General features: G+C 48.7%; 6 protein-coding genes across 10 annotated transcripts; 3 read left to right on the plus strand and 3 right to left on the minus strand.

Moving 5' to 3' along the window:
• Nucleotides 1-15,721: 15,721 nt before the first annotated feature.
• On the plus strand, nucleotides 15,722-24,086 carry Pig-z (phosphatidylinositol glycan anchor biosynthesis class Z). The gene is made up of 2 exons (XM_077669812.1): nucleotides 15,722-16,221; nucleotides 16,788-24,086. The coding sequence occupies exons 1-2, from the start codon at nucleotides 16,080-16,082 to the stop codon at nucleotides 18,383-18,385; spliced, it is 1,740 nt and encodes a 579-aa protein (XP_077525938.1). The 5' UTR covers nucleotides 15,722-16,079; the 3' UTR covers nucleotides 18,386-24,086.
• Nucleotides 23,806-92,571, minus strand: LOC144137810 (putative helicase with zinc finger domain). Of its 3 annotated transcripts, XM_077669811.1 has the most exons (21): nucleotides 92,439-92,571; nucleotides 92,272-92,380; nucleotides 88,111-88,209; nucleotides 83,930-84,116; nucleotides 82,463-82,598; nucleotides 81,835-82,017; nucleotides 76,694-76,861; nucleotides 75,654-75,865; nucleotides 74,409-74,576; nucleotides 69,842-70,097; nucleotides 66,814-66,924; nucleotides 59,662-59,777; nucleotides 59,142-59,354; nucleotides 54,718-54,853; nucleotides 50,551-50,683; nucleotides 50,364-50,482; nucleotides 43,870-44,199; nucleotides 38,959-39,066; nucleotides 38,285-38,360; nucleotides 35,563-35,770; nucleotides 23,806-28,829 (listed from the first exon to the last, which is right to left on the minus strand). In XM_077669811.1, the coding sequence occupies exons 3-21, from the start codon at nucleotides 88,118-88,120 to the stop codon at nucleotides 27,383-27,385; spliced, it is 4,317 nt and encodes a 1,438-aa protein (XP_077525937.1). In that variant the 5' UTR covers nucleotides 88,121-88,209; nucleotides 92,272-92,380; nucleotides 92,439-92,571; the 3' UTR covers nucleotides 23,806-27,382. The 3 variants fall into 3 exon arrangements, with proteins under 3 accessions (XP_077525937.1, XP_077525935.1, XP_077525936.1); XM_077669809.1 differs by lacking the exons at nucleotides 88,111-88,209; nucleotides 92,272-92,380; nucleotides 92,439-92,571 and adding an exon at nucleotides 86,097-86,314; XM_077669810.1 differs by lacking the exons at nucleotides 88,111-88,209; nucleotides 92,272-92,380; nucleotides 92,439-92,571 and adding an exon at nucleotides 86,112-86,313.
• A 294-nt stretch (nucleotides 92,572-92,865) lies between these two features.
• Nucleotides 92,866-126,993, plus strand: LOC144137812 (kinetochore protein NDC80 homolog). Of its 2 annotated transcripts, none has more exons than XM_077669814.1 (15): nucleotides 92,866-92,943; nucleotides 94,375-94,566; nucleotides 95,194-95,320; nucleotides 98,973-99,059; nucleotides 100,549-100,737; nucleotides 104,010-104,051; nucleotides 105,250-105,373; nucleotides 106,052-106,146; nucleotides 109,252-109,396; nucleotides 110,461-110,666; nucleotides 113,235-113,474; nucleotides 115,654-115,746; nucleotides 120,934-121,064; nucleotides 122,513-122,615; nucleotides 124,004-126,992. In XM_077669814.1, exons 2-15 carry the CDS (start codon nucleotides 94,385-94,387, stop codon nucleotides 124,121-124,123), a joined length of 1,884 nt encoding a protein of 627 aa, XP_077525940.1. In that variant the 5' UTR covers nucleotides 92,866-92,943; nucleotides 94,375-94,384; the 3' UTR covers nucleotides 124,124-126,992. The 2 variants fall into 2 exon arrangements, with proteins under 2 accessions (XP_077525940.1, XP_077525939.1); XM_077669813.1 differs by lacking the exon at nucleotides 92,866-92,943 and adding an exon at nucleotides 93,098-93,727 and having other exon boundaries at nucleotides 124,004-126,993.
• A 3,933-nt stretch (nucleotides 126,994-130,926) lies between these two features.
• Snama (something that sticks like glue) lies at nucleotides 130,927-202,541 on the minus strand. Of its 2 annotated transcripts, none has more exons than XM_077669816.1 (17): nucleotides 202,250-202,541; nucleotides 195,369-195,623; nucleotides 195,042-195,129; nucleotides 193,789-193,831; nucleotides 171,030-171,068; nucleotides 167,802-167,890; nucleotides 167,371-167,473; nucleotides 166,995-167,113; nucleotides 159,764-159,933; nucleotides 158,136-158,565; nucleotides 157,558-157,807; nucleotides 153,068-153,128; nucleotides 144,594-144,669; nucleotides 143,370-143,563; nucleotides 139,350-139,461; nucleotides 138,703-139,155; nucleotides 130,927-134,996 (listed from the first exon to the last, which is right to left on the minus strand). In XM_077669816.1, exons 2-17 carry the CDS (start codon nucleotides 195,532-195,534, stop codon nucleotides 131,795-131,797), a joined length of 5,595 nt encoding a protein of 1,864 aa, XP_077525942.1. In that variant the 5' UTR covers nucleotides 195,535-195,623; nucleotides 202,250-202,541; the 3' UTR covers nucleotides 130,927-131,794. The 2 variants fall into 2 exon arrangements, with proteins under 2 accessions (XP_077525942.1, XP_077525941.1); XM_077669815.1 differs by having other exon boundaries at nucleotides 193,789-193,834.
• A 212-nt stretch (nucleotides 202,542-202,753) lies between these two features.
• On the plus strand, nucleotides 202,754-226,989 carry Eif3l (eukaryotic translation initiation factor 3 subunit l). The gene is made up of 19 exons (XM_077669817.1): nucleotides 202,754-202,934; nucleotides 203,395-203,440; nucleotides 206,685-206,796; nucleotides 208,088-208,164; nucleotides 209,740-209,795; nucleotides 210,046-210,115; nucleotides 212,337-212,410; nucleotides 213,603-213,683; nucleotides 213,959-214,049; nucleotides 214,899-215,053; nucleotides 217,899-218,069; nucleotides 219,395-219,528; nucleotides 220,792-220,924; nucleotides 221,364-221,437; nucleotides 222,134-222,197; nucleotides 223,343-223,384; nucleotides 223,791-223,883; nucleotides 224,153-224,233; nucleotides 226,879-226,989. The coding sequence occupies exons 1-19, from the start codon at nucleotides 202,902-202,904 to the stop codon at nucleotides 226,909-226,911; spliced, it is 1,620 nt and encodes a 539-aa protein (XP_077525943.1). The 5' UTR covers nucleotides 202,754-202,901; the 3' UTR covers nucleotides 226,912-226,989.
• A 4,039-nt stretch (nucleotides 226,990-231,028) lies between these two features.
• On the minus strand, nucleotides 231,029-242,723 carry LOC144137816 (developmentally-regulated GTP-binding protein 2). Its single transcript, XM_077669819.1, has 11 exons — nucleotides 242,440-242,723; nucleotides 241,624-241,712; nucleotides 239,755-239,826; nucleotides 238,494-238,583; nucleotides 238,184-238,244; nucleotides 236,900-236,990; nucleotides 236,045-236,383; nucleotides 234,008-234,096; nucleotides 233,855-233,913; nucleotides 233,424-233,477; nucleotides 231,029-231,764 (listed from the first exon to the last, which is right to left on the minus strand). The coding sequence occupies exons 1-11, from the start codon at nucleotides 242,501-242,503 to the stop codon at nucleotides 231,678-231,680; spliced, it is 1,095 nt and encodes a 364-aa protein (XP_077525945.1). The 5' UTR covers nucleotides 242,504-242,723; the 3' UTR covers nucleotides 231,029-231,677.
• Between the last annotated feature and the right edge of the window lie 15,665 nt (nucleotides 242,724-258,388).

The raw sequence follows: 258,388 nt of genomic DNA on the forward strand, positions 1-258,388 counted from the left end.
CGGGTCATCCGTGGGAGCCGGAGCTTGCTCCGGCACGTCGTTGTCTCCTCCGCCTGCTGCCGCTATGGCCTCGCAAGCGTTCGTTGACGTGGTGGCCTCTTCCTCCGTCTTTTCCTCATCCCCCGTGCCCTTGGCTGCTTCCTCAGCCTCCTCAGCATCCATGAGGTGTTCGGACTCATCGTCGTGACCAGGTGGCCCAACCGCGCTCGCGTACGACCTCGTGCACTGGGTCTCAGCATGGCCAAAGCGTCGACACAGGGAACACCGAGGCACCTTGCACTCCCGTCTCACGTGCCCTTCACCGTTGCAGCGAAGGCACTTCATGGGCCGGCCGGGCACCACGACGAGAGCCAGTTCTCCGGCAACACGAATTTGGTGAGGTAGGTCAGCGATCTTGACTCCTGACTTGAGCTTGAGAAGCACAGTCCTCGTAGTAGAAGTCTTTTCGTTCACGCCGGCGACCCGCCAGCGTTCCCTCGTAACCTCGCTGACTCTGCCGTAGGGCACGAACGCTGAACGGATGTCCTCGTCTGCCACCCCGTGCAAAAGCCAGTGGAGCTTCAGCTTCACCTCCTGATTCTGTGGGTCGATGACGAGGCAGCGACGCCCCTTCACCTGAAGCTCCGTCGTGGTCAGCATTTTCTTTGTCGCTTCTGCACTCCTAAAAGTCACAGCCCAAACATGATTGATTTGATAGGCACCCAAAGAAATGACCTCGGGCAGTGCACCAAGTTGGGCCAGAGCGTCCCTGAAGTCTTCGACTCGGTACGGTCGTCCCTTTACGTCGGCGTGAAGAAACACGGTGTTGAGCACAATGCGTCCGGTAGGCAGCGTCGGCAAGATAATCTGAAAATCCTGGTTTTCTTTTCCTTCGGTCCTGTTTCCGCGGTCGGCGTCGACCGCTGTTGCCGCTCGAAACGAGCTCATGATTTCACGACCGTTCGCCTCGGTGACCGGAAGTGGAATGACTCGATTCAGCCACCCGGCCAAAGCAAAACAATGCCTGCCCATTAGTCTTATATAGTCACAGCTAAATCTACCCGTCTATGTCCGGTGTAAGGTTCATACTTGTCAACATTGTTGAAGAAGAACAAGACATTACGCAAATATGAGACAGCAAATCAATACAGTAGTGATATTTGCAGTGTTCCTTTATAAAAAAATCAAACATGCTTGCTTTTGCGCAATTAAATACTTCATCAACTGCAGAAAAAGAATTCACTTCGCCGTCGCCTATTGTCGCCCGCGCCACTATAGCTTCTTGCGCCATTTTAAGAAATCAACCGGCAACAGTTACGCAAGGTTCCACTAGATAGGTTCCACGTTCTGCTTGCAACGCACGTGGAGTAGGGAAACGCGGTTCTATAAACGTTGAAGTAGGGCGCCTCGATTAACGCGCGTCTCCGCCGTACAGCAGCGTTCGCATCGAGACACCCGGTTTGGAGCAGTGGAACGCGGGAAATTTAAAATGATTTAAGCAAACCTTTGGCGTCTTTACCTTGGGAGGAGCGCGACGCAAGAGGAACAACATGAGAGGTGAGCGGCAAAGCGAAGGGAGGCATTTACTTCGCAATAGCCGATAAAGACTATCGTCTTTTGACGACATTTGCAACGAAAGGAGCAGATACGCGGCCAATTTTTTTACGATACAGACATGAGTGAGGCAAGCTCCGAATATGCGGGAAAAGCGTTTGCGGTGACGCCGAGGGCGTTCATCCACTGCGTAGGCCTCGGCTAGTGATTGCTACGATTAAAAACGGTCCTGGCAGGCTTATCTTTACAGCCGACAGCATGGCAGAAGCGCGGTACGACGATTACTGAGATATCGAGAATGCCCATCCAACGATGCCGTCGAATGTCAAGCATGTTGTTTTACAGAACCGAAACCGAAACTTGTTTGAATGCTAACCTTGGACATCGTCCAATCAAGGTGCATCCCCTCCTGTCGTCACAGCCTTTAGTTGGTGCGGCCGCCACAGACCACTCATGGTAGTTTTTCTTCTTTCGCGCTTTATAAATTAATTACAGACTTATCAACCGGATAAACGACGAAAAGTGTGTTAATTTGAGCCAGTCTACGCAGTACAAGCAGAACCAGGAGCTTGACAAATTCACTTCAGTGTCCCTTTAAGCTTGCGGATAAACGGCGAATACTTGAGCCATTTAAGGTTTGCAGATGACATAGTCTTGCTCAGTGAACCTGCAGAGCAACTCCAAAACATGATTGAGGAACTAAAATCACAGAGCTTTGCTGTTGGGCTAAAGATAAACATGAATAAAACTATGATGATGAAAATAAACATGCTGAACGTGCCTTTTTTAGACTAGGAGACGAAACACTGGAACAAGTGCAAGAATATAACTACCTTGGCCAGATGGTCAGTGCGGACCCCAACCACGAGAAAGAAACCAGGCGCAAAATAGGACTGGGATGGGGTGCATTCGGCAAGCACTCGCAAATAATGAAAAGTAAGATGCCCCTATCCCTAAAAAGAAAGGTATTCAACCAATGCGTCCTGCCGGTGATGACATACGGAGCGGAAACTTGGCGACTTACTAAACAATTAGAAAGCAAGCCTAGGTCCGCTCAACCTGCCACGGAGAGAATAATGTTAGGAGTAACGCTTAGGGACAGAAAACAAGCTACCTGGATTAGGGAGCAAACTCGGATAGAGGATATCATGGTCCAGGTTAAGAAAACGAAATGGACTTGGGCTGGCCATGTAGTACGACGAACGCACAACAGGTGGTCCACAAGGACAACAGCATGGACACCGCGAGACGGGACTAGAAGAAGAGGAAGGCCATTAACTCGATGGAGAGATGAAATAAGAAAATTCGGATGCCAGGAATGGACACGGGAGCACAGGACAGAAATGGGTGGAGGCCTTCGTCATGCAGTGGACCCAAATAGGCTGATGATGATGATTATGATATCAAATGACATCTTTTTTGTTTGTATAGTTTTTCGTTTGTTTTTCTTCCATCATTCAGCGTAGCAAGACGGCGCTCGGCTGACCTCGCTGGTCTTCATTAAAGTTACTCTCTCTCTCTCTCTTGGTAGGAGTTGATGCACAAAAGACAAGCGTAGACAGGAAGGATAAGCATGTCCATTACCCTTGCCATCTGTCGTTGTCTTTCGCGCAACAAGCTCTGCTGAGATAAAAGTTCAGATTTGATTAGTGGACTTCTTCAGCCAACAGAGGGGCAAGCAAGAAACAGTCATCAAAAATTTGCAGTAGTACCGGCACACAAGTTTCTTTCTCTCTCTCTCTCTCTCTCTTTTATCTCTCTCTACTGTGTGTGCAAACGTCTTGTGGGCTGTCATACTGCATGTTTCAGCTGATGGCTTTAAATTATGGAAACTAGAAGAGGTGTTGTGCCAAACTTAAAAGAAAAACGCTTAAATGTTTTTGTCGTCACATGTCTTGCTGGGGCACACTTGCGTCTAAAATCGGAGGGTTTCCGAGTTGGCTTGAGTCATTTTTAGTCATTGCAAGTGCTGTCTTGTCCGTTATTTGTGCTCGATCGGTGCTGACTGTTGTACTGTCACAGGGCAAGGAGCCATGATCCTCTCCCCCAGCTGGACGGCAACAGCAACAGCCAACGCCTAGCTGTTCACCTGTGACGTCTGCAACGTCTCGTTCATCCGCAGCGTCGCGTGGGAAAGTGAGTAGCAAGATCTTGATGTCGGCCAATTGAAACAGGCTTAAAGGCACGAACAGAAACGGGGACATGACAGGAAACAAACATGACAGGCAAGAAAAGTGAAGTGCTTACTTTGCGAAATTGCGCAGTGTGTGCATTGCCTGCCTGCATGTTCTGTGCCACTTTGTGAAACAGCTCCAAACTAACCGTTCTATTTTATTTTGGGGGCTTTTACGGCGGGCTAGATTTTGAGGGATACCGATATATTGTTTTAAAAATACTGAAACCAAATTTGTCCTTGTTTTTTTTTTTTGTTCTTGAAATATGAGTATTTGCTAGACCATAAACTGTAACGCGCAAATTACAACTGGCTAAAGTGATGCCAATAATAAATTACAGCAACATTCATGTCACCAGTTTCGGTTTCGGCCGCCGCGAACTTTGGAGCAGGCGCGGCTCAATATCTCATGCGCAACCTTCCCCTGCCCAAGAAAGACACCAGCCGTGATCTAGGATTCAAAAGCACCCAAAGGCAACTTGGAGGTTCGCTTCCCCAGCTCAATGAATGAAACAGCACGGAGTGGGAGGAGCATCGGAAGCAAAGGCTAAAGGGGACCCATGGAAAACACCTTACGGAAACTTTTTAGCTTTTCTCTCGACTCATATGCATACCGCCCCTCCAAATTTACTTACTGGAACATTCGATATGTCGCACATCCCTCTATCCATTTTTCGGCCTCAGAACTCAAGTGATAACGTCAGTTTAAAATTTCATTACCTTCAGGGCGACTTCTTTAGCTAACTATGTCAGTTCTTAAAAATCGTTAGTGTCAGTACTCTTTCTAAAATGTGAAAGTTGTCTCTTTGAAGGTCTCGATTTTATGTCCTTTTGGAACTTCACGGGCCTTTTCACAGAATGCTATTTGGGCCAGCAATGCGCGAGCTGATTTGAACAAAAAAAAAATCATTTGTTTTTTAGTTATAAGATTTTCGCAGCAGTTCACAGTAGCTGTGCACAATGTTGAGAGATTTTTTTCTTCTTTTTTGTAAAAGCACACGCAAAAGCGAGAGGCATCAAGCTTTGGGAAAGCAGAAGATAAAAAAAAAAGAATGTGATCAAACCACGATTCCTTGCTTTTATTTTTTCTACCACATAAGCAAATATCATATTGTCATCATAAAATGTTGTCATCACATGGGAGGTCACACAACCAATGGCACTTGCGCCGCTATGTTAGATGAGTGGAATGACTGGAACGTGACATTGCTGTCACACGTCTTATACAAATGCTCAGCGCTGGTCCTACTAAAAACGTGCACAAACTGTAATGTGACTTGCCAACCACTCTCGTAGCAACTCTCATAGCATCATTACACAATCAGAGGAATGGGAATACCAGATTGGCGGCAAGATTGATTATGAAAACATTCCCTTGTCACATTCATCCTGATGTCACATATTTCCTCGTCGCGTTTGGCTCATGCAGAACGTCTCGTCGCATTGTGGGAATGCCCTTCAATATTTTTGCACTCTTTTTATGGATGGATTAAGAGAGACAAATTTTATCAGCCATTATGAGATTACTACTTTTTTGTAATACAAACAAATGTAAAACAGAAAGCTTAAATCTTCACAGTTCTATTTTTCCTAATGATTGCGTTGCCATGTTGCCGGACGTTCTTCTACTACTACACCATTTCATTGAGCATTAATGTGAGCTCATTTCAAGTCGTAATTTTGGGGGATTTAAATTGGTTAAGGCTTGAATGGTGAGAAAGCACACAAAAAAGGAGGGACAGACACAAAGAACGCAACTAAGTGCTTGTTTGTGTTCTTTCTGTCTGTCCCTCTTGCCTTGTGCACTTTTTAACTAGCGCAACTTTCGCTGTTGCGCAGGGCTTAAAATTGCCTAGTTCAAACTTCTAGCAAGACGTCTGTGGCCAGTTGTGGACACGTTTGCCGCTGTGTGGCAAAAAAGTTTTACAAATTATTTTACGTGTTCAGTAACTAGCCGCTTCTTGGGCTTCAAATCAAGCAAACTGCATTAGGTGAAGTCACACCCAGCCAAACTGAAACATGATTAGGCAAGGAGATAACTGTTTAGCTTGCTATTGTGAAGAGAAACTATGCGTGCTAGTAAGGGAGGAAGAATGGGTGGTTTGCCAGCATTGATTTGTTGCACAAGGAACTCGTTTGCAACAGTAAAGTGACTCATTGTACAGATGTTTGCAGCATTTTTTCAGCTACGTACACTTCAATTTCGGTGACACTCATCTCTGCCACACTTATCTTTCGGGGTTCCCACTGATGAGCAAGCTGGTGCGGATTAAACATTTGTGAAAAGTTAAAATGAAAGCAAATTACAATGGAGCTGAAAACTGAAAAAAAAAAGTTTCCACCCATGCAGTGCTTTAGCACTGTATTTAACGGAAATGTGAAAGTTTTAAATGCAACAATTATTCTTGGTGAATTGCTAGTCATCGTCATCATCAACCTTTTAATGTCGTGTGCTACAGGTGTTCTGCCAGAAGCCTTTGATTACCCCTACTCTGCTCCATCGAATCTATGATTGCTAGCCTCCCCCAGCCTCCTTTCCCCCTCTGCTCGCCCCCCTCTCAATTTCTATCCCTCTCCCTGCCGCCCTCTCAATCTACTATCCTCTCTTGTTCCATCAGATCCTCCACTTGCTCTACTACTCATCCCATATCTGCTTTGCTTTCCCCTTCTACCTACTCCTCTGTTTCCCATCCCCCTTGCACCTCTCTTCTATTCCCTCTTATTACCCTCCTCCTCTATGCCTCCTTTTATTCCCCTCCCCCTCAAGCTCTTCTGTATACTCCTCCTTCCACTCCCCTCGCCATCCGCGCTTTTCCTCGTGTCTTCCCTCATGAGTCATGTTGCTTCCTTCTTATTCCTCTCCCTGGGCCCAATCCTGTCTGCTGCACTTTTTCACCATCTGCTTCCCTTAGCCCTCCCCTACCTCGCTAAACCTATCCCTCTTTCCCCCCACCACTCCCGACCAACAGCTCCCATCATTTCCCCCTATTATTTTGTCTTTCATCTCCTCCCTTCCTGTCTTCCTCATTCCCCTTTCTTTGTCCCACCCAGCTCTCTCATCCGGGTCGTTTGGGTGACATGACCAAACGGGGACATTCTCGAGCAGCCAAGTCTTCTTTTCCTATATATAAATAGGTGCACGCTCAATACAAGACGGAGCTGGCCAGTGTTCTGTACAAGACTGCAGCACTCCTTTCGGTCGCCAAAGCAAGACGTTGCACCATAACTTTGTGTGTCTCATACTTTTTGTCGCTATACTTGAAATAAAGTGTTTCCTCGACACGTAAGAGAAAAGAGTAGCTGGTCCCAGCTAATTTATGGCCAAATTCCCAGCTGGGCGCTGCTGATCCCAGCTGGTCCCAACTGGGACCAGCAGCGCCTAGCGGGGAATTTGGCAATAAACCAGCAGGGACCAGCTACATTATAGCTAAGCGACGTTACCACCTTACGTGACATGTATTTTATAGAGCGTATTCACATGACGTCACCGCAGCGCAAAAAGTATGCTGGCAACCAGGGTTATGCAAGTGGCGGCCATAACGGTGGCGGCGATCAAACTTGCTTGGGCGAACTGGGAGGCGGTGTCGTTCCGTTAGTGTTGTTATCGTGCACGGAGTTGACAGTGACCAGACCAGTGGTGGTTGTTTGGTTGTGTTTGAACACTTATGCTTCAATTTGGGTGCAGGCGCTTAAAAGTGCAATGAAGAAAAAGCAGCGGTGATGGTGGCGTCGATCCGTCGCTGCTCGAGAACCTCGAAAACCGACGCTGTGCATCTGCCTACAGTAGAAGGCTCGGACATTGAATATTACCTTGTTCAAACGATTAGTTCCGTGAAGCATCAACCCTTTAAAGCCGTTAAGTCACTAGGTGACCACAACCGTTTGACTAGTGGCTGATCGTTCAGCGGCCACAGCTGAAGCAAGTTGGCGGCGGCGTCGTCGTGCGCGGAAAGGTAAGCACTTTTCGCTACGTTTTAAAAAGACTTTGCCCGTGTCACTTTGGATTAGCGGCAGTGACTGTGCTTATTATTTCGTACGACAGAAACACCGGTGCTGGAAGCTAGCGATCGCACTTGCAGCAACTCTTGCGAGACTGCGGAAGGACGGGGCGAGGCAAAAACGGGAAAAACAGCGGCGCGCTAGTCCTGTCTCGTTTGTTTCGATACATTTTGGCTCTGTTTCATACGTTATGTTATGTACTGATAAGCTCACACTCGGGCGCTCTCCAGCTAGCGGCTAAAAATGCTCGAATGAGCGCTATCGCGAAGCCGGTGTTCGGCGCATTTCGTGCTCGGCAGATCTCGGCAGCGTTCGAGCGCAGCAATGTAACGGGAACGCTCGCAACTCACTCCCCGACAGGGTAATGCTTTTCGTGGACAATTGCAACCACGTTGCGAAAAAACTGCATGGAGAGGGCAGCCAGGTAAATCAGTTTCAGCCCTCCCGGCCTAGTTTTTGTTGAGAACCTCGCAAGCATTATTTTGCTCATACTTAACTTTTCCTCATTCGCTCACGGATGCTTATGCCCCTCAGTTTCAGTTCAGCAGCCCATTTCATAACGACTGAGTGCAGTAACCTTTACACAAGCTTTGTTATTGATGGCTACAGGTACTGTTGACATTTGTTTTCACTGTGCCCAATACATACTACATCACGTACCCTTTAACCACGCTGTTTACATTCGCAGGTGAACAACTCCTAGGCCCTGTCAACAGAGCCACTGGAGCCATGGCTGCTGCTGAATGGATGTAGACGCTCAATGTGTCCGACTCACCTCAATGCTTATTCTTTGGCGACGTCTGTGTGTAATGGTGTATCAATTAGTAGCTGCGTAGTTGAAGCACTATGTTGTGAGCACTTGCTTATGATCTTTTCTTGTAAGAAGGCAGTCGCAGCGTTTCTCCTGGAGTTGCCGCTGGTGAGCTTAAAATGAAAGTTGTACCCCAAATGTCTCGTCGTTGTTTGCTCCCTATCATCGCTTAATGTTTGCAAATGTGGGTATGCAAGTGTTCATCTCATTTTTAATCTCAATTGCCATCTTGTTTTGCACACTGAAGCAGCCCGTTCAGTGTGTCTTTTTACTTGTGTAAAATTTGATTGTTTGAATATTTATGAGAACCACTTAGCCACAGAATGGTCTATGAGAAAGGGGATACGTTTATTACATACGTGAATTTCTACGTACACAAGAGCAAATGTATGCACACGTCTCAGAGAGACGAGATTGTCAGTCTCTGATTCCTAAAGAAGTCGAGCTCATGTTACATTTTAACCACCCACAACTGCCAATAATATGCTATCACCTCGTGGCAAGGCAAGCTGTCGAGTATGCTGTACTCTGTCACCTTCCTGTTGCTTGTCTTGCCTCTCCAGCCTTCACAAATAAAAGTCATAACTCGCTGTCGGGCAATCCCAAATAGAAACGTGGAAGTATTGTGATTCTTGTAGCTAGACCACGTCTTGCACTAAAGGTGGCCTGTCAATAAACACTTCGAAACCCATGCTACCACTGCCACCAAAGTTCCAAATGCCTGTATGAAGCACGTGGGCATGGTGTGCCGTAGGTATCCTTGTTCTGGTCCCTTTGCAATGTAAGCAGGTGCACATACACATTGAGCCCCCAGCGTTCCACAATCCTCGTCCGAGTCGCTTGACTGACCTGCAGAAAAGGGGAGGGGCTGTGTAAATAGTGGCATAGTTGCACGTCTTGTCTTGTCCTCAAATGCAACTACAAGCTAAACCATTTTGTTTTGAACGTCCTGTTATGTGTGTACATCTTTCACAATCATTGTAGTTCTGACCCTACAAACAGAAGGGCATCCAGTAAGAAAAACAGAAACAAGAAAACTTCACTGCAATAAATTACTACCTCTAGCTGTGTCACCGATGTCAACGCATCCATTCACACTGCCATTATTTGGACGATTTGTGCTGGAAGGTTGCAGTACTGAGCTAAGGCCTGCAACTTCATGGTGCTTCTTTTTTTCGACTCTCATGGACCGTCATTTATGCCTGCAACAATTGTACGGGAATTCCTTACCCTGCATCTTATGCAGTGGCAATGAAAATATTCATGGCACAACGGCACACATTTCCATGCACATGAACATAGCAGGGCAGCATTCAGAACAATGCCTCACAGTGTAATTAGGGCACAACATCGCCTTTCTGCTGTCAGTACTGCTGTTGCAAATAAACTGGTGGATGTAATAAAACACAAGGAAGAAGATCCACCCTACTATGTGTACTGCACTTGTCTCATAACCACTAGGCAGACAATCAGGACACCATGTGTCCAACTTGTGCTGCAAAGAGTGAGCAAATACCTCAATCGAAGTAGCTTTGACGTACTGAAGTTAAGTCTTAGAGCCGCGTTGAGTTAGTGTCATCTATCAAGCAGTTTCCCCGCAAAATGCAAGCAGACGCAGAATTGTTGGCCGCGATAAGGGAAACAATCAGGACATCGAGGGGTTTTATTTAATCAGCGCCGAGCTGTACGCGTACTGTGCATGTGGTAACATAACAGCGTACGTTTCAAGCATTTTCATAGAACATTCTAGCTGCTATCGCTTCGCACTTTCCGCGTGAAAAACCCGGGTGATAAGGCAGGTGATTACGGTCAGGGGGACACGTACTGTCAGATGAATTTGCGGTTGATTACACGACTGCGAGCACCTAAGCTCGACGATTGTAGCTGCGCATTGTTTGTGCGCGTCGTGGACAGTAACGATTATGCGGAGGCACTTTCTGCCCTTCTGACACGCAACTCAAACCTATTAGCGCGTACTCGCAACATTAGAACCAGAAGGCATCGTTCATTACATTTTTCTGTTGTTTCCAGGCCCAGCGAGATCGCGCTTGAGAAGCAAAGTGAGAAGCTCGATACAGTGCCAGCGCGCTCGCTCGGCACGCTCGAAAACAGCGCATGCACATGCGGAGCTGTAAATATGCTTACCAGAGACGAAAAGATCGTAGTAAACTTTGGTGTGTAGCTTGTCTGTTGATGCCACCGCCATTGATAGGACGAAAGTGCACCCCGAGCGCGACGCTTTGCCGACATCTCTTTCGTCTTGTGCACAGCGTCAGACGCCAAAAGGAAGCTCACCAGCTGACCCGTTTCCACATCCACCTCGATCGCATCGACGTGTTGCAGCAGTGTACGTAGCAGTGAAGTGCTGCTAACCAACAAGCACACCAGAAAACTACCGCCAACGTTATGGCGGATCGCCGAGTCGCCCTTCCCATAAGGCCTTGCGGCATCGCGGCTGAACCGCTTGTGAATACTCCCTATAGGAGGAGCAAAGCTCACCTGAAAGGTTCCATGCATGAAGATACAACCTTTTACTCAGTTCAAAAGAACTCGCATTTGGTAACTCAGCTCCGTTCCAGCCACGAAAGGCGCATTCGAACCCTAAAAGCGGAAGAAATATTGAAAAACACCAATTTTACGCTAGAGTGACCGGCAGAAGTGACTCAGTCAGCCACCAATGAAAACTTCAGTACGTGTTTCAACTGCACGTTAGCATTAAAATGATAATATCCAATGACACCACAATGTTCCTTGGTAATATCTTAGGTTCGCGCCCTCCAAGAACACAAACAATATTTATTCTATAGGACGCAATAGAAAAAATTCTGGAAAATGGCTGCTGGGGAATCACTTGGTTAAAAAACTCACTGAAAGAGCGAGGAATGGGGGCAGTTCGCGCGCTCTCTCTCTCTCTCTCAACGCTGGGAAGGAAAATATACTAAGGATAGGGTGCACATCTCACTTCTTATCAGGAAATCTTTCGTCCAAAAGGGGGGTCGTTTCAAGTAATTTCTTAGCGAAACTTTTTCACTGGAAGAGCGCTCCAGGGAGGGAGACAGTTTGTCCTCTCTCAATGCTCGGAAGGAAAAAAAATACCGAGGATGGTTAAGCGTAGCTCATTTAGTGGTTCTAGATTGCACATCCCAAGCTTATCGGGAAAATTTTTCGTCCGAAAGGAGGGTCGTTTCAAGAATTTGACGGGCCAGCGGCAGCTATGCCTGGCCGAATGCCCAGAGTTCCTGGGAGCACTGACCGCTTGCACCACGAGGCTCGCGCAGTGAGCCTGAGTGGCGCTTCGTCGTCTTCGTCTTCGTTGATGCTGCTACAGGAGGCCCCTAAAAGAAACAGCAGTGGTGAGAGACACATCACCTGAGTGTTCCAACTTGAGGTAGTTAACAAACATTCAGCTTGGACATTGCTGACGACCTATAGGCGGTATTCGTTGAAAACTTTAGCGGTCAATTTCTTCGCTTGGCAACGCTGGAAACGGCAACAGACATGGCCGATGCGCCACGGACACGGCGCAACGGCACGGCTTGGGCCACTGCGGCCGCACGCCGAAGAAAAAAAAAAAACACTGGCGTGCGTCATCTGCTCCGTTCCAATCCGGTAAATGGTGGCGTCAGCAGAGATGTTATTAATCGCACTCACATTGAACTCGAGGCAATAATTTGCGTTCGGTAGAGTTTGTAACCTGAAACACCGTCATGTGTTTAACAGTCGGGCTTAGCATGGACAAGTACCGCCATCCCGCGGAGCCCGACGTAACGAGTGACGGCGCACTCGCACGGTTGCATGGAGGAAAATAGGGGTGCTTCATCTGCGGGCCGTGCGCACAACGTCGCCTAGCAACAGACGCTTGGCCACAGATATGGCGGCGCACTCGCACGGTTGCCTGCATGCATTCCACGCCATTGAATACCGGCTATACTAGTGGCAAAGGTGGCATCTTTTGTACAGATGGTGAAATGCACCTATTCAATGCAGATTTAAGGCAGCGAAATAGTGCCTTACAATTATTACCTATGTATCTTCAGTGGTGCTCAGGCTTAGTTATGAATTGCTTTGAACGAGGCTCGGGACTGCAAATCACAAACCCGCAGTAGTACCTTTTAGTTGTGAGCGTTCTAGTGTGCTAAAAATAGCTGTTTTTTTTCTTTCATCTGCAGAGGTCGCATTAGGGAGCTCAGAACTGGTGGACAGTGGATGGACGCAAGCTCAAAGGGTCATATTCCAGAGAAGGCTGCTGCCGACACATTTGTCAATCAACGTGTTTTCAGAAGTGAAAGATATATATATATATATAGCAGAGAAGGAATTCTTGGCTACTGTTTAAATATTCAAAAACTTGGGTGCGACCACTTGGAAAACACTAACAAATACTTTATTTCGACCAGTGGTCTGGTCTGCTTCAGGGAAAATTACAAGTAATTTTCCCTGAAGCAGACCAGACCACTGGTCGAAACTGTCGAAATAAAGTATTTGTTAGTGTTTTCCAAGTGGTCGCACCCAAGTTTCTGAATATATATATATATATATATATATATATAAGCAGTAAAAGAAAACTTCTCGAGGAGCCAGAAAAAATACTTGAGAAAATGGTAGACGCACGATTAAAAACAAAAACAGTGGTTTACTGACGTTTCGACTGCGGGACCAGTCTTCATTTTCTCAAGTATATATATATATATATATATGTTAGCCGAGCTACAGGATGGCTATGTCACGTCTGACAGTGTCTATAAAAATCTCGATCAGTTGTTCCGTTGACACCTTGGAGGTCTTGCCAAGATGTCGTATAGAAGTGTGGTAGCTGTTCTAATGTGCAGATCAAGATGTCTTGAACGGCTACACAAGATAATTTTTAGCCTTCCAAGTTACTGAGCTTAATTAACCCACGAAAATCATTGCTTGCAGGACACGTAACCAAGCCCAAATTTCCTTTACATGACAACGGAAGTGTCACAGAAACACGACCGTTTGGCTGAAAAACAGACATTGCAACGCACCAGAAAGAGAAAAAATGTATACGCATTTTTTCTCTTTCTGGTGCGTTGCAATGTCTGTTTTTCAGCCAAACGGTCGTGTTTCTGTGACACTTCCGTTGTCATGTAAAGGAAATTTGGGCTTGGTTACGTGTCCTGCAAGCAATGATTTTCGTGGGTTAATTAAGCTCAGTAACTTGGAAGGCTAAAAATTATCTTGTGTAGCCGTTCAAGACATCTTGATCTGCACATTAGAACAGCTACCACACTTCTATACGACATCTTGGCAAGACCTCCAAGGTGTCAACGGAACAACTGATCGAGATTTTTATAGACACTGTCAGACGTGACATAGCCATCCTGTAGCTCGGCTAACGCGACACTATGCCTGAAACGTCTTGCAAGATATTCTTGACGACATCTCAGAGACTGCTACAAATTCCAACAAAACGTTTACAGCATTAATGCTAGACACCTCATAGCTATCTAGATTGAAAGCAACAAAACGTTTATTCTCCGTTTTGAAGATGTTCTCAAAAATCTTGCATAGCTCTCTACGAGACGACTTCTAAGGATGCCAGATTTTAGAGAAATAACGTTTTCAAGTAGCTGTGGAGACAAAAGGACAACCTTTCACAGCAGTTTACGCCAGCGTAATTGTTGTCATCTAGCTATCATCTTAGCAAGATGTCATCAGGACGACTGTTATAGCTCTCTTCGTGTTTTACGCTTAGGGAATATATAGAAATGCGGTTATCAGAATAAGATTGCCCATATATAACTGGTTACACCGGAAACAATTTTGACATTGCATGCATTGCATGGGAGCATAATCGCATTTCACTGCATTTCGTGCGGCCTCACAAATTTGAGTGAGCTACAGGTTCTAGACACCTTAAATACAGCAATAAGCACACTAAACAACTTTTTCAAGGCTAAAAATTTTATTCAAATAAATTATATGACACATCAAAATAGCGTAAAAGGTGACTGAAAGATGTGGAAATAAATAAAACTTGAAGCACTAAAATTGAAACCGTATACAAATGCATGAATTATAAAAATTTTAAACAACCCGTCCGATTTGGTTGCCATAGAGATTAAAACATGGTTATAAAACATGACTATAGTGAATGCCAATATTGTGAACTGCAACAACTTAAAAATGATCACAAAAATAAGTTTGAGATCACAGAAAATGTATCAAAAAGTGTGCATTACAGCTGTCTGAGTCTTGATTAGTGCTGCAGATCCAGGCCGGCTGATCCGATGGGTTAACCTTCCTGAGGTGAGATGAACACACACCCAAATGAAATACCAGACTCACACATTTTTGAGTAAGGAGACTTTTTTAGACCACTTAGGCAGGGCAAGGTAAATGCTTAGGGTAGCTACTAGTTTTAGGGCTACCAGTGAACTCTTGCTGAGAAACTTCTTTATAAACCATTCTTTCCTTTAGACGCCTAAAATGCCATGGGTAGGGGCAGTCAACCGATCAATGATAGGACGTTTTCAGTGGTTTCACAGTGCCAATTATATGCGCAATATGACAATGTCAGGGTAATTATGAAAATTAGTTGCAGGAAATGGTAAACTGTTGCTTGACAACTATTTTAGGCAACATATATAATGCAGAGCTCATTTTGAGCGATTTCCACAATATCAAAGCAAAAGAGGGGCAACAGAAACACAAGGGGTGTGGAATATTTGTTGCATTCCCTTCCAGCCTACCACCCACAATGCAACATTTTTTTCTTGTGCTGGATAACTAGCCATTTGGCGAAATTGTGCATCTTGCAATGACAAAATTTAATGCAGTTTCAACCCAACTCCGAACTATACTTAGGATTGTTTTTGGGGGGAAGAAGGGGGGGGGGAAAGCACCAGAACAAATACCCCATTTATTTTAGTGGTTGCAGAAAAATCCCTGACGCAGACACTCGCATTTCTACCAATTCCAACTTATTGTCGACTTTGTGTGAATAGTCTCAAGCCTTTGCAGGCAAACTTTGCAGAGCAGAACATAACTACATGTGTCGGTACCGACACATGTTACACGGTTTTGAAGAACTTTTCAAAACAGACACACAGTTCTTCCAGTATGTCATGTACAGACCGTGGCCTCCGCGATCGGCTGCCGGCGGCGCGCCGCCGGCAGCCGATCGCGGAGGCCACGTACAGACCAATGTTATTACATCCAGTAACGTTAGGTTGAACCGTGTGTTGAACCTGTGCGAACGTTCAAGCGTGAGACTATGATCTGTCACGTTTGTCATAGAAATGAGCGTAAACCGGTTGCTTAAACAATAGACAAAAACCACATACCACACTTCGACGCAGTGCACAAATGGGCGGAGAGTTTCGGGACATATTCTGAAAACCCTGAAATCGAAACTGCAGGATCCGCAGAGACAAAGTTGTCCCGATGCTGCTCGCACGGTGAGACTCGACGCGAAGCGCGCGCGCGCGCCGCGCGCGGACGCTTCGCGCAAAAAAATACGCGGCCGAAAGTGAACTCGGACAACGGGACAACCACCGAAGCTGACCAAAGCGGGCGAATTCGCCTGAAGCGTTGGACATGACAGCGTCGCGTAACACTTATTTTTGGGGCTGGTGTCTGTGGATCGCCCTTGCAGCCGTCCGAATCGCGCTTGTTACCGTGCCGCAAACCGGCTACATACATCCCGACGAGTTCTTCCAGAGCACGGAGGTTGCTGCAGGTAAGTGTCGCGTGACGCCTCTTCGTGTGCAACACAATGATCAGCTCGAAGCGACTAGCCGTCGGAGTTTACTGCGGTTACTGTCACAACACAATTAATTGTGCGGCAATAGCGCGGCGGCTACCTTGCCGACCGCGGAGCTAGCCACTTCAAGTGACCTTTTGTTCAACTAAGCAGCATTTCAAAAAGACAAAATGATAGCCCAAAAGGAACGGCAAACTTGTTTTCAAAACGGAATTTCTCTGCATTCGGCGTTGCACGTCGACGTTCTTTCAGTCAAATGCCCGCCTACGACGACTTCCCAAGTTTCACCTTTGGCTGCACCTGTTGTTAATTAGGTAGACTCGTTACACTAATTACCCTAAACCACTCTACTAATTACGTACTCACGCAAATCGTGCAGCTCTTGTGTCAGCCTGTTGAGCACTAGACTTCTTCAGCACTAGTCTTTTTTTGGAAGCATTACTTTGAAGTGCCAGTCTCTAAGCTTTATTATACTGTTGTGCACAATGCAGTGCTGATGTCTTTATAAGCAGTTGGGCTTGATTGATTGTTTCTGCTTGCAGGTGACATTTTTGGGCTGAAGGTGCGTCGAACGTGGGAGTTCACCAGTGTCCACCCCATTCGCAGTGCAGCCATAATCTACCTGACCAGTGGGATCCCCCTGTTGATCCTAAAGTGCATAGCGCACTGCGTAGCGGGTCCCGGAACAACCCCTTCGCCCTACTGGCTTTTGGTAGCTCCACGGCTATTCGCCTGTCTCGCGTCGTTCATCTGCGACTACACCGTCTACCACCTGTCGGCCTCACCTGCGAAGCAGCACCGTCGTCTCAGGGCCCTTCAGCTGTTCGCCAGCTCCTACGTGGCCCTTGTGTTCTACACGAGGACGTTCAGCAACTCTGTCGAGTCCCTGCTGCTGGCACTGCTCTTGCTGTGTGTCAAGAACGTCCTCCAGGACGACAAGCTCAAGCTGAACGATGGCCAGCTCAAAATTTCCCGGAGGTACACTGCAGTTGGGGCGCTCATCACTTTGGGGATGTTCAACCGACCGACATTTGTGTGTTTCGCCTTGCCTGCCATTGCTTTCTGGCTGTTCAGCCGCATAGAGCGCAGTGTCAAGACCCGGAAGCATCGCACGTATGCCCAGATGGCGCAGCAACTGGCAAAGCGTGCCTCACGACTTGCCTCGCGTTGCCTTTGCTTCTGCGCGTTTCTTGTAGCGGCTGACACGTACTACTTCTGTCCCGAGGCGCTGTCTGGCAAGGCTCTGCAAGACCCGAGCTCCCTGCAGCATCTGGTCGTGACACCGCTTAACTTCATTCGCTACAACCTCAATTCGACCAACCTCAAGTCGCATGGAGAACATCCTCACTTCCTTCACCTCATTGTAAACGTGCCACTGCTTTTCAACATCCTTGGAATAGCGGCCCTCTGGGTGTCTGTCAAGATCCTGTATCGCCGACTGCCCTTCATCTCAAAGCTCGATGAGAACCACGAAACCTTCACTGTTTGCAAATTGTTTGACTTGGTCACCTCGTGCACAGTACTCCTGCCACTCTTTGCCCTATCACTTGTAAAGCATCAGGAGCCGCGGTTCCTGACACCCCTTCTGGTACCCATGGTCCTTGTTGCCCACCGGTCCTTTTCAAAGAAGCTGCTCGTCGTCTGGGCCCTTGCAAACATAGTGTGCTTAGCATTTTTTGGCTTTTTCCACCAGGGCGGGCTAGTACCATGTATGTTGCACATGCAGCAACGCATTGCTGCTCACAAGGAAGAAGGCGCCAATGCAACGGTTATATTTGCACAAACGTACATGCCACCGCAGCACCTACTAACGGTGCGGCAAGATGACGCCACCGTCAAATTTTACGACATGCTGAGTGGCGCCGCAGTACAGCACTCTGGCATCGCTTACCTCGGTTCGAGAAGTAATGCGTACTGGAAGTATTTGTTTGCTCCACCATCGTTCAAGGACGCTAGGCCGGAATGGTTCCAGGACAGGCTAGTGGAGCAGTTCAGCTGCGACTTCCACTTCAGTGGTGAGCACCTCCCACAGTTCAGCTATGCAGACCTTGCAAATGGGGCAGTGTCGCTGACCGATCTCCGCAAGGCATTTTCGCTCACGGTGTACTGGGTGAATTTTCCTGGGAAACCTGGTGTATGACAGATACGGGGTGACATCTACATCTCGCTTGAGTGGACCCCCATCAGAGGAGCCATTGGGCCTGGCATAGCTTAGCTTCGGTAAAGTTAATTCTGGTGCGACACAACCTTGACTCGTTCGACAAGTCTGCCCAGTGCCTGTGTACGTCGCCCATGTCGGAACAATATTTCAGTGAACGTGGCAAAAATGCTATTCTTACTGCCAACTGCCTAAATAGCTGTGAAAGGCTGTTATTGGCTTTAAAGGCCAACTGCACTCAAATTTCACCTCGGCCTAATTTACTGTGAACATACAGTACGCACCACCAAACCGACTGGGACATAACTGGTAGCCCCGTGAAATGCGTTTTTAACGTTCAAAGTGGCTCCGTCACAGGCGATGCTGCACCTGCCGGCGAAACGTGCAAACAGTCATAAAGCGGAAATGATAATGCAGCCGGCCAGGTGCATTTTCCTTTGGCCAGCCACGAGAACTGGTCAAGCTCCGATGGGCACTTTTCTCCTAGGGCTGCTGCGAGGGGGAAACGCGCACGTGTACCCTCTGGCAGGCCGGCCGCTTGTGGCCGCTCGGTCGCCAGCTGGGCCAGCACCAGAGTCACTTGTAATCGCCTCGCTCTTCTCAGTTTGTTTCAAAATCGCCATTTTTTTATTCCCATTTGCACTGTAGATGCGCATATTTGAGCTGTCATATTTTGTATTCAGTAAAACCCCTGAACCCCTACATATAGCCTAGCTCATAGATTATGAGAAAGCATTTGACTCAGTGGGAACCTCAGCAGTCACTCAGGCATTACGGGGCCAGGGTGTAGATGAGCACTATGTAAGAATACTAGAGGATATTTACAGTGGGTCCACAGCTACCATCATCCTCCATAAGGAGAGCAGTAAAATACCTATAAGGAAGGGCGTCAGACAAGGAGACACAATCTCTCCAATGTTATTCACAGCATGTTTACAAGAAGTATTCAGAGCATTGAATTGGGAACAGGTGGGAGTAAGGGTTAACGGAGAATACCTCAGTAACCTCAGATTTGCTGATGACGTTGCCTTGCTAAGTTACTCTGGGGACGAATTGCAAAGCATGCTTTCCGCACTGGACGAACAGAGTAGAACCGTGGGACTGAAAATTAATATGCAGAAAACTAAAGTAATGATCAATAACCTCGGGACAGCACAGCGGTTTGAGATAGGTAGCGAGGCCGTGGAAGTGGTAAGGGAATATGTCTACTTAGGCCAAGTTGTGAAACCAGATCCCAACCATTAGGCAGAGATAATTCGAAGGATAAGAATGGGGTGGAGTGCATTCAGCAGGCATTCTCAGATAATGAATGGCAGCCTACCATTTTCCCTGAAGAAGAAAGTGTATGACAGCGGCATCTTACCGGTACTCACCTACAGGGCAGAAACTTGGAGGCCGGTCTAAGAGGGTCCAAGTTAAATTGAGGACGACTCAGTGAGCAATGGAGTGGAAGATGATAGGTTTAACATTAATGGACAAGAAGAGAGCAGAGTGGGTCAGGGAACAAACGCGTTTTGAGGTCATAGTAGAAATTAAGAAGAAATGGACGTGGGCTGGGCATGTAATGCGAAGGCAAGATAACTAGAGTTCCTGTATATCGCGTAGCGCAAGAGTTGCGCGTCTGATTGCCACATGCCGCGGGTTCCAGTTCGACAGGAAAGCCGCTTCCAGTGCTGCGCACCCCGTATTCAGTCAGTTCCGCTTAACTGAGCATCGGCAGTTGTTGAAGAGACGGCAGCGGCAGCCGCTCAGCTGATAAGCAGCCGACTATCGTGCCGACTATCGTGCGCCAGGTTTCGTACACACTGCTCCTGGCAACTCCTCCTCGCCGCTGCCGCTGGCGCGGCGGCGGCATGCGAGACGGGTGGCTTTCCCGCATGATTTGGAACTCAAGATGGTGGATGGACGCGCATCTCGGCTCCCCTAGGGGAGCTATATACAGTATAAACGATGGTCCTTAAGGGCAACAGAGTGGATCCCTAGAGAAGGCAAGCGTGGCAGGGGGCGGCAGAAAGTTTGATGGGCAGATGAGATCAAGAAGTTTGTGGGGATAAATTGGTCGCAGTTAGCACAGGACCGGGATAATTGGAGACTAGTGGGAGAGGCCTTTGCCCTGCAGTGGGCGTAGATAGGCTGGTGATGATGATAATGATGATTTTGTATTATGGAGTCTTTTTAGGCAGACTATACGAAAACAAGGTTTTCAAGAGGGCAAAGAGTGCAGTTGGCCTTTAAAGGGGACACGAAGACAAAATGCAAGTTTAGTTTATTCTAAAGATTGCCTCGTTAGAATAACACTGACCATGTTTAACGCGAACAAGGTACATAATTGGAAAAGAAGGGAAGGGCCACTAGCTCATTTCCCACACTATAACCTATAACATATTACGGGCTGCTCTGCGATTGGCTGAGGCTGGCCAAAAGCAAACGCAAGTTGGGCAGGGCTTACAAGCTTGCAAAACGAGCTATTTTCGCCTAAATGTAATGCATATAAACAGTGGAAGTTACGAATGCACAGACAAACACAGAAGCACCAGTGTGTATTGAGTGCACTGTGCCGATTATAGGTGCACAGCTGTTTGGCATGTCGAGCTTACACTGGCCAACTGGCATAGCGACATTGTCTTCTGTGTCTGTTTGTTGAGCACACCCAATGTTTCACAAAGCGAATACTGTCAACCATAACAAAAATTATCCAGGTACAAATGCAGTCGAAAACAAAGCGGGTGTGGACAGCAATCCCGAGCAGAATCGTGGCGCCATCTAGGAAGACCAACGGTGAATGAGGTAGCAAAACACATTTGGCCATTCGCTGCAGCCCTAGTAACTATCATTTCAAGTACCTGCCCTGGATACGTCATTGCTGACATTGTGAAACACACGGTTTATTGGGGTAATTAAAATTCTGCCTTAAATTGTTAAATTTCCCAGTGAATAAAGCATTGTTTGCTGCCACACAAGTGCTGGGGCACCAGAAAATGCCAAATGTCTTGAATGAAACAAACGTGTTTTGTAGGCATTCTTCTTTAAACACTAAGCTTCAGTCCAAGCAAAGTGAATATTGCAGATTCCACTTAAATATTGTTGATATCCATCAGCAAAACAAAAAAAAGTAATTTATCTGAGCAAAAACCACGTATCTTTCAAATGATAAGTAAGGATAGTGCTTGTTCTGCACCAGAAAAAACGGCAGGTTCCCATCGAGCTTCAACAACAGAGTTGGGTAACGTCAAGCATGCATTGTGCTGCATGTAAATGGCAGGCCAGTCAGGATGGCACATGCTGTGAAGTTGTAACCTCTGCAAAGATATGCAAGTACTGTGCTCCTAAAGCAGAAAACTTTAAAAAGAGAGTACACAGAATTGTAGGGAGACTCTCTTGGTAGTCAATTCTGATTAAGTTATGGATTGTGTGATTGGTCCTCTCCTCCGGCAGATATGTTGGAATGTACACGACGCTGGGCTCTTAACCGACATTTCCCATTTCAGTAGGAACCATGTAGCTTCTTGCAGTGACATTTTAATCGTTGTCAGCATGTTCGCTTCCTACATTTTAGGCATATGCACACAGCCACAATTTACAGCTCTGCAGGGTGGAATGCCAGCCAAATTTATTTTTGAAGAGGGGGCGGGCAGGGAAAGGACGTTCGAGTCAGCTCAAGTGAAGTTTGACTTTGTGGAGGTGCACGCAGGAGATCCGTGCTTAGGTGAAAAGCAAAAAAAAATATTCCGTTGTATCCTTATGAGTTTGGTTTGACAATGTGGGAAGCAGTGCACAGGTTTTCGGCAACCAAGGAATTGCGTGCTCTGGTTTTTTCCATGGCAAGAGAAGTGCCATCACATTTCAGTCACTTTGAGATGCAGTCGTATTTCATCCTGCTCCTAAATTGATGGGCATAGCGAGTGGGAGCTACGTCCTGCCTATCATAGAAGCGAGTATTCTTTAACCCCATGCCTTGCAGGGTTTGGACATTTAGTGCCAGCTGGAGTGGCCTACTTCATCTTCGGACTCTGAGGAGCGTCATCTGGCTCTTCAAAGATGCCTGCAACGTTCCTTTTACGGACAGTCTGTCTTGGGCTATGTAAATGCGAAAGTTTTAGATGCGAAGGCATCTCATTCACCCGCCTTGTCCCTGCATCCAACGTCGGCGGCGTCGTCCGCCCCTCCCCCATTCTCCTCGCTGCGCTCTCCGCCGCTCACCCCCTCTCCTCTCCGATAGCGAACACTCTCTCGCGAGAGGCATTGGATTGGATTCGATTGGCTTGACTTGGATTAAAGTGGATTGTGTTGCGTCATAGCCGCGGCAGGTGCACTGGCGCTGGCGCGTCCCCTCACCGTTATGCGCGCTATAAAACACGGTGCCTGCGCCGCTCCGTTCCATCGTTCCAGTACCGTTCCTCCGCTGTCCAACACTGCAACGTGAACCCCCTATGCGTCGCATCTACATGGGTTCCTGCGATGGGATGTGGGAGTTTTTTTCATTTCTCTGCTAGTCAACTGCCTGGCCAAAAAACAGGTGGGAGAATGGGGACACCTACGCACCCGTCATGGTGCAGTGAATGTGAAAGCATTGGAGTGGAATGGTGGAACGGATGGGCCTGCATTGCGAGGGCCGCCTTGTTGCACAGCTCCTGTTGATGTAGATAGGCGACTCGAAGACTATCACAGCACAGGTCGAATTTGTAAGAAAATCGCGTTGAAGGCGGCGCATTCATTCCATGCAAGGTAATGACACGGTGCCTACAGCGGTGTCTTGTCGTGCGCGCATTCCTCTCGTCATCATTTCTTGGGCCTTTCCTGATTCCCTCTTTTAGTGTATGGATGTGTGTCCTTGCTTGGTGCACAAGGACTGGCAAGTTCAGCAGCAAAGAAATCTGTGCACAAGGGAACGAACAGTGGAGAAGAGGCTGGGTGGTGTGGGCACAGTGCAGGAGCAAAGCAGAGGTCCAGTCCACCGCCCCTGCAATCAGCGGTGGCATGAACGAAGCAAGAAGAGGCTCCGGGCCAACAGACGAAGAGAAGAGAGAAGTTGAAGCGAACAAGCAACATCCATTTTGGTCCGACTCTGACTTCAAACGAACCAAATGAGGCGTGCCAGACCACCTACAACAAGTCTTCAGGAGAATGTCACATTGTTTTTCTCAGTTGACTCAACTGAAATAGCCCAGTCACAATGAAGCCAGCTTTTAGGTTCTTTTCTACACAGAAAAACAGGCACAGAAGGTAGTAGCCATGGTTTTTGCTTTTAAGGTTAAAGCAAGTGTGCTGGTCATCCACTGGCTGTTAAAAATAATACCAAATTCCTGAAAGGGCAAGAATTCTTTTGTTGTACACAGCCTGCTGATCTCTGTGTGCGTGACTGAACTCAAATATTTGTGCCATTTACTACTAATACGAACCAGTCTACTTAATACCAAACTTTTATTCCCACTCTCTCACTCCTCTTTGCAGCATCATTTATAACCAATCGTGCGTGCATGCCAACTTAACACACATTTCATAACTGCTGTATAAGCACAGCAAAGTGTTATATGCCACTATCTTTTATGTCCGCATGACGGCTGTGCTGCCACAATTTCCAGAAGTGTAGTGCATATGAATATCATGTACAGTACTGCATTCACAAGCAAGTCATCATGAAAATAAATCACACCCGCCTTCATTAATAAAACTTCACTCCTCACTTTGCAGTCAAGCTCACTTGCGAAAAAAAAAAAAAAAAAAAAAATCGGACTAAAATGATATTTTTGGACTCCTTTAGTCCGGCGACATTAGAAGGGGACAACCTTTATATAACAAGTACAGCAACCTTTGACGTATGAGACCGATAACATGCGCAGCTGGCCGCCAAACTACAGTAATACCTCGTTAACTTGGACTCGCAACTCTCATATCTCGAAAAATTGGCCAAGTCGAAATTTTCCGTGGCACATAACTATTTTCTATACATCCCATGTATTTGCTTCCCTTTACTTCGAACTATTTTTGGTCCAAACTGCGGATATCTCGAAATCTTGACTGAGAGTGGAACGAAAATTTTGCCGCTGCAGACCGTTTCACAAGATTCGCACGATACTGCCGTGCCAAAGTCACAAAATTTTTTTCCCGTTTACCCGCACTTACTCCAAAGCCAATGTTTTTCCCCCGAACGTGAAGTCTGAGCCTAGAGGCATATCGACTTTGTCAAGCAACACTGTGGCACGTTGTGTGACGGAACAGACTTGCGCAAAGGTGCAGTGTACTAGGAGATAGAAGTGTGTCGTGTAGGGAAATGCCCAATGGAGACCGCAGGTCTCTTTAGAGAGGCAGTGCCACAAAACACAGCCGGTGAACGCCTCTTGTATGTTTTTTTTTTCTCTTTCAAACCTTTATGAAAAGCAAGATTGGAAGCTGCTGTTGAAGAGCTGGTTAGTAGTGGCGAATTTTTTGCAAAGAACTCGATATTCCATGGCAATTTGCACAACTTTGCTTATCTCGAAAATCCGCTCACCTCGAAATATTTCCTGGTTTTTACTACTTCGAGTTAACGAGGTATTACTGTAGTTCTTTATGGTGACAAACAATTATAACTAAAAAAGACATGGAAGACAAAAAAATAATAAATTGTGAAACATCAGCGACAACAAAGCCAATGAAGGCCAGAATCGCCAAATACCCAGACCTTAAAGGCACGAATTTAGAAAATGTAGTACAATTCCAGAAGCCCAACCGTTAGTGGAGTACAGTCGACAACAGATAGAGGTTATGGAAGTTTGAGTTAATACTCTGCCAAGTGCCGTCAACTGAGCACTTAAAACAATTTTGTACTTTTCAGGATGATGCACCTCCTGCGCACATGGAGAGATGCCATGATGTGATGATGACAGTGCAGCAGCAGTGGTGCACAAATCACAAATGGCTCGTTCGCGAGCACTGCAGCCTGCATCGTACACACAGCGTACATAGGTAGTTTTCAATCATCACCACCAACCTCTGATCCACTACAATTTCCGTGCCTTCAAGTAAGACAAAATTTAACACACAGTTGCAAACATAATTTCGACCACTCAACAAACAACAAAGCATGGCATTAAGGTCTCGTCTGCTTCCATGTTGTTAAAATTAAGATTTTGCACCTCGGACAGCATTCTTTTACAGTGCGATGCAAACACCACCACGACAACTGAGCGGAAGTGCAGCATAAAACGCTCGAGACAATTGCGATCCCACTAAACTGGCCAAAAGTATTGTAATCTGAATCACACTATGCCTGCTTAAAGGGTCCATGAAGAGAATTGTTGAACTTTAAAGAGTTCGGCTTCAGTACCTCTCTCAGCTCCATTCCGGCCCCGGAAGACGGTTTTTAACCGATGAAAACGCAAGAAATACTTTTCAAATTTCGCGCCACAGTGACGTGTTATCAGCGCGAGTGACGTCATATGGGCCAGCACTGAAAATTTTCAGTGGGTTAGGTGCACGTTAGCATTCAAGTGATTCGATCAAACGGAACTAACGGCCCCACTACAATCGTCCAGTCATGTGTCCTCGCGATTGATTAGTTTGGCCGCCGTCAAGCGGGCAAACTGTGACGCCATAGAAAAGTTGCTGGAAACTGGCTAGCGAGTCGCCACAGCTCCACACGTTTTCTTTAATATCTCCGTTATTTTTTTGAAGTTTGTGATGAAATCAGTATCATTTTTACCAGGAAAAAGCAGCCTTTCTAATAAACCAAACTTGTATAATGTCTTCATGGCTCCTTTAAGTAACCAGATGGCACATGAGGCAAATGGGGGAGGATCTAAAACGGAGGCATGCCACCACAACGCATACTCGTGGAATGTTCTCGTTACGACAGCCGTTCAATGTGGTCGGTGATGGCCGCTGGCCTACAATCACACCACCTGCACCACGCTCAGAACCATTGCACAAGCCACAAAGACAAGATGACTAAGGGTTGCCAACACTGGGAGATTCTTGGCAACATTGAAAAAAGGGGGCATCACAGTTATTACAACAACTTCCCAGAATTCGTAAAAGTAACAAAGATGCTCTGGAATGCAGTGTTTGGGTAGAAATGGTAAAAGGCTTTGAGAACGCATCTTTGGTCCGATTTGAGTAGACATTTCACTCCTGTTTGCTCACTAATAGGTAAAACATAAAAACAAGGGGCATTTGAAATAAAGGGGAAAAAAAAAGGCAAGTTAAAATCTGAGTAAGTGGCAAGTACTTTTACTTTGTTTGCACTGATGTAGTTTTCTTTTCTGCACTCTGACAGGGGACAAAACTTGGGAGACAAAGCTTTCCCCCTCCATGCGGGATATGTTTGATTGTTTCATGGGCACCAAGCATCACCAACAAAACTGGGGACATGACTGATAGACATCAACATAGGCCCGGAAAATGACCGGAATTGACAGCAACACAGTGTCCTTGTTCTTGTTATGTCAATTAAGACGTGGCAAGTTCTACAAACTTAAAAGAGAAGGAGCATTTGGGGCTGTACATTCTGCTCGTGTCCTTTGGTTGCAATGACGTAAAACCGAACAAATAAGCAAACACAACAGGCATCTTGCCTAAATTCCAAGATAAGATTGGAGACCGAAGAGGAATCTAAATAAAAAGAAGATATCGGTGGAATGCACTGAATACAACCTCATTCAAAAAGTTTTGCAAGTAACTAAAAGAAGAACAAAAGGAGGGTGCTGAGGAATTTGTTTAACAATGCTAAAAATAACTGATCAGGCTCGAAAAGCCTGCTCAAAAAGCCGACACGCACACTGCTGCACTACGGATACCTCAGATGCAAGAAAAAAGGGAAAGGGGTGAGGGCATAGCACACAACATTACTAGGACACAGCAAAGGTGCCCCAGTAATCTACTTCACTCATTCAAAAGAACAAGAAGGGACTTCTGCTCCCCCCCCATGAACTTGTCTCCGTGCCCGGCCAGCAGACACGCTCAAAAACGCACGCACGCACCAGCCTTCCTGCCAACAGGCCATCACTTCACCGGGCCATTACGCAACGCCTCCGAGTAGGACTGCACAGGCCTGCTCGGAGGCTGCCTCGTTGCCGAGGGCCTTGAGACGTTGGCCGCCTGCGCAAAGCCCTGCCTGAGGGCGTGAGCCAGCCTGGCGTCCCCAGAAGTGTCGTCTCTGGTCAGGGCGTTGTACAACTCCAGTCCGCCGGCAGTGCCGTTGATGGATGGGATGTTGCGCACCTGACGCTGGCCACTGTTGGGCGCGCTGCTCCCTTGTATCACGTCCGTGGATACCGACTTCACATAGGCCGTCACCTTTGTTCCTGGATTGGACTGGCTTGTCGGCCCATGCTTCGTCGAGTTCCAAACCGTTTCCTGGACACGAACAGGAGGAGCTGCTGGCGGCTTCACCTGGGCCCGAATGCCTGGCTCGCTCGTCTGCGATCGGGGTGCCGATGCCTGGCGAGCCTGTGCCATCATCTTGCCCGCGAACGATCCTCTGTTGACAAGACCATTCAGCCGTGTCTGCTCCTTTGGTTGACTAGAAGGGGCAGCCTGGCTGCCGGGTGGGTTGGGCGGCCGGCTCGGAAGTGGTGGCTGGGGGGCTGCACCGGTGGACGCGCTCCCACCCATCGTCCGCGCTGCTCTGCCACCCACGGACCCTGCCCGTCCGTTAGCGTCGTCCTGAAGCATCATGTTCCCGAAGCTGGCAGACATGCTGGCAGGGGCTCTGCTGAAGTGCCTCACGGACAAGGTCGGGTCAGAGTTGAAACCCAGAGGCTTGCTGGCTTGCGCTGGTGCTTGGGCAGAGCTGGGTTGAGGCGGAGCCTGAGCCCTCGGCTGGCCCGGAGCCTTTGGGTGTCTGTTAGGCTGCCTGGACTGCTGCTGCAAGTACTGCGGCTGCTGGTTTTGCTGCGACTGCATTTGGAAGCGCTGCTGCTGCTGCTGCTGCTGTATCTGTGTGTAGTGGAGCAGCTGCTGCTGCTGCTGCTGCATGTACTGTGGGTTCATGAAGCCGGCTTGCTGCTGACCTGGGTACGTGTTGTACACCAGGGCTCCGAGGCCAGGATGGAACCCTGGAGGGAAGGAGCCTGGCGGGAAGGGACCCGACATCCTCGGCTGCATCATCCCGTAGAGACGGCGGTCCACAGCCGGAATGTAAAAGCCCGGCAGCGGAGGGGGAATGTGCCGCGAGAAGAACGGCATTGGGCCGGGCTGGTTGGGGGCGGCCGAAACTGAGAATGCCGGCGGCCCGTACCCAAATGCTGCTGGCGGCCGCACGGTGTCGGCCACCGTCGACTGCTGTTCGAGAAAGGGGTGCTTGGGCCAGAAGCACTCGGCGTGGGGGTTCAGGCCGTACTCCTTCTGCAGCTCGAAGCCGTCCAGCTGGTACTTGATCTCTTCCCAGCGCATGTTGTACAGGCTGCCGTTGCGGGCACACGTCAGCACGAACTTCTCCCACAGGGTCCTGCAGCCAGAACAAGGCGCCCGCTCGCTACACAAGCACTGTGGTGGCTTGCACGCACTCTCAACAGTTGCTTCACACAAAATCACCCTGCGCAACACTGGCTTGAAAGTGGCAGTGACCTTTTTCACGATGTCCTACAGAATTTGAGGTTGAGTACCAGAGCTCTCAGCTAATCAACAAGGAAGTGTGGTAGCGATTGGCGGCAGACATTAGACAGTTACAGGTTGGGGGTGAAGAGTGAAGCCTAGAAGTTCTACAATACCACACAAGCCAATTTATTGTTTGGCTGGTTAACATCATGTAAAAAGGCCGACAAAAATAGTTTGTGGAAAGGCTAGTGAAAAACGTCATTTTACACATTTCCTGTCTCACCCGTCATTGCCACTACCACCTGCTCAAGTCACTCGTCAGAGCTGTCGGAGCTTCCCTCAAAGGGCGACATCCTTCATACAACTCTGCACCCTGTACTTAGAACCTCTTTATCCTTTTTACAGCCCCTGGCTTCTAATGTGACAAGTAGCGCTCTGCGATGTCCATGAAATTATTTCTTCTGACAGTGGCATGAATACTTCAACATCTGCTTCTGCCAGTTTTGAACATTTTTCTCGGTCACGGTAAACTGGCACTATGCTGCCCTTCGTTTCTGTGAACTCTTATCCGTTAGAGTTCAAATCGGAATATAGGTCTAGATTTGTTACCAAAAAATGTGCCAAAAAGTTTGAACTATATATTACTCAAACTATATATATGCAGTAAAAGCTCGTTAATTCAGATTTCTAAGGACCGGAAAAAATGTCCGAATTAACCGAATGTCTGTATTATCGAATGGTCGAAATAAACACAATAAATGCAAGTTTTTTTTTTACATACCTTTATTTTACGAAGTAATCGCGTATGCTTGTCTGCTTTCGAGCAGAAATTCGCGCGGACACAATTTTTCTGAGCCCTTCAAGGTGCTCAGCAGCTCGCATGCTATCTTCAGTGTCAAAACAAAATTCTTCGAGGACGACGCGGGCCTCCGCGGCTTCCTTCACAGTATGAGAGTGCTTGTGTGGCTCATGGTGCGGCTGCTCCTCTTCGAGCTCTTCGGTATCAGATTCGTCGCCATGCATCACTTCCTTGACGATTTGTTCATCAGTCAGAGAGCCGGCAGTGGCAACGCCAGCATCAATGCCGACATAATCGTCGAGCGTCACTTCATCAGGCATCACACTTCCGAAATCCTGCCCGTCATCGGCACCGTCGTCCGGCGACACTACGGACACTGCATCATTGCTGGAGTCGGGTACAACAAAGCCACTGTGCCTAAAACAGTTGGCACAGTTGGCCTAAAACTTTTGTTCCGAATTGTTCTTTATTCGTTTTTGAGCCTCGCCAGCGACCTGAAAGTCGCCGAATTATCCGAGTTGCGGTCAAATCTGTCCGAAATACGAGCGCCCTGTCTCATAGAGTGATGCGTATATTTACAGGGACCAGATGACGTGTCCGAATTAACCAATTTTCCAAATTAACGAGAGTCGAATTAACGCGCTTTTACTGTATATACAGTCGAACCCCGCTACAACGAACGCCGCTTCAACGAAATTTCCGCTTCAACGAAATATTTCCAATTCCCCGTCAGCTATCCATAGAAGTCAATGCAACAAAGTCCTCGCCACAACGAACCAGTTTTCAGGCTTGCTTTCGCTTCAACGAAATTTTCGATGATTTGGGCTGGGTTTGAACAATTATTTTACAATAAAATAAGCATAGCGCCAGCTATCTGTAACTTTTTATACATTCAGGACGCTTAGTTTCACCGAAAATGCGCGTTGCGACCACACCGCCACCGAAAACAAAACAAAAAATAACTCATAGGCGCACGCCATTGCTTGATGGTGATAACGATGTGGCTGGCCGTCTTTACACGAGGCGCAGGCCCGCTTCGCCAAGGCGGAGCCCCAGAGCTACAGCCACTACAGCCAATCCATATCCAGTTGAAATTGCATGAATGTGCTCCGCTGCTGGCGCGGTGCCGTCATGTATGCGTTGTGAGCAGCTGTCCTTGCCGTTTTCCTTCTACCATTCTTCATAGCCAAGAGCGAAAATCATGTTTGCGCATTTGGTCTTGAAGCCTAGTCATCCTATCTTAGTTGCGAGCACGCGGTCATGTTAAATGCTTAAATGCAAGCGCGCGTGTCTTGCCTGCCAAGGTCAGTAGCTGCCGTGCCCTGTCAGAGGATAAGATAACGGCACTGCTCCTGCCACAAGGGAGAGGGGGGCTTCCCACGGCCTAGCAGCTATCTGCAAGTAATCAGCTCGGTGGACACGCCTTGTTGTACAGCGATACGTTTTGCGCCTGCATATCTTCACCCCCCTCCGTAACGAGTTCTTTGGGTGGTGAAAAAACAGATAACCATTGGTATGTTTGTTATCCGAATAAACACGAGTTATTGCGCGTCACTCCTTTTTCTAAACATTGTATTATGCTGCCAATGTTGCGGAAACGCACGGGGCTATTTTTCTGGCCTTTCCGTGGTGTGTTGGGGCAGATTTCGCCTCAACGAATTTTCGCTTCAACGAAATTTTCGCACGTCCCGTCAATTTCGTTGTAGCGGGATTCGACTGTATATACATATATATATATGCTTTATAAGCCAGTTTACTTGCAATTTGTTTTTATTCTGACGAAGGCTTGCCCCAAGCCGAAACGTTAATACATTTTCGTTCGTTACCCTTTAGTCTTCTCTTTCACTGTACATTTTTACCGGCCCCATCGTACTTCATTCATACGCTATATATATATATATATATATATTGATCATTGGCATAATGTTAGTTGTCATGTAGCAACCAGACAGCCCATCGGGCCCGTACAAACCACACGGGCACCATTGCCACCAACATCAATCGGACACGCTGCCATCTATTTTTTGCCTGCTCCTCTTGCTGTCAGTGAGCGTGTGTGTGCTACTTTCTTCTTGCTCAAGATAAGTTCAGGCATTTGGTGCCAGTTTAAAGGGACACTGAAGTGAATTTGTCAAGCTCCCGTTTTTGCTTGCACTGCGTAGACTGGCTCAAATTAGCACACTTTTCATCGTTTATCCGGTTGACAAATCGGTAATTATTTTACAAAGCGCGAAAGAAGAAAAACTATCATGCGCGGTTTGCGGCGGCCGCACCAACTAAAGCTGTGACGTTAGGAGGAGCGGGCACCGTGATTGGACGATGCCCAAGGTGAGCAACCAAACAAGTTTCGGTTTCGGTTCTGTAAAACACAACCGGTGGCGTTGTTGGATGGGCATTCTCAATAACTCAGTAATCATCGTACCGCGCTTCTGCCATGTTGTCAGCTGTAAAAATGCATAAAGATAAGCCTCCCAGGACGGCTTGGAATCGTAGCATTCACTAGCCGAGACCTACGCAGTACATGAACGCCCTCCGCGTACCCACAGACGCCCAAATGTCATGCGCTTTTCCCCCATATTTCGAGCTTGCCTCCCTCATGCCTGTATCGTAAAAAGCGTGTTCGCACCAGACCAAGGGTCTGTTCATTCTGGCCTGTGCCCACTGCCTGCAAGCAGTCGGTGCTTATGGCAACAGCACCCCAACGAGAACTCGCTAGCGCGCCAGTGCCAGCCTGCGCGCGTTCTGTGAACTAGTTCGTGGAGCCATGAACGTTGCGGCCCAAAAAAAGGTGAACTCAATGTAGAAAACATCGGCGGAAAACGAAAAAGTTAACTTACAAAAAAAATAAAGCACGTACCCGCGGGAATTCGAACTCGTGACTTGCAATATAGTTGCGGTGACAAGCCTAGCACCCAAGGCCACTCGGCCACGGGCCGGGCTCCGCTGGCCTTGGTAATATAGGGTATATATGGTATAACCAGTTTACACTTTTATTTAGTTTTGGCATTTCAAGCAGCTTAGGTGACTATTTGTTGTATTGCGCTCGTGCAGTAAGCGTCGCCCGAGTTTCCACAATAGCTCACGTCTAGCAATTGCATTTCGTAGACGGAAAAGCGTTCGCAGATGCGTAGTCGTGCTTCCCACACCCTAGTTTTACGCTGTACGGTAAAAATATCAGTTGATTTTATTTCCTTGGTACCTATATTGACTTCGCTGACTCTTCTCCCGCCTTCAAGAGGCCTTATATTTTCCTACTGGCGTACCAGTCAGCGAAGCGTCGCATGTGCGCTTGTGCAGCGCTTGTGTGAAGCGACCTTGACTTGGAGCTAGATACAGTGTACAAACTAACGAAGTAAAGAAAGGCAGATTCTTCCATTCCCAAACGTGTCCTGGCTTCGTTTCAACTGAGCGAACGAATTGCGACGACCCGTCGGCGGCCGGCGGACGAAACGCTGGGCCGACTGACTCTGTCTGCAGCCCGGGCAGCCGTGCAGTAGCGCAGCCAATTGCGAGCTCGGCTCCTCTCGACGTCACACGAAAATGCCGCAGAAAATGGGCGAGCGTAAAGAGAGGAGGACAGCATTTTCGAATTAATTTTTCTACTAAATAAAATCGCGTAAACGCGCCCAGGGTGGTCGAAACATGGCCTGGGGACTCCGGACTACAATTTGCGCAAGTAATCTCGCAATGTTTACATATCACTTCAGTGTCCCTTTAAAAGAAGGAGTGTGCAAACATTGGAATACGAATGGAATAGTACCTTTGTGAATAATGCGATTCGCAAATCGAATATCCACTATTCGATTTTTGAATAGCCAAGTGGATTTTCAAGATGTGCAAGGTGCTATTGGCTCACGCAAGCACACTAGTGGTACACCGTCTGCTCAGCAAGTTGTTTCATCCAAATTGCACTTTTGACGAGCATGCCTTGTAGAGGCTGTAAATCTTATCCCGCTGCATGGAGCAGTTTGCGATTGTGTAACACGAGCTTTTGTTCGTGCCGCCGCTGTCGACTCTGACCGCCATTTTGAATACTGCAACCGAATGCTTAGCAGCTTCTGGTAAAGCAATCACCGCCCCGTTTTGTTGTTTTTGACAGCACCTCCATTTTCTGGCTTTTTTAATGCACTTCGTGCATGTTTATTGAATTTTTTTTTTGTTTTCTTAGACCACAGGAGACAGCACAGGCTCGTGCGGGGCAACTGCAGTGCGAGCTTTCCTTTTGCAATGCATCGTTTACACTCCTGGTGTGCTTCATTCTGGTCCGCGATTGTGTTTGCGTCGTGTTTTCGCGTCATCTCCTTCATGCGAAGAGCTCGCTTCAGAGATATGCGGTGCTGTCTACTCGTTGCCTATGATTGCAGTACAGCAACTTCAGTACAAGTCGTCCCCCCACATGCGTATCGTGCCAACCCCAGATTCCTGCAGTACTGCCTCATTGTGGTTCGGCGACTGGACTGCTGCAAGTCACAGTTGAAAAGTGCAGTTCTTCAAGTGGAAAAAGAACGTCATGGCTCCAGGACATGCGAAGTAGCTCCTGTTTTTGCACAAAAAGCTATGAAAAACCGAGGCCCGCAAAAAAAATTTCCATTCGATATTCCATTCGAAAGTCACTATTTGGTATCCGCACAGCCCCATTTAAAAGAAATGCCATATGGTATACCCAAGCCACAGGGCAAGAATAAGATAGGAGGTGAAACGAGACTTCCTAGTGCGGCCAGATAATGCCACAAGCGCTCGTCATAGGTTAAGCTAGCAGCATCTGGCGCGGTGAAGAAACTGTGCGGCCACTGTGATCGGGATTTCACTGCGCAGCCATGGAATGAATCGCGGCCGCTATCATTCCATCCATCAGGTGTCGCTGCAGGTGCCTGCAGGGCCGTTGCAGCCATGAAGCTTTCCAGTTTGCCTTGGTTTTCATTGTAACATCATCTGGTCGCTCGCCTGCGCATGCTGCAATGGGCCGATTCACCTCCTATACATGCTTGCTCCGTGGCCCAAGCCAACGGCAGCATGCCCGACTGGCACCAGTTCAGTGTCACTGAAAAGAGCGCACACTTTTGACGCAAGCTGAATGCGCAGCTCTCAGGATGCAACGCTTGGAAGACCTCGTTTTGTGGGCACCACACGGTGCAGCTGGAACTGAAGGACCAGGTGGTGACTTTTGTCTATGAGCATCGTATCGTGCAACGTCTCCACGAATGGATGGCCAGCGAGCACCCCAAGTCGCCTGCTGGCCACCTGCACAGACTGGCTTTCGCAATGGTCTGCACAGGGTGACCCATGCTTGGCGCGCGTTTTCTAATGACATGGTCTAGTGAGTGTTGAAGAAGTGCCATAAGCAATTCCCCAGACTGCACCGGAAAAGCGATGCAGGTGGAAAAAAAAACTGTTTTGAGAAAACGGCTTCCGAAGTTGCCACATACATTTCACTCGTCAAAAGTCGCTACGGTTTAGCCTTTCGTGTTCTTTTGAACATGGGGCTTCTGGAAGGCCTTTCTTAGAATGTGAAGAGTACATAGCCCAGTGTGCAGACCAAATGGGGGGGAGATGGTCATCACTGCAAAGTAGGTTAGCTGGTTGCTTGTGTTGCACTGGACAACTTCCCTCTGCAGCGTTGTCACCATGGCAACGAGTGAGGAACTCTTTTCTTTCTACTTAAATTCGAAAAACTGACTTTTGGCTTCTTTTCTGTTTTGTGACCTCGCCTGGAGCAGCAACTTAATGCTTGTACGTACAGGGGCTCATTGCCAACAGTACGCCTTGCCTGCCTCGTGGCGACCTTCGAGCAGTCGCAAGCAGTGTCCCTTGGCGGAAGAAGCCCGTGATGCGAGAAGACGCCTACCTGCAGGCGCCCACGGAGCAGAGGGAGACGGGGTCCCCGACGACCACGACAAGGGACTGTGCGCGCGTGAGGGCCGTGTTGAGCAGCTTGGCGTCCGACAGGAAGCCAAAGTTGAGCAGGCCTGCCTTGAAGCGCACTGCCCGCTCCAGGGGCACGCACGTCGCTCGCGTCCGAACCGTGCTCAGCACCACCGCTCGGAACTCCCGCCCTGCACGACAGGCGCACGGGGGGGGGGGGGACCCCTCTAACCACCTACCCAACGCACACGCACACGCACACACACACACAGAGAGAGAGAGAGAGAGTACGCACGTTTATTATGAAAAGCAATGGGAAGGAGTCCACAGTGCACGACCCCTCGAGCTCTCCCAGCCTCAACACCAGCAGACGCTGATCATCCAAGTCTGACCTGGTCAGAGCTCTCTCTCAAAGCTCGTAAGGATGCAAGGGCTCGTCCAGTGGAAGGAGCAGCCATCGCTCTCGCCACAGTTCCCCAGCACGGAAGCCTCGGAACAAGCAGGGCCGCTCACAGGCACAGCTGACAGTGCCTCAATCTACCCCTGCTTTGCTTTTGGGCTGCCCTGTTCAGCACGAAGGACACTCACATACCACAATGACCCACAGAAGAAGTTGGCCTCGGATTAATCTTTTTGATGGACGCAGTATTAAAACTGCCCAAGTCAAGAAGTTGCGTTCAGCAATAAAGCCTCTCTTGGGGCCATCGCAGAACAGAAACTTTAATTTTACCCAGCCCCGCTTTCCCCCAGGAACGGGCAGTTCACACAGACACATTTGACACCCAAACGACAACTGACCGAACACTGCGGCCCTTCGGAATTCCACTCCATACTAGGCTACACCAGCCCACACATGCACAACAAGGTTCATGACCAATGCAGGCACCAAATGTCAAGTAAGAGCCTAACACACCCAACTGTTGTTAGGGGGGGGGGGGGGGGGACTGGTCTTAAAACAACTTCTTTTAATTTTCAAGTAAGCACTGTGAAATGTGCCAGTCTTGCTGCTTTTTTCCCACTGATTTCAAATATGCCAGTATTTATTGAGTAAGTCAATTAGTTCCCAAGATACAATTAGCCATTTTTGGTCAAACAATACACAAAACAGTGTTGGTCATAGAACTGTAATCTTTACATTTTTAAATACTACGACGAACCCGGGTGAATGCAGTAAGACAAGAGGTTTTTTGATGCATCCCTTGGAACTAATTTTGCACCTCATTAAACTTTGGTGTCTGAAATGGGCATTCGAAATGGCTCCCTGCCACTGGTGCCACCTAGGTTTACCGAGCTGTAAAATTAGTTCTGAGTGGTGCATCAAAAAACTGCTTGTCTTATTGCATTCACCGGGGTTCGTAGTATTGGAAAATGTAAAGATTACAGTTCTATGACCAACACTTTTGTGTATTGTTTGACCAAAAATGGCTAATTATCTCTAATTATCTTGGGAACAAATAGACTTACTCAAAAAATAATGGCATATTTGGAATAAGGGGGAAAAGCAGCAAGACTGACAAGTTTCACAGCATTAATTGAAAAATTAAAGGAAGTCGTTTTTGAGAGCCATGCCCCCCCCCCCCCTTCCCCCCTTCCCCCCTTCTTAATTCTTAATTTATCTGGACAGCTCAATGCACCAGCCAAACCTAGTGGCCCCATTGGACTGCTACAAGGGTGCTTATTCCAACAGCTCCCCCCAATTGGAGCAAATTTCAGCTGTCCAGCCAGCGTTGAAACTTGAATGAATCTCTCCAATGGTAGCCCTCCCGCCCTGTCTCTCGAGTCACAATGGTCACCACGGGATACTTTAAAACAGCGCATCCCGTACTTACAAACCATATATTTCAACAGGCAGTAGTACGCCTTGTATTATCACCCACAAACACGGCACAAGTACTTAACACTGCATGTGTGCAGCAGAACAGCAGAAACAGGCAAGGCAAGCAATTAAACTAGCAAAACTGGAAAAACTAGGGGCCGCGCTTAATGACAGGTGAAAAAAAAAAGTTCCAAGCCATTGATAGCAAGGCAGAACAACAACTGTAGAATGCAGAGGCTAGGGCCTTACATCTATGTTTTTTCTACACACTCACTAGCACTCTCCCACACACTGATGAACACGTCACCAAAAAAAAAAAAAAAACCCAAGTTTCCCCACCATTTCTGCAACACTGACTACCAATCTTCACGGTGGCTGTTCTAGGCTGGGGTGACCTGGGGGGGAATCAAAGCCAACTGGTTTTGGCATGGAGTAGTAGAATTTGTCGGGCATGCTAAGAAACCCTCCAAATGGTGAAATTCAAGATTTCGTGATGATGACTCCAATATTGATCGTATTACAAATGTTCACATGGTGACCACTTCTGGAAAGCTTAGCAGGGCAATGAAACATGGTAGGGAGTTGTGCGTGCTTTGCAATGTTAGTCAAAAGCACCCAAGCACAACAATCTAACAAACTTTTCAAACTGCATTTTTTTCCATACACAGAACAATATGACAGCTTGTACACAGAGTTGACTCTACCATGAATATCATGCAAAATATAACATGGCCCCAAAATGAAAATTTGAGAATCTCATATCCTCCAGAACGCTTCAAGGAATGAAATGAAACAACAGGTTCAAGACTCCCCCTATGGTTGCCAACAACTAAAACATCCTCTTTTGTAGATCCCCAATGCATAAAACACAACAGCCACAGCTACCCACCTTGGACATTGGCAACAGTTTCCACTCGAACACGGGACAATTTCCGGTTGCGAAGCTCCGCCCGAATGCATTGTACCTGTCAGAAAAAAATTTTTTAGAGTGAAGAACTCGCGTTCCCTGAGCTTGTATTTGATCTACTTCAGATACCAGGGTGCACCAAGGTAGCAGCATCAACCGCAATGAAATAGGTTACTGGGCTTTGATGGTTGAAGTTATGTTTGAACCGTAAATGAGCGAAGGATAAAAGGAGGGAGAACACTACAAAGGCCCGAGAGGACAAGCGCCGGCTCTCAGCTGGGGGCTCACTCAAACTCGCCAAAGAGTGCACACACAAGAGAGAAAGTGGGGAAAGTCAAGATGAAGGTAGGCCTCTAACGAGTGTCAAAAAAGCACACAGCTCACTTTGCCTTTGCAATGCCGTCATGCGCTACACCGTGGCACATGGACAAATACTTTTTCACCACGAAAACCCCTTTGCAGGTAGACGGTGACCTTCCCACTTTCATCCTCCCCCTCTACTGGCCACCTCGTTTCTGCTTTCTACAAAGCCCTCCGAAAGTAGCTCTCCTCGCACACCTAAACGATGCAAGCACTGCCAGGCTACTTCACCCTGTCGTCACTGCCCCAGAATGAGGAGCAGGACACACGAAGCTGCCCAACCCTGGCACACCCACCTGGTCATAGTAGGGCGTCACAACGGCAATGGTGGACGGGTCGGGTGGGCCCCACGTCATGGACCACTGCTCCACCAGGTGTTTCACCACATCGCACACCTCTGCCACCTGATGAAGGGGCGGCCACAAAAAGAGCGGTGGTGAGGGAAGACTGCTCGAAGCATCACCGGAAGGCTCGTGCAGGGGTGAGCATGCATGCTCGTACACAACACGGGTCACAGGGCAGGAGAAACATTTAAAGTGAACAGCAAAGCTGTGCTCGAAAGCACACAAATACGCAGGAATGGTTTCCGAGTGCACAAAATGACGTGTGCATGATTGCTAGGCCATTGCAGCACGTGCTCATTTCTGCAGCAACGCCATTACAGCGCAATGTCCACTAGAGCGCGTTCATAGTTTTGAACAAGTCTCGCCCATCGTGGTTCAACTTAGACACTTTGAACAAGCGCAACTGATCTGCAGACTCAATATGCATACATTTGTGTAGGAGTCTGCAGAAGAACGGAAAGTTGGGCTAGTTGGTATGTGTTCATCTTGGTGGAAAACAAAAGCGCTCAAAAAACAGGGACGAAGGAAGACGTAGACAGCACGGCGTCGTGCTGTCTACGTCTTCCTTCGTCCTTGTTTTTTGAGCGCTTTTGTTTTCCACCAAGATGTAGGAGTCTGCTCCCCTTTTGCACCACCAAGAGGAAAAATAAGTACAGCAGACTCGCGATAATTTAAACTCAAAGGGACCCAAAGAATTTGTTTGTTTGAATTATCCGAAGTTTGGAGAAGATATTTTCTGGCAAGGACAAGCAAGAGGTATGAATTAACCAAATTTACTGAATGAAGTACTTTGAATTAAGTGGCTTTAAAATTCATTGAAAACATAATGGCCCAAACAAAATTTTGAAATTTGTTTGATTTAAACAAAAGTATGAATTACGTATCTGAGTTTGAATTATCGCGAATCTACCGCATTTCAATGTGCTGCAATGTGAAGTAAGAGGCCCGAGGCAGCAGCGTGTAGGCCTGAGTGCGTGGTGCATACAAGGTGGCCCGAGGTCTTTATGTTGACGGTGCCATGATACAACTGAAGGAAAGCCTTTCCAGAGGAAGCACGATGACAGTTTGCAGGTGCGGGGATGCCTGAGGCACGGTTGGGCAGATCAGTTAAGGGGGCACACGGGTCTTTGGGACCGAAAAAGTGCCAAAAAATGCACTTTTCATAAGCATCATTTTTGAAATGTTCAGGTCTTTTTCTCCCGGTTTGCGAAGTTTTTCCTCCGAAAAGTCGGTACTTGAGCAGTAACAGCAACTTATAAAAGCCCTACAAGGCCGATTCTTCGAGATTCCAACGCCAAAATAACTATTTTTCTATAATTCTTCACTGCTGCGCAACGGGCGGTATCGCAGCGATCTCGGTCTCGTTTGAAAGAGCGAACTTCGGTCTTCAATTTCCCGCCACTGCGGTTCCTGCCCGCTCAGTCGTAGAGTGGGAAACACGTGCCAAAAAAAGCAAAAATGCGCGTTCCTATTCGCCGGCGAGCGCACGTGACTAGACAGCGCGATGCGATTGGCCGAAGGCGGCGTTTGTCGTCTGCTCCATGCCGTTGTCGGCACAATCAGGTGCCATATTGCTCGGGCTCTGACTACGACATTTGCGATGTGGAAGGCCGGAAGAAAATTCCGCACGAAGAACCCGTATGGCAAAAAGAGAAAGAAATCCAACCTCGAGAATCTCAGAGGCCGCTCCACACCAGCCCTCGCTGGTAGCGACCGACCGAAGGAGATAGCGACCGACCTTCCGTGGTTGGCGACGACGCGCTTGTCAACGTAGGCCTAGCGCCTCCGCCGACCGCTCATAACGCCTCTGGCAGCGGCCGCATCCGTCTCGATACAGCAATGTTGCACCCGTTACAAGTGGCAAAGGTGCGTCAAAACGCGGAAAACAAGCTGCACGAGCTGTACAACGGAAGTGCAGCCTGTTGGGCGACCCTGACAACGCCGCAGCCACGCCGCTGGACGAAACAAGGTTCGTGATCGTCAGTTTGACCCAGCTGAACGAACTGATGCGCGCAGTGAAATGCAAGTTGTGCTCCGGTGATGTGGAAATCGGCAAGGAGGACAGGGAGTACGGCCTCGCCGTAAAGCTAGTGCTCAAGTGCGCGAACTGCGGCGACGTGTCGATGGCGTGGAGCTCGCCGCGCGTTGACGGCGAGAGCAAGGCGAAGCCGTTTGCCATCAATGTTTTGGGCGCGCGCGCCATGCAGTCGACTGGAAAGCAGCAAACGGCGTTCAACGACGTGTTTTCGTCGATGAACATTTCTTCGCGCGGCCTGCACAACAAAACGTGGCAGAGCTACGTGAAGACTAAACTGATGCCCGCAGCTGTTCGCGCATCGCAGAAGGTGACTGCAGATTGCGCACGATCAGTTCGGCAACTGTACGCTGAGCTCGACCTTGCAAACCCGGGCAACATCGCCGTGTCGTACGACGGCTCCTGGATGACGAGGGGACACTCGCCGCACATCGGAGTCGGCACGGCCATCGAGTTATTCACGGGGCTCGTGCTCGATTATGTCGTGCTCTCCAATTTTTGCGCCGGCTGCGAGCGGGCGCCCAAAGAGAGTGACCCTGCCTACGAAGAGTGGAAGGCGAAGCACCTCTGCCAGAGAAGCACCACCAAAAAAGCTGGGGAAATGGAAGTGGAGGCTGCCCTCATTCTCTTTCAGAGGTCGTGGGAGCGTCATAAGCTCAGGTACACCACAGTGGTTTCGGATGGTGACTGCCGCACCTACCTCGCTTTGAGGGATGCAGACGTTCATGGCTTCATTAAGATCCTCAAAGAGGAGTGCGTGAACCACGTGCAGAAGAGAATGGGCACTCAACTGCGCAACCTCCCAAAGCAGAGGCCAGCTGGCTCAGAGAGCCTCAGTGGTAGGGGGCGGCTGACTGGCGACCTGATCAACAAACTGACCTCCTACTATGGCTGGGCTATCAAGTCCCACAAACAGGACGTGCCAGCCATGCACAAGGCTGTGATGACCACGTACTATCACGTGACATCCAATGATGCAGTGTCGAACCATAGCCTCTGCCCAACTGGTCCTGACTCGTGGTGCCGCCATAACGCTGCCAAGGCCAAAGAGGAGCCAGCCCCCAAGCACCGCTACAACCTGCCCCCCACGTCTGCGAGGCCTTGCTTCCTGTGTATGAACGGCTGGCGGACCACAAGCTGCTTGAGCGGTGCCAGCGCGGCACGACGCAAAACAGCAATGAGAGTCTTCACTCAGTGATATGGTCGCTGGCTCCCAAGGAGCGCCACGCATCGCTTCACAGTGTGGAAGCTGCGGTCGCAGAGGCTGTGATGCGATTCAATGCCGGAAGCCAGTTGGCATCATCAAAGATCCTGCAGGAGCTCAACATGACCGTTGGCGCACTAAGCAGCACACGCATGGCCGAAAAGGACCGCCGGCGAACCAAGGACTCTTCCCGCAGGTGGACATCCGCAGAAAATGTGCAGCGGACTCTCAAGAAGAGGCACCTGGGTGGTGCCAGCAGTCAAGATGACTATGCTGAGGGGGCCTACTAGTTGTTTCGTGCAAAAAAAGTACTCCACCTTCTACTGTTTGCATTAAACATAGCACCGCTGCGTTTTTTGCCATTTTCTCAAAATGCATATTTTTGACGTATAGGAATTTCTCGAGAGGCATACCTCAGCACGTAGTGCAGCTAGAATGATAATTTTTCTTTCAGCAGGAAGCTGAATGTTTAAACCGTGTGGTATGGGAAGCAGATTTTGCATTTTGTGTTTCAGTAATTGTTTAATTAGCATTATTTTTAATTGGTTAGCAGCAGTACTTCGAATCTAAAAGTAAGAATTGATGGAAACTTGTATGTGATTGTAAAACAAAAAAACTGCTTCCCATACAACCTTCTACACAACTTCTAGTATCTATTCATGCCTTGCTTGTAATTTTTTATTGATTAGTTTTTTTTCCATTGTTCTCTAGAACAATCAAGAAAGATTTCTAATTATCTCGAAAACTAAATGTGTTACATCAAAATTAATTGGATATTTGAAATCAGCTAAAAAATCTGAACAAGCCCACAAAGTTTCATGAAGATTGGTTGGAAAACAAAAAAAAAAGTTTCAAAGACCAGTGTGCCCCCTTAAGCTGTCAAACTGAAGGTATATTCAGTAGAAGAATGGAAGGGAGATGTGCTGCACGAGTCCTCATCAGTTGGCAAGATATGCTCGATGGAGTGCCAAATGATGCTGCCACACTCAAGAATCTGCCGCAGAAGAGATTTGTAAGCTGTTAGTTTTACATGTCGATAATTATTTGTTAAGAACAACCCAGGTCCTACAACAGAGCCTTGTGCGATTCCCGAGAAATTTTGAGATAGAATTAGTCTTGCTTATTGTAAAAAACTGGCAATGCTGGCATCCACGATAACACCTGGTCATTAACCCTATGAGTTTGAACGACTTCAAATAACTTACCAGGGGCACCTGATCAAATTTGATCAATTTTGATTTTGGGGGTGAAATGCGCCGAACCTACACTTGGGCTATGAGGTGCACCGTAGCGAAGGGAGAAAGGGAGGGGAGGGGGCTCCAGATTAATTTCTACCACCTGGCGATCTGTAACGTGTGCTGACATCTTGACATTTGGGCGTTCTCACATTTGGCACCCATCAGAAGTGTGGCCACCATGTTTGGGAATCAAACCCGCGACGACCCCAGGCTCAGCAGCAGCAGCACAATGCTATCGCCACAGCGCCACCGCAGCGGGTGCCTGACGGACTTTTACCAAGCCGCTGCACTTGCATCTCTACCCAAAATGCGCTGCTAGGGAAAGGACGCCGTGCACCTCGCAAGCGTGCCCAGTGCTGACCACTCCATCGCAGGCCACCCCTCACCTCCTTGGTGTTGAGGTACGATGTGCTTCCGTCCCGGGGCAGGTCGGAGCCGCGCACGGCAAAGAAGCTGAGCGGGTGCAGCACGTGGTGGGGTCCCGGGCAGCCCAGGGCTCGCAGCCGGCCCTGGTAGAAGCTCTCCGAGGCGAAGCGCACCAGGGCCTCGTGCGAGCGGTAGTTGCCGCCCAGCACCACCTGGCACGGGTGGGGCTCCCCCCCCTCCGGGCCGCCCTTCTTGCGGGCAGGACAGGGGAACGCGTCGTGCAGCCGCTCCAGCAGAGACACGTGCAGGCGGCGCTCGCGCGTGAACACCGAGAACACCTCGGGGTTCAGCTGCACAGGCACAGGCGGGAACGTCCCCTCTGGCATCAGCACCCCCCGACCTTTAGGACAACACCAGAAAGCTTCCTTTTCAACATCAGCCACGAATTTCCTCCTCTTTGGGACATTTACTGTTTTCAATACGCAGTTTCATAAATCAGAGCTCATTAACACGTTAGTGCTTCCAAACTTCAAAATATTCTTAAAATACTCAAGTTGAATAATGCTATCCAATTCAAAGCCAAGCTGAACACGGCATCACAGTTAAACCTCGTTATAACGAGACGGGCTATAACGAAATAATGGATATAACGAGCAAATCGTAATTCCCCTTGAAAGTCCCCATAGAAACCAATGTATTTAAAACCTCGTTTTAACGAGGTAAAATTTCCCCGTTACGGGATATAACGAACAAATTTCGTTGAGAAATCAAATTTTGAGTTAATTTTACAACAGTGCGCAACGCGAATTTGAGACAGTGCGTGACGCGGCAACTGTATTAGCAGTTCAAAACTCCCGCCACGCGCGCGAAGCTGGCTGGCGCGCCATGCGGACGCTGCGCCCGCGAAGCCCCCACCTCCCTGTTCTGTGCCCCCACCCTCCTCTCGCTGCGCACGGCATGCAGACAATGGGGCCCTTCGATTTACAGTGTCGGGCTCACCGCGGGCTCCCCGAGAAGCAGTCCGACGTTCCATTTTCCCACGTATCCCTAGGGCTTCGGGGAATCCGCGGACTATCCGCGGTGAGCCCGAGAACCCCAATGCACACGGCGCGCGCGGTTGCGCAACACCACCTAGACTCCTTCCTCTCCCCCCCACCCCCCTCCTCCCCCCCTGTTCGTATCGCCGACGTCGCTGCGTAGTTGTGTGTGCGTGGGTTTTGGCAGTCTTCAGCCTTATCTTTTATCGTACTGCCGGCGTGATTCCAACAACGCGAGTGCGACAGGCGGGGAGCGAAAGCGAAAGACTATCACGCTTGAACAGAAGACGGCAAAAGCCGTGGCAAGAGACTTTGACGTGTGGACGAGTACGCTGTCTACCATCGTGAGCAACCGAGAGTCCATCGTCAGCGCTGTTGCACATGGCTTGAAAAGAAGCGCTAAGGACGGCGTCGGAGGCACTAGATGCGGTGGACGCGCTGCGTCGCTACTTCGGCGCGCACGAGGGCGGCGAAGATGGCGTGAACGTAGCGGCCGCAGCTGAGGGAGCCATCGCTCGCATTAGGAATTACGGACTTCTTCGTAGCCAAGTCTGTTTGAAATACGAGTTTTGAACTGCAATAAAGTAGGTTCGTGACTTTTCCTTTTTACCTCCGGAATGTGTTTATTTTACTGACTATCGCCGTGCAGCAAGATGCTATTTCGCCCGCTTTTTGTTTTAGGTAACTACAATGCACAATATTTGCAGTAAATGTCGGCTACGGCTATAACGAAATATTGGCTATAACGAGCAAATCGCGGCGCCCCTTCAATTTCGTTATAACGAGGTTTAACTGTATATGTTTTGATATTCGCAAGTTTCTTATGTTCACATGCCCCCTATTACAACAAAACCCTGTTAATTCGACCCCCATTAGTTCAGAATTTAAATTCAGATGCGGTGTCGTCTGGTCCGGTCCAAATTGTGCAATGTTCTATGGCTGAAAACGCACTAATTTGGACAGATGCCACCGCAATTTGGTTAATTTGGACTCCCCACCAAGTTCAGGCGGGGAAGCGGCAGCACATTCCCCCACAACTGCTGCGCTTCAGCTAATTTGGATTGGCAGCACAAATCAAAGGCAAGGTTACCTACAGCGACATTGTGGCCGAGGTATTGAATGAAGCCAAAAATGAGTTGGCTGACGAAGACCCTACTAACTAATTACGGAGAACCCCTGTGCCACACATGAAGGAGGCCATACATGCATAGAGCGTTCTAGAGAAAATTTGCAGGGTATCGTCACATTGAACTTTCCCCAAAAAGCTAAAAAAATGGGGACTTCCACGCACATCACCTCTGCAAAGCAAACACAGCAAAGCAAAAGTTTGGTAAAGTTGAAAGCATGTTTCAGTTGATATGACCATGCAATAATTTGGACCCTCGGTTAGTTTGGACATTCTTTCCAGTCTTGTGAAATTCGAATTAACGGGGTTGTTTACTGTATTACTAAAGTGACAAGCATTGCCCATCATTTGAAAACAAGAAGTGGGTCTATGAAGCAGCGCATAGGCTTTTTTTTTTAACCCGGTCCCCTCGCATGCAATCACATCGATTGTTGGTCTGCTGTTGGCCAAAAGCCAAGAGATGAAGTCACCATACAAATTCCTGCCGTCTTCCGGAAACCTGCGAAAGAATCGGCAAAATTTTTCCCACTGCATTGGATGTGAAGCTGAATTGAGTATCATTTTCAACAGCGCGGAAGGGCAAGATGAGACGGAGAACATAAAAGACCAGCAATGGTCCTGTGTGTTCTTCATCTTCTCTTTTCGTGCTATTGAAAATGACGCTGAACCAACTGGCCCAGATTCCTCTCCTGCTGAAGCTGCACTGAATATCCCCTTGTTTGCCTTAAGGGGGGACACTGGTCTTAAAGGGGCACTGACACAAAAATTTTGCATCTTGTTTTTTTTGTTGCGATAAGTAGCTAGTGACCTACTTATAACCTGTAGAAACCTCATTTGCTTCAGCGTGCGACGGTTGTTTAATTAGAGGCATTTTCAATGCGGCCAGTCGCAGTTTCGGTTTCAGCGAGTGCCGCGAAATGATGGATTTTGTGGATTTTGTGTGAACAAAGCTGACCACGTGACCGTCGGAGGGATATCACAGTTACAGAGCAGAGCCGCCGTAGCACTGTCGAATCCGCATCGACCGCAGTTTCTGCGAATGCCCCCCCCGTAGTGATCTCGTGAGGCGCCTAATTAACTCTTTCGCTACCGCGCCTATCAAAATCGATCAATTTGATCGATACTTTTGGGAGCGCCTTTTCATAGCGTTCCAGGCGTTTCTCGAACAAGTAAAGCTGTTCGGAGTAAGATCAGAAAATGGCCTTTCAAAATCAGTTTTGTTTTCATTTTTGCAACGGAAACGTGATTTTTGACACGCTTTTGAATCACCTGGTTGTGGAAAAGGGGCGTGGTCATCGCTCCTCAAGGCTACCAACGAAGAATGCGTGCAACTCGTAATTACTCTGCACCAGCGCTTGTTTTTTGCTATCAGGGCGTGAATGGGGAACTAGCAAACGATTTTCAATCGTCAGGTTCACGCTCTGACAGTAATAATCCCAGAAATCGGCTGAAAATGTCAAGCAGTGCCTGGTTGCAAAGCTACTTAATGATTTTAGGCAGTTTTATTGCCTTTCCGCAAGTTGTCCTAAGTACTCTGGTAGTTCTACTTACCCCAGGACCATTCCCAAACAGTTTACAACAGTTTCGGTTTCGTTTCTGCATCGCGAAATTCATATTTAGCGCAACTACGCAGTTACCCAACTTCAAGGCTAACTGCCATGGCGCCTGAAGCGTCCGCGACTGATCCTCGAACAAAGCACGCCGCTCCTTATTTCCCCCCACCCTAACCCGATTTCTGCGATAAGAACTTCAGATGCAAGTCAAAAGGTCACACCCAGTCACCAGATATCTGTTCCGCCGAGGACAGCGCTTCAAACAGGCCTTACACTGCCAGCTGTTCGCCTTCCAGTTTCGTTTTCATGCGAGGGTATATCCGGGTGTCTAATGTTGCTGCTCAGTTGAACCTGGTTGAACTGTCTATTCGGACGGAGTCTCTGATAAGTTTTTGTACTGTTTCATTTGAAAAATGTTAGGTGGCGCTGCAATAGAGGAGGCTCGTTGTGCTGATCTTTTTTAGCGCGCGACTGCTACTCGGCCAAAGATCGCAGGGGACGATTCTAGCTCATCGTACCTCATTTTTGCGAGCAAGGCTACAATTGCGAGTAAGAAGATGATAATAAAGCTCAGCTTTATGTTTTGAGAGATAACTGACCGTGAACGACAACAAACATCAGCCACGGCGTTCCGTTTTCAACTTCATGCATGTTTTTTTCTGCATCGCGTGCTTGTCCCAAATATTGTGCTCGCTGTAAATGCAAAGTCAGCCATTGACAAGATGTTTTTACGTTATGTGGGGGCAAAATGGTGCCTCTGATAACGTCAAACCGCCAAATTTATTCCAAGGAACCACCCAAAATTGCACAGTTTGAATTAGAGGTTGGGCTTCACCGCATGACACGAGCACCGTGCGTGCTAACATTTTTTTTTTATATCTGAAAAACTGTTCCGAGCAAGTCGACATTTTTTTTAGGGTGTGTTTTTGAAATGTTTCCCTGCAAAATGTATATTCTAATTTTTTTCTACTACCGGTGGTTTGATATACACAACTCCTTTTTTATAATTTTTTTCGACAACTTGACAAAACTTTTGATTTTGATATTTTTTTTCACAACTATTATATACGAAAACCTTTAAAAAACTGGTGTTATTGGAAAGGCCGTTAAATAATCTGCATTTTGTGCTCCTGCAATTAGTGCCTAAATAATTTTTTAGCAGAAAAAAAAATGTTTTCTTGGACCCCCCAAAATTGGTCAATTTTCTGCGGTAGCGAAAGAGTTAAAAAGCGACCGTGGATGTGACGCAGGCGCTGCGAGTGCAAATGCTACCGCGGCTAACGAACGACGCGCGACGCTCGAGACGGTGGGTGGCAAGACGCGCGCTGGGAGCAGCCGGCCGGTCTGCCTACAGGTCCGCCTACAGATGTGTTCGGCTTAGCACTGCGGCGGATATTCGAGTGCCGCTCTCGTAAGCGGTGCAGATGACAATTTTTAATGCAACCCGCCATGGCATCATTAACTCCTTTGTCATGTAAGCCACCATGGTCGGGACTTGGGGACAATTTCGTGCAGTGGTAACAAGCTATCACTCGAGCTACCTGCGCCGGCGTGGGCCACTTCGCGGCCGTGGCCGCCGCCTGCACAGCGACCGTGCGGCTTGCTCAGTGGGCTTTTCGTGCCTCCGGCGCGTTTCCGCATCCAATGGTAATAAACAGTAATAGAAACAGAGTGCCTGGAATCGCTGTAGAACTTTGGTCGTGGCCAGCTGCCCGATGAGCTGACGAAATCACGGCGCCTCCGCCGCCAACGATCGGGTCGTTCGTTCTCGAGAGCAGAAGCTCCGCCCTCCGGCCCTCCGATTGGAGCGGCGAGCCGGCAGTGCGGAAGCGGCAAACACAAACTCGTGACGTGTTTGGATGTTGTTTATTTACACTTGCGCGTGGTCCTCTGCTGGCCGCTCGGTTGCGTTTCGCACACTTCAAAATTGATTTTAAATATGTTCTAGGCTGTATTCACCGCTGATATTTTGCAGATGATGTATATGTGTTCCCACCAATCTATCTGCGAAGTTATCTCGCCTTCAAAATTTTGTGTCAGTGCCCCTTTAAAGGAGCCATGAAGAGAAAATGCAAGTTGGTTTTATTCGAAAGATTTCGTGTTTTATAGTGCCCCCAGCGCTTGTCCGGATACAAACGGTGCTTTATTCACTGAGAAATTAAACAATTTAGGTTAAAATTTTGATTTTCCCGCTCAATCGTGCGTTTTCGTGGTCCCAAACGACATCACAGGAACCGACCGCTCTGCAGCCTAGAGTACCTTCATTCACGCATCCGCCGTACAGGGCAGAGACACGTATACGCTGGCGCCGCCATTTTCGGTTGCTCGCTCGCCGCTGAAGCATCGCTTGGAACTAATTTTAAAGCTCATTAAACTTTGGTAGCACCAGTGGCAAGGAGCCATTTTGAGTGCCCATTTCAAACACCAAAGTTTAACGAGCTGTAAAATTAGTTCCAAGCGATGCATCAAAAAACTGCTTCGATTATTGCACTCACCAGGGTTCATAGTATTGGAAAATATAAAGATTACAGTTTTATGACCAACACTGTTTTGTCTATTGCTTGACTAAAAATGGCTAATTAGTGCTAATTATCTTGGGAACTAATTGACCTACTGAGAAAATAATGGCATATCTGAAATCAGTGGGAGAAAAGCAGCAAGACTGACAAGTTTCACAAAGGTTGCTTGAAAATTAAAAGAAATTGTTTTAAGACCAGTGTCCCCACTTAATACTGCACCCAAGCGCGTGCCTGATCTGAACATGCCCACCCAGAGTGGGCTGGGGGACACCAGCGCACCTGCATGTAGTCGCCAGCGAGCACGATGCGGGTGGTCTCGTCAGCCAAGGCGAGGGGCAGAATGCACTGGGTCTCCATGGCCTGGGCCGCCTCATCGATGAAGATGTGTGTGAAGAAGCCTGCAGCACCAGAGGGGGTGAACAAGAAGCGTGGACGTCACGAGCGGACAGACGCGGCCTCGTCTCACCTCGCTTGATGCCCGTGTCCAGGAGCATCTTGGAGGAGGACAGGGTGGTGACCACCACGCGGTGGGCCTCAATGTCCTCCACCCGGGGCTGCCGGAACCAGGGCCCCTGCTTGGACAGCTGCTCTCGGGGAACCTGCACCAGGGAGGAGGCCTGAGCCGCTGCGACCACCGGGGAAAGTCCGCAAACCACTGTGACACGCATGCCGATTCAGCCCTGCCCTCGGGGAGGCTACGAGGTCTTTACTCAGCCACACGCTGTTCACGAAAAGCACTGTGACTTTGTGTCCTCACCTCTTCAGAAAACACGGGCAAATAAAGGCTTAGGGCTCTGAGACCGCCGATACTGATCAAATAACTTTAGAGTATATTTAGATGTCAGTTAGAACACCCACACTGTATTTGGGGGGCAGACAAGATAAGAATAAAGTTTCTGGGTACAAACACGGGCACTGCATCCTAAACTTTGGCACGGTCCAAAACGGATTAGGTTTTTGCAGATACTCGTAGCACAGTGACGCCTGTCACGCACACAAGGCATGGCACCCCAACCCATCTGCACCCATAAAAATTAAATACAGTTAAACCTCGATGTAACGAAGTCGGTAAAATTCGTAATTTACTTCGTTACATTGAAATTTCGCTACATTGAAATTCGCGGTTATAATGATGTGTTCATCCCGTGAAGCGTTTCCTGAAAAAGAAAACGTGGCGCGCATACACGGCCGGCGCACTGTTTCTGTTTCTATCGGTGCTTAATCGTCTACGCGGGCATCAGCGTGATCCGCATGGAGCGTTTTCTTCCCGCAAAAACGCGCCCCGCAAGCCACAGGCGCGCTGACGCAGCCGCGGAGACCACCCGCGCGATGCGGGTAGCTCCAGCGACCGATTCTAACCGCCCGCTGAAACGCAACTCGAGGGGCAAACGAGAGGGGTATGCGAGAAAAAAAAAAGCGGATAACGTGGGCGAAATTTTCACTGTAAAACGTCATACACGCCGCTTACGAGAGCGCCCATCAAATATCCTTCGCGGCGGCCTTATCGTCTAGCCAGCCAGCATCCCCGAGCGCTTCGAAGCTCCCGCCGTAGGGTGCGCGCTCAGGCTCCTCCCACCGCTGCCCGCAGCGCGAGTCACTTCCCGCCGCCGGCACGCATTGCGGACGCCGGTGTGAAAAAAAAAAACGCGCGTGCAAGGCTCATAAAGATTCACAAATGCTTGCTGGGACTGCGAAACCCAACAAGCATGAGCGAACTCGAACGAAGTGCAAAGCGGCGGCTTGCGGCGGCGGCGGCAACGCCAGCGGCGAGTAGGCTTACCACCGCGGAGGATATTTGATGGGCGCTTTCGTAAGCGGCGCGTGTCACGTTTTACAATGAAAATTTCGCCCACGTTATCCGCTTTTTTTCTCGCACGCCCCTCTCATATGCCCCTCGAGTTGCGTTTCAGCGAGAGGTTAGAAGCGGTCGCTGGAGCTACCCGCATCGCGCGGGTGGTCTCCGCGGCTGCGTCAGCGCGCCTGTGGCTTGCGGGGCGCGTTTTGCGTTTTTGCAGGGAGAAAACGCTGCGTGCGGTTCACGCTGATGCCGATTAAGCAGTAGACGATTAAGCTCCGACAGAAACAGTGCGCCAGCCGTGTATGCACGCCACGCAGTTTGTAGGCAAGGGACTTAATCAAAGACTCCGTGGCTGGCTGCATCCGCGGCATTGGGCGACCCGCGTCGCCGTTCGCGTTTTATTGGGACCCCATTTCGGCGCTTGCGTCTCCCAAAATCTACTTCTACAACTTAAATATCGTGCCTCGTTCTCCATGAAACTTCGTTACATTGAAATTCCGGCAAACGGGGCTTCGTTACACAGAGGGTGAAAATACATGGTGTGCATACACTTGAAGTTACAAAAAATTCCGTGGTTCGTTACATCGAGGGTTTCGTTACATTGAAGTTCGTTACATCGAGGTTTAACTGTAACAGAAAATAACTTAAGACTGCCCATTTTTGGTAATCTTGGGATGAAGACTGCAACTATGGAAAGAAGATTTTGCAAGTGTCTGCACTTCCATCTTGGGAAGCTCCTTCAAATTCTTTGCCACTATTCAGAACAATTCCATCTGAATTCCATTAAACTGAAACAAGTGCGCTGTACACCACCTTTACACAACTGCCCAATGAAAGTCAGCTTGAACATATCTAGTACTGAGCATGCGGTGGGACGCAACTGAGAACACAGCCTTGAAATGAGCCTTTGAATGCAACGGGCCAGTGAGTTCCATTTAGTGAGATTCCCCTGAGCCACACCTACTTTTCATAGCGCAGTCCCACAGTGCAGACATAACTATAACTTGTTCGAGTTAGCTCAAAACAAACCTGCACGCTTCATAATGCGCGTTATGAAAGCCTTATGCGTTATGAAACCCCTTCAAAACCCTTGCCATGCTCTGAAACAGCTACCACTCTTACTCTCACTTACAATCACACCTTCTTGCTGACTCACATTTCAGCCAGTGCTGACCACGTGAACAACTTTCAGACGATAAAAAAAGCCAAAACTTGCCTTCTGCTCTACTGATAACAGGGTGGAATTCCATGTGATGAAATACCGCAACCCTCACAGAGTCTTCATCCTTTCATCAAACATTGGAGGTGTTCATAGGAACGTAAATTCACTTGTGAAGTTACACCACAATGTTTCCAATGTTTATGTATTATTCTCATTTTTTCCTTGCGTTCGTGCGCCGCCTTCACGCTGGTCCTCGGGCCATACTGCATTTTGACAAACATATCACGCTCTTGTGCACAGTGCCCACATTCATGCCTTGCTTCCACTTCGTGGTGCAAAGTTAGCCTGCGTCTTTTCGTCCAAGCTTTCGGCAACACTGAGTGTACCCTGAACGCATAGGGCCCTGGATTCAAAGGCGTAGCCAGGAGGGGTGTCTCGGTGTCAGGACACCCCCCGAAATTTTCCGAGCACTGCCATTTCCCCTGTCCCCTTAGCATTTCAGACTGTTTCATCCACACTGTTCACTCCTCCTCGCCATATTAATACGTAAACATAAATTAACGAGATTACCGTATAATGTGGAATATAGGTTGAGATTTTTTACAGAAAAATTTGCCGAAAAGTCACCCCTCGACCTATATTGCAGTCACTGGCAGTTGTCATCTGGCGACCGGGCAGCCCATCGAGCTCATCCAAACCCCAAAGGCACCATCGCCACCACCATCAATCGGACGCGACGCCATCTTTGTTTTGTCGCTTCTCTCGCTGTCGGCGAATGTGAGCGTGCTATTTTCTTCTTGCTCAAAATGATTTTAGGCACTTGGTGCCAGTTTACAGCAGCATTTAAAAGAAAAGTAGGGGTTTTCCAAGGCCAATGAAGTGTCCGCTTTGCGCCAGTTCGGTATCACCAAAAGAAGTGTTGCTAGCGGCGTTAGCTGAAGGGGCAGCTCTCGGTATGCAACGCTCGGAAGGCCTCGCTTCATGGGCGCTGCTCTGTGCACCTGTGCTGCTGTACAAAGGGGCAAATTTTGTCCGCTAGAGTCGTGCGATGTCTCTACGAATGGATACCCCAAGATGTTTGCTGACCGCCTGCACAGACTGGCTGTCGCTCCGGTCTGCACACGAGGTCCCATGCTTTGCGCTCGCTTCACGATGACATCGTCTTGCGAGTATTTAAAAAGTGCTGCATAAGCAATTCCCTGGACTTCACCGAGGACGACCTGCTGTGTGGGCGACAGCGAGCCAGAAGCAGTCGTCCGACGATACTTCAGACAGTTTTAAATGAGTAATCTGAGACGAAACAAGTTATAGCCTCAATAAAACAATGGTTGGTACCTCATTTTTTTTTTGCATTTTTTGGCTACAAGGTAAGGGGGTCGACCTATATTCCGCATTATACGGTACATAATAAAATGAAAATAAAATGATGTTTGCACACAGGCTACTTTTCCTTTTAGGTTTCTTTTCCTGGTGGCGTACCACAGCCCCCCAAAAAATATTTCTCCTAGGGTACGTAAATGAGAAGTAAAAATAAACAAATGCCGATTCAAAGGACCCCGACTATGCAAAGCAAGGAGGAGCTGTTGAATCTTCTTTTCCGGTCCTGCTAGTACGACACCTCCCTCGGCAAGCCCTGTATAGAGCTCCCCTTTCAAAGTGGTGGCAAGGCAGACCTCGAGGCAGTACTGGAGCAGGCGGTGGTCCACCCGGTTGGGCATGCGGTACTCGTACAAGATGCGCAGGGGGCGCAGCTCTGGCCGCTCCGACACCTTCCGGTCTAGGTGGTCCAGCACGTACAGGTCCGCAGCACTGCGACAGCACGGACCACAGGAGAGTCAGTCCCGTAAACCATCGGGAACGGGCATTTTTACTAACTGTGTGCACTCAAACCCTGCGATAACGGAGTCCCGGCGGCAATTGAAGCCCATGTATTTCACGTCTCTCCGCAACAAATTTTTTTGGACAGTGATCCCATGTTAGCAAAATTCAGTGCACACCCGGTCAGCATGCTATCTGCCCCTTTCAGGGTCACAGTGTCCAAGAAATGCTCAAATGCACTTTTTGTGGACTCAGGTTGCTTAAACTTCTGCCACAGTGCACTTGCAAGGCGTCAAACATATTTCTTTACAAAAAAGACCATGCAGCAGGAGGCCGCAAAGGTGGCCTCACAGCGACACCGCTCGGGGGTGACGCCATTTATCCTCCATGCCTCTGAGTTGTGTTGATGACCCACGGCACAAATTGGGCTAGGCTAGCCAGCTACCGCTGAACAGCATGCCTGCATTCGCTGTATGTGTGGCCACTGGCACGCTATGTCTCAATAAAATGCCTTCACCAGCCCAGAAGTGGAAGTTGGTCTTGCTACAAGATAAGGCAGCCATCATTGCCTAAAGTCAGTGAGTGGCCCAAGTGGAGAAAAGGAGGATAGTGCAGACGAGTTTGGAACTGCCTGCAGTTCGCTCTAGCATTTTGAAAAGCAAGGCTATGGAGGCTAGCCACCATAGTGAGGTCACCACTTCTTAAACAGACACTAAAGGTTGGCCTAGCAACAATAGCTTTTATGTGTCCAAGGCATGGCCGACCCTCAAGAACATTTATTTGGCCAAAGAAGCTGGCTTTCACTTTTATTATCTGTCACTGACGGGACAAGAAAAACATACCGTATTTATTCGATTATAACGTGGTCGTGATTATGAGGCGAGAGGGTAGTTTGGAGAGTTTAAAAAATCACCATATATATATATACTGAGCTTCGAATATAAGGGAGGGGGGGGGATGATTTTGAGGCTACGGATTTTGGAAAAAAACCTCGCCTTATATTTGAATACATACAGTATTATACTTTAACTATCTCTAATAGGGCTCGTCAGGTCACTTTTATGATTAAATCTAACGTCACAGGCATTAATCATAACTACTGGCGTACAATTGTAACCGGTTGCGCAGTCAGGCGATGCTCTAATGCACAGCAGCTGTGCCGTGTGCGTTGCAGCTTTTAACGTGTCGGCAGTTTCTTTCCCAAGGCTAGTGAGCGTACTGCCAAACATAGCAATAACTAAGCGTGTAAACATCGCAAACCAGATGAAAAGTTCACTTTGCGAACCGCAATCACAAGCGTGCACACCGCATTTCACCCTCCGAGGTAAAGTCACACGCACCATGAAGCGTTCGATGGCTTCCACCTTTTGAGCCATGCAACTTACCGTAATCTGGCTCGTGGTCTCGGGCATTCCCATCGCGATAATGTCCATGCTGAATACCAGAGCAGATAAAATGACTGAACAGAAACTTGGCCGAGCGAAGCAGCGAAAATGAACTCGGAAACGCGCGCACTACGCAGTTCAGGCGGCCGCCATCTTGCATTGCCGCAGTGACATCCAGTCAGAAAGGGCATTCCAGCGCGCTCTGATCAGAAAGCCAATCGCGCTTCAGAATTTATTTCTAGCTTCGTTTAAGCGTAGTCCCTTTTCTGGTCTTCGTGCAATTGTGAATGAACGAAAATAAAAGAGACAGCCTGAACCGGAAATAAGATCGCTCAACCAATCTAACAGTACCAAAATGGCCGCGCCCGGTGGCACTGTTGCAGAGATACAGCGCTCCAAAAATTGCAGTTCTTTCACCCTCTTCCGCCGATATTTTGCCACCGCGGCTACCAGAAGTATTTTTTATGCCACTTTGCGACTGTTTCTGGCGGAGAAACTTTGCAAACGCACAGATAGAAAACATAGAAGCTGAATATGTGGCTTAAAAAAAAACAACAATGTTTTGGTCATTTTTCCGAAGTTGAAAGCTGCGTCCCCCCTTAAGTTCAGTGGAGAATTTTGTGGGCCACCTAGTCGCGTTACCACGCGGACTGCAATTATTCTCAACTGAAATTCGCCAATCCCGGTTTAGAGTCGCGTCAGTAAATGCCTGTGCTTCTGTGAGACAGACAACCACTCAGCACCGTCAGTATCGCGACGTGAAAGACAAGCTTGATATATAGAAACGCCTGGGAAATTTTCACTGACCATTTTCGTGTCGAGTAGGTAGCACAGCACTGCCTTAGCCAATTAAATGTTGCATATGTAGTCTTGGTTTCGCTTCACTCCGGGCCCTCACGCATACAGCGGCGGAAGCGTCCCGCTACACAGAAGAAAACAACGCCTTGCTTTGGAGGTAGCATTTCTGATACAGGCGAAATACGGAAACGTCACTGATGTCTCTGGACACATTAAGGAACCACAGTTGGACGAATTTTACCATATTCTCTACACAGCGGGCATTATTCTGCACAACCACACTGAAGTCGCCATCACTACACACGAAACCTGTCAAGCTTGGCTTATTGCCTGCGGCTCGCATGTATCCATGGTGCTTTTTTGAAGCAATGTGGACCTTGGTGCCATTTGCCACCATGCGAAAGGTTCACATCACAGGCACACGTGGTGCAAAATCCAAACCTCTCTCACTTCTTCGGAGGCGTTCCGGTGTCCGCCCCCTGGGCGAGACAATTTACGCCTGTTGGTGGATTTTCCTTCTCCTAAGTACAATAGATACATACCGTATTTACTCGCATAATCCTCGCACTTTTTTTTCTGAAAAGTCAATGCAAAGTTAGGGGTGCGAGAATTATGCGGGAAAAAAATCCGGTGCACAGTGTTGCCAATTTGCCTTATGCCAATCCCGCTAAATGTAGCGGTCGTTTTTTGTATAGGTAAGCTCAGTGTTGCCAACAACAGCTATTTCTTTTTATTTTATTATTTACAACGTAAACAGTCTCCCGTCGATCAGCGATCATGAAATTGCCGCCTTTGCTTTCTGGCGCGCGCCCTATCTCGTCGTCGTATGTGCTTGCCCTACTCCAGTAACGCACGTTGAAGTCGGTGACGCCGATGTGCCTGCCTGCGGCACGGTTGCCGTGTTCGATCGCGTACTGTTTCGCTTTCAATTTGAAAGCGGCAGTGTAGCTGGCGTTCCTCCCCATGGCGAAGCGGCACCAAGCACAAAACAATTAGATCAAAAAGTTCTCAAAACGGCAGCGAGCCATCCACCACTGACGCGAGTGACTCACTGACTGCTGCCGCTCAACGGCGGGACCACGACGGCGACACGACGACACGACAGTGGGCTGTGCGAACACCGTCCATAAGTTGCGCGCACGCGAAACATGCGCGAAAGTTATAGTTGCGCGCACGCGAAACATGCGCGAAACCGGCTCAAGGACAGTGTGAGTAGCGTGTTAGGGCGCCTGTTAGAGAGTAGCCATGCAGGTTGTTAGGGCGCCTGGATGGCCTTGGATACACAGCGCTCTCCGCCGAACGGAGAGGCGTCGGGGGAGGGCGCGCGTTGGAGAGCGCGTGCACCATGCGGGTTTCGCGAGCAGGCAACTTTCGCCGCTGCAAAGTTGGGGGTGCGAGGATTATGCGAGGAACCAAAAAATTCAAGTTTTGGTGGCTCACATTAGGGGTGCGAGGATTACGCGAGTGCGAGGATTACGCGAGTAAATACGGTACATACTTCGACGACACGAAGCATGGAAATTCTGATGTGTACAATTTCTAAAACACTTGGTATTACTGTCGCGGTTTCAAGCCCACCATTGCACTGCGAAGCAACAACTGCAATTGTTCCACAGGTCTTTCTGCATTGGACATGGCAGTCATACAAAGAGTGACGCGAACACTGAAATCCTCACCGGCCTGCAAACAATGTGATGCCATAAGCAGGCTTGCTGAGGTGGTAGAGAGTTCTGGATATAGATGTGTAGCCCACCCCGAGAAGATGACAGAAGAATAAGATTACATCTTGCACTGTCATGGCGGTGCAAGGTACCACAATGTCGTTTTAATGGATGTCCCTTTCTTTTTTTTGAAAATCAATATATTTTCTGTAAAATTTCAGGCAAGATGCGTAAAATCGTAAGGCAGGTCGTAATTCGTACATTTTACCGATAATTCAGAAGAGTTGGCAGGTATGCAGCTAGATGTATGTTTCTACCCAGTACGTGACGGTGCGTGCACTGAAGTGCGCCTCGTCTGGACACTGGTGCCCGATCTCCCTCTGGCACGCACTGGTGTCGAACTGTACGGCTCAAAAGGCCACTGCGGGTGCCGACCTGTTGGACTGGGTGCAGATGAGCACGCGCGAGCCGGGCTCCTGCCTGATGACCTCGAGCAGCGCCTGTGCCAGGGTGAAGGTCTTGCCCGTGCCGAAGGGCCCCACCACCAGCACGGGGGGCACGTGGGGGACCGTGCGGGGCGCCACGATGGCCGACACCGCCCGCCGCTGCTGCTCGTTCAGCCGAGGGTCCCAGCTCAGCCCCCACTCCCTGCAGCGGGGCGAGACGACGAGCCGAGGTCGCCGGTCACTGATGGCCCCCTCAACTCAAACACAGCCTCTGCCCGTGCAGCCTGGATCCCCATGTGAAAACAGAGGCGACTGGGCTCTCCCCTCCTCAAGTGGTGTGGGGACTCAACTACACGGGTTACAAATGTACCGGCACATTTGGCAAAGAGAAGATGACAGCCAGTCTTTACTGGCAGCGGACCGTCAAAGGGTGAAGAACAGAGAAGCGCACTCGACAAGGAAGCCGTGAGGAGACTGTTCTGCACCCCCGAGGTGCTGGAGGCACTCACGGCGGGCACTGCGGGGGCCGGACGCTGAAGTCTGGGAACACCAGGCTGGCCATGGGCAGCTTCTCGACGGCATAGTGCATCTCGCACAGGGGCAGCCGGTCCAGCAGGAACTGGACCTGCACGGGGACACAGCCTGCTGGCACCGCCCTCTTTTTTTTTTTTGTCACTTCAGCACTGCAGAATGAGCAGCACCATGCAACTGTGTAGCCAGAAAACTGCGTAGCCGGATAAGGTCAAATTTCATGATGATTCCAGAGCACTTTCACGAGCGCGCTGTTCACCAAGAAGCATGGTGGCTTTCTCATTGCGTGGTGCACTCAGTGAAATGATGACTTCCGTGAGGAAGAGAATTGCGTGCCTTTATCGGTTAGTGATGACCAGGATTCAACAGAAGCGAGAGGCAGAACAGTGCGAATCAGTACTCTTTGAGCTGCACATTATGTCGGAAGACAATGAAATGGTGGCAAAAGCATTTTTACTGGCTTTTAGAGGTTTCCATTGTCAAAAGGTTTATTTTGAGGCACACGCAGCTGCAGAATTATGGCGAGAAAGACTAGAGAAACCTGCAGTATCATCACAACCTTGGCCAACAGCTGGTGGGCAACCCCAGGGCACAAGCGAAAAAGCGGAACCCATCCGCATGTGTAGAGTGCGAGGAAAGGCTACATGGGCCCGAGCCATTTCATTTACAAGCTCCCAGGCTAAAGCGGCAAGGACTGTGCTGTTTGTAGCTATAGAAAAGCAAAAGGAGGCAGGAGAGAAACTGTGTTTTTATGCAAACCCTGCAGTAACAACCCTGGCCTGCACGCAGGAGAACGTTCCGACCGGTTTCACACACTGCTCAAATATAGGTAAAGCAGTTGCAAGCACAATGCAAAAGAAAAAATAAATATCCTGTGAGCTTTTCTTGCACAGTTATTGTTCTGCTTCGCAGCACCAGATACTGGCAAAAAAAAAAAAATTAAAGCCGTTCCACTTAATGTGAAAGCTGTTGGAAATGAAGAGCAGTGATTTGCCATAATGGGCTGTACCGCCATTGTATGCTCACTGCTACCACCACATGCAATTCAAATTTCCCGCATTCGCAGTGCTCATGCGCCCCTAGCCTGAAACTGCGCCAACGGGAGTTCCGCTCTTTTTGTGCTTGCTTTAATTTCGTATGCTGCAGCTGTTTTGCGTCATTTCGCATGCGCCATTTTTTCTTGTGCACCTGGAGCCTTTCTGCAGCATTTCGGACACGCCATTTTGTTGCGCATGGAGGCTTTCTGCGTCATTTCGAATGCGCCATTGTATTCTTGTGCGGCCGCTTTTTCGCTCACTACCGTAAAAACCAATCCAACCAGCGTTCCTAACTAAATTAATGTGGCCACTGCCGGTTCATTACGTATATTTTGCCTCAAATGTACCTATAGTTTTCTTTGCGCTAAACAATGGGAAGATGTAGGACAAGCGGCAGTGGTTGTGGTCTCTCTACCCCACAGTATGCATAACCCTAGCATTGCACAAGGCAGGCATTCATGCACACTGCGAGGAACCACCGCGGGTTCGAGCTATTTGAGCACGCTCGCGATACTGAAACGCCGTCGCGCCAAAGGGCGACAAAGGAATATGCCCAGGGTACGGAGGGAAGACGTTTATTTTATACTAACATTCTAGTCACATATTTTACAGTCCCAATTACACAATTTACAGTACAGGTACGTACTTCCCGTTAGGTGAAAGGGGCGATGGGGCGCCACGCGCAAGTGCGCACGTTTCGTCGGCGCAGAGCCAGTGGGCTCTTCTGTCAGGGCAAATTCCGGGGTGCTCGCACGTTGTGCGCGCGCGCATCGCCGTGCTGGCCGGATCGGCTCGCAGCAGCGAGGGAGACGGGGCCCATTCGCTCACAGGCGCGTACCGCACGGCGTGTTCGTCGAGTGGTAGGTACGGCCTTACTGTACGCAAGCGTAGGGACAACAGGAGCAGCCTTAAGCACGGGCCGCAGCCGGAAGGGCTGGTGGGCTTTCGCCGGCGCCACAGAGTGGCAGCCGGCTGGTAAAGAAAGCGTCACATACCTTCGGCCAACGCCTTCGGCGTCCTGGAAGCGTCTCCCCGAACGGACCCCCGCCTGCCCCCGCGCAGGACGCGCGTTCGCGTCCAAGCGAGAGTCGGGTTCGGGCCTCGTTCAAACGGACCAATGAGGTGAGGTTAGCTCCGCTACCAGGGCGGAGCGCCCGCTGCGTGACAGTGTTTTATCGCCGCAACGGTCTCTGCAGGCTTCACCTCACGCAAGAGTTTGAGAGACGGCTCGGCTCTACGGAGTGGCGCCAAGACGAGCCGGAATTTTGGAGGAGAGAGGGGAAGAGCGCCGCGTAATGACACAAACCCAGTGATCGCGCAATGGCTATGGCGTCAGGATCCCCACACTCCCCTCTCCTTAAATGCCCTCGCCGGTCTGAGAAGAGTTGACCGGCCATCGCCCAGGCATGCAAAAGACGGCGAAGAGTAGAAAAGTATGCATGCACAGGGCAGTCTCAGTCCCCAGCCCATACAAAATATTTACAAACTAACTACCAACACTACCCCATCCAGCACGAATGATACATACAGCAAAACTACACGCGACGCTGAGATACATAATACATGGTAACCGGTTCCACATGCATACACAAAATGAAGCTATTGATATATACAATGATTACAGGAATCGCGACACTATAGTAAGAACAATAATGGTAATAATATATAAATGCAGTGCGATACTATGCTACATAGGGTTACAAAAAGAGCACACACTACGACTAAAAAGAATCAGGGCTAAAGAAAAGACACAGGCATGCTAGAAACTACGCTGAGCTACGAAAATATTTTTACAAATTCAGGAGACGCGGTTCCGCGGGGCTTGTGCAAAGTTCTGCGGTTGGGAGCACGAAAGTTTTTCGGGGAAACGTCCGTAGTGGTCAATCAAGAAAGGAAGATGGTGGGCACCAGTGCCGGAACGACCTCACCGTAGCGTCGAGACAGCAGCTCCGTGAAGGGGGGGGGGTACCAGCCAGGAGGAAATGCGGCTTGAGCAGCCAGCCGGCAGGTATGATGACCGCGATGGCGCCGCTCAGGTGTAGACCTCGCGTGGCACCCGATGGGTGCCCCGCCAAAGAGCGATGACCCGTCGCTGGTGGTGGCTGCCGCCCAGCGCGAGCGAGGCAGCTGCCGGACGACAGCCGTGGTGCCGATGACGCATGGTGCGGTTCCGATATGGCACCACATTGTCCACATCTGGAGAGGGCACCTCTTCCGCAGCTCGCAACTGGCCGCCCGTCCCGCTCTCGTCGGTGCCGGGCAGCCCGACTGCATTCGCCAGCCTTACATGCCGTTGAACCCCCATAGTCAGCGTAACTGTTCCGGGCTCGGTCAAGTTCCAGAAACGGGCAGCTGCGGACCCTCCACCACACCGACGAGACACCACGTGATGGCGGCCCGCACCGGACGAAGCCGAAACCACTCGCGGAATGCACCGTTGGGTTGACTGAAGCCGGCAGAGGCACACACCAAACGCACTCACGAACGCGTCCACAACACGCGCGTCACAGTGTTCGTGCCACCGGGGCCAAGTCCCTTCGCAACAACGCGGTGCGCCCCACTCGTAGCGTACGCCCGGCCCGCGTTTTCCAGGAAACACAACCTCCCGTTGGCATTGAGTATATGGTCCCCCAAAGTCTGGCCTGCTCTCCCAACTTCACACAGTTCACGCAACGGCCTCCAGTACGCGCTGCTCGCCCGAACACGGGGGCCGCGGACGGCCGAAATCCGACACCTTCAAAACAAGACTATAACTCTCGACCCTGGCTGCGCGCGAAAGCCAAAGACAGTCCTCGAAGGGCACTCCCGCGACCGACCCAGCCGCCGCTTTTCGGCATTCGCTCTTTCGTCAAGACTGCGCCTGAGTAAAAAAAAAACAGAAGAGAAGAAAACTAGCCCTGCTCACTGCTAAAAGGGGCAAAAAAGAAAAGAAACGTACAAAGCACTTCGTCCCGCATGCGCAGACCAAGGGGTTCCTGTACCAAATAAATAACGTCAAAGCACTGGAAAAAGAAAACACTACATCGTGCACCGACAACACACACACATAACAAAGAAAACAACCCTAACGCCTTCAACGAGGCTAACACACGAACCGTACCGAACCCAGAAACTAAGCAAACAAAATAGGTTCATGCTACATCACGCGGTACAACGCTCATAATACTAAGCGGAACACTTCCTCACCCTGTGCAATTAAACTAGTGGTCTAAACAATAACAAAACAAATTAGGACAAGATACATTATGTGCAGTCATCAACGCCCAAATGGGGACACACTAATACAGACAGTGCCACGTAACATGCACACTCTTACAAACCGAGTAAAAAGAGAAAACATGCGCTTACAGCTTTGCTGGAGGGGAGAGACAACTGACCACACAGATTGGGCTGGGGCGGCCGGGGCGGCCGCGCTGACTGAGACTGAGAGAAGCGAAGTCAGCACGGGGGCAAAAGCGCCTGCCGTTAGTGTGCTATGATCACTGAGGTGACCTCTTCGTGACGTTATATTGATGAGCCGGCCGAGAGAAGCCTGGATTAACGTGGGTGCCGTGTCATTACCGCGCAGAGCCACTGTGCTCAAGCGCCAAATAGTCAGCCCGTGACACCATATAAGTAAAGCTCTGCTTGCTTCTCGGCAAAGGTCCCTTCAAGTCGCAAGCAACTACCTGCCATGGACGCACACTGTCAAATGGCTTCACAATTCCAGGCGGCTTCCCACCGTGCGCCCTCGCCGTTTGACAGACATGGCAGGACCGGCAACAGCGAAAATGTCTTGCCTCGTCCCGGGCCAGGTCACGGAGCGACTCAGTTTACCAAAACTTTGGAGCCGCCTAAATGCCCGGCGAATGGTTCGTCATGAGCTTAGCGCAGCAGTGCGCAACTCAGACTTAGGGGGTTACCACACTGAATGGTTCAATTGTCTCATCATCGGTGGCTACGTAGTTAAGCACGAGTCCTTCACCGTCCAGCAGAAATGAGTCCCCCGGGGCGTCGGCGACACACGCTGACTTCAGCCCCCCTCCCGCGCCTGCTACAAGACAAGTAGCATCTCGGCGCACGCCCGCAGCAGGACAAGCTACGTCTCGGCGTCTAAAAAAAATCAAACTAAAAAAATTGTCTCCCAGAGACCGTCGCACATCCGGCGACAAAACGGGTCATTCTGCTGGCCGGCTACTAGCTCTTTTCGGCTCAATACAACCGCCTTGCAACGGGCATCGCTTCCCCCTCCTGATTTACAGCCGAGGCCCGTCCGCTTTCCCGCGGCATAGAGTTCGCGAAAAGCGCCTGTCCCTCTCTGCGGGGTGTCCGCGCGTCCTTTCTCAACTCTGGGTCCTCTTCCTCCCCTCAACGGCTGTCAATTTCGCCTCCTTTACGGGCACACGCTTTTGCGCCGCCGGCTAAAGTCACACTTGGACAATGAATCTCGATATATTACGAAGCACGGGATAGCGCGTCAACTACCACGTTCGTGCTCTACTCTCAGGGGACGGCAACAAGCATATATCTCGCGTGCACTACTCCGAGTGGCGGCTGTGGCCTTTCTCCCGGAATACGTGTACCGCCGCTCCAGTGGGGCGCGGTTGCACCGTCGCACTGACCCGTGGGGCTGCGTTAACGAGGGGTGCACGCACACACGCGTACGGAGGGGCAGTCGCCTCGTCCCCGTAGCAGCTACCGCTAGCGGATAAGTATTAAGACTGATTCCGGTTGCGTACTCAGCTTAATTAGCGGCCAAAGGCTAATGAGCCAATGGCCCCACGTTGGGTGCCAGTTTGTGGTCTCTCTACCCCACAGTATGCATAACCCTAGCATTGCACAAGGCAGGCATTCATGCACACTGCGAGGAACCACCGCGGGTTCGAGCTATTTGAGCACGCTCGCGATACTGAAACGCCGTCGCGCCAAAGGGCGACAAAGGAATATGCCCAGGGTACGGAGGGAAGACGTTTATTTTATACTAACATTCTAGTCACATATTTTACAGTCCCAATTACACAATTTACAGTACAGGTACGTACTTCCCGTTAGGTGAAAGGGGCGATGGGGCGCCACGCGCAAGTGCGCACGTTTCGTCGGCGCAGAGCCAGTGGGCTCTTCTGTCAGGGCAAATTCCGGGGTGCTCGCACGTTGTGCGCGCGCGCATCGCCGTGCTGGCCGGATCGGCTCGCAGCAGCGAGGGAGACGGGGCCCATTCGCTCACAGGCGCGTACCGCACGGCGTGTTCGTCGAGTGGTAGGTACGGCCTTACTGTACGCAAGCGTAGGGACAACAGGAGCAGCCTTAAGCACGGGCCGCAGCCGGAAGGGCTGGTGGGCTTTCGCCGGCGCCACAGAGTGGCAGCCGGCTGGTAAAGAAAGCGTCACATACCTTCGGCCAACGCCTTCGGCGTCCTGGAAGCGTCTCCCCGAACGGACCCCCGCCTGCCCCCGCGCAGGACGCGCGTTCGCGTCCAAGCGAGAGTCGGGTTCGGGCCTCGTTCAAACGGACCAATGAGGTGAGGTTAGCTCCGCTACCAGGGCGGAGCGCCCGCTGCGTGACAGTGTTTTATCGCCGCAACGGTCTCTGCAGGCTTCACCTCACGCAAGAGTTTGAGAGACGGCTCGGCTCTACGGAGTGGCGCCAAGACGAGCCGGAATTTTGGAGGAGAGAGGGGAAGAGCGCCGCGTAATGACACAAACCCAGTGATCGCGCAATGGCTATGGCGTCAGGATCCCCACATGGTTCACAAGTTTCGAACGCTTATGACTACATAAACCACTTGGCTTTGAAAGCCCCTTACGCCGCGAACGACAGCGTTACCACGGGACGACCTGTTGCTCTACTTGGGTCCAGCGAGCGAGCTACGACGACAAGGCGAGCGCCTAAAGTGCTCTGCACTTAATAGTGCCAGAACAGGACTGCCGGAAAGTGGGTGAAGGTTCAGAATTGCAAAGGGTCAACCTCCATTTGCCATTTATTGCACCCTTCTGTTGATCTGGACAAGCCATCCTGTACACTAATGACGCGATCAATGTTAGTTGTCTGCTCACAAAGAATGCCATCGTCCTCCTTGTCTGCAAGAATGCAAGTAGAGAGGGTTGGTGCCATCACCTCGGCCTCAAAGCTGGTGCGTGGCTCGAGGCCAAACTCTTGGACGCACTCCTGGGTCAGCCGGATGTAGATGCGGTCCTTCTTGGTCAGCTGGATGGGCAGCTCGTACACCTGCAGGCGTCAAGTTCCCCGCCCCTCGACCTCTCAAGAAAGAGAAAACTCAGTGGCAGATGGCAAGGCACACGTGCTACACAAGTGACATCTTCAATTGCACACATACCTCCTCATGGATGGCTTCAACCTGCTCACTGCAGTGTGCACACTACCAAGTAAAGAACTCTGCGGGACATGGCTTCAAGGATCAAAGTTGGGTTCATTTGTGCAAGGAGTGGCAGATCTTGTGCTATGCCCTTGAGCAGGATTGCTTTATGAGCGACGCGCTACTCAAACACAAGCCAAATGCTGTCCCGCTGGGCAACAGAAATACGACCTGCAAGTCAGAGCCGTGTTGTGTAGCAATTACATCTCCAACAGCATGGCTACAGGCTACAGACAGTATGCACTGAAATGCCACAGTGACAATAGAGAGGTTCTTGAAGAGGAAAAAACAATATTACAGTTGAACCCCTTTATAAGAGACACGTACCGGGGAGCAGTTTCTGTCTCTTATATGAGATGTCTCTTATAAGCAGGGAATCATGTTTTCACTTACTAATCAGATCCTAGTTCAATGTTGGCATCGTATGACTAAAATAGGCTCAAAAGAACACTACAGCATGTTTCAAAAGATTCATTCTAATTTATGTTTGGCCCCAAAAATTTATGAAACAGTTCTGAATCTTTGTTTGCTTCATGACTGTATTTACACTGTTTTTTACAACCAATTCTACAAGCTTTTTTTCCTTTCCTTGTTTGTGGAAGATGAATCGTAGATGTTGAGTTTATAAGCCTGATGAATAGTCAGAGAGCACAGCTTCTTCCGCTGTGTGCTCAGGCTATTCATTACGCTTGCAGGACCCAACATCTGCGATCGCGCTCCATCCAATGGATGGCAGTGAGATTCAATCACTTCTGCAAGTTGCATTTCTATTGGCAGGGCTTCTCATCGTCATTTCATAGCTGACTGAACCACTGTGTGTTTGCTGAAGTTATAATAAATAGCTACTGCAGGCGTCTGTCGTTCACCTGTGTTTCCACAATGGAAGCAACTGCAATTAGTGACTGGTGGCACTGCATCTGAAATTAAAATGTCTGTTACAAGCGAGATTATTGATTAAAGTTCAAGGATGACTTGTCCCTTATAACCAACTATCTTCTACATCCGATGTCTGTTATAAAAGAGGTCGATTTAATGGGAAAGATAGGGCAGCCAACCGTGTGGGTGAATAGTGTCTCTTATACCCATTTGTCTCTACATCCATGTCTCTTATAACGAGGTTCAACTGTAGCTGAAATGGCTCGATGACAGCCGGGATATTTACGGCGCTGCCAATTTGCAGTAAGGTCTCCACATACAGATGTGATTGGGTCGAGTCATTTTGGAGCAGCTTTTGGAGCAGCCAAAAGTAGGTTTTGGAGCAGACAGAACAAGCATTAAGATTTGAGAAATATTGCTAGAAGGGGAGCAAAACAACCGAAAAGAGCCCCAAAAGCAGCATCCTGGGCACACAGAAATGTTTAAACAAGTAAAATGCCTTCGGTGCAGACGAGTTCCTGCCACACAGATGTCTTTTAGCAGTCACTATGAAATGCCTCAAGACAACCACCGAAAGAGTTCGTGCGAGTATGTACATGCATTCACTGCTGGGTGGGCGCATGAAGCGCCCACCCAGCTTGTGAAAGAGGGTCACCTATGATGATGATTGAGTAGGTGGACCAACGGCTAACTTACTTGAAACGAAGACAAAGAAATCAGTGAAAACATCGACCACATTCTTCACGAAGAGTAGCTTTGCAAAGAAAGTTTTATTATAAAATGCTTTTCTGAAGTGCTCCTCCTGAACAACATGTTGAGTCAGGCAAGATCACTTTCTTTGAAGCTCAAAACTGTTCAATGAACCGGCTTACAGGCAGTTAAGCCGTCTTGAACTTTCGCCCCTTTTCCCTTTCTCGCTAGCTACCCTTGCAACGCCCTCTCCATGTCGACCCCTCGGAGTTAGTCACGTGAACTCCAGCCAAGCTTTCATCATCATCATCACCAGCCTATCTACGCCCACTGCAGGGCAAAGGCCTCTCTCATTAATCTCAAAATATCCCGGTCCTGTGCAAGCTCGCCCAGCTTTATTGCAAAGCAGATAGTAAAGCGTGAACCGCATGGCGCGTTTTTACACGCGATTCGTGCACGCCGGCTATGCGAGCGCGATATTTTATTGCCCGCATTGACGATATCGCGCCCGCGGCACCTTATACCTCGGTCAGAATCTGACGCGACAGTGGGAGGAGCTTGCCAACTTGCCCCAATGGGGAGGCACGCGCCTCATGACGGAAGTTTCAAAGCGCTTGAGACAGCCGGCCGGCTCTGTCGGAGATGTTTAGGCTAAGCACCCTGGCAGGTATTTCATGGGCGCTTTCACTAGCGGCGCAGATGATGTTTTATAACACCGTTTTCGCCCACATGATTAGCTCATTTACCGCACAAGTAATTTCATGTGTGCTTTGAGCGGCATTTTAAAGAGCAGTTAAAATCGGTAGCTCAAACGCCCCGCACCACTTCGCGACCGAAGCCGCCACCATGTTGCCGCGGCCGGCCGCGCGCAGCCTGCGGGTGTTACGTGGCAGCATCAGTGCGCCTGTGCGCCGTGTTTTCGCGAGCAGAAAACACTCCAAGATTCCCTCCTCTTCAACGCTCGTGGCGTAAAGAGCACGCCACATCGAGGAAGCCCGGCAAAACGAAGCTTTGGCGCAAGATTGGCGCAGATTGCTTGAAATCAGAGTCCTTGTAGCAGGATGTAGCAGGAGTTACCTCTCGGCGCAGTTAGGCGCAATTGGCGCAGCTATCACATCACTGCACATAGCAGCTAAGGCAACCATGCGTATGCGAGGGCCATGGCCGCCCCCACGGAAGTGAGAATGAGCCGTGGCCACGCACCCTCCGCTTCTTGCCGCCTTCCGCAGCGTCGTCGGCCTGCTTCCCTGTTCCCGCCGTGGCCGTGGGGGAGAGCCAGACGTGGGTGCAGCCCTGCAGGAGCAGCCTGCCCGCATCCGTGTCTTCGGTGATGCTGACCTGGGCGTCCAGGCGCAGGCAGGCAAACAGCTCCCCGCTCGGGGCGTACAGGGCCTCTGTGGCGTGCGCCGACGATGTCGACAGGCTGTCCGACAGCTCCAGGGGAACCTGCAGGTTGAACCTGGGGAGGAACCCTGCTCTCTGAACGTCTAACACGAGGAGGCCGGGAATAAAGTTTGGGCACAGTCCAAGCGCAAGTGCAAGGTTAACGGCAGCCACGATTTCCACCTCTTGAACGTGCCACTTTTGTATAGTCTGGCAATATGAGTTACCAAACACGACGCCTGAAATGTGCACCCGCACGCTGCAAGCGATCGTCTAAAAATGGTGTTTTTGAAAGCAGAACTAAGGAGAGGGCAGCCGTTGCCGTCGCGCAGAAGTACCGTATTTACCCGATTCTAACGCGCCCCCGATTCTAACGCGCACCCGATTTTCCTGGCAAAAAAACTAAAAAACTTGCACCTCCGATTGTAACGTGCACGGGCCTTTGTGACCCAGACAAACGAATGCAAGAGAAACGGGCGATTTATTTCCCGAAGTAATCTCACTCATCTCACTCCTCGTCGCTCCCCGCTGACCACAACATCTCGGCCTTCGTGCCTTCAAGCGCGTTCGCGATGCCACGCTTCTGAACGAGCGTTCAAACATGGTCTATGGGATCGTGGCCCACGCCTCGCACGCCCATCCCGAGAGCTTCTCCAGAGATGCACGCTTCAGCCGACCGCTCGTTTTGAACGCGTGGGAGCCGCTGCTGCCATTGCTGTTATCAACCGCGCAAGTGAAACGATTTGACGATTTGTGTGAACTCCGATAGAAAAGCCTAGGCGCTTAGGCTTGCTGCTTCCGAAAAATTGTTGCTAAAAGCTTTGGCGCCATCTTGGGATGGCGATGGCGATGGGTAGGACGAAATTTTCGCTGTTTCGGCAGTTTTGGTTTTGTATCCGATTCTAACGCGCATGCAATTTTTCAGCCTATTTTTTCAAAAAAAAAGTGCGCGTTAGAATCGGGTAAATACGGTAACACCTGTGTGCTGGTAAAGCAAGCAACCTTGGCCGGCTACGCCAGCAGGTGCAGCGCCGTCTGCTACAGCCGCCGTTTCAAACCCTTACGATTGATTAAGCTCAGCTTTTAACGGCACTACCAATCTCCTGTTGCCCCAGTGGCCCGCACAGCTTGCACACAACACGTTTGGCCAAGGTGAAATCTCACCCCAGTGTCCCTTGAAATGCCCCACACTTGCTGCCAGAAACAAGCTGCACAGCCAGTGGAGTTGACCGTCAAGCAAGATAAGCCAGTACGTTTCCACCACAAAGCCTTTCACAGCAGTGTGAAAAGCACAAAGGTACACCCATGCCATCTTGCTTTTCTTAACTCTGATGTTGTGAAGCACACAGAGTGAGGAGGAAACCAGGAGAGTATTAGGAAACAAAGGATTAAGCAACTTCCCCCCCACCACCACCACCACTAAAAAAATAATAATAAAAAAAATAATAATGAAAAACACAAACAAACACGCAGGCAGGGTTTTCCCCACAGAGGGCAGTGGTGGAAATGCCACCCCCACCCACTGGGGATGGCATGCACCTGAGGAACCAAAATGGCCACTGTGCCAGAGAGCGACCCTCCTGCCATCTGGCTACATGAACAGGAGTCTGAACAAGTGGCTTTAAAGACTCGCACTACCAACTGCATGCAAATCTTGGAGTCAACGCTCGCGCTTATTGCTTTCTTATTCTGTTTAACTCTTTCGGGACCGCTCCATAGGCCATCGATCACATATGATCGATGGTTTCGCGAGCCTGCAGAATACAAATTTTCGCTCGATGGAACACCTAGCGACATCTAGGAGATAGTTTGAAAACTGGAGTTTTCTGTTCTGTGAAGTTTCTTTTTTTATCGCCAGGCGGCAACGCATCAGATATTTTATTCTGACGGGCAGTGGTTTCGAATGTAAACAAACATGGCGTCATACTCGCGCGAGCGCGATAAGAAATCCGCCTCGTCTCGTCTCGCATATTTCCACCTTCTACTGTTGATTTTAACGATGAGAGTGGCAGTGAAGAGTCGGAAAGCGGCTTTAGAGATGGGATTTCAGCTCGAGTGAGGTTTCGGGTGTCGATCAGCCTGGAACATCAAATTGCGCTCAAAGGTGGGTGTTGGTTTCAGTTTCAATTGGCTCTGGAGTAGGTTTGTGCGCTCGAAATATGTTCTGGCTGGTTTATATTTGTTCGCTAGGGTGTTAACTACCTATGGTGGTGATCTCCTGCCACCAGCGCAGAAACAGGTCAAGTTTTCGCCGAGACGAGAGCCAGGTGTGTACCTGGGCGACGACGTAGCCAAGGCCTTAGTGCCAAAGAGATCACACACAAAACAAAAAACCAGTTACACCTAGCCGCATCAAACTTTCGCGATAAAGAAACAAAGCATTGTGTTGGATTTTGTGTATCCTGAAATGATTTTATTCTTTTTTAATGTTTTTATATTTGCGCTTTTTTCTATCTTTTTCTTTAGTTTTTTTACGAAGTTCTTACTTTCAGATTTTTTCATGGTTCTGTCGTCAGTGGTGAAGTAAAACTTGGTATTCTATGTCAAAGAACATATAATTAGCTGCATTTTGGTGTATGCTAAGGCAGGATGGTGCCTTTGCTTTATGTAATAAAAAATTTGTACCGAGACCTCCCTTTTTCATCACTTTTTCCGGCGGTCCCGAAAGAGTTAAGAGGCTGAACTTTTCACCACGTGGTGGCATTACTATACCCAGTACTTTACCATTGTTTCATTTCTGTGATGAAAATGTGAAATTCTCAACCTTTGTGCCCCCCCTCTCTCAAAATGTCCACCAGACAGGGTAAACCCTGATCGTTTTTTCCTGCAATGAAGAGTGCTGCAATACATGCTCCAGTATTTCATTCACACACACGCAAGTACAGCCGAACCCCGCTACAACGACCTCTGGTTCAATGAAACATTTCCAATTTCCCGTCAGCTAACCACATAAGTCAATGCAGCAAAGTCTTCGCCACAAGGAACTATTTGTCTGGCTTGCTTTCGCTTCCAACAAAATTTTTGCCTGCTGGGCTGAGTTTGAACATTTATGTTACGATAATATTAGCATAACGTCAGCTATCTGTACTTTTTTATACATTAAGGGTGCTTAGTTTCACCAAAAACGTGTGCCATGTGCCTACACCACCGTCCAAAACAAAAACAAATGCGTAGATGGACGTAATGCAAGCATGCTTTGGCAGAAGTTTAGGCACTTCGAGTCCAAAAAAAAAAAAAATGCTTTTGAGCAGTTTTTGGACACTGTTAGCCCCAAATGGGTAGGTAAAACGCCGACCAGACTTGCAGCAAATTTCGTTAATGTGGGATTGCTTTCCAAAAGTATTTCGTTGCCGTGAAATATGAAATAAATAGGCGTGTACGGACGTTCGCCAGGGATCTGAAAATATTTCATTGCTGCGGGAATTTAGTACTTGTGAGATTTTGTTATCGTGGGGTTTGACTGTAGCGCTATACTGAGAACAACAGCTTAGCCAGCCAGTTGTAAACCAAACAAGAGCCTGACCGCAGAGGAAAAACAAAACCTAGAGCCACATTTTCAAATGATGCCACAAATTTTCAACCCTTTTTTTATTTACTTTGTGGGAATTATGGAGGTCTGCCATCTTTTCTATCTCTCTCGGCCCGCTGCAGAGGCGAGAGGGGGAAGGTCCCTCTCTCTCTCTCCCTGCGGCCGTGCGTCTCCCCACCACGGGAGGATGATGGCGGGGGCGCTGCCGACTCTCATGGGACCGGTTTTGCCCGGGAGCTCCAGGAGGGCTGGTCTGGGGTGGTTAACGGAGGAAGGCTCTCTTTGGATACCAGCCATCAATGGGAGCAGCCATAGGTACATGTTGCTCCTTCTTGGCCTTCCTTTTTTCGTCCTCGTGCCTATTTTTCCCGTCCTGACTAAGGTGGTCTTGGCGGTGGTAGAGCGACGCGCCCGACGTTCCTTATTGTGGTGGCAATAAATGTCGGTGTTGGCGATTTCTGTGTCTCGTGTGTTCCTTGCTATTCACTGCCGCTACGCCAGTTGGCGGTCCGTGGCGGTGTTCAGTGGAGCTAGCCTTACGGCCGAGTCTCAAGTGCGAGCTGGGTCGCCGTAAGAACCCTGGTCCCCACAACTTCAAAAACGTTGAGTGCTCCTCAGCAAGCAAGGAGAAACGTAGAGAGTTTACAGTATTTGAGCCTGCGTAAATCATAGCTTGTACAATCCAGTTTGAGAGCGTGCCTCCCGTTTCCAATGTCATGAGCTCACACATTGAGCGTCATTTTTGCAATGAAACTGAGTTTGAGAATAAAGATATTTGGAGGGGACCGGAAAACCGCTTGGTGCAGTCAATGAAGACTGCGTGACAACCCCGTCTGATGTGATGTCGCCAGAACTCACTGGGCAACGATGTCGGCGCGTGCCATCTCCTCGACGTAGAGCAGCTGGTGCATGCGTGCCCGGTAGTTGTCCCGGTTCAGCTCCTCCCCCATGACGGCCTGGGTGAGCTGGAAGCCCTCGGGGTCCGGTGGGGGGTACATGCTGAACAGGCTCCGCACCCGGGAAGAACTGCGTCACGGGGGCCAAGGTCAACGACACTGGGAGAACTGCACAATTCGATTCGTCGCAAAGTAGCATCTATGCATGCGTTCACATAATGGAAATTAAATAAGGCCAATTAGATTAAATAAAACTAACGACTATTAGGTACAGTAGAACACGTTGATAAGTTTAAAAAAAAAATGCGAGGGAGAAACGTACTAACCGGGAAAATGTATGTTCCGCCACAGTAAAAAAACAACAATCAAGAGACGAACATGAGCATTAAAGGCCTTTTTTACTTGTACATGTCTGTCAACGTCTGCTGGTGCATGCTGTGGCCGTTTGAGAGCAAGAGCTCCCTTTCTAAACATTCCAGACTTTTGTCCGCACTGGGATGGTCCTTTGCACGAAAATAACTCCACATCGCTTCCAAGCCGACTCGGCTTGAGCACATGTCGCTGCTGGAGACGCCACCTTTTCCTCCCCGCCATCGCCGCCATCTTTCTCGGAGGCTTCATCCAGCACCAGCGCTGCTTCACGGCGTGATTCTGCCACGATTTCTTCCAAGGTCAGCGTTTCGCACATTGGGGCGCTGTTATACAGGCGACGTTGGCTGCAGGCAGCCGCGTTACCAAGCCCAGCACTGCAGGAAAGCTGCCACGGTGAACCGGGCGGCCTGACCGCCGATCGGCACCTGCTTTATGTGCTGTGCACGCTGAGGCTCGGTCCACACACACGTAAGCATGTTCTTTGTTCACCGTAAAACGTATCATCCGGTCGTACTTGGATAAAATTTCTTAAATTTTTAGCGTTCGCAATTGAAAGCGTAGTAACCGGGAAACCGTATGATTCGGGAACGCAACAATGAGGTTCCACTGTATAGCCAAGCACACTTATGAGATAGGTAAGCCCTAAAATTGAGGACGCCGAGACAGCATTGACTACACTGTGTTGCCACTGGCGTGGTTCATGAAGCAGTTTGTGGTGCGACCAACTCTTCTCAGCCCCACAAATAAACCAAGCCTTCATGCTTACGAGAGAACACTGCACAAACGGGAGGCGCAAAAAGAAAAAAGAAGAAGAGTGTCGTGACAAGTCCCTGACCTGCGGCCCTCGGCGAAAGGCACGAGGTCCACCGTGGCAGGGCTCCAGCGCTCGTGCCCCATGAGGATGACCCGGCGGTTGCGCTCAATGTCGCTCAGCATGTCCGGGGGCACCGTGTCCACGCTGAAGTTGCGCATCAGCACGGGCTCCCCGCCAAAGTCGAAGGCCAGCGTCTGGACAAACGTGGCGTACATGGACGCCTGGAAGGCCACCTGGGAGGAGAGGTAAACGGGGCACGTGGGGTCAGCAGAGGAGGTGGCTTCTGCACCACGCCCCCACTCCCACCACGAGCGACACAGCTCTCAACCACGAGCACCTGGGTACGCACAACCATTACATGAATCAAGCCACTTGCCATTTTCTCTGCATTGATATTGACCTTGGGTTCAGCCTCCCACATGGTGCTTTCACTCGAGTGTGCAAACACTGTGCTGCTAACCTTTCAGATGAAAGAGCGGCACACTGCAAACGCTGTTATGAAAGCCATGCCATAAGCACGTCTGAATCGGAAAGGATGTCTCCTGAAGTCTGAGACTTGCCACCGATGACTGACAAAGTCACTGCCAGAATGGAAAGCTGCATGAGCCACTGGTTACGACTACTTGGTAAAGAAGCCCGAAAGAAAAATTGGACATAGGCACAAGTGAGGGAGGACTCACAGGGCAATCAACACTACGTATAAACTAAGGTCTCTACTGGGGGAGGGAAAAAAAAAGAAGCTCTATACACGATTACATTACAAACAATATATGCGCATACAAGAATTGAAAGAGTAGCACTAACTTTGACAAAATATGTGTAATCACTCGACACTCTCCTTAAATGCGCTTTGCGGAAAGTCATTCGAGCCAGGTATAGCAGAAAATAAAGAGAAAGGAATTCACGGGGGAAAGGTTTTCCCAAGCACCGAGAACTTCAGGAATCTCACCAAATCCCTGTGCATTACGGGGCCACCACTACGTAGTGGTGCTATTTATTCCCTCGGTGAAGTTCCAGAGAGCAGGAAGCAGAGAGCGGGCCGACTCCAGCCCCGTTCTCACCTGCACGAGGTAGACGAGCACCTTCTTGTCCTCGGAGCGCTTGAGCGTGTTGATCCACTCCTGGCATCCCTCGGGCAGCACGTAGTTGAAGACGGAGATGCGCACCCGCCGCAGCTGGAAGTGGCTCCGGAAGGTGTCCCGCAGCAGCACCAGCCGCTGCAGGGGCGTCTGCGCACGGCCACAGGGCTCACGCGAAGAGCCCCAGCACTGGGCCGTCGCCCACGCAACTGCCGCTACGCTCGGGCACAACAACGCGCGAGTTGCCCATCACCACAGCCGGCTGTTCCTCGGCACTGCTCAGGGTGTGCTACTGCGAGTATCTCGAATGTGACAAGAGTCGTTTCCATTGTTCTTCGGGCTTAATCTGTGCATACATTCCTGCAGTGACGACAAAAGAACTAGGTGTGAAAAAGGAGACGGTGGTCGCACTAAGCCCGATCCCGTTTCAAAACGCATGTGCACCCATTGACATCCTGGTCTGTCACTTTGGTGGAGTGATACACAGGGTGTCTAGCAAATTGCCTAATTCAATTTCCCTGACTTTTCCATGTTTTCCATGACAATTTTAAATGAAATTCCCTGACCTATACAACAGGCGCCATTCTGTGGAAATGGTCCATGCAGCATATAAAAAGCGTAGAACACATTCTATCATTGTGAAAAACACATTTGTTGCAAGTGCCCGAACTCTCAAAATGCACTTTGATTAACTCCAGTTTGTTTGTTCAGTTACGGCTTCAGAGAGTTTATTTCATCTTGCGGGGTAGAAGCTTCAAGTAGCGCTTCAGCGAGCACCTTTTGCTTTTTTTTATTGTCCTGGATCGACACGCAACGTGAACCACATGGTACGTTTTTGCACGCGATTCGGGCGCGTCGGTGTTGCGCGTGCGATTTTTTGATGCCCGCGTCGACGATTCGTGCACGCAGCAGCGAATTCTGCCTCGCTGAGAAAATGACGCGCGTCGCGCGCGGCAGTGGGAGGAGCCTGACGACTTGCGCCAATGGGGAGCCGCACGCCTCATGGTGGCAGTTTCGAAGCTCTTGAGACAGCCGGCTGGCTCCGCCAGAGATGTTTAGGCTTACCACCCCGGCAGGTATTGCATGGGCACTTTCACTAGCGGCGCGTATGATGTTTTATAGTACCGTTTATCGCCCACATTATAAGCTCCTTTACCTCACAAGCAAATTCGTGCGTGTCTTGTGCGGCATTTCAGAGAGCGCTTAGAAGCGGTCGCTCGAACTCCCGTCACCACTTCGCGGTCGAAGTCGCCACCATGGTGCCGCCGCCGGCAGCCCCGCGCGCAGCGTGCGGGTGGTTCTGCGACACCGTCAGCGCGCCTGTGACTTGCGCGGCGCGTTTTCGCGAGCAGAAAACGCCCCATGCAGTTCACGCTAAACCATGTCATGTTCCTTTTTGATTATGTAACTCTGGCTCCTGATGTCACAAGAAAGAAGTTCTTGCAAGATTAGCTCCCAAAAAGCGCTGCCTTTTAAAATTCGCTGAAAAAAAAAGCGCCTAGTGCGTGCGATTTGGGCACCACTATATCAACTATATCGTCCCTCTGCGCAAGTGCACCACAGAACAAGTGCACCCAGCAACCTAAGCCAGCTGCGAGCTGCGTGAACTGCACGGCGAGTTCCTGCACGCGATTCGTGCACGGTATTTTCACGGCCGCGTCGACGATTTCGTGCCTGCGGTGGCTCCTTTCCTGCACAAGCAAGTGCGTTTGTGCCTTAAGTAGCATTTTAAAAAGCGGTTAAAAGCGGTCGTTGGAGCTACTGCACTACTCCGCGGCCGGCGCTGCCGCCATGTTGCCGGCGCCTGCCGCTCGGCACGCACCGTGCGGGTGGTTTCCGCGGCGGCGTCAGCGCGTCTCAGGCATGCGCGGCGCATTTTTGCTTGCAAAAAAACCAGAAAACATTTCACGCTGTTCACACCTTCGTCGCGCGCGAACGTGTTGCGTTCGGTAACTTCTCGGGGTCCTCCAACACTGGTTTACCCTATTCTAAAACTGTGTGGACAGGCACCGAAGTGGTTTTCCCTGACTGGTACTACTTGATTGAAAGATTCCCTGACAATTTCCTGACTTTTCCCGGTGGGTCAAAATTCCCTGACTTTTCCCGGTTTTCCCGGTTTTCCCGGTCGCTAGACACCCTGATACACTACCGCATTTACTCGCGTAATCCTCGCACTTTTTCTCCGGAAAAATCAGTGAGAAGTTAGGGGGTGCGACAATTATGCGGGGGAAAAAATTTCGAGGGGTTTAAAACAAGCTTAAATGACATTTGAATGGGATGGTACATAATAAAGACATTTCCAAGCAAGACTTACCATTGTAATAAAAGTACAGGGTCGACACAGGCCCGAAGCACAAAACTTTATTCATTGCAGCCCGTTGCAGCCAGCCATCGCCCACCTTCACCACCCCGCGTTTGGCAGCTGGGTACCCAAATAGGAACCGTCCCGGCCCGAGTCAGTGCGGCTAAAATCGCTGACCGTTGCCTCGTCATCCCCTCTGGATTCCACGTCGCCTTCAGAGGCCTCGACTACATCCCACACTGAGTGGCCTTCAGTCGCATCCAGGGCATTCGATGTGCCAGTGTTCTTGAAGCTCTTGACGACGATGTCTGTGGCAATCATTCCGCGTGGTTCCGATAGCCAACTGCACAGCATCTCCATCGACGGTCTCCTTATCTTGCCGGCCGGCAACAGAGCGGGCTTACAATCCACACCGTGTACAGCCTTCGAACATTATTTTTGAACGGCTTGTTCAAAACACGTTCAAAGGCTGGAGCATAAAAGTTTAAGTCACCTGGAATGACAGCCAGCTCAGTGCACAGCTCTTGTAACTTTGCGCTTCTTGTTGGTCGCCTTCAGTTCCTCATTCGGCTGTCTCCAGTAGCGCACGCTGAACTTGTAGACACCTAGGGGCCTGCTTGCGGCGCAGTTGCCGCACTCTATAGTATTCGATAGCTTTCAGCTTGAAAGTGGCTGAATAACGGGTGTAATGCCCCATGGCGAAGCGGCTCTGAAACCAGCACAGAACGAAGCGACAAAAGACTTTTCGAAATGGCGGAAAGTGAGCTCTCGACTGCTGCCCCTCCAATGAAAGGACAACCGGACGCTGCGCAAACGCTGCCTAGTAGAGCGCACTCGAAACTGGTTCAATAACGGTGTAAGTGGCGTTTGGGAGATGGCGCTAGGCTGCCATGCACCTGGTGTGCCTGGATACACCCTGCGTTCCGCCAGATGGGGTGGTGCGAGGGCGTGCATCATGTGGGTTTTGCGAGCAGACGACTTTTGCCGTTGCAATTTTGGGGGTGCGAGGGTTATGTGAGGAAACAAAAAATCCAAGTTTTGGCAGCTCACATTACGGGTGGGAGCATTACGCGAGTGCCAGGACTACGCGAGTAAATATGGTATATGAGCTACAGTCAAAGCCCACGATAATGAAATCTTACAAGTACGAAATTCCTGCGGAAACGAAATATTTTCAGATCCAAAGCGAACGTCCATAGAAGCCAATGTACTTCATATCTCGATTGCGAGTTAAAGGGGGGATGCGGGTCTGTTATGATAAAAAATCACGAAAAAATGCATTTTGCGAAAAACACATTTTTGAAGTCTTTATACCTTCAAGCACGTACTCTAAAAGTTTCATTGCTGAATTTGATGGGGAAGAATGTCAAAACCGACTTTGAAAAGACAGCGGGAGCCTTAAAATGCCCAAAACGCGGCTAAAAATGCTTGATCTTCATGACTACGTGCGCGCGCTACACTCGAAGCAGACAGCCGGTGGCGGCCATCTTGGGCTCGCTTTGTAGCTGCTTTCTCTGTGTGTATTTCGCACTATCTCAAAATAGCGACACCTGAGGGGAACGAACGGCACCGTCGATTTTCCGAAGGTCGTTTTCGAGCCGCTGATTGGCAGGAGCACGCGCACTCAAGTCGAGCCGCTTTTTTTCTTTCCGTTTTGCTTTTGCAGGCTCGCGTTCTCCGCCACAGTATTTTCAATTCTGGTGCATTTCCCCTGCCATTAGTGACTGTGATTCTGCCCCAACGTCTTTTTGTCTCGTGCCACAATGCTTGGAGACCCTTTACCTCAACGAAATACGCACTGCAAGCGTATGAAAAAAACAATGGAAGGCTCCGTAGACGGCGGTGCTGAGATCGCCTGTAACGTATGAACCTGGTCCGAGAAGCGTTGCGTGGAAACGTCTCGATTTAGTTAGCTGTAGTGCTTTCGTCTTATTTGTGAAAAAAAAAAAAAAAAGTCTGTTTGTGCTTTTCTTTAATTTGCATAGACGTTGAAAGAAGTGCAAAGTAGGAAGCGCCGTTTGCGAAGTTCAGCAAAAAGTGTAGTTTTTAAGCACTGTTTACAAAGGTTTTTCATTACTTGCTTAGAGCTTTCCAGGTTTTGTTTTCAGTTTTGCAACGGAAACGTGATTTTTGACACGCTTTTGAATTACCTGGGTGTGAAAAAGGGGCGTGGTCATCGCGCGTCACTGCTACCAACAAAGAATGCGTGCCACTCGTAATTACTTGTTTGTTTTTTGCTATCAGGGCATGAATGGTGAACCAGCAAATGATCTTCAATCATCAGGTTCGCACTCTGACAGTAATAATCCCTAACCCCAAAAATCGGCTGAAAATGGCAAGCAGTGCCTGTTTGCAAAGCTGCTTTATGATTCTAGGCGGTTTTATTGCCTTTGCGCTTGTTGTCCTCATAGCACTCTACGGTGAATATGAACCCTAGCTAGCCAGCTCTGCCCTTGCCTGGGCTATCAATGCAAATGACCAGTCAAACTCAGATATGCTGAATTCGAAGAATATCAAAAAGACAGTTATATCGGTGATCTGATACAGAGAAGTCAGTCTCGAGATGTCACTTGCAGCTGTACTTTCAGCAGAAATGGCTTTCCCCATGATGCTGTAGCAGTTCTAAAGCGGGCAACCAAAGTTGACGCACTGTATGGGTGAAACACCGACAAGGATGACGGTAACAATGAAGCCACCGATCCTGGGCAGGCTAGCGGCCAATCAGCCAAGTATTGTGGCTTGTCATTGCCCCCCCCCTTTTCTAAAACCCTTCCTGCCTTCCAAGAAATCCCCGGGACCGGCTTATAAAACAGGCGCTCACGATGGTGTGCAGCTCGAAGTCCCAGAGCAGTTGGGTCTCCTTGGAGCTGACGGTGCGCTTGAGCGGCTGCTGGCAGCTCAGCCGCAGGCCCGGCAGCGACTCGGTCATGATGCGCTGCATGGCGGCCGGGTCCTTGGCCTCCGAGTAGCGCCACAGCAGCTGGGACGCATACTCCTGGTAGCCCTGGGCAGGACGACCACCAACACTCACGCCAGAGGAAAAGCTCCAGCCTGGGGGGGACGTGGGACGTTACAGCAAGCAGAGCCACTGAGCATGCACCAGTTGCGGGACTCCCCACAGGCTCCACACATCAAAAACTGGCCCCCTGCGCTGGGGCAAGTTGGCCAACCTGTCATCCGCGGACCGAAGGTTCAAGGAGCACTCAAGAACTCGCAGCTGCTGCAGTCAGTCACAAAAGGAAAAACTGTGGGAACGATATCAAACATGACTTAGTTTAGTGTTTCCTAAGCAAGCTTGGCTCTATGAAGTTGTGTTGTTAGGCAAATGTTTAGAAAAGCTCAGCTTTTATCCCCCTCAGCTGCAGAGGAGCCTGCCAAAGTGAAGTGTCGCACAACCGGTGTGCATTGAAGAACTCTCGCCAAAGGAGGAGGAAGAAGGCGGGTGCCACCTCGAGGTGCTTCTCCTGGGCCCTGGTGACGCGGTCCCTGCGGTAGTCGAGGCGCTCCCTCCACTCCTCCAGTTCATCATCCCCATGAGCTTCGCAACACTGGTCTCCCAGCCGGCACTGGCCGTACGTCCGGTGGCTGGGGGAGGCGAAACAAGAAGAGCGGCTCTGAAGTTCGTTCCTCGCACCACAAGCAGAGAGCGCCTGGCATGCGAACGCCCAAGAATCAACCCGCCACACTTACCTCGCGGTTACATTGTGGATGACCGACTGTGTGTGTATACTGTATATTGTGCATCAGCATTTCTCGCCACATGTTGTGTACTCAGCATGAATAAAGTGTTCAAGTGAAACTTGAGCTGGCGCCTTTACTGCCCAAGCAAGGTACACTGGCCTGGCTGCGTTTGCTGCGCGCCAGTTGGGCCCAATGGAGGCGGCGGTGGCCAGGGGGCAGAATCAAACGCCCCTAGAGGGCGAGAACATCACCTCTATTTGGCGGCCCTTGCAAACAGAATCCCCTTCGTCAGTACGGGAGTGCCCCCAAGACCCCTTCCCTCTAATCACCAGCAGGAAGCAGTGGAGGAAGGCGCTCCAACCGAACTACACAAGAAGCCCTGGTCAAAAGAGCCCCCAAAGTCACCACCAGCCTTAGGCTGGTGCCCTCCGTGCTTCTCTGACCACCTGCTGGAATAACGTTTCCCCCTTCTCCCCCATACGCTGCGCCTCCTCACGTGGTTGTCATGACAATTGTAACACACTTTCAAGGCCAACAAGGCAGCGGCATTGCTATGGCAATTACCCCACACTAATGTTTCCCTACGCTCACCAGGGGAGGATGTGGCACTAGCGGCGGAATTAGCCCAGACACTTGGCTGAAGGCCGAGAGACCGCCTCCTGTTGGGGTTGTGACCTCAAACGGGGAATGGACACGTGGACACACCCCTCTTCCCACTGACACGGCATGAACAAATTTTCAGCACACACAATACTGTAAAAATCATAGAAGCAATAAGCAGGCTGCTGGTAGCACCTTCGTTAGCTAAGAAAATAAACATACTATGTTGCACTTATCGTACCTTGATTAATTTTTAATAAAGACAAGAGTAGCAGGGCTTTTCCCGTATATGTACGAATTGAAACGAAGGCAATATCCAATGACAGGAGACAAGTGTACATCGTGACACCCATCCTGAGAAAATATACTGTCGGGTTATTCCATGCTACTGCGGAGTCACCTCCAATGCTGTTTCATGTGCAAGAGGAAACAGCCCTTACTCTTGCCTTAGTGATCAAGATGGCCCCCACCACCTGAGAAAAGCAGCTGGTAGATACGATAACAGCGTTACAACATAGTGTACATGTGTGCAGATAAATTTCTGGGAAGGAATACACTACTGCATTCTACGACAAAATCTTTCTATGGGACATTGCCACCCACGACTCCCATTTCCTGGCCAGCCCAGCGCTCACCCCTGACAGATGCAGAGCTCGTCCTTGGGGACGCCACGAGGCGGCGGCCGGTGCTTCCAGGCGCGGCCGCCATCCGACACGAGCACCGAGCGGTGCTCGGGGGAGTTGCAGTGGTTGCGGAAGTCCTTGTCACTGTCGAAGCTCTCCCCACAGAACTCGCAGTAGTAGTCCGACAGCGTGTTGTCGGCTGGGAAGCGAGAAATCGAGAGGTCTGAGAGGGCACGTCAAGTGTGAACCTCCGTGAAGATGCAACACCTGTGACAGGCATCGCACCAACTTCCCTTTGCAGAGCACCACACCAGTGAAAAGCTGAACATGAACACGAAAAGCTTACTGCGACAGGAACGAGTCGGCGTTTATTCACAGCTTACCCTCAGTAAGTTATATCCAATACGTAACCGCAACGGGAAAAAAGGGGGTTTACTGCTCAATCAGCAGCTCTACACAGCACAGTCACCAGTCCCGCAACGCATCAGGTTGCTTGCCGACTTGAGATTCCCAGCTCGCACAAGCAGACCACATGGGGGCATGGAAGGACACGACCAGCAAACGTGTTCTCTCCCCTCGTTAACTGATGTGGGTGCCCTCTCTGCCCTCGCTGGTTGACGTCAGCTGCAGCCTTGCACGAGTGTGCACAGCTGACATCTTGGCATGAAACAGACAAAACAAGGCCAAAGGATGACCATGATGATTGTTTCAACGGCACAAGGAAAGGCCAAAGGATTAAGCCACCGCTACGGCGTGAAGTTTTATGCCAATAAATACAAACCTGGCACCAGTGTCCAGGAGAGCTACACTACAGTGAACAGGCTGTCATGTATTGCAGAGAAGCACTCCACCATTACGTGACATGACTCGCCAACAAGCTTTAAGATTGCCTGTGAAGACCGCAATTATTGTTTGTACAACGCTGCTTAAAATTATTTTAATGTTGTTAGAGTTTAGCTAACAAGAAACTTCGCAGCCAGAAATTGCACCCTGAACAAACAAACAACAACAAAAAAAATGATGTTGCCATGCTGCTGCCTCTGTCATGGGCCACCCAACAAGGGGGCAAGTTGCAAGCCAGGCCAAGAACAAGAGGAGGTGGCACCCATCACGGCAAGCGACAGATTTCCCTCTAGTAAATATTAGCACACAACTCCGTGGGCTATGAACCGCCACTGACTTATGACAATGTCTCGCCAGCCTCCCACGAAAAGACTGTTACATCCCACTTCTCACTCATCTCTACTAGCTCGAGCATCACTTTCTGTGCATTTTTTTGTGAGATTATACACTTCACAGGCAGCCTTTCCCTCCCCCGACACGATTCGCCTCAGCACTTTCAGCGGCAAAGTTTGCTCACAGAGGTCACACTTGTTCGGGCACATCTTTTGTTCACAACCTTTTGAAAACATCGGCCCTTGCTTGCAAGAGTCTCAGAAAGACCAGTTCGGAACAAAATGGAAGCCCCTACAGATTTTTCCCGGGCTATTTCAACTTGCTTTCAGTCATCCTTGGATGCACCTAACCCAGGGTTCTCCCCGCCGCCCGACCTGTTCGAAATGCGCGCCTGATAGGCTACAAACGGCCGTTGTGCGAAAGCAATGCCAGCAGCAGCCTGGGCCAAACCTCCTGCCATCTGGTTACGTGAAAAGGAGCCTGAACAAGTGGCCCTGAAGTCTCAGATTGCTAGCTGCGTGCAAAACTCGAAGGCCAAGCTGGTGCTTATCACTTTCACATTTTAAGAGCATCCACTTTTCACCCCGCAGCAGCGCAACAATGCCCAGTATTTGATGCGAGTTGTTCAATATTTGTGATGAAAATTTGAAATTCCCAAACTTGGCCCCCTCCCCACCTCTCGAAAATTCCTGAGGAGAAGTTTCTGGCCCTCAGTTGGCTGCAACCAAAGAAGGCCCCTCTAAGCAAACAACTTGTGAAGCTTACAAGGAATCCATCAAGTCCACCAACAATAAGCGCAGATCTACAATTTCTAACTTGCACAAGGTGTGGGGGCACCCTCAGGTGCCGTTGGTTGGAGTACCTATGCAAATAAATGCGAATTAAGTTGGACAGCGCCTGAAGTAAACCTTAACTTGCCTGATTTTCAATTCAACTGCTAAATACAATGCAAGAAGGAAAAGTGAGATAAGGAAAGCAGCTTTCTCCAATATCTCTGCCATACCATCTTGGCCTTCACCTTTCAGGTTGCACTTTGAGTCAGACATCCGGGGTCCCTCTCAGTAGCTGTGTGCAGTGAATCCTCTCCCTACATTAGCACAGCTGTGCTTTTTTAAAGTTGGGAGTGTTCAAGGCTACCGTCGGCATGCCTTATCAGCCCCTTGACACAATGCAAGCGGACGTGAACCCTTCCTGCCCGCTGCCGCATATCTGGTTCGTGCGCACCTAAATAAAAAGGCAAACACCATGGCAACGACGTATCGAGGCCTGCTCGGGAAATGACGGACCTGCCCAAAGATAAGCCAGTACCTGCACACTGAATTATCTTTGGTCTTGCTTACAAAACGCCGATAAAAGGTTGAGGAATGCAGGATTAAAACAGCGAAGTGAAGTCAAATCACGTCGTTCGAAGTGCCTAGAAATCCATCTGCTCCCAGCAGCTCGGAAAAATTGTCCCGCTTGAATATAGGCTGCAACAAGCATGAGATTTACAGCTGAATTCCCATTGTATACTTGCACCCTCAAGAAAATGCATTGTAGGAAACCTTTTCAACTTTCATACGAACAACTTATTCTCCTCATTCCTCAATTTTTCCCTTATCCCTTACAACACACCCCCCAAATGTGAGACCTGTGCCATCTGCCAAAAGGCAAAACTTTGCCTTGCATATATAGTGTTTAAAACATTCTCTTTCTCTCTCTCAGCCCTAGGAAACCTACAATTGTAGGGCTGACATTTTTCTAAATAAAAAAAATACTGACTGGAGTGGCCTTGGCATATTTTTTGAACCTATCACAGGTGGGTTTTTTCAATGAAGGTTTGTTAAGCTAAAGATTCGATGCGTAAATTCAACCCTTTATTAGCCTGCAAGGAACCTCAATGACCAACTGACAGCGATCCCCACATGCCAACTTCCACATTTTTTTGCCAGTTCAGCCCCATGCAGTGGTTTCCATTGCAAAGGAGTCATCACTTCATGAAGACCTTTCATCACAAGCCAACAAACACGCCTCCACTATGCGTCTGTGAAACAAATTCATGCTTGTAACTTTTGTGAAGGGCCACACCGAGCTGGACCCCTTGTTATGGAAGCATAATGACGGAACGGTGCGAACTTGACAGGACAAAGACGGAAAAACTACAGCACTATACCGCTGTATGTAAACAGTGCTCTTGTTGTTGTGCTCTTTTCTTTCTCCCATCAAGAGCCGTCTTTATGACACACCATGTTAGAAGCACAGATGAACAATTCCAATCTAAACGTCATTAAGCCACAAGACAAATAAACGAGGCAGTGCCTAGACTGTTGTCCAACGGTGCCTTAGCCCAGCGCTGAAGGCATGAGTAGAGTGCTGTCCACAACATTAAAATTTTTAAGGCTAGGCTGGTCGGGTTGACAGCGTCTCCTCTAGTGGTGTAGATGTGCCAACTTGACTTGTTCAAAACCGGCATATGGCAGCTTTTTTTTTCTTTTTTGAAGTTTCAGTTTCAATCATAACCCTGATGGTTTCGGTTAGTTTTCAGTGTTTTAAAAGACTACTTTCTATTCGTTAGGTTAGGGAGAGCAAAGTAGCGCCAGGCAGGCATTTTGAGAAACTCCTATGGATGTCACTACAATGGAGTGCTTGTTGTACTGTTGGATGCCACACCAGACACAGCGAATAGACAAATGCTGCAAAAAAAGGGTACTGGTCTTTCTCTCTTTATCTCCCTTCCTTCTGTCACATTTTTTTAACCACAGAGTGCAGCAAGAAATTGGTAATGACGTGGCACATGCGAATTTTCAACCTACTCGGGGGAAAAAGAACAAAATAAAAGAACCTTGAGTTATGGACACAACACCAGTTTTGGCAGGCATTACTGAGCATACAAGCAGCCCACTCGTAATTCGCCCTCGGTTATTTCATAAAAATAAGAACACCTTCCACCCTCATGTCAGCAAGAAAGTGTTTTTAGAATCCGTTTGTAAGCACTGTCTTCAAAAAAGAAAAAGGATCGCGACCCTTCAAACACTCACCCCAAGACATCCTGGCGCCCCTTCCTCGTCCTCTCCCCCTAAAAATGCTGATCAGACATTGCAGGGTCTATTCAGGGCAGCATGGTCGCTCAAAGGCCACTGTGAAGCAAACGATAACAGCAGCAGGCAAGATTAGACTTTGATACTGCACGTGTGAAGGAGGGTGAATGGTATCTGGACAATGCCCTGGACAGTGGTAAGGAGCTACAGAGTACACAGCACTGTCAAGCACTGCAAATTCGACAACACCAACCAAAGAGTGGTATGTGGAGCTCCTTTCCATAAGCCCCGATAGGATGAGAAAGGTTGTGGAGCTTCACTTTGTTGCCGGGCGTAGCTACTATCAGCACGGAATAAACCAACACAAAAGGTTACACCAAGTTACGGATTTGGTGGGTTTGAGGTACCGTAATTACCCGATTCTAACAAGCACTTTTTTTCCGGAAAAATAGGCCGAAAAATCGCATGCGCATTAGAATCGGATACGAAACCGAAACTGTCGAAACAACGGAAATTTCGTCCCGCCCATCGCCATCTCTAGATGGCGGCAAAGCTTTTAGCAACGATTTTTCGGACGCAGGAAGCATAGGCGCCTAGGCTCTTTTATCGGCGTTCACACAAACCGTCAAATCGTTCCACTTGCGCGCTCGATAACAGTAGTGGCAGCAACGACTCTCACGCGTTCAAAACGAGCGGTCGGCTGAAGCGTGCGCCTCTGGAGAAGCTCGCAGGATGGGCGTGCGAGGCGTGGGCCACGATCCCATCGACCATGGTTGAACGTCCGTTATGAAGTGTGGCATCGCGAACGCGCTTGACGCCACCAAGAACGAGATGTTGTGGTCAGCGGAGAGCGACGAGGAGTGAGATGAGTAACATTACTTCGAGAAATAAATCGCCCGTTTCTCTCGCATTCGTTTTTCTTGCTCACAAAGTTCCAAGCGCGTTACAATCGGAAGTGCAAGTTTTTTCATTTTTTGCTGGGAAAATCGGGTGCACGTTAGAATCGGGTAATTACGGTAAGTACAGTCAAACCCCTACTGAACAAAGTCATTGGCATTCAGAAATTTGTTCATTAAATCGGGAACCCTGCAACATTGTGAAAGCATTACGCCTACAGGAAAATGTGAGATCATTAAAATTCTTTTTCTGAATTTGAGAAATTTGTAAGTCCGGTTTTGCAAGATAAAGGTTCAACAGGCACATTAAAAATTTGCATTTGGTACTGCATGCACCACTGACATCGGGCAATAAATTTAGAGAAAGTCGTTTGGTAGAAATACCCCATTTTACTGAGAAAATCTAAAACCTTGTGGTGAAAATTTACTATTACCTTTTGCATACCTCCTCCCTTCCTTGCCCCATAGAACCACTGCAATGCTCTAACCCCAAAGCAACCGGCTCATTTCTTTTATAGCCAAAAGTGATCTGCACTGATGGTTGCAGGTGTTCCCCTGTTTGCCTCCAACATGCCAACCTGGGCCTGCATGTGTCACCAGGGTACGTCATTCAAGAACTGTAGTGCTCGGAAACTTTTCCGAACCCTTAATTGGTAGTCTTTTTGAATGCTGCCAAGATTCTGTTACAGCCGTTTCAGCGTGCCTCACCACGTGTGCTGCTTCTTTCCGAGCCTGATGATTCAAGCATGCCGGATAAGTGCCTGCGTGTTTTTTACAATCGGCTACCATGGGAGAAATGTCGTTTTTTTGTTACTCTTTGAGATGTGTTGCATGCATGCAGCAGTGAGACGCTGTGCCTGCCTCGCCTGGGATTTTTGACTGACCGATTATGAGGTTTAACGTGCCGATGCTACACAGGCGATGAGGTGTGCCATAGTGGAGGGCTCCGGATTAATTTTGAACACCTGGAGATGTTTAACGCGAGTCAAAATCTTAAACACACAGGCGTTTCCTTTCAACGTCTCTCCTGTGGTATGTAAACTTAGGTTCATGGCCGTACGTTTGATTGGGGTGCTCTTTTCGCAGCTGTGTGTGCTGTCAGCGTCTGCCTACAGTCATACAAAAATGGCTTGCAAAAAAAGCTTCGCCAAAAACCCAACAGATGTGTATGTACTAGAGTTTCCACCTTCCCCCCCCCCCCCTGCCCTTCCCCAAGAAAACGGCCCTTCAAGTGGAGTGGGGGGGGGGAGGCATCATATATAAAATGTTTAATTTGTGTTGAAAAAAGACACCATGTTTTTGAGATGCAGTGCCATTTATTGTAGCCTTTTCTTAGAGAAGAATCAACATAACCTTTGTACTGAAAGTGATTGAGAGCTTGGTTATTGCTCTGTATGTGCTTCACTGAAAAGCAAGCACAACTGCTGACCACGGCGGCAGCATTACGTTGTTTTCTTCCACCCTTAGGTACCCCTCTATCTCAGGAAGTGCTCTCGCCCGCATGTTTTCTCTGCACGCATCTTTGCGCAGCTTCTCGACAAATATTTATTGTCTTAGTTTGTTGAATTGACGTTTTTAAACGCCAAAAGGAACATAATCACGGCACGAGGGCCAAAAAACCAGCCCATGACGGCTGGTTTTAAGTATGGACCGGCAACCGGCCCGCTGTTTAAAGGGACCCTGCAACTCTTTGAGCAGTCCAAGTAAACCTGCGTGACGTTTAGATTACACTGCCAGGTATACCTGAGCCAAATATTACACATGCACGTGAAGCAGTGAGCGCGCAAATCGCTGTGAAAGACGCAGAAAAACCAACCGCACTCTCTTCAGTTCTCCTCATTATGCACCCCTGGCATGACCTAAGCGACGTCACTGAGGCCATGGCTGTCCAATCGGCTGTCACTCGTCAACTTCGCGGCTAATTTCACCCATTTCCGCTGTCGTCAGCGCTGTGTACGAGCCTCTTCTATGCCTGAACCTGTAGGCACAGTTTTGCCGTTTCTTTTGTGTTTTGAGTGCGCGCGGAGTTTGAGTGATGAGCTCAATACTTACCTTTCAACAGGAACACTCGACAACAAACGTTTATTGCTTCAAAAACGCCCTACCCGCCCGAGCGCGCCTGCTTTTTTGTGGCACCGGACCGGAAATAGGCCCCTCCACGTTGCGGAGAAAACTTCCCGGCCTGTGATATATCGAAGGCCGCCGAAGAGAACGCCGCGAGCCGGCCCCCTCTCCGGGAGAGAGCGCGCAGCTTTCGTCGCGTTGGCCGCGGTCGAGTTGAGAGGGAACGATTATGCGCGATTTCTCATCGCGCGTAGTTTCGGTGATAGCGAACGGATTTTCATAATTCTTGCGGGAGGATATTGCTGGGACAATAGACTTTACCCCAAAATACATTCCTAGTACTCGATGATAAGTGTTGCAGGGTCCCTTTAAAAAAACCGGTCGGGCCGGCAACCCTAGATGTACTGCTCAGTACATTTATCGCAGACAACAATTGAACATGTAGCTTGGAATTAATGCGACGTTAGCCTCTGTTCCGATGCAGCATCGGCGGCGGCGACTAAGGTGGTTGGCGACCGATCGTTGTAATCGCCTCGGGGCGCTTTTCACGATGCCGGCCAGGAAAGCGGCCGATATCGCTCGCTTTTGTCGCTCGTAAGGTATGCAGGAACGGGCTTTTCCGCGGCAGGCTCGACACCGCTAAGGCGTGCAAGACTTCGTCCATTGTAAATACACCAGTAGGGCGCGTGTGACGGCCTTCGCGGTAGAGGGCTACGTGGCAAGGGCGGAATCAAATGCAAAAGCTGGGCGCGCAGAAGTGTTTATCGCACGGATTGTCAGCCCCCGCCGCCCCGGAAGTGTCAACCGCACGCCGCCACTTCACTTTGCGAATACAGGCACCACATCAACGTGCAGAGGGTCTGACGAATAAAAACGTGGACCTCTGTGCGACTGGAATGCTTGCATAGAGCGGTAAAAGCGGAATCCGGAACTATGCACCCCCCCCCCCCTTCCACCAAAAAAAAAAAAAAAAAAACAAGCTGACAAGCGGCAACTGACCCGCACGTGGTCCCGGCTCACTTGAAACACACTGTCACCGATTCGGTATGCGCGCATTCATCGCAATCATCAAGAAAACTGCAGACGCAGTGAAAAAAAAAAGACAGCAAATGTGACAATGCACCACGCGTGCGCGCCGTTTTCCAGGTTAGCATGGTTGACTTCAGGCGGAGTAGAAACGATGCAGGTATTCCAAGCTCACCCTAGTGAACAGCCGAAGCTGACGACGCGGGGACTTCAATTCACATCCGGGCTGTCCGTAGCACGGCAGGAAATGTTTATCGCCCGCTGCTCGAAGTGGCCGACACTGACTGCAATGTACGGGATCAAGTGTCAGTGGCGACTCACTGACAACGGGCGGCGGTTTACCCTGTTGCAACAATTTGTACACGCAGTAAGAATCAACAGGTCAAGCTTGCACCACATGAAACCGCCAAAAAAACAAACGGTGCGCAATACAAAGACCGCAACAACCGCCACCATTCGCCAATGAAACTGCATAGAGTCATAGAGCGCGAGGCTCGAGCTCTTGTTTTTGTTCCTTCCCAGCATGCTTTCCGACTGTATTGCGAACTGGCTGCTGTCGGCTAGAATAAAAAATCAAAAGTTGGCTAAGAGAGAAACAAAACTACAATTTGTCACAAGCACAACTTATAAAGAGTTAAAGGCCAACAGCACTCAAATTTCATCTCGACCAAATTTATTTTTAGGCAGCGCCTAGAACACGCGACATACCCTCTATTTTTTTATATTTAGGGTTAGCTGGTTACGCGGCGGAGGGCGCCAGCATGCTGGCCATGTGACCAGCGTACTCGTAAAATAAAACGCGCGAAGCGTGCACGCGTAATTTTCGAATTGTCGCAGCAGCAGTAAGGTCGGCAAGTCTTTGTATTCTATTATTTGGTGTTGTCTACTATCTGCGTCGGGTGTAGGCCCGTTCGTCACATGGCGTTTCGTCATAGGCCGGTTCGTAATAGGTTGTTTGGTCACATAGGATCATTCGTCATAGGCCGGTTCGTAATAGGCCGTTTGGTCACATAGGATCATTCGTCATAGGCCAGTTTGTCACTTAGAAAAGTTCGTCACAGGAACGCAAAAGCAAAATTTCTGGCATTTTTTAGAGTAACTGGTGATGAGGCATGACAATAACTACTTTACACACCTTTTCGCCGTACCGGTCCTTTTAGCGGCCGCCACGGCGATCCTAAACTGGCAGTAAGGCACGCCCCAAAAAATGTTTGGCTTTCAGGGAACCTGTGCACGAATTATCCTGGTCCTGCAGTCCATACCGCTCCCACCCGTCCCCCTTGCCTTTCACATGAATGTCACGGTAGCAGGCGCACGCTCGCGTGACTAATTTGCAGTGGCCGTAGCACTCCTTTTTCTTCACTGTTTTTTTTTTCATTTTCGTTGCTCCCTCACTGGTAGCCAAGTGCTCACAGCGTGGTCATTTTTGCCCCTTTCCTTGGCAAGCCTTTTTGTGTGCACATAAGAACTCAGTCGAACTGTCCGAAAGGAGGATATAAAAACGTGCATATCCGCTCCCCAAGCAGCTAGCTGAGGGGCGCTCTTTTGTTAATATATTATTTTGCCCGAGAGCTACAACCCGGAATGGCGGACCGGCGCCCCGCGCATGCGCAGATGGCTACGGGGGGAAGGTACATCAAATAATTAGTTGCACCACTTGTGTTGAACCACTAATAAGTGACACGAAATGGCTCATGTGAAATTTCCAAGAACGAGGAGGTCGGTGCTACCACTTTCCCTATTACGGGATCACTTAGAACCAGACAGACGCCTGTCCCGCCTTCCAAGAACTTTGTTGGGCTTCGTCCCTGTCTCACTTTTCTGTCTTCGGTTGTTCAACTCGTATCTATAATCTTATCCGAACACGTCACCCTACTTTCCCACTCTGGCTTGCATTCTTTGTTGAGCTTTGATAGATGTACCGCCCAAAGTAAAAAAAAAATCTAACTAAACCTGTGCCTCGCTTCTCTCTTTCGAGTCGAAAACAAAAACACGTGGACATTCATTTTGTGCACCTGTGGCGAACTTTCCTAAGTGACAAATTGGCCTATGACGAATGATCCTATGTGACCAAACGGCCTATTACGAACCGGCCTATGACGAATGATCCTATGTAACCAAACGGCCTATTACGAAACGCCATGTGACGAACGGGCCGTATCCCATCTGCGTCGTATCTGGCCCCTCATTTATTGCTTTTGTGGTCGGTTCTAGTGTCCGTGTAGTCAGTCCGTGACCATACCCTGCCATTTTGGGCGGAAAAAAACGTTCCTTCCAGATCCCGCAGCATGGACCATAGGCAGTCTAAGCCCTCGACTTCGCAGAAGAGCCTCGCGACACCTGGCTCGCAGATTCCTCGCCGCAGCTCTTCGGCGGACGCCAGGCCCTCCATGGGGCCTCTGACGGCTCGCAGCAGTCGAACGTCCGTGCGTTCTGCGTGGACCCCGGCTGCTGGCGCAGGTTCGAGACGGTACGTAAATCTCGCGTCGCACACCACCGTTTGGCTCTTCAATGCCCGCTCACAGCCTTGTGTTAACTCTTTCTAAGCTTGTGAGGAATTCTTGTCTGTCACTTGAGTTTCCTGAAAAGAAAGTTGTTTTGGGTAGTAACCGGGTCTCGTGAATGAGACAGGAGCGCTGCTAAAGTTTAACCAATCTGGCAGCGCTTAGGCATTGTTTGTACGCTGTGTCTAAAGGTATGTCGGACGTACGCCGACTCCAGCGGCTAAAGATACGTCGGACGTACGCCGATCCCAGAATCTAAAGGTACGTCGGACGTACGCCAATCCCAGAAACTAGTGATACTTCGCACATACCCGATACCAAAAAAATGTACGGCGGACGTAGCCGAGGCCAGTACAGGCAGCTGGCTGAATGGAATTGCTGAAACTTTATATTGGTATCTAGCAGCAGGTGCTGGGAATAACAATGACTGTAAAATTCCCAGTGAATATTCCCGATTTTGACATGCTTTGCTATGAATCACGCAAACATGGTGGCACCTATTTTCCCCCAAGTTGTGGTGGTTGATGTTAAGTTGTAATTTCAACGTTCAAACTATCCCATTCTGGTGATTTGGCATTCTTCTTTCGAATCAGGTCATCAAGTCTGAGCTTCATGGACGTTCGCCTCAGCCAAAGTGCTCAGCGGCCTGCAAGTATAAAAGACGCAAGGCCGTTCACAGACAAGGCATACCTGGCGGAGAGCGTGGAGCAGCTCTACTCGGTGAGTCGCGAATTGCTAGTTACTACAGTGTGCCGGGAAGAAAGTTGCGGAAAAGGAACTTTAGTCCTAGTAACCATGAATGTTAAAAGGTTAATATAGCAGCAGTCCAGCTAAGACAAAGAAAAAAAAGTTCGCGCTATTAGACCTGCCTTGGAGGTTTCCAGCTGCTTGAACAAGCTGGTGAGGTTGTTTGCTAGTAGTGTTCCTGCACCGACCCCTCGCTTGCAAGTTGAACTACACTGATGAAGGCAAGCTTTGTGTATTCTTGAGGTGGTCTAATTATCTACTCCATTGCAACAGGTGGCGGTTATTTTATTATTTATTCGCAAGTGGTTTTGTGTTGCAGAGAACACTACAATCCAGACTGTGAGAAAAATGTCATGGACCATCTGCAATTGCCTTAATAAAATCATTTATCATGGTAAAAGGTGCGAAATTTAGTCTTGTGGGTCTAACTGGCTGGCCATTGCTGTTCTTTTTCTTATGCAAGTGTGCTTGGCTTCTATCCCACTGCTACTGTGGCGCATTACAATTGAACATGCATATATGTACTTTGAAGAAAATCTGAAGTCGCCCCAATGTGTTCATTGAGGTTAATGCAAAGCATTTCTTTGGGACTATTCGCCGCGAGCTCGACATGTAGGTGGCGACAGCGTCGCGCTGCTAGTGTGGATGCTCCGCTGAGCGGCCGTAAGAATGCACACTGTGGGCGTGCTTCGTGCCTTTTTCCCGCCGTATCTGCGCACGAAAGGTGCAAACAAGAGTGTTATGCTGTAGTTCGGTTCCTCAACGTTCAATGTATAGCATGGAAGCGGCAGTCAGTTTTCATTACTACGCCAAAAAAAGCGACGACTCGTCAAGAATCTCAGAATGGCTGTAATTCTGACAATGAACTTGTACGCTGTAGCTCGTAGCAAGCTCGATCTTTCCAGACTATGGCTTTGAGCCTTCAATAAAAGCATAAATAGAAACAAATCAGGAAGCCTCGATCTCTGAAATTCAGTTTACAACGGCAATCTCAATCGCTTTCACTGGTAGCATGCATGACGCATTCTTGCATTTGTGGGATGCCCTGAAGTGGTAACACTGCTTAACTGCCCCGAAATTCCTTCTAAGAGCTTACGATATTTTTTTTGTGTTCAAAAGGCAATATAAAATTACTGAATTTTGATCAGCGGAAAGATATAAATGTACCCGCTCTAACGGGTCTTTTAAATGAAATTTTAGCGACTCTGAAGGAAGGTTTGATGAATAACGGTTTCGGATCACTTATTTACAGCTTTCGTCGCAAGTGAACTTGCGACTTTAGTTGCCAATGCACGCAGTACAATCAACGTCTCATGTTTAGCTAGGTTTCCGCAAAGTGCCAAGCAGGTTTACAGTGTGCAAACCAAACTTCTGGGACCTCACAGTGAGCAGAATTTTTCTGTTACGGCTGCTCTGAGGACCATTTGCGTTCCTTTTAAAATCTAACAGGTGCCTGCAACAGCGAGATGTGTTTGCATTCTTGCATAAGGTCGCTTACGAACCCTAAAGATGGCAATAAATGAAGTTGCGTTGTTGCAGATGTAGTAAAACATTTCCTTTTTACTTCCCATTGCGAATCAGCGCAACGGGTTCCCGGTAACTATTTTGTTTTGTAAACTGAATATCGCATTTGTCTTGGCATTTAATTCTTGAGGATTGGTTAAAAAATTAAATTCTGTGCATTTAGTTTTTTTTTCAGAAAGGGGGGGGGGGGGGGTGTCCTTCCAACGTTGCAAGAGCAGCGAGAAGAGAACGCATGTAACGCGAAAAGCCAAACTATGATTATCAGTATTACTTACAATCGAAACTACACTAGGCGTCGTGTTCTGTAGCGGTGAAAAAGCAGTACGTATTTTCAAAACTGATTAGCCCCCCCTGGTCCGGGATTGTCCAGGAATTGTGGCTCGCCTTTTTCAAAATTGTATTGAAAGCAAGCATTGTGGATAAAATAATAAAAAAAACAGCGAGTCATGGCACACACCCCTCACACATGTGGGCAACAATGTGCATTATATTACGCGTTTCCTCCTCTTTCTTTAAACTTAGGTCCACCTTAAGAGGTTAAGACGTGACCATATTAGGCATTTGGTTATGCTGAGTGAGACACGTTTCTGGACAAGGTGATTCATGTCGGATTTGAAAATGATATATATGAAAACGTCACACGAAATGCCACATGACAGAACTCACAACTGCTTAATTTTACCGAAAAATCCCCCCGTAAATACTCTTGCGCATCCATAGAAACGTATTTTAAATAATACGTAAAATTAGCAACTCGATACAGTTGAAAAATGTTTATTCTTCCTCCTCAGTATAAACGACTGTCCAAAAATGGTTTTTATTTTAGAAAAGGTACGGGAAGGACACGATCACACAGGCGCTTGCGGGTGTAAAATACGTGTCCGGTAATGTATGGGCGATAGCGCACGGGTCGTGTGCAGTGTAAATGCTTTTGTTTGTTTCTTCTTTCTATAAGGACACGGCGCAATTTTACAAGGGTGTGGAATTTGCACGCGTATGCACAGGTCTTGTCGCTTCTTACCCGTTTCGCGTACTAAACTTTCATCCTTTAAATAATCACCACGCAGGCTTCAAAAACCACCCTTCGACGTTCCCGAAACGGCAGACGACTGCACTCAACAATAAGAAAAGTGCAATGTCTGGAAACAATGTTTAAAACACGTTTCACACTCAAGCGGTGAGCAGGGCGAAGATGTTTCGTGGAATTAAACCAGCGCATTAATCCACAACGGCCGCTGATTATTGCGTTTCTAGAGGAAATGCGCAAGCAGAGGTAACTATGTCCTTGCTTACTGCCAAACGAGCACACATATTGGTTGTTTTGTCGTGTGCAGCACGCGTCTTGCGCCGCACGCAACATGAAAAAGCAGACGACGCGAGAGCGCCATCCACACTAAGAGCGGTTCGTCCCGCCGCCGCCAGGGGCCGACTCTGTTCGCGCTCGGGGCGAATAGCAGCAAGAGTCAGCCATCCTTTTCATTGTACGAAATACTGTAAATACTTTGTGGTGCTGTATGCTTTAGCGGTCCGAATCATCTTATGGTGGCTAGCTAATTCCTTCTGGGTTCGTGTTTTCTATACTTTGCAGCAGTTTCTTGGGACATGCTGTTATTCGTGCATTCTTTAGATAGGCTCAAGATGATAGGATTTAAAGCAGCGCCAAAACTGAGGGTGAAAATGGAATGGGCACTGGCTCCGAAAAAAGTAATTTGAAGAGAACTGTTGTATGCACACATGTGCACATTATTGTATGCAAATCTAAGAATGAAAGGGATAGGTCATACCCAGCAGCTTGCATTGTGCCATATCATTCGCTGTCGTGCCGTTTGCCGTTGTGTTCGTTGGGCTGCCGATGCTCTTCTTACTCTTTTAACTGTTCAACTAGCACCCTGCATCGGCCACTAGTCCTATCTACGACTTGCATCAACTGCATTCATGGGACGTAGCAAAGTTTCACAAACTTCATGCACTTCTACAACCTGAAATTGGTCTCTTATAGTGCTTGCGCTGTGTTTTGCTCCATCGTAATAAACCCTATTTCATACCCTCGCATCGGCTGTGGACTGTGGAGTCCTAATCCCGTGGACGCGTATTGTTTCAGTTCCTGAAGGACCACGCCTATCCGCACCACACGACACCCCAGCTCCTCGGCCGCATGTCAGCACGAGAGTTCGAGAATGTGTTCACGGTGGGTGCACTGTTCTTTCATGCTTCCCCCTTCGAGAAAATGATGGGCTGGGGACCTGTGCGTCTAGTGTAGGGTAGTGAGTCTTTCTCTGTGCCGTACCAGTGCACCTGACGCTTTTCGGCGTTTTTAACGGTGAAGCTGTTCAGCAAATCGTAATTTTTCATGTCAGCAGTTAAAAATGCCAAGAAATTGCCCAGCGCACATGTGAGTGCGTGAACGCAAGTGTGGGTCTTGCATGACTACCCTGCAGTGAACAAAACCAAGCAAATGCTGAGCACTCGTTTGTTGGTGCCTTGCAGCGACCACCCAGCTTTCTCAGTGAGACCGATGGTTTCGTGTCACAAAACTAATGCATTTCCCCATACACCAGTTGGTTGAGTGAAAAGCTTCGATAAAATCTTGTTACGAATCAGCCCGCTGCTGTGCTTCGTTCAATACTCCTCGGCTGTGCGGCGAAGCCTCCACTACGTGTGCCTTTCGAGCAGGCCTCCCTGTCGGTGACTCACACTTGCAGCCGACAATTCAAACAAGCTGCGACGTGTCTGGATCGGTGGCGCCTCGTTATCAGCGTTATCAAACTTCGGTGGCGTGCCGACGCAACACGCCGAGACTTGTCCGAAGGACACAGAAGCGCCGCGTCCGCTGCGGAGACCTCCTCTCTCCCCTCTCTCGGACTCGGCGTGCGCCGCTACTGCCGACTGCTCACGAACTCTTGAAAAAGTGTTGTGCGTGTCTGTGCTGTTCGTGTTGGGTGCATAATCTAGAGGGAACGCTTGTTTTGACCATTGGCGCTTTGGGTATAAAATAAATGAGACCCCCCCCCCCCCCCCCAAGCGCTGTAGTTCATTCCTGTTCGAGCAGTGAGTCAATGCTCGAGTCCTATACTGTGACCTCACCCGTCGGGGCATTGTACTTTGGCTTCGGCTCATCTCTCTCTACGAAGTAAACAAGTTACGTTTTGCCTGCGGCTTCTGGGCTTCTTTGAGGCAGCAACATTGGTTGACCACTCACTTCACCACGCTACCAAACGTATGTCGGAGCTCAGCTCGGGTCGGCCTTCCCGTACGCAACAATCTCAAGACACACAGCGTGTGTGTGAAAGGGGGCTTCCATTGCGACACTGCGATTACTTGAAATTCGGGAGGGATAAGAACGGTTCATGGTAAGTCGGTACACTCATCGATCGTGAAAGAGTGCAATAGTATGCCTCGACCTCGTAAACCACTTATTGGTATTTATTTAGATGGTTTGTAGATGCGTAACCTTAGTGCGCAAGAAATCGTCGCATCGGTTCGTCTTTGTGATTTGGGTCTTTGAAAGTTTGACAATTGATTGGATGCACGTTCAGCGAAGGTGGGACGCACTTTTAACGAAGGTTCTGATGTGAGAAAGCTTTCGCTCTTCTCTCGAGTCTCTTTTGGAAGGGGTGGGAGGGTGTCTGTTTAAGGCAGCCCAACCGAGAGAGTGCCCCCCCCGTGTGGCTGTGCAGTTCCTGGTGCGGTTCCTGGAGCCCTCGTTCCAGCTGGGGGCCAAGGGTGTGCGCACGGAGGATGCGGTGTTTGAGCGGCTGCGCCTCCTCCGCTACCCGTACCCGCTCCAGAAGAGCACGCTGGCCGGCATTGGCTCCCAGCCCCACAAGGCCCTGGCCATCATCACCTGGCTGGCCGACGCTGTCAAGGTGCGCTCCCCATCTCTCTCTCAACGGCAGAAGTGGAGGGAGGGGCCGCTTTGCGGGCACTGGTGTCGGTCCCGAAACGTGCGAGTTGCTATTGGTTTTAGCAACAAGCTGGTGCATTGTGCCACCTTGGGCTGTGGATTGATTTGTGATGCATCAAAATGTAGTTTAAGAGTCGTAATAAAGGAACGAACGGAAGGTTAGACAGCTGGTATGTCATAGTTCACTGTCATTGCATTGTGCACTACAGTTTCTTCAGTGGCGAAGGCTTTGCACTGCTAAGCATGAACCCGTCTGTTCAATGCCTTCCCACGGGGGCTGTCCATCTGGTGAAGGCAAGGAATGAAAGTGCCTGTGTGCACAGATATTTCTGAGCATCTTGAAAGTGCCGGGGTAGCCTCTAGTAATTTGTAGCCATCCCCACTACAGCAGTTTGCATAGCCGAGTTGTAGTCTTGGTTCATCAAACCATTATTTCAACTTTGGGTGATATAGAATTTCAACTTTGAAGGATTTAGAATTTCTTATACAGCGGAATATGAACTGTGGTTTAGTACTGAATGCAAAGACGTGCAATTATAGGTTTATAAGGATAGACCAGTGAGACAGTTATTGTAGCACTGCTGATGAGTTAATGAATTGACCAATTTGGTGCAGCTATTCGCAGTGATAGATTGTATAGTATCGTGAATTGATTCTTTACATGCTGTGTGGCAAATGTTATTTGAAACTCGACGTGATTACTCAGTGATCAGTGATTGCCCAATGCGACAAAAGATGAAACCAACCTTCATCAGATGCTTGGCAGAGTTTGTGGGGCTCTACATTTCACACACTAGTGATTTCCCACCCTGCAGCCATCGCGCTCAGCAAACATGCCTTGCGAGCAGCGCCGGCTGTGGACGGGTCCGTTGTTTGCGGAGACAAAGGCAGGAGGCGGCGAGGGCAAAACATCAATGACAGCATTTATTGCAAAGTGCAAATCAAATATACTGCATACAGACTAATCGTAGGCCATAACAGTAACACTGGGAGCGAGGCATTAAAGAACGCTAGCGATCGAGATGGTTCGACTCACCCATGGCATACCGGAGTAGCGAAGCGCTGCGCAGTGCGAGCGCGGTTGCAATCTCCCAGCTCGCCCGGACGCGTCCTTTGTGGCGCGTTCCCCAGGTCAGGACCAGCGCGCCGAAACGTCCGCGCGCTACCGGATCCCCAAGACAAGAGAGCGTCCTTGCGTCATCTGACAACCCACCACACCTCGCCTTTTGGTGGCGCTAGTGTCGAGGAAGAACTGGTTCTCGGGTAAGGCAGAGGGGAAAAGGGTCAACGCCTTCACCAGGGTGACAACAAACCGTCCGGTCGCTGGCGCCCTCCCGTACGGTTCCCATCGCGTGAGCGAGGCGCGTGTGCACGCCGGCCGCGATGGGAAGCTAGCCAGAAAGGGGTTCGCGTGAAAGTCGCGATCCCCACAAGTTCAGTCCAAAATTCCGCGAAATGCTTGCAAAAAAATAAAAGCCAAGCTGTCCTAGAGGTAGCCTGGATGCACCAACTCTCCACCAGCTGAAAAAACCACTGCAGTGGTGTTTCTCGTAGTTCAGGTGCAGGTTAGGTGTGTAAAGCTCAGGGGTGAGACAGCTGCGCATATTGCGCAGTTTTGATACAAATTGGTTTTCCTGCGCCAGGCTGCTCCAAAAGCTTGAAAATTGCAAAAATTGCGCCAAACTGCTCCAAAACAGTCCGAGAGCCAAGGATTTTAACGCTCCCGTCACTTTCAGTGGGGAAAATGCTTAGTGATGGCGTAATTTTCCAGCACCCCCAATGTCATGCTGTTTGTAAAGGTTTAATTTATTGATCATTCAATAAAATACCGGCTTAAAATTGTCCCCGAGACAGTTTTTTTCAAAAATGACAATGTCGGGTTGCACATGTTATAATAGTCTCTGAGTTTTTAATGTTTTCCCATCAAAAACCATTTCAAATTCCTGCAGAAAAAATACTTCTGTGTACGGAGGCGACAAACTGCTTGTGCAAGTTGATGTAAAAACAGCAATTTTCGGAGCGCCGTATCTCCGGAACGACATAACTGGACGTCACAATCTTGGTGTGGTGAGATTGGAAAACGTGGCCGCCGGGCGAAGAAGTTGCTCGGGGTTCAGGCAGAGTGCTCTTCGCCGATTTCTGCCATGGTTTTGGTTATGGGGGTGGCTGGGTTTGCATTTAGTCGTTTGAGTTGTTGCGGGAAGTTGCGCGACTCGAAAGACGGGAGTTCATCAAAAACAACGTGATGCCCACGAATTCGCCATGTTTTGGCCTGGAGTGCGAGGAGCAGCTTGTGCTTGAAATGAAATTTCGGAGTCATTGCAGTGTTATGAAACGCTGAGTTATTGCTGCCTGTGACAGCGAGCTCGCGAGCCGTGGGAATGGGGCGATCGACACTGCCGAAGTGGCGGCGCAGGCTACATCGCCGGAAAATGTTCAAGCAGTGTCCAATAGCGGGACGGGCTATTATTGCACGCCGGGCGAACTAATGGTTCACCTATCGGAAGTGAAATTTAGTGCGAAGAGAAAGGTGGCTAGACATACCACCGTTACTCAAATTACGGTCGTAGTGAACGTGCACTTTGGGGATTGAAATGAGGGCTGGTGGAGTGCGACGATTGTAAGGGACCCTCGCTTTGCGCAACTTTTGCCGGGGCTCTCTACTTTTGTGCGTAAGGCCGATTATGGGATTACAAAAATATTAATTTCGGCATCCACATGATAATAAAAATGCCTTACGATTGCGCAGTTTTTCAATTCAATATCTTCGACGGCACTCCATGCTATCTATGCACACATCCTAAGAAGTGAAAAAAATGACTTGTAAAAAGGTAGTGCAGTTCGTACCTTGTGATGCTCCGGTAGAAAAAAACTTTATTAAAAGGCTGTTTCAGTGTTATGCACGTTCGAACCCTATTAAAAAGTGCAGTTTTCTCCTCCAAGTTGCCAAAAATGTGATTTTTTAGGCTCCGGAGGTGACAATAAATGTCGTTCTTCTGCTCCAAATCAAGGTTCTTCTGCTCCAAAATCGAAACTTCGCTGCTCCAAAAACTGCTCCCAAAACAGATTTAGCTGTCTCACCCCTGGAAGCTTCAACTTGAATTTAGAACAGCTGATAAGACGATTCCACTTAGAGAACTGCCAAGATGTTAAGCAGGTAAAAAGGGCTTCTCCCTCCTTTTTCCTTTTCTTTTCTTTTTGTCTCTTGATTACTACCCAATTTCTTCTTTCCAGTACTTCACTACCATCAGCCCACTGGAGAACTTCTTCAACACAGTAAGTTGCCAACCCTCGTCCACGTTCCAAATTGCTTGTGTAGCCAGGACATGCAGAGTGCTGTTACTAGCTCTTGAGAGGCCTAGACAAGCCTACCTGAATTCACTAACTTGTGCCGACTTGACACGCCTGAACAACTGGAAGAGGTCCTCGTAGTAATTGCAAGAGCACAACAGGCAGTGCTCCATGCCTGCAGAAATGTTTTAACACCGGCTCAATTCGGTGCTTGCAAACAAAGGGAATTGAGATAACGGTCTCTATTGTACTGTCCAGGAGTGGCTGCCTTGCGTGCATTGTCCTTCTGCTCAAGCTGGCGGTCGTCAAACTGTTTCAATGGAAATAAAGTTTCGCATTGGCGATCAAGTGTAGCAGGACCTAGTGATGATGAAAAGGACCAGTTGAGCTTGCCTAAACTCGGTGCCTTGTCAACAAATGGCGGGTGTGGTTAGTTGGCATTCTTTGGCAAACTTAGAGCTGTCATGGTGTTGCGGGAGTCCCTCAAGAGAAATCGAGGTGCGACTGCTGCTTGTGGCATTTGCATGCGATTAGCACTGATTTTCCTTGTGTGCTATTGCGCCTTGTCTATACTTCACTTGAAACTGTAGGTTTCCAGTGCAAGCCCACAAAACTATTTCAGTGTTTGGTTGCTTTGGTTGGCATCTGAAAATCACTCTAAAAAAAGACTTGTACCATCACAAGTTCACCACAGAGAAGGAGGCAGGTGCCTCGTCACCTATTCTTTTTTTTTTTTTTTTTTTTTGTCCTCCCATTGCATAGCATTGTCGCTTACATGTTCTTTAGAACTGACGCGGGTGTTATTCCAATGAGGTAATCTTTTCATCAGAGCGAAGTCGTATCTTTTCTTCATGGTCCCTATAAAAATACAAGCTTTAAATGTACAGGTCAGGGTGCGATGGCTTTACAGTAAATAGAAAAATGAATACCACATTGGCCATTGCAGTAATGCAAGAATGAGTGGTGGTATCACGACCCGAACAAACTAATGCAAGGCACTAGCAAAGTGGAAGGGGACTACATTTCAAAGTAATACATTGCCCTGAATGAAATGCATTGGAGATGAAATGTTACGAGAGGTTTGACAAGAAGCCACTCTCTGACTGGCACTGTTCTTGCCACTAACAAACTTCCCTCCGTTGATGCTCAGATTTTTATTTGTGTGCGCGTGTCCGTTTCCCAGACGGAAGCCCCTGCCACAAGCTCCCCCGGTTTCCAAATGGGCGACGGCAACTCTGCCGTTCTTCTGCGCTACTGCCTGGAGTCCCAAGAAGGCGACGACCACGACAAATTTCTCGATGGACTCGGTGCGTTCCTGTGCTCCCATTGCATCTCTGTCGGAGCTCAGATTTTTTTTTTAATCGCTCATAGGCACTGCACCAAGTTGCACTGACTGGATGAGCAGAGTGGACAGTGAAGTGATTGCAGCGGAAGGCTTGTTATACACTCCTCTAGAATCTTGGCATTTTTCTAATTGATTAACCTCCCACAGGCCCCATAACTGCTGGCGTTTAGAGAATATTTTATAAATATCAAAGAAGCAACCAGCTTTTTTGTTTTCAGCTTTCACTTTCTGATAGGTAATAAAGCATTTATTATTGTCCAATGAAATTTCACAGAAAAGGCTGCGCAGTAATTGCAAAGCTCGTGGAAAACATTTTATGTTTAAATGAGGTGTGCCTGCTCAGCGGCGAGCCGATGGCAAGCTTGCTTAGTCTGGCAGTGGCCGCAAGCAAAATAAATAGCTTTTGTTAGCTTTCTTTCTTCTAGTTAGAAACGTCATTTGGCCACTGGTGTCTCCCACCAGCTCTTTGGGTTTTCCCCCACCTGGCATGAAACAAGCATGCTTCAGCTGTCCGAGGACATTGGCAGCACGAGTGATGCCCGTTTGTTGGCCCTATTTTCCGGCAGTGAGAGCAGCTGGTGAGAGACGGTACGGGTTGTCGGGGCTGATGTGTGCATCCTGCTCCCATTGCTGCGTGCAGTGCTGGACACGTTTGGCCCCATCGTGCCCGAGGAGGAATTGGAGAAGCGGCTGGCAGAGCAGCAGGCAGAGCTGCAGAGGCTGACGGCTCTGGTGGTGAGCACAGCTTTCCTACACTGGAGCCACCCCTTCGTGCGTTCCCACGGGGGCATACTTTCGCTGGAAGACTCTCGCGAACAGATATCGGGGTAGAGAGAGAGTGCGTGGCAGGAAGCGTTCCACTCTTTATGCCACATAACGAGCCTATGGAGACTCGTGCTGATGAGGTTCTGCTCAGCAGCAGAAATTCTGACGGGTGTGTGCGATCTGTCGCACTGCATGTGCGCAGGCATACTGGATGTGTACCACTACCTGCTGTATTCGGGCAGCTTTTTTGTTGTTAATTCTCGCTAACTTGGGAAGTTTGGCAACAAATACTCTCTCTCTCTCCCATGTCATGCTGGCAAGGCTCTTCCCACATCAACTGCAGAGTGCATATTGCTTCAAGAAAAAGAGCGCTACAAACCACTTCAGGAAAAAAATAAAAAGGACGATACAGATGTGCTTTTCTTCAACAGAAGCACATCTGTCTTGTCCTTTCTTTTTCTTTTTCTGTTGGGGTTTGTAGCGCTCTTTTACTTGAAGCAATATGCACCACCTAGCCCAACAGCATATTTTGCAGAGTGCATTCCTCGCATGCCGTGATATAGCAAATAGAAAATATGCACTTTCAGATGTGCTAGGGGGTGGCTATTGTCGTGTACTGCGCTCCGTCAAGCCCCATCAAGCGGTCAAGTACCGCCATCTGGTGGGGCCCGCTGTAATGAGCAACTCGCATGACAGATTGCGTGGGCCCGGAGTGGCAGTGCGCTCCCAAGCATGGATGGCGCTGGTCACGTTCAGACTAGTTCCAAATAAAGTATGTTCTTTGTTTGCTATCAGCGCGTCTACGAGTCCGGCATCATCGCCTCGCACTACCGAACTCCGGCAGCAAACAGTTATACCGCCTGAAAGCATCAGGCAGGAATGATTCATTGCACAAAGTTGCAGCTATGTAAGTGGCATCTCGGTGCTCTAAAGAACAAGTGTAAAGGTTCCACATGACTGTTTTTTTTGCCTTGTGGTTGCTGATCTAAAATGGTGGGTGTACAGGAAGTGTTGTATACCGGCCTATAAAAAGTACTCTCTCTCCTTGGATACAGTACATGTCGTGTGTAGCCCTACAGCTTTTTTTTCTTTTCTAAATTCACTAGTTGTTTTGACACGCGTGACTTATTCTTAAATTGGTTGCGTTCATCGATGCAAGCAAACCTGTTCACTTACTTTTAGCTTTGAAACGTGTGCGAGTCATGCTTTTTTGTCATTATTCGTGAACATTGTATGAATTTTTTTTTACTTACATGAGCTCGCATCTGCCATACTTCCTTGCTTGGTACTTTTGTCAGACTTATGCCAGATTGCTTGATGATCTTGCCTGCTTGTCTGAAAGTCTTGTTTCACTTTTGTCGGCTTCAGGGGTGAGACAGCTGCGCATATTGCGCCTTTCTGATACAATTCCATTTTCCTGCGCCAAGCTGCTCCAAAAGCACGAAAATTGCGAAAATTGCGCCAGACTGCTCCAGAAGAGCCTGAAAGGCACGGATTTTGATGCTCATGTCAGTTTCGGCGGGGACGAAAGCCTCCCGCATCCCGGTCACCGCTTTTATTGTCGGTCAATTGCAAACACAGAAATGGCACAAATAGAAAGACTGAAACGAAGCAAGTGATAGCTTCTAAAACTCGATTCGCTTTCCGTCCGGGTTCGCTGAAACGGCCTTCTCGATTAGGCATCGCTGCGGCAACAAACATGGCCGCCGCCTGATCTGGCTGCTACCAACGCGCTCAGTGCATATCGCCGATATTTTCCCTGGTTTATTTTACGCTATCAGCTGGGTTCCAGTGTATTCATTCTATCTGTTATGGCTCTGAACAGTGACGTTAACGTGGGGATATGGTTTGAGATTGGTGCCAGGTTACGGGAAGTTGGGCAGCTCGAAAAAAAGTTCATTGAAATGTGGGGCCTACGACTTCGGCGTGGTTTGTCCTTGAGTGCGAAACGCGGTGCGCGCGTCTATAATCGGGTTCGTGAAGTGAATTTTTTGGCTCATTGTGGTGGTGTAAAATGCTGAGGTGTTGCTGTGCTTTGAAGCGCGATCGCGAGCCTCGGGGATGGAACGTGCGACACGAAAGTTGCGAGCTGTGCTGCGGCGCTGCGACCTGTTCAGGCAGCGCCCAATAGCTGCAGGACTACACGGTTGCCATAGAACGCGACTATAACACTTGATGTATGCAAAGTGAAATTTAATGCCAAAATCTAGGTGGCTAAACATTAACGCTACTCAAATGACCATAGGGTGAACCTGCGCCCCGGGGACTGAAACGGGTAGGCTGGTTGGGCTATGCGACCGTTAGCTCGAAGCTGTTCAACTGTTGCCGTGACTACAGTCGTTCGTACAACGCAGCCTGGGATTACAAAAATAATAATGTTAGCATTAAAACAGCAAGAAAACGCCACAATTGCGGAGCCCTTAAATTTGATAAGAGTTTTAGCAGTCTGTCTGTTCCGCCGTGTACGTAGTTACCGTGCTCACCGGGACTCGTCTGGGCACTTGGGCATTTGTAGCCGTAGGGGGATTAGTTCCGCGGACCTGCCTTCACCTTGTCCGCGCCTCCTCGCCCTTCCGCGCGCGCAGGCGCAGACCGGTGTGGTCAACCCGGTAACAAAGTAACCAACAGAACAGACGGACTGCTAAAAATATGTTAACGGCAGTTTTGTTGTCAGTGTTGCGTGCAGGCGCAACACAATATCACCAGTTAGGAAAAAGGTAGTGCAGTTAGTACTTTGTGATACTCTTAAAAACTCTTTCAGGTAAGGCTGTTTGAGTGTTCTGTGTATTCAAAACTGATTGAAATGTGCACTTGACCCTGCAAATTGCTGAAATAATGAATTTTTAAGCTCACAGGACGATTTAATTAATGTCCCTAACTGCTCCAAATCAAGATTCTTCTGCTCCAAAATCGAAATTTTGCTGCTCCGAAAACTGCTCCCAAATCTGTTTGGGCTGTCTCACCCCTGCGGCTTGCGTCTGCCTCGTTTGGCTTGCCACCTTGCCTCTCTTCTTTGGATTTCTTGTTTGCCTTGGCATCTGTCGGCTTACGTCAGGCTTGCTTGCTTTTCTGCAGGAGGAACAGGATGCCCTTGAAGTGCACCTGGAGCGCGAGAAGACAAAGGTGAAGAATTTTGAGACATACTTTGCCGAGATGGAGCAGCACTTCGAGACAAGGAGGGCCGAAGTGGAGAAGAACGAGGAGGCCATCAAGGTCATCAGTGAGTTTTTCTTCCCCTTGCTCAGTCTGTTCACAATAAGAGAAAAAGAACTATGTGATCGGAAGACAGCACGGAGACTGCTTGTATCTTTCATCACGTGCAGAATGAGGTTGGCAAACAGCAAACTGTGGGTCGGATGAGGAACAGAGTGAGGGAGTTGGTGTGCAAGTGAGAGAGCGATCAAGTGCAAGTGCCTGCGTGCATGTATGTGTGCACGTGTGACTTCTTTCTTTTTTGTTATTTTTTTTCTTATCTTTCTGTTTTTTTTCCCCTTAAACTGTGTTTGACACACCATGAAGGTATAGAAAGTTGCAATGTCAGGAGCACTAATTCCTGTTTGACTCTGTCGAGTGATGACAAACCAGAGCATGCTATGGAACGCATCACGTATCTGATGGGAAATTTAGGAGCCGCATCGTGGCTACAGACACCAGACGCTGTCATTTACGTATTGTGGATCATTTAATGCTTTTGCATCAAAAACAATGAGTACACTGATGTACGCCAGCTACTCTTTGCTTTCAGTTTGACCCTGTCGGCAAGAACCGGAAAAGGCTGCCAGTTTTCAAACGAGGGGCTCTTCCTTTTCCAGAGCAGAGAAGGCTGTCCACAATTTTTATGTCAATGTAGACGTCATCGTGGCAGTATCCGCAAGCATGGAGTGCCTGTAGAGTTTGAGGGCAGTGTGGGAATAAGAGTGAAATTGTAGCACCTAACAAGTAGGCAGGGATACCGCAGGGAACCTAATTGAGCACTTTGCTGTTGTAACACGAGAACTTTAGGCGCTGCATTGTGTGAGAAACTGGCCTTTTCGTTGTTACCTGTTATAGGAAATGCTGCCACTTTAAAGTAAATCAAATACATTTGAGTTCTGGTAAGATTAAACGGGGGTTTCCAGGGTAGGAGTAGAGTGCATTACTGCCGTGCTACCTCAACGCACTGCCAGTGGCAGAACGAGAGTTTGTCTAAGTGCACACCACGCGACAGCTGAGCATGCCGGCTGCACCTTAGAGGGAGCTGCTGCCCCCCAGTGCCACTATTTCCTCCCGTTCCTCCTTGTGCAGACGGCCAGAAGGAGGAGGTGCGCGAGCAGCTGTGCAGGCAGCAGGCCCTGCTGCAGGAGCAGCGTGGCCGGCAGGAGGACCGACAGAGCCTGCAGCAGAGGGAGCAGCGCCTCCAGCAAAGCCTGTCTGCCGTCCGCAGCGAGCTGGAGGCCCTCAAGGGCCAGCAGCAGCTGCTAAGCCTCTCCTGGTACTGCAGCAACGAAGAGGTCTGCCTGTGTGTTGTACTGTGTCTGTGCATATGCACTTTGAGCATCCAGCCAGTTGCCTTCGACTGCCGAGCCTTGTCTGGGTTAGACATCTTAGGTTAACACTTGCACATCACCTCTCTGTGCACAAGAGCTATGGTGTTGTATTCTGATACGTCAAACTCTCAGTAGCGTTGTAGGTTTTTTGTTCTTGCGATGTGACGGGAAAGTTGAGCGCTCAGCTTTTGAAGTCGTAGTAGTGGACATTAGTGCAAGTGCAAAAGAGCTTCAATTTCTCAACTGTGTTCCCAATGAAGTTTCAGCTTGAGGATTGTGACCATTGAATCTGTGACAACTATTGCTGCTCCTCCCGTTCTGCTGCCAGCTTTGGCAGGCATGCCTACCAAGGGGGCATGTGCAAGGCAGTGTTAGTCTTCAAAATGTGTCCCCCTGTAAAAGGCGTTTAAACCCACGCTACCTTTTTCCAAAACATCAAATTGTCGGTCTTTCACAAACACAAACGGTAATTGAAGTTCTTATTGTCGCCGGCAATTTCTGAGATTGTTACCAAGGAGTGTTTAGCAAAGACGAAATGCTTCTCTGCGATACACGATAGCATGCTCGCTAAAGTGTGGCTCGCCCGGACACTAGTGCCAGATTTTCTTCTACACGTGGGCACAAGGTAAGAACGGTAATGGCTCGTGTAGTGTATCACTCCAGCTAAGCAACGACAGATCGAGATGTCAACATGCGCGCGTTGTAAACGATTGCGCTTCATGCTCAATATCGTCTGCTTTTCGACACATAATTTGTCATCACTGCAGTAGTTTATAAAAGCAGATTAAGCTAAAAAAAAATAATCTTGGAGATGACTTGTTCGAAGTTCAAAATATTTGTAGTAATGCAATCTTTATGCCGCGCGGGTACACAGCCAGTGTAGTGAGGAGGCACAGGGACTACGTCCATTAAGTTGTACCCGAGAGTAGCCGATAATAGTGTGGACCTCTGTGGTTTGCATGAAGGCAATACGGCCTCCGTGGGCTGCCTCTGATCTACGGTCAGGGGTGAGACAGCTGCGCATATTGCGCAGTTTTGATACGAATTTGTTTTCCTTCGCCAGGCTGCTCCAAAAGCTTGAAAATTGAAAAAATTGCGCCAAGCTGCTACGAAACAGTCTGACAGCCAAGGATTTTAACGCTCCCGTCAGTTGCAGCGGGAAAAAATGCTTGCTGACGGCATAATTTTCCAGCACCCCCAAGGAAATGCGGTTTGTGAAGGTTTGATTGATCATTGAATAAAAAACCCGCATAAAATTGTCCCCGAGATAGTTTTTTCCGAAGTCACAATGTCAGGTTGGACATGTTATATTCTGGGCGTTTTTAAAGTTTTTCCCATCAGAAACCATTGCAAAGAGCTGTAGAAACAATACTTATGTGTACTGAGGCGACAAACTACTTGTGCAAGTTGATGGAACAACGGCAATTTTTGGAGCGCCGTATCTCCGAAATGACATTACCGGGCGCCGCCATCTTGGTGTTGTGAAGATTAGAAAACATGGCCGCGGGGAGAAGCAGTGGCTTGTGGTTCAGGCAGAGTGCTCTTCGCCAATTCCTACCGTGGTTTTCGTTATGGGGGTGGCTGGATTTGCATTTAGTTGTTTGATCTGTTGCGGGAAGTTGCGTGACTCGAAAGACGGGAGTTCATCAAAAACGACCTGGTGCCCGCGAATTCGCAGTGTTTCGGCCTTGACTGTGAGGCGCGGTGCGTGCTTGAAGTGAAATTTCGGACCCATTGCGGTGTTATAAAACGCTGAGTTATTGCTGCCTTTGACAGCGAGCTTGCAAGCGGCGGGAATGGGACGATCGACACTGAAGAAGTGGCGGCGCAGGCTGCATCGCCGCAAAATGTTCAAGCAGTGTCCTACAGCGAGACGGGCTAATATTACACGGTAGTAGTAATGGTTCATCTACCTAAAGTGACATTTAATGCCAAAAGGAAAGTGGCTAAACATGACTCAAATTATGATCGTAGTGAACATGTACCTTGGGGATTGAAATGGGAGGGCTGGTAGGGTGCGACATCTGTCACCTCGTTTTTGGATACTTTTGCTGTGGCTCTGTACTTGTGCGTAAAGTCGAGTCTGGGATTACAAAAATAATGATTTCGGCATTCACATGATACTAAAAATGCCTTATGATTACTTAGTTTTTCAATTCGATATTTGCAACAGCACTCCACGCTATCTATGCATAATGCGTAAAAATTTAAAAATGGTTTGTAAAAAGGAAGTGCAGCTCGTACCTTGTGATACTCTGGAAGAAAAAACTTTATTGAAAGGCTGTTTCAGTGTTATGTATGTTCAAAACCGATTAAAATAAAGGACACCCCTCCCCCCCACCCCCCATCCCTGAGTTGCCAAAAATTTTATTTTTTATGCTCCTAAGGTGACATAATAAATGTAGCTAACTGCTCCAAATCAAGGTTCTTCTGCTCCAAAATCGAGATTTCGCTGCTCCAAAAACTGCTCCCAAATCTGATTCAGCTGTCTCACCACTGTACGGTGTACAACCGCCTTCCTCTGGCGTGCAGCTTCAGGCGACGAACGCGAAGCTGCAGCAGAGCTTTGCCAGAGCGGCGGCCCCCCTGCGTCGTGTGCTGCCGCACTCCGTGCTGGAGGACTTTGACCTGCGGCCGGTGGAGGACGCTCGCTCCCTGCAGCGACACCAGGCCTGCAACAGGGCCGCACTGGCCCGGGCTAATGCAGGGCTCGAGCAGGCTGTGCAGGGCCTGCAGGCCTCCACCCTACAAGAAGAGGAGCTCTGCGACCAGGTATGTCTCGCTGCATGGAACAATCTGCCTCTTCCGAAAAAATCTACTGTGCATGCGTGCGGCCCTGGCGGAGGAGGCCACAAACGGCCTCGCAGGAATCAGCCGATCTGCTGCTGTAACTGAGCCGCGTAGTGAAAGTATGCGACCGGTTTAAGCTCTCGTCAATATAACAGACTTGATAACAGATAATAACAGATAACATATTCATGGGGGGTCAAGGGAAGCTTAGTGGACAAGTGCTATTCAAGTAGATTATATTATTGCTGCCACAGAAACTAATCAGTATAACTTTTTCAGTGTGGTGCACAATGTATCGAAAAAGTGCGCGTGCTCGCAGTTTACTGACTTTGTGGCCAGACGGTGCAGCATGCATTGGAGGCTGTGCGCTGCATTCGTATTTCTTTTAATCCCTCCTGTACATTCCTCTCGCCAAGACAACAAGGGATTTGGTGTGCAGTCAAGTGTACAGGGGATACAATGCATAAGATTGGGCAGTACTGTTAAATTGTTAAAATGTGTTCAGCTCGCTGAGGTCTGTATTAATGCCGTTGAATTCGAATCTCTGCATCCTGCATGCAATGTGAGTAGTTGGGCTTTTATACATGCTAGCGTTGCTTAGGTGCAAAGTACTGTTGTATGTACACTGAAAGCTGTTTTCGTTTACAGTAGGGCAGTGAAAGTAGGGATCTTTGCATTTGAAGTGAACACAAAAGCAACAATTAGTTTGTTCCAATAGTCTCGAAGCAAAAGGAATAAAGTGTCAGCTGAAGTACATCACGCAGGATTCATGACTAGTTACAGTGGAATCTCGGTGATACGATTCTGGGTGATACAAATTTCTGATAAGTCCTGGCAAAATTGCATTGTTTGCAATGGGAAAAATTTCGGCTCTTACGAACGGACCTGCGCGGCCCGGCGGATGATACGAACGAGCCAACGAGGCGCCCGACTGCCGAGCGAGCAAGCGACGGCGACTTGTGCGCTCTCTCTCCCCTCTTTGTCGCCCTTTCTCCAGGACCGGCCGGGGGTTTGTTTGCCGTTTGCGAAAATGCACCGCGCGCTCCACAGGCGCGCTGACGCCGCCGCGGAACCACCCGCACACTGTGTGGGGCACGGCCGGCTGCGGCAACATGGCGGCGGCTTCGGTCGCGAAGTGGTGCGGCGGCACTCAAGCGACCGCTTCAAACCGCTCTTTAAAATGCCGCTCAAAGCACACACGAGGTTTCTTGTGCAATAAATCAGTAATAATGTGGGCGAGAACGGTGCTATAAAACGTAATCCGCTCCGCTAATGAAAGCACCCATGAAATATCTGCCGAGGTGCTAAGCCTAAACATTTCCAGCGGAGCCAGCCGGCTGTCTTGAACGCTTCGACACTGCCTCCATGAGGCACGCACCTGCCATTGGCACTAGAGCCGCTAAATAATTTTTACTCAGTGACGCTAATTGGCGCAAGTCATCAGGCTCCTCCCACTGCCGCGCGCGTCGTTTTCTGACCGAGAGACAGGCGGTCGCGGAAGCACCGACGCGGGCGCAGTGCCGACGCGCACGAATCGCGTGCAAAAACGCACCATGCGGTTCAGTGCAGAGAGTAGCGAGTTTGGGAATGGCAGATGAGAAGGTAGTCCAGAAAGGACCACTCGTCGATTTAAAAGTTAAAAAAGAGCAGAAAAACGTCGCGAATTCCTTCACGCGACAGAAAAGTCGAGAAATAAACGAAATCTTTTTTTAGGGCTCAATTTTTCGGTCTGTGTTGGTTCATACGAATTTCGAATGATACGAATATTTTTCGTGGTCCCGCGAGATTCGTATCATCGAGATTTTACTGTATTTTGCTTTTACCCCCACAATAAGGATTCTCTTCACATTTAAACACCCTTAACACTCTCAAGGCATTTCAGAATTGCACGTATTGCCATTTATATGGACTTTCATTACTGTTGCGAGCAGTGCAAATGGTTTTGTGGAAGCAAACAAAACAAATGGAGTTGCCCTCCCATTTTGCTCTGCCATATTATATGTCCAGACTCCTCACTCTACATTCGCATTATGTTTTGCAATGTTTGTGTTGTTTGTCCTGCTTCCCTCCCCATCAAGAAAAGGTTTGTCCACCGACTGCCGATTCTTCTGTTTATTTGGGGGGAAAGATGGTATCTTTACTGTTTCGTCATTTTCCACAGTACACGTTCGAGATTGAGGACTTGCAACGACAACTGCAGCTGAAACAAGAGCTCATCTCAAAGCGGCAGTCCTACTTCGCCACTCAGACGGCCGTGAGTATGTGAGGATGAACAAAAACTTCAACTCATTTGAGACTACATCACTTATGCCCTCGTGGAGCACCAGCTACAAGAGGTCGAACTCCCACGGAGCCAACGAACATGCACTACACCCCATGGCGATGAACACTCTCCCGTTACTCGCCTGCTCAATCCAGGTTCCTTCTTTTTAACAACTCTTTCTCTCCCCCTGCTTGTTGTTTGAGCCTTCGCATCGCCCCACCGTCATTCCTTTCTGGCCTCTACCTCTTTTACCATGTGACCTCTGCTTATCAGTGTCTTTGGTTCCTTTCTTCCCCGCCTTTCCTTTTACTTTACTCTCGTTTGTTTTGCTTCCCCTTCATTGCGGCCTTGGCAGTTCCACATTCTCCCTGCTGCTTATCTCATGACATACGGGGCATGGCTGGAGGGCTAGTGCAGACGTACGGGGGCAGGAGGGGACACAAAATGGGAATTCCCTTCAGAAACTTGTTGTTTCAGTTAGGGGTTCGCAAATTATGCCAGAGGGTGCTACATTTAGCACTTTCATAAAGTCGTCTTATCGGGGTTCCACTGTAATATTCATTCTGAAATGTGGCAGCTTGTTGTTGAATTGGTGGCTTGCACATTGAAGAAAAAGTGGCGCAGCTCATTCTGCCACATGCCGTTGCTGCGGGGCTCTGCAACAGCAAAGTGCGTAAGGGGAATCTAAGTAAAACGCAAATAAGGCCACAATTTTAATAACCACAGTTTTCTTTATCTGCGAGGTTTGTCTTTCGCAGGGGTGAGACAGCTGCGCATATTGCGCAGTTTTGATACAAATGTGTTTTCCTGCGCCGGCCTGCTCCAAAAGCTTGAAATTCGTAACAATTGTGCCAAACTGCTCCACAGCAGTCAGAGAGCCAAGAATTTTAATGCTCCCGTCAGTTTGAGTGGGAAAAAATTCTTACCGACCGCATAATTTTCAAGCACCCCCAGGGTGATGTTGTTTGTAAAGGTTTAATTGATTGATCATTCAATAAAAACCCGCATGAAATTGTCCCCGAGATAGTTTTTTCGAAAGTCACAATGTCGGATTGCACACGTTATATTCTTGAGTTTTTAAACTTTTTCCCATCGAAAACCATTGCAAAGTCCTGTAGAAAAAAAACCTATGTGTACTGAGACACCGAACTACTTGTGCAAGTTGATGAAAAAACGACAATCATCGGAGCGCCGTATCTCCGGAACGACATCACTGGGTGCCGCCATCTTGGTGTGGTGAAGATTGGAAAACATGGCCGCCGGGCAAAGCAGTCGATCGTGTTTGTTTCAGGCAGAGTGGTCTCCCGATTTTTACAGTTCTTTTGGTTATGGGGGTGGCTGGATTAACATTTAGTCGTTTGATCTGTTGTGGGAAGTTGCACGACTCAAAAGACCGGAGTTCATCAAAACGTGGGGCCTGCGAATTCGGTGTTTCGGCCTTGAGTGTGAGGCGCGATGTGCCCAATTTTCGGACTCGTTGCAGTGTTATAAAACGCCGAGTTGTGGCTGCCTTTGACAGCAAGGTTGCGAGCGGTGGGACTGGGACGATCGACACTGCAGAAGTGGCGGCGCAGGCCACATCGCCTCAAAATGTTCAAGCAGTGTCAGATAACGGGACGGGCTCTTATTGCACGCTAGTATTAATGGTTCATCTATCTGAAAAGAAATTTAATGCCAAACGGAGGTAGCTAAACATACCAATGTTACTCGTATTACGCTCGTTGTGAACGGGCACTTTGGGAATCGAAATAAGAGGGCTGGTGTGGTGCGAAGACTACTGTCATTTTGCTGTGCGCAACTTTTGCCGTGGCTCTACACTCGTGCGTAAAGCCCAGTCTGGGATTACAAAAATAATTTGGGAATTCACATGACAGTAAAAATGCCCTACAATTGTTTAGTTTTTCAATTTTCAATTCGATATTCTCAACGGCGCTCCGCGCTATCCATGCATAGAGCCTAAGAATTTAAAAATGGTTTGTAAAGATGTAGTGCAGTTCGTACCTTTTGGTAATATGGTAGAAAAACTTGGGCTGTTTCAGTGTTATGTACGTTCAAAACCGATTAAAAAGTGCACTCCCCACCCTGAGTTGCCAAAAATGTGATTTCTTTTAAGCTCCTAAGGGGACATAATAAATGTTCTGCTCCAAATCCAGGTACTTCTGCTCCAAAATCGAGGTTTCGCTGCTCCAAAAACTGCTCCCAAATCTGGTTCAGCTGTCTCACCCCTGCTTTAGGTTGTAAACACTAAGAGCACCTCAAGGCTGCCACCATGGCATGTTACTTCAAACAGTGGCAAAAGAAAGGGGGGCTGCTGCAAGTTTTGATGCTTGCAGACCAGTGTCGCAATCTGCAGCACTAGCTCCTTATCCAGCGCTCAATTTTTCCCTCTTTCTTGGTGCAAACTCAACGAGCTTCCCTTGATGCTTGAACTGCGGTTTAGCACTGCAAGTACTCACTTGACAAGTAATTTTTTAAAGTAATAACTGCGTGTTAAGCAAAGGTGCAACATAACCGTTTCTGCACAGCTGGTTGGGTTTCTTTTTCTTTCTTCTTCTTTTTTTTTTATCTTTTTTTTAACATGGCCATCCCGTTTGCATCCACTGCAAGACAAAGGTGTCACCTGTATTCTCCCAGTTGTTCCTGTCTTGCGGTGCCCTGGCCTCCGAATTTTGTTTATTCCACCCCTCCGTATCGTTGATTGATTTCTCCTGCTTCCAGTCCCATCTTTCCGCAGCTACTCTGTCCACCGGTGGTTAGTTCATGCCCAGCCATTGCATTCTCTTAATTTGAGCTGGGATGGTCTTCACGCAAGTCTGGTCACCGTTCTTTCCCTTTCTTGTTGGGTACTTGCCTCGGTTTATCTTCAAGCGGGTTCAGTAAGGCGTCGAGTATTTGCACCACAAGGTATGGCTGGGGGCATGTGTTTGCGGCATGCCAATCTTTTCTGGCACCGAGTGCCCTCAACTTGTCCCGATTCTGCGCCTGAAACCAGTGCTGGGATTTAGTGGCACTTGCAGCTTCCCCCGTATGGCCATGTTCATCCACTTCTTCTGGTGCCCTGTTGCCTTGGGTGAAGCGGATGTTTTCTGTGCGCCAATTTAGCATTTATTTCGATTTCTCCATATAGGACTAAGCTTTCCAAGCGTAGCTCCGAAAGTATCCTTTGCAGGACTTCTCCTCATTCAGTGGACAAGACAATGTTTTGGTGAGGTTAAAGGGACTACTGCGGTATTCTTCAATTACTTGTATCCCAGACTTCTCTCTTGAGCTTCCTTCATACCTGCTCTAGATGTGCTGGAGAGCCGCTCCTGGCATCACTTCCTTTATCATATGATTGGGAATCGTTTATAGGATCGCACCTGTTTGTTATACCTAGCGCACAATGTTCCACCAACTCACCTGACACCAAGCATTGCCAAAGTTTGGTTGGGAACTTTTCCTTCTTGCAAAACGTTATCGCCCTCCTCAATTCCCCATTCTTTTTTAAACTGTCCAGTGCTGCGGTTGTTTCTAAGTAGTCAACGACTTTTCCATAATCTATAAATGCCACAGAAAGGGCTTTATTATAAAATATAGGGATGGGCGAATATAGATTTTGAGGTTCGAAGCGAATTCGAAGCGAATAGTGATTTGGTCGAATAATTTCGAATCGAATAGTTCGAATAGTACACATTGCAAATCACAAAGACAAATGAGCAACTTGTGACCTGACTAATGTACACAATTTTTTCTAATAATTAGAACTCACGTAGGCACAGTATTGTGTAAAACTATTACCAGTTGAACATTTATTGCAAAATCTTACACACAGCTTTCCTTTGCTGTATTCACAAGTTTTCATGAAGAAATGCCTGTTGCGCCACATGCTCTAGGTGCAGCAGTTTCCGCCGGCTGCTCATTCATAAGTTTAAGCGGCGCCTAGAAGCTCCGCTAAAAAAAGAAGTATTGTAGCCACTAGTATCCTCGGCCGTAGCCAAGCAAAGCGCAAGTGGCTGGCCGCCATTTTGAATAGGCTCGCTTAGTGCGGCGTACTGCTGCGCTGAGCGAGCCTATTCAAAATGGCGGCATGCCTATTCAAAATGGCGGCCTGTACAAGTCTGCTGGCTTGGTGCCGCTATGTTCGGAGCGGTGTCGTTTCAGTGCCGCCTTTTTTTTTTTTTTAACCTAAAGTGTGCTGGCGGCCGAGAGCTTCGTCGAACCTCTAGGCAAGGCAGCAACTCGGCAGTGCCGGCACTGGTAATAGAAATGTCCGCGTTGGTGGGTCTTGAGCCAAGCCTGGGGTAACTCTCGGAAAGCTTGACCGAAAAGCTTGGCTTTTAGCTGCCTATTCGGGAGCATCGAATAATTCGAAAATATCGAATACCTGCATTCGGATCGAAGTGAATAACGAATAGAGAGCTATTCGATCGAATATTCGACAATACCGAATATTCGCCCATCCCTAATAAAATACTCTGTGGATTCCTCTTTTACCTGATTAGTGACACGACTGTGATCAATTCTTTAGTGCCCCTTCCTAAATCTAGCCCGTTCTTTCGTTTGTTAGACAATCTAGGTTGTCGCTCGTGTTAATTAGCGAGGCAAACGGCTGGTATACAGTTGAGATTGGGCCGATAGGTTTGCAATTTCTTGTAAGCTCTCTGACACCTCCCTTCTTGTGGATGGCAATTGTTGTCATTTTTCAAGGACAGGGAAGACTAGTTGTAATGCATTCTTAAGGTAATTCTGCCGTCTTTGTTTCAGTACGATGTCTCCTTTGTCCCTTCGTTGTACATGGTTATTCCATCATTTCCTGCAACGTTGCCAGTTACTGCTGGAACCTCATTAACCAAGCTAGTCCGTTTAGTACTGTTTTCTTGTGTAACGTTCCTTTCATGCAAATCTACATGAGGCTTTGCTACTACTTTCACTTATCTCATCCGCTTAGTGCGAACTTGTAATCGGTCTTTGTCGTTTGATGTTATTGTGTGTTCCGTGAATAATATCAACGTGACAGACAAGGCTAGGAGTTTAACTCGACTGAAGGGATGAGATCGGAAAATTCGGTGACCAAAAAGGGATTAGGGCATCGCAAGTGGGGAATGATTGGAGGATGGAGGCCTCCGTCCTGCAGTGGACTGGTGACTGTGAAGACGGCCAGTGTGGTAAACATCCTTGTCTCGCGCCATCTTGTCCCAGGACAAGCGGAAGCAGGCACAGGAGCTGGATGAAGAGTACGCCGAGCTCTCCAAGCGATACGCAGACCTGGAGCTCAAGACCATGTCCGTGTCTGGCGAGCACTCCAAGGCTGTCGTGGATGCCAAGAAGCGGTCTGTATTGCGACCACCAAGCGCTTTGTCTGTGGCTTGCCCATTCTTGCGTTTGCATGTGCACGAATTTGGGTTTGGGTGGCCCCCAATTTGTAACCTCTGTGTTAATGCTTTTATACGGGCCTTCAGTAGTACTCGACCAGCCTTCCATTTTTGGTCTCTTATTTTCCCGTGCAGAGCAGTTTTTGGCAGTTGCAGGCCAGTCCAAAATCCTCTTGCAATTGAAATTCTATGTAAACGAAAATATGAAGGTGCTCCAGAACAGTTCTGAGCAGTCTGAAACGACAAATAAGAGGCATTTTGTATGCATGCATCGACACTTTTGGCACTCGTCTGAAAAATCTCTCCCCAGTAAAATAATAACTCCCCAATAAAAGATGATTGAAATGCAACGCTTTCTCTGGTCAAAGGCCAGTTTTTTGAACTTGGGTCGTTTGGATCTTGGACTTTGACTGTGGAGTTTGAGAGCTTTGGCTTTTGGCCAGAGAAAGCTTCGCGTCTTAACCATTGCTGTTCACCTGTGATCATTATCATCGTCAGAGAAAGTTGGCTTTCCTGCAGTGCATTTTGGTGTGCACCGGACACCATCAGTGGAGCATAGAAAGCTTCGCTTTAAAATAATCCGGTCGAATGCAGACATCGCTTGGCGGTAAGGTCATAGGGCTTTGTGTGCAAGCTTCGTGTGCTGGTGAGGGCAGGATAATTTATCAGGTGTTACCTGTGTGTTAATTGCCTCAAGAGAATCCAAACCTTGTTCGCTAAACAGGTCTTGTGCTGCCTCTAGGTCTATACGCATCTCTATATGGCTTGCGTCCACTTGGAGGATTGGTAGAAGCTATGAGGCCAGTCATTAGCTGAAAGGTTTAAGGGGGATGGGGAGAGTTCTTTATCCGGGAGCACTAATGGGCATATCACCACACATTTGTACAATTTTGAAAGTGCTTATTTGCACTGTGCTAGTGCAGTTGGACCTGGATATAACGAAGTTGATAAAAAAGTTTTTTAGAAAAAGTGCAATAAACAATAAATCATCAGTGTAACAAATTCGTTACATCAAGGTTACCCATCGCAACGCCTTCGTTACATAGGTCACAAAAACGTAGGCTTCAATGGGGCTCGCAACGGGAATTCAAAAACTTCATTATATCCAGGAATTCGTTACATAGAGGTTTTTTACATCCAGATTCAACTGTAGTAGTCCCCGTCATCGATTCGTCATGTTGCTCATGCCAACCAATACATGCATGGTAGTTTTTTTTTCTTCTCCAAAGCCACTGCACATGCTGGGAACACTGCTGCAAGGCATGCGCTCACGAGCGCTCGGCATTTTCTCGGTATTTCTTTCTGCAACACCGAACTTAAGGCTTGTACGACAGCTCCGTTGTTAAAATTCAAATTCAAGTGCAGTGTGTAACAAGATTTCATTGTTTATTGCGCCTACTGTGCAGCCTGGCAGACGCGCAGAAAAGGTTGGCGGATGCACGTACCAACCAGAAGGAGACCAGCGCTGCCAGCGACGAAGAAAGGAGACAGATCGCGCAGTCAGTGAAGGTTAGTACCTGCCGAGATGCCATTGAGCTCGTCAAGATGCCACTAAACATGATCATGCTGCTTTTCATCTGCATCCCACTGCTTTTACAAGCGACGACTTCACTGTGTGGGAGCCTAGGTTGCAAGAGAGTTAGCATGTGCCTGTTCTTCTCTATAGAAATTCCCACCCACACTTCTGCACATGTGCATGTGGCTGCTATCTTGTCGTTTTATTCACGTTTATTTGTTGCAGTACGACTGTCCATAATGTGGAGTTGTATTGGCTGAGGCAACGCTCTCTAGACTCAAAGAAAAATTTCGTGGCAGCATAGCCACAACAGTGTTTGCCACATTTTGTTCGAAACCAACTTGTCAGATGTCGTGTGTCGCGTGTTGGCTTTACCGCGTGACGCCGAAGCATTGCAAGAAAGCTTAACCCAACATGGAAAGTTGTATTATGGTGATGCTGTTGCACAGAGGCATTGCACATTTTTACTGCTCTATTACTCAGAAATTTTGAATATTCAAACGCTTTGCATACTTCAGACGATGAAACTGTTTTGTGAATCCATTCAAATCGCGAACTGTTTTGTGAATCCATTCAAATCGCGAACACTGTTAGCAAAGTATGAGACGTTTCGAATGTTAGCACACCTCAACTAAATACGAGTGGCCTAAATAAGTTCGTAGGCCTCCGCTACAGCATTTACGTCATAACTGACACAGCTTCAGGCCATCATGACGTTACTGTGGCACATATGAAATAGCCTCCTGCTTAGGTATTCGTGTTGATGCAGTTTGAATCAAATTCACTACCAATAATAGTCGCATCGCATGAATGAGTGGAAGTTTTCTGCAGTGCTTTGACGGCAATTTCGAACTAAGCTTGCCGCCTTTCCCCCAAAAGAAAACCGGCCCTCCCGAGTGGGAGAGAGGGGTGGGGGGGGATAGCGAAGGTTGAATTCGTGTTGGAAAACAGACTCCACGTTTTCTTTTCTTTTTTTTCTCGTTTTCCTAGCGAGAAATCAGCATAAAATTTGTGCAGAAAGTGACTAAGACTATCTAAAAAGAAAGTGTTAACATGATTTTCTGGAAACACGCGACGTATTTTCTTTGCTCACGTGTCCTTGCGCAGCTTGTCGGCACATATTTATCGTTGCAGTTGCTGAATTGATGCTATATGAAATGCCAAAACGATCATAATCGTGGCCCGATGGCCAAAACACCGGCAAATGACGGCCAGTTTTAGGTATGGACCGGCAAACAGCCCGCTGTCTAAAAAACCGGCCAGGTGGCAATCCCACTTCGAACTCGTGGTGGCTGTTTTAAAATAGAGCCTAGTTAATATTTGCCTAAAAATGGAGACTGCCTGAACATTGCCTTCAAACAAAGTTTTCCCTTCTTTTCAGGCCTGCTACGACGAACACCTTGCCCTGATGCAACAGTGCCACAACAAGGTCATTGATGCCATCAAAGAGCTGCAGGATATAAAAGTTAATGTGATCGGGAAGACGAAGCACGATCCATGAAAGACTCTTGAAATTCTGCATGGTGGCTTTTAAGTTTTCTTTTTCTTTGTGGAAGCTTTACACACAATCACACCTGAACTGTGTGGTTGTTGACGAGTCATTAATTTTTTTGACATCAGCAGTGTACTTTTCTTATGCTTGGTTTTTATGAACTTTACAAGTTGTATCTCCAATTTTATTCATGTCCTGACAAAACTGGAATTCTCAGCTTGGGAAAAATTTTTCTAAAAACTGGCCCCAATCGACGGTGTGAACATGGTTAGACAGCAAAGCCGGATGAGTGCACGATACAAAGTATGGTTGTTTTTAATTTGCGGTTTAAAGCACTTCTTGGTTAATTATCTTAGTAAAGCTTAAAAAGACTACAGTTTTACCCTCGCAGACAAAGTTTGGGCTGTTCCTTTCACGTCTTTTTTTTTTACTCTGCTTGTGGCAAAGAGTAATAAAGGTCTTTAATGTCGTGACAGGTTTTTAATGCCACATGACAAATTGCTTAATTTTATGATTGACGAGTTTGGTAGTGTGCTTTTTCAAAATGCTGCAGGGGTGTCTGTTAGCGGTTTTTTAGAACTTTTATCGTTTTATCTACGTTCCACTTTTATTCAGTACGACCGTAAGCCGGGCCTGCTACGCGAAGGAATATGCATTGACTCATGCATTGCCCCGATTCTTAGTGGCTTGTTTTTATCCAAACTAGATAACACTGTGGCTGGCCTCCTTGACAGCATGAATGTTGTTCGTGTGTTACGTTTTGTGTACGATTATTTATTCTTCTTGGATTGTAATTCTGATGCCCTAGAATGTCGCGCCCATGGTGTGTTATCCATTGGTAAAGAAAATTTTAGACCCCTCGAGGGTACTTTTGAACTCCCGATTAATAACTCGATGCAGTTTCTCGACACAAACGTGGCATTTCAACCAGATCACGCTTGTTGGGCATACCAACCAAGGAGCAGCAAACCACTCCTCCCCTTTCATTCCACACACTCTAAATTGGTGAAGTGGGGAATCGTAAACATGTGTTTTAAGAACGCTATCAAGAAATCGTGCGACCATTCAATGGCTACCAGCCTCTGTCAACAATCGCAAAGGTTTTCCAACTCTGGGTATCCGGTTCATTTGCAAATCTCTGTTGCTGAGTCCCTGCTAAAAAAGTTGTGAGCCCAAACGCAGGGAGAGCAGCCGGCCTCGCCCAAAACCCGTCCAAAGTACGCGGTTATACCTTACCTCCACAATATTTCCCACAACTTGAAGAAAATTGCAGGACGTGCCAATATTAGCCAGAAAAACTGGGCAAGTCTTGCATAATGAGCCATCCCTGGGGTCAACGCTCTAGCCGTTGCTGTATAAAACGTAAATGTAAGCGCACAACATGCACAGAAAATGTGGTATATGAAATTTCCCTTTCTTGCGGAAAATGTTACATTGGGCAGACTGGTCGTTGTATTAATGACCGGCTTCGCGAGCACTCTGGCAATGTTGAAAATGGGAGTGGCGGATGGTTAGCACATCACTGTTCCACGTGTGACCACAAACCGCACTGCGAACCACTCTTCGACAAATGCATCATAATCGGCAAGAATAGAGATAGGTTGACCAGAGAAATTATGGAAGCTGATAAAATAGATAGGTTGCAGTCTCAATGCGCGAGCACTAAATCTGTATCCATTTCTCAAAAAGAACTCTGTTATCTCAGATGATTATGAGTAGAGCCCCTAGCTTTCTGCGATTCCGCGATTCCGCAAAAAATCGCGGAATTAAGGTTTTCTCGCGGAAATAAAAAAAAAAAAACCTTAAAATTGTGCCGCTACATCCCCAAAACGATAGATTTAGTGAAATGTGGCGGAAAAGTGGTATTTTATATTACTAATGGCAAAATAGTTTCTATTATTTGTCCGCAACGTTTTTACTGTTGAAAATTTGAATTTGTATCTGCATATTCCAACCTTATCAAATAATAAAAGTGGCTAGGTGGCGCAGCCTCCACCCGAATCAGAGGGCTTAGCCATAGCCACAGAAAGAGAACAATGCACACAACAGGGTCTGTCAGATTGCAAACAAAAGGAAGGTTAAAGCGGCTATCAAGGCACTAGTATACTTGTGACACTTGGAAGTTTTTCAAGAGTGTGAGGTGGTTGGATCCCCTGCAAGTTGGGTGTCTCTCAGAGAAGAGATCAGAGTTTGGGGCCGTTCCTGGACTTGGGGAAGAATCCCTAGCCCTAGCTGCTGAATGGCAAGTGTACCTAAAGTCTGCCCAAGACCACAAGTCTAGTGACAGGGACTTGGCACAATTTCTTTCTAAACAAGAAAAGCCAGGTGAAGGTTCTGATGTCCTGGCTTTCTGGGCTGGGATGGAACACCTGACTCCAACACTTTCTTCCATTGCCCTTAAATACCTGTCAGTGCCAATCAACTCTGTTGATGAAGAAAGGTCGTTCAGTCACTATGGTGGCATCGTGTTTCACAAGCGCCATTCTCTTGGTGAAGAAAGCACAAAGCATCACCTCATGCTCAGCCACAACAGCTTCCTTGAGTTGTAAATGACATCCAGCATGTCAGGAGTCTGAAGTGTCTAAAAAATGAACTGTACATGTGCCTTATGCCTTTTCAATGTTGTCGCGGAATTTTGCAGATTCCCCTATCTAGAATCGCAGAATTTGAAATGCTCCACCGCAAGAAGTAAGGGGCTCTAATTATGAGTGTCTCTGCGCATGTGTGGTGGTATGCAAGTGGAAAGTGTGACATGTATAAATTGTGGGTTTTTTCCAAATATATTTTGTTGGAAGCTAGCGCTCGTCCTGTTGTCTCCTTTCTTTGTCTGTGTCTAATTTGCGCTTTCAGTTCCCATTATGCATCACCAAGAAGCCCAAACCATGAACCTTTTGGACAATTAGCCACCAAGACTACTGCATCATCACACCAAGTTTTATTTTCGTGTCGTAATTAGTTCACGTTGGAGTTTAAAATATTGTAGGATTCCCATCTCCTGTCAATATACAGCTGTTTACATAGGCACACGGCAACTTTTCATCCAATGAGGACCCTTTCATACCATCCAGTGGTGTTATCGTTTCAGGAATGTCTTTAATGGTTTCCATTTCGACTTGCCAATCATCTCTTGTGAAGAAAGTTTGTAACGGATTAGAAATCTTCAAATGACCCTCTTGAATAAATGTAAACCCAATGCCGGAAAAGCAATTTAGAGAAGCAGTGCCTGCCGCAAATATTGCAGCCTCTATAACTTATCACTCGCCGTAAAAATTCACATGCCAGTGCAGCCGCCAATGCGGCGTATTGCACAGCCTTGCCTAAAATCGAGCAGTGGCGGGCGCAGGCGACGGGCACTAATCTACATGAGGTGAAAACAAATCGTCAACAAGAAGTACAGTATACCTTTCCTCTGTGTGAGGGATGACCAGCGATTAAGCTGTGGTGTCGAGCCTCAACATGAGCGACAATGTGCTTTGACCAGGGCGTATAGTCCAAGGAATGCACAAAAGAAAGTGCCTTTGATTGTAATTAGCAATTGGGCATACTTCATAGTTAATTAGCTGAATGAAACTTGGACGGACTAGAGTTTATTCCAGCAGACAAACATGGGGCTGTCTGTTCTCCTCCTGGGAAACGCATGTGTTGACATCAGACGGAAATAACACAATATTTACAGCTCGCTCTTACGACGTAATATTGAAAATTAAATGAAACTCTTTGTGTAATGATAGAGTCGTCCTTGTGACTAATTGTCTTACAATTGATTTCAAAATAGTTTTAATAAAACAAGAGTTAGAGCCACTTTCTGTAATGATACTCCCTCCGAAGATGGACATGCCCATCTCCACTAACGTGAAACCTGGGGAGGGGCAGAGCATGCAGTGTGTGCCGGTGTTTCCCACAGCAAAATCGCTGCTAATTGGTAATGAGGCAGAAGACGATTTTGCTCCAACTATATATGTGCATTTATTATACACAATCATCAATCATGTAGCTAATCCCAGTCATTATGCATAATTTATTTTTTGGGTTCTCCCTCGTCCCAATGCTCCTGGTGTTGATGAGGCTCCCGCGTTTCCAAGTCGTGGACCGTGCCGAGTTCAGTAGAAATGTTCAGCTTTGCTGTAAAAGTCTCGCGTCTTTGAAGCACAAAGCATTCTAGTGTGAGGCGTTGGAAAATGAGTGTCCAGGGGTGATCTTTTAGTACGCGTTCTTGCCCACGCAGATGAAGCGTTCTAGTGTGAGGCGTTGGAAAACGAGTGTCCCGGCATTTTAGTACCGTGACTATACAAGACGACGACAGGAGACACTGACAGCCCAGGCCCCTAAGGCCCCTTCACCTTCCGTCACATATGCACTGCGGGGAAGACACTTTAGAGGACATATACGAGGGCTTTAGGACGTTTTCTTAATTCTTTGTGAGGTGGTGCTATGCTTGTCTACATCGCTCTAGTCGGAGCCATGGACAGTTTCGCAGTGAAACAGAACGGGTCTTTGTTCCTACCCAGCACCGCTGCTTGATGCCCTGCGGCCACCCGCTAGTGTGCGACAGCACCATGTGCTAGAATAACAGCGATGCATGACTCCCATCCTCGCGAACCTCAGCAACTAGGAATTTAACAAACAGGACAAGCACTCGTGCCAGAGCAAGGGCCAAGTTTGGTGTCACTCGGAGCGCTCTTGGCTGGAATGGCTATTTAGGACATCGCAGGAGGGAAAAAAAGGCGGAGGCAGTGATGGGAGTTTAAAGGGGCCCTGCAGCACTTACCATCGACTACTAGGAATGTATTTTGGGTTAAAGTCTATTGTCCCAGCAATGTCCTCCCGTATGAATTATGAAACTCTGTTTGCTATCACCAAAAATACACGCGATGACAAATCACGCATAATCGTTCCCTCTCAACTCGACCACGGACAACGCGACGAAAGTTACGCGCTCTCACCCAGAGAGGGGGGTGGTTCGTAGAATTCTCTTCCGCGGCCTTTAATATATCACAGGCCGGGGAGTTTTCTCCGCAACGTGGAGGGGTCTATTTCCGGTCTGGTGCCACAAGAAAGCAGGCATGGCTGCCTGCTCGCTAGCGCACGCTCGGGCTGGTAGGGCGTTTTTGAAGCACTAAACCTTTGTTGTCAAGGGGTCTGGTTGAAAGGGAAGTATTGAGATCATCACTCAAACTCCGCGCGCATTCAAAACGCAAAAGAGATGGCAAAACTGTGCGTACAGGTTCAGGCATAGAAGAGGTTCGTACACAGCGCTGACAACGGCAGATCGTCAGAGGAAATGCGAAAAATAAGCCGCGAAGTTGACCAGTGACAGCCAATGCACAGCCATGGCCTCAATGGCATCGTTTAGGCCATGCCAGGGGTGCATAATGAGGAGAATTGAAAAGAGCGCGGTTGGTTTTTCCGTGTCTTTCACAGCGATTTGCGCGCTCACTCCTTCACGTGCACATGTAATATCTGGCTCAGGTATTCCTGGCAGTGCAAGCTAAACGTTGCGCAGGCTTATTTGCACTGCTCAAAGAGTGTTGCAGGGTCCCTTTAAAAATGGGGTGATGGGGAGATGAGGGAAGCAAATCTGTTAGGTTAGCTAGTAGTAGGGCAAGCAACTGGAATAAAACAGGCAAGTCGGTTGCTGACGACCGACACCCCGATGCAAGGAGTTACTAATCATCATCATCATACAGGAAATTTCATTTTACTTTCGCAGTACTAGGAAAGTTTATCAATGGAACTAATTACTTGCTTGTTTATACTTTTATATAATTTCACAATTATTGATTTGTTTTTTAAATTATCTGTGCAGAAGCTCAAGTTGCCACTGGCCACCGTGCGACGATCGGAAGACTGTTTGAACAACTCTTGTGTTCTACCCAACTCTACCCCTAGGGTTGTTGGAGTAGCAACTGATGTAATTATAAATGTACCTTTCAGAGCGGCAACGATAGTTGTCTCATAGCCAGAGTGAGTAGTAACTCTATGCATAGTAAGAGAACCCTGCCGTCATCGCACAAGCGGCCCACCAATTTTGAAAACTTGCACCCTTCACAGCACGTGCCTCAGAAAGAAAACAAGCGCCTAGCTCGCCTTTCTCATGCTCATATGCAACTTCTAGACAAGTTTCACGTGGTGTCTCGGGTAAATAAATTACCTCGTTGATTTGTCATTTCGGACTGCCCAAAATAGCATCGTACCCCCTTTTTGCCCAATGAATTTTCACCAGAGCGGTTTGGTCTGTTGCTCAAAGCTATTCCGAAGATGCAAATGAGACGCAATAAAAAAAGGATGGGGGTGCACCACTTGGCAACACCGGGGGGGCATGCGCACAGACAAGGCAGCTGCACCAGTGCACTGCTGACCAAGTACAGTACCACTGTTATCATAAAGAAGCAAAACTTGTGCAGCAACCTCCTGAACAGCCATCCACCATACACCGAGTGCAAAATGGTGCTTTCGCATTTACGCATCGCAACAAGTGCCTATGCGCCCTTTGATTTTGCCCACAGTTGCTCTTTTGATTCTGGCATGGTTTAGGCCTTGTTTGATGAGTGTGCGTGAAAGTTCAGACAAAACTGCGAGGAAAAAGTTGCCGCATAGCAAATAACCTTATACCAGATTGAACAGAGCCTTACCTTATACCAGATTGAACAGAGAGATGAGAATTTAAAATCAAACCTATAAGACACTTGAGCGACTTCAAAATTTTACGCAATGCTTGTTCTTCAAAAGCACGCTTTTTATTTGAAACTGCCGTGATAAATGTGACGAATTGACTGACAGAGAACGAGCCAAAAGCAAACACACACATCAACCATTTTTAGAAAATACAAGCCACTTTTATTTCGTACGCAACATCATCGCTATGTACAGCAGAGTTTGCCTCCAGGCTCAAAATGACTCGCGCCACAATTCATCACAATGAGGGCAACACAAAGAATGAAACGGCTCATTTGGTCAACTGGCAGACCCTGCCGGTCACAACAGAGTACGCCCTCCCTACGCTTCCCTGGCCAACCACAAAGGTGGCAACTGTACAGAGAGGGAAGTAAACTCGCTTGAGACAAAAGCAGGTCGGCACCCTCTGATCGGGGCATGCACATTCACACCAAGCACAAATTGTACAGCATCACTGGGGGCAGCCACTAGAATGCCACACTGACTACGCTGCTGCTTCCAGCGCTCACAAACTCTAAGCGAGACGGGCAGGTGTTGGATTTCGGCACGCTCTCTGCCTTGGGCACCAGGTATTCGGCAGTTAACGCAGCATTGGAAACTAGTATTGCCATGGGGGCTGGGTGTTGGTAACCGCTAACAGTGCTAGAAGCACTCACTTTGGAAAACACATCACCCCCCGTTTAAGATTTGAACGGCTGTGAAACCACGATTTTCTTTTTACAGTTCCCACCCAAGTAACGTTGAAGCAGTTACGTGGGATAAGGTAGTCTTTCATGACCCTTAAATGAGCCCACACTAGCTCAACACCCAGACTCCCTCCAAGGAAACAACCCAGAGGGGGATCTTCAACAGATGAAGTGCATGATGTCCTCTTTGAGGTATTAAAAAGGCGGCAACTGGGAAAGGATGCCATGAATGAGCAAACAATAGTGATGGGGAAAAAAAAAAATACAGAGGATGAAGTGTGAAGAGGAACACGTGCAAAAAACACCGGTCGCACAGTTACTAGTCTGACTTCTCCGCCTTCTTGGACTTCTTCTTCTTCTTGTGCTTGTGTTTGTGCTTCTTGTGTTTTTTGTGCTTCTTTTTGTGCTTCTTGTGCGATGTCGCTTCATCGTCACTTGAATCCGACGATGAACTGCTGCTCTTGTCGTCCGCCGAAGCCACCGCTGCAACCGCGGGGGTGCCCACGGGCTGCACGCCATCCGTGGCCACGGCTGGGACGGGGCTCGCAGCACCAGCCGCAGCAGACGACGCCGCTTCGTCGGCCAGTCGCGACTTCTTGCCGGCCGACACCTCGGTGATTGCAGTGACCGCCCGGCGCTTGACAGTGCCCCTGCCGGGCTGGGACGCCTCAGTGGCGATGCCAGGGCCGGGCTCGTCTTCAATCAGCTCGTCATAGTCCGGCTCAAAGCGCGACTCGTCTTGCGTCGACTCCTTGCGGTGGCGTAGCGACGACTCCGCCGGCACTCTCCTCTCCGACGATTTGGAGGCCACCGGCGGTGCTGCCTGGCTTTCCCCCCCGTGAGCAGCAGTGCTCGACGCACTGCTTGCTGCAGACGGCACCGCGAAGTGCGGGCTCTTGCCCCGGTGGTGGCGGTGAGGCTTGTCCCCCTTGTCGCTGCTCCTGGACCGCTGCTGCGAGGGCTGAGACGCCTGATGCGAGGGCCAGTCGGCCCGACGCGACCGGTGGTGGTCCTCGGGGTCACCGTGGCCTTCCCCTTTGCCCGGCACTCTCGAGGGGTCCGCCCGCCGTTCATGAACCCTCACCCTCTCGGACTCCTCGGATGTGTGGCTGCGCGAGCGGTGGTCATCGGGAGCCTTGCGCCGGCCGCCGTGCGACAGTTCGGCCTCCATCTGCATGCGACGGGCTTCCTCGTATGCCCTCCTGGCCCGCTCCTCATGCACGGCGGCGTAGTACCGCTCATCCTTGTAGCGCCGCCGTTCGTCCACCAGGTGGCCGTCCCGGGTGCTCGACCGGTGGGAGAGCTCCCTGTCTCGGACCCTTCCAAGCCGGGAAGACCGGGAAAAGTCTCGGTCGCCTCTGCTGCTCCCACCGGGGGGCACCACGCGCCTGTGTGCTTCCAGCGCTTTGCGTTCGTCCAGCCTCAACCTGACGTCTTCTGGGGGCAGCCTCCGCTCGTGGTCTCCAGTGCTGCGGTCGTCCGACCTCCCTCCGCTTCGCTCGTCACTGCGGCGACCGCCACTGGTCGACCTGGTGGAGGACTTGCCCCCGTCACCCACCTCGCTGTCTCTGGCTCGACTTTGCTTCTCCACAAACTTTGACCTGTCCAGCTTGACCCTCTTGGTCTGTTGGGCGCTCTCCGAGGAGCTTCCCCGCTGCTCCTTGTCCGATGCCGTCACCGACCGCCTTTCCTTCTCGGACGACGAGGTGATGGTGACCTGCAGCGTGCCATCTAGCCTATCTCGTAGCCTAGGTGGCACTGAAGGGTCCTTCCAGCCCTCGCGAACTTCACGGACAGTAGACTCGGAGGGCTCGTCCGCAGACGGCCCCTGCGCGCTGTGCGGCGGCGTCACCTTGGAGGACGGCTTCTTCTGCTCCGAGGAACTGAGCTGGCCCAGGGCGAGAGCAGCAGCGGTGGCCATGGCTTTCTTGCGAGGCTTGTGCAGCAGGACGTTCTCTGCGCGCTGGAGCACTTCCGAAGAGACCACCGGCTTGGCCTCCTTGGGCTCCTCTGGCGGCTGGGCGTCGTGTGGTGGCGACTCCTCCCCTTCGAGCTCTTCCCGCTCCCACTTGGACAGCTCCGGCACCTCCACCTGCAGCACGTTCTCCTCCACCTGCGGCTCAGCGCTGTCCTTGGGCTCGGGGTTGATCTCCACATCGTCCCAGATGCTCTGCACGTCTCCCGGCGTGGTGGCCTCGTTCTTGGGCTCCTCCGGGGTGGTGCCCTGGAGGGCCTCTTCCCGGTCGTCCCCCAGCAGCTTCCTCTTGGCCAGCTCCAGCTGCTCCTCGATCTTGGAGAGCCGGGCGGCATCGGGGACCCCTTGCTCCAGCTCCGCCGTCAGGAAGGCCACCATTGACTGCTCTCTGCTCAGGTCGGGTGGCGTCAGCAGCAGGGTCTGCTTCAGCAGCCTCGCCTCCCGCAGCTTCTTCTTCTTCTTCTTGCGCTTGAGCGGCTCGTCATCGCCACCCGACGGCTGCGGCTGGCTCGACTCGTCCGACGTCCGAGCGGCCATCTTGGCCGCCATCTTCTTGAGCGCCTCCTCCTGCTTCAGCTTCTTCTTGTGCTTGTGCTTGCGCTCCTTGGCAGCAGCAGCGGCCTCCTGCAGCTGCTGCTCTTCGCCCTCCACCGACTTGGCCGCTTCCTTTGGAGACACCACTTCCAAGGCCTTGGTTTCCGGAGTGCGCGGGGTGGCCTCCGAGGGAGCTGCGGGTGCCTTGGGGTGCTTGGCCACCTTTGCTTCGGGCGGGGCCGCCTCCCGGGCGTCCTTCTTGGACTCCCTCAGCTTGTGGTGGCGCTTGTGCTTGAGCAGCTTGTCCTCCTTGTCCGTGGACCTCTTGCGGGGCTTGACCTCCCCCTTGCCCTCCGTGCCGTGCTCCCTGGAGACCACCAGGGGCGTGGTGATGGCGTCCCCGGCGTGTCTGCGGTGCTCGCGCGACCTCCCTTCCCGACTGCTCTTTGACGGCGGCTCAGAGCCCATGTCTGGTGCCGCAGGCAGGTACTCGCCCCGGGGCCTCTCCCGCCGGCTCCCAGGGTCGCCGTGGTAACCTCTCGGAGGCATTCCAGGAGGCGGTGGGCCATCGTACCGGTCACGTCCGTCACTCCTGTGTGGCGGAGGGGGACCCGGAGGGTACCCCGGAGGGTATCCCCGGTACGCAGGGTTCATGCCGTCACGGTGATGGTGAGGAGCGTAGTAGTGCCCACTCCGGGCATCGAATTCCACCGGCGGCACCATGTGCTCCGAGGGGTGATGCGGGTAGCCAGGGTGGTGGGGGAAGCCACCTGGCGGTCCGCCAAAGAAGCCGCGTCGGTGGGCCCGGAATGACGGTGAGCGGCCACGGTAGCTGTGCGGTGGCGGTCCCAGGTGGTGGGGTGGCAGTGGCGGCAACGGGTGGTGATGGTACGACCTTGGGGAGCGTGGTGTGCGCGAGCGGTGGTAGGGCCGCCCGCTTCCGTGGCTGCTGGTGCTGCCGTGGTAGTGGTGCCGACCGCGCCGCGACCGCCCAGGTGACCGCGAGCGAGACCTGCAGGCAAGGGCAGCACAGCAGGAAAAGGTTGGTCGCGGTTCAAAAACATCTGTCCCAAAGCCACATCGGGTCTCTCCATGGCTTAGACTTGAGAGCGGCATATCAATCAAGTGCAAAGTGAGACACCCTGCCTGAATGCTTGCATTACTTGCACTTCTGCTGCTCCAAGCAGCCCCATTTGTATGAACAGTTGTGGCCGTCACCTGCTCAAGGGGCCAGCTGTACCAAAATGGCAACGCAACGTTTCCCTGCTGCGGCCAGGTTTGGCTTTTCATCTGCCCCAGCACAGCCCCTTGTCTCTCAATGCTAGAGGCCTCCCACGAGGCTAACGTTGAAGCCTGAGGCATACGGGCAACTCTGTGCCTTTATCCCAGGGTAGATCGCTACTGGTATCAGTGAACACAAGGAGCTCCTCATTCTGTTTCGCCTGATAAAATGTTCCTTATGAACACCTCGCTCTCATATCTTGCACCAGTGAGACGATAAGATGCCACTGCTGCTCACATCAAAAGAGGTCATCCAACACCTGTGCAATGCTGCAGTGCTTGACAGTTTGAAGGGACACTGAAGTGAGTTCCTCAAAGTCCTGTTCGTGCTTTCACTGCATACGCTGGGTCAAATATACACATTTTTCATCGTATATCTAAGCGATAAGGCAGTACAGTAAAATCTCGATCATACGGATCTCGCGGGACCGAGAAAAATATTCGTATCATTCGAAATTCGTACGAACCAACCCAGACCAACAAATTGAGCACTACAAAAGTTTTCATTTATTTCTTTTTTTTACTTTTGCGTGAAGAAACCCATGGCGGCCCTTTCTAGACTTTCACCTCCTCAATCGCAGTGCCTAAGTTCACTACAGGAACGTTTTCGCATGCAAATTCATGCACGTCGGCGTTGCGCGCGCGATATTTTCACACCCACGTCAGCGATTCCGTGCCCGTGGCCGCCTGTGCCTAGTGAGCTAACATAGCTCATTCGAGCCTGACGACTTGCGCCAATGGGAAGGCGTGTGATTCAGGGCAGCAATTTCGAAGCGCTCGAGACAGCTGGCTGGCTCCGCCGGATATGTTTAGGCTTAGACCCAAGACATATATTTCATGGGCGCTTTCACTAGTGGCACGGATGTTTTATAGCACCGTTTTCGCCCCCATTATTAGCTCATTTACCACACAAGAAACTTCGTATGTGCATTGAGCACCATTTTAAAGAGCAGTTAGAAGAGGTCGCTCAAGCGCCTGCACCACTTCGTGACCGAAGCCGCCGCCATGTTGCCGCCGGCTGGCCGCGCCCCGCATAGCGTGCCATGCGGATGGTTTCGCGGCGGCGTCAGCACCTGTGGAGTGCACAGCACGTTTTCGCGAGCGGAAAACAACAGCCCAGCCGTTCCTGGACTAAGGGCGACGAAGAGCACAGAGAGAGCCAGTACGTCACCGTTGCTTGCTCACTCGGCAGTTGGGCGCCTCACCAGCTCGTTCGTATTATCCAGCGGGCCGCGCAGGGCCATTCGTAAGAGCCGAAATTTTTCCCATTGCAAATAATGCAATTTCACCGGGACTTGTCAGAAATTCGTATCATCCCGAAATTTGCATCGCTCAGAATCGTATCATCGAGACTCCACCGCATTTATTTTATAACGCCTGAAAGAAGAAAAACTACCACGCACGGTTTGCGGCCGCCGCACCAACTAACCGCAGTGACGCCAGGTAAAGGTGCTACGTGATTGGACGATGTCCAAGATTAGCATTCAAACAAGCTACGGTTTCGGTTCTGTGAAACAGCATGCTTGGCATCCAACGTTAACATTGGATAAGCATTCTCAATAACTCAGTAATTGGCATATCAAACTTCTGCCATGTGTGCTTCAGCTGTAAAATGCGTCAGACGTAGCCTACTGCACGGCTTGGAATCGTAACAATCACTAGCCGAGGCCTACGCAGTGGAGAGAGAGAGAGAGAGAGAAAACTTTTATTTGAGCTTTCTAAAGTGGGAGTGGTTCCCTAGTCCGGGAATCCATCAAGTGAGCAGAGAGCCTTCACTCTGGATGCCAGGAGCTGCTGGACGTCCAGACGGTCGCTGGTCACCAGGTTCTCCCACAGCTCAGGGGTGGGAAGAGGGGATCGGAGAGGTGGAAGTTTGGGATTGCACACACACTGTATTATAACATGAGCTAGAGTTCCGGGTTGTGAACAAAACTGGCATACAGCAGAGTATTGAGTTGGAAATATACGATGCAGGCGAACTGGGTGAGGAAAGGTATTGGTTTGTAGTCTGCGGAGCAGCGATTCTTCTTCCTTGGATAGTGCAGGGTGAGGAGGAGGGAAGTGTTGTCTGTCGGACCGGTAATATTGAGTGATGTCCTGATACGTTACGAGCGGGATTAACGATGTGGTTTCCTCGGAAGCCTGGAGAGAAAGGGCGCAGGCTTGCTGATGAGCAAAGTTGTTGCCCGTCAGGCAGGAATGGCCAGGAGTCCAGATGATATTAACTTTCCGGCTGGGTTGGTGTGGTAAAAGTAGCTTTAAAGTAGAAGGGGCCACTCTCCCGGCTAAGAAGCTTCGGCAGGCAGTTTGGGAATCCGTAATAATGATTGGGTACTTCGTGTGTATGAGGGCTAAGGCTATAGCTAGCTCCTCGGCAACCCAGGTTGATGAGGTCTTGATTGATGCACAGGTAATGAGGGCGCCCTTTGTGGTGACTGCGGCTACTTTGTGTTGACCATTAGGGTAGGTACTAGCATCCGTATAGGCGACATCTGTTCTTTTTCCATAAATATTCTCATGTGCTTGGCTTCGGGCTTGTCGGCGGCCGGGATGGAGGTCAGGGTGCATATTTTTGGGTAAAGGGCGAACCTGGATGTTACTTCTCCAATGGTCAGGGAGGGGCTGACAGACAGTAGATTGCGGGCATGTGATATGAAGGCTGTTTAGGAGGGCTAGCCCTGCAGGTGTTTGTGTTAAACGGAGCCGTTGGCTTGATAGGTGACCTTCAATAAGCTCGGATACCGTATTGTGGAGGCCAAGTTGTAGGAGACGGGCCGTCGAAGTGTTCATAGGTAGATTTAATACTTGCTTAAAAGCTTTCCGGATTAATCGATCAATGCTTTCTGTGTCACTTTTGGTGAGGGTAAGGTAAGGTGTTACATAGGTTACGCAGTGGATGAACGCTCCCCGTGACCCCACAGACGCTCAAATACGATGCGCCTTTCCCCGCCCCCTTTGTAGCTTGCCTGGCTCGCGCCTGTATCGTGGGGGGCGGCCAAGAATGACCTGATTCGGCACTGTGCTCGCAACCAGTCAGAGCTTATGGCAACAGCACGCCAACGAGAACTCACCAACGCGTTGGTGTCAGTCTACACGCGTTGTGCAACCTCGCTCGTGGAGCATGGAGCGTTACAGCACTAAAATGGTGAATTCAGTACAGAAAACATTGCCATAACAACAAATTAACTTCAAAAAAAGAAAAAAGCACTATTGGGTATCTCAACTTGCGACTTGCAAAACAACATACGTTATTGCTCCAGACCCCACAGCCACAAACATGTTCTTTCAGAGACGGAAATACAAGGTATATAATGTACCAACAGTTCCCATTCTTATTTAGTGATAGCATATTAATTAAGTTTGTCTACACTGTGTTACCAAGGCCAACAAGACGCCCACAGTCAGACGAGGGTGAAATGCTTGCACGATGTACGTACCTGTAGCTGCCGCTGCGTGACCGGCGTCCGTGCGGGGGGCTCTTGGAGGTCGGCCGCCGGCGTCCGTCCCCTCCCCCTCCGCCAGCCGGGGGGCTGCGGGGCGAGCGTGACCGGTGGTGGCGGGGCGGGGGCGAGCGTGACCGGGAGTAGGACCGTGACCGTGACCGGGGCGAGTAGGACCTGGAGCGGGGTGAGTAGGAGCGGGAGCTGCCGCTGTACCGTGAGCGGGGTGAGTAGGAGCGAGAGGCGGCGCTGCTGCGGCCCCCGCGCGACTTGGAGCGCGACCGGCTGTACGATGATGACCGGGACCGGGGCGAGCGCGACTTGGAGCGCGACTTGGAGCGGCCGCGCCGGTCCCGCCGCTCGCGGTGCCGGTTGCGGTGCAGGTCGCGCAGGTGCTTCTCAAACTCCTCCAGGGGGTCCCCGCCTCCACCACCCGAACGGCGACTACGGCTGCGGGGGAGGGAAGGGAGGGCAGAGGGATCAGCAACACCCACAGAGACCCACACAGCACTGCACTGCACGCTTGGTGGAGAGGGAAACGCAAGAGAGGGCGTTTCTGGGACTGCAGGACAGGGAGTGCAGTCAAAAGGGAAAGGCCTTGCCACATGCGCATCCCAGCCCGGCATCGCAAAGCGTGCACCCACCTCCTCCTGCCATGGTACTCGTCGGCCGGTCCAAACGGCTTGGCCGGCGGAATGTAGCCCGCGCCCGACTGCATCGGAAAGTGTGGCGGAACCACACTCATCCCCGGCATGCCTGCAAGACAAAGAGGGGCTGGCTGCAGTGTCATCCACATCGACCCACCACACCTGGCTGTCATCTGAACAAACTGCTTGCTGTGACTTCACTAAAGTAGGGACGCAGCTTTCAACCTAAAATCACCAAAACATTGTTCTTCAACAGTGAAGCCGTTGGGAAATTTGTTTGCGTATGGTCATCCCTCTCCCATGAATCTCCAATTATCCCGGTCCTGTGCTTGCTGCGACCAATTTATCCCCGCAAATTTCTTGATGTCATCTGCCCATCTAACTTTCTGCCGCCCCCTGCCCTGCCATGCTAAATGTGTAAGGTAGCTGAAGGGGGAAAAAAAAAAAACTAATCTGGAAGCACTCAAAACTGGCCATTTTTTTGCAGTCCCAAAAAAGTTAAGCAGGCAGACTCGTCTTAGCTATTTTTTTTAGTTACTAACAATTTTCATGAAACTACACAGTATTATGGTATTTTGTGCTGATTTCAAATCTTCAATAAGATTTTTTGCAAGTTGATTATTTTCTTGGATAAGATAATTAATGATGCATTGACATTATTTTGGGTCACAATTCCAAAATAATCCCGCCATACAGAATGGCAATTACCCAGTGGCTAGGCAGAATACCACATTGGAAGAACTTTTTTGATTTAGCTATTTTTGGTTATTTTACAACACACTGAACTTCATCCTTCCGCACTCTGCCAGAAATGGCTCACGGGTGGTTCATTGTAAAAAAAACTGTGCAGAAAAACACACGCACGCGCGCGCATGCACGCACGCACACGCACAGCAGAAGAAGAAACGTACGATACAGGCGCAGGCTATCAACTATTGAAATCGAACAGAACAGAGCGTGGAAAACCACAAAACCAATTAATCAGTAACCCACTCGCGAAAAGACTACAAACGTGAATGTTCACCACTCTCTCCACAGACCATCACAGCGTGTCCGACCGAGTAACGAGTAAACAAGGAGCGAGCACCAACTCTCTCAGTTTGTCCATCTAAGTCGCAGCCGGTGTCAACTGAACACAATAGTAATTTTCCAATTTGTTTCTAACGTTGTATTCTCCACTCATTTGATTGCCAGAAGCAAAAAAAGTTGTACCAGCTCTGGGTGCCGAGATACCCCAGGGCAAAATGCTAGCATAGCATTGCAAGAAAAGTGCTGGTTCACCATCGAATTCTGTGCGAACTGAGCTGTAGAGCACACCACTTTAAAATGCTGTTTACAATGAAATATGGTGCCTTTTGACGAGGAAATTTGCAGACTGACAGAAAAATGGCCGTGGGTGCCGAAAATTCCATTTTTAAGAAAACAATTCTGTGACCATTTTTCAGCCCCAAAGACCCACATGCCCCCTTAAATGAACTTGATTAAAAAATGTCTCAAAAGCAGCTATAGTAGCGTGCTGAAATGGTGTAAATGAAGTTTGGTCTTAAGCTTCTACTGGGAACACGATTAGCGAGTTGTCGAAGAAAATATGCCCGACTTATTCTTGACATGACACCACCTCTTATTTTATTTCCCTCTATTTTTCTCCTCCCTAATAATCCGTAGAGCCTGACAGTATTAGCTAGTTTAAACTTGAGTTTTCAAAGATCTCTGAGAGATGCACTGACACTGCGTGTGTGGAACCTGTTTTCATAAGCCGTGTCTTCTACCCTGCTGTAAAGTCTAAAGACCTATATAAGACGAAACCTTGGAGTGATTTAAAAGGGGAGGCTACCCTTGAAGACCAAAGACCAAGTTTTTTGTTCCTTCAGATAACTGAATGAAATTTTCAGGGTACTTTTATAGCACCAACATTAGAAAAAGTGCAAAGTTTCATTGAGCTACGGAGGTTATTTCTCTAGGTATGAGCGTATGGGTTTGTATGAGTTTCTTATTCCAGTCCTGGAGAATGAACCAAGCGCGCTGTGACTATGAAATTCCTTATGATGATTCCTGAATATGTACCTCAGGGCAAGACAGAGCCCTTTTTCTAAATTTTTGACCAGAAAAATTTTAGCACAGCACTAAAATTAGTGTTGCTGATCAAACATGCAAACTTGATTTTGTTTTGATTTTTTACAAAATCAAGAGACGAAAATTTTGAAAAACCCAGCTTGTCTTGCCCTCAGAAATTTAATAAGGAACAGAATAAAGCAAACGGGATGCGAATCTGACAAGCAGTTCTTGAGGTATCACTGGGATAAGTGGTCACAAGGGGGAAAAAGTTCATCTTGAGAAAACGGCCTTCAAAGTTTGTGTGCACATTTCCAGTTCTAAAAGGACCCCACACGTGTCTGTGCGCACTATCTTCCTCCTCTGCCACTTTTCCGTCTTCTCCTGCTTTTGTTTGCTGGCCTTGTTCTTGCGCAGGGCGTCTTTTCCAGCAGCTCTCCGGTGGGCTAGATGGCCTGGTGTGAGCCCCAGAGACGCAATTATTTCTCGAGTGGCCCTGTAGCAGCCCGCATTGTACCTCAGCACGCTTCATGCAGTGCTGTTTCAACAGCAATCAACGAAGCATGCTGCTCCTTGGGCCTCAGGGACCACAGGACTATTTGCATTTGCACTAAGCAAAACTTCCCACCTTCACCCATAGTGATGGCAGGTGCAGGGTCGGGCTCTATGGCTTGGAACTTCCTCTGGGTCGCCGGCATAGCACCAAGTTTGTTTTGCACAACAGCATGTTGTCTGTTTGCTGCCTCGACTTCCTCGTGTGTCAGGAAATGTGTCTCCCAAGTGAACTGTACGCGACACGCTCCCGCTTGTCGAAGTTGATGCGAGACCAGAAATGGAGGCCGCGTTCGCCGAGGTTGATGCACTCGAGACGTCGGATACACTCGCAGCATCGAAGTCTTGCACAGATAGGGCAGGAGATACGTTGCTGGAAGCGCCGACACTGTCATTAGCGATGCTGTGTGTCCCCTTCTTCTTGGCCACGCGAACAAGCTTCATGGAACGCTTCCGCGCACTTAACGCATGTAGCATCCTGAACTTCACTCCACGCATCGTGTCCGATCATGTACACGATCTGGCAGGCCACTCCGAACTATTGAAGTGCGCTAGCGATCATAAGGATGGCAAAAAACTAAGGAGAATGAGCGGACAAGCAAACGAAAAGGTGGTAAATAGTGAGGCATAACAAAGAAGGAGTGGCGAAAAGCAGACAATGGCGCGGGAAATCTGGTGGACGCGGGTGATGTGGGTCGCCGGCTAAGAAGAAGCGTGTCATCATGTGCAGCAGCCAATAGCATTTGCGCGTCAGCTTGCTTGCCCGAGCAGCGCGCGCAAGGTCCAATCGTAGCTTCGCACACAGGATGTGGGAAACTCGAAAGCGCTGCAAGTCCCCCAATTACAAGCGAACCACATCTTGGCCGCTAGCACTAATGGCAGGAAAAGAAAGCACCAGAACCCACGAACAAAACAAGATTAAAATGGCGGCTCTACGGAAAGCGGCATGGGAGCTGCAATCGTGCGAAGGTGGGGTCCGTTTTGCATTTGCCTTCCCCTCGGGAGATGCCGCGGCTGGTTATATATTAGTTTTTGACATTTTTATGATGAATTAGAAGCAGATAATTTCAGAAAAGGTAGTTTGTAACATATACAACCCAAATACATGGTTTTCCAAAAATCGCTTATTTCGCGATTTTTCGGTGTTCAAATGCCGTGTCCCCCTAGGAAAAAGGAAAGAGTGGGGCCAATGCATCCTGCCATCTGGGCTATGCCGTACGGCCACATCCCTGCTTCGTTAGTTGCTAGGCCAAATGCTTCCACCAGAGTCGCACTTGCGCGCCCAACCCAGTTACCACAATGACTCTCCAGTTGCCCTTCAACACTGTTCCACAAAAGGGTTGGACAGCAGTTGGCGCAACAAAAGTGCAGCCACGGCAATGCCCCAAGCAGAGAGCCTGGTGGCCAGCGTACCTGGGGGCGGGGCCTGTCCCGGGAATGGGGGCGGGGGCATGCTGGGCGGGGCCGCCAGGTGGTGCCCCTGCGGGGGAGGCGGCATGTGCAGGGGGGGAGGGGGGTAGCTGCCACCCCCGCCTGCCGCCAGGGTGGCCGCACCGCTGTACGGGGGGTAGCCGCCCGACCGGTAGTCGCCACCGCCCGACCGCAGGCTGCGGGAGAAAGATACAGGGGCCACGTTCAGCAGTGGCCACCACAGTGGGTGCTCCACAAGGTCCACACAGGGGAGCCACTTGGAAAATGAAAGTCTGTATACTCACACTGCTCGCTGGCTCGCACTGACTGAGGTGCGCCCACCAACTAGAGGGCGCACAAACTTTACCGCGCAGGGCCCTCCACCTAGCAGTGTGTTCGGCCCACCAGGCACTACCTCACACTGCTGGTAGCAATCGCAAAATGACAGTGCTCCACCAGGCGCACACCCCAACACTAAGCAGCCGGTAGAGCTAAGCTGGGCCACACAACTGTGCTCAACATCCACCTGCCCCGGTGCCCAAAAACTCGCTGTTCCACTTTCTTGCTACACTACAACAGGGCCGCAGTGGGCCCTTTATGCTTGTGCCCATTATGACAACCCCTGATCACGAATCTGGCTGTGCGGCCCTTCAGCAGTGCCCCGAGAGATGGCAGCACTGATCCGCGCGTTTGCATAGTGCTAGCTGGTGTCCGCAAATGCGGGTCCACAGGACAAGAGACAATGAGATCAAAGGTCTGATCTAAGACAAATCAGCAGAACACAACCAAGAGAGCGGCCATCTCAGGTGGGGACTGTTTGTGCTGCCTGCTATCAGTGCCTGCTGTACCGATCATGACCGGATGGCGTGATTAGCGAGCCCCATCGAGCTTCGTGCTTGCATGTTCTGGGAGATCCCAAATCAACAGCTCTGCTTCGGCACTGCCGTCTACCGTGTTCTCGTACCAGCAAACTTCACTGGGCTGCTGTGGATGTGGCGACCCAGGCGGTTGACGCGCCAAGAGCTGGCGCAGCGGCCTACACTGGTGAGCCGGCTAGGCTGCCACCCAAACCCCCCCCCCCCATGCTCTAAACGCCCTGTACAACGTGCACGCACCCAGTTCGGGTCTCGTAGAACCCGCCTTTCCTAACCCTGCCAGAGCTCCTGAAGAGGCGGGCACCCGAGAAAGCCTCCCAATGAAACACGCATCCCACAGGCCAATCCTTACCCTCCGGGCCCGTAGTCTCCGTGGCGTGACCGGTGGTGACCGTAGTCCCCGTGTCGGCTGGACCGGTGCAGGGAGCCTGGCCAGCACCAGAGGAGAGAGGGAAGAACACATGAACAGGCTTCCACAGGCAGCCACGCTGCAAGCACAAAACGGGACGCCCTCCCAAAGAAACTTGCTTTCAAGCCGTCACTGTTGCAAAACAACAGCATCCAACACAACCCGGTTATGCTAGCAAATGGCACCGCCCTTTCACAAAACCCTGTCTGCGAGGGAAACGAAGCGTTCTTGAGTCATAGCAGCACACAGCGACCGGTTTAGTTGGAAAAGGGCCACTCAAGGACAGTTCATGGCATGCTTTCCTTTTTATTATACTAATCTGGAGTGGACAATTGCAAAAATTTAGAAATGAGCATGCAGCGACACTCCTATGCAAAGCCCGACAGCTAACTGCCACACAACACAGGGTATGGTGCTAGCTTGCACTTTGAAAGCCAGCCAAACTTCAGAAGAAAATAGGTGCACTTTGTTAGTTTTATGATTACTTGGGCAGCTACAAAGAGCTCGCTTATCGCAATATTACAGCCACACTTGTAAGCAAAGTAGGTCTGTGCAAATGTTCAATTGCTGTGCATACAACTAGGCATTCTTTGAATTTCATCCATGAGAGAAACTTAAAGGGACCCTGCAACACTCTTTGAGCAGTGCAAGTAAACCTGCGCGACGTTTAGATCACACAACCAGGAATACCTAAGCCAAATATTACACGTGCACGTGAAGCAGTGAGCGCACAAATCGCTTTGAAAGACGTAGAAAAACCAACCGCGCTCTCTTCAGTTCTCCTCATTATGCACCCCTGGCATGGCCTAAGCGACGTCACTGAGGCCATGGCTGTCCGATCGGCTGTCACTCGTCAACTTCGCGGCTAATTTCTCCCATTTCCGCTGTCGTCAGCGCTGTGTACGAGCCTCTTCTATGCCTGAACCTGTTTGTTTTGAGCGCATGCGTAGTTTGAGTGATGAGCTCAATACTTTCCTTTCAACAGGAACACTCGACAACAAACGTTTATTGCTTCAAAAACGCCCTACCCGCCCGAGCGCGCCTGCTTTTTTGTGGCACTGGACCAAACTAGGCCCCTCCATGTTGCGGAGAGAACTCCCCGGCCTGTGATATATCGAAGGCCGCCGAAGGGAACACTGCGAGCCGCCCCCCTCTCCGGGAGAGAGCGCGCAGCTTTCGTCGCGTTGGCCGCGGTCGAGTTGAGACGGAACGATTATGCGCGATTTCTCATCGCGCGTAGTTTCGGTGATAGCGAACAGAGCTTCATAATTCTTGCGGGAGGATGTTGCTGGGACAATAGACTTTACCCCAAAATACATTTCTAGTACTCGATGATAAGTGTTGCAGGGTCCCTTTCAGTGCAAACTAACACAGGGACGAGAAAGGGAAATGACACCAGCACTGGTGTTGTGTCCCTTTCTCATCCCTGTGTTAGTTTGCGCTTAAGGGGGCACACGGGTCTTTGGGACCGAAAAAGTGCCAAAAAATGCACTTTTCATAAGCATCATTTTTGAAATGTTCAGGTCTTTTTCTCCCGGTTTGCGAAGTTTTTCCTCCGAAAAGTCGGAGGAAAACAGTAACAGCAACTTATAAAAGCCCTACAAGGCCGATTCTTCGAGATTCCGACGCCAAAATAACTATTTTTCTATAATTCCTCACTGCTGCGCAACGAGCGGTATCACAGCGATCTCGGTCTCGTTTGAAAGAGCGAACTTCGGTCTTCAATTTCCCGCCACTGCGGTTCCTGCCCGCTCAGTCGTAGAGTGGGAAACACGCGCCAAAAAAAGCAAAAATGCGCGTTCCTATTCGCCAGCGAGCGCACGTGACTAGACAGCGCGATGCGATTGGCCGAAGGCGGCGTCTGTCGTCTGCTCCATGCCGTTGTCGGCACAATCAGGCGCCATATTGCTCGGGCTCTGACTACGACGTTTGCGATGTGGAAGGCCGGAAGAAAATCTCGCACGAAGAACCCGTATGGCAAAAAGAGAAAGAAATTCAACCTCGAGAATCTCAGAGGCCGCTCCACACCAGCGAGGAGCGATGAAGGAGATAGCGACCGACCTTCCATGGTTGGCGACGACGCGCTTGTCAACGTAGGCCTAGCGCCTCCGCCGACCGCTCATAACGCCTCCGGCAGCGGCCGCATCCGTCTCGATACAGCAATGTTGCACCCGTTACAAGTGGCAGAGGTGCGTCAAAACGCGGAAAACAAGCTGCACGAGCTTTCTTCAACTGGAGCTACACAACGGAAGTGCAGCCTGTTGGGCGACCCTGACAACGCAACGCCGCAGCCACGCCGCTGGACGAAACAAGGTTCGTGATCGTCAGTTTGACCCAGCTGAACGAACTGATGCGCGCAGTGAAATGCAAGTTGTGCTCCGGTGATGTGGAAATCGGCAAGGAGGACAGGGAGTACGGCCTCGCCGTAAAGCTAGTGCTCAAGTGCGCGAACTGCGGCGACGTGTCGACGGCGTGGAGCTCGCCGCGCGTTGACGGCGAGAGCAAGGCGAAGCCGTTTGCCATCAATGTTTTGGGCGCGCGCGCCATGCAGTCGACTGGAAAGCAGCAAACGGCGTTCAACGACGTGTTTTCGTCGATGAACATTTCTTCGCGCGGCCTGCACAACAAAACGTGGCAGAGCTACGTGAAGACTAAACTGACGCCCGCAGCTGTTCGCGCATCGCAGAAGGTGACTGCAGATTGCGCACGATCAGTTCGGCAACTGTACGCTGAGCTCGACCTTGCAAACCCAGGCAACATCGCCGTGTCGTACGACGGCTCCTGGATGACGAGGGGACACTCGTCGCACATCGGAGTCGGCACGGTCATCGAGTTATTCACGGGGCTCGTGCTCGATTATGTCGTGCTCTCCAATTTTTGCGCCGGCTGCGAACGGGCGCCCAAAGAGAGTGACCCTGCCTACGAAGAGTGGAAGGCGAAGCACCTCTGCCAGAGAAAACCACCAAAAAAGCTGGGGAAATGGAAGTGGAGGCTGCCCTCATTCTCTTTCAGAGGTCGTGGGAGCGTCATAAGCTCAGGTACACCACAGTGGTTTCGGATGGTGACTGCCACACCTACCTCGCTTTGAGGGATGCAGATGTTTATGGTTTCATTAAGATTCTCAAAGAGGAGTGCGTGAACCACGTGCAGAAGAGAATGGGCACTCAACTGCACAACCTCCCAAAGCAGAGGCCAGCTGGCTCAGAGAGCCTCAGTGGTAGGGGGCGGCTGACTGGCGACCTGATCAACAAGCTGACGTCCTACTATGGCTGGGCTATCAAGTCCCACAAAGGGGACGTGCCAGCCATGCACAAGGCTGTGATGGCCACGTACTATCACGTGACATCCAATGATGCAGTGTCGAACCACAGCCTCTGCCCCACTGGTCCTGACTCGTGGTGCCGCCATAACGCTGCCAAGGCCAAAGGGGAGCCGCCCCCAAGCACCGCTACAACCTGCCCCCCCACGTCTGCGAGGCCTTGCTTCCTGTGTATGAACGGCTGGCGGACCACAAGCTGCTTGAGCGGTGCCAGCGCGGCAAGACGCAAAACAGCAATGAGAGTCTTCACTCAGTGATATGGTCGCTGGCTCCCAAGGAGCGCCACGCATCGCTTCACAGTGTGGAAGCTGCGGTCGCAGAGGCTGTGATGCGATTCAATGCCGGAAGCCAGTTGGCATCATCAAAGATCCTGCAGGAGCTCAACATGACCGTTGGCGCACTAAGCAGCACACGCATGGCCGAAAAGGACCGCTGGCGAACCAAGGACTCTTCCCGCAGGCGGACATCCGCAGAAAATGTGCAGCGGACCCTCAAGAAGAGGCACCTGGGTGGTGCCAGCAGTCAAGATGACTATGCTGCGGGGGCCTACTAGTTGTTTCGTGCAAAAAAAGTACTCCACCTTCTACTGTTTGCATTAAACATAGCACCACTACGTTTTTTGACATTTTCTCAAAATGCATATTTTTGACGTATAGGAACTTCTCGAGAGGCATACCTCAGCATGTAGTGCAGCTAGAATGATAATTTTTCTTTCAGCAGGAAGCTGAATGTTTAAACCATGTGGTATGGGAAGCAAATTTTGCATTTTGTGTTTCAGTAATTGTTTAATTAGCATTATTTTTAATTGGTTAGCAGCAGTACTTCGAACCTAAAAGTAAGAATTGATGGAAACTTGTATGTGATTGTAAAACAAAAAAACTGCTTCCCATACAACCTTCTACACAACTTCTAGTATCTATTCATGCCTTGCTTGTAATTTTTTATTGATTAGTTTTTTTTCCATTGTTCTCAAGAACAATCAAGAAAGATTTCTAATTATCTCGAAAACTAAATGTGTTACATCAAAACTAATTGGATATTTGAAATCAGCTAAAAAATCTGAACAAGCCCATAAAGTTTCATGAAAATTGGTTGGAAAACAAAAAAAAAGTTTCAAAGACCAGTGTGCCCCCTTAACTCTTTCGCTACCGCAGAAAATTGACCAATTTTGGGGGGTCCAAGAAAACATTTTTTTTTCTGCTAAAAACTTATTTAGGCACTAATTGCAGGAGCACAAAATGCAGATTATTTAACGGCCTTTCCAATAACACCAGTTTTTTAAAGGTTTTCATATATCATAGTTGTGAAAAAAAATATCAAAATCAAAAGTTTCGTCAAGTTGTCGAAAAAAATGATAAAAAAGGAGTTGTGTATATCAAACCACCGGTAGTAGAAAAAAATTAGAATATACATTTTGCAGGGAAACATTTCAAAAACACACCTTAAAAAAAATGTCGACTTGCGCGGAACAGTTTTTCAGATATAAAAAAAAAATGTTAGCACGCACGGTGCTCGTGTCATGCGGTGAAGCCCAACCTCTAATTCAAACTGTGCAATTTTGGGTGGTTCCTTGGAATAAATCTGGCGGTTTGACGTTATCAGAGGCACCAATTTGCCCCCACATAACGTAAAAACATCTTGTCAATGGCTGACTTTGCATTTACAGCGAGCACAATATTTGGGACAAGCACGCGATGCAGAAAAAAACATGCATGAAGTTGAAAACGGAACGCCGTGGCTGATGTTTGTTGTCGTTCACGGTCAGTTATCTCTCAAAACATAAAGCTGAGCTTTATTATCATCTTCTTACTCGCAATTGTAGCCTTGCTCGCAAAAATGAGGTACGATGAGCTTGAATCGTCCCCTGCGATCTTTGGCCGAGTAGCGGTCGCGCGCTAAAAAAGATCAGCACAACGAGCCTCCTCTATTGCAGCGCCACCTAACATTTTTCAAATGAAACAGTACAAAAACTTATCAGAGACTCCGTCCGAATAGACAGTTCAACTAAGCAGCAACATTAGACACCCGGATATACCCTCGCATGAAAACGAAACTGGAAGGCGAACAGCTGGCAGTGTAAGGCCGGTTTGAAGCGCTGTCCTCGGCGGAACAGATATCTGGCGACTGGGTGTGACCTTTTGACTTGCATCTGAAGTTCTTATCGCAGAAATCGGGTTAGGGTGGGGGGAAATGAGGAGCGGCGTGCTTTGTTCGAGGATCAGTCGCGGACGCTTCAGGCGCCATGGCAGTTAGCCTTGAAGTTGGGTAACTGCGTAGTTGCGCTAAATATGAATTTCGCGATGCAGAAACGAAACCGAAACTGTTGTAAACTGTTTGGGAATGGTCCTGGGGTAAGTAGAACTACCAGAGTACTTAGGACAACTTGCGCAAAGGCAATAAAACTGCCTAAAATCATAAAGTAGCTTTGCAACCAGGCACTGCTTGACATTTTCAGCCGATTTCTGGGATTATTACTGTCAGAGCGTGAACCTGACGATTGAAAATCGTTTGCTAGTTCCCCATTCACGCCCTGATAGCAAAAAGCAAGCGCTGGTGCAGAGTAATTACGAGTTGCACGCATTCTTCGTTGGTAGCCTTGAGGCGCGATGACCACGCCCCTTTTCCACAACCAGGTGATTCAAAAGCGTGTCAAAAATCACGTTTCCGTTGCAAAAATTAAAACAAAACTGATTTTGAAAGGCGATTTTCTGATCTAACTCCGAACAGCTTTACTTGTTCGAGAAACGCCTGGAACGCTATGAAAAGGCGCTCCCAAAAGTATCGATCAAATTGATCGATTTTGATAGGCGCGGTAGCGAAAGAGTTAAGTTTCTCTCAGGTATGTTCGCCAACTAGGTCGTCTCTCCATTTTGCTTGAATTTCATACTTTAGCATACTCCACTGTAATACAGGATGTTTGGCCAAAGCGTGGTAACTGCTTCTGTGAGCATGCCAAGTATTTCCAGAGGGGTCGTATGTGAGGCCGTGCAGAGTGGTAATAACCATTTGCATGGTTGCGTCTTTCCTTATGAGGGTGTTTTCTTTTGTTTTTCTATTTTTTAAATTCCATTCAGCCCCTGTGTTCCATCAGCTTGTCCAGCAGCTGAAGCAAGTGCAACAAGACTTTGACTCAATTCAGAACGCGTGTTGGCTGTCCAGTAGTTTTATTTGCCATACGAAGTAAAAAAAAATAGTCAAATGTGGCCCTTACTATTCAAACCTAAAACCACCTCTGCTAAGCCATACCCCACCCCCCCCCATTTTGTTTTTTTCCAATTCTTAGGGGATGAATAGTACCGTATTTATTCGATTATAAGGCGGTCACTAATATAAGGCGAGGGTGCAGTTTGGAGAGTAAGAAGAAACTGCCGTAAAATATACTGAGCTTCGAATATAAGGCGGGGTATGACTTTGAGAATACAAATTTTGGGAAAAAACCTGGCCTTATATTCAAATAAATACGGTAAATATCCGGGTTTTTTTTTTCTTGACCCATCGCAGTTGATGCCATGCAAAGAAATTTCAATTTTTTTAATGCCACTGCATTTCGTCTTGAAGACACCCACAAATTACAAACCAGCAACTTGCAGCTTCCACCAGATGGCCACACGCACACAGACAGACAAACCCAAAGCACGAATGCACAAGCAAAGTTTCAAACCACAGGGAAAAAAAAAAGCATGCGAAGCCATTTACAGTAAATCGCCCGTCGGATTAACGGCAGACACCTTGAATACAAGCAGCCCGGACGGTAGAAGCGGCCTGGTCATTAAGTTAGGAGTGGAGGAGAAAAGAGAAACGAGAAAAAAAAAAGAGAAAAACACGCATCATCACCACTCCCGCAGCAGTTTACTCTGGGCTTTTGTAAATGCACGAGCACAATTTGGCCAAACATTTCCATCTGTACATCAACGCTGCCTGTGAACACAGCCTGTCGCGTCAGCCGCTTGTCCAATGGGAGCACGGTGGACAGCCGCAACATGTACGCCAACAGCAAACAAGGGATCAGTGGAGAAACTAGGCGTCCTAGGAGCCCTGAACAAGGACACGCAGGACAACCACCTGTGCTGGACAATTCCTGCAAGTCGTTTCGTATAGTTTCAACAGGCAGGCCGCACACGGAAATGCTAGCGGGCGGAGAAGGGCAGGAGCGAGCGACACGAATGAGGCCGTGTGGCCGCTATCAACTGACGCGATAGGCCCTGTTATTGCATAGGCGGCCTAGCCCACACATGTACTAGAGTGCATGCACGAGGGCACAAATGCAAGCCCTGCCCCGTGCGCAGGTGAACCCGGCGGGTATTTTTTTCCAAGCTCGAGCTGGGCATCAAGTCCGAATTCTAGGCACAGCTGAGCACTCCTTGTGGTGCAGCGAGTGTGACAGAGTTGGTGTGGAATTGTGGAAGGGATGTGCCGCGACTGTTGCGAGCGCTGCCATGTTTCACAGCTGCTGCTAATGCAGAGAAGTCCACTGCCGCTTAAAATAGAACACGTGTCACGTGGGAGGAGGCAGCAGGCTCATTCTGCGCACGGCCATGACACGGTGCCTGCGGTGGTGCCCTGCGGCACACATGCGCCCCCTCATTATTGTCATCTTCCCTCTGCGATGTTTTTTGGCTCTTTCGGCTACTACGGCCGAGAGGCTTGGCCAATCGGCCCTGTCGGCCCCACATATGCGCCATCTGTGGGAATGTGCTTTGCCACTTGCCTAATTGCCCATGCCCAAGTTTCTCCTTCAATTCCGAATACATGTCAGAAACACAAGTGTCACAACTGGAGGTGACAGCCCTCTCGCTATGTTCACCTTTACTCAACTAGAATGATCGGACTGTGCTGGACCAGTGGTTCCGTGGCTGTTTTGCATCCTGCATGCCACCCAGTGCAAAATTTACCCAATTTTCTTTTCCACTTGGTCAGCTACTTTCTCCGTGGGGCCTTCCCTGAAAAAATGCGGCTTCATCACGAGCATTTACTGACCGATTCTTTTCTGTCCCTAGATCGGTTGGCCATTCAGTATGCTGCAGATGCCAGATTTTAGACAAAATTTACTTGTTCACTGCACCTTTTGCGTTAGAGAGTGTGGCCGTGCCATCCTCACCTCTTCCGGGCGGCCCCCTGGGAGGCTCCAACGGTGCGTCACGACCTCCACGCCCCGGGATCTGCACCGTTGAAGAAAAAAGAGGCAGTCCATCCCTCACTCGTTACAACCATCCCTCACTACAACCACATTCATTCCCATCTTAAGTAAATAGTTGTTTCGCAAACATCAGAGGGCAGCTATTTAGAACTCACAACACTGCACTGCGGCGACCTGACAGAACTGGTGAAACGATGCACAAAACCCTAGGGCCACCTCGACGTCCAGACCAAAGGTGGCTCTTTTGAGTTGCCACGTCTCGAATACAGTTAAACCTCGATATAACGAAGTTGTACTTGCGGGCGAAAATTTCGTTAAATCGAGAATTTCGTAAAATCGAGGTTTCGATTTTACAGTTAATTTAACCAGTTATTGAGGTTTCAAAACCTTGCCCATCGCTCAGAAACAACTGCTATGTAGTTACCTCTCCACTTAATGCGAAATTTGCACTAAAACTGGCCGCGAAAATTGTGTGAATTAAGAGCCTCAACACTTAGGCAATGGAATTCGGATAGCCGACCGTAGTTCGTGTCGTCGTAAAACCGGCGCTTTTTCCGCAACGCCTCATTAAATATGATAGCAGACTAGGTTTTCACTTTTTCTTTTTTTATTTCGGTCACTACTAAACGCCGCTGTTAGTCCATTGAACCCGCGTCCGTGCCCCGTGAACTTCACCCCGGCGAGGTGCTGGTTCAAAGTTACGCCTCTTTTCGTCCGTTTAGTAGTAGGCTTAGCCGCGGCGTTGAGGGGTGCGGCGGGCCAACAGCGGAAGGGTGTCTAGACTTTTTATATGCACAAAGGCTCTGCAGTATGGGCGCGTGATGCAACCACGACACTCGAGATTGAGAATTGAGCGGAGTACACACGGACCGCTTCACTTTGTGGAGCAGCGCTTACGTGCTCCCGCTAAAGTGGAAAGCTTACATTGAATATCTTCTGGCCAAATTTGATTAAGCAATTACTTGTATGCCCGCTGAGCTCTAAAGAAACCGATTTCTCCGCATCGCAGCTGTCTAATGAACACGTTTTGACCACGTTCGGAGAGCAATTTATTGCCACCAGCACTCGATGTTCAAGCCGTAGTGAAGAAGTCCGTAAGTAGTGCTTGGCGTTTCTTGACCAGGGTGGGCTTTACGTGACGCTCGTATGCTGACAGCGCTAACAAGGCTTGCTCAAACATTCGCGTGCGCCTGCGTGCCTCCGCAGAACGTCGATGGCATCCATCACTTCGGTGGCCGTCGGTCTATCGTCGACAGGCTCTTGTTCGGAACACTTTTCTTTCCCTTGGAGTGCTCATGCTGCTTATAAGACTCATCTAATGATGGACGAACAAAATATTAATGTGGTTATCAGCGAGCACAACTTAGGGCAGCAGCACCGTGAGCAAAGACGCGTAGAAAAAAAAAAAAAAAACACTTGAAGTAGGCTTCGGCAGCCTAAGCATAGAGGGCGCTGGCGTAGGCAACGATGGAGACGTCAAAATGGTGGCGGCACTATTAAACCGTCCATGACCGCTAGCGGGTTTTGAGCAGCAGCTTTTATCGCTTTTAATTGTTGTCAACCGCATAATTCACCGCTTTTCTTTCATTTTAGCCTTTTATCAGTAGATGTGAGTACTTAATGTTTTCAATGTAGGCTCTGAGAGGCAAAATAAAACGTGCCTCGACCGGAATTTCGTTCTTCCTTCCTCGCCGTGACTTCGTTAAATCGAAAGCGCCGCACAAAATTACTTCGTAAAATCGAGATAAAAATACATGGATTTAGCAAAATTTTGGTAGAAAACTAGAAAAAATTCGTTATATCGCGAATTTCGTTAAGGGGAGACGCGGGTCTTGGAATCCCGAAATTTGGCCAAAAAATCGATTTTTAGAAATCGCCATTTTCGGAAAGTAGAGCTATTTTTCTACCGGTTAGCAAAATATCCAGACCCAGGAGTACGTATTTGAGCCATAATATCAATTTATAGCACCGACGCCCGCTAAAATCGGCCAAGATTCGACGCGAAAATAGCATTTTTTCGACGACTCGCCCCTCGGGTTCTACATGCGCCACGGCGTCCATCTTGGTCTCATTCGACAGCGCGTCTTTTCGTTTTCAATTCCCCGCCAGAACCACTCCGTTTCGTCCGTTGGTTGCGAGTAAAACTGGGGTAGAAAAGAGACGGATCGCGCCGCCTAATTGGTTACTGGCTGCACGTGACCGCAGGGCGCAACCTCATTGGCTGGGCGCCGTGGGTCGTCTGCTCGGCACTCTCATCACAGGGCAACGGCTCATGTATTCGTCTATGCGAGGACCGGCAAAAGCCCCGCATGGCGTAAAAATAAAGTAAAGATGTCTATCGATAACCGAAAGGAAGAACAGGCATTATTAAAAGCGCCTGAAATACGATTTTCTGCTCCTGTGACGACGACTTATCACGAGAACGGCGCCGAGACGGAGGTAGGCTTAGCGCCCGCGCGGGCTGCCGAGACGATAGCGTAGCGATATGATTACGCCTGCGGGGGCACTAAGGTGCGTTTATCTTTCGATCAGCAGCAAATAGAAAGAAAAGAAATGATAAAGTGGAGGATGCCGCATGCCGACGTCGCAAGGGAAGTGTGTTCATTCTGTTATCAACGATGCTGCGGCGGTTCGGCCCGCACTAAGGTGTGCGCTTCCTCGTCGGCAGGTTACCATATAGATGAGCGATTTGAGAATTATAAATGTTCGCACTGTGCACAATGTGCGTTGGTGACGTGATATACGAGTAGATTAAACCGAAAACGTGGTTATCCCACCTAGCCAAGCGCATGCACGTTACAGAACAGTGGCGGGCATTCCGTTACCAGCCCCTTCGCTGCTACTCACTTCACGTGATGCAAATCCGATTTGATTGCTACAAATGAAGCAGTAACATAACAAAATAGCGTTTACAACTGTGGTGCACGCTCGGCACCTCAGCCCTAGTCTCCAAAGAGAGACGGCGCGATGCCAACAGCATAAAAATTGCAGCAACGTTCTGGCTTTGCTTTTGTTCAGTTTTTCTGCCAGGTGCCATCTGTAGACAGAGGATTTCATAATTTTCCCACCAACTGATCTCAGCAAACTTGGTATGCTCGTGTTGAGCGAAACGCGAGCTACATTCTAGAACCTTTCTTTTTTTCATATGCTCAATAGATAAAACTGTCACTTGTAGTAAAACTTCAACTGCGATTTTCTCAGCTTCCCTTTTTTTGCATATGTGCCTAGCCTTACAGGGGTTTTGAGGTAGTTTTTTTAAAAGGATTTCTACAAGTGTTATACCGTTGAATTCGGGACAAAATGAACTGCATGCTGAAGCTATTTTAATTGGCTCATTTTGCCTCAAATAAATGTTATGAGTAATAATTAGAGGTCATTAAGTTTTCAGAAAACTGTACTTGGCTTAATTAGATTAATTCTATCCAATCAACTATTTTTACAGGAATATAAATAGCTTCAGCATGCATGGCAGGTCTTAAGCTACACATCCATACCATTTATTTAAAAAAAATTGAATAAAAAGTTCCTTAAAGGCCCGTAAGAAATTACTTAATTAGGCTCCAGTGTTTTCTTTATAACTCAAAACATAATTCTACCACTTGAAAACTAATTACATATTTGAAATGAGGAAGACAAAACACATATGCACAGTGATTTTCATTATCACAGACCAATTAATAAAAAAGTTCATTTCAAGACCCACGTCTCCTCTTAAATCGAGGTTCGTTATATCGAGGTTCAACTGTATATGCATGTGCAGCGTCAGCAGTGCAAGCATGCTCAATGGTGTTCAAAAGTTCAGCACTGTTGCAAATCGGCACAAGGTACTTCGGCGTTGCTCTGTGCACGTGATACGCGCGCAAAGTTGTGTGCATTGCGGGGAAGTTCGTGCGCGGCGGTGAAGCCAGCTCATCGAACATGCTAAAAAGATGGACACCAACTTCTATCCCAGGACCTTCATGTTTTAGGCATGCCAGAGTGCTGCTCCCTGCACCATCGCAGCCCCCTACTCGACAGGCATTAAACCAGTTAAGCTTGGCTCTTGTCTCTGCGTCGTCAGAATGGAAACAGCTCCCCTGCAGGCCACTCACCCACCACACTACCACAACATGACAGAGCTCGGTCCTTCGATGCCTTCGCCAATGTAACAGCACCAGTGAAGCAATAAAGCTTACACATGACAGTGTGCACTCAAGAACACAGCCACAGCTGCATTTTTTTCACACACAAGTATATAATGGTAACTGCACTCCTCCTCCACTTGCCTGCCTAATACACAGCTGTGCCGAGGAGAGAGACTATTCACCATTCCCTATTTTCTTTTTTTCCCCCTACTTGTAGTCTTTTCCCTGGTGATTTTATCATACGACTGCAGTAACCAGCCTTGGGATTCTTCCTCTGCGTGCCCAGGTGGCTGGGGCAATAGCCAGGCTGCTCTCCCCCTCACTCACGATGGGTCCGGCGTAGGCGGGCACGCGGGTGGTGATGGTGGCAATGGCGCACACGCTGTCCTCGCCGTTGCCCAGGGATGCGGGGCTGCCCCCTCCCGGCCCCAGGTGGTGCGGGTGCCTGGGCGGGGAGCCCTCGTCGTCGTGCGACCGGTGCTGCGGGGACATGGTCAGGATCTCGTCCAGGCTGGGCCCCGAGGGCTCGTCCGGGGGCTCGTCCGCCAGGGGCGTCCCCGGGGGGTTCTCCGCCCCACTGCCAGGGGAGGGGGAACACGGGTCAGCTCTCAAAGGGCTGGCTGCCAAGGCTCCTTGAAGAGCAGAGGCTGAGGCTCCAAGTTTACACTCAACCACCCTGTTTTTTAATTTTTGCAACTTCTTTTTACTCCTCATGCGGTAGCACACTCATTACTCACCAACTTGTTTTCACTCTTTTATCCAAAGCATGTGTCACACATAAAATTTCGATCAGGCCTGTAGCAGCTGACATTGCGTTCACCTGTGAACTCCTTCGAGTTCATTTTTTTACATCACTGTGCAAAAGAAGGACGAGAGGTTCCTCAGCACCGCGGGAAGGGACTCACTCAACAACGGGGCTCTGGCTGACGTCCTCCAGCGCGCTCGCCACTGCAGCTGCCTCTGAAGACGAGGCCCCGTCCCCTGCGCCTTCGGCTGGCTTGCCCTCTGCCTCGTTGGCCTTGGGCCTCTTGGCCGGCGACCTGCCGGCGTCCTTGTCGTCGGCTGCCGGCAGAGGAGGGGGAGTGGCAGCACCGCCTGCCCCTTCTGAGGCGGCGGCATCTCGGAGGGGCGAAGGCGAGGCCGCAGGTGTGGCAGCAGCGGGAGCAGGGGCAGAGAGCTGTCCTCGGCGGACTCGCGTGTAGCCCGTCTCGTTCTTGAAGTTGAGCACGGCCGTGCGCAGGAAGCGGTTGGGGATCAGGTTGTTGGGCGAGATGTCCGTCTCGTGGCACACGGGGCACTCGTGGTGCTCAGAGTCCAGCAGCGCCTGACGCACACCTGGCAGCGGGAGGGGGGGCACAGGGGCGGAGGGGATCCATTGGTCTAGGGCAGAGACGGGCACTTGGGCGGAGTGCCCCACTTCATTCCTCTCCTAGTTTAGGCCTTTTGCGTCTGACAACACTAACAGGGCTGCCAGAATGAGACAATACAGCGAAACCTCGTTACAAGCGACACTGTTACAAGGGACACTCGGTTACAAGAGACATCTGAATAAAAGCGGTTTGGTTTGGCCTCCTATGTTCAACATGTTAGCAACATCGCGTACAAGAGACCTTGGTTACAAGAGACACGTTTACAGGGTCCCCTTGAGTGTCCCTTGTAACGAGGTTAGACTGTACTGTTAAAACATCGCCATCAGTCCCTCATTTCTCAGGGAGGGGGGGTTGTTTGGTAATCAAAGTCAGTGAAACTCTGCAAAATACCAGGGACCAACAGGCTGCGTCCTCATGAAGCTGCCGAGGGGTATGGAAGGCAGGAGAGCATTTAAATGAACATGTAGCGACGAGATACTTCTATTGAGCACACTAGGCTTTTGCTGCACAACTTCCCAACATCTCTCGTTGAAATGGGAAGATCAAATTTCCTTTAAAACAAGCTAGTGGCTAGCAGGGGTGAGTTCCCAAGGGGTTTGTTCCTTTTGAAACATCAAGTAGACCCGTGAAAACATTCAGCATGCTCTATCTAATCGGCCTTCTTCATAGCCCCAAAAGACCCAGTCTCAATAACATGCTGACAAAAAGTTATTGGGTGTTTCTGAATCTGGGAAAGAGTGAACACCATTCAGATCAAACAACTGCAGTTCCAAAATGCCGCCAAAGCGCCTGTAAAAAATTTTGTTTGCACGGAGTAAACAATGCTGCAAACGCGAGTCTGGCTTCCAGCTATCCCCACTTGGCTGCATGCATTACAAGCTTAGCCCAACATGCCTCACACACGTAGAAGTGTTCCTGGGAAGCCCCAATGGCTTGGCCTCTCAACCAATTGTTTGCCACAGACACACCTAAGTCTGTAGCGTAACAACCATGCCCAAGTCACCCCTGCATGCGCAAACAGAGGCACAGCTCGCAGTGTTTAACTGACGTCTTATTCCACAAGGGACAGCCATGAGGACTGAATGGGGGGCGGCTTCATGCCCATTAGAGTGACAGCGAGGGCCGCACCAGAACCCGATCGCAGAAGAGGAGGAGGGACTCACAGTCGTCGCAGAAGCTGTTGCCACAGCACGGTATGAGCACGGCGTCCTGCAGCAGGTCGTGGCAGATCATGCAGAGCAGCTCGTCGGGCAGCTGGGGCTCCTGGACAGGCGGGGGCGTGGGTTCCCGCACAAAGGGCGGCTTCTCCTTCTTCACCTCCTTGTACGCCTGGCTGCACGGCCAGAGAGGGGGGGCTCAGCAACCACAGCGCTGCCCACTGCCACTCGCGGTAAGGCTGCGCTTGCTGCCAACAATGCCGGCTCACGGAGCAGCTCAGAAGGTGCCAACGCTCAACTCAGTGCTCCTCCAAAGTGCAGTGCACCATCTGCTGGTCATGGCTCGTGCAACAGCTGTGCAAACGTGCGTGCAGGACGGTTGTGCAGTCGTGTCACACCCAGGCCACACGCCACCACATCCCAAGCATCCCTCCTTTTCCAGTTCAATGACGCGACACAAGAAGCTCGTCCAAAGAACCATTTCTTTTCTTTTCCCACATGATGTACACAAACGCCGAGCGTTGGTGTCGACGGCCGAGCTTCAATCCTCCCCAGCCTCCACTCAGCACGCACCAACATCGCACTACTCAAAGCAAGAGACGGATGCTGCTGGGGCGTGGCTTCCTTCCACGAGAAGGTCGACTTGGGAGGTTCCTTGAAGGCACCCATCGACACCAGGACTCGGATGAGAGTTTGTACAGACCACGCGTACTGCTGACCTGCTGGCGGTCTCTTTCTCTTCTTCTTCTTCCTCTTCCTCTTCTGCTTCCCCACTGTCTTGCGGTGGCTGGTCCAGAGCTTCGAGGTAGCCACAGTCCCAGCTAGACAAGCCATCTGCCGATTCCCCCGGGACTGGGTCCCCAGACAAACTGCCCTTCGCGCAGCCGCCCGAGTACGAGGGCGACACCCACCTGTAGCGACTGTCAGGCACCAGTGAGCCCAGGCCACGAGCAAACAAAAGGTTAAACTAAATTTGGGGGCTTTAACGTGCCCAAGCTACGCCTGGACTATGAGGTGCACCGTAGTGGAGGGATCAATTTGGATCCCCTGAGGCTCTTTAACGAGTGCCGAAATCTTGACACCAAAGCATTTTCGCTTCCATCTGAAAAGCCCCACGTGCAAACGTTTCCCTCCCAGCACAGCATGATTAGTAGGTGAACCCACCCATTTTTGGTGTCAATCAACCTACAGTGAGTGGCTCCAGTTAAACTACTGTGATATCAAATCATCAATTCAGTGTAAATTAAGAGCTTTTTATTTGTCTCAAATAAGCCTGCCAAGCTGGCAGGCCTGTTGAACCCTTTCCCTGTGCAGGGCAGTGCAAAGCTGTAGTGAACCCTTTCAGAATCACTTGGCAGGCAAGGCTTCCACTCGTTTAGGCTCATATTTCGCACGATGGTTGCATCTTATGGCCTACCTTAGTTTACCATCAACATAGCACTCGTCCAGATCTCTAGCAATCCAATGAAAACAAGCTTTCGTCTAGGAGGAAATCTTGGCACAACCTCCCTAATGAGCACTAGTGGCGCGCTCACTCAGTACTGCAGAAAAGCACCCCTCACACATACATATAACTCCCTCACCGAAATGCCATTCCCACTGGCAAGGAACGAAAAATCTCCACGGTGCGCTGCCTTTGAAGAGTTTTCATGATGGCCCTACATCACACAACGGGGTTGTATCTAACAAAAAAAAGTAAAGTGTGGAACATGGGACACACGGCTCCTAGGACATGTAAGACTGTCTAATGGACTTTAGAAGATGTTCTAAAAGCATCTTCACCTTAATACATCTCCCAAGATAAAAAATTGCCGCAATAGTGGTGAAAGGCTGGAGAAACAGTAGAGCTGCAAGACGACCTTGCTTCTTCCAGTTTTGCCAAGTTTTGTTAGGTTTCGTGATCTTGCTAGGCTAGGCCAAGTGTGGAGGGGTGAGGCGAGGTTCAGCCGGGCTTTACAAGGCCGTTCCAGTTGGTCCCCCACACCGACAGCGGATCCCAGGGGGGGAAGAAGCCGGGATGACCCCCTGTTTCTCCAGCCTTGCACCCCTAGTGCAAGCTGCACCATTTTTCTTTTTGCATTTTAGTAGCCCAAAAAAAAGATGATCACCTTTAGAATGACATGCCCCTTGTGCTTACACTCTCGCAGGCGTGAAAGCTGGCTTCACTGTTATAATACCCAATCTGCAGTGTGCCCTCTTTACAGGCAGTGTTTTTTTTTTTTTTGCTAACGCCACCCGACTAAGCTCAAGCTTAAACAAAACAGCTCCACCATTAGAAGCGTCGTTAAACTGAAGCCACGTGACAGGAGTGTGAAACAAGCCCCTCCTTCTCCTCCCCAGCCTGTGAATACGAGCCTCGTGTCAATAAATGCCTCGTGTCCACCAGGGGCCTCCCCTGATGCGGGTGATCCCAAACAAGGTGATACGGTCGAAAGCGTTGTCGCCGCCACCCGTTGGATGGTGGTGACGGATGCCTGAAGAACGTAGTGCCACTCTTGCATCCACCCCTTTGCCATGACCAGCTCCTGTTTGATGGCCGCACAAAGACCGTGCACGGGGGAAAGGTGCAACGAATGATGGGGGAAATCCACTGTGTTTCGACCATCCAATGTGTTTTAAAGGGCAGCTCGTTGAATGAGCCTGTGAAATATGGGTGCATAACTCAGAAAGCACCTGGCCGTAACACTTGGCAAAATCCACTGCCACTCACTGTGACAAAGTATACGAAATTATGACCCCCAAATGTGTTTTTCCTCGTACACCAGTACCTCACAGGAATGATTCATCAGGAGATGAAGTGTCGGCGTGCACAGGAGAATGAGTAGCTCTGTGCAGACTACAGTTGGACAGAGCAACAGGGCCACTGAAGAACAGGGCAACAATGCCCAAAGCACTGTAAACCAATTAGGCAACAGGTCCTGTGAAGTGTCACAGGCAACACAAAGAGGTAAAGCAGATATAAAGTACTGAGGAATCCTGGGCTTGCAAAAGTGATGGGGGACCAATGAGCAATGAACTACGTTGATATGTGCCACATTGTCAAACAATGCGAGTTTTCAGCAAAGTCGCCCACGAGCCCTTTTCCATGCCTGCCTTGTTTGTGTTCAGCTTTCTTGCACACTTGCAGAGCTGTGAAAAGAGCCCACTTCAGTTCACGCACTGAGGTCGAATGCACTTGCAAGCAGCAACGCCACTTTTTCAATGTGTTAGCACATGTTTCCTGGTGGGGTTGCCGAAAAACGCAGCTTTTTCAAAGAATGGCCAGAACCTGTTGGCAAAAGACACGGCCAGAACTTGTAAGCAACATCCTCTCTAGCGGGCAATACAAAAACAAGGCCTTGGTATCCCGATATAGTGCCACTGGAAAAGTGTCACTGCATCAATGCATATGTGTAATACCCCTGCTACACTGGGGTCCAAATGTCATTTGAACCAAATGTCATTTGACTCAAATGGGTTGCTTCAAATGCCATTCAGAATCCGCCGTGCTACACTACAATTTCGATGGCATTTAAAAGCTTTCACAACTGTTCGCTGGGCTGTAGTGGCGCTGTTGTTGCCCCGTTCCGTTTTCGTACACTAATACAACAATCAAACTTAGGAGCAGTCCGAGGCAGTAAAATGATATCAAATTAGAAGAGACACCAGTTTTTACTCTAAATATGGCTGCCTTGCGTTGTTTTCTTTTTTTTTTTTTTGCAACTGACCCACTGGTTTTGAGAGTATGAAAATTAAATATGTTGATTTCGTATTCTAAGTAGATAAACAGTGAACAAAGTTTCACAAACAACAATATTTTGTTTGTTTTACGTACGGAAGTATTATATTTTTTATTGCCGATCGAAGACGCTGCGTCCGAGAGTGCTGGAAATGGCATTTGAAATCTTAAATGTCTTTCTCGGTGCTCATTTGGCTCAAATGTCATTTGAGCCAAATGGCATTTGAAGACCTAGTGTAGCAGCACAACTTGGCATTTGAGTCAAATGACATTTGGTTCAAATGACATTTAGACCCCAGTGTAGCAGGGGTATAACATAGTGAAGCTGAACCGAACTCAATTTGAGGCTCGGTCTCTGTAAAGCTGGCTGCTTTCCCCCAATTGTACGCTGCAGTGAAGCTTACTCACAGGGAGGACAATGAGTTTTGTGTTTCGCAAAAGTGGCTTTTTTTTTTTGCATTGCGTGCGTGTTTACAATAGAATCTCGATGATACGGGTCTGGGTGATATGAATTTCTGAGAAGTCTTGGCAAGATTGCATTGTTTGCAGTGGTCAAAATTTCAGCTGTTATGAACGAACCTGCGCGACCCAGCAGATGATAGGAACGAGCCGGCGAGGCGCCCGACTGCCGAGCAAGCGACGGCGACGTGAGGGCTCTCTCTCCTCTCTTTGTCACTCTTTCTCCAGGAACGGCCAGGCTGTTGTTTTCTGCTCATGAAAACGCGTTGCGCTCACCGCAGGCGCACTGACGCCGCCGCGAAACCACCCACAAGGTGCGCGGCCGGCAGCGGCAACCTGGCGGCGGCTTCAACCACAAAGTGGTGCGGGCCGGGCTGCTCCAGCGACCGCTTCAAACCGCTCTTTAAAATGCCACTCAAGGCACACACGAAGTTGCTTGTGCAGTAAAGGAGCAGATAATGAGGTCGAAAACAATACTATAAAACATCATCCGCGCCGTTAGTGAAAGCGTCCATGAAATATCTGCTGGGGTAGCCAGCCTAAAACATCTCCAGCAGAGCCAACCGGCTGTCTCAAGCGCTTCGGAACTGCCGCTGTGAGGCGCACGCCTCCCCCTTGGTGCAAGTCGCCAAGCTTCTCCCACTGCCGCACGCGTCGCGTGTCATTTTCCGACAGAGGCAGAAGCTGCCGCAGGCGCGGAATCGTCCATGCAGGCGTGAAACAATTGCACGCGCAACGCTGACGCGCACGAATCGCATACAAAAATGCGCCATGCGGTTCATGCCTTGACTTTTGCGGCGTGCAGTGAGCTTGGGCACTGCGAGTGAGGAGACGAGTGTGAAGTTCTACGCGCTCCAGAAAAGACTGCTCGACAACATGGAGGCTAAAAAAAAAAAAAAAAAGCAGAAAAAATCGCGATTTCTTTACGCGAAAGTAAGAAAACAAATGCCGTATTTTCCGGTCTATAAGTCGCATCTTTGTATAAGTCGCACCCCCCTCAAAATGACAGTTTTTCCGAAAAAAAAAAAAAAAAACGTATATAAGTCGCACCGGTGTACAAGACGCAATTGTTAATTAGGTACACTCGTAATGAATCAGATCGTTAGAAAGTGCGGCTATAGTACATGATTGCAGCGCCCGCCGCCTATGAACGCATTCCCCAGTAAGGAGGGCTAGACACGTGCAATACCTTCCAAAGTCTAGACAGAACTAACTTCTCCAAAATAGTTTATTGATACACACAGATGGCATGTACCTACAGACAGTGTCAAGGCAAAACCATCGAAGTCCTCTTCCTCCGACTCGCTAAAAAATAATTCGCAACTTCAAGTGGGAGTTCCGCCGGCGCATCGCTGTCGTCGTCTAACTCACTCATGTCTTTTTTGCCAACATCGTCAACACTTGCGGACCGCATCCCTCCGGCCTTTATGAACCTGGCTAAAACTGTTTTTGTAGAAATGGAGTCCCAAGAGTCGGAGACCCATTTGGCCATCTTTCCAAACGTCGCACGCTTCTTGCGTGCTGTCGTAAATCACCTCCATAAAGGTGTCATGGCGGATGAAAGTGACGTGGCGGAAGCGACCCGAAAATCAAAACTTATCAGCAATCTGTCATTTCAAAAATTAGCAGCACGTTTACCTTTTACCTCGTTAAGAGGAAATCTCTGTCATAACTTATAAGCTGCATTTTGTTTTTGCAACTTAGTTTAATGTTACTTTTAATTTATTCTGAACTGTAGTTACTGCACATGGCAGGATGTGGCACGCTTGTCGCAGGCCATTATCATTGTTTTTGACTAGAAAAAGCTGCAAATTCTTTGGTTTAACGTACCCAAGCGACACATGGGCTATGAGAAACGCCGCAGCGGTGGTCTTCGGATTCATTTAGACCATAGAGTTGCGTCTCTTAACGTGCGCTGGCCATGCGCAGCCGCCGAGAACCAGATTTATTTTCATACATAAGTCGCACCGGTAGATAAGACGCACCAACGAAAATTTCAGAAAAAAACTGCGACTTATACACTGGAAAATACGGTAAGTGAAAACGTTTTTTAGTCTGTGTTGTTTCATACGAATCTTGGATGATACGAATATTTTTGGCACTCCCATGGGATTCGTATCATTGAGATTCTACTGTATATGCCAGCCTCAAACTCCACAGACCCCCATTTCAGAACTGGAAAAAGAAAGAAGATGGCATGGTAGAACAGGGGAATTCATAAAAGCCACCCAAGAGTACAGCTCCAAGGATTTATGCCTGCATAAGGTTACTGCTGCTGGCTCATGAAAAACAGCATTTTTTTTTAACACGTAACATGGAAACAAAGCTTTTGGCGTTTTGTTACAAGACTGACACACAAATATGGCACTAGAAGTGCAGAAGCCAGTCAGATGGTACAGTGTACACAACCATACGTAAACAAGATCATAATGGTTGAGTAGTGCTCAAAGCGAATGGAGAAAAAAAAAAAAAAAGATTTGGAATATCTCCTCAGGTCAAGGGTCCATGCTTCGAGGACATCATCCACCACATGCACATTCTTTTCAGGAATCAACGAAAAGGAGAGACAGACAACCACCACCACTGCCAACATTGCCGTCACCTTGGGAGTGGCACTTTGCAACCCTTCAAACTGGGGAGCCATGACCAACAGGTGCACTTCCACGCAACAAACCAGACGTCACTGGCACCTTTAGACAGTTCTTGGTTACAGCTCAGTTGCATTTTTCAGCCTCCTTTCGTCACGGCCAAATCTTCACAGTACACGTGGAATAAGAGCGGGGGTAGCACGTTGCAATCGTACAGCAAGCCCAGCGTTCTGACATGTGCATGGTTCACGCAGCAGTGGAGACTAAATAAAAATGTCACCAGTGCAAACCCAGCTTGCCAGGTCAAGTCCCCAGCCAGAATCCCTAGTCTTCGTACAATCACCGGGACTTAATGCGTTCAAAACCCGACTGCTCTCACAACGAGCGCTCCGATTCTGCACTGAGAATGGCAAGTGCAGCGGTGCCCTGCGGCTCGCCCGTCAATTGAAGGAGAGAGAGAGACGGCACTCACTGGTCGATGAGAGGCACGGCAAACTCGCCCGTGCTGGTGAGAAGTGCCCCCTTGTGGTCGGGACCGTCCACGGTCACCATGAAGCTCCGGGGGATGCCCGTGCTCCGCTTCACCTCAATCTGCACCAGCCCAGGGGCCGAGAGAGGGGGACGACGGTGAGCAAGCCAGGCTGCGCCTTCGTAGCTGTTCCTGCCCTGCTCAAGCGAATCCCGCCCCCTTAGTCAGTCGCTCTTGGGCCAGAAAAGGCCGTGAGCAGAGCTTGGCATGAATGCCAGCATAATGCACGAGTGGCTCTTCTCGTAATGACAACCACCCCAGTACTTTAGAGAAGCAGGTTCCCACTGGTAGCTGGAAAGACAGCAGCTAGCTGGCTCACGTTGTTGGTGGGGCAGTTCTTGATCCAGTGGCCGCTCTTGCCGCACCGGAAGCACGTGTAGTTCGGGGGCAGGGGGCCCGTCATGCTGCGGCTCTTCACGTACCTGCACCCGGCATCACATCGCACTGCTACAGGGACAGCACTGAACTGAGAAGCCAAACAAGAGGGAAGCACGGGTGCGGCGGCTGGGAGGAAGCTGGCAACTCTTGCCGACTGATTCAGTTAAAAGTGCAACATCAGTACCTGTCAGCAACATGCATAGTTCAACACACATCCAACCAGTTCACCACTCTTTACAACCCTCCCGCAGTGGTATTTGTCAACAACGATGTTGAGGATGGTAATGGGCAAGTTAGTGTCCCATCACAAAAGCACACGAGCCCGCGGCCACCTCTCCTCCCTTCCGTCCCGTGCAGCCCAAGAAAGCTCACTTGGACGGGTCGTACTCCTGCGATGACTGCGACATCATGGCCTTGATCTTGTCGTCCTCACTGGCCGTCGAGTTGGCCAGGTCGGCCGTCTGCGGGGGCACCCCAGACAGCCACAGCAGAGGGCCACCAGAAGGGGAGAAGCAGAGCCAGGGGGGGGGCGAGTGTTAGAGCAAACAACCAGGAGGCACAAATGGGCAGCACACAGCGCTCTTCTCTCCCTCCACCTAGCCTAGGAAGCTGGTGGGATGGTTTGCAACTGTCACTCTCGAGGCAGCTGCGTTGGGGGCAGCCACTCGCGAGCAGACTCACAGTTAACCACACAAATCACTCGTGCAGCTTTTTTCTCTCCAGTGCGGCAAATCAGAAGAGACCTCTCTTTTACCTGAATTGGCTGTACTGGTGCAGGCCATACAGCACATGTTCATTTTTTTACTAACGGACATCCCCAGTAGCACTTTGCACTGTTCTGCATGACAGTGCACAAATCTGCAACAGCTGAGGTAAAAAGTACTTTCAGTGTTTGTCAGTTCTTTAGGGAACCCCCCGTACTGTGCATGTGACACTCATTTTCTTTAACGGCACTATGTACAAGAAGACCAGTCAAGAACTGGCCATTCTAGCAGCTGTTGCTAGTAATAATCTCACATCTCTCCATGGGCGTCGCACTTGCCCCCTGACACAACCTCCAGCTCTCCCCATGTGGTCTGCAGACACACCACATTAGTACTCCTTCCTGGGTATCACCTGCCCCTTCTCAGTTCACCCCAGTGCGAACACATGCCCACCTTGGACCCTCAAAGAAACAGAAACCCACTGTGAAAAGCACTGGAGCCTCCTTCACAGCCTTTCCAAGAAGAGGCCTCATCCCATCACTGTGCTTATTAACACAACGCAACACAAACAGTCCTCAACTAATACAAAGACTTGCTCAGGAGGAGGCACTGCACATCATCAAAACACCCCGGCCTCTTCCCTGCAGGGCCTTCTGTAAGCATCCCCAGCCAACCTCCCCACGGAAACAGTCCCTCTGTCCTGCCGTTGAGCTCACTTGTACCCAAACACAATGTAACTAGAGCCAGTTCGGTGCAGCAGATGTCCCGTTCAAATCTATTGCCGTAAGCTCCGATTTTCCCCCCAGCATCCCTTTGAGCTACATGGAAACTGCAAGAGGTGTGAGAACTCGCATAAAAGCTAAAACAACACAAACAACAAAGCCTAACTGGTGTTCTGCAAGACTGCAGAACACCAGTTAGGCTTACGCCCTGCTGAACGGCCACTCTACAACCAGAGCAATGTTAGATGCCACCAGCACTGCAACGGATCAATCCCTCACAAGAAATTCAGATATTCAGACAACGTTTACAGCAAAGGCAGGGGATTTCGCACCAATGTGCTTCATTAGCTGAACTACGGTCCCAGTGGGCACAGTCATGGGCAAATGAAACACCAGAACACACAAATAGCGTGATTTCTTTCCATGCAAGTCAAATTGATGGGTGGCTTTATTACACTAACAAAGTGGGGAAAGGGGGCTTCCCGAATATATACCAATAGTGCACCATTATGGACCTCCACAAACAGTGTCTTTCAACCGAGTGTTTTGCTTCATATTTTCGTGTTCGCATTTCATTCGCCCAAGACTGTACATGTGAATGAACCAAGGTTTTACTACAGTAGAAGCTCGCTCAGCAGCACTTAGTGGGAAAACAGAACTGCCACAACCTTGTTGCAATTACTTGGAGTACTCTTCTGTAGGCTTTTCCCCCTTTTAGCCAAATGAGCATTGCACAAATTGTACTCCAGCCAACTTTTGCCATTCATTCAACCAAGCCGTGTAAATGTCGAGGACAATTGCATCCCAGTAACGAGATAGAGTTAGGGTGCACGAGTTAGGTTATTTTAGGCACCTTGTGTTTGCCATTTCGGACTGCTCCGCTCTGTATTTTATTTGCACATACAATTCCTATGGCGGGAGCAGCTTTGGGGCTGCCCAAGACTGCTCAAAGCTGCTCTGGGCTGACAAATGAAAGAGACCGCCTATTTCTCACTACAATGTGGCAGCATCCCAGTAATTCACTACAAGAGTTGCAATGCCTCTGTTTTAGCAGGTGGCACAAAGAAATGCACCACTGTGCTTAGCAAAACCTAGTCCCTTTACTAATGTTCTATCCAAGACTACCCACATGTAGTACTCATGTCCACACAAATGACAAAAAAAAAAGCAAAGCTTGCATATAAGACCACCCTGCCGAAATGTATGAGGGGGGTGCTCCGATGAAACATATAAAAGCTGTGCCCTCCTGTGAACACAAGCGCTAGTGAAAGCAACACACATTCACAAACATGCACCCTATTCCTTTTCTTTGGCACTTTTTGGGCAGCTACTATTGTTTTCTAATTAATCAGCTGCTTACAAAGCAGCTCGCTAAAACAATCAGAACAAGTGGGCAGAATGCCATGACCAACTATAATCAATCCTGAGAGGGCAATGAAAAAACACTGACCCTACGAAACCTGATAATGCATGCCGGCAAGTAGAAAGCAAAGCAAAGCTTATGGATGGAAGAGCCCTACACTGAAAACAAAACTCTGATCACGTTTCGGCATTTGACAGAGGCTTAATTTAGGGCACCGTTTGACGACAATTGTGAACAGGGAATGTGGCAAATATCATTGCATGAACTGGTGTAAAAAAAGAAAAGAACATATTTGCAAATGCCTACATTTCCTTAAAAAAACAATGGCAATGCTAAAACACTGAGAGGAAGTTATGGGCAGGCAAGGAATGATGCCTTTTGGTGTAGCTGTTGCCGCACTCCTCACATATATGACAAAGGATGTAAACTTCGCAAGCAGACCTTGCATTCTTTGACAACCACGCCAGTGCTACATCCAGCGCAAAGGATTAACGCCATCTACCAAGCCTACAGCTTCCTTCACTGCATAACAAACCCCAGAAGCCTTCAAGCAGCCGTTCTTACACGCAAAAGAAGACTACTCTTGCCGGGAAGGAAAACAAAGCAACTGTGTGGCAAGCTCCCGTTAAGGGCATTCCAAGGCGGTGCTAAAACCTGCCCCATCACATTCAGGAGTTTGTCTCAATCGTACATCCCTGCACAGCATCAGTTAGAGAAAAGCAAGAGTGCTTGTTCAGTGCGCCGAGGAACTGGTTCTTAACCGGAGCCCACCACACAGCAACGCTGCAGGGGGGGAAAAGAGGCGACTCACCTTTGCCAGCTTCTCATAATTACGACCGGGAGAACTAGTCTGCTTAGAGAGAGGGGGGCAAAAGAGAGAGCACCGGTTAGACCACACTCGGCAGGCCCCCCCCCGGCTCCAACACCATCCCCAGTTTAAAAAGAAAAATAAGACAACAGCCAAGCAGCACTGCAGATTGCACAATGCCTTTCATGGGGGCCATCCTCCTCCCGTACCCTCCTCCCTCGAATGCAACCACCTGCTTCTTCCCAAGTCAAAGTCAGCACCTACAGTGTCCCTAAATGTGGAGCTAACCCTCTCTTAGGGGCCCCCAAAAAGTGATGTGAACAATGCCTGACAACATTCTTCAACAATCTATGACAACCATTGCAAATCCCCACTGGCATGTACATATTCACCCTTCTCCATAGGAACTGTGCAACTTAAACCTTGTGCAGAATGTCACTGGTACAACGTAAACCAGTTTCAGTAGCATGAAAAGCATTAGCAACGCAATTATGATCTCTACCTGCTAATATCGCAAGCTCGTTGAGCCCTCCACAATGCTCAAGCTGAGCAAACCCCGAGCTGCTTCACCCTCTGACACACAGCATGGCTACTGTACTGATTATATATACGTTTACAGTAAATGTGTGCCTGTGTCCCGGTTAATGTCGACTACCCCTGTTCAGAAAATCCATGCACATATACGTGCAATACACCATCAGAAAAGCATGCCAGAACGTCGTCCCAGCCTCAATTACGAAGTTGACCACCCCACTTCCTTCCCCAAAAAATTGTTAAAATGAAATAAAAAAGAAAAGAAAGAAACAACTCCGCATTCGAGCCGTGCAATTTTCACTTGACCATGTGGCAGACAACACCCGCAATTCTAATGATGGTCCCTTTAAAATTGCCCCCCCCCCCCCCCCCCCCTTGTTGTGGTAGTGCCAGTGGGCATTTGCTAGCTTAGATTCTTTTCTTCTTGGACCTCAGAAAGTCCCACCAGCTCTGGTGAGCTTGTGCAAGGTCCAGTTGTTAAGAAACCCCACTCCTTTGTGTGTACTACCCCATGTGGCTAAAGGTTCACCAAACGGCTGAATGACCACAAACCAAGTCCAACATTGGCAATCTGCAGTGCTGCCCTGTGCACTAGGCAACATCACACTGCAAGGGCTCTTCAAACACTTTGTAGAATGCCTTTATTACCCTTCCGCTTTCAAGGCCTCCGCAACATGACGGCAACAAATGCCACTTACAGTGTCGCCGCTTCTTGTCGCATACTACACTGTCATTTTGCACAGCTTAGAGCTGCTCTCGGGCAACTCTGCATTTTTTTAGCCATAGAGTTCAGCTGTGTTAGACAATCCTTTTGACAAGGAAATATGAAAGACAATGAACGTGAGCCCCATTGCTGAAAATTTGCATATCAGCCATTAAACTTATCTTGCCTCTTTCTTCTCAACCTCCTTGGAACCTGCAATCGGCACTTGTGTAAAAAGAAAAGAAATGGAACGGCTACATTTCCTGAATAGCCCCCGCCGTCAACTGAGGAGCTAAAGGCACAAGGCAATCTGTAATAATAATAATAATAAAAAAGATGCCAGCACATTCCAAGTTGTGGAAGGCAGTGATTTAAGTACTTTGCACTGCATGATAAAGTGCAAGTGATATTGGTACGAATAAGGTCATGAAGCAGTATCTGCTGCACAGTTTTTGAAAAAAGCTGCTTCCAAATTATGCATGTCTCACTTTATCAATGAACAATGGAATGATAACTTCTATTACCCCACATGTAACAATCTAACTCAACTATCAATTTGGATAGTAGTGAAAATTTGGAGTTTCTATGATTGTTACCAATATTACTGCACACAAATTTGAAGGTAAACATTTTAACAGCGAAAACAAAAAGAAACTCAATTTGGAAATACCTCCCCAGCAAAATTGTTGCCTTATCAGTGCACCAAAATGCAGGCACACAGCACTGAATGAAGAAAATAAACCCAAAGTCTCGCTGACATGGCTGGCCCGTTGTTGCACAGCGCAATGTGTGCAGTTGTGTGTGAGCGTTCTGTGCTTGCTTCCATCGAGCACAAAACAAGGCTGGGCAAGTGAAGGCACAAAAGTGAACAAAACAATGGTCAGCCCCTCCACTTTTGGGGTGGCACCCGTGACCGTTGTTGAGGGCACCTCTGCTGCTGTCAGCGGTTTACAATGGCCGCCACACCTCACACATGCACTTCTGCTCCCAGCAGAATGTCACCGGGCTACACTTGTGGCAGCCCACACTTATGGGCACTATCACGCTTTGGTGGTTTTTTTAATGCGTAGCATTCTCTGCCCAGTACCCCCTTTGCCCTGTGGCCTGCATTTGCCCAAAAGTGGATAACTGGAAGAAGTAGCACATTTAATCACTTGGTAGTGCAAATGGAGATAACGGAATTTCGAAAAACAAAAAAAAAATAGAAGAATGTTCAAACGTGCACAAATGAAGCAAAAAATATGCATTGTATACACCACCCCCAGAAGACCAACACAAAAAAAGGCCCTTAAAATATTGCACGAAACACTAACGAAATAAAAATTAAAGCCGTTCCACTCAACGTGAAAGCTGTAGGAAGTGCAGAGCAGGGATTCACCATAATGGGCTGTGGCGCCGTTATCCGCTCACTTTTACCACCCATCACACTCTTCGCCGCCCTGTCTCATTCCTCTCCTGATTAATTCAACGCAGGTTTGTCCAACACATTTGAATTTCCCGCCTTCGCAGTGCTCACGCGCCCCCTGCCTGAAAGTGTGCCAGCGAGAGTTCTGTTCATTTTGTGCCTGCTTTTCCCCCCGCATGTGCGGCGTTGCAATGCCACTTTTTTTGCTCACTACCGTAAAAAACAACCCAACCAGTGTTCTTAACTAAATACGCGGGCGCTGCAGGTTAATTACGTATATTTCACCTCAAATGGACCTGCAGTTTTCTTTGCACTAAGCAATGGGGAGATGTATTGCAAGTGCCATCGGTTCATGAGTTTCGAATGCTTATGACTATATAAACTGTTTGGCTATCGAAGCCTCTGTGGTTACGCCGCGACAGCAGCTGTTATGACAGAACACCGTGTGCCTTACTTGGGTACAGCGAGTGAGCTAGGAAAAACAAGGCGAGCGCTAAAAGAGCTCTGCACTTAAAAATCGTGAGAACGAACCAGCCTTGCATCTGTACAATAGATAATTGGTGAAGTTAACAAAGTTGATTGCTACAATAGTGCAAATGTGCATCACTGGAAAGAAGAAAAACACTAGAGCAATGGAGTAACCCAGTGTATTTGGCTACTCATCGCCAAAACTGGTCACAAAAAGAACCCCAATGACGACGCAAGAATGCTGCGCATTAGTAAACAATCCTCTCAATTTCTGCATATTTTCCCAAATTTCCGCCCCTCCCACATTTGCCACAGGGAACACGATGCAGCTGCGTCATGCGAGAAACTGTAGAGCAGCGGCTGTCACGTGGCCACAGATTAACCATCTCCCTACTGGGTATTCCCCCGAGATACAAATGCCGCCCAAGTGAGGCTAGACAGCCCTGAAACCTGCTTACAGTGAGCACTACAATTAGCCTGAACACTGTGTGGCTGTCATTAAAATGCACAACTGCAGCGGGGACTTTTGTGTGGAAGTTGTGCTTCCCTCACGGTAAGCAAGAATTGGTTTCCATTCGTGAAGAGGCTTGGCTAGGAAAGAATTAAGGCAGTTCCACTCAATGTGAAAGCTGTCAAGTGCGGAGCAGTGGGTTGCCAAAGGGGCTGTGGCCCCCTCCCTTGACTAGTTTCAGTATCAGCCTGGCTTTGATACCGAAAGTAGCCAAGACAGGGCACTTGTAAAGAAGCATTGGATTGAGTTTTCATTAATTTGGGGAACTGCGTTAATTCACGATTTTTTTCCTTATATTATATTATTGTGCACTTATTTGCAGCCTAGAAAAGGCAGCCTTCGTGGAAATGGCACAGCACAAAGATCACCCCGAACACTTCGCATTTGGGTAACGTGTGCCTGTGTGGCACAATGGGATCGACATTGGCTTTGTAACGCGAGGGACGCAGGTTCGATCCCAACCAGGGAAGTGGTGATCGTTTCGAAGCCTGTTTGGGTGCGTGCATGACACCGCGTCACTACGGTGGCTACCGTGACCCCGGGTGAGCTACGATGGCAAGCTGGGCCCCTAAAGTGCTCCGCACTCAAAAATCTGTACTACGAAGTTATTGAAAAAAAAAAAAAGCAGGCTCAAATTTTGAGGGTTCTTACAAATTGAATCTGCACCTGTGCTATGAGCCTCGATGTAGCAGGAAGCTACGGATCAATTTGGACCCCCTGGAGACTTTTCACCTTCACTAAAAAGAACTGATGCCAATGAGCAAATGTTGCTATCAAACAGGAAAGGTGGAGCCACCTTTTGACCAGACCGTTGAGAATGCAGCTCAGGGGGTCCCACAGATCTGGTTCAAGTAGAGCGCTCCAACCAAAGGCTGCCCAAGCTTGAGCTTTCCTCGACCAGTAAGGTTCAACAATGCAAAAGACGTCACCAGAGCTGCCACATGAACCGGCTAAAAAAAAATCGAGTGATGACAGCCCTGCTCTGCACTCCCCTGGCGACAGAGAATTGCCCAGCCTTGTTTTGTCGAGGGAGAGAGAAAAAAGGCAGCATGGTTTGTAATGTAAAGGATCGATTGTCGTAGCGACGGGAACAAAAAGCACACTACTGACTGGCTTGGCATGCAAACGCAGTCACACAGCGGTGTTTATTTGAGCACTAAAGCGAGGGAAACTCGGTACAGTGTGACCCTGGGGGCACTCGAGCCACGTGGCAGACAGCAGAGCACTGCACAATCCCTTTAACCGAGCAACACGGCACCTCCCGCAGGTACAACACATGCGCGAGCTGGCTTGTATCACAGCGAAACTGCCAACAAAATCTGGCACTGATTCTGCTATTTAAGCTAGCACTGCTGAGGTATGCATCAACAGAACACGCTGGGCCTCAAAGCACCATCCCACACTTCCCCTTCTCACAGAACAAGCCAGAAATGCAAGATTAAGACATGCTGAACACTGTCGCCTAACCACGCTCGCGGCAAAAATGAACTGCTCAGTGACACTTGAAAGCCACTTCACTGCGATGAGAAGCCCCCCCCCCCCCCCCCCCGCAGACTTGCGCAATGCACTTGTCAAAGATTATGTTGACCCCTCGCTTAAAAGAGATTATTTGAGTGTTGAACGCCAGACTTAAATTGGTTGACGCCACACATTTATTCTGCACTTGCGATGGCACCACTTTTTCAGCTGGCATAAATGCAAGACACGAGCACACTAACTGAGCACTCCCGCAGAGGGGACACCACAGACTTCACCGATATTCCAGTGTCCGCATGTTCCCGCAACCAACGGCACATAAGAGGGTGCTGCGATAACACGGACGCACAGTTCACACCACACAGTCCTGTGAGTCCACACCACACTGTTTCGGGCACAAGCAACGCTGCAAATCTTGAAGCTTGGCAGTGATCGATTTCAGATAGTCTTGCGTCGTGCGCATGTCATTGGTTGTTTCCAGATATATGCAGAGTAGAGATATTGCATGCCTTCTTGAATAATGTGTCATCGTCTTCCAAGGAGAGCTTCAGGGATGATGGTGAACAATGCACAGGCGCACTGCAGCGAAGTTTACACAGTGCTTACAAGCACCAACTGCGGGTGCCAAGAACACGAAAGAGATCAACAACAGAGAGAAAAAGCACTAGAGGCAAGGACAGTAAAGGACAAATTTCGAGCTGACAAGTGCAAAGCTCTGGCACGAACAAGGCACGGAGCAAGAATTATTCAGGAGGCGCAACTGGGCTTCCTTCGGCGGATCGATAAAGTCACGGCGCCGGGGACGGCACCGACGCGTGCTCTGTCGCGAGGCGCCAAAGGAAAAAGGCTCGCCGGTTCAAGGTCAGTCAGTGCATAGCCGGCCGCCACCGTGGGCAGACGATGCCGACGAATCCCTCATGCGACTAGACTTTCATTGGAGTCGGTTTGCGGTGGATGAAGTCATTGCGTTTCAAACATTTTTCGTAGGACGAAGGGGCTTTGATTTTTTTTAGAACACGAACCTACAATAAAAAAACCTGGTTGAGAATCTAGATATGATTAGTTCCAGTGAATGGTGCTTCTTATCTTCAATGCCATTAGTTCATATTTAAACTGCCCTAACTTCGCCGCCCTGCCTGTGTAACGTGAAAAGTGCGCGCAAATCTGAGAAGCCGCCCGCGAGAGGAGAGAGCGGCGAGAGTGAACCCCTTGTGGCGGGAAGGCGGCGTCGGCAAACACCGTCTGCTCCAGGATTCCTTCCAGTGCTTCTTTTCAAGCGCGGTACAGCTTGTAACTGGGGCAGTATTTATTAATAACTGGTGCTAAAATGTTGAGCACTTCTATTTATTTATTTTACAGGAAGAAATTTGGCAATTTTCACAACAGTTTCGATGATAGCACGATTTTTGTGAGTCGCGCCCGTAGAAGAACATGCAAACTATGGCAACGCGCTTGACGCACACATCTGTTGTGCTGCTCTGCAAGCTGTGTTTCCCCCTCGCCAGACAGTGACATTAACGCGCAGCCCGCCCCCGCTGTCCCAGCCCAGCGGACTCCCCTCCTGAAATACTTCTTTCTCCGTGGAACAAGGTCATCACAGCATGGCTCAGGCTTATAGGCACAGCCCCACCAACTACTCAGCACATCTACGCCATTAACAGATCTAACAAATGTTCACACGCTTACTTTCCTAAAGATGTACAGAAATGCGCTAACATAATCAAGGCAGACGCGTATTCTCAGCTCTGGGCGTGCCATAACAACAAATGTAAATGAACACAGAACGCTTAGCATGCAAGTATATACATTTTCACAGCCATAACTCTGGGGAAATGCCATACATTTGCATAAGACATGTTTTCCGAGTTGAAGTTGAGCCTCTCAATGTGGACAAAGCAATCAAAAGTGCATCTACTCCCCACCCTAGAACACGTAAAATGTTAGTTAACACTGTTTCGTAATGTTGCCCGCATACCAGTTTGGAAATGTAAGTAAGTTAACAACATGTGAAAACAGCCTTTGTTCAGGTCATTTCTAGTGATTTTTGGGGTGCTTTAACAAAACAAGCATTACAATCTTCACAGTTTTATTAGGAATCATTATTTTTATTCAGTGGAAAAACGAAACTGCAGATGTTTGCAAGGACAACTAGTTTTTTAATGCCTACTGCCTGCCAGCTTACAAGTGTTCCCATTGCAAAGTAGATTTATTCACGAAAACAAAGCACAATTTCCTATTTGTAAGGAAACACTAAAGGCAAGCAAAGAGCAGTTATTACAGTCCCAGGCACACTTCTTCATTCAGCCCCACCACAGTGCCAAAATTGATTAAAAGTGAGTGTGCTGCCTTGGACACGTGCTTATGTTGCACGCATCGAACTCCAAAGTTTCTTTAATGGCAAATGAAAATCAAGCCCATGTGTATACTGTGCACATTGAATGCAGAAGTTATTTAAACGGTCAATGAAAATTTGGCACATGCAATGTTGCACGCATCGAAGTTGAAAGTTGCCTTTACAGAACGAAAGTTCAATCTGTGAGTAGGTTGTGCATATCGAAGTCAGACGCTACCTTTACGGAAAATGAAAATTAGATCTGTGCGAAAGTTGCCACAGCAAAGTGAAAAGGTGCGTTACAGCACAACGAATGAAAATTAGCCAGGTGTACATTTGTGCAGATCAAAGTGCCAAGTTACTTTAGAGCAAACAACAATTATCTGCTGCGACTTATCCTAGAGGCTACGTATCGCCGTTCACGGTGGTACACGCACGTACCAATGCTAACCACTACCAAGCCGCTAAAGGAATCCTGAAGGCAATAAACACTAATGCAACTAAAACAAACCATAACGAAACTGCATTCTACGGCACCCATTATTAAAGAGATAACTAAAAAATCAGGTATTGCTGCCGCAGGCATTTTCCCGGTCTCGACTTGGAAAGTTATGAAAGTTTCAATGTCTTCAATGTGGCACAACTTATTTGCACGGAATTCAAAATTAAATTTAAATTATGGGGGTTTAACACACCAAAGCTACACCTGCACTGTAAGGTGCGCTGTAGTGGAAGGCTCTGGATTAATTTTGACCATCTGGAGGTCTTTACTGAGCACTGAAATCTTGACACCAGGCGTTTTTGCTTTTTGCCTCCGTCTCAAAAACAGCCACTACAGCCGGGATGGAACCTGAATCTTTAGGCTCAGCCACACAATAACAAAATTTTTTAAGCTGCTACACAGAGAAAAAAACAGAAGAGGACTTCAGTTATTTGCTTATTCCAAAAGTGGCTAAAATTTCCAAATACTTTTTATCACAAAAAATTTTTCAAGCATCCTTATCCTTATGATCTTTGATCACCTTACACTGTTTTGGCCAGCCACATAATAAGGCATGGCAGGCTCTCCAGCTGACATTTGTAGATTTTTTAAAATGTGAACCATAAGGGCAATAAAAAAGCTGCCAACGTGCTTTTAAATTAGGGAAAAACTTCCGGGTAGGTTGGTTTACAACTGTTGATAAAACATAGTTTCATACTCCTGGAGTCACAAAATAGGCCACACACTCCCTTTAGCAATTTGTCAACTTATGTAATCGCCAATTCTAAAAATAAAATATAAAACCACTTTAGCCCTCAAACAGCAGCCAAGAAAGCTAGTACAAAAAGGTCCAAAGTATGTGAAACAAGAATTCTAAATTGCCTTCAAGATTCCTTTAAAGGCACTCAGGTCATTAATGTGGATATTTTTCCACAAAAACATTGCATAGCAGCAAGAACAGCTGTACTGTGGAAGTAGACGCAAGTGAGCTATATCTCTCTAGCTGTAACCTGTGCTCCTGACGGAACTAATTAATAAAAACAGTCGCCTGCAGAAAATGTCTGGATGTGCAAACTTGCCCATAGCGGCAGCCTAAACACGTTAAAAATTAAAATTACACCACTGCTCTAAGATACGACTAAAAGGCATGCCTCAGAAGTTCACTGCATTCCCCCCCCCCCCCCCCCCCGCGCCAAAGGCCGTATCATCCTGAACCACTCCAAAGTGCAGCAAAGCCTGTAGCAAGGCCCACGGACAGTCAACCTGACTTCCACAAAAAGCTTATGAACACGACAGGGGGTTATTTAAATAGCCTGCCAGTTATTTCAGGCCTGTGCCTACACGGATGGATGTCACGCTCCTTATAAAATTATGAACACCATGCTCCCCGTAACACTAGTTTCTTCCTTCCGATGAGCTTCCTCACAACCCTTTTGTGAACATTTAACTCCCTTCCTTGCAAGCTCGGTAAGACCACTACTTTGGACCCCGTGCAGTGAAACCCCTCCCGTGCAGAGGTTTGGATCTGGGGTTCATCTGCACATTTCTGGCCTTTAAGTTCCTGGCTCTCTCTGGGGCGGAGGGCAGCAACTGCACTGTGCAAAGCGAACCTTCAGCCCCTATGCAACAGCTTGGAGGAGCACATTCTCAGCGATTCCCCTAGGCGTTCATAAGGAAGAGTTTCATAAAAGTTGAGCCCGCATTCGATGGCTAGCTGCATTTACACCACTCAAGGACTGCACAGTCTCCACAACACAGATCAGATGTGTCAACAACTTCATTCTCAGTGTGTAAGCCCCCCCCCCCCCCCCCCCCCACATAAAATTCCATCAGTTTCCCCTCTGAATTGACCTAACTTCATTCTGCTAAGCATTCCACTTAGAGAATTGCCCTGTCCCTGTTGGGCAAAATTTTCTGCAAATTTATTTACCACACAGTTCCGAGAGAATGCCTACACGAAGTAGAAAAGTAATAAAAGGAAAGCCTTAAAATGCCCCAAAAATGGCCGCATCTCATGCATCAGCGGTATGCCCACGTGTATTTCTTTCCCCATCGAAGGATGTGTCGCTGTTGCTGCCCAGTTGTAGTGCTTCCTCCCCCATGCCTCCCTAAACTTTGGGTCCAATCACTGGTTGCCCGTTTGCAGAAGTTCTCCAGAGCTGTCTCGGCATGTGCGGACCCCACAGTGCTTAACTCTTTGTTTACAGTGCCATAGGCCATTGGACACGGAGTTCCCATGATTTCAAACATACCGCTAAAGCTAAAAACGGCGCCTTGCTGAATACTAACGCCATCTGGCGTATTTATTGGCAACTCCTTTCTCGATTTCATTGTCGTTTGTTTACATTTTGCGTGTGGAGACGGTGTCAAGAGTAAACTTAGAACCCTCGATAGCGGAAAGTTGCGCGAGAATGGCATCCCCTTCATGGCGCACTTCTCAAAAGCAGACAGCTGTGGCCGGGACTTTGGCAGCTGCAGCTGCCGATTTTTCTTGCCCCAGCAGCAGTGATGGCTTCAGCAACGAGGTGGGCTCACCAGATTATAGTTCCGATGAAGAAGCTCCCATTCAACGGCCTCAGACTTCGACAGGTGCTGCCAGGTAATGTTCGTTCTTGACTTCGTGCTGTATTTAAACAAAATGTGCCCCTTATTTGACAACTGAGGCTTTACTGCCATGTGTAGGGTCGTGGCAACATGCAGCGGGGATATTTTGCCGAATTCACCCCGCCATGTCGCAGTATCACCTTCAAGATAGCCTGGCGCTCGTCAGAGCAGCGCTGCAGAGCGACACACACCACTTCTCAAGAGCACCTGATTTTTTTCTCGTTTTTTTACCGCTGACGTGATAAGGATGTTGTGTGAGAACATAACTATGCAAGTATGCATACTTACAAGTATGCTAGGATGCATATTTTAGAGAGACCAACCTACTCTCAAATTGCACAGCCATCACGGCCGCTAGGTTGGAGAGTCCGCAAAAATGCAAAACTTGGTGTACAGCACTGAAGCATATGTTGAATCATAGCTTAGGAATGTAAAAACAACTTGTATATCTTAAAATTTCCAAAGTAATTTTCAGGCTCAGTGCAATTGCCTACATATATTTTTAGTATACTTTTTGTGCATTATTTTCTGTTTATTTGTTGAATAAACAGTAAATAAATGTAACTGCTGTTATGTGTTTAGAACAGCAATCTATAAGCTACAATTTCACACATAGCAATGCCAAATGTGTCGAGTAGCTTGAGAAAAAAAAAAAAAAGTTTTGTGGAAGCACTTGAAATCGGCCGTTTTTCCACCGTAATGATAGAGTTAAAGAACACAGACTGTATTCCTCAACCGAGACGCCCACGACTCAGACACAACGCTTACAACATTGTGGCCCAACTTGGGAGATTTTCACCGGGGATTAGAGCCCTTCGGAAACACAAGTGGGACCAACAACGCCTGCAGGTTTCTTTGACCGGCTTTGCCAGGACCCATGTGCTGGCTTTTCAAAAATGCAGTTTAGAACAAGGAATGTCACGTGGAACTTCCACTTCGCCCTCCTCCAACTAATCAAGCTGGACAAGTACTGTCTCGCCTCGCTGAAATGAGATCACGTGTAGCGTTTGCGCATGGGTAGTTGATGACAGTTTTTTTGAAGAGCAAACAAATTGGCCATTTTCATAAAAGGAGCCATCCGGCCTTTTTTAAGGACAACGCTAATTTTAGGGGGTGGGCTTTCCCTCTGTGCCCCCCCCCAGGAAACTTATTGCAGGAAACTGCTACAGTACTTGCAGTCGTGAAACCACGCCCCTTCAGCCAGAACGCCGCAATGAGTGGTTCCAGTGCAATCATAGCGCTGTCTAGTGACGAAACCCAACATCCAGCCCAGAGGTGCCCAGTTCAGGATGATACGGCCTTCCCCGCCCACCCAAGAGAGAGAGAGAGAGAGAGAGAGCAAGAAGTGACAGGCTGCCACTGATCCATTCAAGGGCACCTCTTTATTGGAGTCAAACAAAGCTGCCGCTGCTCAAGTGAGCGAGGCGAACAACAGCGCAGGCGGCCACACAGCCGAACAGGCGAGTACATCGGATCAATATATCACGCAGAGCTGGAAAATGCCCCAGGGTGTCTGTCTAACAGAGACCACTCAGTCTGGATGCCCCCCCTTTTTCATTTGAAACTATGCAACTATCATCCCCGGCGCATTACCTGCATGACCCAGCACACACAGCAGCCACATCCGCATGCTGCCATCCCTTTTCTATCACAGCCGCACCAGTTTCACACAACGTGCTGCCTACCGTCCCACAAAAGGGCCCGTTCAAGGTGGCCGGACTCTCTTGTACAACGTTCTATGGTCAGCCGTACACCACCCGTGGTGATAGCAAGCAAAGTGTGCACTAAGCGAGCAGTCACTTCACTGGCGTCCACTTCCTGTGGCTCCCTTATTCTAGCTGCCTGTGCAGCAGGCCTTTGCTTGGGACATCGAGTAGATTTTCAACAATTCCTCCACTGCTGCACTGTAAAGGCAGGCCCTGTGCTGGGATGCAAGTGAAAAGGCAGACTTCTGGGTAACATGGAGAGCCCAACCCATCACATGAGGAGCAAATCTGTCCGTAAATGTTTGTTTGCACCTTTGTGGACAAGCGTCAAAGGCACGGTTACAAAATAGCGCACTGCCCCCAGTGCTACACTGCCACGAGCAGCCTCCCCCAAGCAGGGTGTCTACCAACTCTACTTTTCAAAATTCCCCGACTTTTCCAGGCTTTGCCTGACGACTCTAAGCATTGTTCCCTGGCTGACAAGCCTGCTTAGCAGACACCGCACACAGAAACTCAGTCATCCAGCGATAGAAAAAAGGACGGGGCACTCGCATAATCTGCAAAACACACTGCTCTCTATTACAGTCCCTTGCCCGAGAGGATGCTCTTACAGCACATAGACCATCAAAAATGCCCAGTAACCTGCGTGCATTTACAAATGCAACACCTTTCACTCTCTGGGAGACTCGATTCCTTGCTGCAGCATAGAAGCCTCACGTTCTGCATCTTACATGAGCTTTTGCTTTTTCAATCAAACTTCATCTTTCTCTCAAAATCCAATGTTCCTGCCTCTTCCTTCCACCTGACGTAACCCCGTCAATCGTCTGGTCTGGGACATTAACTTTTGCAAGCCCTCCTGCTGCAGACACCCCATCACAGACTAACCTCGGCAGAACACACAACTCCTCCTCCATGTTTCTTGCTCACTGAGAATTCCCACCCACATAAGAACTGAACGCTTCTCCGCGGCACACAATTGCTGAAGCGTGGCTAGCCTAGTCACTATAGAGGTAATTAACCGCCTCGCAGTTTCCACGACCGAGACATATTTCTGACAAATTCCCTGAATTTTCTAGGTTGGTAGACACCCTGCCCAACTCATCGCCCCAGCTGCGTCACAACTCTGGCCACCCATACCCGTATGTTCACAATGCCCCTCCCAAGTTTGCGCTGCAACTTGGTGAAAATTCACGGCATTATGCTCTGGTGCACCTTATAGAGAATTTTCTTGACTGGCTCGCTCCAAGCCAAAATCCCGTTCACACAGTTCCCATACAGCTCATAAGTATTCCACTCGTGTGTGGCCGGCATTTGTATACAAGGCACGGCAGCTACTGCGCAGTCAGATGGCTACTATCATGCAAGTATTCACTGCTCCCAGTATTGAAATTTTCCTGCAAAACCCAGCCCAATAAAAGAAAAATTCCACACAGGAAATTGGGGGGCCCCTAGCAATTCCCCGGGCATTCCACGCATACACCCTGGGGCATTCATCTCACTAGCCACACTTTGGCAAAAAACGCCACAGAACACTAAAAAGAGGAGGGGGAAAAAAAATTAAAAAAAAAAACGCCGCACTCACGACACACACGTGCACACTAGGGTGCCAGAAAAAAATATCACAGGCAAAGTTCAGATGCAGGTGGCCCAAACGGCACATCCCTGAAGTGAGGATTGAGTATTTCTCAGGTACCTTGTTGACCTTCGGCTACGAAGGCGCCCAACTGCTGCCATGACGAGCAGCATCACAAATCACACACACACACAACAAAAAAACGTCGATAAAAACTAGGTAGGCCAGAGTAAAGCCTGGCAACTGGACAGCCCCAAAAATTAGAAACCACAAAAACCAAAATGTGCACACAATAACCTTCCATCTGCGGTTGACCATTCATTCTTCCCCGCCGCACAAGGCTGGCCCGATCCCCACGATCCAATTCGGCCACCAGACTCTTCTTAAAGGGACACTGAAGGAAAGTTGGTTTCCCATAGCCATTTCAGCATTGATTCGGTGCCCTGGATGCCTTAATTGCCGAGACAAACGCTGATCAAACACGTGATACAACCAGCAACAGTGTGTGTCACGACAAACCCAAAGCAAGTGAGGCAGCGGTGATGTATAGCCTTCGGGAACCGGGGAGAACCGCGAGCCATGATCCTGAGCCGGTGCACACTTTCGGAAGAGACGTGATTAGCTAGAAACCGGCTACATCTCCAGAACGGCCGTGCTTGTGCCTAAATGAAAGCGACGGTGGCGCTGCGCTTCTGTCAACAGTAAACTAACAATGGGACCAAAAGGTTCACCGTCTGCGCATGGCCGACTACGCTCTTTAAGCACTTCACTGATAACGATGCCGATTGGCGTCGGGTTCGATTGTCAGGTATACCTCCGGCGCATTGTGGCCAGACTGGGAAAAAGATTTGCCAAAGACGGGTGCGTTTTGGGGAGATCTTTGTTTCGGTTGTACAATCGTACAAAACCATGAAAATTCGGGAAATCTGGCAGGTATGGAGATTGGCAGAACAGCGGCCACAGCAGACCATGCACCTCAGGTGGAAATTATTGTCGCGCGCCACGAGTGCCTGCTTCCCGCTCGCGATCACGACCGGACAGTGCGATTCCTGAACGCTGTCGAGCTTTCACTCGCATGCTTTGGGAGTTCCCAAATAAACGGCTGTGCTTCGGCACTACTGTCTACTGCGTTCTCGTATCTGCAAACCTCGCTGGGCTGCCGCAGGTGCAAGGCCCACACGGTCGACACACCGGGAGCTAGCGTGGGGGCCTACGCCGGAGTACCGGCCAGGCAGCCCCCAAGAACCGCACATATTCCACAAGCGGTGTACAAACAACCCGATACAACGCACCGTGCACCGGGCAGTTTGGTCAGTTTCGGTCAAATCAGTCGTGTTTTCCCGAACGCCCGCATCCTCTGCAGCTCTGGACCACTAAGCAAAGTATTCCTCGATACCTGTGATTAGTATTGATGTTTTGTTGAATATATTGCCCTTGGAGGTCCCACGAATGTTGGCGTCAAACCAAATGCCCGTGTGCACCTTACATGCTCCCTCAAAAAGCGGTAGGCCGCCCCAGTATGAACAAGTAGTGCGATCCAGCAGCATCCAGGAAAGACGCTCCACACGCCAGGTCCGAACTTCCAGTGCAAGTTGCACGGTATAGCCAGTGGCGCCGGCACCTGTCTCCACGTTTTCACTTTCTCTACCTTTTTAAAAAGAGCTACACGTAAGCGCGCATATTTGTGTTCTCGGCGAGCTGATTTATCGATCTAGAGCAACTTGTATTTTGACTTCAGTGTCCCTTTAACAAGAGGGAGTACATAGGGAGTGCTGCCTTGAGAGTACAACGAGAGCGGCATGCAAACGAGTGGCATGGCATTTTTGTAAAATGTTTGCAGCATTCATGCACCACAACACCACATCCACCACTCCATCCTCCTCAAAACCCGTTGGGCACAAGAGTACGGTCCAGACAACATTTGGAAAGTGGAGCGAAGAAACCACGATGCAAACATGCCCGAGGACTAGTGGCTGCAACCTCCACTAGAAGAGGCGCTTCTCTGATGGTTAAGAACAGGAGAAGCCAGACAGCCAAAACACCGATGCAATCGCACCAACGCAAAAAAATGCCGGGCCACACACACAACCACAGGATGGAAATGATCGGCGAAATCAAACTGCCTGGAATTGGTCGCCCAACAGACAGCCGGTGAATTCCCCAGCGGATGTCACTCCACAAGCCTGCACCCTGCTCCTGAACCCACCCAAATGGCAAGGCAGTGTCTGCCTGGGGAAGAGTGTACGCGATGAACTTTTACACCAAGCCGGTCTGCGCAGCAAGCAAACAAGGTCGCCTTCCAATCGCATGGCACGCGGTAGTTAAAATGTGCTGGTGGTTTCAGTCTTGGCTTATTTGTTCGGTCGACCCCACCAGAGTGAACAAGTGCCCCTCCCGAATTAGCCTCAACTAAGTTTGCACAGAAACAGTGCACTGCTGCAAGCAAGAGCAACTGCCAACCGGAGAAGGACCTCTCAGCAAGCGAGCAATATCAACTGTGCTTACTTCACAAGTACGTCCCCCCCCCCCACAAAGGGTTACAAGGGCTGGGGCTTGTGTTGTTTTCGCATCTAAACATTCACTGTCAAACTGTATACGTGGGTTCGTACTGCACGTTATTTTGCAAAACAAAACGGAAGCATGGAGGACAGCTGAGAAATGCTGCCCCTGCACAGTTTCCATGTGAACCACGGTTATGCCACCCGTATTCTTGAGGGCTCAGTGCTCACCTTGGAGTGTACCATCCCAACCTGCCCCCTCCCTCTCTCTCACGGGAAAGACAGAGGCCACACCACAAATAGCTAGCTCCTCCTGGAAGAAGACCCTGATGAGAAGGCCAGATCAGCCAAGAGTCAAATGCTCCACCAGCATCCCTCCTGCGTGAGGAAGGACTACTCCGAGTAGGGCCATTCCTCATCGCACCCCTTCCGTCAGTCAGTCAAGGACCAGAGCTGGCCAAAAGAGGCAGCAGCACGGTTGCCAGTACGGTGCACAGCCACACAACGAAAGACGACGTCCGTTCAGTAGCCGACATCAGAACAACCCCTATCTCCATCCGGGTTGGTTTTGTGGCAGCCATGTCAGCTGTCATTACCACACTTCCTACCATGCAATACCAACCTTTGGCGAGGCCCAAAAAAAGGATGCAAGGAAAACACGAAACCCTGAACAGCAGCAAGTTTACGCATGTTGACGAGGCAAGGCTGCACTGCCACAACTAACTGAGAAACCAGGCACACACAATTGCTCTAAGGGAGGACATCTCTGCGCGACATTTCCGAACAAGCAGTGGCTGCACTACTCCCTTCACACAACAGAACAATAGTCCCTTGGACCTTTCGCCAATTTGTACGCTGGGATGTCAATTAGGTCCTGAATGAAACTTGGAAGGACTCGACTGTTATTCTAGCGGACAAACACAGGGCTGCCTGCTTCCCTTCTGTAGAAGCCCAGGCATTACTGACAGCGAATGGGAATTACCCAATGGTTACAACTTCACTGCGGGCTACAAAATTATAGGAAGTAGACAAAACTGCCCGTAATATCACATTCGTCTCAGCAGCTAATTGTATAATTTGCTTCGGGGTAGCCTCAACTAAACAATTATACCTGTGCAACACGGCAGTTTCAAAGGCCTTCCCCAAAGGCCATAGAACCGGTCTATCGCAGGCCTCATTGTAAATACATAGGGTGCACTTGTGGGCAGGTGTTCAATCGTCAATTAAAAGTTGCTGCGTAGGACAAGTGTTAGAGATGTTCTTGGTAACCACGCACCCTCTGCAGACGGCCATGCATTGACCCCAGAGGAGGGGAATTGTGTAACGTTCACACTGTCCCTGCGAACGAACCAGTTACGACAAGGAAACGAAGCCCAGCTTAATGGTAGCCTTCTTAGCAGCCAATTTCAGTACAGTTTCTTTCCAAGGTACCCACACTGAACTGAAAGCTACAAAGCATTTGAAAGAAACTGCAGATAATGTTTGTTTCAACGCAACGCAATGACAGACAGACATCAACCACCGTCAGAGGGTGACTACACACAGCTTCATTGTAACAGTGCGCACACAAAAAAGGCACTTTTCGTGCATCACACTGCGAAAAAAATCCACCTGCGCAGCTATCTCACAACGGATTGCATAAACCATAAGGGTAGCTGAAGCTTCACAACCATGTTAATCTCGGCCTCCTACCTGCCTCATTTTAAAATTGTTTTGGAGGGCCATGAAGACCGAATACAACATTGCTTAACTCTTGCTTAATCACGGGTGAATGATGAGTCTCGAAATGCCACGAAAGCTACAAACAGCGTTTTGCAGACAACTAACTCCATCTGGCGTATTTATTAACAACTCATTTTTCCATATGAATATTGCTTGCTTCCATTTTGCGAACTTAGACAGCGTCTGAAGTGACATTTGAACCCAAGGTAGTGGCGAGTTGGGCAAAAATGGCGTCCTGTTTCACTGCGCGCCTTGCAAAGGCAGACAGCTCTTTCAGGGACTTTGGCCGCTGCTGCTGATTTTTTTTTTTTTTAAACTTCAGCAGCAGTTATACTCCAGCAACAATACAAATTTGTCAAATTTAAGTTCTGATGAAGACGCTTCCATTCAACGGCCTCAGACCTCGACAGGTGCTGACAGGTAAGGTTCGTTTTTGACTTCGCGCTGTATTTATAAATAAAACCTACTTCCTATCTGATGACTGCAGTTTTATTTTCACATGTAGGGTCTGGACAACGTGCGCCAGGGATATTTTGTCAAATGCATCGCACCATATCGCGTAATCACCTTCGAGGTAGCCTGGCGCTCAAGTCAGATTAGCATTGCAGAGTGACGTGCTCTGCTTCTCAAGAGCACCGAATTTATTTTCATACTTTTTACCATTGAAGCAATAATGATTTTATGTCAGAACAGAAACAGGTATCCTTGGCTGCATATTTTAGAGAGACCGACTTACTCTCTCGAGTTGCTTCGTGGAGTGGCACAGCCATAAGGGCCGCTACGTTGGTGGGCCCTCAAAAATCCAAAACTTTGCATACAGCATTGATGTATATACTTAATGATAGCTTAGGAACGTAGAAACAACTTGTATCTCTTAGAATTTCTAAAATAATTTTTGAGTGGACAACTTTGTGAGCATGGGACTTTGGTCTGCTTAGATAGGCTCTCAGGACAAACCGACAAGGAAACTTACCGAATTAAATTGAGAAAAGTGCAACTTAAACTAGCTCTTGGCGGAGTGTGCTAGCACCAAAAGAAGTAAAAGTAGGAAGGACGCTTTTTATAAAAGAATTGAATGAAACAACGAAAGGTGCACTATCTGTTCAAGAATTGCATAAATAACCCAATTATCCACATTTCCAAGCATTATTTAAACGATCCTCAGCGTGCCTTGAGTTCGGAGATTGCCCCAAATGAAGAGCCTATTTCCACGATATTTTCAAAAATGCATTTTCTAAGTCAGGATATACATGTTGTACAAATGTAGGCCCAAGTTTAAGGCAAATTTGAAGTCAATATACCCGCCTATGCTTAATTTTAGGTTAAAAAGACTTTTACAGGCTCGTGTTTAGAGTCTGTCGAACTCGGACCAGGCTAAGGCGAATATTTTAAAAATTTGTCGGGCTCTGGCAGGGCTCAGGCTTTTATCTCAATGTTTCATCGGGCCAGTCCTGAAAATTCCGGCCCGTGCAGTGCTCTACTTTAAAACCTTGCACACTGCCGAAACACATCACAAGAAAACAATGTGCTGCTGTAGTTGTTGCGGCATTAAAAGCATCACATGGTATTTTTCTGGTGACTGGCCTTATAAATTAAATGCTGCTTTAATGACCGAATAAACAATGGAAAGTATGTTTATTTGAACCCATCAATGCTATGCAAACAACAATAAGTTTGACAAATTCACTTCAGTGTCCCTTTATCGTATAAATTTTTTGTTTGAAGTTTTCAGTAAAACTTGTGAATGAAAAAAAAGCAGTCCTGTTCCATGAACCCCACTTGTATTTTGTCTTCACGGCTCCTTTAAACATTGTGGGGACCGCGACTTTCACGCGAACCCCTTTCTGGCTAGCTTTTCATCGCGGCCGGCGTGACAACGCACCTCGCTCACGCGACGGGAACCATACGGAAGGGCGCCAGCGACCGGACGGTTTGTTGTCGCCCTGGTGAGGGCGTTGACCCTTTTCCCCTCTGCCTTACCCGAGAACAAGTTCTTCCTCGATACTAGCGCCACCAAAAGGCGAGGTCTGGTGGGTTGTCGGATGACGTGAGGACGCGCTCTTGTCTTGGGGATCCGGTAGCGCGCCGATCCTGACCTAGGCAATGCGCCACAATGGGACGCGTCCGGGCGAGCTGGGAGACTGCAACCGCGCTCGCACTGCACAGCGCTCCACTGCTCCGGTATGCCATCGGTGAGTCGAACCATCTCGATCTCGAGCGTTGTTTAATGTCTCGCTCCCAGTGTTACCGTTATGGCCTACGATTAGTCTGTATGCAGTGTATTTGATTCGCACTTTGCAATGAATGCTGCCATTGGTGTTTTGCCCTCGCCGTCTCCTGCCTTTGTCTGTCTCCACAAACACCGGACCCGTCCGCAGCCGGCGCTCACAAGGCATGTTTGCTGAGCGCGGATGGCTGCGGGGTGGGAAATCACTAGTGTGTGAAATGTAGAATCCCACAACATGCATGCTCGACACTGCGCTAGCTTCTGGCACTTCTTTCCGTACTTCTGTTGGCAGAAAATTTGAATCTTGGGCACAAAGACCACATTTAAAACTGATGTTCCGCAATACACCAAATTAAGCATTGTGCATTTTACAACTTCTATCCTCGACATGCAGCTATACCGCGGTCTTTTACTTGTCACTTTGGAATGCTCATAACTGCGCCGGAGTGGCCCCATACTTTCTTTTTGCCGATGAAACTTCTACTGCACAAGCAGTTCGGAATTGGCAAATACAAGGGAGCAAATAAGAGCGAACTTGGGCAATGAATGTGGAATAAGTTAGTTTGACACAGGTACACAAACTTGCTGTGCTGAAGCCACCAATACGAAGCACACTCATGATGCGCTCAAGAGTACAACAGTTGCGGATCATGAACAGCATCGTGCAGATAGGAATGTAGTCCTGAGACGCCAACATTGGCAATAATGAGAAAGCGCGCCTTTGCCGAACAACCATTTCCTTTTGTCTCGGTTGTCACTGTAGCATCGACAGAGGATTACTCTGCTAAGAAAAAAAGTTTGCCCGCGATTTTCACACTCAACCCAGTAAACAACATACTAGTGCACAAGGGCTCGGCACCACATCATCATCGTCATCAGTTCACACGCGTACAAAAATCCAAAAACAGGAAGGGGGAAATCAGGGAGAAGCATCAGCCCGAGACCTGCTCTGAAGTGACTCGAGACTTTGGTACAAGCGCCGTAAACACACGCAACTGACTTGGACACTGACCCCCCCCTCCACTGGCACCTGTCCAAATCAAGCAATGCTGATGACACAACATGCATCCACAAGATATAATGGTGAGGTACGGAGAGTGGCCAGACTACAGTGCGGCCTCCCCACCACCAGCCACACCACCCGCTTTGACAAACTCAGATCCGGACCAAGAAGCACCCCGGGCTAGAGGACCCCAGTGTGGCTCGTCAAGAAGCATGCAACCAGTTGGGGGGCACAAAGGGTGCCGTGCGCTCACGCGTGGTGTCGAGCAGCCTAACCACCAGTGCCACATGTGTCGCAACCCCGCCCAGGTTAACCAGCAAAGCAACGGTGCACTGCTATCCGCAACAGTATCCCTCTGTTGCCTCTGCAACTGTAGGAAGAGCAGCAAAGAGGCGCCACAAAGCCATAAACACCTCCAGCCGCTTGGCAGTCTCACCAACAGCCCCAGAGCGGAAGCCACGTTTTATTTTTATTAGCAAGAGAGCAAGGCATAGGACAGCAGGGTACGATCAGGTCCAACCGATGGCCAGTACGGCCAGCTACACCTTATCCCCTCGGCAAGCTAAAGGAACCAGTGACCGCAGCCAAGGCCACAACAGGGTCGTATGGCGGGCTTCTTCGATTTTAGGTGCCCAAATAACCTTTTTGGCAGTCCTGGCACTTTCCGAAAGCCACAGATGCCCGCCAGAGGCAATGCGATGCCCTGCTGGCAGCAACTTTGAGCCAGCCAGCTGTCGTTTCTGGCAGCCCACGGGGAGCCGAATGTGTAAAATCAAAGAAGCCCACTGCCATGTCTGTCTGGCCCCGTCGGCACTACAGAGTGCTTGACCGTGCAGATGAACAATTGTCAACTTGCCATTACCCCACCACAAGTGCTGCTCACAAGCGGGCACCAGTAAAATCGCGAGTGCAGGGTAAGCGTTTTCCTGTGTACCACAAAGCACTGCGCCATCAAGAATTCTAAAATCTACCTCAGCTTTGCCGTCACCAGTACTGCTCGGGTGAGGCGCATCAGCATTTCACTTCACTGACGGTAGCACCGAGTGAAAGAAAAAAAACAGTAAATAAAGGCAAAGCATTGGGAACACAGGGCAGCGCATTAGCGACCGGCAATGTCAAACACACCAAAAAACCCCCCTGCCCCTCCCCCAACCACCCATCCAGCGAGAGGAGGGGGAAAAAGAAATCTGCGCCACTTCTTCAAAAGTGGTCCCAACTCAAATGTGCCACAAGGCTTTGCGCAACGACGGCGGGCGTGTTGGGCGGGGCTTCCCTCTGCAGAGCACGCTGACAGCCTCTCCCGCGCTCCGCCCGCAAACGGCCTCGTGCGACTGGCCAGCGCTTGGCTCGCTCCTCCCCGCAGTCGTGCAAAGTGGGCGGCTAGCTGCTGCCGCCGCCACCATCATTGTGATCATCGCAAGACAGACACGCCACAGCAGGAGTAGGAGAGAAGGCACAAATCTGGAGAGTAGTAGGAGGAGGGGGGGTTTTGCGTGTTCCCCCAGAGTGGGCTACATACGTCCGGGACTGAGTGCTCGCCGCCATCCCGGTTCCTCTCCCGGCTGCTGGCAGGCCAAGCGGGGGCCAGCAGGAGGCAGCAGCGGCAGCACACCACCGGGGAAACCGGAGGAAAGACGACAAGTGCAAGGGGCACAGTTAGCAACAGCACAAGTCAAAGGCACCAACAACACCCACTGCTGCAAACAAGGTTGCTCTCACGAAAGCTGCATGACCTGGTGTGAGCCTCACAGGCAGAAATCTCTCGGGTGGTCCCATTGCAACAGGCATCGCGCCCAAACATGGCTTTTTGGAGCTTCCTCTAGGCTGCCAACACGGCAGTGCCAGGTTTGTTTCGAACAGCAGCATGGTGCCTGTCCGCTGGCTCAATTTGCTCTTGCGTCACGATATGCTCTGCCAAGTGATCCATGTGCACAACACCTTCTCGCTCTTAAGACAGATGTGAGAAGAGAGCTAAGACGTGGAGGGCAATGTGCTCAGGACTAGAAACAACACATTCATGTATAGGTGGGGCAGCAGGTACATCGCTGGAAGCATTGACGCAATCCTTGTTGGCCGAGCACTGCAGCCAGCTTTACCTTCGCCACGTGGCCATCACGCGTGCGGTGCCCTGAACTCCACTCCACACACCGCGCCCAGCCATGCAGTAATCTAACCTGACAGGCTACAGGAAACTGCTCCAGTGGGCGGGCCATCGTAAAAATGGCAAAATTTCAACGAAGAAGTGCAGGCAAGCCAACAAAAAGGGCTGTGAAAAGTGAAGACCAGTGCAGGCAGAACACCACAGGCAGCAGCAAACAGCAGTTGTGTTACCAAGGGGCACACACACAAGGCCTAGTCGCGGCTTTGCACTTGGGACATGGGACACCCACAAGGCCCCCTGTCAGAGGCCAATCGCGCTTCTGCCCCAACCAACACAAGACCAAGATGGTGCACTCAGTTAGGCAGCACGGGAACAGTGCTCACGCACAATTGGAGCCATTCGGGTTCTCACTTGACGCCCAGCAGATGCAGAGGCTCGCCGTGTGCTTTGATCTTGATATTTTCGCAATGAATTAAAAGCTGGTAATTTTAGGAAAGTCGTTTCTTGACGCATACAGCACAAATACGTGCTCCCCTGAGAATCCCTTATCATTTTGGGCAATTTTTCAGCCACTGAAATATAACTTACATGCACAAATAGGCCGTTTAAAGAAAGAAAAATAACGAGGAATGTGTGGGTGCCCCAAAGCTCCAATGAGCAGACCAACTCACCAGTTCTTCCGCCCCGAGGTGGTGACGGGGACTCTGGCGACAATCACAGATGTGTTCTTGGGGATCAGGAAGTCATCGGCTGTGTACACTGCACAGGGGACAAGGGGGAAACAGTGTGAGCCCCATGCGGATACGTGCAGCAAACAGGGCCTTCTTAGAGGAAAAAGCCCCTGAATTGTGCATACAAAAAGGCACCAATCTCCACAAAAGCAATCAATAAATTCCAACTACAAAACTCAACTCCTGGCAAAAGAAGAGAAACAATCCACAACACTGCCTCCTCTACCCCTTGCAACGTACTCGGCCCATCGCCCCACATCCACCCACCTTCCTTGGTCTGTGCGTTGGTGATCTGGAGGTCGAACTCGGCGCCCTTGCCAATCTTCTTCTGCTGGAGGATGTTCTTCTTGAGGTCGCCCACCGAGATGTGCAGGCCGTCAAAGGTCACAGTGTCAAAGTCCAGGCTGCTCTTGAACTTGTAGTGCACCGACATGGCCGACGCTGGGAACACCCGGGAGTGCAGACAGAGAGGGCTTCAGGACCCCCCCCCTGGGCCTCGGGGCAAGACAGCGGGACGCCTGCCTGCACGGGAGGAGAGACCACCAGCAATCAGCCAAGGTTTCGAGAGAACCGCCTCTACAAGGTGTGCACTGGAAATCAAAGTGCCCCGTCGTCGAAATTCTTCCGGAGCTTTGCACAAGTGCAGCCACCGATGACCGTGTAATGTGATACAACACCTCAAAAGGACTGGCAAGCCAGTGTGGAGGTGCGGGCAACCTAACCTGCCTGGTACCGGAACAACTCATTTGCTACACTCTTACGCTGAGCACATAAGAGATGCAGCCACATGGCCACCTAGAGCCAGGGCCAAAGACGGAGGTGCCAAAGCTTGCTAGCTGGTGGGTACAGCCATGACGAGGCCTGCACAGGTGATGGCCTACACCCACTGGTGGCACAGCTTGTGAAATGCAGTAGCACTGTTGCGCAAGCGCACCCGCTTCTATCCTGCGGCGGGCCACGTAACAGCCTCACAGGCCCAGGTATGACTGGCAGCAGGCCGCAGTGACAGTGAACAACTGGAAACGTCCTATGCAGCACACGTGCAAAAACAGAAGACTGCCACAAGAGTGGGACGGGGCTCCCAAGTTTCATCTCATTCATCAGGCCGGCCTGGAGTTGTGATGCACACCTTGGGTCCCAGGTCAATTAACCTGAGACAAGCCTTTGCGTGTCAAAGCTACGCCTGGGCTTACGAGATGCGCCAATGCGAAGAGCAGCCACCTGATAATGGGCAGAACTTTCCGCCCACAGCTGCCATGGCCAGGAATGGTCACTTCGAGGCTCACATGAGACACAGATCACACCACGTGGGGAAATGTGCCTTGGCCAAGGGCTGTCAACACGGTCAAATGCATTAAGGAGGCGGCTGCATGTCCCCGCACTTCAGCTTCTGCTGTCTATACAAGCGTGCCTTCACAATGGCCTTGATCGCGGAATGCATGCATGCCGCGTGTCTTAAATTAAGCAAGAAGGTGGGCTGGGGGCTTCTCAGACATGCACGGACCACAGCTGTGGTGTGGTGTGCTTGCAAAAGCAGCCCATTATGCAGACCACACAGCTTCACAGCAAATGCCATCAACTCACGCTCATTTTCCTAACCACAAGCCGTTTCCTAACACTAAAAAAAAAAAAATAATAATAATAATAATAACACATCCCCAAGCAGAAGCTTTACATGCGGCCTAAATTGAACCCGACGCAACACCAAGAGGCCGGACCGCAACTTCAGCTTTTGTACAACTTGTCCCACTCACAGTCAACCCTCCACGAGGTTTTCAATGATTCCCTTAAGGCTGGAACTCGGCCAACATTGCATGCACTCAATGCAAGCATCTCCAGGCTGCCACCGGCAGCCTTAGACAGCTGAGAGAGGTTGCAGTGCAACTTCCAACGTATCATGGGCACTATACGCGCACAGAGAAAGCTCACACCTAGAAAATTCCCAGGAAACAGACTCGCAGTTTTCTCTCCAATTATATCCCACTTAGCTCAAACTCTTTTGTGATCCACTTCACTCTGTGCACTCCCCAGAAGTTTCACATCCAGCATACCTGAAAAACATGCCCCGCAACCCACGCCTGGTAATTTCTGGCCTGGCATTTTCCCCGTGACTAAGCAGCATGCAGACTTAAGCACAACAATGACACCTGTCAGGAGCTGAAATGTCTGGTGCGGACATTCTGAAGGGAGGCGATGGAGCTTTCAGTACAAAGTACTGGTAGAGTTTGAGACGGCAAGTAATGCATCCCATGATCACCTATGATTGCTTGCAAGATCAAACAAGATCCGAGTCTTTCAAGAATAAATGTGCTGTATGCTTCCATAGGGCAGCATTTGTACCCTTTCATTAAGACATTTTTATGCTGCAACACGCATGCATAAGTGTCAATAAAAGCCGTAGTGGTGTTTTATGATGAACACACAGATGCCATGAGTAAACTTGGCTACAAATTACACGTGAATGTGTAACAATCCTCAAAGCAATAGACGGGTCCCAGAATTTAAAGCAATGCTTGGTCACTATACAGAATCTTTGCACTGTACAAAAAAGCACTGAGAGGAGTTTATCCAACAACAAACAGCGTTTGGAACAAGTACCACGCCACCCATCTTTGGCTCAAAGGCACCGTGAAGACAACATCATGCCTTACTTTATGTGAAGAACTAGCCTCTAGGGTCTTGGGCAACCCAATTTCGGGCATCAACCCCCCCCCCCCACCCCCCCCCCTGCTTGTTACAAATAGTGACCAACCTGCAAATTTCGTGCTACAATAGCATGGCCAGTGATGCCATAGAATATCAAAACCATAGCAACAAGTGCAAGCATTCCAGTGGTATGGTCAAATGCAACTAGAGACAACAGCCCCTACAGCAGCACGACCCTATTTCTGTGTGGTAGCATTTGCGCCCAACAGCTAACTCCGCAGATCTAGTTCCTGTGACATAAACAGTGGAAAAAGTGCCTATCCAGTCTTTTTTTTTTTAAAGCTAATTGATTCAACCTTCAGTTGAAATTGGCATGGCTTACTTTTACATAGCAATCTCCCAAGTAAACCAAGCATTTCTGTTTATGGTCCTTTCAATAATCATAATAACAAAAAACCTCATTGCAATGCTACAGTATGCCACCACTCAATTAGTTTTAGCCAAAGCCATCTCATAACTTGAGAGTGGCTAAAATTGGTTGTAGGTATCCCAGTGCCCTTTTGCACAGGTGCAATTATTTTTGGCAACAAATGATTATTCTCAATGCAATACATATGAAGTTTGGACAGTTTAAGAGCAAAACAAAATTTTTATAAGTACATTTCCCAAAACACCTAACTATTGCCACTGTAACATAACTGCAATTTTTCCCAGGTTGCCTTCAAGAATCTATTTAACAACGATGTTCTGATGCCCAAAAAAGGCTATTTCGCGGTGACTAAACAATGATGTTCTGATGCCCAAAAAAGGCTATTTTGCGGTGCACAGAGTAAGGTGCACAGAGTAAACGAATTAAGCCAGTTTTTGTAACTCATCTTTTTGGCCAACGATCCCCCCCCCCCCCCCCCCCCCATTTCCTGCTGCATCACTTCACACTGCTGTGTACAAAAACATTTATTAGATTTTGAACAATTTTTTCTGGAGACAGAAACATTTTTGCAAGTTGTATTTTGTCTGCAAAATTGTCTATTTGGCAGATAAAATTATAACCTAAAATGCATCCGTAATATTTTAAAATAACATGTTAAAACAATGGAGTTTTTTTACTCGCTAATAAAACTTTATTGTAACCTAGAACCATTTGTTGAAATTCTATTATTAAAACAGATCGTTCATTCAGTAAACGGCGAATGAGGACACTTGTAAATGTTTCCAGCACCATGCCACTAGTATTCCAATTGTGCATCATGCGACAAGAGCCGCAATTGCATACAGGCAAGTCTGCTTAGTGGTATGAATGAGAGCCTGGTGAAGCTATGCTTATTGCACCTTCGAAAGAACTAATACCCCTGTCACACGGGCACTTTCAATCGCGATTGAGTCGATCCGGATCGGGCACCTGCTACACGGCAGTTTCAATCGCGATCGAGCTCGATCTCGCTCGAACTCAATCCTGGTTTCTCAAGCGCGATCGAGGCTTCCAAGCACGATCGAACGAAAGCGGCGATACTCTCGTCCCCGCTCAGTAATGGCACAGAATGTGACAACTTCAACTAACGCCACAAATTGTGTCAAATAACTTGACCCAAATAAGCGTGAGGTAATATTTACATAGTTACGTATACCTACGACCGCGCGAAGTTACCAGACGCCGGCCGCAAGTACATGGTTAGCGCCATCTGGCGAACACGAGCGCAACCCGTGCAACTTCTCAATCGCGATTGAAACGTGCCGTGTAGCAGCGGCAGTACGTCGAGCGCGCTTGAAAACTCGATCGCGATTCACTTCAATCGCGATTGAAAGTGCCCGTGTGACAGGGGTATAAGACAACGACAAACATTTAGTAGATAAACACTAAGATTCTCGTTGGCCATATGCCATCAAATCACGCCGCAAACCAGCATAACCCCATCCTTGCATTATCTGTACGTGGACACCAAAATCAAATTATAATTTTGGTATATAACCGGAGCTTCAGAGGTTTTTCGAGAATTTCAGCTGGAAAGTATTGACATAGATGCATTAATTGGGAGCCCTCAGTCGCTCAATGAGTGCAGAGCTCCATCTATGCACAGCAGCTCCATTTATGCACAGCTCATAATGCCAGTGCTCGGTTTCTGATTTCACACTGCAGCTGCCTTGGGGGCGCCTGGTCAGTTTTCTCTCGAGTCTGCGTCGTCCATGAACGCAAAGAAGGGCAGATGACACATTCCCCATGCCTGCAGGTCACTCTGTCCCAAACAGCTGGTGGCACACACCTTCCCTAGTGTGAATAGATAAGGTTGTCGAGTACCGCCACTGAGACACGCCAGTCAGCAATGGCGGCCACTTTGGTGTTATCAGGGTTGAGAGATTGCTGCTTCTACGGCCTCACAGCGTTAACAACACTGTCCCGTCCACCACGTCAGCTCAAAGGATCGGGCAGGTACACCCTTCCAAATTTCTAATATCACACGAGCGGCAACCAATCAGCATGCCACCACCTGAATCACAGTGTTGATGATGGTTAGTGTTTAATGGCGCAAGGCCAACGGAGGGCAAAGAGCACCAAAGAAGATGGATCACAATGTTCAGAGGCGAAATAGGTGAGAGTACTCGCAGGCACAAAAAGCCCTTTCCTGTGCGAGCATCGTCTGCTACACCGTCTCCATGAGAGCGATATAATCCCTACATTGGTACCTGCCCGCCTTTACGAGAAACTCTGGTAATTTGATGCACATGCGCACCTCCAATGCACGCTTGATTTTTCTTTCGTATCAGTTGCCCAGCACATGGCATGATCATGCTACCTTTGGCGGCTAGTGAAATGGCCTTCACTGATAAGAAAGGCGGGGGTGACTTGTTTTTAGGGCAACAGCATAGGAGACAACACTCATACAGCAGATAATTACGTGCGTGTGCGCGCAATCTCGCCTATTTCGCCGCTGGACACCGTGATCAGGCACTGACATGCCAATCATTTACCGCTCCCGTGATATTAGAAATTGAAGAGGGTGTACCCCGCAAGCAATCCAATCCAATTCAAAAGGTGCCCATTCGGTCCAAAGGGGCAGGGTCTGATGAAATTCTTCTGTGTCAAATGGATGCCATAACTGGAAGTGATATTGACATTGGCATTTGGACCGAAAGTGATGTCAGTTCAAAGTTTGCAACAACGCATACACTGCCAGTGCTGTTAACAACCATGATATCAATTCAGTAAAGCGGCAGTGTGCATTTGCGAACTCTCACATCTTTCGCTTCTTTGAATACTCCTTTCCACTGATTGAGGCCAAAAAATTCCAGCGTTTTACCAGTTGGTAGGCACCTTAACGCTATGTATAACTTGCACGACATCCCAGCCTTTTCTTCTGACCCCCTTGCAGCTTTTTCAGTCCTCATCAGACAAGATAGCAGCCTTTCAACGTGCTTGTGGGTCACAAACATGAATGATATGCTGTCAGTGAAAGGCATCTATATGAATTGCACCTGAACCAAAACAAAGTTGTCAAAAAAAATTAGCATTGAGACTGTGATGGCTTATAAGTCGTCGAAATGTTCCGAACCAGCGTAATGTCAGTGTAGCATTTTCGGGGGCAGCCACAAAGCTTGCAAGTGTCGATTCAGACAAGAATAACAACCCAACAAAGCACTTCTGCACAGCGACATTGCCTCTGCCCGGCATCTGAACGCAAGAAATTTACTATGTCCACGAACAGAAGGTTTTGATAAACACAGAACTGACCCAAACAAATAACTACAACTGCGGCACGACAACTACATGGCACTACAACCTAGAGTAGTAGACTCCTTCGAATAACTTTGCACCTCACTGCTACCACATTTGGCACCCTTGTATTTCCAGTAAATCATTGAGTCAAATCGCTGCCTAGGCGACACGCGAGGAACAGCAAAAGAACGTACTGCACATGACGATATTCGCATCACACGCCACCCACGGGCAATTTGAGGGCCACCGTGACAATAATAAACTCACACAAGCCCGAGCGTTTGAGATGTAAAACGAACACTAAGAAATAAGTCTAAAAGAAAAAAAAAACAAAAGTTAACAATAAAAATAACTGGCACATCAAAATTGCACGCGAAAAACCGCTCTCACAATAACTTGCATGATTCAAAACAATGTCACAAATATAGGGGTAACAGGCAGCAGAAATGTCGAAACCTTGGACGAAAAACGAACACCTCAAAAGCCATGCAATGACGCCATGCTAAACGCTCTTGCCCCGCTGCCCACCGCACTTAGCACAATAGCAATCACTTGGAATAAACGAAAAGACACTAAACATTAGGCGACAACTTCAGAAGAAAGCATGGTCCGTAAAAGAAACCTTTTACAAAACAGCTTAGCCTGGGAAGCGTCTAAGCCTAAGCAGCCCGCAATTTTTTTTTTTTTTCGCCTGTCTCTAAACAAACTACTGTAGATTGCGCGATAAGAACAAGAGCAACGAAAGCTACGGTCTATTGTGATGAAGTCTATAACGAATAAACAAAATACTCACCTCCAAAGCAAGTTCTCAATGCATGACGCCGATAAGACTTGGAGTGACGAGGCTGTGCTAGGCCTAACGCTCGTGCGCTGCTCAAACTTTCGGACACGGAAGAAAGCTGACAGCTTGCTTCCTTTTAGGCCACTAAACGCACAGAAAATCCTCGCTCTTCACTCAGCGAGGCGACAACAGAGTGTTTCACCAGGAAAAAAAGAGATCACGTACACGACATTTTTTTTAAAAAACAATAGCGTACGTGCACGGCAACAACGAAAATCACCTGCGAATGAAGCGATGGCTTTCGCAGCGCCCTGAGCGGAAAAGCGATAACAACAATAAAAATTGGAAAATAAAATAATAATATTAAAACTTAATCAAGTTTTCTCGCATTTATTAAACGCAAGTTATTTTTTTAGTTATTTGTTGAACAAAATGCGGCAAATCTAATTAACAGGTTTTGTCATTTTAGTCACTTTTAGCGTCACCGACAGCGTCTGCAATTTCGGCCCAAAACACTGTGCATTTTCCCTCTTCGGTTTTTCGCCGCAAGGCTTGCGGTTGTGTGTGGCTATTCCGTCTCATGTTAATTATTTAAGACACAAATCTTGATCGCATATAATTCTTCCACAGTGGTTGGGACTGCTTGTTTAGAGACTTGTTCGAAATGATGGGCGATCAGGATGAGTACGACGTTGAAGTAAGTCTACCGAATCTGACGCGTGCATGTAGCAATATGTCGTGGTTTCCACCGAGTTCACTACACGGCAGGTTTAGAGCTGCCAAATCTCTACTTTGGCTGCCTCCTGTGGTTGCAGGTGACTGTGATTGTGTGCATGGACCATTAACTTGCTGTGTGAATGTGCAACAGCTGTATTTTCTCTTAAATGGTGACACGGGGATGCGTCACACGATATTCAGCGTTAACACTCGATGTCGCAGGCAAATCATAGTTTTAAAAACAGCAGCAGCTTCTAGGTTCACATGCGTAGTGGTCTTGCAATGCTCGACAAACTGCCCCACCTGGGCGGAGCGACTCGGGTGTTCTTTCGTCGAATTCTTAATTCTGGATGTCTGAACAGATCCACCAGAAATTTGCCGGTTTTGGCAGACGTCGTAATTTTTCGGCTTGCATATTTGCTTTTCTTATTTCGTTACAGTACGTCGACTCCTACGGCTATCCCATTAATGATCCCGACATTCATGGTGAGCAATCTTTTCGGTGTTCTTTCCATTCAAAACACGTTTCGCAATTGTGGCCCTGCGTTTCGGGACCAATGTCATGTCAGCCTAACAGGACTGAGGCGTTCGTCTTTTGTGGTAGATGTGCCACTTCTTTTCCTGCGTTATTCTCGTTCACATTCTCACTTTGGAGTGTTATGTTTAAAGTATTTGGTCCCTGAACGCTTGTGCAAGATGGTGTGCTTTACAGTAGCGCGTTTGCCAAATATGTGTAGTTTTGCCACGTAAGCGATGTCGGTATCAAGCCACGGGAACGGTGCTAACTGTGATTCGAACTGCGTAATTTATTCCCCTGCTCACACAGCGCAAACAGCTGATGTTGACAGCAAATGCTGCTTGTTGATGTCACATTAGGTCTACCACACACCAGTGTACTGTTAAATTTTGCTTATTCAGGGCTTGCGGATTAAAAATTGGAATCATAAACTGATTGTTTTCGTCATAGTTCACTTAAAGAATGTCACAACAATCTGCAGACATCCCATGGTCAAGAAAAGAAATTGTTTGCAAAGGGAACTGAAAAGACAGTGTCGTGCTCCTTATGGAAGTGGATATTAGGGGGTGCCTAGAGTCAGCTTGCAGTGCAACTATTAGGCTTGTGTGGCCTGGGACGGAAGCACGTCGCACGCTGGTCATTCGACGTTTTGTCATAGTGTGCGGGGCTGAGACGCTACGAGGGTCTAGCCTTGTCAACCATGTTGTTGCGGGCACCAGTGGAGGAGGGGTGCCCAGGTGTGCGAAGCCATGTTTACAGAGAAGTGGTTGGTGGATTGACCTCATCACGGAAAGTGCCAGAGACGTGCAGCCAGGACAAAACATAAAATGATTTTGGTCACCGACGTGACACGCTAGTAGACGCACGAGCTGTCGCACACAATACATAATACAGCGCCACTGGTTCCCTCTGTCACTGCCATATGTCGCATTGCTCGCTTCTGGCCATGACTAGCCATTTGCATTGCTGGTCTTTGAGGCAATCCAGTATCACGGGATCTTCCTTTATCTTGCCAATTTGCACGGAAAAGACGTGGCCCCAATGTTTCAGCCCTCAACAAACGATGGTGTACAACAACATAGTTATCTAAAGCATCAAGTGATAGCAACATAATCAAGCACTGGCATTTCGGAAGGTTTATTTGTTTTGCATCGTCCCTTTAACCCTTTCACTGTCGGGTGTTTCTGGCCGTGACACACCCCCAGTGTCGGCGTGGTTTTGGAAATATCAGGGAACTCCGCAGAATGCGAATCCGAGCTTGGCTCATATTCGGAATCGGAAAAAACAGCACTCCAGTGCGCAGTCAAAGGACCCGCATGGTCAAGCCATTCGAAAGTAACCATACAAATGGAGGGAGCACTTTTAGCCGCCTGCACAATGCACAGAAATGGCGTTTTGTGAAATCACGAAGGTAGATGGAGGTGGAAAGTGGATACAGCCACCTCGTTTGCTGCGGACAGCAGCAAGTGAGGGTGCGGCGAGCAAGCGAAAGCCGCGATCGGGTCATGTTTCGTTTATTGGAGAGGCACCGGCGGGCGCGACTCATTTGGCGTGTCATAGCAGATACGTGAACAGAAGAAACATACCTGCAGTAGATGGCAGACAATGCCTGTACCCGTAATTGCACACGATGTGCAGAGTCACTCAGACAGAGAGAGTAGAGCATGCGGAGCAACCATGCCTCTCGGCAATGAAGGGTGGGCGCGGTCACTCTGAGCTCTTCAATATACGTTTCAAAATTACATGGTATACTCGGGAACAAGTTAAGAACAGCAATAGCTCATGTATGGTATCACTCCGCCAAACCGACGGACCCGGATGTCAACGGGCGCGCACGTTTGAAAGGAGATTGCTATGAATGCGTGATATCGCCTGCCTTTTCTCGCATAGTTTATTTGTCGTTGCTGCAGTACTTTATAAGCATATTAATCCATAAAATGAGGGAAACTGCTCATGCCATGTTCAAGATACTCACAGTAACGCACTACTTGCGCCGCGTGGAGTAACATCCGGCTGCGGTGATGAGGCACAGCGGCAACTTCCGTTGCCGTGCTAAAGTTGTAACCGAGTATAGAGATAATACAAGCTTCTACAGAGATTTGAGAGATGGCGCGAACAGTCTAGGCACGTCAGCTTTGCGCGTGGGTGCAAATTTTTGAACCCACAATGGAGAACGTACCAGGACATGAGTGACAGCAAAAGGGTTAAGCAGGGGGTATTGAATGAGCTGTTACTGGATACAAAGCTGGCAACCTCAAATGTAACTTTGTGCACCCATCTCTTTGCTGTGCGGCCATATCCCCACCTGTTGCCATACTGTATTAAGTGTACAGTGTTCTGCACAGAGCACCAGCAAAAATTTACCAAAATAATTTTAATCTGGCCTGATCAAAACTATAGTTATTTCCTTGTGTGTGGCACAGGCTGTTATAGGAAATGCAGATCAGTGCTGACTGCAAAGCTACACAATTAGCTTTGTCAACGAGTATTCCCCTGCTCCGTTCTTCACTTGTTGGAATGTACCTTAGGTAATGTAGATTGGTCTGCACACTGTATTGTGTAAGGAAAGATATGTGTGTCTGCCATCTGTAGCTAAAAAAAATTGAAACGCTGTCATTTTTGCTTTGTTTGTAAGCAAGATTTTTTTTTTCTGCCATGTTCCTCACTTTGCTTTGCTTCTTTACTGATACGACATTGTTCTGCACATTGCGTTACAATTGTTAATGCGGTTGTACTTGCTTTTCTTTCCCTCTTCAGCAGAGCCGTACCTAAGCAGTAGCCTCTGGGAGCATAATTATACTGACACATACCAACCGTACGATCCGGGTAATACTAGTTGGCACACACTACTACTACTACTCCTGCCTGTCTGTCTGTCCACCTGCATGTTGGGCTCTCAGGTGAATGGGACATTGTCTTGCGTTTTATCAGGGAGAAGACGCTTATGAAGTGACAGGTGGGGAATAGCCACGTGTCGAGAACAGTCATTTTAGGGGATGTCCAGGGTTGTGGTTGCAGAGGGGAGGCACGGGAGGTATCATGCTGGAAAAAAAAAAGGTTGCGCATCATCGGGTGGGCCTTCTTCTGGTGGTTGTCTTGGAATGGCTGGTTTGTATTGTTCTGATGGTTTGTGGCATGTGTCGTCTCAGCCCGAGATTTGTGTGCGTCCCTCTGAGAGTTTTTTTCTTTTGCGATGCGCGCGTGGGGGTGCAGGCTATGCCCAGGGCTACAAGCTCACAGAGGCCATGCAGAGCACCCTTATGTTCCTCAAGAAGGCCATCCAGGAGGGGAACCTGTACGAGATACAGAGCATCTACGAGAACAAGTACGTGCCCTGCTGGGTCGCACTGTGCGGCAGCCTTGCACCCGCTCTCAACTGGAACTCAGTGGGTTTGGCACTGGAGCTTGCCAGTGCAGCTCTACAATTGTTCAACTGGCTCTCGTGGCGGTTTAATTTACGATGTCGAGCGCATTACTCCATGCCTGTCGCAGTACCATCCCAGCACGCCTAGAAGGTTATATGCGGAAGGCTGCAGAACAAGTGTAAAACGTAGAGGAACATCAGTGACTGGGAAGGGAGGAGAAAACGTTCCACTATGTCAGTGGCACTGAAGGGTTCAACTAGCTGGTAATCACTAGTATTAGCTCACCAGGGGTTAATTTCAAGTTTATTTTCCAACATTGCAGTGTTGGGGGTCCACCAGGCGAAAAAGCGGTCTGCGACCACTTGAAGGGTGCCTGGCAGCCCGTAAACACAGCAGCTGCTGGCAACGACAAAAAGCGTACACGCGCTAGTATATATGTGAAATTAACAGATGTATACACATGTAAAAACATACCTATATACGAACAGTGTATAAGTGTACACACTCTTGCGTATGTTCCTAGGTAATATTAATCACGACATACATTAAGTAACAATAGAAAAAAATGCATTGACACAATAAACACAATTCTGAAATATAACAGAACCAGCTATACCCTATCCAAGGCATGTGACACTTCACTGTGTGAAACAAACAATAAAGGCCAACACAAGTGCACAAAAGTAAGACTGATTTAGTTACTGCTGCATCATTACCTCACACAAGAAAAAAAAAACCTGGTTTTCACAGTTTCTAGAGCTACAAAAATAAAGTAGTTCACTCATACAGACATCCCCATGCCTTAAACCAGTGCGCTTGTTTATGTATGAATGACATCAGAAGTTTTGGATGCACAAGAAATGAATGAAAGACACCGCCGACAAATAGTTATATGGCCACAAAATATTTACGCAAATTCGTGTTCGTACATTCACTGTAGTCGATACCATATTTTTTAAATTTGTTAAGGACGGAGGGCAATGAATATTGCAAGGACTGTAGAAGATACCCAGTGTGCTGAAGGGGAACGAGCCACCTGTCACCGCTGCGTGTGTGAGAGTCGCTTGTTTGAAAAGTAATACGTTGTTGTAATGAAGTTTCTGCACACGAATTAAGTAGGTAGACGGAATTGTCATTCACGGCCACCAGCCTACTTGTGTGGCCACATTGCCTGCAAGGTTCGAAGCGCGGGGGCACAGCCTTCTCCCCGTGCGACCTGTGGGCCCTGCCAACTTGCATCTCCCCTTGCAGCCTGGCCAAGCTGATGGAGCAGCACAGCAAGGTGATGCCGCCCCCAAACTCCAAGGAGATGGCCCACATCCTGGATGGTGAGGGAGCCACACGCTGTTCTTAAAGGAGTACTGGCACGAAATTTTCATGTTACGTTTTTTTCGCTGCTATGCGTGCCTACCAGCCCACTAATCATAGAATGACAGATTAGACGGTCGAGCGCAGCGTAAACATTCATTTACGGCGTCGTTTATTCGTGCCAGTTTCGGTTTCGACAAAAAAACGCCGAGCGGCCGCCATGACAGGAGGTATCACATGGCGTCACCATTCTTGCCGTATCGCTCCCTCTCTGGAAGCGCGCGCGAGCGAGCGCACGCATGCGCCCAGACCGGCCGAGGTCTTCGCCGTCCCCACAGGCCCGGGCAGCATGACGCCAGTCCCAAAATCATGACGTGTCTTCGCCCGAGCAGCGCGCGCCAACCATAGCCAGCGCGTCGGCTTCGTCACGGGGGCGCCGACGTTGGCAGTTTGGGGCAAGTAGCAGATGGTGTCACGTCGGCCCGCTCTGGGCTTTCTCGTGCGGGCGAAGATTAAAATGGATTTTAAATATGTTTCGCTGAACGGTTGCTCTTGAAACTTGCTGGGAGGTATCTCCTGATAAAAAGGAAGCGTTTTACATAGTTATCTCACCTTTGAAATTTCGTGTCAGTACTCCTTTAAGGCCCCATTGCATGCAGTGCTGGCATGGAGAACCCAATGCTTCTCATCGCTCTTAGGGAGTGCCACACCTCCTAACCACATTCACCATTTCATCATCTTATCACCTGCTTGATTTTTATATTAGCTGCATCAATTGCAGGCTAAGTTTCGGCTACCCCGGCTTTTCCCCATTTAGCACATGAAGGTGATGTTCTCAGCATTGTGGTGTGGGTCATACTCCGACGATCCTCCGCACGCGGCTGCCATGTAGACGGCGCCGGCGTGAGAGGCAGGCAAGAGACAAAGGCAACCGACGCCAACCTCCAAGGGTGGTTTATTCCCAAAACCTCCCTTAGCTGGCTCCGTCTTCTTGGATCCCGCGTTGCTCGAGCGGCCGGAGTCGTTCGACTCCGCCGCTACCGGTGGACGATGGTCGGTCCAGGCTCGAAGGGGAAGGCGCCAGGTCGCTCTGCCGCCGCCGCCGCTGTCTCGTGGTCTCGTCCTCGCTCGGAGCGGCCGCCCGCCGCCGCCGAGCGCCGCAGTTGAAGTCCCCACTCTCCGCAGCCGCCTCTCCGCCGAAGCCACTCCGCGCGCACTGGTGGCGCCATCTCGTGACGCGCAAGCGAACCCCTCTATTCTTGCCGTGGCCGTGCCGAGGCCACGTTCTTGCCGTCTTGTTGCGCAATCCCGTGCAAGCCACGTGGCCCTTTGAGCGCTGCCGCGTACCGAGTCGGGATCGCGGGCAGCCACAATCCCCACAGCATATAAGCACCTTTGTCTTATTTGTTTGCTTGTTTTCATTTGTCGCCATTTCATTGATTTGTTTTTACTTGTTTTCATTTGATTGGTCGTTGGTGGCCTCAGTTTAAGTCGTGAGCATTTAAGTGGCCCCACAGGAAGCACAAGAAATGCCACAGGGGCTGAAAGTGTAGAGCTGAGCTTTCAGTGCCCCGCTGTCTCCCTTTTTCTCGCAGATCACATCTTCATGATCCTCTACAAGGAGCTCTACTACCGACAAATCTACGCTCGGGTGAGTGGGCATCGCTTTCCCGCCGGCTGCCCTCAAGATAAACCCGCTAAGATTTAGCAAGAGGCAGAGTTCAGATGTTTGGAGACAGGGCACTGTCTCGCAGAGGGCAGTTGAGTTCAGCATAGGTGTTTATTGCAGGGTATATGCATTATTCCCCTTTCCCCCATTTTTTTCCCCCCTAAGCTTTGTGTGGCACGCTTGACCTGCCTGCACACTGCCTGTGCGGTGCTCTCCTCTCTGTCACCTGCAGGGGTCGCCCAAGATTGACGAGCGGTTCGAGTCGTACTACAACTACTGTGCCCTCTTCAACTACATCCTGAGTGAGTGCCCCTTTGAACCTCCGCCTCTTTGGCTCTGCCGCAGACACACCCTTCGCAGGGCTGGCGCTTTTGCACTATTCATTTCTTTCTCTTGTGGGATTTTGAGGGGTGGGAAAATAGCAAGTGCCTTAAGATTGTTACAGCAAGGTTTGTTGATAGTCCATTGCCCCATTGTTGGTACTTTCATTGTTGAAAAAAAAGAAAGAAGGGAAGAAAGAAATGTGGCGGTGGTATCTGTTAAATCTCCCGCTGGGTACGCGGCATTCATCATCATCATCATAATCATGGATACAGACCATGTCAGTAAAGTGATGATCCCCGCTAAGGGCAGCCATGGCTTTGGTCTCGCTTCGGTAGTTCTTCCGTTAACACTATCGTCTTGCAAGGGCTACCGTGCATAACACGGCAGGTTTAAAGTGGCCCATGCTTTTGCGGAACACAGGATCTGAGCCGTATGAAGTGGGTCAAAATTCCATACTCTCGCTCCGGCGGCATTTGGCCGGACGAATGGGGGAAGTGCTTGCCTACCCACGAGTCAAGTCATCCGGGCATCTCTTGGCGGATGCCTGGGGTTACGCTCGTGGAAAAGGAAGCTGTTGGCAGGGCAGCCTCGATGCGTTGCCGTTCTGGTGACTCGTGGGCGGCTGCCGCCGACAGATCGGTCACCTCTGAGAGTTGGCAGCGAGTGTCGCATTTCATTGCTGCCGTAGTGTGGTGTCCGACAACCCTGAACGTCCCCCATGAATTGAACAGAAAGGGCGGGTGTGCATTTCATCGGAGGACTGCTGGCGTGGCCGAGTCTCCTTACAGCGGCCCCTGTGCGGTCTTTCCACCAGCCGCACAGGCTGTGTGGAGATTGGGAGCTGACCTCTCATAGATGTTCTCATTGCGGCCATATTCCCACGTATTGTCTGGTGCAGGCAGTATTTCATTTGTAAATATCTCGTTTCTGAACACTTACAGTGTGGCAGTAGCTTTTCCCAGATGGGGAGGAGCGTGGTGGGGCAGAAGATGGCAGTCAGTGTGGTTGGTAGTCGTCTGAGGGAAGTTTTTGATGAATTTTGTGTAAAATCCCACTTTCTCTCACAGTAGAGCACCTTCGGTATAATATTTTGCAGATCTACATTGCAAATAAACATTAAGCTTTGAAATGGCTCCAGGTACAAATTACTACACAATGCCGCCACCTGAGTTGCCACTAGAAATTAATTTAAGTGTGAACAAATAGTGCCTAAACAAAGTTTTCGTGACGCCGTGTGATGGCATTTGTGGCTTAAAATGTACTCGTGACCGGTAAAAATTGCACAGTTCTTCTCTGTTGCTGTGACTTCTTTGGAACGAGAATCAGGTTCAGTTTATTCGCTTCTGTGTGCCTCCCTTCACTGCTGCAGAACGCCCGAGGCATTTTTCTTGTTCACGCAAATTTCTTCCCGGGTTTTTTTAATACACGCTGAAACGGCCTCTCGGCTAGTAGAGCCAGGGAAGAGTGTTTCATCAAATTAGATTGCATGCACATCAAATGCACGTTAAAACACCCGCGGTGGTCTCGATTCATCCGGAACCTTTCATCAGCAATCAATCTAGGCCACACTCTTGGATTCGGATGGTCTTGCTGCATAGTAGCATCAGTGCATCTGTCGCAGGATGCAGTCGCTGTTGATGTGTCAGGTCCCGTTATCACAGTTTAAAGTGCAGTAATTGTGGCGGCTCACAAAAGCAAATAGGTTCTGCTTTACCTTGTTCAAGGCAGAAATTTGGGCAAGTCGGAATACGTTCATCTTGCAGGGCGTAAAAAAACACACGGAACTTGAGTAAGAAATAGACACCACAAACGCTGTGGTGTCTATTTCTCAAATGTTTGTGGTGTCTATTTCTTACTCGTGTCCCGTGTGTTTTTTTACGCCGTGCAAAATTTACCTTGCTCATTGCATCCTCTACCACAATTGGATGCATGGAGGATTGGGTGTTGTGGTGAAGCCCACTTTTAATGAACCGGACAGTACTTTGTAGTGAGTAAGCATTTGCTGCACTAAGATTTCTACTGTCATTAAATGATTGTCCACAATAAGTAGGGTCCACATATACTCAATCTCACTTCTGTGCACCAAGCCGTTGAGTAGAAAAATACCGTCATGCGTTCCTTCATTCTGCTCTCTTGCGTGGCGTACAGATTCTGGTGTGCACTGAAGTTGCCGGTTTTTTTTTCCTTCCTTCCTGGCAGGCACGGACGGGCCGGTTGCGTTGGTCCTCCCGAACCAGTGGCTGTGGGAACTGATTGACGAATTCATCTACCAGGTGAGGTCTGCCCAGCAAAATGAGTGCAGTGCAGGCGTCAACGTGGCCCTGCAGCCCAGTTCATTATCGCTCGAGCAAATGGACATTTGCCACTGCCAGCTGGCCTGTGACCAACAGCATCTCCAGTACTAGAAGTTTAGGAAGGCAGTTCAGTTGTAGTGGTAATTTGCCCCCGCCATCCGTTTGTGTTTATGGACACTATGGGGAAGCAGGATGCCATGACTGGCCCTCATACTGCACTGAGCAACACATCGCTTGCACATGCGGTCACCACAACCCTTTCTTGTGACCCACTTCCTGATTTTTAGTGCTCCAAAAGATTAGTGTACAGCCTTTCGCTGTGCTTGTGGGTCACAAGCATGGCAGCTAAGGTGACGTCAATGCAAGCCATCTATACAGTTGGACAGTGTGGGAAGAAGGTGTTTAGAGTAAAGTAATGTTGCTCAGTCTGGGGGGTCAGTAGCAGTTCACGTTACTCCACATGCACAAAAAAACCATTGCCAAGTGCCCCATCCTACCTCGAGCTCTCACACACACAAAAAAAAATGAATTGGTTGAAACTATACTCCGTTTCATGCATAGCATGCAATGCAGTGGAAGCTGCAGAAGTAGTCAGTTCAAAAAGAAAAAAGAAACAAATTGCATCACTACTTCTTGGGCTTTGACTCAGTGGTACGAGGTGTGTGCCGAGGAATGGAACATGTTTGAAGGACAAATTTTCGAAGCAGAGCCTAGAGCTTTTTTTTTTTAACTATAATAAAAGGCAAGAGAGGAAATAAACACTGGTAAAACAGTGCTGCCTACTTAACTAAAGGGAGAGACAGAAATAAAGTGGCGAAACTGGACGCGTTGTCTGCTCTAATTTTCAGGTGTGTATCTGGACTCCACTTAGACCCATGGCACCGTCTCGGAATTCCTCTTGTAACAAATACTGAAAGCAAAAGGCTGTCAAATATTCCAGCAGTAAGCACCCGTAAACGTATGTTTGGGTAACGCTAACCAAAACCTAATTATAATAATTGTGTTCATAGTATTTGCAGTTTTATTGCTTTGATCAGCGTTGCCACAAGAAGCGCTCCATTACGCTTTCCAGCCTTAGCAGTCTAGCATGCTATGCATGAAACAGAGTTTAAATGTGCTTCCCATCGCGTGGAAGAGTCTCAGTGTGCCTCTCTGCCTCCTGTGCGTGCAGTTCCAGTCGTTCAGTCAGTACCGCAGCAACCTGAGCAAGAAGACGCCGGACGAGATTGAGCTGCTCAACTCGAACCCCAAGGTGAGGACGCTGTTGCAGCAGCCTGTGTCTCTGGTGCCACTGTTGCCTCACCTTTGCCCCCATCTTTTCCTCCTCCTCCTTTGTAGGGGTTGCTAGTAAGTACAGCAGCCCCCTGGGCTGGTTGGGCTTGTGGCATCGCTCCCACATTGGTGCAAACAATCAGTTTCGTGTTCAACGCATTAATACTGCCTTCGATCTTTGATCTGCTCATTGGTGTTGTTCCTCTTTCCCTCCGTGCTTTCCCTCTCCTTGGCCCTCATGTATTTCCCCCGTAGATCTGGAACGTGCACAGTGTGCTGAACGTGCTGCACTCGCTCGTGGACAAGTCCAACATCAACCTGCAGCTGGAGGTGTACACCCAGGGAGGTCAGTGGGGCGGCTCCATGGTCGCACTCAGAACTACTTGAGTTTGGAGTTGCGAAACTCCCCATGGGTCCCATGCATGAAAAAGCGGCCCTAGGATTGGTCCACCGTTTATGATTTTTTTCTATACAGTGGCAGCATCTGTCTGTGGGAAAATTAACTATACAACGTGTTTTGCTGCTCGATGACTTAGGCTAAAAATGGTATTCGGGTACTTGTGTAAATTTTTTGGGCCGAAGGAGCCCAGTTTGTTTAACCATGCAAGTGTTTTATATGAATCTGAAGCCAGAATAGTAAAAAAAAATGCAACCGTGTGGTCAGCAAGATGCGTCGTCGCTTGCACATTGTCGTCTGCTGCGCATCATCTGCGGTCTTCCGGCAGCAAAAACAAAAATTTAAAATTCGCTTCGACAGCATTACGCAAGCTTGAAAGGATTATTTAGGATTACGTAGGCAGAGCAACCACTGCAAATTTAGTACTTCAGGTCGGACCTATGCTGTGCCCGAGTGCCCACACAAGCGCCAATTGGTCGAGACAGTTGCGCAGATGCCGAAACAATCGCAGCATAAAAACTGTAGGTGTAAAAAAGCAATGAATAAACTATGAAAGTACAAAAATAAAATGTTATGCACGTTTAAAATAAATTTTAACGTTAAATTGTCAGTTTAAATAATTAGTGTTTTTTGGATAGTTCATGCAGTGGCCACAATTGTGCCACCATAGGCACAATCCAAAGTGAGGGGGTTCCATGTGTGGGCCGTTTTTTAAGGCAGAGTTACGCAACTGCCTAAATCAAAGAGCTCTGGAGTTGCACTGGCGTAAGTAACACCTGGCCTTGCGCCAACCCGCAGGGGACCCGGACAGCGTGGCGGGGGAGTTTGGCCAGCACCCACTGTACAAGATGCTGGGCTACTTCAGCCTGGTGGGGCTGCTGCGCCTGCACTCGCTGCTCGGGGACTACTACCAGGCCGTCAAGGTGCTCGAGCACCTCGAGCTCAACAAGAAGGTAGAGCCGTCCGCCTCCTCTTCCTCTTCCTGCTCCTCACACGGCCCAGTACTCGGTCTCTGCTGCCTGTGTAGCTTGTGATGATTGGGGAGAACCTCTCTGTTGGTGTCACCCACGTTAGGAGTTCTGATTGCGCTGCATAGCTTGAGGAGGTTGATGACGCGTAGCAGGAGCGGTTCGGCACAGCGGAACACACAGCTGCGGCTAAATCTCGTTGTAACGAAATCGAAGGGGTGCCAGCTGCAATTTGGTTGCTCAAGCTGCAATGTTGTAATAGTCATAGAGGGTATTTACTGCAAATGTTATGCACTAGGAGCGCTGTACTCACCTTATGCAAGTGCAGGTCGTCGTGTGACAGTCCAGAGTACTAATAAAATGTAGCGGCTTCCTCACTTACATTGAATGCAAGAAAAGAAAGAAGAAAAAAAAAAGACAGAAAGATCAAGTGCCTACCTTGTTGCACACACGGACCAACTTGTCTTTCTGGCAGACTTTGTGGCAAAGATGTCTGTGATGGCTCCTTGGTGCGTCTTCCTAAAACGAGCGAATGGCTCTCTCAGCTGCCCAGGCTCTGTTTATACCATCTTCGCTGTACTAATGTGCACTGACATGGCGGCACAGAAAATGCATATCAGGCAACCCTCTTTACCGCTTCATGCCACATGCAACACTGTGAGCTAGTAGGTTCATTGTCACCTAAAATCGTAGACTGCACTCATTGAGATGGTAAAATCTTTTTCTATGTCAGTCGTCTTTGCTCCGCAAGTGACAGCTTTTGTTGCAGCAGCCTCCTCCAGAGAGTGCACCTTGCAATTTCACCCTTTCGTTTAAAATAATGTTGTTGCATATCACATGCAATTCATCAATTAAAAATACTCCGAGGACACCTAAGCACTTCTATTGAGTTGGGAATGGAAACGCATCAGTGTCCAACTAAACTCCACCAGGCATTCTGTGCTGTGTGCACCCTTCTTTTCCGTGTGTTTTAATTCTGAGGCCTGCACTGTGGAACGCATGGTAGCCAATAGCAATTTATTGGCCACACATTTCTGGGTTGGCAACTTTCTCGCACAACGCACCTCTTGGACTGAAACACTGGGGCACTCCAGAAACAGACCTGCAACTTGTTTGGCTTATTTGCATTTGACACATAGCAGCGTTATCAGCTGCAGGCGGTCGCAGCAAGCAACATTCACAGCACACCACCCGGTTTAGCATGCGTTACTGTAAGACGTGTGGTAAAAATTTGGAACTGCTACATTCAGTGGCCGCATTGCACACCGCCTAAAGTCCGCATTGCGCTTCACTGTGGCATTGGCTGGTAATGTTAATTTTGCAACAAAAAAACTGTTTTTGTTCACTGTCTTATTAAAGCAAGCTGTTGAACACTCAGTTTTCTGTGGGGTCTCAAGCGTTGTACCCTGTGTTCTGTTATGTGCTAGCTTGTTATAGCGAGATTCAAGAGTACCTTCATTTCTTGTGCGCATATTTAAGGAGATAACACTGCACTCCTAATTACTTGCAAACGTCCGTTCAGCTCGCACAGCTGTGTTGCTTAGGAAAAATGTGAACAAGCTTTCTTGTTGGTGCTTTCTGTGGATAACGCATAGCAGTTTCTGTGGATAACGGCAAATGCTGTAACGTTGATGCACTGCTGCATCTTAAAACAACATCTCGATCCGCCGCCAGGTATCACTTCGTGGATCTCCCATTCCCGGAGCGAGTGGCGTATCCAATGCGTCACGGCACCAGCGTGTAAAGAATGTGGTACGGACAGTGGTTGCATGTCCAATGCTTTGCGCCGTAGTGAGTGATTCCAGTAACGCGCCGGTCAGTGATGCAGTAGAAGAGCGTCGTCATCTCTCAGTGAGTTTTGTGGTGAAAAGGCGTCATTGTTGTCATTGCCCAGAAACACATCACATTGGCACAACACGCTTTGGCGGGGGATGGGACAGTCTTCAGGTGAATGGGACCCTTGGTAGGAAACAGACAGTGCTCTTGATCAATTCCCAATCAAGCCATTATAGAAGGAAAGGATTAGAATTATAAGGACTTGATGCATCAAAGTGAAGTCATCCATTGTTAGTAACGCGCCACTTGAAGAAGCAGGTGGCTGCAAAGTTCCATTCTAAATTCAATGCCTGGCTCTCTGCTTGGGCAGAACACCATTTTCTGCTGATTGGACAGCACCAATTCTTGGCCAACTCTTTTGATGCCTCAGGGAAATAATTGTCGCATTGCCAACATCCCGAACATGTTTTGTCTGGCTGCAAAAAGGAGGGGGCAGAGGTGAGTAGAAAAGCGAAATCCACTTACCTACTGCAACCAATGTTCTGGGCTGGTTTTGGCAATTGTTGCTCTTTGAGCTGAAATTCGTCTATTCAAATTGATCACCAGACGAACTGCCGCTATCTGCGCCGGAAAAATCAACTTCCAGAAATCAGTGAATCCCAAAAACTGCTGGGGTGCAGGTTTTGCAATTGATTCAAAAATTGCCGTCATACCATAACAGAAACGAGCATACAGAAATTGAAACAAGTTTTTAAACAACCCGCCAAATGTCACAGCGTGCCTGTGAGCTTTGAAATAAGCTGCCACTGTGGTCAGGCATGGGTGTTATCGACACTGTTTGGGTGCTTTTGGGAAAGAGCTAAGCGTCCCACCTCAGAAATTCTGAGCTCTCGACAGGGCATCCAGATATGATGAGGGAGTCGTGGTTGCAGGGCTGTGTACCTCATCAAACTGTGGTAGGTGCATTTTCACTAACGCCCCATAAATGTGGAGCATTAAACCTTCACTAACAGACCGGTGCATCGTGCGGCCCACCCACCCTGTTCCCCTGCAGAGCCTGTACTCGCGGGTGCCGGCGTGCCAGATCACGACGTACTACTACGTGGGCTTTGCGTACCTGATGATGCGGAGGTATGCCGACTCGATCCGCACCTTCTCCAACATCCTGGTGTACATCCAGCGCACCAAGCACCTCTTCCAGCAGCGCACCTACCAGGTGGACCAGGTATGTGCCTCCTCTCCATCCTCCTCTCTCTGGGGATCCCTATCTGCCAACGGAAGTAATGGTGTAACGAGTAGGATGTCTCTTAGTGAAGGGGGTTCTCAAGTTTTGTGGGCTCGAAAAGTCCTCAATAGGAGCAACACTGTGCACCTTAACAGAAGCTCCAAGTTGAGCTGAGACGTGCCTTTTGTGCCCACAGGAAGCGCATTCTTCATGGGCCGTAAATCACTTAGGCCCTTTGGTTGCACTGTCTGGCGTGTTCCGTTCACAGCAAACGCAAACACGCTCGTGAAAAGTGAGCGCAGGGGATATGACTTCATGGGGGCTCGATTCCACTGTGTAGTGCCCTCTTTTCCCCCTTCCTCTTTTCTTCGTTTTACTAGAGGGATGAAATTGAAGAACCTTGTATGTTGGAAAATTTGGCTCATGTTGAAATTTCTCAGAGGGTTTAAATTATGTGATTAACCCTTTGAGCGTCGAATCTTTTCACCAAAGCTGACCAACCAGGGTCGATTTTTTTTTTTATTGCTGATTTAAATTCTCCGGATTAATCTATTTCGAGCAAAAATTATCGTAATTTTTTTAGGAAGACCATAAAGTGACAAAAAAAAATTGTTTGTGTTGTTACATATATGTGGTTTATTCATGAGTAACACAAAAAAAATTCTGAATAAAAACGAGAGAGTAACAAGCGGGCACCCTTTGAGTGAATTGAAATCAGGTAGACATCAGTTTCGCGGGTGCAAAAAGCGGGAAGCGCCCGGAGGACGATACCACAACCAGCCACTGCGCCTGCGTGCGCGCGCGGCCGGATGCGCAAGCGATAGCCGGCGTGTCGCTGAAGTAAATCATAAAAAAAAAAAAACTAAGAGCCATGGGTGCAAGAAAATAATTTGACGTATTTCCGCAGTGTGGCAGCACATGCCAAGCAAGAGAAGTTGGCAAAAAAGGCGGGTTTTTAAACATACAAGCGATGACTTACATATATGTTATTGACCATTTTGGAGGTGTTTGTAGAGGACGTACATGTATGTCCGTTACCCTGGAAGGGCTAAGAGGGACAGGGGTGAGGGGCCAGGTATCTGCTGGGTGAGGAGCGACAGGCAGGGCAGCTCTCCCCACCCACAAGATGACGTAACGCACAGGGCGAACGCACTTGGATACAAAGGATCCCCGCAAAGTTGATCAGTAGCCCTCCAATTCGGCACACCTCGTTGCCCAGCCATCATGTAAAACCACCAGTACGTAGAGAAAAGTGAATGTGGCGGGTGCAGTCTCGGCAGCAGCGACCTTACTCTGCCCTCCCCCTATCCCTCGTGGCGTCGCAGATCAACAAGCAGACGGACAAGATGTACGCCCTGCTGGCCATCTGCCTGACGCTGCACCCGCAGCGCATTGACGAGAGCATCCTGTCCCACCTCAAGGACAAGCACGGGGACCAGATGAACAAGATGCAGCGAGGGTGCGTCTGTGTGTGTGTGTGCTGGGCCTTCCCTCTCTCTCCCTCCTCTCACGCACCCACCACGGTCCAGTCGTCCGGCTGTGCGGGAATACGTGCACAGCCGGGGTTACGTCCGAGGGAAACCAACCCGGTGGCAACGCCAGGCCCTCAAGGCCACCATTTGGCGGGTTGTGGTTCATGGCTGCCCATGTGGAGGCCACTTCGAAGATTTGGTGCCCTCATTTCTGACGAGTGCCTTACTGCAGCGACTGACATCATTTGGTGTGGTGTAGTCGGTGCACTGGTAGAGTTGTTGAGCGAGTAGACCTGCCTGCCCTTGGGGGCATCGGGGCTGGAAGTGTTGAGCAGGAAATGCGCTCAGGAAGTGTTAATACGTAGCGGTGTGTGTCCAGGCTGCTGTAGGGCAGTTCAGCTTGCACAAGTGCTGAGTATCGGTGCATGCTTGTGGTGCTGAGTGTTCTTTAGACGCACTCTTCGTTGAGGCATGCTTGAATGAGCCCAGACCATCAAATATGCTAGTGTGATGAGAGCTTGAGGGCTGTTCTTTCACCTGGCTTGTTGTGTCGCTTGTTGTTTTGCACAGCTGTAAAGCTGCTGTGGTGGCTGCCCCTGTAATGTCAGAATGAGGGTCAGAACTGCCTTGTACGTTTTCTTTCTTGGAGGAGTTCGTTTCGTGGACTGTGGGCTGGGTTGCATGCGAACAGGCAAGGGTAGCGAAAGTGGAAGCAGCTGTGGTCAGCCATTACTGAGGCAATGGCCTAATGCTATCGCTCATCAAACGTGAAAGGGGACCATCAGTGGTGGCACCAGCACAAACGTACCGAAAGGGCTGCTGCTGTAAAGAGAAATTTAAAAAAAACACATTTGGGTTGGTGTGGGGTTTGAACGCAGGTAGCCAGAGAAATATCCCAGTGCATCACCACTGTGGTAACTTGGCACCCTGCCAGAGGGGGAATGAGAGTCGGCCTGGTGCGAGTGCCACATTGACACGTGAACGTGATGGCACGTGAGTAGGGTCTGTGAGGGAGCTGCCGTGTAAATTGTGGCCTGTCTGCCTGTCAGAGTAATTTACATCAAAACAGGAAGAAGGGAAAGTAGAGGAAGAGGCACAAACGCCATGTGGCGGTAAACGAGCCTAGGCCTTCACCTTCGAAGCACAGAAGCAGAATTGAGTGGCTGAGAAATTCTTGGTTACGGACTGTGCCAGCTGTGTGGGCATTGAATGGCCGTTGGGAGGTGTGGAAATGTGCCTTCCTCCTGCAGGGACAAGAATGTGTTTGCGGAGATCTTCAGTGTGGCCTGCCCCAAGTTCCTGAACCCTGTGCCGCCGCCGCTGTTGCCGGGCCCCCTCGACGATAAACTCAAGGATGCCAAGGAGGCCAGGAACTACGCCAAGGTGGGTGTCCGTGTGTGAAAACACAAGCAGTCCCGATTTTTGGTGGGAGGCAATGGCACTGGAGGGGGGCCGTGAGGGGCCTCGAGGGAGGGGTGGCAAGAAAAATTTCAATGTAGAACACCAAGTAGCCGAGGAGGCATTAGCGCCAGAAATGGACTGCACAGAAGGGAGGAGTAAACGGTGACTGGCCCTTAAGTCGACAACTCGCACTCGATGTCATTGGTGTGTACAGTCTCTGTGCTTGGGATCCGCTTTGCCCGCCCACAATTTCATGCTTGCCAGCATGTGACCTGTGTAGATAAGGGACAGATTCTGTCTTGTGGCTGGCTGTGCATAAGACATCTTGTGTTAAAAATAAACGGGTGTGTGTCGGGCGCATGGCCACGGCTAGTGCAGAGCATACGTTATTAACACGAGGCCTTGCCTTGCCTTGTCCTAGGAGCCCCTGCAGCAGCAACTCAACGTGTTCCTGAGCGAGGTGGAGGGCCAGCTCATGATCCCCACCATCCGGAGGTGAGCGAGGGGGGAGGGGCACCCCTGCTCTGGTCGGAGTTGCGGTGGCTGCTGTTTGTGGTGGGGGGAGGCTTCGTGTCTAGACTACCGTGTCAAGCTGAAGGGCCTTGTTCTTCGCACCGAGGAAAGTATTAAGGCAGCGGTAATAGCCTGCTGGCTGCACCAAAGTACTGCACCGTAGGAGCTCAACCCAGGGCCAACCAGGCAGCTTGGAAAAAGCAGGGAGGTGCAACAGATCATTTACACTGGGATCTTCTCACTTTGAGTCCCAGGCGTAGGGTGATCCCCTTAGTTCAGCTGCTTGTTTTCGTACTGACAGACAGGGAAAAGGCTGTGGCAGAAGCCACCACCACGGTCCAGTCATCCAGGCACTGAGACACGTGAGAGCCTGGTGTGCGCCCGTGAGACACAGACCCACTGGCAGTGTCGTTCTGGCTGGGGTAGTTCAGTGATGGCAGCCAGGGTGGAAGGGTCGCTGCAGAGAGTTGGCACTGAGCATCATCCTTGGCCAGTGCCTTAGTACAGCGACCGACATTTCCGCCCCCTTCAAACTGAGCTGGTCTGCTTGGTGCTCAAAGGCTGCGATTGCTTGCGAACGGGTCTCTGACCTCCTGGCTGGATTGGTCTCTGCCTTCCGATTTACCACATCTCTCTCTCTCTCTCTCTCCCCCCCCCCCCCCCCCCCCCCCCCCCCAGCTTCCTCAAGCTCTACACCACCATGCCAGTGTCCAAGTTGGCTAGCTTCCTGGAGGACAGTGATGTGAGTGCCACTAAATGTCTTTCCCACTGCTGTTACTTCTGGCTGTGGTTTGCCATTTGAGTGTAGAATGTGAAGCAGTTTTAACGAGACACTCAGTCGTTCTGTTCGCTTCCTTTTTTTTCTTTCCGAAATTTTAATTTCTCAAAACCAACATTCATTCCACTTGTGGAATCCCACCAATTAATATGCAGGATTTTCTTTTACCTGGGCATGTGTGTCTAATACAGTGTAGACCGCTTGTAACGCATGTCTCGGGATGCGCAGAGATCCGCACTGTAAGCAGTGCCGCACTATAAACAAAACATGCGCAAATCTAGCACCACATTGCTACCTACCTCTCAAGTAATTCTTTATCATCACTGAAACGCACAGCACTTATAAATAGAGGCACAATCTTTATTTCGTCTTTTTTCTTTTTCAAACAGCCGTTGCTACTGCAGGGTCTTACAAACCGCAAGCACAGTCTTACAAACGGTGCACACGGCTTTATCTTCCTTTGTGTTTGTGTTTTGAGGGAGCGCAGTTTGTGATGCCGGAGGCGGTTGCTTATGAGCATAACATGCAGGTAGGGCAAACCCCCGGTGTGAAGGCTCGCTATCTCCAAATGTTCAAAAAGGGGGAAAGCAGCTGTTTATCTGCACAACGGTTTAATAGAAACAACTTATTGCATGCAGGGAGAGGAGGGGGGTCTTGCTATCTTCCGGGGTGCATTGAGCAAAGGCAGTTGTGGTTATCACGTGAGTGCAAACGGAACATGCGAACTGAAGGGTGCCTATTTTTTCCTTTTGTATGTCGATGTTAGGGGAGGGCACGGAATGTGCGTTGCATCAAATGGCTGATTCAGTCTTTTACTTTCTCGTGAACCTAAAGCGATGCCCCAGCTGCACCGGTCGATCAGCAGACCCGCTGAATAACTGCGCTATAAACAGTGTTGTGCTTTGGCCAACCACGTTTTAAGCCGTGTGCTTATGCATTGAGTTCTATGTGAGGCAAACCGGTGGTCACAAAAACCCGCGTTATGTCCGGTCCCCCACTATAAATGGTTACGTTATAAATGGTCTACACTGTACTTGCTACCAGCATGTTCATTGTCAGAGTGGTCACTCGTGACGCAACGCCCTAATCGCTCAATGGCGGCCTTGCAGGTGAAGACGAGGAACTTCCACTGCCATCTTCTGAGCTTCAAGGTGAGCGTTCGGCCAGCCGCACATTGCACATGCAACTCCCGTTCACGACTGCTGGTGCAGCCAGTGAGCTCCGTCCGTGTGACAAGTGCTTCCCCAATTGTTACCCAGACGGTGGAGCTGGGCGAAATATTTCTAGAAGTTTGCTCGCATTTTGACTGTGGGACAGGGTGCCCTTGTAGAGGGTGTGTGTAGGGGAAATTGCGAGGAGCTGACAGACACACAGGAGTACGCCAAAATGTAATGTGAGAGCAATCATTGAGGGAGCGTAAGCAGAGTCTTTTGCAGCATGAGGGCAAGCACCAAAATTATACTGCCTGAAGCAGGTGGGGATGTTTCTTCCATATGCTGCAACTTGGGGGATGTGACGGTGCTTTATTTTCCCCCTCCCTCTGTGCCTCCTCTGCAGCACAAGATGAAGAACGTGGTCTGGACCAAGGGCTCCAGCAGCCTGGAGGGTGAATTTCAGTCTGGCTCCGACGTAGACTTCTTCATTGACCGCGTGAGTCAGGCCGATTCTTCTTTGGAGTGGCGAGCTGTGTGCTGGCGGATGGCACCTGTAGCGAGCTTGGCATTAATGTGTCGTCCCTAGCTCTTTGGAGGAAAAGGGCAGTAAGTGCAACAAAAGCACAGTTCAAGCTATGTAGCGCATGTGCGACTGGCGTCTGTCTGGACTAGGGGTTCTGCTAAGGGAGTTGATGAGGTTGGCTTCTCTGGAGTGCTTTATTTCCTTCTGTGCCTGTTGTCCACCGCCTGTCTATACTCGTGCAGGACATGATCCACATTGCCGACACCAAGGTGGCGAGGCGCTACGGCGACTTCTACATCCGCCAGTACCACAAGTTCGAGGAGGTGAGGAGAGCCCTGTTCATTTTTACGCCCACCTGGGTTTATTTTTGTTTTTTTAAAGCACTTCCCGCCAGGCACTGGGTTTGTGCGTACAGTCGAGTCCCGCTACAAAAAAATTGACGGCACTTGCGGAAAAGTTCAGAAATTTATTGAGGCAAAATCTGCCCCAACACACCACAGAAGCGCACAAAGAATAGCCCCATATTTATCAGCCTCATTGAAAGCATAATGCAATGTTTAGAAAAGGAAGTGACGTGCAGTTACGTCATGATTATTCGAATAACAAACGTACCAGGGGTCCGTGTTGTAGCACAGCGCAAAAGAAAAGAAGCACAGGACGAGCGTTGTGTTCCTTGCTTGTGTATCTTGTCTTTTGCGCTGTGCTACACCATGAACCCATACCAACTTGCCCGACTGGCCACTTTACTGCAGTACCAACGGTTATCTGTTTTTTACTCGTAGGTAAAGAACGCCTTATTTTTGGTTTTGACTGTGAAAATTGGTAGAAGGGAAATTGCAACGACAGTTGCTACAATGCACTCATGACAGCGCAGCACCAGCAGGCAGGCAGCGGGGCACATTCGTGCGATTTAAACTAGATACGGATTGGCTGTAGCTCCTGATACTCCGGCTTGGCGAACGGGACCTGTTCCGTGTGTAAAAACGGCCAGCCACAGGTTATCACCAGCAAACAGGGCGTCCATCTATGCGTTTGTTTTTGTTTTGGGTGGTGGTGGGGGCACACGGCACATGTTTTCAGTGAAACTAAGCGCCCTGAGTGTATAAAAAGCTACAGATGGCTGGCGCTATGCTTATTTTATCATAAAATAAATGTTGAAACCCAGCCCCACTGGTAGAAAATCTCGTTGAAGCCAAAACGAGGACTTTGTTGCATTGATGTTAATGGCTAGCTGATGGGGAATTAGAAATATTTCGTTGAGGCGGTGTTTGACTCTACCAGGAAAAAAAAAATAAAAATGAGCGGACATTTTGACGCAGGTTTGTTCTAAGCGAGGAAGCGAGCCACGTTTGGTTCATTAGCATTGTCAGGTGGGCCAAAATGGATCTTGCTTGTTCTCTTTGTGCGTGCATCGGGCTTGGCACAAGTTCCTGCTGATAAAGCGTTGTCCAACACACCTCTGTGGGTGTTTCTAGGCTTCAGGGTGTGCCCACAGATGTCTTGTGCTTGCACACTCAAATCCCCTAGGTGCGGGTGGTGAGTGCAGTTCAGTGAGCTTTGTAATGTTGAGGCGCCTGGCAGTGGGTGTGTCTTCAATTCTGAGATGCAGGAGAGGGCAGGGCACTCGAGCAGTCTCTCTCTGGACCCAGGTTCATCCCCTCTACATGACACAGAAAAAAGGACCACAAGTGTGCTAGGTTGTTTCCCTTGCACCTGCCATCAAGAGTTAGGGTGCATCCAGGTGGAGGAGTCGTCAAATGGAAGGCCTCCCATTTCTGCCTCGCATAAGTGTCCAGAGTGTTGTGAAACAGTCATTGATGGGCGAATGTTGCGGTAGCTCCCATTAATTGCTGCTTATCACAAAGCCTGTAATTAATCGACCAGATTTAGAGGAAATCCCCAAGGTGGAGGAAGTTTCTGTGAAGAAAAAATTCTGCCCCAGAACAAATCTTTCTTCAACTGAGAATTTTGAGAAAGCTGTACTGCTCTCCCTTTAGCCGTACAGCTGCATTGAGGTGGATATCAAATTTTTCTTTGAAGCCCAGATTGTCGTGGTGCTGCCAGAAGTTATGTTAATTTCGTAATGAATTGAGCCAGTGGTATTCAGGTCACGCTGGTGAACTCGGGGGCACTCATTGAAACACACCGCTTCCACATAGGAACAGTGTGATTTCTTGTGTACATACTTGTATAAACTTGGCTGTGTGCACAGCGCGAGTCAGCTACGAGCGCATGTGAAATGCATATTGGCCACTCGGGCAGCCACGAGGAAGTCATCCAGGCGTTGTGGTGTGTGCACGTTTGGAGTTACACTTGTGGCATATTAAGCTGCTGGCTGTGTAACGTCGATGAGCCATCGTTTTGGTGGTGCAGAGACGGTACCTCCCAGTCAAAGGTTGCTTGGAGATTTGGCACTACTTGCAGCTTTAGTTCGTGCCTCGAAGAGCATCCAACATGTTTCCAACCCTGCAGAATCCTTTGCAATCTTGTTTAACCTAAATACCGAGTAGTCATTGTTAAAGATATGTGATAAAACTGGTCTTGCAGGATTTTATCTGGAGCAAGGCTGCAGTTACTCAGTCTAGTGTTAACATAAAAGTTTCTCTTGCCATGTTCTAAGAATGCTTGCCTAAAGGGTTGAAGACACACCTCCTAGAAAGCTTTTTATAAGAACACTTAGGAGTTGCTTTTAACAGTTAATCATTTTAGCTGAGTTTGGGCGACCAAAGTTGCGCCCTGCAAAGAAGCCGTCCGCACCTATGCTCTTTCATCCTAACACATAAGCATTCAGCTTTGCGATTTCTTTTTATACCAATGTGTTGTTCGGTAGATGTCGCTAGAATTTGTCTCCCAATGGCCATATTCATGAGCAGACGGCTGTTGGCTTCAGTACTTGTGCAGCAACTCTGGTCGTGTGTTGTGGCCACTGTGATGAGCCCCCTCTTCCCCGTGTCCCCACCTGTTGCAGCTGTACCGGACTCTGAGTGGCCTGCAGATGTGAACGACGACAGCCCCAAGCACCTTCGGCCGTTGGCACAGCCCAGTTTTGATAATAAAGAACGCAGAGGGATGGAGAGGAGATGCCGCCGTGTCACTGCTCTTTGCACGCTCAGCCTCCACTAGGAAGAGGGTGTTGCGGATCATGGTGTGGCCCATGATGGACTACTTTGGGCTCGAGGTCAGGGCAAACATTGGGGCTGAGTGGGATGAAGAAAGAGGAGACTTTATGTACAATACGTTGCGTGGTTCATGTCTCAGTGAACAGGGAGCTGCGCAGTCCTGGGTGCGCCATGCAAATAACCTCATTTGGGTCCGTCCCCTTTCTCCCTTTTCCATGCTATGGCCAGGAGTGCACCGATCAGGCAGGCACTGTCAATCGAAACAAATACAAAGCACACAGACTGAGAGGACGCTTTCTCCTCTCACACAGATATCGTATCGAGGAATTTGATGACGATGCCCAGAGGTCAAAGGCCATCACATTAGCCGAAGCGGGGCACCATGGAGATGGACAGACCACGTGAAACTCTTTTGAACACCTGCGGGTCGTGTAATTCTCGAGCGAACAAGTTCTGGGTCGTCATCGCATAACAAGAGGACCCATCATTATGCCGCTTGAAAATCGGGAATGTCTGCACGCGTGGCTGATTACGATAATTGCCAGCATCTGAGTCGGCAAGGAGGTTTGTGCAGGTCACGGGCTCACATTATTGCAAAGAGAAACATGGCTGTCCAAGGTGAATGACAGCTGACAAGTCCCGTCCAATGAACATAAAAGAGGCAAAGAATCTCATTGGCCGTAGCTCCCGGACTTGTTCAAAGGCCCGAAACACGCTGCAAGGCAGAAGGCAAATCTTCAAAAGTGCAATGAGAGCTGCTAGACTTGTGGTTCAGAGAGGAGCTCGATCAGCTTCTAGTCCCACCGCTTGCGTTGCAGTAACATGTCCTGCTACAGACTGCCGTTTGGTGGAACTAGACATGTAAAAGCAAGTGATGCATAGACGGCTGATAATTGGAGCACTGTCAGAGGCACAATCTATGTGCACCTGGGGACATAAAATGGTTTGAAAAAAAAAGCTTTTTTTTTTTCAGTGACTCCAACATCTCGCAGTTTTTTTCTTCTGGTCCCCATCAACTTGTTGCTGTTCAGTCGTGCAATGTTGACAAGCTCACTAGTAACAATATAGAAGGAAGTGTTTGCAAACACAGAGTTGTGCTTGTGCTGTCTGCTTCTACACACTCTGGTGTCTTGTAACAGCATCAAGGGTGAGTGAAAAACTGGCAGATGATTACATGACCAATGAGGTTACCGAGCATTGGCTTGCCTTCCTAACCTATGGGTCCTCCAGTGTAGGTTGTCAACTGTGATAGTTCCCTTGGCCACAGCCCAAGTGTGGTTGCTGGGAAGCCCCCTTTAAGGGCACAGGGTAAGCCCTATACTTCCCATGCATTTTTGGCCATATTGAGGTACATTTTTCTCGGCATCTAAGAAAGGTATCTACATAACTTATATATCATTTTCTTTCAAATTTCGTGCTCTTTTAACTGTACTAGAATTATGATAATTCTTAAAAAATTACGTTTTTTATAATTTTTTGTTCGTTAGTACCTAAATTTTGGCATTATTTTAGTATTAAAAGTTGTGTACCAAAAAAACTGTTACGTGCATATTTTTAATTCTAGTACAGCAGGTGTGACAAGTTAAGTATATGACAGGGGGAAAAAATTAGCTCGTTGTCTTGGAAGATATAGGAAATAATGGTACCTATGTAGTAAAAAACATTGTTTTGAGATAATTGAGTTTATAAAAAAAGAGGTAAAAAACCATACTTTTTTGCCATAAACACCGCTGGAGCCATTCATTTAAAAAGCACCAGCTTCATAATCACTGTCGAAGTCCTTTTTTTGGTCTTCACCCGGTTGTCTGTCCTTCCTTGACTATTTTGTGCACCATAGTACAGATCTGTTCACAAAGTATTTTGCTTGTGGTCAACCTCTTTAAGCCACTTGATGGTGGTGTTGCGCCCAGGTTTTGGTCTGAATGATTTCAAAATGCTGGCTCATGCATTGCTTCATCATTTAATGAAAGAACAGCATCCAATGTTGCAATCATTAGAGTGTGAAGGCCAAAAAAGATGTTTTTTGTGCTCAGCTTCGAAGGGCAAATCTGGAAAAAACCTGCAACAGGGTCTTTGTATTGCCCTCACTGAAAAATCAGCTATGCAATGGTTGCTAAGCAATTTCCTAATACCGCTGGTTCCAGAAAAGCATTTTAATCTGAAACTGGAAGTTTTTTAATGAAAAGAAATGACAATAAACCCTGAGAACATTCTTAAGAGGATGTGGACACTTGCTACTTCGTTACGGGAAAACTGCTTTTTAGCGAGAAATAAGACTTTTTAAGGCAAGTGTGAATATAGAAAATGTGCACAAGGAATTGAACTTGCCTAATTGCGAAGAAAAACAAAAAGTCATTTTTTCAAAATTTCGCCTTACCCTGTGCCCTTAAAGGCAAGCCACAAGGATGATATTGGCACGGACATGTACGGCCAACACATTGCTAGTAACTGCCACTGATATGAAATCTCGATGCAGAAGGACACGAAGTCAAATTCAATAAAAAACCATACCTAAGCAGCTGATGAATGGACAGTTTACAGGACCTATTTGTGCATAAAAGCATGGTACGGACATATTGCCCTGGGTTCTTTCGTTTTCAGCACGCCTTGAACCTCTTCCACCTCATCTGGGCATATCCAGCTTACTCAACTGACCGTGACCAGTCCCTTGCAACGCAAGTATGCCCGACGACTTCTGAAGAACATGTCCAACATGTCAGAAACAACCCCCAAATTGTACAGCAAATTACGGAATTCGGCCTCAAAACAGGTCTCCACAAAGTAGTACGATGGTGGATCGTTCACCCCCTCCCTAAATGGCCCCCCAAACACACCCTTTGTGGCTCCTGAATGGCTTCTTGAAAAGATGTATGAACCATCTTCCCCTACCCTTTTTCCCATGTCCCACAACAGGGCCTATTGGCCTCCTCCCAATAGTCATCTATTCCATTCCAGCACGCCTGCCTGCAGAGTGCGGGTACTGCTGAAATGGTCATGCATGCCTGGCGGGGGTGACAGCCGAAGGGTTTTCAGAAACACCACCTGTCAATTGCCACTAATAACACGGATGACTTATTTGAAGGAAATTCAAAAGCATTTTTTTTGCATCAAGTTGTGTTTTCCATTGCCGCCATGTAACAGCCTGGAAGGGCTCACAGTATTGAAAATAAAGATGCAACCCATCTTTTTCTACAGCTTTGTGAATCAGGTTGACACCAACACTACACACATTTTACCCATGTCACTTAATCATATCCATTACTACTACTCTATTAAAGAACATTGACAGTAAACGATGCGATTATAGTCACTGATTTTACCGGTAGTTTTTCTTGCATGTCTTGCCAAGTAAAATGGCAAAACTTTTTTGCTATTTACACCGGTCACGACAGGAACAGTCGATGGCCCATGCGGAAGTTTTAACGGCATTACAAATACTCTAGGCTCATTCAAAATGCTCCTGTTGGAAGATTCTCGAGCTGCTTCGCCAGCTGCGTGTGGAAAACACTGGCATGAACTAGCAACTTGTTCAGTAGTACAGGTGGTGCGTCAAACCACTAAAAACTGCATCTGGCCCCAGTCAGGAGGCCTTTGTTGTGGACCACAGCACCAATTTCTTTGAGTGCCCATTGTATCCCATTGTATAAGGATAAGGAAACTTGAGTGCAGGAGGAACTGCAACAGGTGATAGTCTTGCTCCACGCATTAGCAAGAGTTTTCATTAACACACACAATATTGCAATGCCTTGGTGTAATGTGTATGTATTTCTTTCAATGCGATGTTGCGCTTCACAGCTGTGTGCACTCACGAGAACAAGTCAAATCAAAACCATTCGTATTTCTAAAAAAATTTATTGGGCGCACACGCAGCACAAAGCTGCATTACTTTTCCAAAAATCTCCCCCACAATCAAAACAAGTTTGCCTGTGTTTACTCAGTGCATTTGATAACTTTTTGGAGGGGTCTAAAGAATGGCGCGTAATAAAGACGCAGTTCAGGTAACTCAACAAGTGACTGGACGCCTTTTATTGGCTTCAACAAGTCGACAAGAGGTGCAGTTCATTCAAGAATGGCCACCTGGAACAACAGTGCCACGGAAAACAGCAAAAATAACAAGGCAGACCCTTCAGCTTGGGTTACAACCGTGACACCACTCCATTTCATTTGCCTCCACAACAGCAAACTGCTGTCCTCAGACACCAAGAATTCAGGGCCCTTTGAAAGCTACGGTCTGTCTCCTCTTTTCTTCCTCAGTATTCACTGCCCCAATTCTGATCTCCCTATTTGCACAACACTACCACTAACAAGGCATTGCATGCTTTCTCCAGTTTAAGCTGACATCATCTGCAACCAACTTACAGCCACTTGACAACATGCAAACAGAATTAAAAAAAAAAAAAAGCAAAAAAAAAAAAAAAAAACGTCGAGTCCTACAATGCCTGAAGACGCCACCGTCTGTCACCGCAGCTGCCCAGCTGCTGCCTCCCTTTGTTGTATTCATTTGCCGGCCACGAAAGATAGAAGAAATCAGGAAAGAGAAAGGAACAAAGGTGATGAAAGAATTGAACGGACAACCACGAGACTCAAAAGAAGAAGAAAAAAAGGAGATAGAGAGTCCTCAATTTGTAGATAATTCCTAGCGGCTGCATCACTTCTTGACAATTTGGACCACATCCTCGTGGTGGACAACGTGCTGCAGGCCGACACGCTGCGGGCTGTACTTGGTGCTGGTGCCCTGTTCGAGCAAAGCAGAGTGAAAAGTGTGTCACGATAAAACAAGTCGTGCCAAGCCCGCACTCGTAAGGAACGGGCAAGCGAGTCCCAGATCAGGGTTCACACGCATGCAACAACTTTCTTTCAATGAGTTTTGAGCGGTTAGAGGTGGCAAATTATCGCCTTCCCTGTCGTAGAAAAGCGCACAAGTGGTAGCTGCAGCAGCGAACCCATCACTTGGTGGGAAAAGGAAGCTCGTCATGCACGCATTAGTACTGGATCAAGGCTGATGCCTGGCACTCGGATGCTCTCAGCTTTCTACAGGTCATGGAGGAAAGAATACTCAGGAGAGGCCCCCAGCATCTCAATGCATTGCAAAAAGTGTGGAGGAAGTGACGTCATTTTTCTTGAGCCCATGGACAATGTTGCTTACTTGTTTACAACTGCGGTGGCCAAATCTGGGCGAATAGAACGGACAAACTTTTAAGGCGTTTGGTATGTGGCTGCCTTGCTACGCTTGCAAACCAGCGCAGTCGCTACGACAAACGTTTTTAGATTAGGCCAGTTTGAAAACTCCGCCGTCGGAGGCGGCCTTAACTACCCCGGCCGCAGCGGCGCTTGCATCGCGTCGAGATCGGCGGAGCCAGGGCAGAGCGAGCCGCTGCCGCTGCCGGCGACCTGCCGGGAAAATCCCCTTCGCTTGGCGTTGGCGAGGGCCACAGTTTATTTTTTGCTCACTTTGCGTTTCTCCGTTGTGAAGTGAAGTGAAATTTATCGCTGCTGAGATGTAGCGCGCAAAGACCGCAGTGCTGTACAACCCCATAAAATGCTCCCGTCGTCTGCATTCGCCATCCCGCAAGCCTGTTTCTATGACGACGACAAACGCTACTTTGCCAGGCTTAAGAACTGAAAAATCGTCCTTCTATCTCAAAAACGAAGGCCGTTTTTCGATTGAAACTTTGGGTGAGGGTTAAAATGGGCAAATTGAAGGCGAAATCAACAGCTTAGAACATGACATCGCACCAAGGAATTAGCGACGAAGCTGTGCTCGCTTCGAACCGGGAGGGCAGGGCGACACCATGTTTGTCAAATCAAACCGGAGACAGCAAAGGATGATGGGATAGAGTGCTGCGCTCCGTGGGCTCAAGTCATGGCGGGACTCGGCTTCACAAATGTGACGTCGGGGCATCTCTCCTAACCTTTTCTTTCCTCCATGCTACAGGTTGTGGCATCGAAAATCCAGCCTAGCCTATATCAACAGAGGCACAGTTGTACAGCCATAAAACTAGCAAACGCGAAACTGAAACATACTGCTCGCGGGGGAATTGGTATACCACTATATTTTAAAAGCCACATTTCCCAATCGCACTATTTGTGTGTTCTGGTTCATATTTTTGTGCTTGCACTTCATTTGCCCACGACTGTACATAAAATGCACTCGGTGGGGAGAGGTGTCAAAGTACGCTTTGAACTACTGCTTCCTGCTTGGCACATTACTTTGAACTCTGTTCTTAACGCAACCTCGCATTTTCTCGCACCGATAAAGGCGTGCTGCTCCTTTTCTCCTCAGGAGATGAAAAGCACAGCATTGGCAGTCTTTCCCTCCTGGGAAACCAAGTGACTTGTCCATGCACAAGAGCTCAAAGCAGTGCCAAAAACAAGTCGAAACTTCAAGACTCACCCACACCAGTGCATACTTGAAGACGTGGACGATGCTGCGATGAATGGCGTGACACTGGACACAGAGCACGGGGGAAGTTGCGAGTGAGAACACGCTCGTGCACAAGGATTGGGCAAACCTTTCAGGCAATGCCTGCCTTGTAAAACATGCAATTTTCAGGGCATCACAAGCCTCTAACATTTACATAAAAATATATCATTTGTCCCTACCGTATGACATTTATATGATGAATTCCAAGACAGAAACAACATGCAATCAATTAGTGACTCACACACCCTCAAAGTTTCAAAAACGTCGCAACATTCTTGTCGCCAGCTTGTTAAAAAATAAACTATATTACAAATATAAAAAGTATTCTAAACCAAGAATTTCTTTCCTTTGTTACCTTGTCATAGAAGATGTGTGAGGACAGGCAGGAAGAAGGAGCTTACCACATGCTCGACGGTTGCGTTCCTACGGAGGATAAGGCCATCTTCGAAGTCTGGGGGGCCTGCAAAATGGTGCCAAGAAGCAGCCATTCAGAACGCCGCCAGTGCATTAAGCAATGGCTGAAAGGCAGTGAGAAGGGGGGAGAGGCCACTCACAGCCGCGCTTCTTGGTGTAGACCTGGATCAGGGCCAGGTAGTCCCACAGCCTCTCCAGAAAGTAGTCCAGGTTCAGCTTCATGTTGCAACTGGCAACGAAGGACAGCAGGTGAACACAGACGCAGAAGGTGCAGCGCTATCCACTTGCAGCTACCAAATTGTGCTTACGACTAAAACTGCCACATTCTCTTTAAGAAGGACCGACACCCTTTTTTTTTTTTTTTTTTTTGTCGAGTATATTTCCTTTATTCCAAATTGAAGGGCATCACTTAAAACGATTTTGCTGATACAGATAAACAACAGGTTTCGATTTAAGGCTCGCATGAGTGAAGCAGAAACGAAACAAAAGTGATAGACATCAGTGACAGTAAACTCACCCTTCAAGAATGCATTTCACAGTGAAGAACTGCGTGATTTCAGCTTACTGCTTTCCCACTAGCTTAATAACTAGACGACAGACTAAAGAAGCAAGATCACTCAGCCCCGTATTCACAAACATAACTTCAGTATCACTTTTGCTTTTGACACTTTTCACTGTCTTAGCACGTTTCAAGGACGAAACTTGTGCTGAAAGGACCCATTTTCGCAAACTTGATGCTATTTTACGCACTCGAAATTAGTGAGAGGGTGCTAACTGGGATGCTGTGCCGGGCGTCGACGTTCCTCTTTCTCGCTGGGGGAGATAGCATTTAAAATTGTTTCAGCTTCATTTAACTTCCCTTCAAACTGTTAAAATATAAGCTTTGCCTTGGAAGGACATAATTTTTCTTTTTCTGGCAGCAGAAACAATCACTGACGAACCGGCACCACAGAAAGCTGTGGAGACATGCAACTACATGGCATCAAGTAGGCCTAGCTTGTAACCGACCGCCACACTCATACGTGGAAACTCATGGTAGTTTGCACTGCGGGCGAAATTCACTAAATTAATGCATTTCTCGAGCCGATTTTTTTGAAAATGCGTGAAAAACAATGGCTCATCAGCGAAGGGAATTCGTTACCTCAAGGTTAACCGTCGCAACGCCTTCATTGCATAGAGGTCGCAAAAACATGGGCTTCAATGAGGCTGGCAATGGGGAATTGAAAAGCTCAGTTAGTATATCTAGGAATTCGTTACATCCAGGTGTAACTGTAGCGCCCCCTAACTTTTGAAATAGCATGCCCCACCAAGAGGAATGCTGGCAGCGATGACAGTGAGCCGTGCTGCAACACACTTCTACCTGCACATGGGATGGAAAGAGGTGTTCAAAAACTTGTCCCTGGCTAAAACAACAATTATGCGCAGCCTTTCCTATTCCTTCATACGGTTTTTCAATCACGTGTTGAAATCGACGGAGTTGTTTGGACGAGTACGGTAGGGCCACCTTTAGACGCCACATTGCGCTAACTTTCAGAATTCAGAAATTTCAGTGCCGAAATAAAGTTATTTCCGCCTGTTTATTTAGAAGTTCCTTGCGGTTACTCCAGTATACAAAACGCTGGCTATCATATAAGCTCATGACACGTACTCCACAAAAATCGGCTGTCTGTCCCCTAAAAACCAGTGAGCTCTGTGACCAAAAAAGTGACCATTTCTTAAAAAAAAAAAACATTTATCAATGCGCTAAGGTTAGTCCACCTTTAAAGCAAGTACAGGTGGTGTCACATGCAACTGGAACAAGGATTTATGAATATCACAAAATACTTGTTGTACTGGCTTTATATGAGAGGCATTACCGGTTTACAGGAAGCTTTTTCTATTTGAAAGCAATTTCCGGAAGTAGACGTTCCCATAAATTTACGAGACCATGTTCCAATTACTTTTGACGGCACCTGTACATAGAGAAATACATTGCAAATATGTAGAGCTTGCAAGCTTGTGGCCGCATTTATCGCAAGAGTGCAGTTGTAGGAACGAAAGGCCCACCAAGAGGACGGTCATTGCTCCCGCAACCTGGCGAGGTAGCAACAGGGCTGGTCACAAATAGTACTAACCACGGCGAACACCGAGGCAGGCTAGGCAAGAGGAGGTTGCCAACGAACACGTAGTCAGCGTACCTGACGACAACACTGTGTGGCTGCCGGGCGAGCCGGTCGACCTCCTCGATGGAGACCTGGTCGATCTTGTTGTAGACGTAGAGGCAGGGCAGGTAGACGCGGTTGCGCAGGATGACGTCAATGAGCTCGTCCGGGGAGCAGTCCTCGCGGAAGAGCACCTCGGCGTTGAAGATCTTGTACTCGTGCAGCACCATCTGCACCAGCTTCTCGTCGCACTTGGTCAGGTTGCAGGTGGCGTTGAAGCTCAGGCCGCCCGCCTTCTTCTCCTTGAAGTAGATGTTCGGGGGAAGCTTGTTCAGCCGGATGCCCACCGCCTCCAGCTCCTGCTCCAGCAGCTTCCTGCAAGGAAGACGGGGGGTTGGAGGGCAGGCTCTTCGTCCAACTTGCCAAGACTCAAAGGGCACATGAATATATGCGTAAAAGCGTAAAGGTGCTTTCAAGAAACATATGGCGCGCAGACAAGCTTTTCTTCTTTTTAAAGACATTCAACAGAAATTTGTAATAGGTGGCACATCCAGCCACAAACTTTACCCGTTACTACTGCTTCCAAAACTGTGATGTTTTACTGTAAGCGGGTCTTCACATTAAGCTCATTACCCCAAGTGGCCTTTACACGACACGGGCAAGCATGGTGATTGGCAGTTATGCTGACCTACTCTTTCGGTTATGTGCACAGAGCTGCAGCGATATAACTTCCAAAACATTTTATTCAAACAAGCACCCACCAACAGGGCGAAGTTCTCGCCAACCAAAGATGAACCGCGAAACATAGCTTGCAAGAAGACTAGACACGAGAGATTTGGCCCAATCGATGGATGAGCGAGAAGCGGCGACTCCCTCCCTCCTCCCTCTCACCTGTGCACTTCACTCTTGCCAGCATCCAGCATCATGACAACCAGGTCGGCCGTGCGGGCGACGGCAATCACCTGGCGACCTCGCCCCTTGCCTGTGGTGGCACACAGGCACAGAGAACGGTATGAGCACCCAGATCCAACCATGGCTTCCACTCATTAGGGCAGCGTTTCACCTCAATGCCGATGACAAGCACAAGGGATCCAACCGTACCCCTCCTTTTATTCTTGTTGCCTCTGCTTCCATTACACTGCCTTCCTCAAAATTGTTCTAACCACACCAAAAAAATTTGTCCAGAGGCGAATTTCCTTCTTTACTGATGATTAGAAACTTGTTATCAGCCCCAGGAGAAGCCTTGCTTAGTGTGTCTACGATAAAAAAGAAAATTGACAGTGTATCATGATTTTTTCGCTTGCTTTTACACTTTTCCATGCCACCGGGATAAAGAGCTAAAACACAAAAAAAGAAAGGTGACCCCCTCCCCCAGAAAAAATACATAAATAAAGAAACGACCCTTCATGGGGTAGGGGGTGGAAAAAAAAGAAGTTTCTTTGACATGCAATGTCGTTTATTGTAGCATTTTCCTAGAGCGAAATTAACATAATGTTTTTGGTCATTGCTCAAAATGTACTTCACTGAAAACTAGATGTACATGCTTAGTCCATTAAAAGCTCTTTTTACATCTGAACCGCGGCGGCGGCATTTCATTCTGTTGTTCCTCCCCTTAGTCCCCCTCCAACCTCAGGCAGCGCACTCGCTCGTGTATTTTCTCTGCTCACGTGCCTTTGCGCAGCTTGTCGATACATATGTATCACCATTGTTGCTGGATTGACGCTTATAATACGAAAAAAAAAAAAAAAGCGCCACGATGGCCAAAAAACTGGCCAATGACAACCAATTTTAGGAACGGACCAGCAACTGGCTGCTGTCGAAAAAACGGTTCGGGCTGGTCAAAAACCGGGCAGGTGGCAACCCTACCAGATGCCTATCGCCAATACTCAAAGCCAGCTCGACTGCACAAGTGTGCACTGAACGGAGACACCAACAACGCAAATTTTTCAGATGCACAGCATTTTGGCTGTGGTCACCACCAAAATGGCAGCCAGCACTGTTGACTAACAGCCGTTCTCAGCAATAAATGTGTTTCTTCTTCTTCAACAGGCACCAGTAACATGTGTTATGCTATGCTTTAGCATTTGCAAGCACACAACTTAGAAGCCGCATGTCAAAGCGAACAGAAAGCTGTTGCGGTTCCCATGGCATAACACAGCAGGCAAAAGTACGCACCTTGGGAAGCACCTTCAATGATACCGGGCAGATCGAGAAGCTGTATGTTGGCCCCTTTGTACTGCAACAGACACCAAAACGGAAACATGGCACAGCCGTAGGGAGCACGTGTAAGGGAAATTCCGCAAGCTGCCGCAAATGGACAAACTTCAAAGCATTTCCTATTTATGCTACTCTAGGTTCCAATGAATTGTGCTTGACGTGGGACCTACATTAATTATCCCATAAAGGCATTTCTTTTTGTGCACTCTCTACAAGCTTTTAAACACCCCCAGAACTAACGAGAGTATTCTGAGAAACAGGGCCTCACCTCGATGACGCCCGGGATGCAGGTGAGTGTGGTGAACTCGTACGAGGCAGACTCGCTGTGCGTGTCGGTCATAATGTTGAGCAGGGTGGACTGCAAGGGCGACACAATGCACTTCACTTCATGCCTTGCAGATGCAGAAAAAGAAAGGAATATCAACCGAAGCTCTAGCAAACCCAAAATGCTCGCACTGAATTTCTTTAATTTATTTTTTGGGCAACAACACCCGACTGACATTGCCATTTTTATTTCTTTTCCAGTTAAAGTTTTGTTGGGGCCTGCCAACAAACAAGATTTCAAAGGTTTACAAAGGTGAACAGCTTCTTGGAATTTTTCTCTCAAGGTTATATTTGTGTCTCATCTTACAAGGGTTGCTTAAGTGGAGCTTGACTTTCCACATTCTCGGTGACAAACTCGCCCAAATGAAATTGAAGCCACTCAAAGCTGAGAGTGAAAGTTTGCCAAATTTTCCCTCTTCCTTGAAAAATTTTTTGTTCAGCGCTGCCTCTGCAAGCCCATTTTCCACCATTTAAGGCCCATTCACACTTGCGACAAAAGCGAGTGAAAGCGACGGGAATTCCGTCGCTTTCGATCGTGCAACGATCGTGTTTGTCGAATGGTCAGGACCAATTTTTGTTGCCACGCGACAAAGCGACAAAATTCCCATCACTTTCACTTGCTTTCGTTGCAAGTGTGAACGGGCCTTTACTCTTCATTGACTCCCCATTTACTCCTGCGCTCATTTCCAAATTTACAGAAATATAGGATGAAATAATAGGGAGAAGGATAACAAATATATTTCTGCAAAGCCTGTGCTCGAAGATAGTTTTCTTACAAACAACATTTCCAGAATGGTATAACTACAGTGCACACCCGAGCAAAGGACCAGACGTCTTCCGAAATTGCTTTTCTTTTAGTCAGTGCTCTCGAGCCAGTGTTTTGCTACAGCACAAGCTATACATGCCGCTTGACTCTGCCCCTACTTGAACAAGGGTTCCAAGAAACAGCTGGCAGGTTCTAAAAATGATCCTAATAGCTATGCTCCGGGTATGACTACTGGCAGATCATCCTTGGTGGCCCTTCATGCTTAAGTGAGGTAAACATTTTGGTTGCAACATGACACGAGAGATATATGCAACAATATAAACAGAAGGACAAAGTACAGAGGAACAATGGAAGAAGACACAACCACAATGCAATGTGGCGGTTGGCGACACATTAAAACAGCCCCTTCACAACACAAAAAGGGAGAAAAGGGTGGTACCTTGCCGACCGATGGAAATCCAATGAGGGCAACGCGGGCATCGCCTGACTTCATAACATCGAACCCCTCGCCCTGGAAGGAAAATTCACAGGCAGTTTGTAGGCTCGAAGTTTGGGGGAATGCTTTCACAGGAGGGCAGTGCAGCATTGCCATTCCATGTCAGGGCCAAAGTTGTGACTATCTTGCACACAAAAATGTGGAAACGTCAGAAAAAAGAAGAGAAAAACAGAGCAAGAGCTTGAAGCTAGGACCCGAGTGATGCAAACGTGAACCCTTCCCCTCCCCACACACAGTCCCAAGACATCCCTTCTGCAACAGGTGCTGTGCTATGTTCTTATGGCAACAGCTGTACTACTGATGTTCACTCCCACGTTAGTGGGCAAAAGTGTGAGACTGGGATAGTGCAGCACTGGCTCAGTGGCACAAGGTGCTGTGTGGCTGAGCCCAAGGATGCGGGTTCGATCCCAGCTGCGGTGGCTGCTTTTCTGCCGGAGGGGGTGAAAAGCGAAAAAGCCCGTGTGCCAAGATGTCAGGCAACATGAAAGATTTCCAAGGCTTCAGAGATTTCCTCACAAGTACGTGGAAGCAGGCTGGGACTAAAGGCTACAAAAGATGCCCCAGGTGGGCAAAATCAATAATCTGGAGCCCTCCACTATGGCGCACCTCATTGCCCAAGTGTAGCTTTGATGCCTTAACCGCCCCCCCCCCCCCCCCCTTCCAATTATTTTTTGTATCCTTCCTTGGCATATGCAGCTCCCCTTTTTCATGAGGTAAGCAACAGCTGTGGTAGCCACAGAACAGCCGACAGACCATGCACAGTGACAAAGCTGAGACCACAGGACAGTACGCCGTGTTGGTGTGATGAATACATGAATAATGTCATTGAAGGCTCACGCATGGCCCTAGCACAATCGGCACAGCCCACACCACCATAGTGACATATAGTTCTGCACTTCAGGCGTTCCTCGCATGAAGAGGCTGGACACCAGTCCGGTATTGCACTGCACCCTACCTTGCTGTGTGCGATAGGTACAAGGCAGCACTATACAGTTTTCGTCCAACCACGAAGAGGCGCCAAAGCTATCAAGTGTGCCTCCAACACAATTGCACTGGATAATCTCAACTTTCCTTTTTCAACACTTGTGGAGACCCCCAAACCTGTTCTTGAGATAGTACAACTAAGCAACAAAATAATTTTGGCCATGGGAAAGGCAGAGTTACTAAAGTTTAGGCCAATGTCAGCATGATGACCGAGCAAATCGTGCACAAAGCACTGTTCAAAATGTATCCGCCACGGTGGCTCAGTGGCTATGGCATCGTGCTGCTGGGCCCAACTATGAGTAGTTCGATTTGTGGCCACAGTGGCCGCTTTTCTGATGGAGGCAAAAAGCACAGACGTTCGTGTGTATGAGATTTAGGCGCACGCTAAAGATCCCCAGGTGGTCAAAATTAATTCAAAGCCTTCCACTCCGGCACGCCTCATCGCCTGCGTTGTGTCGTGCGTTAAACCCTGCAATCAATCAATCATTGATTTTGATTTGATTGTAGGGTTTATCGCGTCGACGCAACGCAGGCGATGAGGCGCGCCGGAGTGGAGGGCTTTGAATTAATTTCGACCACCTGGGGATCTTTAGCGTGCGCCTAAATCTCGTACACACGGGCCAATCAACCAAGCAATTTGTTCAAAACGTTTAACACAGCCAAATGATAGTTGCATAAAAGGGCCTTTAGAAAAAAATTTTGTGGTATGCGCAATGAAATAGGGCTACTCTGGATTGTTGCCCATCACTTGCAAACAACACCCAAGAATGACTTGGCACGCAACAATGGCAAAAGAGATTTTCGGGGTAAACATTCACAGTCACTTGCCTTCTCCTTCGATTTGCCCTGGGGTTCCAAAAGCTGAGTCCTGTACTTTGCTAACTTGGCCTTGAGCAAGCCCAAATGGTATTCGGTGGCTATGCGAAAGAAAAAGGTAAACACAACAAAAACCACACTTAGCATTTTGAGCGAAGGTAGCATTATTAATGGAACATTGCCTTGCTTGCACTTTTTTTGCCAAGAACGCGCAAGGTTGTAGAGTTCTGATCCAACGGAACGCGTTCGAATTAGCCTGAAGCGTTAGCGAAAATCTCCGTGAAACAACAGCACTTTAATGATCAAAGAGAGCGTTGTTTTTAGAGACAGTGCACTGAGCGTGTTCTAATTTGCTGGAACGCGTTCAGATCTGAACGCAGTGTTTACAAAAAGTTTTCTAACCACTGTCCTCCTATAACTGGACCACTTCGCACTCTGCACCACCCTTGACAGTACGAAAGTACCGATGTTCAAAAACCGTGCTTCGTCGCCGGGTGGAATGCCACCATACAGCGCATGGCGATTCCACAATGTTCTGCAGCTGTCTCAAGACCTGACAGGTGATGGGCCAAATTCCCAGGCTTTTTATTTTCGATATGATATCAGATTCGCTGACATTTACGTTTTTATTTTCGTAAGTTCCCGCTTTTTGTCTACTCGGGCATACCCGACCACGACGGCAGCTAGCTGTCAATGGAACGCCGTCCCGTGCGCCATCGTGGCACCAGTTCCAATCATAATTTGACGTACACTAGGCTCATTCCAACTACTCGACGGCACGCCTTTTCAGAGGCGCGGAATCGAGGCAAGTAACGACTTGACACGCACCCTTGTTTTTCTGTGTGCGAGAGATTTCTCTCTCGATTTCGCTGATCTTTTCGAGGATCCCCATGTTGGCTCGGCTGTGCGGGGCACAAAGTCACTGGCAAGAACCGAAACCTCCGATTAAAGCCGTGTATCGTTCTGCCGGAACCAGATGGTGGCTGTCGCCAACGCGGTACTCGCCGCAAACAGCAACCGCACCACGCCGTGGAACAACCCAGAAGAACCTCACAACCGGAACAACATGAACGCCGCCATCTTGACCGACACGCAGCATTGGTGGCGCCGTCTTTCATTGGTATCATCATCATTCGTCTACGAAAGCAGACGTCGGCTGCGTTCCAATTCGCAGACAGCTTCGTAGACAGCCTACGAAGCAGTCTAACTAGACGTCTAAAGGAATAAAATTGGAACGGCCGCCATTATTCCCACCGGGTGAAAATAACGCTTTTCGGCCAAAAGCGTTATATCCACCCATGCGTCATTTCCGGTTAAAGATTTTGCTTACAAGCCAATAACTCCTTATTGTAGTGCTATAATATATAAAAAGATAACTATTAAGATTTAAAAAGCAAGCACAACGACAACATTTCTTAAAATAGAGCAAGTTTGTATCTTAACTTCCGGTTTTAACGACTGCAGTAGGTGAAGACTATATTTACATTTTCTTGCTTCACAATAGGTTAAAATTGTTATGCGCAGAATTATTTGAGCTTATTTTGTGGACAAAATTGGTTTGTGAGGCAGTTTGGAACAGTTTGGTTGGTGCAGTTCTCATGTTGGCCACAAAGGGCAGCGCGAGCGGTATTGTTTGCGCGGCGCGTTCAAAACTGTGCTGGAATTCGTGTGAACGCAGTGTGCTCCTTATTCTGTCGTAGCTTTGTGATTTTTATAATTATACTGGGTATACTGTTATCTGGATCTGGTTGATGATATATAGACACAACCGCTGATCAATGGCGGGGGGAGGTCTAACTCAGCTTGCTCAAGAGGCATCTTACACTGCCCAATCTGGCCGGACAGCATTTCTGGATCTGGCGTTTGCCACAAATGCCACCCTAGTGCACAGTTGCAAGCTTTCTCCGAGTCTTCCTGGATCAGACCACTCCGCACTCGCGGTTGACATCTTTCAGCACCTGCCTAAATACGGCCGTTTTGCTAAGACGGTACAGCTGTTCCACAAAATGGACGTTCCACATCTGCAGCAGCTCGTGCACCTGGCCCCATGGTCCATGGCTCTCTCTGAGGAGTCTCCCAATGATATATACGACGTCTGGCTTGACTTCATGACGGCCATCCAAAAAGAGTGCCTACCCACACGTCCCTCTTCCTCACGTCACCCCTGGATAACCCGTGACATTGTAAAACTTTGTCGCCGCAAAAAGAAACTCTTTCACAAGGCCAAGCGTACCGGCAATGCAAGCCACTTGAACAGAGCAAAAGAACTTCAGCGTGAATTGAAACGGCTCATCTATGTGTCGCATGCCCGTTACGTGCAGTCAATCGCTGCCAAAGCCTCGCAGTGCCCCAAGCTTTTCTGGGCCTATGTTAACTCACAACGGAAGTCCCAACCAGCTCCGCAGTTCTCCACCCAAGACGCCGTTCTCACCGATCCCCAATCCATCGCCAACCTCTTCAGCTGCCACTTCTCTCAAACTCAAACTGCCGATCCTACCCCACCAACTGCACCACCTGGTTTGCAAGCTAGCCCCCCTAATACCCAATTCGACCTGACAGCCATTACCCCTGCTGCAACTCTGCGCGCTCTTAACCGTCTTAACCCCTACCAAGCAGCCGGACCCGACGGCATCACACCTGCAGTACTGAAAGCTTCAGCCCCTCAAATTGCCCCCGTCCTCTCATCAATGTTTTCCCGTTTCCTCATCATGGGATGTTCCCCCGAACACTGGAAGCTATCGTTTGTCACACCTCTTCTGAAAGGTGTCAGTTTACCAACCGACCAAACCTCGTCCTACCGACCAATCTCCGTTACCTCAATTGTTTGCCGCACCATGGAACGTGTCGTCTCGAAAGAGCTCACTGAATACCTGGAGCAAAATTCCCTCCTGTCCCAATACCAATTTGGCTTCCGACCTGGCCGCTCTTGTGCCTCAGCGCTTGCTCTTGCAGTCCATATCCTGAGCGACCACATGGATAGCAAGGTACCCTGTCACGTACTGCAGATCGACTTTCGTCAAGCCTTCGACATGGTAAACCATGCCCTTCTTGTTGAAAAACTTGGTCTCTTTGGCATACACGGCAACCTTCTTCGTTGGCTCACGGACTTCATTGCCCACCGCCAGTTTCAGGTTCTCTTTCATGGCTGCCGCTCCGAGCGCACACCAGTTCACTCGGGTGTCCCGCAGGGCTCCGTCCTTGGCCCAGTATTTTTCAACATCTTCATCAACGACATAACGAACAACCTTGAGTCCACGCCCCTACTGTACGCTGACGATGTCACCCTCATCCAACCGATCCGAACATCCAAATCTCTTCTTTCCTTGCAGAATGACTTGAACAAAATTGTTTCCTGGTCCAATCGTAATCGGCTCCCGTTAAATCTCTCAAAGTGCACCTCTATGATCTGCACAGCACGCCGCCCAGCCAACTTAGACCTCCCTGTCCTGAAGATACTTGACACTCCACTCACGCAGACTACAAAGATAAAGCTTCTAGGTGTCACCATCGACAACAGACTCTCCTTCAGCGTACACATGGACGCCACCATTGCCCGTGCGCGTCGTCTCTTCGCATTCGCCCAGCGCGCTACATCCGGCGCTGGACCGGTTGCCCTGCGAACACTATTCACAGCGCTTGTGCTTCCCCAGTTGGAGTACTGTGCCCCTGTGTGGTTGCCGCATCAGGCCTCCCGTTTTGCACGTCTCACGAGTGTACAGAGGCGGGCAGCATTTGCCATCCTCAAGAGGTCCTCCCCACCCGACCGTCCTTACCGAGACTACCGAACACCGGAGCTGCTTCGCGCCGTCGGTTGGCAGCCCCTTGCGCAGAGGTACGACGCTGCATCACTCCGGCTGCTTCTGGCAGTCGTCAGCCCTCTCGGTGCCCCCCACCCACTGGCAGGGTATATTCGTCGCACCAGGACCAACGACTTGGCCCCCATCCTTGGCCGGACAGTGCGCCACCAGAACTCCTTTGTTCCGCGCGTGGTGAGCTTGTGGCGCTCCCTCCCCAGTGCGCTCAGGAGCCAACCTGCCACTGACGCTGATGCAGTGAAAAGCCTTTGCCGCCAAGCAGTGCGCCACCTGAGAACTGTCCACTGATCGTCTGATTCAACCCGCCTCTCTCCTTTCATCCTTTTCACCCCACCTCCCCCTCCCTCCTTTTCTTGCGCTGTAAAAGTCGGTGTGCTGGGCCTTTCGGTATGGGCCTTTGGCCTTTCCAGCACACCCCAGCCCTCCTGGGTTGAAATAAAGTATTGTTATTGTTATTGTTATTGTTAGCCACGACCACTTTGCACTTGTAGTTTCAAAGCCAACACGTCGCGCCTAGCCATCTAGGATGGCTGTGCGCAACATACTCGCGAAAACAACGTGCAGGTGTACGACAGTTGGCGCAATAATGTCTATGTTTCCATAAATATCAATAGAATAAAGTACTGCCACACGTTTTATATGCAAAAACTTTTCAAAGTCTCTTTGGAAGCGTAATAAAACCGATCCTCTTTTTTTCTTGTAAATTTAGGCGATCAAGGTGACTACCCGGCCTTTCTACCACTCAGCTAATGTAATTTCGTGACGTGCGTGCAGAAATCTGCTGTACGCCAGATGAGCGTTGTCAACCAACGCATCGATCGCCGATCGGGATTGGTGCACGTGAACTATCTTTATAAAGATAGTTTGAGGGCATATAAAGTATACTTATAAACATAACGCCTGAGACCAGCAGTTAGCAAAGTAACGGACAACCTATCTCGTAAGTGATCGCCTATTGCCTAACCGTGTCAACTCAGCAGTAATGTCGATAAAGAGGGATGTAGACCTAAAAATGCGAAAAGGGGAGGGTATGCTAATATATCTTAGTTATTTACGCCAATGGTGCCAAAAGGCGTAAATGTTACTTATTCACACCAATATTGATTATTACTGCGTTTTCTGGTGGCAGCAAGAAACTAAACGCGCACGCGCACGTACGCTTCAGCCTGCATCTAACTTTCGCAGTTTTCTTAGATTGTTCGTTATATATAAAAAAAGAAGCTCACGCTGTACGTATATTCTTGGCGCTTATCTACCTAGTATATTATTACTAGCAGTTGTTTCCAGTTTCAAAATTTTACGAATTCAGGGGGGTAAAAATTGGGGCTTATACCGCGTCGATTCGGTCTTGGTAGGACAATCAAATCTTGATCGCAGTAAAGAAATGTTGAATTGACCCGAGTAAAACGCGTAGCTTTATACACTAATGGGACTCCTAAACTTGATCGAAGCAACTGATAAAATCAGACTAAACGAGGTTGAATTAACGATAGTTGACAGACTTTCCATCGTTATTTCAACCCAGGCCTACGGGGACCGCTAAAATTTAGTTTAATAAGCGGAAAATGGGACTGACAAAAAATACATAGCTTTGTATACCCTAAGTCGTACCTCATGATTCAACTGAAATAAGTTAGCAGATATAATTAAGCTACGTATCAAATAAAGAGAGTCGGCTACATTAAAGTTTGGAAACAGCTAGTGGATAAATCGGGTTTTTATGAGTGCCATATTTTAGAAATTTCTCTTCTAGTCCCGCAAGGAAGAATTAATTACCAGCGACCTTTTGTGATGGCAGGATCACCGGGACAGCACAAGAAAGTGAGCTGTGTTTCCTAACGCGCGCTTATCCATGCGACGTTTGACAAATGTTCGTATTATAATAAAACGAATATCGCCGGTTTATTTTTTAGTTAACGACAACGCCTGCACTGAGGGTTTATGAAGCTTGTAGGAAGTGGTATAAAAGTATACTACTTTTCTCGGAACCCAGTGCTCGCGCTTTCTGGACGCTCTCGTGAGCCAGGGTGCACAACTAAAAAAATGCGCGCCAATCCACCCTGTGAAGGTGGTTGGAAAGCGAAGCTGTAAACGACACATATAACGGTTGCCCATGCGACGTCACTTGAATTCATACACGTGGCTCTCCAAAGAGTGAAACCAGGGACAAGTGAAATGCACTTAACCGCTCCCCTTATTACTTCATAGAGATATTCTTTGCTAAGGTCAAATGAATGCATGATCCATGAATGGTGTTTGGTCGAGTTGTATTGGTAAAGCACGTGAGTGGAAACTTTTTTTTCATAAAATGAAAGGCAGCTCAAACACGGTGTTAGACGATCGCACTCCTCCTGTCGCCGCCGACGGAGGCGATGAGATCGGCGGCAAAGACGGAGACGTGAGATGCCATTCATTGGTTTGAGCTTAAAGGGGCACTGACACAAAATTTTGAAGGCGAGATAACTTCGGAGATAGATTGGTGGGAACACATATACATCATCTGCAAAATATCAGCGGTGAATACAGCCTAGAACATATTTAAAATCAATTTTGAAGTGTGCGAAACGCAACCGAGTGGCCAGCAGAGGACCACGCGCAAGTGTAAATAAACAACATCCAAACACGTCACGAGTTTGTGTTTGCCGCTTCCGCACTGCCGGCTCGCCGCTCCAATCGGAGGGCCGGAGGGCGGAGCTTCTGCTCTCGAGAACGAACGACCCGATCGTTGGCGGCGGAGGCGCCGTGATTTCGTCAGCTCATCGGGCAGCTGGCCGCGACCAAAGTTCTACAGCGATTCCAGGCACTCTGTTTCTATTACTGTTTATTACCATTGGATGCGGAAACGCGCCGGAGGCACGAAAAGCCCACTGAGCAAGCCGCACGGTCGCTGTGCAGGCGGCGGCCACGGCCGCGAAGTGGCCGTGGCCGCCGCCTACCTGCGCCGGCGTGGCGGGGGTGCCACGCCGGCGCAGGTAGCTCGAGTGATAGCTTGTTACCGCTGCACGAAATTGTCCCCAAGTCCCGACCATGGTGGCTTACATGAGAAAGGAGTTAATGATGCCGTGGCGGGTTGCATTAAAAATTGTCATCTGCACCGCTTACGAGAGCGGCACTCGAATATCCGCCGCAGTGCTAAGCCGAACACATCTGTAGGCGGACCTGTAGGCAGACCGGCCGGCTGCTCCCAGCGCGCGTCTTGCCACCCACCGTCTCGAGCGTCGCGCGTCGTTCGTTAGCCGCGGTAGCATTTGCACTCGCAGCGCCACGGTCGCTTTTTAATTAGGCGCCTCACGAGATCAGTACGGGGGGGCATTCGCAGAAACTGCCGTCGATGCGGATTCGGCAGTGCTACGGCGGCTCTGCTCTGTAACTGTGATATCCCTCCGACGGTCACGTGGTCAGCTTTGTTCACACAAAATCCACAAAATCCATCGTTTCGCGGCACTCGCTGAAACCGAAACTGCGACTGGCCGCATTGAAAATGCCTCTAATTAAACAACCGTCGCACGCTGAAGCAAATGAGGTTTCTACAGGTTATAAGTAGGTCACTAGCTACTTATCGCAACAAAAAAAACAAGATGCAAAATTTTTGTGTCAGTGCCCCTTTAATGTAATTTTTGGTAACTCCTAGCGCATGCGCAAGGCACGAACACGATGGCTACACGTGCCGTCGGCGGAGCGCACAGCGGCGCAAGAGCTATCGCGTACGTGGCATTCAAAGAGAACGCAAGTGGTAGATTTGCACATGTGCTCGGTGAGTGCACCGTCTGTCTCCTTGTCTCCGCGTGGGTTCGTGGCTGAATCGGTAAGAAGACGGGCTCTCGTTCCGTTTCTCTATTCTTTCCAGGTTCAATCCTGGCGGTGCCACTAATTTATTCGCGGGAGTTTTCTGCTGACACCAGCAGTCGCAGCAGAACCCTTGGGGGGTAGAAGTACAAAGCTCCGCTTTAAAAATATTTACGGGTGAGCATTTGATTGATGGCGGTGCAGTCAGTGCGTGCAATGCAATTCCGGTTGTGTGTCGGACTGTGTTGACGAACTGAATTCGCTTCCCTCCTCTTCGTCCATCCTTCTCGCCACTGCCCACTTTCGCCGAGACTTCAAACCGCGGACGGCGACGTGCTTGTCTAAAAAGACGCCGAACCGCATACCACCACCCGGATGCTTATGCCGGCGTAGACAAGAAATGCTTTCGCGTTAAAACAAAAATTGCAGAAAGGTTATAGGTTACCGTTCTTTCTGCTAGCTTAAAACTGAATGTTTACATTTAACATAGGCTCGCTGTGACGCTTTAACAAAATGTAATGTCCATAAGCTGTTTCACTATAATGAAGAAAAAAATCTTGTAATTCGTGGATATTTTAGTGCGAAAGCCTATCTCGGCTAGGTCGGCGAAAACACACATCAGGCTGGCGCCAGGTTGGCGTGCGGATATCTGCAAAACGCGTAACCCTCGCCACGCGCTCACGTCCCATTGGCGATCAAGGTGACTAGGCGATCAAGGTCGTACCCATTGGGTGCGACGGGTTCCATAGCGCGTGAATCAGAAATCTCGCCCGAAGTCTCGGCGTCCAAATTAAATGAAGAGAGTGTTGCAGCCAGTGTTCCTAACATCTGGATTCCAGCAGTACGGATTATGCAAGTATCTGCATTGAGTCCGACGAGGGTAGGCAGAAGACCCGTCCACGGATGTATACCGAAAAGAAACACTTTCTTGCACTCCTCTCTTAGAGGATCTCTAAGCGCGCATTCGCGCGCTTAGAGATCCTCTGCAAATGTTGTTATTGGGCATTATGGCGCGTTCGCTGAGAAATTACTCATGCTGTACATCATGCTTTCGAGAGCCCTCGAAAAAGAAAAAAAAAAGAATCGAAGTCTTAACTTCAAAACAACGAGCGTCATTCATTTGCCTCAAATCTTGTAGAATATTGTGAGCTAACTCCTTGATTGTGTATTTTTGCCCAATTAAGGCGCCCATGCATAGTTGCGGATTTTCAATCAGCACTGCAATGTCGGATGCTTCCGATACCTTACGAAAAAGTTCTCTATCCACGTTCCAAATGTTTGTTTTTTCAGGCAGTGTGGGTGCGCGTCGCATCCATTAAATTCTCATTGTAACATTATAATAAGTGTTGATTACAGCATTTCTGTATACGATGAATAAATCCGCGCTTGGGAGGCTACTTGGCTCTATATTCCCTATGCGGAAGTATTTTATTATTATTAGGCATAAAATGGTCAGGCCTTTCTACGGCCGGCTGCGCTTAAATTTGGCGACCATCAATAGGAGGAGGAGGCAAAACGTTTATTGAGAAAATAAAAAACGGTGGGTGGTACAAAGATAATTTAAAAAACCGCTCGGCGGCACGCACCGCATGCTGGCCTCGAAATATATATGCACTCCGGCGAAATTCACTTCAAGTTTCTTCTATTCTCCGTCAACAAAAAACTAAGAAATTTGTGCCATCGCGCACTCTGTGAAGGAGGACGACATGTGACACAATTTTTGGCTGCAGGAGGCATACACCAACGAAGGTCGCGCAGGAGAAACGGATCATGTGGCCGCAAGCTATGGAAGATGACAGCTAATTTCGCTTCATTACTGCGCCCCAGTGCGAACGATTCCCGCCACCGCGGGGAGTTGGAGGAAAGTAGTCACGAATGTAAATGGAGCGCGGGGGAGAGAAGGGCACATGCGTTTTTGTTGACAGAGAACAAAAATACACGGAACCCTAGCCGTATACATACAAAATGAAGTTATTATTGCTAGAAAGTATGGGTCAATTGAGATTCTCTGCTTGATTGACGTTGTTTATTTGCTGTAAATGACTAACTAGTTTGGTTAGTCGTACGTGACCAAAGCTTGACCCGATCGAAGGACGACCACATTGAAGAGTGCATGGCATAAATTTTAGCATCATGTCAAACAGTTTTGAAGTTACTGGCTAACTCATATTGGTTTATTGTGGCTTATTAGCTAAAATTAGTAATTTTATTAGCCATTACATCACTTTGTCCTCCTGTCCAGGGCTCCTTATTGTACAGCTTCAACATTTTAGGAAGTCAATAGGAATTGCCAAAACTGCTGTAAAATTAAGATTTCTATAAAATTGAGAAACACTTGACAATGACAAAGCTAAATTTATTCAGAAGCGGTAAAGTACGCATCCTGTGCTTTTATCATAAATTATCTCTGCCGTTATTTCAATGGTGCACTTTTTCCTAGTGCGATAGGTCTCAGTGCTACGAAAGGTCACTTTGAGACACACTCTGTTGCTTTTTGCGCTTATTTTATTCGTAAGATGAGCCGCAAAATACAATAAACTTTAATTTACCAAAACTCAATGACACTGCTTTCTCCTCGTTGAGCGTGGATGTGTGGCTTTGGTATGGGCACGAAAAATACTTCACTCAGTGATGGGTCAGCAGGCACAACTGCATGCTTGAGGGTCCTCTCCTATCTGTCTAGGCATGCACTCTTTTGGCCCTGCTGCCTGATGCACGAGTCTTGCTCTGGCTTTGGATGTCCAAAGGAGGCACTGCTCTCACGCCTTTTGTACACCCTGCCAACTGTGCTTAGCACTCTAACCAGGGTCACGTCTGCCCTGTTTAGCAGTGGCGTTGGCTACCCGTCTCTTATGTTGTCCACCAGTGTTGGCTGTCCATGGCTGTCATATTCAGCCTTTCCTTTTTTGCCCCCCTTCACCAGCTGCACACTCCATTTCACACGTGCAAGAGGTGACATGACTCAAAGCCCACATGAGCCAACGAGATGACGTGTCCCCGGTATTACAGCACAGGCAGGCGGTGAGCGGTGCTTCTACTGCACACCATTGGCGTCTCCCTACCAATGTCGGTAGTGGCACAAAAGCAGCACCACCTCAGCCACGTGCTCCCTTTTAATCTGTACCGATTTCTTTCTAATGACGGATACACGGTAAAATTTTTTGCCAACATGCTCCACCTATTGCTCACATGTAATGAATTTAAATTATCGATGTGGCTTGAGGACTATTTATTTTGCAAAAGTAGCATGCCAGTATACTCCATTTCATACATAGTGTGCAACACTGCCTAGGCTAAAGAGTGTAATAGGAAACTTTGCAATGAGAAAAATGCTTGAACAATGAAAAAGTCTTCATATCAAAACATGCATGTTCTCAGCTTGTGTGTAACCAGACAAAAAAGTGAACAGTGGAACAGTGCTCCCAATTTTATTAATGCAACAAGTGTACATCACGCAGATGTCATACATTTCTGGGCATCACACATGTACTCCTACTGTCGACCAAAAAGAAGCCTCGGTGCTTGGCAGCGCTACGCCTGCAGACGGCCACGGCTGCTTGAACCTGCATGGAGATTAAAAGAAACATGGCAGCACATAGAAGAAATGTAGAAATTACTGGCACGAGATAAAACTCGCCTGCAATTATGTGCCACGCAATTTACAAAGAATGTCGTGCACAATAAAACTGAAGTGCATACGGGCAATAACACCATGGAGCAGCCTTTCTTGGTCCACGTGAGCGCAGAGGATAACACTGCAGCGAACCCACTTGTGGCTGCCAGGTGGACAATTTTGAATAGAGTGAAGGCCATTACAGGCACGCAAGGAATGCATTATTATGAGAATTTGGTGTGCATTCGATTCCTGCTACAAGCAAGGCCAGAGCACTGCAGTTGGTCGCTAGTGTTGCTTGTATAGCAACCACCTGATTTCTCAAATGGCCCAGATTACTGCACGAGGTGAATATCATAGAAAGTTGCCCTACGGCTGCCATTCACACAAGAACTGCGACACTTCACTGCTCAGTGAACACCCTATAGACTTCACTTGCTACCCAGCAAAAACCGGACACAGATTAAAATTTATCTGATTCATGCTCCCTTCCTTCCCCACTTCGGTTGAACAAAATCTCTTAAGTGTCTGTACAAAGGGTAACTTAACTTCGCTGCTTAATTTATCGTGTGTCTTGGATGGTCTGCCAGCATACACATTTTACCGTAAAAGGAAAATTTTCCAAGTGTATTACTTGAGCTAGAGAGGTGTAACTTCACTTATTCATTGCTGATGGTTGTGGTTTGCGACGGGAAAAGCAAAGGAAATTCACTGGAAATATTTTGAGCTCGGCCAGGTGAGCTCCCTGCCGAGCTCAAAATATTTTCAGTGAATTTCCTTTCTTTTTCCCGTCGCAAACCACAACCACCCTATAGCCTTAGCCAGCACATTTATGTAATAAGTGGATAAACATACATCTTTAAGAGAAGCCTAACCTTATGTTTCATCAATGCTCACCATCGTGCCAGTTTGCCACATCTGAAACAAGTGGGCTCAACTTTATAGGAAAAAAAAAAAAAAAAAACCCAAAACCAAACAGAAGAAACAGAATTACTAGACAAAGCTTGACAAAACAATAGAGACAAACCTCATTAATTCAAACTCTAAGGAGACGAAAAGTTTGGTCGGTGATGATTATGTGGGTTTAACGACACACGGTCACCTGAGTTGAGCCCGCTCAAGACGCTCATCGGAATGTCTGGCGAAATTGTGAGGGAAAGGGCGGCATGCACTGCTGTGGCACCATCTCTCTCACTGCCTCCCCTGCACACTTTCGGCAGACGCTAGTACTCCGTGCGTAGGCCATCTGAACCACGTGATGTTTGTGCGGGAGGTTCAAACACCATTTGCAACAACAAGGTCGTCGGTAGTGGTGGCGCGCTGCGAGATAACAGCACAGTAGTGCACGCCGCCACGCGTTCGCTGATTACGCACTCACTCCCCAAGACACAGCAAATATGCGCCGTGACTGAGAAGGCTGCAGTTTGCACTGTGCACAAATAGGGAGTATAGTAATCATCAGTGCATTTTTAAATTCATTCAACAAGTCGTCATGCACATTTAGCGACTCAAGACAACTTTCAATGACATCGTTATGAGCCCCAAGACCCTCCGAAATTCCATTGGAACAAAGCAAATAAATGTATGAATGCACAAGCATAACTCTATTGGAGCACTGACCAAGTAGTGCAAGCGTACACTGCCGCTGGGCCTCTCTGTCGCTGACTTCTGTAGTTTCACTTGTTTCTGGGTGAGCGACATGACAAGTCAGTAGTGGCAAAGGGGCCTGGTGGCAGTTGCTAGGTCCTTGCACCCATAGTTACTTTTGTTGCACCCGTTACTGCACTTGCTTCATGTGGTTGCACTTCTGGTCTTCACTTGACACAAAGCAGCAGTAAAGAAACCCACAAGACACCAGGCCGAGTATTAATACAATGGCAGCTGGGTTAAAAAAAAAAGTTCCTAATAGTCTGTGTGTTGCAGTAAGAAAGCTAGTTTAACAAGACCCATGCGATACCACCACACCATGTGAGGGAATTCAAGGCCAACTGCACTCAAGTTTCAGCCCGACCAAATTTATTTTTAATGTGTAGTACATACCACCAAATCAGCTAGGACATGAGTGTTGTCCCCGTGAAACGCCTCGTTAATCAGTCGGATACGTTTAATGGGACCCTGCAACACTTACCATCGACTACTCGGTATGTATTTTAAGGTAGTCTATAATGCACGTGCATATCCTAGCCAGACTCCTCCACCACTGCCCAATAATTCAAAACTGCCACGATTAGGACGTAAATAGTGTAACAGCCCTAGCTCTCCCTCTCTCTCACACATGCACTGACGCAGTGTTGAAAGACCGTGCTGAGCCTTTCAACACTGATAAACAAAATGCTTAATGATAGCACCTAATCGTGAACAGCAGTATGCTCCGTCTCCAGCTAAGAAAAATATTGCTTAGATATATAAGAAATTGCGCATTTAAGGCTAGTCTTAGCCTGTGAAAAAAAAAAAAAAAAAGAAGCCCGGATAAATTTGGATTTTAACTTATAGTCTCTGTACAGATAGTCGTCGGAGGCGGTACCTCGCCATGGATTGAACAGTGCTAAGGCGGGACAAAGTGAAGTGAAACAACCACAAGAGCTGACTAATCACTGTTTATTTTGGAAGGAAATATTATTTATAGGGGAACAATGCTAGCATGGTTAACTGTGTGCGCATTGCGGCACGCGAAGAAACAGATCAAATAGGCTGTGATTGTGCGTATCTAACATAAGTTGCAGTGTCTTGCAGTTGAAACGTGAACCTCTCCTATCTCACCAAATATGCGATTTCTCTCTCCACCGGGGCCACGGACAGCGTGCTCATGCATATCTCACGTGCGTGCTGGCCTCTGTGCCTTTTCGAGACACAGCAGGCCTCAGATCGCAACTTTTCACATGCTGGGCAAGCATGCTGCCGGTCGCTGATGCATCGCACCGTCTGACCAATGTATGATTTTTTGCAGGGTAGTGGAACTTCGTATACGACTTCCTCGTCGCATTTGACAGAGGCTGTTTCCGGATTCTTAGTACAGCTCTTGCGCACTTTCTCTATGTTAACTCTTCTGCACAGCCCCCTCAGCTTGTTGGTCGACGAGAAAAGCAGATGTACGGGATGACTTCTCCCCTTGTGCCCTTCTGGCGGGATTTTCTTTGGAGCTGTATACAGTCAAACGCCACCACAATGAACACTTTTACTATGAAATAGCCTGTACAACGAAGCATGCCACATGGCCTGGCCAGATTCTTATGTATTGCGAAGACCCCTACAGCAAATTTGCCTGTTTAACAAAAAAAATTAATGCATTCCCAATTGCTGAATTGTGGTTTGATAACGGATACCGCATGTACCATGTGTGCAGCTGCACACATGGTAGCGTGCAGCTGATAGGTGTGCCGTGAGTCATCCAGTTCAGCCAGGTAGCTGTAGGAATCGATAAACACGTACAGTGCGTGCTGCATCGTAGCATCGGTTGTGATGGCTGACAAAAACGTCTCAGTGGAAGACCAGGCCCTGGTTTTCTCTCCACATCGTGGAGGCCATCATAGAGAAAAGGGATGCCACAAATGATCAGGCGAGCAGTGACGACTCTGCTTAGCGGGGCCAAGAGTGCATGCCGCTAAGGAGCTTGCTGGCTATGCTGTGCAGGATACCCAGCGGAGCAGAGACGCTGGATTTAGAAGGCAATAGCCATCCCTCTTCACGTCCTGCAAGCACTCAGTGCAATCCAGTTTTGGGGCTCAAATCTAGCATCTCCGCTCTGCTGGTTTACCAGATCTGCAGAAGAGGTAAGCGTAATGACAATCGCGAAGCGGTAAAAGCGTTTGATGTGCTGCAGATGTAGATCTCGTCACTCCCTGAACTCCGCCGCAGCACACCGTACACTTCAACAGCAGCAGGTCGGTGGTGGGTTCGCATTCAGTACGTCTTACTACTGCGCACAAGAAAATTGTTGACTTTTTTCGCCTACTGCAGTTTAATTCTGACGGTTATTTCTTTCAGTATGCTTATCTGCTTTATTGGGTCAATGAAATGCGTGACGTATAAAATGAAGTGACATGTGTAACGAACAAGTATCGCAGTCCCACACGCTTTATTATACGGGCGCTTGACTGTAGTGCATATCGGCCAGGAGCCTATTGGCTTGCTGTGCAGCAGCTGATCTGGTAACCCAGCAGAGCGGAGATGCTAGATTTGAGCCCCAAAACTGGATTGCACTGAGTGCTTGCAGGACGTGAAGAGGGATGGCTATTGCCTTCTAAATCCAGCGTCTCTGCTCCGCTGGGTATCCAGATCAGCTGCTGCACAGCATAGCCAGCAAGCTCCTTAGCGGCATGCACTCTTGGCCCCGCTAAGCAGAGAATTCGCATATTTGGCGAGATAGGAGCGGTTCACGTTTCACCTCCAAGGCGCTGCAACTCATGTTAGATACGCACTATCACAGCCTATTTGATCTGTTTCTTCGCGTGCTGCAATGCGCACACAGATAACCATGATTGCTTTTACCACTATAAATAATATTTACTACCTAAATAAACAGTGGTTAACCAGCTCCCGTGGTTGTTTCACTTCACTTTGCCCCGTCTTAGTGCTGTTCAATCCGTGCAACGAACCAACGAACCAACTAGCCCAGCTACAAACACTCCTGCAGTACCTGAGACAAGCGGACACTTGTTCGCAACCGATGCAGAAGAATTTGCATTGCCACCAGCGTACGCGATATCGTGCGTGGCCTCTTGTAAGGCACATAGATGGTAGAGGGGCAGATATACGCATTAGCGATAAGTTCGAAAGCCACGGGTCCGAACTAGTAGGCCCGTCCATTGTCTGATTTTCGCGCTCTACTGTGGCGGATCTAAGGAGCATAGGACGAAAGAATGGGAATTGTATAATTTTACACATTGCACAGGGTCAAGCGGTAAGGTATCGCAGCAAAACAAGCGATTGAACAATGAACAGAACCACTTACCACTGTAGAAAGAACGTTGAACGACGCGGGAAACGTTACGCAGGTACGCGGCCAAATGGCTCGCACATTGGCTCGCATGACAACAACGCTAGCCACACGGCTACATCAAAGAAAAGAAATAATTGTATAAAACATAGCAAGCAAGCGTTCCTAAAATTAAGCTTCATTTAAAATATTTATGTTTGGCAAATTTGTAGAACATTATAATGCAAAAACACAGCCGGATGCGGATGTGACGCATGGGTGAGAATAACGCTTTTGGCCGAAAAGCGTTATATCCACCGGGTGGTAGCAGACACTTGCCAATTGGAACGGCGCCGCGGTCGCAAGCGCAACGCCAGCGCAGACGACAGCGTCGTAGCAGACATGTTGAGTTGCGCAAACCGCAAGTTTCGTAACTAATGTTACCGTTGTTATTACAAACGTTACGTAATTTAAAAACTAGGCAAAGCCACCATCATCACTAGTAAATTTTACTAAATATTTAAATAAAGGAACAAGTGCTTTTGGTTCAACATAAAAACGCAAAAAGGTGGCGCTGGCGTCGCTTTTCAGTTTAGACAGGAAGGTAGCCTGCATCGTTGCTGACTTCGATGCTGTCTCCTCAAAGCA

Source organism: Haemaphysalis longicornis, unplaced genomic scaffold (genome assembly GCF_048455015.1).
Source record: "Haemaphysalis longicornis isolate Haplotype H1 unplaced genomic scaffold, Haemaphysalis longicornis Haplotype H1 scaffold_5, whole genome shotgun sequence".
Classification (NCBI taxonomy): domain Eukaryota; kingdom Metazoa; phylum Arthropoda; class Arachnida; order Ixodida; family Ixodidae; genus Haemaphysalis; species Haemaphysalis longicornis.

Excerpts from the sequence above, each read along its gene's own strand:
- Eif3l (XM_077669817.1), top strand. The coding sequence starts at position 202,902 with ATGATGGGCGATCAGGATGAGTACGACGTTGAA. Across the intron at positions 213,684-213,958 it reads TGCTCAACTCGAACCCCAAG|ATCTGGAACGTGCACAGTGT; the intron begins GTGAGGACGCTG and ends TTTCCCCCGTAG. Across the intron at positions 221,438-222,133 it reads ATGATCCCCACCATCCGGAG|CTTCCTCAAGCTCTACACCA; the intron begins GTGAGCGAGGGG and ends CCCCCCCCCCAG.
- LOC144137812 (XM_077669813.1), top strand. The coding sequence starts at position 93,681 with ATGGCGGACCGGCGCCCCGCGCATGCGCAGATGGCTACGGGGGGAAG. Across the intron at positions 94,567-95,193 it reads GCTGGCGCAGGTTCGAGACG|GTCATCAAGTCTGAGCTTCA; the intron begins GTACGTAAATCT and ends CTTTCGAATCAG. Across the intron at positions 115,747-120,933 it reads ACTTCGCCACTCAGACGGCC|GACAAGCGGAAGCAGGCACA; the intron begins GTGAGTATGTGA and ends ATCTTGTCCCAG.
- Snama (XM_077669815.1), bottom strand. The coding sequence starts at position 195,534 with ATGTCGGTGCACTACAAGTTCAAGAGCAGCCTGGACTTTGACACTGTG. Across the intron at positions 143,564-144,593 it reads GGAGACTACGGGCCCGGAGG|CCTGCGGTCGGGCGGTGGCG; the intron begins GTAAGGATTGGC and ends TTTCTCCCGCAG. Across the intron at positions 134,997-138,702 it reads TCACGCAGCGGCAGCTACAG|GTCTCGCTCGCGGTCACCTG; the intron begins GTACGTACATCG and ends CCTTGCCTGCAG.
- LOC144137816 (XM_077669819.1), bottom strand. The coding sequence starts at position 242,503 with ATGGGGATCCTCGAAAAGATCAGCGAAATCGAGAGAGAAATCTCTCGC. Across the intron at positions 234,097-236,044 it reads CCACACAGTGTTGTCGTCAG|TTGCAACATGAAGCTGAACC; the intron begins GTACGCTGACTA and ends CTTCGTTGCCAG. Across the intron at positions 233,914-234,007 it reads CTACACCAAGAAGCGCGGCT|GCCCCCCAGACTTCGAAGAT; the intron begins GTGAGTGGCCTC and ends ACCATTTTGCAG.
- LOC144137810 (XM_077669809.1), bottom strand. The coding sequence starts at position 86,139 with ATGTCTGACTCAAAGTGCAACCTGAAAGGTGAAGGCCAAGATG. Across the intron at positions 82,599-83,929 it reads GAGCTCTGCATCTGTCAGGG|CCACCGGACGTACGGCCAGT; the intron begins GTGAGCGCTGGG and ends CGCCTCCCCCAG. Across the intron at positions 82,018-82,462 it reads CCCAGGAGAAGCACCTCGAG|GGCTACCAGGAGTATGCGTC; the intron begins GTGGCACCCGCC and ends CGTCCTGCCCAG.
- Pig-z (XM_077669812.1), top strand. The coding sequence starts at position 16,080 with ATGACAGCGTCGCGTAACACTTATTTTTGGGGCTGGTGTCTGTGGATC. Across the intron at positions 16,222-16,787 it reads GAGCACGGAGGTTGCTGCAG|GTGACATTTTTGGGCTGAAG; the intron begins GTAAGTGTCGCG and ends TTCTGCTTGCAG.